Raw genomic sequence first — 288,358 nt, 5'->3', positions numbered from 1 at the left:
GCACCCATTCAACTCAAGCAATGCGTTTGACCACACAGGGTCACAGTTCGTAATAGCGACGCTCAAGCCTCCAAGACTTAGCGTATATCGCAAGAACCTCCTCAGGGCTATAAGTTGAACATCCGCTCGAGTCCTCATGACTTAGAGCAAGCCTTTTCGTGGCTGTGATTTGAATAACCGCTTAAGTCTCCGGGACTTAGCCATGACCTCTTCCGGGTCTGAAAGGGATGTCTAGCTCAAATCTTCATACTTGGCACATCCATATCCCACGCATCTAAGGACAGCTCCTCGAGCTTCGCTTAGTCGTGCGGATACAACACAGGACTTTGCCCAGTCGGTCCAGTCGTATACTGAACATGACACCTTCACAAAGGTTATGCAGGACTGACTCAACAACGTCATCCACTCATACATTCAAGCATCGCTGAACCTAAGCTAATGCATTGTTTCGATAATTAACCTCTTCCACCATTGGTACGCGGGCGAAGCATTGTTCAGGCATCAACGCGACATTCTGGGGGTTGATTATTTTATGTATTTTAGATACCCCAGAGGCCTGTTGACCCTATCTATAGTAGGGCAGTGTGTTTCAACTGGGAGAACGCTACTAGGCCCATATTCGGATGCATCCTCTACTTGCAGTAGTTGGGTTCAATCCTTAGATCTTAAGGATAACCACGACCCCAAAACCCATGAGTGACTGAGGCCATCGTGGACTCTATCAGGTCCAAAGTAAAATACGTGTCACTCAAGGTTGTACCATCACTGTCGTTTCACATTGAGCATAATTTGTGAAGGGGTTTGCCAGTCTTACAATTACTTGGACAGATATTTTCATGCCATTTAGGCAGCCGTGCCTCAGCACCACTGGAGTATATACCCGACCCCATTCAATCTGCCCCAACACAGTCATTACTGAGGGGGTACCCCTAACACGATTTTCAACCGCTGGGTATGTGCGACTTTAAGTCTTATTCATATACATGCAGAACACCGCTCTTGGCACTACGTCCACCACGAGCATCACACCTCTTTTGGGTGGAAACAACACACTCTGGCTCTTCGGCCCTTACGAGTCTGGTTGTGTAACCGTTCTCAATGAGCATGCATATGACTCGATCAAAATAGATCGACTACTCGGCGTATTTTTACGCAACGATTCCAAACCTAGTCAAGGCGCAACCTCTACTCCGGCTCAGCGGCCCTGACGAGCAAGGTGCCCTCGCAGGCACAGGGATATGAGTAGTTCTGGCATCATTCCATTAATGGACATCATTATGCCGTTCAACTGGTTCCGGTAGCTTTTCTGCCAACAATTTCGTCAGCACCTCCCCTGCTCTATCGGCAGTGGTGCGACGAACCCTTCTACGTTGTAAAAGGCATTTCATGAACCGGGTAGCACTCTGCTGTATGACAGAGTATCCTGCTACGTACTTTCTGAGCTATTCTTAGCTTCTTCAAAAATTTCTGCAGCACTTCCTCTCTTTTACAGAGAAAGTGTGTGTTTCTTTTATCCATTTCAGCGGCATCTCCCCTCTTTGGCGGGAAATCGCTACGCTTAACTCAGGAAATGGATGCACACCGTTGTGCGTACTTTACATCCATCAAGATTACAGGAACCCTGAGCCATAGCCAGGCCATACGTAATTGACTTAGTCTTTACGTAAAGAGCATTTTGCCAAAAAGTGAAGCCTTTCCAATAGGGGCTTCTTTCGTCAAGCAGAATCTTGAACGAAGAGTGGTCAGGGAATCGTATTGGTGATTTTTAGTTGATCTCCATTTGAACGCTCATTTACGCGTTGTATATTTAGTATAAGCAGGAGCCTTGGTGTCATTCAACACGACGACGTAAGTAAATACATTGCAGAAAGCAGGAGCCTTGGCATCATACGACGCGATGGCGTAAGTAAATGCATAATCGGAAGTGCAGTAATCGTAAATTGCATAAAACATGACCCTTGGCATCATACGATGCGACGACAAAGGTAAATTACATAGCCTGTGCGATATAGGATGTGTCGGCAGAATCAGCAGATATACACCTAGATCTGTATCCAACAATAGTTACGAGGCGAGCGGGTGAACATCGAAGTGTTCTGAAGGGCTCAACCAAGAACTACGGCGAGATACCATTTTTAAAACGCATATACTGTGTATTTAAACATAGACATATCCGACGATAGTTACAAGACGAGCGGGTGAACACCGAAGTGTTCTGAAGAGCTCAATCAAGAACTCAAGTAAGATACTACTTCAGAAAGTATATGCTATATACAAATAATCAAATACTTGAGAGAGATGGATCAACGAAGCGAACTTACTTCAAATTGTGGAAGAAACGGCTCCGGGTTGCTTCTTTGGCTTCGAGCCTTCCTTCGAGAGGTCAGACTAAGTCAGATGAAGCTGACTTAGTTGAGAAAGAGGTAGAGCAGGTCAAGCTACTCAACCTAAGTGGTTTGAACCAAATAGGGTTCGGTCCAAGTCAACTGGGTTCAGCAGGTTCGAACTCAGCTCAAGTAGGCTAAGTTTGGGTTCAGAAATCCAAACCAGAATCTGGACCAAAAAGGACTTTGACTTTGACTTTAAACCCAATTAGGTTCAAGTCAAGTCAACTAGGTTTGAACTAGGTCAAGTGGGTTCAGACCCAGGTCAGGTGAGCTAGGACCAGGTCAGGCAGGCTCAGACCAGGTTAGGTGGGCTCAGACTCACTTGGGCTCACTAGGGGAGGTTTAGGAGAGAGAGAGAAGGCAAGAGAAAGAGGGGGGGTCGAAATTATGAGAAGAGAGAGAGTGGGGAGGGCTATTTATAGCCCAAGCCCACCTCCTTTAAGGATTTTTCCATTCTCGTTTTGCCCCTTAGCTTCTTTTTAATACCAAGAGGTTCCTTTTGAGGTGGGGCCCACTAGATATTTCTATAGGATATTTTGTGGGTCCCACAAGATATTTTCTAAGTAATATTTCTGTGGGTCCCACCAACATTTTCGTAGGTCCCACAAAAATTTCGGGTTTTCGGCGATTTTTTTCTGAAAAAATCTGAGTACGCCATTCTCTTCGTATTGACGTAACTAAGAAAGTTGGCTCGAGGAAATCTTTTGATTTTGTTTAGGTAGAAAGTTATGGCTTCCAGAGTGTTTGAGCATATATTCGCAAAGCGACGAATATCTTAAGTATAACTGGCTCGCAGGAATTGATTCGTTTCGCATTCTGAGAAAAATGTTATTTTTACTGGTAAATGTCTAATGAATTTTATTCAGATATTTTCTGAAAAATTGCGGGTCTTACATCATTACCCCTTTAAAGGAATTTTGTTCGTGAAATTCAGTTAAGAGTACAAAGTGAAGAGTTCAGGATATTTATCCCGCATATCCGATTCGGGCTCCCAAGTGTAATCATCGATTTCATGATGCTGCCACCTTACTTTAACAAGTGGAATGACCTTCGTCCTTAGAACTTGCTCCCGACGGTCCATTATCTCTACTGGCCTTTCTTCCACCATCATATCTTCTCGAATGTCAAAATCTTCATGTTGAATGACGTGAGAAGGATCATGAATGTACTTTCTAAGCATTGACACGTGAAATACATCATGTATTTGTGCGTATTGCGGTGGCAATGCTACACGGTAGGCAGTCTCTCTGATTCGGCTCAAAACTTTGAAGGAACCAACGAATCTGGGCTGAGCTTTCCCTTCTTTCCAAAACGGAACACACTCTTGGTTGGAGAGACCTTGATAAAAACCTTATCTTCAACCGCAAAAGTGAGCTCCCTACGTCGTTGATCTGTGTAGCTCTTCTGTCGGCTCTGAGCAGTCAGTAGCTTCTTTCTGATCATGTATACCTGCTCAATGTAGTGCTGCAACACAATAGGCGAGTCCAAGGTTCGCTCAACCACTTGACCCCAATGGATTGGTGATCGACACGGTCGCCCGTACAAGGCTTCATACGGTTCCATCTCAATGCTAGTGTGGTGGCTATTATTATAAGCAAATTCAGCCAACGCTAGGTGGGAATCCCAATCACCCTTCCATTCCAGCATACATGCTTTTAGCATATCTTCAAGAGTCTATATGGTTCGTTCTGATTGCCCATCTGTTTGGGGATGGAATGTTGTACTGAACTTGAGTTTCGTCCCCAAGGCTTTCTGAAGCTGCTCCCAAAAATGAGAGGTGAACTTCGGGTCACGATCAGATATGATCGATATCGGCACTCCATGGAGTCTGACGATTTCCTGAACGTAGATTTCTGCCAATCGTTCAGTTGAATACCGAGTGTTGATTGGCAGAAAGTGAGCAGACTTGGTGAGTCTGTCCACAATCACCCAAATTGAGTCATGTTGTCTCTTGGATCGAGGCAATCCAATGATAAAATCCATCGTAATACCTTCCCATTTCCATTCCGGAATCTCGATCTGTTGCATTTTTCCACCAGGTCGTTGATGTTCGATCTTAACTTGTTGGCAGATCAAACACTTTGAGACAAACGTAGCCACATCATGTTTCATACCCCTCCACTAGTACTTTCTCTGCAAGTCTCGGAACATTTTCGTACCTCCAGGGTGGATAGTGTATTTGCTACTATGAGCCTCCTGGAGTACTTTCTCTCTTAGCTCAGGATTATTTGGAACCCAAATCCTTTCTTCCATCCATATTCCTCCATCTTCTTTCAAATGAAAGAAAGTATCATCCTTTTCAGCACGAACTTTTAATTCCAAGTACTGGGGATCCTTGAACTGTTCGGCTACGATGTGATCGAGGATCTCAATATGGATCGTCAGGCACGACAATCGAATCTTTCCTAGATCAGCCAGGAATGACTTTCAACTGACGAAATCCTCCATCAGCTTCCATTGTCCGGTGAAGCTGGCCAGAGTGCCATCAGTCTTGCGACTAAGGGCATCTGCTACGACATTCGCCTTTCCAGGGTGATAGGAAAGCGTGAATTCATAGTCTTTGAGGAATTTCAGCCATCGTCGTTGCCGCATATTGAGTTCTTTATGAGAAAAGAGGTATTTTAGGCTTTTATGGTTCGATGTGACCTTAAATTTCTCTCCATATAGGTAGTGTCGCCAGATTTTAAGTGTGAACACTACCACGACAAGCTCAAGATCGTGGGTTGGGTAGTTCTTCTTATGAATTCTCAACTGACGATATGCATAGGCGATTACGTTGCCATATTGCATCAACACACAACCCAAACCTGTTCCCGAGGCATCGGTATACGCTACGAAGCCTCCTTGACCAGAAGGTAAGGTAAGGACAGGGGCAGTGGTAAGCCTCTGTTTGAGAACCTCAAAGCACTCCTTACACTGGTCAGTTCATTTGAACTTGACTCCCTTTTTTAACAGTTTCGTCATGGGTATGGCGATTTGGGAGAAGTCTTGTATGAACTTTCGATAATATCCGGCAAGTCCAAGGAAGCTACGGACATCAGTGATATTTTTTGGCTGCTTCCAGTCCATCACAACTTCCACCTTCGCAGGATCCACTGTGATTCCATCTTTTGAGATCACATTGCCAAGGAACATCACTTTATCTAGCCAGAATTCACATTTTGAAAACTTAGCATAGAGTTGGTTATCCTGAAGGGTTTTCAGGATGATCCTCAAGTGCTCCACGTGTTGTTCCTTGTTCTCTGAATATACGAGAATGTCATCGATGAAGACAATGACAAAGCTATCCAAATATGGTCTAAATATCTGGTTCATTAGATCCATAAAGGTAGTAGGCGCATTAGTGAGTCCGAAGGGCATTACTACGAACTCATAATGGTCGTATCTCGTTCTGAAGGCAGTCTTAGGTATATCCTTTTCCTTTACTCTGAGCTGATGGTACCCAGACCTGAGGTCGATCTTGGAGAACACATTCGTTGTTCTGAGCTGATCGAATAAGTCCTCAATCCGAGGCAATGGGTACTTATTTTTAATTGTTACCTGGTTAAGCATCCGATAATCGATGCATAACCGAATGGGATCCATCCTTCTTCTTTACAAACAGCACCGGGGCTCCCCACGGTGATACACTCGGACGGATGAACCCTTGTTCCATCAGTTCTTCCAACTGACATTTTAACTCACTGAGTTCAGCTGGCGCCATTCAATAAGGGGCTTTGGATATCAGCGTTGTTCTAGGTAAGGATTGAATTCCAAATTCAACCTCACGAAGTGGCGGAAGTCCTGGCGATTCCTTAGAAAATACATCGGGAAACTCCCGCACCACTTCCAAACTCTCAAGGGGATGGTCGTTGGATTTTTCTACCGAGAGACTCAACAAGAAGGCCACACAACCCTTTCTAAGGTATTTTTGTACCTTAAGTGCTAATATGAGCCTTTTTTGGGGAACTGGTTTGGATAACCGGTATTTCATTTTAGGCAATCCAAGTCGAGATAGAATCACTCTGCCCTCGTGGCAGAGAATCTTGGCATTATTCTAAGCCAACCAATTCATTCTCAGAATGACATCGTATTGTACCATATCGATCAGGATGGCGTCAGTAGGCAAGTGTTGCCCTGCTATCTCAATATCCAAGTTTTTCACACACCGAATACATTTGGTGCGTGAACCCAATGGGTTATACACTTCAATCATTTTATCAACCGGTTGCACCGAAGCATGGAGTTGTTCGGTGAAATCGTCGGAGATAAAGGTATGAGTAGCGCCACCATCAAACAAGACGTAAGTTGCATGTCCATTAACAGGTACGGTGCCTTCAATCAGGTCATCATTTTCGACTTGTTCAGTCGTTACAGCATATACACGACCTGCAGCAGGCCTTTGTTCTACTCTAGGTGGAGGTCGTTGAAAGTGCGAACGTTGTGGTGTTGGTTGAGAGGGTCCTGCAGATCCGACCTTATTCCTCTGCTCATCTGCAGCCTTCTTGGCGCAATCCCTTATAAAGTGGCCCATCTTGCCACAATAAAGGCAACCACCAATGTCACAAGGACATGGCTTTCCGGGGTGGTTCACACGACACTTAACGCAGCTGAAACTGAATTGCTGGCCATTTGGAGTCGCGTTCTGTCTTGGCCTCATGACTTGTTGAGTGTTGTTCCCTCCTTGGAACTTCTTCTTTTGAAAGGGTTGTCGTGAACCCTGGCCACTTGAAAACATCCTTTTACGATTCCCACCATTCACTATGGGCTTCTTTGCTACGATCACTTTAGATCGCGCCCAATCCTATTGAATTTTTGAAGCTGCTGCCACTGCAGCCTGAAAAGTTGAAGGCATGCTTGTTATTACTCGAGATCGCAGCCCTTCACGCAGACCATTCACATACTTGTCGGCCCAATCTTGGTCTGTCTTAAACAACCGAGAGCAATAGCGCTCTAGGTTCTGAAATTTAGTGGTATAGTCCATGAGACTCATACCGCTCTACTCTAACTCCAGAAACTCCATCTTTTTCTTGTTTCTTGAATGCAACGGGAAGTAGTTATCCATAAAAGTCCTCCGAAAGTCATTCCAAGGAATGACTTTGACTTGTGAGAACTGGATAAGTCTAGTGGTATCCCACCACTTCCGTGCATTATCTTTCAACCGGTACGTGCCAAAGTTGGTCTTCTTCTCTTCTGGTACTCCATCTTTCAACTCTCTGCTAGTTCTGTATCAGCTATTCCGATGGAAACTGGCGGGTCCAGTTTGAGGAACTTCTCATAGGTTATTCCTCCCAAGTTCTCGTTTTGAGGTGCGACTGCATCTGGCCTCGTCTCACGGATGGCGGTAACCAAGTTGTTGAGTGTTTCCAACAGGAATCCTTGCGTATGGGACTCCTCGCTCAGCATGGTTCTCCTCGTCGTAGGAGTCATTTATCTAATCACACACAAGCACTTGTTTTTAGTTATTCGATGTATATGAGGAAGTAAAAAGCTTTATTTACTTATATACAATCATTTACATAAGCATCGCCTTAAACAAAATGTCATGCCGCACTGGCAGACTTAGGCGTTGAGAAACTATATACATGAGTCTACTGACTCAAAAACATCATCAGTTTCTTTAAGACCTGGATTTCTTTGACGGGGATGAACTCATAAAGGTCCATCTATTGTCACATGTCCTTGGTGCAGGAACAACTAGTTTTGGCTTGGGCGGCACTTCCGCACTCTCAAGCAAATATTGGGGATACATGAGGGAAGTCGGTTCACTCTCCTAGTCGGCAAGATCAAGACTCTGGGAGTCTGAAATAATGATCGGTGAACGAAAGGAATCCCCTCTTTCGTTCCTGCCATTTAACTTCGGCGTATGTGATGCCGGATAGTAGCTTGGCGAGTGATAGACTTCTGCAAGAAAGTTCAAATCAAAGTCCCTCAGCCTTGGTAATCCATCAGAAGATCTTGGGGTATGGTTGCTCCCAACACTAGAGTGATGCGGTCCACTGACACGCGAAGTCTCATACCTGAGACCCCTTGATGCCCACCGACCCATATCGGCGGTATATTTCCTTTGGCATTCGTTGGCGGAATGCCCATCTTCGCCACAGTATTGGCAGTCTTAGACTTCATACGGGCATATCCACTCATCGTGCATAAACTTGCAACGATAGCAGTAACCGCGCGAGTCATGAGTTGCCATCTATACAAAGATGCACCCAGATGAAAACAAAAAAAACATATACTTACAGTGCGATATCGTGACATGACGAATCTTGAACCAAGTTTCTCAGACACATGCTCTGATACCAATTCTGTAACGCCCCGGATTTCCAAAAACAAAGCTAAGTTAAAATTTTCATGAATTTCTTTTTTTTTTCTTTACAGCGGAACATACAAAAGCTTTTAGGAGCAGAATCAGACGATAATGAGTCGTTAGTTTTAGAAAACCTCGAGCACGTTGCAGGTATGTGGCCAAGCCACTCATTGACCGCTGAAGTGTTCCATTTTATCGGAACCCCATGGTTATTACAACATCACAGCTCAAATAAGCAATATGGTTTCAATAAAAGGAAGCAGTACAACTCTGTCTAGAGAAACCCTGGAACTCGATGCCACCTTGCTCTGCATATTGCCACGCAGGTACAACACCTGAAATTCCCATTAAACGGGGTCAGGACCACTGATGGTCTGGTAAGCAAGCAATCATGCGCCCATTCAACTCAAGCAATGCGTTTGACCACACAGGGTCACAGTTCGTAATAGCGACGCTCAAGCCTCCAAGACTTAGCGTATATCGCAAGAGCCTCCTCAGAGCTATGAGTTGAACATCCGCTCGATTCCTCATGACTTAGAGCAAGCCTTTTCGGGGATGTGATTTGGATAACCGCTTAAGTCTACAGGACTTAGCCATGACCTCTTCCGGGTCTGAAAGGGATGTCTAGCTCAAGTTTTCATACTTGGCACATCCGTAACCCACGCATCTAAGGACAACTTCTCGAGCTTTGCTTAGTCGTGCGGATACAACACGGGACTTTGCCCAGTCGGTCTAGTCATATACCGAACATGACACCTTCACAAAGGTTATGCAGGATTGACTCAACAACGTCATCCACTCATATATTCAAGCATCGCTGAACCTAAGCTAATGCATTGTTTCGATAATTAACCTCTTTCACCCTTGGTACGCGGGCGAAGCATTGTCCACGCATCAACGCGACGTTCTGGGGGTTGATTATTCTATGTATTTTAGACACCCCAGAGACCTGTTGACCCTATCCATAGTAGGGCAGTGTGTTTCAACTGAGAGAACCCTACTAGGCCCATATTTGGATGCATCCTCTACTTGCAGTAGTTGGGTCAAATCCTTAGATCTTAAGGATAACCACGACCCCAAAACCCATGAGTGACTGAGGCCATCGTGGACTCTATCAGGTCCAAAGTAAAATACGTGTCACTCAAAGCTGTACCATCACTGTCATTCCATAGTGAGTATAATTCCTGAAGGGGTCTGTCAGTCTTACAATTACTTTGACAGATATTTGCATGCCATTTAGGCAGCTCGTGCCTCAGCACCACCGGAGTATGTACCTGACCCCATTCAGTCCGCCCCAACACAGTCATTACTGAGGGGGTACCCCTAACACGATTTTCAACTGCGGGATATGTGCGACCTTAAGTCTTATTCATATGCATGCAGAACATCGCTCTCGGCACTATGGTCACCACGAGCATCATACCTCTTTGGGTGGAAACAACACACTCTGGCTCTTTAGCCGTTACAAGACCTTAAGTCTTATTCAAATATGGCTCTGGTGAATCCAGAGCAGATGTCATAGACTTGGGATTTTGCAATGAACGCGGAGTTGCAGTATGCAACAGAGACGATGGAAATGATGGAGCGATGAGTCAAGGGTATCGACGATTATAACAAAGGATCCACTTACTATCGACAAGGTGCTACAATAGCACCTATGCAGTGAAGGTGTAAAGTGAAACACCCTAGTGGGCGAGACCTAACCTGTGAAAAACAATGTGGGGTGAGCGACAGATGGCAGATATTGAAGCCGAGTGGCCGACTAATAAAAATGATATCCAAGTGAATTGGCGATGTTACTGTAAGACATCACCGATTTCCTAATGGGCTGGAATCATAACAACTAATTTGTTGCCCTCAATGATTCCAACGTATTCTTGATGGATGGTGTTTGTATAGGGAATTGGTTTTCCAAAAATTGCAAATATATATGACGAGGACAACTACGTGGAGTGATAAAACCACTGAAATAAGCAGGGATAAAGCGAAGGTGATGATGCAATTGTATCCAAACTAAAAGAAGATCAAAAAAAAAAATACACAGATGTTAAATGACATCGGGCTCAGAAGTGACATACTGATGTTGAAGCAAAATCCAGGGACAACAAAATGAAATGCTCGGAGTAAGTAATAATAAAAAAAAAACGAAACCTCACAAGTCACCTCCAAAAGGATGATAAAACACAAATTGCAATGAACATAAGAGACTGAAGAATTGCAGGTGTGAGCTAATTATTAGTCAAGAAATGAAAACTATGCATGAACCAGAAAAACAAATGAAAAAAAAAAACAAGGTAAACTGGCCAACAAAAAAGTTACACCCAAAATATAGAGGGGATGACAAGAATCCAAGGGACCCTCTGGAATGTTGTCGTGCGTCTTACGATTCACTGGCTGGTGGATACTCGGTATCTGATCATGCCTCATCTATATGCCCACAGCATGATACACAGAGGGATTCATAGGACTATCAGAAAGAAGAGATACAAATGCAACCAGAAATGCTCTCTGATATGAGGAAATCAATATATAGAAACCGGATAGAAATAAAGAGCAAGATGAACAGGAAATTGGATTATGAGAATGACAATCAAGAAAAAAAAAATCAGATGTAAATAGATATTCGACCGAAAGCCGGAAGAAAAAAAAGATTCAAAATAAAAATGTCGGAACGACTGTGTAAGACCCATAATTTTTCAGAAAATATCTGAATAAAATTCATGAGGCATTTACCGGTAAAAATAGCATTTTTCTCAGAATGCGAAAAGAATCAATTTCTGCGAGCCAGTTACACTTAAGATATTCGTCGCTTTGCGAATATATTCTCAAACACTCTAGAAGCCATAACTTCCTACCTAAAAATAATCAAAGGATTTCCTCGAGCCAACTTTCTTAGTTATGTCAATACGAAGAGAATGGCGTACTCAGATTTATACAGAAAAAAATCACCGAAAACCCGAAATTTTTGCGGGACCTACAAAAATGTTGGTGGGACCCACAGAAATATTCCTCAGAAAATATCTTGTGGGACCCACAAAATATCCTATGGAAATATCTAGTGGGCCCCACCTCAAAAGGAACCTCTTGGTATTAAAAAGAAGCTAAGGGGCAAAACAGGAATGGAAAAATCCTTAAAGGAGGTGGGCTTGGGCTATAAATAGCCCTCCCCACTCTCTCTCTTCTCATAATTTCGACCCCCCCTCTCTCTCTTGCCTTCTTTCTTTCTCCTAAACCTCCCCTAGTGAGCCCAAGTGAGTCTGAGCCCACCTGACCTGGTCTGACCCTGCCTGACCTGGTCCTAGCTCACCTGACCTGGGTCTGAACCCACTTGACCTAGTCCAAACCTAGTTGACTTGACTTGAACCTAGTTGGGTTTAAAGTCAAAGTCCTTTTTGGTCCAGATTCCGGTTTGGATTTCTGAACCCAGACTTAGCCTACTTGAGTTGAGTTCGAACCTGCTGAACCCAGTTGACTTAGACCGAACCCTGTTTGGTCCAAACCACTTAGGTTGAGTAGCTTGACCTGCTCTACCTCTTTCTCAACTAAGTCAGCTTCATCTAACTTAGTCTGACCTCTCGAAAAAAGGCTCGAAGCCAAAGAAGCAACTCGGAGCCGTTTGTTACACGATTTGAAGTAAGTTCGCTTCGTTGATCCATCTCTCTCAAGTATTTGATTGTTTGTATATAGCATATACTTTCTGAAGTTGTATCTTACTTTAGTTCTTGATTGAGCCCTTCAGAACACTTCGGTGTTCACCCACTCGTCTCGTAACTATCGTCAGATATGTCTATGCTCAAATACGCAGTATATGTGTAAGACCCGCAATTTTTCAGATAACTCTGAATAAATTTCTGAGGCATTTTTCTAGTGAAAAATAGCGTTTTTATCGTAAAGCGAATCAAACTGATTCCTGCGATCCAAATATACTTAGGATATTCGTATCTTCACGAATATATGCTCAAACGCTCTGGAGATCATAACTTCCTCCATGCTCGAAATCAAGAGATTCCTGCGAGCCAACTTTCTTAGTTGCATCAATACAAAGATAATGGCCTACTCAGAATTTTTCGGAAAAAAATGCCGAAAACTCAACTTTTTGCGGGACCCACGAAAATGTTGGTGGGACCCACAGAAATATTCTTTAGAAAATATCCGGTGGGACCCACGAAAAATATCTCATGGAAATATCTCAGATGGATAAGATCAAACAGTCAGATGGATAAGATCAAACAGTCAGATGGATAAGATCAAAGGGAATTTCTGAAAAAGCTATGGACTAAAATGAAAATTCTGAAACTTGGGGCTCAAGTTTCAGAATCTATAAATAGAGGAGCCCCCCTCCTTTGAAAAATCGTCTAGCCCTCTCTCTCTCCTCCTTTTCCAAACCTCCCCTACCTAGCCTAGCTCACCTGAGCCCACCTGACCTGGTCTGAGCCTGCCTGACTTAGCCTGAGCCTGCCTGACTTAGCCTGAGCCTGCCTGACCTGGTCCTAACCCACCTGACCTAGCTCAAACCCAGTTGACTTGACTTGAACCTAGTTGGGTTTGAAGTCAAAGTCCTTTTTGGTCCAGCTTTTGGTTTGGATTTCTAAACCCAGACTTAGCCTACTTGGGTTGAGTTCGAACCTGCTGAACCCAGTTGACTTGGACCGAACCCTGTTTGGTTCAAACCACTTAGGTTGAGTAGCTTGACCTACTCTACCTCTTTCTCAACTAAGTCAGCTTCATTTGACTTAGTCTGACCTCTCGAAGGAAGGCTCAAAGCCAACGAAGCAACCCGGAGCCGTTTCTTCCACGATTTGAAGTAAGTTCGCTTCATTAAACCATCTCTCTCAAGTATTTGATTGTTTGTATATAGCATATACTTTCTGAAGTAGTATCTTGCTTTAGTTCTTGGTTGAGCCCTCTAGGACGCTTCGATGTTCACGCGCTCGCCTCGTAACTATCGTCGAATATATATGTTCGAATACGCAGTATATGCGTTCTTCAAAAATAGTATCTCGTCCTAGTTCTTGGTTGAGCCCTCTAGGACACTTCGGTGTTCACTCGCTCGCCTCGTAACTATCGTTGGATACAGATCTAGGTGTATATCTGTTGATTCTGCCGACGCGTCCTATATCGCACATGCTATGTAATTTACCTTTGCCGTCGCGTCGTATGATGCCAAGGCTCCCTGTTTCTGCACTTCCGATTACTGCACTTCCGATTATGCATTTACTTATGCCGTCGCGTCGAACGATGCCAAGGCTCCTGCTTTCTGCAATGTATTTACTTACGCCGTCGCGTCGAACGATGCCAAGGCTCCTGCTTTCTGTAATGTATTTACTTACGCCGTCGCGTCGAACGATGCCAAGGCTCCTGTTTTGTTATATATGTAGAATATTTCATTCAGTTACACACCCTGAACAATAGTATATGCATTTCTTTATGCCGCTGCTATATAAAGCACAGGCTTCTGCTTATACTACATATATGGCGCATAAATGAGCGTTCAAATGGAGATCAACTCCAAATCGCCAATGCGATTCCCTGACCGCTCCTCGTTCAAGATTCTGCTTGACGAATGAAGCCCCTATTGGAAAGGCTTCGCCTTTTGGCAAAATGCTCTTTACGTAAAGACTAAATCAATTACGTATGGCCTGGCTATGGCCCAAGGTTCCTGCAACCTAGATGGATGCAAAGTACCCACAACGGTGCGCATCCATTTCCCGAGTTAAGCGTAGCGATTTCCCACCAAAGAGGGGAGATGTCGCTGAAATGGATAAAAGAAAACGCACGCTTTCTCCGTTAAAGAGAGGAAGTGCTGCTGAAATTCCTGAAGGAGCTAAAGAATGGCTCAGAAAGAACGTAGCAGAAGTGCTACCTAGTTATGGAACGCCTTCTACGATGTAGAAAGCTTCGTCGCACCACTGCCGGTAGAGCAGAGAAGGTGTTGGCAGAAGAGCTGCCAGAACCAGTTAAGTGGCACAATGATGTCCTTTGTTGGAACGATGTCAGAATGACTCGTCTCCCTGGCACCTGCAAGGGCACCATACTTGTAAGAGCCGTTGCGCCAAAGTAGTGGTAGCGCCTTGACAAGGTCCTGAATTCGTTGCGTAAAAATACGCCGAGTAGCCGATCCGTAGAGATCGAGTCATGTGCAGGCTCATTGAGAATTATCAGACAACCAGACTCGTAAGGGCCGCTGAGCCGGAGTGTGTTGTTTTCACCGAAAGAGGTGAAGTGCTCGTCAAGGCCGAAGTGCCGAGAGCAGAGTTAAGCATGCATATGAATAAAACCTTTGTTCCACGGTGAAAACCGTGTGGTTGATTGGGGTCGGGTACATACTTCTCAAAGGTTGCCCTATAGGCATGCAATGTTCGTCAAGTAATTGTAAGACCGGCAGGCCCCTTTCAGAATTTCTCACTGAGGAAGACGGTGATGGCGCAGCCATGAGTGACATATATTTCACCCGAACCTGATAGAGTTCATTGATGGCCTTCGTCACTCAGAGGTATGGAGGTCGTGGTTATCCTTAAATATCTAAGGATTGAACCCAACTACTGCAGTAGCAGAATGCATTCGGACACCTAGTAAGGATCTCTTCCGGTATGTTGTACCGTCCTACTAGGGGGATGGGGTCAACAGGCCTCTGGGTATCTAAAATACATAGAATAATCAACCCCCAGATCGTCGCGTTGTTGCCCAGATATGAGTCCCCTAAGCCCAGGGGGAGGTGCAATTATCGAAACAAAGCATTAGCTTAGGTACGGCTACTTTGAATGTATGAGTGGATGACGTTGTTGAGTCAGTCCTGCATAACCTTTGTGAAGGTGTCATGGTCGGTATACTATTGTAGCGATTGGGAAAGAACCCCATTGATATCCGTACGACTAAGTGAAGCTCGGAGAGCTGTCCTTAGATTCGTAGGATACGGATGTGCCATGCATAAAGGCTTGAGCTAGACATCCATTCGTGACTCTGAGGAAGTCAAGGCTAAGTCATAGAGACTTAAGCGGTTATTCTAACTCACAGCCCTGAAGAGGCTTATGCGAAGTCTTGAAGACTTGCGTGGATGTTCAACTCATAGCCCTGATGAGGCTTTTGCGATATACCCTAAGTCATGGAGGCTTGAGCGTCGTATTACGAACTGCGACCCTGAGTGGTCTATGCATTTACTTGAGTTGAATAGATAGGTGTTTGCCTACTTACCAGACCATCAGTGGTTCTGACCCCGTTTAATGGGGATTTCAGGTGTTGAACCTGCGTGGCGATATGCGGAGGAAGGCGGCATCGAGTTCCAGGGTTTCTCTAGACAGAGTTGTACTGCTTCCTTTTTATTGAGCCTTCCCTGCTTTTCTAAGCAGTAGTGTTGTAATAAACATGTGCTTTCGATAAAATGGAACACTTTGGTGGTCAATGAGTTGCTTAGACACATACCTGCAACGTGCTCGGAGTTTTCTAAAACCGACGACTCATTATCGTCTTATTCCGCTGCTAAAAGTTTTTCTAAGTTCCGCTGCAAAGAAAAAAAAAAAGAAATTCATGAAAATTTTAACTTAGCTTTGTTTTGGAAATCTGGGGCGTTACAGAATTGGTATCAGAGCATGAGTCTGAGAAACCTGGTTCAAGATCCGTCGTGTTTGCGGTATCGCATTGTAAGTATAAATCTTATACTTTCTCTATATTGGGTGTATTTGCATGAATAGATAAATGGCTCCTAAGGCGAGGAGAACCATGTTGAGCGAGGAGTCTCATACACAGGGCTTCCTGTTGGAGACGCTCAACAGGCTTGTGTCTGCCATTCGTGAATCAAGGCAAGCACCAACCCCGCCTCGCAATGAGCACTTTGGAGGAATAACTTATGAAAAGTTCCTCAAACTAGACCCACCAGTCTTCGTTGGCAGTGCCGATCCAGAGCTTGCAGAAAGCTGGATTGAGGAAACGGAGCGTGCCTTCCTAATATTAGGAGTACCAGAAGAAAAGAAGACCAACTTTGGCACGTACAAGCTGAAAGGCAACGCACGAAAGTGGTGGGATACCACTAAGATAATCCAGTTCTCTCAGCTTGAAGTCATCCCTTGGGATGATTTTCGGAGAACTTTCTTGGATAATTACTTTCCGATACACTCCAGAAATAAGAAAAAGATGGAGTTTCTGGAACTAGAGCAAGGTGGTATGAGTCTTATCGACTATACTACTAAGTTTCAGAACCTTGAGCGGTACTGCTCTCAGTTATTCGATACCGACCAAGAAAGGGCCGATAAATATATAAATGGATTGCAAGGAGGGTTGCGATCTCGTGTGATAACAAGCATGCCCTCGACTTTTCAAGCTGCTGTGGCAGCATCTTCAAAGATTAGCGAGGATTGGGCGCGATCTAAGGTGATTATAGCAAAGAGGCCCATAGTTGATGGTCGGAACAATAAGAGTACGTTTCCCGGTGGCCAGGAATCACGACCAGCTTTTTATAAGAGGGATTTTTGGGAGAACAACTTTACTCCACCGACCGAGCAGCCATTACAGATGGTAGAAGCTAATCAGCCCTACCAACAGCCTAATTTTTGATGCCCGAGGTGTAGCTCAGATCATCTCGGAGGGGTTTGTCCTCGCGATACGGGAGGTTGCCTGTATTGCGGCAAACGAGGGCATCGTGTGAGAGAATGTCGCAAGAAGGCCTCAGATCTTCAACAGAGAAATATGGGATCTGGAGGACCCTTTCAACAAATACAACAACAACGACTGTCACTACCCAGGATAGAGCAGAAACCTGTGGCAGGTCGTGTTTATGCGGTGACAGCCGAACAACTCACGGATAATGATCGTATCAAGGAATCTGAATACCTTGATAGATAGAGTTGTAATGGGTAAAAAGCGATTGAAAGACAAGATCCAATGAATGCTTGAGACAAGTGGCTTATGACCTTGTGTACGGTCATCTGGATCGATATGTATCCTTGCTCTCTAAAGTAATGTTGGATTTGTTAAATTAAATCTTAAGTGCTTATGCCCAAAATTTATGGCTATAGACCCCATGATTGAGAACTTAAGTTTGCGTAATTAGAACGTTAAAAGTTACTTAATAAAATAAACCATCGAGGAATTGTTCCCAAGAAGAGAGTTCTGTGAGGTTTTACATATTCAAGATCAGATCGTCTAGCTAGAGTGAGTCTGTGAGGGTATACAGCTCCGTGCGAGTGTATATGTTCCAAAATCAGTAGCTTAGCTAGTATGATTCTGTGAGGGTGTACTGATTCAATATCAGGTAAGTCTGACGAGGGCGAACCTGTGAGGAGGTACGTTTCCAATACCAGGTAGTCTGACAGGGGACTTATTCCAATATGGTTAATCTCTAGAAGAATGATCTGTGTGTATGAAATAGTTACACAAGATGACTATGTTGATAGCCGGTTGGAAGAACATTGATTCAATAAAACTACCGTGGTTGTAGCGTAATTTAAACTCAGATATGAGAAGCATACCTCATCGATCATGAATTATGATATGAGGTTATGATTGGAATAAATACCATGTTGAACTAAGTGAATAAAATTATGAATCTAACATATGGGAGAAATATCCCGAGTTACGCACTTAGTACTCTTAACTGAATTTCGCGGACGAAATTCCTTTAAGGGGGTAATGATGTAAGACCCGCAATTTTTCAGATAACTCTGAATAAATTCCTGAGGCATTTTTCTAGTGAAAAATAGCATTTTTATCGTAAAGCGAATCAAACTGATTCCTGCGATCCAAATATACTTAGGATATTCGTATCTTCACGAATATATGCTCAAACGCTCTGGAGATCATAACTTCCTCCCTGCTCGAAACCAAGAGATTCCTGCGAGCCAACTTTCTTAGTTACATCAATACGAAGATAATGGCCTACTCAGAATTTTTCGGAAAAAAAATGCCGAAAACTCAACTTTTTGCGGGACCCACGAAAATGTTGGTGGGACCCACAAAAATATTCTTCAGAAAATATCCGGTGGGACCCACAAAAAATATCTCATGGAAATATCTCAGATGGATAAGATCAAACAGTCAGATGGATAAGATCAAACAGTCAGATGGATAAGATCAAAGGGAATTTCTGAAAAAGCTATGAACTAAAATGGAAATTCTGAAACTTGGGGCTCAAGTTTCAGAATCTATAAATAGAGGAGCCCCCCTCCTTTGAAAAATCGTCTAGCCCTCTCTCTCTCCTCCTTTTCCAAACCTCCCCTACCTAGCCTAGCTCACTTGAGCCCACCTGACCTGGTCTGAGCCTGCCTGACTTAGCCTGAGCCTGCCTGACCTAGCCTGAGCCTGCCTGACCTGGTCCTAACCCACCTGACCTAGGTCTGAACCCACCTGACCTAGCTCAAACCCCGTTGACTTGACTTGAACCTAGTTGGGTTTGAAGTCAAAGTCAAAGTCCTTTTTGGTCCAGCTTTTGGTCTAGATTTCTGAACCCAGACTTAGCCTACTTGGGTTGAGTTCGAACCTGCTGAACCCAGTTGACTTGGACCGAACCCTGTTTGGTTCAAACCACTTAGGTTGAGTAGCTTGACCTACTCTACCTCTTTCTCAACTAAGTCAGCTTCATCTGACTTAGTCTGACCTCTCGAAGGAAGGCACAAAGCCAACGAAGCAACCCGGAGCCGTTTCTTCCACGATTTAAAGTAAGTTCGCTTCATTAAACCATCTCTTCCAAGTATTTGATTGTTTGTATATAGCATATACTTTCTGAAGTAGTATCTTGCTTTAGTTCTTGGTTGAGCCCTCTAGGACGCTTCAGTGTTCACGCGCTCGCCTCGTAACTATCATCGGATATATATGTTCGAATACACAGTATATGCGTTCTTCAAAAATAGTATCTCGTCCTAGTTCTTGGTTGAGCCCTCTAGGACACTTCGGTGTTCACTCGCTCGCCTCGTAACTATCGTTGGATACAGATCTAGGTGTATATCTGTTGATTCTGCCGACGCGTCCTATATCGCACATGCTATGTAATTTACCTTTGCCGTCGCGTCGTATGATGCCAAGGCTCCTTGTTTCTGCACTTCCGATTACTGCAATTCCGATTATGCATTTACTTACGCCGTCGCGTCGAACGATGCCAAGGCTCCTGCTTTCTGCAATGTATTTAATTACGCCGTTGCGTCGAATGATGCCAAGGCTCCTGTTTTGTTATATATGTAGAATATTTCATTCAGTTACACACCCAGAACAATAGTATATGCATTTCTTTATGCCGCTGCTGTATAAAGCACAGGCTTCTGCTTATACTACATATATGGCGCATAAATGAGCGTTCAAATGGAGATCAACTCTAAATCGCCAATGTGAGTCCCTGACCGCTCCTCGTTCAAGATTTTGCTTGACGAATGAAGCCCCTATTGGAAAGGCTTCACCTTTTGGCAAAATGCTCTTTACGTAAAGACTAAATCAATTACGTATGGCCTGGCTATGGCCCAAGGTTCCTGCAACCTTGATGGATGCAAAGTACGCACAACGGTGCACATCCATTTCCCGAGTTAAGCGTAGCGATTTCCCACCAAAGAGGGGAGATGCCGCTGAAATGGATAAAAGAAAACGCACGCTTTCTCCGTTAAAGAGAGAAAGTGCTGCTGAAATTCCTGAAGGAGCTAAAGAATGGCTCAGAAAGAACGTAGCAGAAGTGCTACCTAGTTATGGAACGCCTTCTACGATGTAGAAAGGTTCGTCGCACCACTGCCGGTAGAGCAGAGAAGGTGTTGGCAGAATGGTTGGCAGAAGAGCTGCCAGAACCAGTTAAGTGGCATAATGATGTCCTTTGTTGGAACGATGTCAGAATGACTCGTCTCCCTGGCACCTGCAAGGGCACCATACTTGTAAGAGCCGTTGCGCCAAAGTAGTGGTAGCGTCTTGACAAGGTCCTGAACTCGTTGCGTAAAAATACGCCGAGTAGCCGATCCGTAGAGATCGAGTCATGTGCATGCTCATTGAGAATTATCAGACAACCAGACTCGTAAGGGCCGCTGAGCCGGAGTGTGTTGTTTCCACCGAAAGAGGTGAAGTGCTCGTCAAGGCCGAAGTGCCGAGAGCAGAGTTAAGCATGCATATGAATAAAACCTTTGTTCCACGGTGAAAACCGTGTGGTTGATTGGGGTCGGGTACATACTTCTCAAAGGCTGCCCTATAGGCATGCAATGTTCGTCAAGTAATTGTAAGACCGGTAGACCCCTTTCAGAATTTCTCACCGAGGAAGACGGTGATGGCGCAGCCTTGAGTGACATATATTTCACTCGAACCTGATAGAGTTCATTGATGGCCTTCGTCACTCAGAGGTATGGAGGTCGTGGTTATCCTTAAATATCTAAGGATTGAACCCAACTACTGCAGTAGCAGAATGCATTCGGATACCTAGTAAGGATCTCTTCCGGTATGTTGTACCGTCCTACTAGGGGGATGGGGTCAACAGGCCTCTGGGTATCTAAAATACATAGAATAATCAACCCCCAGATCGTCGCGTTGTTGCCCAGATATGAGTCCCCTAAGCCCAGGGGGAGGTGCAATTATCGAAACAAAGCATTAGCTTAGGTACGGCTACTTTGAATGTATGAGTGGATGACGTTGTTGAGTCAGTCCTGCATAACCTTTGTGAAGGTGTCATGGTCGGTATACTATTGTACCGATTGGGAAAGAACCCCATTGATATCCGTACGACTAAGTGAAGCTCGGAGAGCTGTCCTTAGATTCGTAGGATACGGATGTGCCAAGCATAAAGGCTTGAGCTAGACATCCATTCGTGACTCTGAGGAAGTCAAGGCTAAGTCGTAGAGACTTAAGCGGTTATTCTAACTCACAGCCCTGAAGAGGCTTATGCGAAGTCATAAAGACTTGCGTGGATGTTCAACTCATAGCCCTGATGAGGCTTTTGCGATATACGCTAAGTCATGGAGGCTTGAGCGTCGTATTACGAACTGCGACCCTGAGTGGTCTATGCATTTACTTGAGTTGAATAGATAGGTGTTTGCCTACTTACCAGACCATCAGTGGTTCTGACCCCGTTTAATGGGGATTTCAGGTGTTGAACCTGCGTGGCGATATGCGGAGCAAGGCGGCATCGAGTTCCAGGGTTTCTCTAGACAGAGTTGTACTGCTTCATTTTTATTGAGCCTTCACTGCTTTTCTAAGCAGTAGTGTTGTAATAAACATGTGCTTTCGATAAAATGGAACACTTTGGTGGTCAATGAGTTGCTTGGCCACATACCTGCAACGTGCTCGGAGTTTTCTAAAACCGACGACTCATTATCGTCTTATTCCGCTACTAAAAGTTTTTCTAAGTTCCGCTGCAAAGAAAAAAAAAAGAAATTCATGAAAATTTTAGCTTAGCTTTGTTTTGGAAATCCGGGGCGTTACAATATGCGTTTTAAAAATGGGATCTCGCCCTAGTTCTTGGTTGAGCCCTTCAAGACACTTTGGTGTTCACCCGCTCGCCTCGTAACTATCGTTGGATACGGATCTAGGTGTATATCTGCTGATTCTACCGACGTGTCCTATATCGCACAGGCTATGTGTAAACACCCCAAGTTTTTACTCACTTCCCTGACATCGCCCTCAATCAGTACATGTCAGCTCTCCGGAGCAATGAAGGGTAAAATGGTCATTTTATGAGATTGAACCTTGCAGAAAGACCTCAATTTCATTCTTGAGCCTAAAAATTTCTATGTTTAGGTTCAGAGACATCTTCAAACTGCAAATCTTCAAAATTCTATTCTGGACAAAAAAACTAGAATTTCCAAGTCCTGGCTCAGAGTAGCATTTCTTGAAACGTGTCTTTGCATAGCATTGCATGAACACTTTGCATCATTTCACTGCATAACATGTCATTTTGAGATCCAAAACTCCTGATTTTCAAAATTGTCAATCCAGATTTGATTTTTAAACTTTTCAAAATTGATTTTCAAAACCCTGAGTATTAAAAATTACCAATTTTTCCCATTTTACCCCAGGACTTTTGAATTACAAAAGTTTTTCTCAAGAAAACAATCTGGATATTTGGATATTGATTTTAAAGATTTTATCTCAAAACTTTTTGCAAAAAGATTTTAAATCTCTTTACAAATTTTTTTACATTTACTCTATCCATATTTTTGCCCTGAAAAACCAATTTTTCCAAATTCTTGAAAATAAAGAAAGTTTTATCTCGTATTATAAAAATTACAAAAAAAGAAGAAGTTTTTTTTGTCTTTATTTTCAAATAAATGGAGCGGGACCCACCTTTGAACTAGCATCATACTCAGATTCCCAGGTAAGTTTCTTATTTTCAAGCGGAACCCACTTGGAGATCGCACCAGTTTGCAAATTTTTCTTTGTAATTTCTCAATATTATTTATTTATTTTTATTTAGTGCCCACACACATGTGGCACCCCACTTGAAAATAAAAGATTTGCAAAAACAAAAGAAAGCTTTATTTTTCAAAAGGATTTTAAAAGTGAATTGAGGTGGCATTTCCATAAAAGCCTCTCATTTATTTCACCCTTCATTTTTATTTCTTTTTATTGATTTGTTTGCTTAAGATTTTTATTTTAAAGGAAGCATCCTTAAATGGCACAGTCGAACTTCTCAAAAAAATAAAATAAATTTCATTTTACCTAAAACTTAGGTAAATGAAACAAAATTTTGAAAAACAAGATGCGCCCCTTTTGATTTTCAAATATCGGTTTCAAAAGAATTTCAAAAACCATAACGGTGCTCTTAAAAGCAAATACGTTTTTGTAAAAAGGGGCTAAAGGTCATTAAAAAGACCCAACCATTGATCGAAAAGGGGGGGGGGGGGAATTTGATTTGCTGGTCTTTTGATTTTTGCAGGGGAGGCCATTCAGCGTGAAGACTATCCACCTCCAACGGTTCCTGCATCTCCTTCAGCCCATCAGCATAGGCAGCCAACGGCTGCTGTCATCCTTCTTCAACCTACCAGCAGGCTGCTCTCCCTCCCACTTCAGCCCAGAAGTTGCTTCTTACCTTTCTTCAACCCACGAGAGGCTGCCGCACATCCACCATTAGCAAAGGTCCAGCAGCTGCCCATCCTTCTTCAACCCACCAGAGGCTGCCGTACATCCACCATCAGCAGAGGTCCAATAGCTGCCCATCATCCTTCAGCGTTCCAGCAGGAGATAAAGCAGTAAGTCCCACGGTTGATGCCCCCTTCTTCAGCCCACCAGCAGTTGCTTCTCACTTTCTTTCACCCCAGCTGCAGGGGATCCAGCAGGGATCTTCCTCTCAAGCGTGAGGCTCCCTTCCATTCCGAACATAGGAGACCCAGCCAGCGTTTTCCCTTTTAATCCAGCGGTAAGGAACAACTCCCATTTGTTGTTTACACGAGCCATCAGCTGCAGGGAATGCATCAGCTGCAGAGTATCCATCACCATCCACCTCTGTTGCAGTGGATGATCTGCGATTCCCTTGTATTGGATGGAGTTGAAGTCACAGGGCCGGTTCAGAAGGTTATAGCCTTTGCAAGGAGAGCTCACAGTGGCCAATTTAGGAAAACGGGAGAACCTTATCTAAGTCATTGTGTACATACGGAAAAAAATTTGCGACGATAACAGGTTTGGCGACCGTGATGGGACCTGTCCTTGTCTGGTCAAAATTGTGCTTGACTTAGTTCGATTATCAAAACTGTGTTCTAAAAATGCCAGCTCTTTACTTTCGGATATCATGTGAACCTAGGAGCCTAGATTTTGACCTAGCTGACATTGACTGCATATAGCTTAGGCATGGTTTGGTAGGACCAGATTGAGGAGATATTTTCATGCTCACATAGACTTAGGTGTAAACATAAATCTCCTCAATTTAGGATCTGTATGCAAACAATGTATGCTTCTTCAAGGTTTTCAAAAATCTATCTCTCTAGGACTTAGAGCCTTCTACTTCTTGCATGTGATCATTTTTTTCAAACCTCAATTACCTACTATTACCCGTTCTTCACGTTGCTGTGCTCTCTTCCAGAACCCTAGTTCGGGACAGAGCCTCACAACTGGGCCAATTATTTGGGTTAACACCCCCCTACCACGTACCGCGGACTACAATCCGAAGTATATCTGTAGGCGCTCAAGGATGTTGGAAAACCTTACCTTAGAACCGGATTTGAAATTATATGCCACATACCTCGGATTTCGGTTCGGGTATATCAGCATAACTGGATTGGATAAAGATGATCTGAACTTAGAGTTAGGATTAGGGTCCTACAACTGTTTTCAAAATGATGCATCTAGAGTCAGCCTTTTAGGAAGTGTTGAATGTGCATAAATGTGCATAAATGTGCATAAATGTTTGTGCAGGATGCGATTGTTTGTATGTTACCTTTATTTCTTTCATATTTTCCCCAAAAATATTTTCAAATACCCATATTCTCATATTTTCCTTTTATTTTCTCAAACCCTGGATGATTTTTAAAAAATATCTAATTTCTTTCAAAACTCCAGGTGGTTTCCATTCTCCCGTTCTACTGGATCTCAAATTTCCAACCTTACTCCGATCCTGCCTGCGAATTTTTGAAATTTCAAATTTTGCTCTTATCTTCAAAAACTTCTTTTCCGATATATCTTCTAAATTTTATCCAGAATTGTTGTTTGTCATTTCCTCCTAAGATTGCCAACCTGATCCCATCATTTGTTTTTTTTCTCAAGATTGTCGCTTTCAAAATTCTTTTTCCCATCGTGCTAAACATCCCATGTTGTTCTGCAGAGGGCATTGGCATAGTTGTGTGATCCTGACAAGATCAAAGACCGCACTACTTCAGCACATTAGTTACAGACCGTGAGTAAGAAATGGATTCCACAAAGTCTGGCAAAGAGGGAGCCCAGACCAGTAAGGATGAGATCGATCCCGCTATATATCGGTTGTTCAAAAGAATGATGATCGAGATATTATCCGAGCAAGTTGAAGCCAATTTCAGAAAAGTTCCTGTTAAAGAAGAGGCATCTATCACTATCCCTATGAGCATCATTGGCAACCACAACAGCGCAACCAATTCTAAACCCAGCAACAACAAAAACAGAGGCAGTCAAAGCAGCAATTTAGAAGAGTCTAAAGATAAAAAAGGAAAGTATTCTAGAATCCAAGATAGACGTTTTCAATCCAGCCCGCAACAAAAGAAAAAAAATCAAGGAAAACCAAAGCGCGGAAACTGGAGCGGTGATTGAGATTTCACTCCTATAGATGAGCCACTTGACAAAGTCCTCGAATATATGCTGATCAAGGGATTAGTCAGGCTCCCAAAAGTCATGGATCCTCCCACCATCATGGGAAGATTCTTGAACGAGTTCTGCAAATTCCATCGGGCAGTAGGGCATGATACTGATCATTTTTTTTGTCTTCAAAAACATTGTGCAAGACTGCATTGATAAGAACCTCTTTGTTGAAGACAGAGAAGAAGAACATCCAGTAGCCCTAACCAAGCAAGTTCAGTCCAGTTCCCAGAAAGAAGTCAAAAAAGTCATCACTCAACAGAAATCAAGCAAACCGAAGAAGATAAAGCATGATAGTTGGGGTTATGATCGCGAGTTTACTCCTTTAGGTCAGCCAATCAAAGAAATTCTTGGATATCTGCTCATGAAGAATATGATCAAACTCCCCAGGATTGTTGATCCTCCCGTCACCATGGGGAAATGGAAAGATTGTCTCTGCAAGTTCCATCGGGCAATGGGGCATGATACTGAACGTTGTTTCGTTCTAAAAAATATTGTACAAGACTACATTGATAAAGAGCTTTTGTTGCCGGAAGAAAGAGAGGGACGAGTTGCGGTTCTGACCAAGCCTTTCCCAGATCACTCAGAAGAATGATAATGTCAATGCCAATGCCTTCTCATTTTTGTCATATTTATTTTGTCAGAACGATATAGTCCTAGATGTTTCCCTTTTTTTAAGTTGTCATCCCTTTTAAGGCATCAATAAAATCATCAACTTTTCTCATTTAACTATGATGTTCTTCTTTTATCGTTATGTTTCGTCTCAAGAGCCCTCTTTTTACACTGGGGCATTTTTTTTTTTAAATTTGTTTTCAAACATTCTGTATGCATGCAGGGTCAAATAAAATCTCTCACCATTCATTTGCACTTTATTTGCATTTCATGTGCATGTGCATTGCATTTGCATTTGCATTAACTATGCACCCAATTCCATTTTCCATTCAGGATAAGGGATAAATCCTGAGACTATGAATGATTTCTCATCTTAATCATCAATCTCTGACTCTAGTTTACAATCTCTGTTGATTTTTTCTCAAAATTCTTTAGATAGAATCCTCTTTTCAAAAATTCAGTTCCCGCACTGACAATTTGCAAAATTTTGATCCCCTAACTGGGTTCTCCTCTGAAGATCTGAATTCCGATTCAGCTTTCTTTCAAAATCCAACTTTCAAGTTGGTTCATATTTTTCCTTTGAAAAACCGAGTTCCGACTCGGGTTTTCCTTTAAATTACTTTTCCTTTGGAAAACCGAGTTCCGACTCGGGTTTTCTTTCAAATTAATTTTTTTGAAAAACCGAGTTCCGACTCGGATTTTCCTTCAAATTATATTTTCTTTGAAAAACCGAGTTCTGACTCGGGTTTTCCTTCAATTTTTTTTTCCTCTAAAGATCTGAGTTCCAACTCAGATTTTCCTTCGAATAATTTTTCCTCTTAAAATCTGAGTTATGACTCAGGTTTTCTTTTAAATCATTTTTTTCATTGAAGATCTGAGTTCCGACTCAGGTTTTCCTGTAAATTATTTTCTTTTGATGATCTGAGTTCCGACTCGGGTTTTTCTTTAAATTATTTTCCTTGTTGTAACCGAGTTTCGACTCCGATTTTCTTTCAAATTATTTTCTTTGAAAAACCAAGTTCCGACTCGGGTTTTCCTTTAGATTATTTCTCCTTTGTTGATCCAGGTTCCGACTCGTGATCTCTTTACTTTACTCGAGCCATGACTCGAGCTCTTCATTTTTTTTTGTTGATCCGAGTTCCGACTCGTGATCTCTTTACTTTACTCGAGCCCTGACTCGAGCTCTTCATTTTCTTTTGTTCATCCGAGTTCTGACTCGAGATCTATTTATTTACTCGAGCCCTGACTCGAGCTCTTCATTTTCTTTTGTTGATTCGAGTTCCAACTTGAGATCTCTTTATTTACTCAAGCTCTTCATTTTCTTTTGTTGATCTGAATTTCGACTCGAGATCTCTTTATTTACTCGAGCTCTTCATTTTCTTTTGTTGATCCGGGTTCCGACTCGAGATCTCTTTATTTACTCGAGCCCTAACTCGAGCTCTTCATTTTCTTTTGTTGATCCGAGTTCCGACTCGAGATCTCTTTATTTACTCGAGTCCTAACTCGATCTCTTCATTTTCTTTTGTTGATCTGGGTTCCGACTCATGATCTCTGTATTTTATTTGAGCTCTGACTCAAACTCATCATTTTCCTTTGTTGATCCAAGTCATTTCGATCCTCAGGATCAGTCAATTTCTCAAATTTGACCTTTTTCTAATTTAAATCTTCGGATCATTCAATTCTTCAATTTTGACCCTCGGGTCAGCCAATTCTTTAATTTTGACCTCCAGGTCACTCCATGCTATCCAATTCGTTCACTTAGCCCCTTTTCAGGGAGAGTTTGAAGGGACTCGCGTCTTTGTGAACCGTTTGCAAAACAATTTCCAATTTCACACAAGGAACCCTTTTAAAGGGAGAGGCTCGACGAAGACTCGCTTTTCTTGTGACCCACCCCAATTTCTCTACTAGGCCATTTTCGTCATGAAGGACCCTCTTTTCAAGGAGAGTTTGATGGACTCGTTCCTTTCATGACCCAATTTGCTGACCTCACTATTATCGACCCCTTTCCATAAGAGAAGCCTAATATTAGAGAGCTTTGACGAAAGCTCAATTTCTCTTCGAAAGTTCGTTTTGCAAACACCTCCTCTTCAGGGAAGAGAGGAGTATTTCCCATTTTCCATTCAGGTAAGGGCTAAGCCTGAGTCTCTCTTTTTGGGGAAAAAGAGAGGAGAATTTTCATCATGGATGTGTTGAACCGGACTGCAAATGCTCTCTTTTCACCAAAGATTTCAAGAAAATTTTGTCAATTTGTCAATCAAATTATTTGTTGATTTCAGAATTTTTATTGCATAAATCTTTACCTCAGTTCAGCTTCAGTATTACTTCCAAGAGAGTGAAGTATTTGCGAAAAGCGATTCAAACTTCAAATTTTTTCTATTGGCCAACCAAAAGGATGAAGGATAAAGGATAAATCCTCGATATGTTTAGAAAAGAAGATTCAATGTTTTGCAAAGCTATAGATGATTGATATTGATCGCAGTCAATGGCACATTTTTAAAGACCATTCTTATGAGAATGAGGCAGTGTAAATATCCTGAGCGTTAGAAAAGGAGAGCATTCATTCAAACTATGTCTCCTCAAAATCACCTAAGCTGCAATTAAATATCCGCAAAAGGGATCTCTCAATTATCGTCAAGATGAAGGCGAATTAAGCGAGTAGACCCCCGGGGCCAAAGAAGATTTGAAACATCTCCAAGATGACGAAGTTTGTGACGAATCCATCCAGGGAAAGTCCAAAGCACTGTCGAGATGAAGGCAGATGCGATGAACCTCGCGACAATCCCTAAAAGATATTTAATTTCAGCTATCTCCAACCCATGAGCTAATATCATCAACATGATCCCTTGAGCAAAGAAGGATCGAAACATCTCCAAGTTGAAGGAGTATGTGACGTACCCTTCCCAAAAGAGAACAAGAGAGAAAAAGAAAGAGAAAAAGTCAGAACATCTCCAAAATGAAAGAGAATGTAACCGAAGCCCAAGAAAGCCAAAAGAGTGCAGAAAGATTATCATGAGAGAAGCTCCCAGGATATCAAACTGCCAAATCTATCAAGAATCCCTTTTAAACTTGTGAAATTCTATTATCAATAATCTTTCATCAATTGCTTTCATAATATCAAATTTTCTTTCCTGTTCATATCAAGGAAATTGATAACCTCCTTGAAGAAGGTCAATCACAAACAATTTGGATGCTAAATGTTTATTCTACGAAGTGAATCTCGTTTGGAGGTAATGCTTCAGGTAGAAAAGAAGGAATATCTTTGCAACAATGTGCATCATTTTCAAATACTTTGAATCAACAACAAAATTCTTAACATTTTGACAATATTTTCTAGCTATCCTGTCGTGAAGTGAGAGCTTGATGTCCGTTTTTGATACATCCTGACACCAATTTTAAATCCCTTTTAAGGACTTGATTCCTTCCCTTCTTTGAGAGCGAGCTCTCATATTTGCACACTTTCCTGTGTCCCCATTGTCCTACCATAGACAGTCCCATTTCGGTTTGAGGTCGAACCACCGATCATTTTCTCGCAAAAGGCAATTTTAAAAGCTTTTTATTCTCAGAAATGAGACGCCCAAGATCAACCCCTTTTCAAGCTTTAGGGACCCCATTTTTCTTCCTTTTGCAAAACCCCTATCGGATTCATTATGCAAAATCCGAAGGTTCCATCATGGTCTCTTCTTTCGAGGGATCCACCCATTTTCGCCTGATCAGGATAAGGGTTAAAACCCGAGCCTCATTCAATGAGGTATTCTATTTTCCGCTCAATCAGGATAAGGGTACAAACCTGAGCCTCCTTTGATGAGGTATTCCACTTTCCGCCCGATCAGGATAAGGGTTAAAATCTAAGCCTCATTCAATGAGGTATTCTTTTTTCCGCCCAATCAGGATAAGGGTTAAAACCTGAGCCTCATTTAATGAGGTATTTTACTTTCCACACGATCAGGATAAGGGTTAAAATCTGAGCCTCATTCAATGAGATATTCTATTTTTCGCCCAATCAGGATAAGGGTACAAACCAGAGCCTCCTTGATGAGGTATTTCATCTTCTGCCCAATCAGGATAAGGGTACAAACCTGAGCCTCCTTTGATGAGGTATTTCATTTTTGCCCAATCAGGTTAAGGGTACAAACCTGAGTCTCATTTCGATGAGATATTCCATTCCCCAATCAGGTTAAGGGTCAAACCTGAGCTCCGTCTCATGCGGAGCATTTTCTGTCCCATCCAGAATAAGGGCAAAAAACCCTGAATTTCACTCTCACAGAGCAAATCTTTCCTCTTTATTCTCCATTTCATATCTAGCATCTTCATCAAGGCTAATTTCCTCATACCCAGTCAGATCCTTCTAACTGGGGCATTTTTATATAGCCCAAATTTGGTGTGTTTTCTTTGCCAATAAGCTCGGTCATAAGTCGACTTAGTAGCAAAGAGGGGCATCTGTAAACACCCCAAATTTTCACTAACTTCCCTGACATCGCCCTTAATCAGTACATGTCAGCTCTCCGGAGCAATGAAGGGCAAAATGGTCATTTTCTAAGACTGAACATTGCAGAAAGTCCTCAATTTCATTCTTGAGCCTCAAAATTTCTATGTTTAGGTTCAAAGACATCTTCAAACTCCAAATCTTCAAAATTCTATTCTGGACAAAAATACTAGAATTTCCAAGTCCTGGTTCAAAGTAGAATTTCTTGAAACGTGTCTTTGCATAGCATTGCATGAACACTTTGCATCATTTCACTGCACAACATGTCATTTTGAGATCCAGAACTCCTGATTTTCAAAATTGTGAATCCATATTTGATTTTTAAACTTTTCAAAATTGATTTTCAAAACCATGAGTATTCAAAATTACCAATTTTTCCCATTTTACCCCTAGGACTTTTGAATTACAAAAGTTTTTCTCAAGAAAACAATCTGGATATTTGGATATTGATTTTAAAGATTTTATCTCAAAACTTTTTGCAAAAATATTTTAAATCTCTTTACAAAATTTTTTACATTTACTATATCCATATTTTTGCCCTGAAAAACCAATTTTTCCAAATTCTTGAAAATAAACAAAGTTTTATCTCGTATTATAAAAATTCCAAAAAAGAAGAAGTTTATTTTGTCTTTATTTTCAAATAAATGTAGCGGGACCCGCCTTTGAACTAGCATCATACTCAGATTCCCAGGTAAGTTTCTTATTTTCAAGCGAGACCCACCCAGAGATCGCACCAATTTGCAAATTTTTCTTTGTAATTTCTCAATATTGTTTATTTATTTTTATTTAGTGCCCACACACATGTGGCACCCCACTTGAAAATAAAAGATTTGCAAAAACAAAAGAAAGCTTTATTTTTCAAAAGGATTTTAAAAGTGAATTGAGGTGGCATTTCCATAAAAGCCTCTCATTTATTTCACCCTTCATTTTTATTTCTTTTTATTGATTTGTTTGCTTAAGATTTTTATTTTAAAGGAAGCAGCCTTAAATGGCACAGTCGAACTTCTCAAAAAAACAAAATAAATTTCATTTTACCTAAAACTTAGGTAAATGAAACAAAATTTTGAAAAACAAGATGCGCCCCTTTTGATTTTCAAATATCGGTTTCAAAAGAATTTCAAAAACCATAACGGTGCTCTTAAAAGAAAATACGTTTTTGTAAAAAGGGGCTAAAGGTCTTTAAAAAGACCCAACCATTGACCGAAAAGGGGGGGGGGGGATTTGATTTGCTCGTCTTTTGATTTTCGCAGGGGAGGCCATTCAGCGTGAAGACTATCCACCTCCAACGGTTCCTGCATCTCCTTCAGCCCATCAGCATAGGCAGCCAACGGCTGCTGCCATCCTTCTTCAACCTACCAGCAGGCTGCTCTCTATCCCACTTCAGCCCAGAAGTTGCTTCTTACCTTTCTTCAACCCACCAGAGGCTGCCGCACATCCACCATTAGCAAAGGTCCAGCAGCTGCCCATCCTTCTTCAACCCACCAGAGGCTGCCGTACATCCACCATCAGCAGAGGTCCAACAGCTGCCCATCATCCTTCAGCGTTCCAGCAGGAGATAAAGCAGTAAGCCCCACGGTTGCTTCTTCAGCCCACCAGCAGTTGCTTCTCACTTTTTTTCACCCCAGCTGCAGGGGATCCAGCAGAGATCTTCCTCTCAAGCGTGAGGCTCCCTTCCATTCCGAGCATAGGAGACCCAGCCAGCGTTTTCCCCTTTAATCCAGCAGTAAGGAACAACTCCCATTTGCTGTTTACATGAGCCATCAGCTGTAGGGAATGCATCAGCTGCAGAGTATCCATCACCATCCACCTCTGTTGCAGTGGATGATCTGCGATTCCCTTGTATTGGATGGAGTTGAAGTCACAGGGCAGGTTCAGAAGGTTATAGCCTTTGCAAGGAGAGCTCACAGTGGCCAATTTAGGAAAACGGGAGAACCTTATCTAAGTCATTGTGTACATACGGGAAAAATTTTGCGACGATAACACTATGTAATTTACCTTTGCCGTCGCGTCGTATGATGCCAAGGCTCATGCTTTCTGCAATTTACGATTACTGCACATCCGATTATGCATTTACTTACGTCGTCGCGTCGTATAATGCCAAGGCTTCTGCTTTATGCAATGTATTTACTTACGCTATGGTGTTGAATGACACCAATGCTCCTGCTTATACTAAATATATGACGCGTAAATGAGCGTTCAAATGGAGATCAACTCCAAATCGCCAATGCGATTCCCTGACCACTCCTCGTTCAAGATTCTGCTTGACGAAAGAAGCTCTTATTGAAAAGGCTTTCCTTTTTGGCAAAATGCTCTTTACGTAAAGACTAAGTCAATTACGTATTGCCTGGCTATGGCCCAGGGTTCCTGCAAACTTTATGGATGCAAAGTACGTGAAAGTGCACTAGGATCGAGGCAACGAGCACTGGAGGGGGGTGAATAGTGCTTTTAAAAAAATTTCTGCGGAATATAGAATGATTTTGCAAATCGAAAAGCAAACACACAAAGAACACAAGATTTTATCCTGGTTCGGTCTAACCCGACCTACATCCAGTCTCCAAGCAAAACTCGCTTGAGATTTTCCACTATCAACCTTGTAAACTACAAGATCACACAGACCATAACCGGTCCCACTTTCAGTAACAATCCTACTGAAAGCAAACAACTCCTTTACACCAAGGAGTCCTTCTTTTTACAGAAAAGAAATAACAACTTACAATACAACCTATGAGCCTTCCTTTTGAATGCAAATGAGATGCAATTGGGTTTTGAGGTTGTTGAAACACTCTACTCACGAATTCACTATCTCTCAAAGTGCTTTGAGTGAAAAACTGAAGTGAAAATATCACGTGAGTGAGAAAACAAATACTTGAATGGATAGGAGTGAAAAACAATAAGTAAATGATTCAAATCGATTGAATTCTTGTTGTTTTGAGTGTAAAATGCACTCATATTTATAGTTAAAGTTTTTCATACGTTGAGGGTATGAAAGGGTGTCAAAACAGTCCATTTTGAACGATCAAAACGTTTGAAAAATGAAAAGACACGCCTTTGTGAAGTTTCAGAAAAACGGCAAAATTAGTCGACTGAAACATCAATTAGTCGACTAATAGTTAGTTATTAGTAGACTGACAGTTATCGTCGGTTGACTGATCTGTTAATCGAGCCGTTTAAAAATCTGAACTTTTGAAACTTAGTCGACTTGAGAAAAGTTAGTCGACTGATAATATCATAAGTAGACTGAAAAACCTTTTAGTCGACTGCTGCTAAAATCTTCTGAAAAACAAACATTCTGTTCGGTCAACTGATAAAAAACATTAGTCGACTGCTGCTAAATTTTCAGAAAACACATGTTTTGTTCAGTTGACTGATAAAACCATTAGTCGACTGCTGCTAATTTTCCAGAAAACAGACATTCTGTCCAGTCGACTGATAAAATCTTCGGTCGACTAATTTGACAAGAATGACTTTTTAGAAATTATGGTGCGAAAGGATTAGTCGACTGATAAGTCTATTAGTCGACTAATAAACATGAAAATTTAATAAAAGAGTTTTCTAAAAAGATTTTCAAAAGTGTTTCTTTTAGAAAAGTTTTTCTAAAGACTTTTAAGGTGAAATGCAACCTAAATATGCACTCTAAGTAAGGCTCTTACAAGAATCTAAGACTTTTAATGAATTAAACATTTGCACACTAGTCTTTAAAGATTCTTCATCGAATTCTTCAATTTCTTTATAGCCTTAGCTGAAATGCAGTTGATTCCACTTGCTCATCATCAAAACCTTGTACTTGAAGTATCATGTTTGGCTTCATTGTCGTAACAATCTCCCCCTTTTTGATGATGACAAACTTAATCAAAGATGAAGCATTTAGATGCATAGATGGAGATTTTACTCCCCCTATCAATATGCTGCAAAACATTAAAAGTTAGCACATTTAAAGCACATATATCACATATTGATTGGTTTGCATTTCCATTCATCATTTCTTCATGCATTTAGAAATACATTCATTCAAAGCTTTCTTTTTCTCTTAATTTTGCATTTCTCATGCAAGATCTCCTGTAATGTAATTGCTATCATCTTTTTCATCTTTTTCTCCCCCTTTGTCAGAATAAAAAAAGAGTAAGGGCAGAAATAGCATAAGCAAAATAGAGATACAAGTTTAAAATATTACAACCCATAAAGTATGAAAGGTTAGACAACAAAGATTAGAAAAGTGAGTTGAGCAAATCCTTGATTGAAGTAATCTTAGTGAAAAAACCATGTCTTGAAGAAGGTGTAGGAGGAGGAGAACCTAAACCTTTTGCAGATGCAGACTTCGTACGAGGCAAGGTTAAAAAAATTACCAAAAAAAATGTCGGCTTCCAAATGACGTCCGGCAAAGGGAAAAAGCTTTCCGGCGATCAAAAACGAAGATCGATGCGGTGGCTGACGGCGAGGAGAGGTCAGCCACAAGGGGATTCCGGCTATACACTGTCACGGCAAGAGAGTTCCAGCATGTTTTGAAGATGCGCCAGTCACTGCTAGAGGATTCCAGCGTTTCAAGATCACGGAAAGAAGATTCCGGCGTCTCCCTGTTATGGTAAGAAAATCCCGGCGAAGATGGAGTCGAATGGCACTCCGAGGGTTTTTCGGAAGAGAGAGAGGCAAGAGAGAAAGAGGGGTTTCCGTTTTTAAGAAAAACGAAATGGTACGAAGTGAAACGATGCCTTTTAAAAAAAAAAAAACGGGTTTTAAAACAAATCCAAGAGGTGTCGGGTCCCTTCATTTAAATTTTTTTTAAAAAATTTAGTCGACTAAAACTTTATCGGTCGACTTAAAAAGTGCGACTTATTCTAAAAATATCATCAGTCGACTAGAAATATATCGGTCGACTAACATGGTGCGATACATTCCAAAATATAAAATACCAGTCGACTAAAATTTTATCGGTCGACTAATATAGTGCGATTTTGAGATTTTGTTTAAAAATCAGCATTTTTATAAATCCAAAAATGAGCAAATACCTAGTTCTCTCCTAATTCTCATAAAATCCTCATTTTTAAGAGGTTTAGTGAAGATATTGGCATGTTGTTCTTTAGTGGAAATAAAATTTAACGAAATATCTCCTTTTAACACATGATCTCTTAAAAAAATGATGTCTAACTTCAATATTCTTAGTTCTTGAGTGCTGAATAGGATTTTTCGAAAGATTTATAGCACTAGTGTTATCACAATAAATAGTTGTTGTGGAGTAATTCAACCCAAAATCTTTTAAGGTCTGTTTCATCCAAAGTACTTGTGAACATGCTAAACTAGCCGTTGTATATTCTGCTTCAGTTGTTGAGAGTGATACTGAATTTTGCTTTTTACTAAACCAAGAGACTAAGGAATTTCCTAAGAAATGACAAGTTCCACTAGTACTCATGCGATCAGATTTACTTCCTGCAAAATCTACATCACTATATGAAACTAAATCAAAGGAAAATGATTTTGGGTAAAACAAACCGAAATCTGAAGTATCTTTCAAATAACGAAGAATTTATTTTACTGCAGTTAAATGAGATTCCTTTGGATTAGCTTGAAATCTTGCACACATACAAACACTAAACATAATATCAGGTCGACTAGCAGTTAAGTATAATAGAGATCCGATCATACCTCTGTAGAGCTTAGTATCTACACTTTTACCATTTTCATCTTTATCAAGAGAAGTAGTTATACTCATATGATTCCTTCTTGATTTCGATGACTCCATCCCAAATCTCTTGAGAAGTTCTTTTGTATACTTAGCCTGATTGATGAAGATTCCTTCTTCAGTTTGCTTTATTTGAAGTCCAAGGAAGTAGTTTAATTCGCCCATCAAGCTCATTTCAAACTCTTCCTGCATAGCTTTAGCAAATTCTTTACAAAGAGAATCATTAGTAGAACCAAATATTATGTCATCAACATAAATTTGCACAATAAGAATATCTGAATTAAGATTTTTAATAAATAAAGTGGAGAATGAAAAAACCAGATTGTTCTAGAAAGTTTCGTAGTCTTTCATACCACGCTCTTGGTGCTTGTTTGAGTCCATACAAAGCTCTTTTCAATTTGTAGACTTTTTCTGAATATTTCTCATTTTCAAAGCTTGGAGGTTGCTCTACATAAACTTCTTCATTGATGTATCCATTTAAGAATGCACTCTTAACATCAATTTGATATAACTTGAAGTTCATGTAACTAGCAAAAGCAAGCATCATTCGAATTGACTCTAATCGAGCCACTGGTGCATAGGTTTCATCAAAATCTATGCCTTCTTCTTGATTATAGTCTTGTGCTACTAGCCTTGTTTTGTTACGAATGACTTCACCATTTTCATCCAGCTTATTTCGAAAGACCCATCTTGTTCCAATTACCGGATGATCCTTTGGTCTATCAACTAGATCCCAAACATCATTCCTAGTAAATTGGTTAAGTTCTTCAGACATGGCTAAAAGCCAAAATTCATCATCACATGCCTCATTGATATTCTTTGGTTCTAATTTAGATATGAAAGCAACATTTGCAATATATTTTTCCAACTGCCTTCTAGTTTGGACACCACTCTTTATTTCACCAATAACTTGTTCGTGTGGATGATTAGGAACTTCTTTCCAAACCGGTTGAAGAGGAATATTTTCTTGAGAAGTACTCTCTATCAAGGGTTCTTCTTGAAGTATTATTTCTGCTCCTTCGCTTAGAGGTATAACATGCTCACAATTCTCATCAAATGAAACATGTAAAGATTCTTCAATACAAGATGTTCTTTTATTGAAAATACGATATGCTTTACTTCTAGAAGAATATCCAAGAAATATTGATTCATCTGATTTTGAATCAAACTTATCAAGATTATCTTTGATATTTAACAAGAAACATTTACTACCAAAAATTTTGAAATATGAGATCTTTGGTATACGATCATAATATAATTCAAAATATGTTTTATGTAAAATTGGTCGAATAAGAACACGATTTAAGACATAACATGCTGTATTAATTGCTTCAGCCCAAAAGTATTTTGGTAAATTTTTATCTTGAAGCATGGTTCTAGCACATTCTTGCAAAGTTCTATTCTTTCTTTCAACAACTCTATTTTGTGGAGCCGCTCTAGGAAAAGCAAAGTTGTAAGATATACCATGTAAATCACAAAACTTTAGAAAAGATTCATTTTCAAATTCACCACCATGATCACTACGAATTTTAATAATAGATGTAGATTTTTCATTTGTAATTCTTCTACAAAGTTTAGAAAATTCTGAAAAAGCATCATTTTTGCTTTTTAGAAAAATCACCCATGTAAATCGAGAATAATCATCTACTATAACAAAAGCATACTTGCTACCATTCAAACTTTGAATTCTAGATGGTCCAAATAGATCTAAATGTAAAAGTTCAAGAGAACGTTTTGTTGAAACTATATCTTTAGCTTTAAAAGAACTCTTGATTTGTTTACCCCTTTGACAAGCATCACATAAGTGATCCTTTTTATATGGTATTCTAGATAGGCCTCTTACAAGATCATTCTTGGATAATTTTGAAATAATTTTAAAGTTAACATGTCCAAGTCTCTTGTGCCATAACCATTGAATTTCATTTGAAACAATAAGACATTTTTCATTAAAAGAGGGTAATTCATCTAGATATAGTTCATACACATTGTTTCTTCTTTTACCTTTAAAAATGATCTTTTTAGATTGAAAATCAGAAATTACGCACAAATCATTTTCAAAAGAAACATGAAAACCTTTATCACATAATTGACTAATAGATATTAAATTATGAATTAAACCATCTACTAAAAGAACATTTTCTATCAAGGAAAATTTTGGATTACCAATATTACCAATACCTATCACTTTTCCCTTGTTATTGTCACCAAAGGTGACGGTTCCTCCATCCTTATTTTGGAGGGTGGAAAATAACTCCGGCCTTCCAGTCATATGTTTGGAACAGCCGCTGTCCAATATCCATTTGCTCCTTATGTTGTGTACCTACAACAAAATCAGAAAACAGAGCATTTGACCCCTTTCTATTTTTGGGTCCATGAGAGTTAGTCTTAGGAACCCATATCCATTTGGATTTTGGTTTCCTTTGATAATAAATATTCTTTCTATAAACATTTCTAGAATAATCATTTCTAGATGCATTTCTATTAGAACTAGAAAGTTTAGTTTTATGAACAAAAGGTTGAGAATAATGTCTTTGATTTTTCACCACAAGGTTTGGTCTATTTTGAGTATCAAAGAAGCTATATCCCAATCCAGTTTTATTAACCGAGCATCTTTGAGAACTAAGAAGTTTTTCTAGATTCTCTTGACCATTTGTGAATTTGGTCACTATAGAAAGAAGATCTTTTGACTTTTCTTTAAGACTAAATATTTCATTTTGTAAGAGATTGGTTCTAACTCCAATTTCTTTTATCTCAAGTGCTTGACAAAAATTTTCCTTCTTGAGATCTTCTATTTCTTGAAGTAACACTTTATTTTGAGAGTCATGAGTTAAATTTTCAGTTTTTATCTCTTTATTTTTAAAACTAAGACTCTTAAATTTAGCATATAAATCATTAAATGCTTCAAATAACTCATCATAGTCAAATTGACTTACCGAATCTTCTTGTGCTACAAAACACATGTTGGTGACTTCTTCATTTGATTCTTCATCGGAAGAGGAGTCACTATCATCCCAACATGCTTGAAATGTCTTTTTCTTCTTGAATTGGTCCTTGGGCTAGAATTTGAGAAGAGGACAATCTTTCTTGATATGTCCTGCCTTTTTGCAGTTAAAGCATTTTACTTCATTGGGAATGGAAGAATCTGCTTTCTTTACCTTTCTTTGAAAATTTCCTTTTTTGATGAATCTTCTGAATTGCCTTGTGATGAGGGCAATCTCTTCATCTTCATCTTCTTCAGAATTTTCTGAGTCAGAAGTAGCCTTAAAAGCAAGAGATTTCTTCTTAGGCTCTTCTTCTTGTTTGTCTTGAAGTTGGACCTCATATGCCATTAGGTTACCAACTAAGTCTTCAAGAGTGAGAGTATTGAGATCATTTGCTTCTTCAATAGCAGTGGGTTTTCTCTCTCATTCAGGAGTTAAACACTCTAGAATCTTTCTGACTAAATCCACTTATGAATATTCTTTTCCAAGGGATTTCAAAGTGTTAGTTATATCGGTCATTCTAGTTACCATGTCCGATATAGATTCATTTTGCTTCATTTTGAACAATTCAAATTTATGAACTAAAGAAGCAATTTTAGATTCTTTTACCTTTGACGTACCTTCGTGTGTCACGAGAAGAGTATGCCAGATTTCATTTGCTGTAGAGCATTGAGAGATGCGATTGAATTCTACCTTGTCAATGCCACAATATAATGCATTCATGGCTTTGGCATTCAGTGAAGCAGTCTTCTTTTCATCATCGGTCCATCGGCTGAAATCAGTTGATGGAGTTTGGTACTTTTCTGAAACAACTCTCCAGATATCGAGATCCATGGATTGCAAGAATATTGTCATTCTTACTTTCCAGTATCCATAGTTTGTTCTGTCGAAGAGAGGAGGACGAACAAAGGAGCTTCCTTCTTTGTGCTGAGATGTTGTAGTTGCCATGCTAGTTGATGGTCAAATCAAAGTAATAGCAAACCTGTGCTCCGATACCAAATGAAAGTGCACTAGGATCGAGGCAACGAGCACTAGAGGGGGGGTGAATAGTGCTTTTAAAAAAAATTCTGCAGAATATAGAATGATTTTGCAAATCGAAAAGCAAACACACAAAGAACACAAGATTTTATACTGGTTCGGTCTAACCCGACCTACATCCAGTCCCCAAGCAAAACCCGCTTGAGATTTTCCACTATCAACCTTGTAAACTACAAAATCATACAGACCATAACCGGTCCCACTTTCAGTAACAATCCTACTGAAAGCAAACAACTCCTTTACACCAAGGAGTCCTTCTTTTTACAGAAAAGAAATAACAACTTATAATACAACCTATGAGCCTTCCTTTTGAATGCAAATGAGATGCAATTGGCTTTTGAGGTTGTTGAAACACTCTACTCACGAATTCACTATATCTCAAAGTGATTTGAGTGAAAAACTGAAGTGAAAATATCACGTGAGTGAGAAAACAAATACTTGAATGGATAGGAGTGAAAAACAATAAGTAAATGATTCAAATCGATTGAATTCTTGTTGTTTTGAGTGTAAAATGCACTCATATTTATAGTTAAAGTTTTTCATACGTTGAGGGTATGAAAGGGTGTCAAAACAGTCCATTTTGAACGATCAAAACGTTTGAAAAATGAAAAGACACGCCTTTGTGAAGTTTCAGGAAAACGGCAAAATTAGTCGACTGAAACATTAGTTAGTCGACTAATAGTTAGTTATTACTCGACTGACAGTTATCGTCGGTCGACTGATCTGTTAATCGAGCCGTTTGAAAATCTGAACTTTTGAAACTTAGTCGACTTGAGAAAAGTTAGTCGACTGCTGCTAAAATCTTCTGAAAAACAAACATTCTGTTCGGTCGACTGATAACAAACATTAGTCGACTGTTGCTAAATTTTCAGAAAACACATGTTCTGTTCAGTCGACTGATAAAACCATTAGTCGACTGCTGCTAATTTTCCAGAAAACAGACATTCTGTCCAGTCGACTGATAAAATCTTTGGTCGACTAATTTGACAAGAATGACTTTTTAGAAATTATGGCGCGAAAGGATTAGTCGTCTGATAAGTCTATTGCTCGACTAATAAACATGAAAATTTAAGAAAAGAGTTTTCTAAAAAGATTTTCAAAAGTGTTTCTTTTGGAAAAGTTTTTCTAAAGACTTTTAAGGTGAAATGCAACCTAAATATGCACTCTAAGTAAGGCTCTTACAAGAATCTAAGACTTTTAATGAATTAAACATTTGCACACTAGTCTTCAAAGATTCTTCATCGAATTCTTCAATTTCTTCATAGCCTTAGCTGAAATGCAGTTGATTCTACTTGCTCATCATCAAAACCTTGTACTTGAAGTATCATGTTTGGCTTCATTGTCGTAACAGTACGTACAACGGTGCGCATCCATTTCTCGAGTTAAGCGTAGCGATTTCCCGAATGTATGAGTGGATGGCCGTTGTTGAGTCAGTCCTGTGACGCCCCGAACCCCGACCTTGTAAAAACCCTTGGTTTTTGAGCAAATTTTTTTTTTGAGGATATAGAGAGTGAAAAACAACTAGCGGAAGTAAAGGAGGGAAACAGGGGTGTAGCAAAGGCCGCAAGTCTGAGCGAGCCACAGTGAGAAAACCAAACCACAATAGACAAGTAAAGTATTTTTTTCATTTCCACAATAGTTATAATGATACAAAAACGAGACTGGGTACAAAAAGGAACAGTCTCAGAAAAAGGAGAGGTACAACCCCTCAAAACCCCAAAACCAGAAGAAGCCCAAAATCTACTGCAAAGTGTGGGTCTCAAGGCTCCTGCTCAAGGCTTCTGCTGTGTTCCGTCGCATCGCGCTACGTCTAGTTGTCACCTGTATCCCCATAAAACAGGGTCAGAACTCTTGCGAGTTGGTGAGACAAACCATCCATACATTATCATTTTTAAGGAAAAACAGAAGGTAAGCAACATGCTACAAGTGTGCTAAGTACCAGACTCTAACTAGCATGATGGAACAATTAGAAATATTTAAATGAAAGTACAAGAGCGTGTCAGGTGGGTGCACGTGCCACAAGACTGTAAAACTACAAGTAAGTAACAGTGCAGTAACTCAAGTAACAAAACAGAAACTGAACAACAGAAAGTAGCAGCTGTAAACACCCCAAATTTTTCAAAAGTTTGTAAATATTCCATTTTTGCCCTTTATCTTCATTTTTTGGGTAATTGAGTCACTTTTAAATCTAAATCCTATTTTATTTCTCAAGTTTTCTGAAATTAAATTCATTTCATAGATCTGACTCAATTTCGGATCTGTATCCAGATAAAAGATCCAAATTTGAGCTTCGTTGTCCAATGTTTAAAATCAAATTCTCGAAATTTCCAAAATAACTTTTTGAAAAGCTCAGACAGTTCGTTCGAAATCCGTTTGGATCCATCGTGCTATATTCCTTGATTCGAGGTTTAAAACTCGAATAATTTCACAAAATTTGGGTCCAAAACCCATTTTTTAAAGAAATTTTCTCAAAATAGCCTTGAAAACCTTCTTTTTGTAAATATTTCTCAAAAATACAAAAAAAAAATAGTTTAAATCCTTGTTTTGCCATAAATTTTAGGATTTTTATTCTAAAAATACAAAAAAACCGAAGAACAAAAAAAAAATCAAATCAAAATAATGAAGAAAATTAACAAAAAATGGTTTTTCTAAAATCCCGTTTTTAGAAAAAAAAATCTTCTTTAAGAGACCCCTTTTTGAAAATTTTACCCTGAATAGTTTTAAAGAAGGCGAGTTAGGGTTTTAGGGTCACTTTTCACCCCTCTCATTCTCCTTCTCCGTCTCTCTCGAAGCTTCCATCGTTCTCCACATCCTCATGCTTTGATTTCCAACAGCCTTTCTTCTCCACCCTCAACCCTCCATCGCCAACAAACCCCATTCTCGACCCTTCCTCTCGTCCCTACATAATCAACTGCAGACCATCGATTCAGGAATCGCTTCCTCACCCCCGCCCCTTCTGCAACTTCTCTGATCCATCATCTACCCTCTTGAAGCATCCCTTACGCTTACCTTCACCCCCTTTACCTCTTCTTCTTTTCCACTTCCTTTTCCCCATCTCCTCTCTATCTTCTCTCTTTCACTCTCTTGGCGAAATACGATCGAGCCTGCGGTAGTGTATAAAGGAACACCTCTCCTCCTTCAACCAAAAGCAAAGAATCCACATCGTCTTCAACCCCTCCTGAAGCTGCTAAGGAAAGCCCTCTTCTCCATCCTTCAGGATTTCTACGAAACTGCGGTAAATACCTCTCTCTCTGCTTGATTTTCTCTGAATTTTTCTTTTTAAAATCCCTGTTTCAATCCCCTTCAAGCACCTTTGGTAGAATTTGATTTTCTTATGGCAAATCAATCTACCGGTGTGCAATATGAAAAGGAGCATTCACGCTCTACATCTTCCTTCATTTCCTGCAATTAATTTGTTCTTTTCATTATTTTGTTCGTATCATTGGATTCAATAATCCTCTATAGCTCATTTGAATCCCAATCCGATCTTCTTGATAATTCCCAGTTTCACTTTTATGTTGATTTCCTTAGCTTCTATTTTGACGTTGGAGTCTTTATTTTTATTGATTATTCTTGTGATTCCTATTAGCATTGTGATTGCTGGTAGTTAGATTATTCGCTTTTATTTGGATCAATATTACCGTTAAATGGTAGATCTGCAAGCTTCGTAGCTTCAGATCTGCGTTGACGTCATAACCCTGGAACATCGTATTGGTTTTGCATCGATTCCTCTACGAATCGATCCGAAACCATTGCTTTATTCTCAGATTTTGGATCCCAACTTACAGCCAATTCGCACATTTTTTTTTTCTTTTTTTCTTTTTATTATTTCTCATGTTTGCTGTAATTTCCAGTTTATCAAGAGTTCCCTGTTTTTCTTTTATTTCAGCATCACTTCATGTTTGCTGTAATTTCCAGTTTATCAAGAGTTCCCTATTTTTCTTTTATTTCAGCATCACTTCATGTTTGCTGTAATTTCCAGTTTATCAAGAGTTCCCTGTTTTTCTTTTATTTCAGCATCACTTCATGTTTGCTGTAATTTCTAGTTTACCAAGAGTTCCCTGTTTTTTTTTTTTTTAGCATCACTTACACGACATTAGCAGTTTTTTTTTTTAGCATCATGTTAGTATCTACTAAAGCCCTCCTTGAGAAACATTTCATCTGTGTGTCTTCAGGGACATCTGATTTTCAAAATTATATGCAACCCGATATTTCATTCATATTAGAATGCAATCCAGAATCGGGATCTTTCTTTTTTTTAGATTTCATCTTCAGAAACATTTCCATTAGAATCTCAGTAACAATGCCATTTGTATATAGTAAGAGCATTTTTTTTTACTTAATATCTACATTGATGTGATCTACTTTCTTTCTTTCTTTTCTATCTGCATTATTTTGTCTTGCTAACTTGACTGGCGCCATTTTGCTCAGTATGTTTACTATATCGTGATTGTGGAAATGGGTTAAGCTCCCTTTATTTTGTCGTCAACATTTGATGGGAAGCAGCAATCCTGTGTTTCGATGCTCTGTTGGAGCGTGGGATATATGGTTGACTTGTCTATCATACTCCTGTCAGACACATTTTGCAGGAAAGGTTTCTCCACCTTCAGCTATTCTGCTGCAAATAGGAATAAAAAAAAAGGGGCTCTTGGTAAGTGCAATTTCAATACCCTGAAGGAGTTGTCTTCTGATAAAAAAAAAATGCTAGCATTTCTGCATCGTAGGAATTTTCTAAAAGTTTTGATACTGAATCATGGTATTAACTCATTCAACAATTAGTCTAAAAATTGCATTATTGCCCAAGGATGATCTTAAGTTGGCAATTCCTCTTTTGTTCACAACCCAACACCAGTCCATGGTTGTCATTAATGCAGATGTACAATACACATGGTTAGCAATCAGTTCACTGAGTAATGGTGCTGGCCTCCTGAGATGATGTGTTGAAATTATTGAAACTGAATCTTAAAACTGATCATTTTTGAAGGATCTGTATCGGGCCTGAACACCATACCAGAATTTGGACACTCAAATCATAGCTTGAATCGCCAAAAGGGAGATAAACTGACAGAGAAGTTTAGGCCATTCATCTGCCTGGTATGTAATCTTATCCTTGCCTTATTTTGAACTTTTAATGCAAAAGGTGAGATAATGAGAGTAATAACGGCTATTCCATCTCGGGCATTCACCATAACTCTTGCATTGTACCGTAATTCCTATGAATTTGATTATATGGTGGCAATTACAAGGTTTCGTAAGAAGTAACTGATGGTGCACATATTCTTAGGCTGAGCAGAGCATGAACCAATAGCAATGGCAGACCAGATTAATGGAATGTTATGAAGCCTGTGTAAAATTCTGTGAAAGGGGCTGGAAGCATTAGAGCTGCCACGTTTGGTTCTTGTCATCCCATTTTTCTTTCCTTTCTTTCTTTTTTTGTTTTCTTTGCATATATGCTATGGCATGAATAGTTTTATCTGGTTGTAGAATACCTGCATATTCATTTTAGCACCATTCATCACCTAGTAGTTATCTTTCATCAATGGATTTTCCTGTACATCATGTATGCCCTGTATATCATGCTAACCAAGAGTTAAGAAAGAATATGACAAATATTAAATCAGGTGGACAACCCTTTTAGCCCTGTTATGTTTGAATCTGTCTAAATAAAGGGGTTCACTCCAGATTTGCCTGCAAGCATATCTTGTGGGCCCAGGGCAAGAAAATGTTCAGAAGTTCTAAAGCTTTGTGATGGGCCAGATACATGGTGAGTTACTAAAATTGGAAGGTCACTTGTCATTCTCGAAAAGGGGACGATTGTCATTGGTCTCTACTGCTTAAACATTTAGAGAGCTTATTGCAAGGATCTTTTGGTATGGATTATCAGTGTTATGTCATAATTTCTCTTAACAATATAGATTTTGCACAAGGTGATTCAATTTGTTTCCATGGTTTGATGAAGTCCCTTTTCCAGCTGACATTTTGCTTTTTCTATGGGATAATTTTCCCACATTCACCACACTCACAGTATATTCCCTGAACACCCCAACTTTCCTGTATGCATGCACGGTACCACTTTTCCAGTCCATATCCACTTTCCCCACATCCTGTGCACAACTGGTATACGTCACCTACAACACTTCATCTTGTAGCAACTACTGCTTCCTGTACTACTGAGGACTGCCTCAAGGACTGTTGTAACCCCCTACCTCCTGTTCTAAACCTCAAGATGAGTGATAGCATCATATGGCCTTCATAACCCCCACAACCATGGCAGTTATGGCTACCACTACAACATCTCCATAGGCTGTATTTTTAAATGCATCAGCCACCTGCCCATTCCAGAGCATATCCCCGTTAAGCTTCTTTTGTCTATATTTTCTATGTAATATACATGTAATTAGGGATTTATGATATTCATAATTCATTATTGCATCTTGTAGATAATAACCTTCGTTAGTCAATACCTAAGTAAATAGTGGTGTGGGTTAATAACATCCACAGAGGGTTATGTTCTAGCAATGTTTCATTTCTCTCTTCTTCATATATATCCACTATCACTCTCACAGGAGCATTCATTTAGTTCATCAACCCACATCTTCATCATAGTAAACTCTATGCAATTAGCTTAGGTATAATATCTCTAAGTTCTCCATTTCTTTTTTTTTCTTTTTTTTTGCTAACTCTGTCTTTTGCAGGAAATCCATGTAAAATATTAAAATTCCTTCTTAGATTAGAATTGTGATTTCAATTTCAAAACTTGTAATAGCTAGATATAATGAAAATCTCTATATTTCCAGCTATTAGATTAGAATGAATGAGCATTGTAGATGTCATAAATCGTTTGTTTTTCTTGCTTTTTACCTTTATTTTTCCAAAATCTCACAATGGTGAAATACGAATGGCATGTGCACCACTTTATAAAGGGTAATTAATCTTAAGTTGATGATTTACGTAAATGGCCATAGTCAGGATGTAAACAAAACTTAGGATTTTCATCTTTTATGAAATAACATTGGATCCACACTGGATCCTCTTCAAAAATCATCATATTTTCAAATATTTCCTTCTTTTATTAGAGTTTAACTTAAAATTGGCTCAAAATATATACCAATGGCATAGTCAGGGTATATTGAGAGTTAATTTCATTTTAAACTCTATAAAAGCACAAAATATGTTTCATTCTTCACCTGAATTTAAATATAGATTATTATATAATACATTCAATGACCATAGTCAAGGATGTATTATATCTTCAATCTTGTTTTTAATTCATTTAAAGAATGGAATAGCTTTTCAAAAATCCAATTTCAAAATTCTTCAAATTCATTCATCATTTAGGATAGAACTGCATCATATTTTCAAAATTTCTTTTTTTCAAAAACTCCAAGTGATGTTAATATCTTCTTCAATCAATCTTCAAATTCTTGTAAAAACCAATTCATCTTTTCATTTTCAGTTCTATTTCATTTTTCAAATCTCAAAGTCCGATTTAACTTTGAGATTTCAAATTCATTTTATATTTAAAAATTCCAATTCAAATCAGATTTCAAAGTTCAATTTGACTTTGAAATTCCAAATTCAATTTATATTCAAAACTCCAATCAAATTTAAAGTTTAATTTAACTTTGAGATTCTTTTCATTTTCTAAATTCAAAGTTCTAAATTCAGGTCCAAATTGACTTTGAAATTTATTCAAGATTCAAATTCTAAATTTCATCTTTCAAGTTCAAATCAAACTTGGAAGTTCTTGATTCATCTTCTGAATTTAACAACTCCAAATCCATTTTAGGATCCAGGATTCAACACTCATATCGGATCTCAGAATCCAATTTCACTTTAGATCTCAGACTTCAGATCCAATTCTACTTTGGATCTCAGATTTGAGATCCAAAATCCATTTGAGATCTGGAATTCAATTATATCTTGGATCTAAGACTTCAGATCCAAAATCCATTTCAAATTTCAGGATCCAATTCAGACTTCAGATCCAAAATCCATTTCAAATTTCAGGATCCAATTCAGACTTCAGATCCAAAATCCATTTTAGGGTCCAGAATTCAATTTCACTTTGGATCTCAGACTTCAGATCCAAATCCATTTTAGGGTCCAGAATCCAATTCTATATCGGATCTCAGATTTCAGTTCTTAAATCCATTTTAAGATCCCATTCTATTCCCAATTCTAGATTTCAAATCCAATTCCATTTTCAGATTTCATCTGAACTTCCTAAATCCATTTCTATTTTTAAATACCATTTGATTTTCTCAGATCCATTCTAAGGTTTCAAATTCAATATCACTTCAAAATTTCATCTTCTTCTCCTAAATCCATGATTAAAATTCAAAATCCATTCCCGACTTTGAAACTTCATTTCCTTTCATTTTAAAGCTTCAAGCATTCTTTTTCAAAATCAAGATTTATTCTTCCAACTCTGATTTACTTCAAAGACATAGAACTTCTCTGATCTATCTCAAGTTCTAAAGTTAGATTCAATCATTTTCTTCACTCACTTACCAAGTTCATCTCAGAATACTTGAAAATTTTCAAAACATCTTTCAAAAGAGCATACATCCTTGCATTTGCACAAACAGGATTCTTTGTGCATTTAGATTTAGAATAAATTCTTAGATAATATTTAGGCAAAGCAAAAGGCATAGATTCGATCCTTGGTTCAATTACCCTTGGTAAAGGCGCTAGGAACGGTCGAACCTCGTACCGACGAGCGAATCCCGTCTCTCCATTTTCCCGCAAATAAATTTCAAAATGGAGGCGAGTAATTTTCTAAATATTTTCAAATTAAGGTCAAGTGAGACCGCACAAAAGAATTCCTCTTCTCACTTCTTTTCTTTTCTCTTCTCTTTCTTCTTTTCTGTCTTTTACTTTTCTCCCTTCAAAAAAAGGAGGAAAATAGAGGTCAGAAAGGAAAAAGAGAAGGAAGAGAGAGAAACTGCAAAAGAGGAAAATTTTTGCGATGATCACAGTTTTGGCAACCGAGATGGGACTTGTCCCCGTCTGGTCAAATTATGCCTTTGCTTTGCTTTAATATTTTCTAAGTCTTTATTCTTTTATGTCAGCTTCATTTTTCATGCAAACCTTAGGAGCCTAGACTCTGTCCTAAAGCTGACATCATTGCATATAGGATCTAAGTATGGTTTGGTAGGACCATATTGAGGAGATTATTCCATGTTCACATTAGACTTAGGTCTTAAATACAACTCTCCTCAATTATAGGGATTGAATGCAAACAATGTATGCAAGTGTATGCTTCTTTCCATTTAATTCTATCTCTTTAGGACTTGCGTTAGAGCCTTCTTGTTTTATTTTGCATGTTGATCATGTTTTTGAAAACATCTCTACCTATATTATCCCGGTCTTCACGTTGCTGGGTTGTCTCACTGAACCATAGTTCGGGAGAGAGCCTCACAACTGGACCACTTATTTGGGTTCGCGCTCCCTACCACGTACCTAAGGGCCATAGTCCAAGGTATATCGGTAGGTGCTCAAGGATGTTGGGAAGCCTTTACCTTAGAACCGGAGAATTATTTTTATGCCACGTACTTCGAGCCTCGACTTGAGTATATCGGCATACCTTGATTGTGAAAGTGCACTAGGATCGAGGCAACGAGCACTAGAGGGGGGGGGGGGTGAATAGTGCTTTTAAAAATTTCTGCAGAATATTGAATGATTTTGCAAATCTCAAAGCAAACACACAAAGAACACAAGATTTTATCCTGGTTCGGTCAAACCCGACCTACATCCAGTCCCCAAGCAAAACCCGCTTGAGATTTTCCACTATCAACCTTGTAAACTACAAGATCACACAGACCATAACCGGTCCCACTTTCAGTAACAATCCTACTGAAAGCAAACAACTCCTTTACACCAAGGAGTCCTATTTACACAAAAGAAATAACAACTTACAATACAACCTATGAGCCTTCTTTTTTAATGCAAATGAGATGCAATTTGCTTTTGAGGTTGTTGAAACACTCTACTCACGAATTCACTATCTCTCATAGTGATTTGAGTGAAAAACTGAAGTGAAAATATCACGTGAGTGAGAAAACAAATACTTGAATGAATAGGAGTGAAAAGCAAGAAGTAAATGATTCAAATCGATTGAATTCTTGTTGTTTTTTAGTGTAAAATGCACTCATATTTATAGTTAAAAGATTCCATACGTTGAGAGTATGAAAGCATGTCAAAACTGTCTATTTTGAACGATCAAAACGTTTGAAAAATGAAAAGACACGCCTTTTTGAAGTTTAAGGAAAACGGCAAAATTAGTCGACTGAAACATCAGTTAGTCGACTAATAGTTAGTTATTAGTAGACTGACAGTTATCGTCGGTCGACTGATCTGTTAATCGAGCCGTTTGAAAATCTGAATTTTTGAAACTTAGTCGACTGGAGAAAAGTTAGTCGACTGATAATATCATCAGTAGACTGAAAAACCTTTTAGTCGACTGCTGCTAAAATCTTCTGAAAAGCAAACATTTTGTTCGGTCGACTAATAAAAAGCATTAGTCGACTGCTGCTAAATTTTCAGAAAACAGATGTTCTGTTCAGTCAACTGATAAAACCATTAGTCGACTGCTGCTAATTTTCCAGAAAACAGACATTCTGTCCAGTCGACTGATAAAATCTTTGGTCGACTAATTTGACAAGAATGACTTTTTAGAAATTATGGCGCGAAAGGATTAGTCGACTGATAAGTCTATTGCTCGACTAATAAACATGAAAATTTAAGAAAAGAGTTTTCTAAAAAGATTTTCAAAAGTGTTTCTTTTGGAAAAGTTTTTCTAAAGACTTTTAAGGTGAAATGCAACCTAAATATGCACTCTAAGTAAGGCTCTTACAAGAATCTAAGACTTTTAATGAATTAAACATTTGCACACTAGTCTTCAAGGATTCTTCACCGAATTCTTCAATTTCTTCATAGCCTTAGCTGAAATGCAGTTGATTCTACTTGCTCATCATCAAAACCTTGTACTTGAAGTATCATGTATGGCTTCATTGTCGTAACAATCTCCCCCTTTTTTATGATGACAAACTTAATCAAAGATGAAGCATTTAGATGCATAGAAGGAGATTTTACTCCCCCTATCAATATGCTGCAAAACATTAAAAGTTAGCACATTTAAAGCACATATATCACATATTGATTGGTTTGCATTTCCATTCATCATTTCTTCATGTATTTAGAAATACATTCATTCAAAGCTTTCTTTTTCTCTTAATTTTGCATTTCTCATGCAAGATCTCCTGTAATGTAATTGCTATCATCTTTTTCTCAAGATCTCCTGCAATTTCAATGTAATGCTATCTTTATCTTTTTCTCCCCCTTTGTCAGAATCAAAAAGAGTAAGGGCAAAAATAGCATAAGCAAAATAGATATACAAGTTTAAAAATATTACAACCCATAAAGTAAGTTTTTCAAAGATCAAAGATCAGAAAAGAGAGTTTAGCAAATCCTTAATGGCAGTTACATACTTCTGAATTGAAGCAAGTTGTTGAGTCACATCTTCACGAAAGGTGTGTTGATGCAGCTCCAAAGCTTCCAGTCTCTGCATAACTTCATCATGGTCTTGATTTGTCGAAAATTTCTTTCTTTTTGCATGAGATGAAGGTGTCGCAGAAGGTGAAGGTTCAGAAATAGATGGTTCATTAGGATCAGATGGTTCAGTTTGATCAACATTTAAGGGAGGCAGATATTTAATTTTCATTCTTTTAAAAATTGTTTGATCAAAGAACTCTTTTTGCTTAATGTATTTTTCATTTGTTAAAGAAACCTTGAAATGTCTAAAAATATGGGTTAAAAGACAACCATAAGGAAGAAATGGTTTTTGTTTCCACAAGTTTGTAAAATACACATTGGCCCAGTTGACAGAAATATTTCCAAATAAAACATAAAGAGCCGTAGATAGATCTGTAGAATAATAATCAAAAGAGCCAGTTTTGGGTAGAACATTGTGGGCAAGGATTCGTCCAGCAATGCATGCACGAGTTTGAAGATAAGTATTTTTGAAAGGAGGGCAGTGAGGTGCTTCTGGAAGAAGAATTTGTTCAAAAACTCTTTCATCATTCAATTCAATAGTGTTGAAAAGAGTGTCTGAAGGTGGAATTTCAAGAATTTCTCCAAGTAATTTCGAATCAAACTCGATTTCAACATCACGAACAAGAGAAGACAAAACTCCAGTTTCATGATTCATTTGTAAATTCGTGTAAAACAAGTGAATAAGAAAAGGATAGTGAAGGGTGTCTGCACAAGCATCAAAAAGATGTGAAATACCAGGAAATAATTCTCTTATTTTGTAACAAGAAAACAAGTGAAATAGAACATTTCGCCCTGGTAAAATAGGTAGTGCAAAAATTGATCCAAAAGTGTCATAGAGAAGAGGATTGCGAAGTAATCTTAGTGAAAAAACATGTCTTGAAGTAGGTGTAGGAGGAGGAGAACCTAAACCTTTTGTAGATGTAGACTTCGTGCGAGGCATGGTTACCAAAATGTCGGCTTCCAAATGACGTTCGGCAAGAGGAAAAAGCTTTCCGGCGATAAAAAACGAAGGACAATGTGGTGGCTAACGATGAGGAGAAGTCGGACAAAAGGGGATTCCGGCAAAGCACTGTCACGGCAAGAGAGTTCCGGCGTTTCAAGATCACGGCCAGAAGATTCCGGCGTCTCCTTGTTACGGTAAGAAAATCCCGGTGATGATGGAGTCGAACGGCACTCCGAGGGTTTTTCGGAAGAGAGAGAGGCAAGAGAGAAAGAGGGGTTTAAGGGTTTCGTTTTTAAGAAAAACGAAAAGGTACGAAGTGAAACGATGCCTCTTTTGTTTTTTTTTTTAAAAACGGGTTTTAAAACAAATCCAAGGGGTGTCGGGTCCCTTCACTTAAAATTTTTTCTTTAAAAAAAATTTAGTCGACTAAAACTTTATCGGTCCACTAAAAAGTGCGACTTATTCTAAAAATATCATCAGTCGACTAGAAATATATCGGTCGACTAATATGGTGCGATACATTCCAAAATATAAAACACCAGTCGACTAGAATTTTATCGGTCGACTAATATAGTGCGATTTTGAGATTTTGTTCAAAAATCAGCATTTTTATAAATCCAAAAATGAGCAAATACCTAGTTCTCTCCTAATTCTCATAAAATCTTTATTTTTAAGAGGTTTAGTGAAGATATCAGCATGTTGTTCTTTAGTGGAAATAAAATTTAACGAAATATATCCTTTTAACACATGATCTCTTAAAAAATGATGTCTGACTTCAATATGCTTAGTTCTTGAGTGCTGAATAGGATTTTTCGAAAGATTTATAGCACTAGTGTTATCACAATAAATAGTTGTTGTGGAGTAATTCAAACCAAAATCTTTTAAGGTCTGTTTCATCCAAAGTACTTGTGAACATGCTAAACTAGCCGCTATATATTCAGCTTCAGTTGTTGAGAGTGATACTGAATTTTGCTTTTTACTAAACCAAGAGACTAAGGAATTTCCCAAGAAATGACAAGTTCCACTAGTACTCTTGCGATCAGATTTACTTCCTGCAAAATCTGCATCACTATATGAAACTAAATCAAAGGAAGATGATTTTGGGTAAAACAAACCGAAATCTGAAGTATCTTTCAAATAACGAAGAATTTGTTTTACTGCAGTTAAATGAGATTCCTTTGGATAAGCTTGAAATCTTGCACACATACAAACACTAAACATAATATCAGGTCGACTAGCAGTTAAGTATAATAGAGATCCGATCATACCTCTGTAGAGCTTAGTATCTACACTTTTACCATTTTCATCTTTATCAAGAGAAGTAGTTGTACTCATAGGATTCCTTCTTGATTTCGATGAGTCCATCCCAAATCTCTTGAGAAGTTCTTTTGTATACTTAGCCTGATTGATGAAGATTCCTTCTTCAGTTTGCTTTATTTGAAGTCCAAGGAAGTAGTTTAATTCGCCCATTAAGCTCATTTCAAACTCTTCCTGCATAGCTTTAGCAAATTCTTTACAGAGAGAATCATTAGTAGAACCAAATATTATGTCATCAACATAAATTTGTACAATAAGAATATCTGAATTAAGATTTTTAATAAATAAAGTGGAGTCTACCCGACCATTGGAAAAACCAGATTGTTCTAGAAAATTTCGTAGTCTTTCATACCACGCTCTTGGTGCTTGTTTGAGTCCATGCAAAGCTCTTTTCAATTTGTAGACCTTTTCTGGATATTTCTCATTTTCAAAGCCTGGAGGTTGCTCTACATAAACTTATTCATTGATGTGTTCATTTAAGAATGCACTCTTAACATCAATTTGATATAACTTGAAGTTCATGTAACTAGCAAAAGCAAGCATCATACGAATTGACTCTAATCGAGCCACTGGTGCATAGGTTTCATCAAAATCTATGCCTTCTTCTTGATTATAGCCTTGTGCCACTAGCCTTGTTTTGTTACGAATGACTTCACCATTTTCATCCAGCTTATTTCGGAAGACCCATCTTGTTCCAATTTCTGGATGATCCTTTGGTCTATCAACTAGATCCCAAACATCATTCCTAGTAAATTGGTTAAGTTCTTCAGACATGGCCAAAAGCCAAAATTCATCAAGACAAGCCTCATTGATATTCTTTGGTTCTAATTTAGATATGAAAGCAACATTTGCAATATATTTTTCTAACTGCCTTCTAGTTTGGACACCACTCTTTATTTCACCAATAACTTGTTCATGTGGATGATTAGGAACTTCTTTCCAAACCGGTTGAAGAGGAATATTTTCTTGAGAAGTACTCTCTATCAAGGGTTCTTCTTGAAGTATTGCTTCTTCTTCTTCGCTTAGAGGAATAACCTGCTCACAATTCTCATCAAATGCAACATGTAAAGATTCTTCAATACAAGATGTTCTTTTATTGAAAATACGATATGCTTTACTTCTAGAAGAATATCCAAGAAATATTGATTCATCTGATTTTGAATCAAACTTATCAAGATTATCTTTGGTATTTAACAAGAAACATTTACTACCAAAAATTTTGAAATATGAGATCTTTGGTATACGATAATAAAACAATTCAAAACATGTTTTATGTAAACTTGGTCGAATAAGAACATGATTTAAGACATAACATGCTGTATTAATTGCTTCAGCTCAAAAATAATTTGGTAATTTTTTATCTTGAAGCATGGTTCTAGCACATTCTTGCAAGGTTTTATTCTTTCTTTCAACAACTCCATTTTGTAGAGCCGCTCTAGGAAAAGCAAAGTTGTGAGATATACCATGTAAATCACAAAACTTTAGAAAAGATTCATTTTCAAATTCACCACCATGATCACTACGAATTTTAATAATAGATGTAGATTTTTCATTTGTAATTCTTCTACAAAGTTTAGAAAATTCTGAAAAAGCATCATTTTTGCTTTTTAGAAAAATCACCCATGTAAACCGAGAATAATCATCTACCATTCAAACTTTGAATTCTAGATGGTCCAAATAGATCTAAATGTAAAAGTTCAAGAGAACGTTTTGTTGAAACTATATCTTTAGCTTTAAAAGAACTCTTGATTTGTTTACCCCTTTGACAAGCATCACATAAGTGATCCTTTTTATATGGTATTCTAGATAGGCCTCTTACAAGATCATTCTTGGATAATTTTGAAATAATTTTAAAGTTAACATGTCCAAGTCTCTTGTGCCATAACCATTGAATTTCATTTGAAACAATAAGACATTTTTCATTAAAAGAGGGTAATTCATCTAGATATAGTTCATACACATTGTTTCTTCTTTTACCTTTAAAAATGATCTTTTTAGATTGAAAATCAGAAATTACGCATAAATCATTTTCAAAAGAAACATGAAAACCTTTATCACATAATTGACTAATAGATATTAAATTATGCATTAAACCATCTACTAAAAGAACATTTTCTATCAAGGAAAATTTTGGATTACCAATATTACCAGTACCTATCACTTTTCCCTTGTTATTGTCACCAAAGGTGACGGTTCCTCCATCCTTATTTTGGAGGGTGGAAAATAACTCCAGCCTTCCAGTCATATGTTTGGAACAGCCGCTGTCCAATATCCATTTGCTCCTTATGTTGTGTACCTACAACAAAATCAGAAAACAGAGCATTTGACCCCTTTCTATTTTTGGGTCCATGAGAGTTAGTCTTAGGAACCCATATCCATTTGGATTTTGGTTTCCTTTGATAATAAATATTCTTTCTATAAACATTTCTAGAATAATCATTTCTAGATGCATTTCTATTAGAACTAGAAAGTTTAGTTTTATGAACAAACGGTTGAGAATAATGTCTTTGATTTTTCACCACAAGGTTTGGTCTATTTTGAGTATCAAAGAAGCTATATCCCAATCCGGTTTTATTAACCGAGCATCTTTGAGAACCAAGAAGTTTTTCTAGATTCTCTTGACCATTTGTGAATTTGGTCACTATAGAAAGAAGATCTTTTGACTTTTCTTTAAGACTAAATATTTCATTTTGTAAGAGATTGGTTCTAACTCCAATTTCTTTTATCTCAAGTGCTTGGCAAAAATTTTCCTTCTTGAGATCTTCTATTTCTTGAAGTAACACTTTATTTTGAGAGTCAAGAGTTAAATTTTCAGTTTTTATCTCTTTATTTTTAGAACTAAGACTCTTAAATTTAGCATATAAATCATTAAATGCTTCAAATAACTCATCATAGTCAAATTGACTTACCAAATCTTCTTGTGCTACAAAACACATGTTGGCGACTTCTTCATTTGATTCTTCATCGGAAGAGGAGTCACTATCATCCCAACATGCTTGAAATGCCTTTTTCTTCTTAAATTGGTCCTTGGGCTTGAATTTGAGAAGAGGACAATCTTTCTTGATATGTCCTGCCTTTTTGCAGTTAAAGCACTTTACTTCATTGGGAATGGAAGAATCTGCTTTCTTTACCTTTCTTTGAAATCTTCCTTTTTTGATGAATCTTCTGAATTGCCTTGTGATGAGGGCAATCTCTTCATCTTCATCTTCTTCAGAATTTTCTAAGTCAGAAGTAGCCTTAAAAGCAAGAGATTTCTTCTTAGGCTCTTCTTCTTGTCTGTCTTGAAGTTGGACCTCATATGCATTAGGTTACCAACTAAGTCTTCAAGAGTGAGAGTATTGAGATCATTTGCTTCTTCAATAGCAGTGGTTTTTCTCTCCCATTCAGGAGTTAAACACCTTAGAATCTTTCTGACTAAATCCACTTGTGAATATTCTTTTCCAAGGGATTTCAAAGTGTTAGTTATATCGGTCATTCTAGTTACCATGTCCAATATAGATTCATTTTGCTTCATTTTGAACAATTCAAATTTATGAACTAAAGAAGCAATTTTAGATCCCTTTACCTTTGATGTACCTTCGTGTGTTACGAGAAGAGTATGCCAGATTTCATTAGCTGTAGAGCATTCAGAGATGCGATTGAACTCTACCTTGTCAACGCCACAATATAAGGCATTCATTGCCTTGGCATTAAGTGAAACAGTCTTCTTTTCATCATCGGTCAATCAACTGAAATCAGTTGATGGAGTTTGAAACTTTTCTGAAACAACTCTCCAGATATCGAGATCCATGAATTGCAGGAATATTGTCATTCTTACTTTCCAGTATTCATAGTTTGTTCCGTTGAAGAGAGGAGGACGAACAAAGGAACTTCCTTCTTTGTGCTGAGATGTTGTAGTTGTCATGCTAGATGATGGTCAAATCAAAGTAATAGCAAACCTGTGCTCTGATACCAAATGAAAGTGCACTAGGATCGAGGCAACGAGCACTAGAGGGGGGGGTGAATAGTGCTTTTAAAAATTTCTGCGGAATATTGAATGATTTTGCAAATCTCAAAGCAAACACACAAAGAACACAAGATTTTATCCTGGTTCGGTCAAACCCGACCTACATCCAGTCCCCAAGCAAAACCCGCTTGAGATTTTCCACTATCAACCTTGTAAACTACAAGATCACATAGACCATAACCGGTCCCACTTTCAGAAACAATCCTACTGAAAGAAAACAACTCCTTTACACCAAGGAATCCTTCTTTTTACACAAAAGAAATAACAACTTACAATACAACCTATGAGCCTTCCTTTTGAATGCAAATGAGTTGCAATTGGCTTTTGAGGTCGTTGAAACACTCTACTCACGAATTCATTATCTCTCAAAGTGATTTGAGTGAAAAACTGAAGTGAAAATATCACGTGAGTGAGAAAACAAATACTTGAATGAATAGGAGTGAAAAGCAAGAAGTAAATGATTCAAATCGATTGAATTCTTGTTGTTTTTGAGTGTAAAATGCACTCATATTTATAGTTAAAAGATTCCATACGTTGAGAGTATGAAAGGGTGTCAAAACTGTCCATTTTGAACGATCAAAACATTTGAAAAATGAAAAGACACGCCTTTTTGAAGTTTCAGGAAAACAGCAAAATTAGTCGACTGAAACATCAGTTAGTCGACTAATAGTTAGTTATTAGTAGACTGACAGTTATCGTCGGTCGACTGATCTGTTAATCGAGCCGTTTGAAAATCTGAACTTTTGAAACTTAGTCGACTGGAGAAAAGTTAGTCGACTGATAATATCATCAGTAGACTGAAAAACCTTTTAGTCGACTGCTGCTAAAATCTTCTGAAAAACAAACATTCTGTTCGGTCGACTGATAAAAAGCATTAGTCAACTGCTGCTAAATTTTCAGAAAACACATGTTCTGTTCAGTCGACTGATAAAACCATTAGTCGACTGCTGCTAATTTTCCAGAAAACAGACATTCTGTCCAGTCGACTGATAAAACCTTCGGTCGACTAATTTGACAAAAATGACTTTTTAGAAAATATGGCGCGAAAGGATTAGTCGACTGATAAGTCTATTGGTCGACTAATAAACATGAAAATTTAAGAAAAGAGTTTTCTAAAAAGATTTTCAAAAGAGTTTCTTTTAGAAAAGTTTTTCTAAAGACTTTTAAGGTGAAATGCAACCTAAATATGCACTCTAAGTAAGGCTCTTACAAGAATCTAAGACTTTTAATGAATTAAACATTTGCACACTAGTCTTCAAGGATTCTTCACCGAATTCTTCAATTTCTTCATAGCCTTAGCTGAAATGCAGTTGATTCTACTTGCTCATCATCAAAACCTTGTACTTGAAGTATCATGTATGGCTTCATTGTCGTAACAGATTGGAATCAGATGATCTGAACCATAGAGTTAGGATTAAGGTCCTACAAGTCATTTCAAATATTGCATTTAGAGTCAGCCTTTAGGGAATGCTGTATGCATATCCTTGTTTGTGTGGTTTTGGTTATGCGATGTCTCTCGTGTTTTCATATATGTATATATATATATCAAACATTTCCAAAACCCTAGGTATATTATTTAAAATTTTCCTTATCTTTAGAAACCCCATGTGTATTTTCTTTTCTTTTTCTGATTTCTTTAAATTCTTTTCTGATCCTGCCTGCAATTTTTCCAATTTTTCAAAATTTTACCATCTATTATTCTAAAATTTTCTTCTCCGTATCTTCTAAATCTATTTTGTAACAAAAATCTCTTTCATCAAGAGAGCCTTTTAATCATATTCTAAATTGTTTGTTTCTTCTCACGGGGAAAATACGATTGTCGTGCCTCTCGTGCGGACTCAATCCCTAGTAGTGGGTTATCTCTTTGTCATTTTGATTTCTTCTTTTATCAAAGTTTCCTCCGAAATCTTTCTAAAAGGGTCCCATTCTGCCCTACAGAGAGAGCCTTTGGTATTAACGGGTGGTTCAGACTAAGATCAAAGACCGCACCAGTTAGAAGCAAGAATTGAGAAATGGACTCTCAAAGGTTTGCCAGAGATGGAGTTCAGGACAACCAAAATGAGATTGATCCTGCTATATATCGGTTGTTCAAAAAGATGATGGTTGAGATATTATCCGAGCAGGCTGAAGCCAGTTTTGGAAAAGCTCCCACCAAGGAAGAGGCACCTGTCACCTTCCCAATGAGCAAGCACAACGATGGCAGTGCAGGAAGTTCTAAAACCAACAGGGGCAGCAACAATGGCAACCTGAGCAATCAAAACAGCAATTTGGAGTCATCTAGAAACCAGAACGGAAAGTTCAACAGAAACCAAGATGAACCACTTCAATCTAGTCCTCCGTAGAAGGAGAAGAATCAGGAAAAGCTAAAGCGTAAAGATTGGAGTAGTAACCGAGATTTCACTCCCTTGGATGAGCCGCTGGATAAAGTTCTCGAATACATGTTGACCAAGAGATTGGTCAGGCTCCCAAAAGCCACGAGTCCTTCCACTATCTTTGGAAAATACAAGAACCAATTCTGCAAATTCCATCGGACGACAGGACATGACACCGATCATTGCTTTGTCTTCAAAAATATTATTCAAGACTGCATTGATAAGAATCTTTTCGTTGAAGACGAAGAAGAAAAATGCCCGATCCCCCTAACCAAGCATGCTTAGTCTAGCTCTCAGGAAAGGGATAGCTCTCGACAAAAATCAGGCAAGCCAAAGGAGACAAAGCATGATGGTTGGAGTTACGATCGCGAATTTTCCCCTTTAGGTCAGCCAGTCGAGGAGGTTCTCGAATATCTGCTCACGGAGGATATGATCAAACTTCCCAGGGGAGTTGATCCTTCGGTTACCATGGGAAAATGGAAAGAGTGTTTCTGCAAATTTCATCAAGTAAGGGGCACGATGCAGAGCATTGCTTTGTCCTCAAAAACATCATACAGGATTTCATCGACAAAGAAAATTTGGTACCAGAGGAAGGAGGGGAGCAACCTGCAGTTCCAACCTGGACTCTTCCGGATCACCCGAAGAATTGATAAAGCTAAAGTTTCCTGCTTTCGTCTCTTTTTGTTAGTCATCTTGTAGGGGTAAGTCAGCCCAGCCTTCTATGGATCTTTTCCTTTTAAAGTTCTTGTAAGTATTCAGTTTTTGTCATCAAACCTTTGCTTATCAATGAAATGTCAAGTTTTCTTTATATCTTTGATATTCAAATACTTCCTTCTTTTGTCATACTGGGGCATTTAAATTCCTGTTCTTTTCAAAATACGGGACAATCCTGACATCATTCATGAAAGAAATGATATTGCCTATGAGGGGTTTTCGAAAAACATGAAATTTTGAAAGTCTTCATAACCAAAGAGTTCAGATATTCTTTGGTCCAACCTTCTTCAAAAATCAAACCTTGTGTTGATTAAATAGGTTTTAAACCATTATCAACCCTCGGGTTGATTAGATTTTCCAAAAATAGGGTTCCTTTTTGAACCATCATCAACCCTCGTGTTGGTCTTATTTTCAAAGATTGGTTTTTAAACATTATATTCAAAAATCAACCCTTGTGTTGATTAGATTTTCCAAAAATGGGTTTCTAACCAAAATCAACCCTTGTGTTGATTAAATTTTCAAAAAATAGGTTTTAAACCGTTATTAACCCTCGTGTTGATCATGTTTTCCAAAAATGGGTTTTGAACCATTATCAACCCTCGGGTTGATCAGATTTTCCAAAAATAGGGTTCCTTTTTTAACCATCATCAACCCTCGTGTTGGTCTTATTTTCCAAAGATTGGTTTTTAAACATTATATTCAAAGATCAAACCTTGTGTTGGTCCTATCTTCTAAAAATTGATTTTAAAACATTATATTTAAAGATCAACTGTTATGTTGGTCTTACCCTCCAAAAATTGGTCTTCAAATCATTATATTCAAAGATCAAATCTTGTGTTGGTCTTCCAAGATTGGTTTCAAATCATTATATTAAAAAAAACACCAACCCTTATGTTGATCTTATTATCAGTTTCAAACTGTTATTTTTAGAAATCAAATCTGTTGTTGATCTTCTTTTTCAAAAATTAGATTTTCAAACCATTGCCTTCAAAAATTGACCCTCATGATGATCTCTCATGTTTGATTTGAAGGATCTGTTCTCGCATTGATCATTCTTCTTACAGTAGATTTTTTTCCCAAAAATGATTTTTCACTTATCTTTAAATGAACATTTTCCTTCCAAGATCTCGTATGCAGGCAGGATCAGACAAACTCTTTTTAAAAAATCTTCTCAATTTTTCAGTTAATCTTGTTATCTTTATTAGTTGCATTCATTTCATTTTCCAATTTAATCAAATTTTCATTAAATTATTATTTTCATTAATTTTTTTCAAGTTTTATCAATTTTTTTTTTTATTATCAATTTTATTAAATCTTATCAAATTTTATTCTTTCATATAACCCTTTCAGGTTAAGGGATAAACCTGATGCCTCTTTCCCATGAGGTATTCTTTTATTTTTTTCCCCCTCAGGTTAAGGGATAAACCTGACCCTCGTTGTCCGAGGTGTTCCCATTCAGGATAAGGGAAAATCCTGAAACCTCTCGTAGGAGCAATAACGCTACCTATGAGAATTCTTTTGTAAATACAAGTTTTATCAATCTTTATTGATTTTCTAGATTTATATCAATTTCTCTTTATTTATTTTTCTTAAATTCTATTCTTTTCCCCATTCAAGATGAGGGATAATTTTGAAGCCACTCATAGGAGCAATAACGCTACCTATGAGGATCCTTTTGTAAATAGAAGTTTCATCAACCTTTATTGATTTTTCTAAATTTATATTAATTTCTCTTCATTTATTTTCCTTAAATTCTATTCCTGTTCCCATTCAGGATAAGGGATAATCCTGAAACCCCTCGTAAGAGCAATACCTATAAGGATTCTTTTGTAAATACAAGTTTTGTCAATCTTTGTTGATTTTCTAGATTTATATCAATTTCCCTTCATTAAATATCTTTAAATTCTATTCTTTTTCCCATTCAGGATAAGGGATAATCCTGATACCCCTCATAGGAGCACCGGTGCTACCCATGTGAATTCTTTTCAAAGTAAATTTTTAAATAAATTTCTTTAAATTCTTCCCCATGTTTATAAATTTTATTCTTTTCCCTCTCAAGTTAAGGGATAAACCTGAATTATTTCTCATAAATGCCTTAATTCACATCAAATTTTATTCTATACTCCTTCAGGGTAAGGGAAAATCCTGAAGCTTTCATAAATAGATTCGGATCTTAGGCCATCTTGGGTCAAGGGTCTCGAATGAATCTCCCATCCTCTTCATTGTCGGAATCTATTCATACATTTTGTCAATCCTTCTAAAATCCGACTCTTGGGTAGAAATTATTTCCTTCCCATCTGAGTTCCGACTCAGGTTTTTGTTTTTTATTCTTATTTTTTTATTTATTTTTATTTATTTTTATTTTATTTTAAAGATCCGGGTTCCGACTCGGGTTTCTCCTTTTTATATATCGTTTGAAGTTTCGAGTTCAGACTCGGACTTCCTATCGGATTCAACGCTCGTGTTGGAACCGATCGTGCCCTTGAAGATTCGAGTTTTTCAAAACTCGTGTTCTTCCATTTTTATCATTATTTTAAAGATCAGGGTTCCGACTCGGGTTTTTCCTTTTTATATATCGTTTGAAGTTTCGAGTTCCGACTCAAACTTTCTATCGGATTCAACGCTCGTCTTGGAACTGATCGTACCCTTGAAGATTCGAGTTTTTTAAAACTCGGGTTCTTCCATTTTATCATTATTTTAAAGATCCGGGTTCCGACTCAGGTTTTTCCTTTTTATATGTCGTTTGAAGTTTCGAGTTCCGACTCGGACTTCCTATCGGATTCAACGCTCATGTTGGAATCGATCGTGCCCTTGAAGATTCGAGTTTTTTAAAACTCGGGTTCTTCCATTTTTATCATTATTTTAAAGATCCGGGTTCCGACTCAGGTTTTTCCTTTTTATATATCATTTGAAGTTTCGAGTTTCGACTCGGACTTCCTATCGGATTCAACGCTCGTGTTGGAACCGATCGTGCCCTTGAAGATTCGAGTTTTTCAAAACTCAGGTTCTTCCATTTTTATCATTATTTTAAAGATCCGGGTTCCGACTCGGGTTTTTCCTTTTTATATATCATTTGAAGTTTCGAGTTCCGACTCGGACTTCCTATCGGATTCAACGCTCGTGTTGGAACCGATCGTGCCCTTGAAGATTCGAGTTTTTCAAAACTCAGGTTCTTCCATTTTATCATTATCTTAAAGATCCGGGTTCCGACTCAGGTTTTTCCTTTTTATATGTCATTTGAAGTTTCGAGTTCCGACTCGGACTTCCTATCGGATTCAACGCTCATGTTGGAATCGATCGTGCCCTTGAAGATTCGAGTTTTTCAAAACTCGGGTTTTTCCATTTTCATTACTATTTTTTTCAAGATCCGGGTTCCGACTAGGATTTTCACCCCTTTCAGGTTAAGGGATAAAACCTGAATCATTTTTTTTCCAATTTCTCATCAAATGTCTATTCTATTTCCCCTTCAGGATAAAGAGTAATCCTGAAACACTGACAATCATTCTTATTCAATTCTCAAATATCTTAGAATGTCGGTCTCCTGTTCAAATCTCCGTTGAAAAATCCAGTGCTCATGCTGGTATGCATTTTCGAAAACCCAGTGCTCGTACTGGGGTGCATTTTTCGAAAACCCAGTGCTCGTGCTGGGGTGCATTTTTCGAAAAACCCAGTGCTCGTGCTGGTGTGTATTTTTCGAAAACCTGTGCTCGTACTGGTATGTTTTTCAAATCCAGCGCTCGTGCTGGTACATCTAGCGCTCGTGCTAGTGTCTGGCTGACTGATCAGTTAGCCCTCTCGGTTCAGTCCTCATACTAACCAATCATCATCATTCAAGTTCTAAATTCTCAATTTCAACCTTCGGGTCATCATTTTATCAAGAAAATCAATCTTTTTCTCTTGTGACGGACCCTCTTTAGGGAGAGTTTGAGGGAGCTCATTCCTTTCGCATACAACAATCTTTTGTTCGCAAGAACCCTTTTCCAGAGAGAGTTTGAAGGGACTCGTTTTCTTCGCGAACAGTTTTCAAAATAACAACCAACTTTACACAAAAGAACCCTTTTTTCAGGGAGAGCTTCGACGAAAGCTCGTTTCTTTTTGTAGCCCCCATTTTTCTCATCTTTGGCCAACCCCTTCACAGAGGACCCTCTTCTAGTGAGAGTGTGATGGACTCGTTCCCTCTGTGATACTTTCTCAACTTTGTTTTTCGGCCGCCTTTCCATAAGAGAAGCCTAGAGATAGGGAGTTTTGACGAAAACTTAATTTCTCTTCGAAAGTTCTGTTTTGCAAACACCTCCTCTTTCAAGGAAGAGAGGAGTATTTCTAACTTCCCATTCAGGTAAGGGCTTAAGTTTGAGTCGCTCTTTTTGGGGAAAAAAGAGAGAAGAATTTTGTCATGGAAGCGTCAATATGATATCAAGTAATTTCTTTCATTAAGGATTTCTAGAATACTTTTCCAATTTGCTATCAAAAGTCATTGTTGATCTTAAAGTTTTCATCATATAAAGAATTACCTCAAAACTACCTTTAGTATTATTTCCAAAAGAGCAAGGCTTTTGCGAAATAAGAACTGAATTCAAGTTTTTCTGTTGGTCAACCAAGATGATGAAGAAAAATCTTCGATATGACTAGGCAAAGGAAAATTTCAATGACGTTGAAAAGCCATAAGTGAATCGATAATTGATCATAGCTATGGCACATTCGTAAAGATCGTTCTTTTGGCAGTAAGACAGTGGAAATATCCTGGGCACTAAAAAAGGACCTACCCAATCCATATCTCCTTAGTCATTTGAGCTGCAATCAAATATCCGCAAAAGGGATCTAACAATTGTCGTCGAGATGAAGACGAATTATGCGAGCTAGATCTCCGGGGCCAAAGAAGATTTGGATCATCTTCGAGATGAAGGAGTTTGTGAAGGATCCTTCCAGGGAAAGTTCAGATCACCGTCGAGATGAAGACGAGTGTGATGGACCTACCGACAAACCCTAAAAGATATTTGGTTTCTGCTGTCATCCAAAGACCTGTTGGAACCGATGTCATCAACCTAATTCCTGAGAAAGAAAAAGAAGGATCGGAGCATCTCCAAGATGAAGGAGTTTGTGACGTTACCTTCCCTAAAAAAGAGAGAAAAAGTCAGAACATCTCCAAAATAAAGGATGATGTAAAAGAACCCAAGAGAGCTCCATGGTTCAAAAAGAGTGCAAACAGATCATCATGAGAAGAACTTCAGGACATCCAACTGCCTGAAACTGCCAGGAATCATCTCTATCTATGTGAAATTCTTTCATCAATATCTTTTCATTCAATTGCTTTTATGAAGCTAAGAATATTTTCTTTTCCTTCATATCAAGGAAATTGATATCTTCCTTGAAGAAACTCAACAGTAATAAATTTGAATTTGATTCTTGATTCTACAGAGTTAGCTCAATTGGAGTTAATACTCTAGGTAGAAAGAGGTGATATTTTCACATATATGCAAAATTCAATCATTTTAGATCAACTACAACTTTTTGGCATCTTATTGGCAATACTTTCTCAATATCCCAAAATGAAGTGTGAACTTGATGTTCGTTTTGATGTATCCTGACATCATCCCTCCTTAGGACTGAAAAGTCCTTTCCTTCCGTCTGATCTGAGCGCTCTCAGATTTGCACACTTCCCTGTGTTCCCCCACTGTCCCGCCATAGACAGTTTCTCGCTCAGGATAAGGGTTAAACCTGAACTTTTTGCAAAAGGTCTGTTATTGTCAAAAGCTATTTTCAGTCTCAGCAATGAGGCGCCCAAGATCAACCCCTTTTCAAGCTTTAGGGACCCTCATTCTCATCCTTTTGCAAACCTCTCTTGGACTTGTTGTGCAAAGTCTAGAGGTCCCATCACAGTTTCCCCGCTCTTCGAGGATCCTGTATTCATTCAGGCTAAGGATTATACCTGTTACCTCGCTCCTCGAGGTATAACCCAAAACCTTCTGCGAGAGGTCGTCTATTTTTATAAAGCTGATTTTTAGTCTCAGCAATGAGACGCCCAAGATCATCCCATTTCCAAGCTTTAGGGAATCCTTTGTTTTTCTCTTCTCGCAAAAACCCCATTCAGATTTGTTCGTCCAAATTCCAAAGGTCCCATTATGGTCTCTTCATCCAAGGATTCCATATGATCGTCCCTTTCAGGATAAGGTTTAAGCCTGAGCCTCATTCTACGAGGTACCTTTCGTTCAGGTTTGGGTTAAACCTAAACCTCGTTTCGACGAGGTAATCCTCTCGTCCCATCATGGTTTTTCCCCACAAGGAAATCCATACTCCTTATACATCCATCCAGGAAAGGATCATGCTTGAGTTTCATCTCACGAGGCATTTCTCTCAGAAATGTCCCAACGAGGTCCACTTATATTCCTTTCCCCATCCAAATTATCTTGATATATCTTCATCCCATCCAGGTTAGGAGCTAAATCTGACTCATTCTATAAGATTGATCTTGTCTTACCCATGAGACTTGATCAAAATGCTTATCTTTCATCATTTCTGGGATCTTTACCCAAAGTCCCGTCACGATTTCCTCATTTTTTACTCAATCATATCAATTTCGAGGATTTCGTCTTCCCAAAGTCATTCAGGATAAGGTTTTAAGCTTGAAAATGATGTCTTTTAAATCAATTCTTCCACACCCAGTTCAGATCTGCTGACTGGGGCATTTTCAAAATTTTGAGTGTTATCTTTGCCACTAAGCTCGGCTTTCAACCGGCTTAGTAGCAAAGAGGGGCATCTGTGAACACCCCAAATTTTTCAAAAGTTTGTAAATATTCCCTTTTTGCCCTTTGTCTTCATTTTCTGGGTAATTGAGTCACTTTTAAATTTAAATTGCATTTTATTTCTCAAGTTTTCTGAAATTAAATTCATTTGATAGATCTGACTCAATTTCGAATCCGTATCCAGATAAAAGATCCAAATCTGAGCTTTGCTGTCCAATGTTTAAAATCAAATTCTCGAAATTTCCAAAATAACTTTTTGAAAAGCTCAGACAGTTCGTCTGGAATCCATTTGGATCCATTGTGCTATATTCCTCGATTCGAGGTTTAAAACTCAAATAATTTCACAAAATTTGGGTCCAAAACCCATTTTCTGAAGAAATTTTCTCAAAATAGCCTTGAAAACCTTTTTTTTGTAAATATTTCTCAAAATACAAAAAAAATTAGTTTAAATCCTTGTTTTGCCGTAAATTTTAGGCTTTTTATTCTAAAAATACAAAAAAATGAAGAAATACCGAAGAACAAAAAAAAAATCAAATCAAAATAATGAAGAAAATTACAAAAAAATGGTTTTTCTAAAATCCCGTTTTTAGAAAAAAAAAAATCTTCTTTAAGAGACCCCTTTTTGAAAATTTTACCCTGAATAGTTTTAAAGAAGGCGAGTTAGGGTTTTAGGGTCGGTTTTCACCCCTCTCATTCTCCTTCTCCGTCTCTCTCGAAGCTTCCATCGTTCTCCCCATCCACAACCTTTGATTTCCAACAGCCCCTCTTCTCCACCCTCAACCCTCCATCGCCAACAAACCCCGTTCTTGACCCTTCCTCTCGTCCCTACATAATCAACTGCAGACCATCGATTCAGGGATCGCTTCCTCACCCCCACCCCTTCTGCAACTTATCTGATCCATCATCTACCCTCTCGAAGCATCCCTTACGTTTACCTTCACCCCCTTTACCTCTTCTTCTTTTCCACTTCATTTTCCCCATCTCCTCTCTATCTTCTCTCTTTCACTCTCTTGGCGAAATACGATTGAGCCTGCGATAGTGTACAAAGGAAGACCTCTCCTCCTTCAACCAAAAGCAAAGAATCTGCATCGTCTTCAACCCCTCCTGAAGCTGCTAAGGAAAGCTCTCTTCTCCATCCTTCAGGATTTCTACGAAACTGCGGTAAATACCTCTCTCTTTGCTTGATTTTCTCTGAATTTTTTTTTTTAAAATCTCTGTTTCAATCCCCTTCAAGCACCTTTGGTAGCATTTGATTTGCTTATGGCAAATTAATCTACCGGTGTGCAATATGAAAAGGATCATTCACGCTCCAACATCTTCCTTCATTTCCTGCAATTAATTTGTTCTTTTCATTATTTTGTTCGTATCATTGGATTCAATAATCCTCTATAGCTCATTTGAATCCCAATCCGATCTTCTTGATAATTCTCAGTTTCACTTTTATGTTGATTTCCTTAGCTTCTATTTTTGACGTTGGAGTCTTTATTTTTATTGATTATTCTTGTGATTCCTATTAGCATTGTGATTGCTGGTAGTTAGATTATTCGCTTTTATTTGGATTGATATTACCGTTAAATGGTAGATCTGCAAGCTTCGTAGCTTCAAATCTGCATTGACGTCATAACCCCTGGAACATCGTATTGGTTTTGCATAGATTCCTCTACGAATCAATTCAAAACCATTGCTTTATTCTCAGATTTTGGATCCCAACTTACATCTAATTCGCACATTTTTTTTTTCTTTTTATTATTTCTCATGTTTGCTGTAATTTCCAATTTATCAAGAGTTCCCTATTTTTCTTTTATTTCAGCATCACTTCATGTTTGCTGTAATTTTCAATTTATCAAGAGTTCCCTATTTTTCTTTTATTTCAGCATCACTTCATGTTTGCTGTAATTTCCAGTTTATCAAGAGTTCCCTATTTTTCTTTTATTTCAGCATCACTTCATGTTTGCTGTAATTTCCAGTTTACCAAGAGTTCCCTGGTTTTTTTTTTTTTAAGCATCACTTACACGATATTAGCAATTTTTTTTTTTAGCATCATGTTAGTGTCTACTAAAGCCCTCCTTGAGAAACATTTCATCTGTGTGTCTTCAGGGACATCTGATTTTCAAAATTATATACAACCCGATATTTCATTCATATTAGAATGCAATCCAGAATCGGGATCTTTCTTTTTTTTTTTTATTTCATCTTCAGAAACATTTCCATTAAAATCTCAGTAACAATGCCATTTGTATATGGTAAGAGCATTTTTTTTTACTTAATATCTACATTGATGTGATCTACTTTCTTTCTTTTCTTTTTTTTTTCTCTCTGCATTATTTTGTCTTGCTAACTTGACTGTCGCCATTTTGCTCAGTATGTTTACTATATTGTGATTGTGGAAATGGGTTAAGCTCCCTTTATTTTGTCGTCAACATTTGATGGGAAGATGCAATCCTGTGTTTCGATGCTCTGTTGGAGCGTGGGATATATGGTTGACTTGTCCATCATACTCCTGTCAGACACATTTTGCAGGAAAGTTTTCTCCACCTTCAGCTATTCTGCTGCAAATAGGAATAAAAAAAAAGGGGCTCTTGGTAAGTGCAATTTCAATACACTGAAGGAGTTGTCTTTTGATAAAAAAAAAATGCTAGCATTTCTGCATCGTAGGAGTTTTCTAAAAGTCCTGATACTGAATCATGGTATTAACTCATTCAACAATTAGTCTAAAATTTGCATTATTGCCCAACGATGATCTTAAGTTGGCAATTCCTCTTTTGTTCACAACCCAACACCAGTCCATGGTTGTCATTAATGCAGATATACAATACACATGGTTAGCAATCAGTTCACTGAGTAATGGTGCTGGCCTCCTGAGATGATGTGTTGAAATTATTGAAACTGAATCTTAGAACTGATCATTTTTGAAGGATCTGTACCAGGCCTGAACACCATACCAGAATTTGGCCACTCAAATCATAGCTTGAATCGCCAAAAGCGAGATAAACTCACAAAGAAGTTTAGGCCATTCATTTGCCTGGTATGTGATCATGCATATATTTTAGGGATATTTCATATAAAAATATGCATGATTTCATGAGAAAATGATTTAAAAACCCAATTTTATGTTAGTTTTGAGTAAATGTGCTAAAATGATTTAAAAATAGAAAATGCATGAAAAATAGTTTTATTTTACAATTTATTGCCTATTTTAGTTTTTGTCATAGTTGTAGTTGTTTAGTTTTTGAAAATCATAAAAAAAATTAGATTTAAAATAGACTTAGTTTTATAATTTCTAGAACATAGTCATTTTGAGTTGTTTTGCAAATATTTTTTAAGAGAGGTTTTGAAATGGAATTCTTTAAAATAAGATGGACTTATGGAAAAACTTTCAAAATTATAAATACCATACGTAGGGGGAAGAGAGGCTTGTCTTCTCTCTTATGCCTTTGCTCTCTTTCCTAACCCTTCCCCTTCACCTTGTTTCTTTCCTCCTTCTTCTCCCTTGATCTCTCTTCTTCCTCAATCCGGTGGAGGCATCCAGCTACAATAATGGCATATAGGAGGATTCCACTTCTCTTCTAACCCTTCCAGTGCGGTGAGTGTTCTTCATCTTCTTCTTGTTCTTCTTCTTCTTCTTCTTCTTTTTCCTGTTTTGATAATTTGAATTGTTGAAATTAGTAGATAATATGTGTGATTCCAGCTTTATGTACATTTTTAATTCATTGTAGGTAGCATTAGTATTTCAAAATATTTTCGTTGTTTGTTTGTTTTCAAATTTTTGTCTCTACAGCATAGCAGTGTGAGTACAATGAAATATCAGAAATTCGATAGCTGTGAAATCACCATTTCCTGGCTGCGTGGATCTAAAATTCGGAGAAAACAACATACTCAAATCATCAGATCTGTTGTGGATTCATCGGATTTGAACATTTTCTTAAAAAAATTGATCGATCGATCACTGTGTTTTCAGAATATTATTTTCAAAATTAATTGAATTTGATTTCCAGCATTGATCAGAGAACTGGATCAAATCCAACCGATCATAATCTCTTTGTTCTTTGATTGATCGTTGGAATCCTCTGATTTAGCCGGATTCACATCACATTTATAGTGAAAATGTGAAAGAGGCATTTTCATTTGAGTTACCGTGAAATTCATTTCACGGCTGTTGAGATTTCCGATGAAGGCTATTGAGATTTCCGGTGGAAGCTATTGAGATTTCCGGTGGAGGATCTTGAGATTTCATTTGAGTTACCGTGAAAAAAAAAATCGATCGGATGTTGTGATTTGAAGTAAAAGTATATATCCTGCATCATCATTGTTGAACATCCGTGAAATTTAGCAGAAACAAGAGGATTCGCCGAAAGTTCTGGTGGTTCAGCTCCCTGAACCACGGTGGGAACCGAACTCACCTGTGTGAGGTCATGGATTTTGATTCAATCATGAAAATCCACTTCTACGATAATGTGTTTTAAAAAAAAAAAAAAATTCAGAGTTTGTTTTTAAAACACAATTTTCCTAATTGCTTGTTTTTTCTCTTATTCTCACGGCAAAGAATTGTTTTGAAATAAGTGTTTTCCGGCAAGTGTAGTTGTTTCCTAATCTCTAGTGCCTATTGTCTGAAGGTTGTTTGATTGATCTTTGGCATTAATTAAATGTTTGTTTTGGATCAAACTAGTGATTTCTGAATGTATAAGGTCTGAAGATGTTAGCTTGAGTGTATTAAAGAGCATTTGATTGAATGAATAAATTGCTACATTTTTGAGCTTTGTAGAGCTACTGGTTTCTTGATTAATCTGATTATCGGTTGACTATCCAAGTTCTAAGCAATATCTGGCCTACATATTTGATGCATGACCAGTAGTGTTGATTTTTGAACATATGCTACTAGTTGATTAGTTAATACATTTACTTAGTTGTTTTGAAATTAGGCTTAATTAGTTGATTTGAAATAATTAGCAATGATAAGTACTTTGTAATTAGAATATCAAGCCAATTAGTAATTAGTTTACTTAGTAAAAAATTTGATGTTAGTTTGTAATACTACTTTTAGTCTTAGAATTAATTAGTTAATTGTCATTAGTTTAATATAGTCTTAATTGTCATTAGTTTCCTTTCATGATATCTTTCATAAATTTTTTTAGTGTACTTCGTTTCATATAATTTCTATTTCTATCTCTGGTACTGCTCGTGTTCAGTTGATTTGTGCAGGATAACGCAGCAGTGGAGTTGAAGCGATTACGTGACACGAGAAAGCGAAAAGTAGAGCTTCTTTTTACTTTTTACTTTAGAATTAGGATTCTAATTGAGTTTGTAAATATTGCACTTTACGCCCTCTGCGAAGGGTATTCATTTGTTGTAATAGTTAGTTGTTTTACTTTTCCATAACATTTTACATTTCAATAATTCGGCAATAAAGATTAGTTTAGATTTGTGTACTTGAATACGAAATATTCCCGTTCCCTGAGTTCGACCCGGTCTCATCCACTAGTGAGAACCGGTTTTTATTATTTGATGTCTAGTTTTCACATGTTTTTCATTTAAAAATCTTTTCAAAATTACAACGATTAAAAAGAAGATATCAAATTTTTGGCGCCGTTGCCGGGGAACGGCGTAATATTAGTATTCGCCTTATTGCCAAGTGTTTGTTGCATTTAGGTTTAGAACCACGTATGTGCATAGCATAGAGAGTAGCTTAATTTTCTGCACAGCCTACCTACTAGGATCCCCTTAGAGGTGACTGTGTACGATTGGTACCGTACACATAGATTTTATATTTCTTTTGCATAATCTCTTTTATGTGTACTTGCGTGGTGATTGTTTAGTTTTTGTTGTTTTTAGTTTACTCGCTTTGTGGTTTGCGTGGTTTGACCGCTTAGTGCGTTAGTTAGGTAGAAAACCCAAAGTTAGGACGTGAGCTACACCGGTCTACTACGAGGTGTATGCAAGGGCGACGCTCACTTGACCCTGAGCTGGTAGAGCCGATTGAGGACCCCGAGTCCCATATTAGGAGAGCCCAGAGATCTGCAACCATGGTTGAGAATCAGCAGATTACTCATCCTCTGAGGGAGTATTTCATGCCCAACACTTACACTCACGTGTCCTACATCACAAGACCTGATGTAGGAGCAAACCATTTTGAGATAAAGGCCAGTGTGATCCAGATGCTACCTTCATTTTATGGCCTTAGCAATGAAGACCCATATCGTCATCTTGATGAATTTTTAGAGATTTGCTCGATAGTGCGAATCAACAACTTTGGAAATGACGCGATGAGGTTGACCCTGTTCCCCTTCTCTCTGAAGGACAAAGCGAAGAGTTGGTTAAAATCATTAAATACTGTTCGAATTACCACTTGGGAATATATGCAAAGAGAAATTTTAAAGAAATATTTCCCAATTGGTAAAACAAACCAGTTTCGTAAAGTGATAACCAGTTTTTCCCAAATTGAGGGAGAACAGTTTCATGAGTCATAGGAGAGATTGAAAGATCTTCTCCGCAAGTGTCCCCACCACCAGGTGCCTCGCTGGCAACTGGTGCAATATTTCTATGACGGTCTTACTGAAAAGAATCGTCAAACGGTGGATGCCGCGTGTGGGGGCACATTTATTCTCAAAAGTGAGGATGAAGCATGGTGGCTTTTTGAGACATTGAGCGAGAATTTGATGCACCATGCGACAGCCTCACGGTTCGATAGGGCTGCACCTGCACAGGATAGCATTAAGAAGGCAGGCATTTTCGAGTTAGGGATGAACCTTGAGTTGAGCAACAAGGTAGACCATCTGTCCCAGAAATTAGATCAGTTCTTGTTGGGTCCCTCCCCTGCCATGCAGGTGTGCGCGTTGTGTGCGAGTCTTGCACACCATGTCTTCGAGTGCCCAGTTGCGCCACAATATCCTGAGTTTGTCCAAGAGCAAGCTCAGATGGCTCAAAACTTCGCTAGGCCCTTACCTAATTCATTTCCAACACTTATAACCCGGGCTGGCTAAACCATCCCAATTTCTCATGGCACAACTCACAGATCCACCCCCCCAACCCTTCCCAGAGTCAACCAAGTCAAGACGGTCATGCACCTGGATTTCAAAGATCCACTTATCCCCCAGTCCAACCTGTTTATACTCATTCCCAGCCTCATGAGCCTTTGCATAATCAGTCTTTTGAGGATAAGATTTTGCAAGCTTTGAGCTCACATACCCAGTCTATTGCAAAATTAGAGACTCAAATGGGGCATCTCACCGAGGCACTTAGCAGGCGAAGTGAGGGAACATTGCCTAGCCAACATATTGTCAGCCCTAAGGGAAAGGAAACCATGCGTAGCTTGCATCTGACCGATGCACATAAAGAGCAAGCTCAAGTAGTAACCCTTAGGAGTGGGAAGCAGTACCAAGCGAGGGAGGCTGCAGAAGAAAGAGAGAAGATAAGCGAGAAGCAGTCTGTCCCTAATGTTTTACCTCAGGAAAACGAGAAGGTTCTTCCATTTGAGCCTTCACCATCCTACATTCCCAAAGCCCCCTTTCCTGAGGCATTAGAGAGGCCGAGAGCACTAGGTAAGTCCGGAGTGAACATGCAAGAGATGCTTGAGATATTCAAGCACGTTGAGATAAACCTCCCCTTACTAGATGCTATTCAACAGGTCCCTGCATATGCAAAGTTCCTCAAAGAACTTTGTACGCAGAAAAGAATGTCGATGTCCCATGTGCAAAAAAAGATTTATTTAACCGAGCAGTTGAGCGCAGTATTGCAACATCAAACCCCACCTAAGCTCAAGGACCCAGGGACTCCTATCATCTCATGTGTCATAGGAAACATCACTGTTGGGCGTGCATTGCTCGACCTTCAGGCAAGTGTTAACATCTTGCCGGGTTTCTTTTATGACCAATTTGGATTGAAAGAGATGAAACCTACACCTATGACTCTTCATGTAAGACCCGCAATTTTTCAGAAAATATCTAAATAAAATTCATGAGGCATTTACCGGTAAAAATAGCATTTCTTCTCAGAATGCGAAACGAATCAATTCCTGCGAGCCAGTTATACTTAGGATATTCGTCGAATTGCGAATATATGCTCAAATACTCGGGAAGCCATAACTTCCTAACTAAACGAAATCAATAGATTCGTACGAGCCAACTTTCTTAGTTACGTCAATACGAAGAAAATGGCGTACTCAGAATTTTTCGGAAAAAATCGCCGGAAACCCGAAATTCTTGCGGGACCCACGGAAATATTGGTGGGACCCACAGAAATATTCCTCAGAAAATATCTGGTGGGACCCACAAAAATATCCCATGGAATATCCAAGTGGGCCCCACACCAAGGAACCTCTTGGAATTAAAAAGAAGCCAAGGGGGTAGTATGGGCATGGAAAAACCCAAGAGGAGGTGGGCTTGGGCTATAAATAGCCCTCCCCACTCTCTCTCTTCTCAGAAAAATCGACCCCCCCTCTCTCTCTTGCCTTCTCTCTCTCTCCTAAACCTCCCCTACCTAGCCTAGCCCACCTGAGCCCACCTGACCTGGTCTGAGCCTGCCTGACTTAGCCTGAGCCTGCCTGACCTGGTCCTAACCCACCTGACCTGGGTCTGAACCCACTTGACCTGGTCCAAACCCAGTTGACTTGACTTGAACCTAGTTGGGTTTAAAGTCAAAGTCAAAGTCCTTTTTGGTCCAGATTCCGGTTTGAATTTCTGAACCTAGACTTAGCCTACTTGAGCTGAGTTCGAACCTGCTGAACCCAGTTGACTTGGATCGAACCCTGTTTGGTTCAAACCACTTAGGTTGAGTAGCTTGACCTGCTCTACCTCTTTCTCAACTAAGTCAGCTTCATCTGACTTAGTCTGACCTCTCGAAGGAAGGCTCGAAGCCAAAGAAGCAACCCGGAGCCGTTTCTTCCACGATTTGAAGTAAGTTCGCTTCGTTGATCCATCTCTCTCAAGTATTTGATTGTTTGTATATAGAATATACTTTCTGAAGTAGTATCTTGCTTTAGTTCTTGGTTGAGCCCTCTAGGATGCTTCGGTGTTCACGCGCTCGCCTTGTAACTATCGTCGGATATATATGTTCGAATACGCAGTATATGCGTTCTTCAAAATGGTATCTCGCTTTAGTTCTTGGTTGAGCCCTTTAGGACACTTCGGTGTTCACCCGCTCGTCTCGTAACTATCGTTGGATGCGGATCTAGGTGTATATCTGCTGATTCTGCCGACGCGTCTTATATCGCACAGGCTATGTAATTTACCTTTGCCGTCGCGTCGTATGATGCCAAGGCTCCCTGTTTTCTGCACTTCCGATTATGCAATGTCTTTACTTACGCCGTCGCGTCGAACGATGCCAAGGCTTCTGCTTTGTTATATATGTAGAATATTTCGTTCAGTTACACACCCTGAACAATAGTATATGCATTTCTTTACGCCGCCGCTGTATAAAGCACAGGCTTCTGCTTATACTACATATATAGCGCATAAATGAGCGTTCAAATGGAGATCAAACTCCAAATCGCCCATGCGATTCCTTGACCGCTCCTCGTTCAAGATTCTGCTTGACGAATGAAGCCCCTATTGGAAAGGCTTCGGTTTTTAGCAAAATGCTCTTTACGTAATGACTAAGTCAATTTCGTATGGCCTGGCTATGGCCAAGTGTTCCTGCAACCTTGATGGATGCAAAGTACGCACAACGGTGCGCATCCATTTCCCGAATTAAGCGTGGCGATTTCCTACCAAAGAGGGGAGATGCCGCTGAAATGGATAAAAGAAACGCACGCTTTCTCCGTAAAAGAGAGGAAGTGCTGCTGAAATTTCTGAAGAAGCTATGAATAGCTCAGAAAGAACGTAGCAGGATACTCTGACATATAGCAGAGTGCTACCCAGTTCATGGTTTGCCCTCTACAACGTAGAAGGGTTCGTCGCACCACTGCCGGTAGAGCAGGGGAGGTGCTGACGAAATGGTTGGCAGAAGAGCTGCCGGAACCAATGGAACGGCATAATGATGTCCGTTGATGGAACGATGCCAGATCGGCTCATATCCTTGTGCCTGCAAGGGCACCTTGCTCGTAAGGGCCGCTGAGCCGGAGTAGAGGTTGCGCCTTGGCTAGGTTTGGACTCGTTGCGTAAAAATACGCCGAGTAGCCGATCTATCTAGATCGAGTCATATGCATGCTCATTGAGAACGGTTACACAACCAGACTCGTAAGGGCCGAAGAGCCAGAGTGTGTTGTTTCCACCCAAAGAGGTGTGATGCTCGTGGTGGCCGATGTGCCAAAGAGCGGTGTTCTGCATGCATATGAATAAGACTTAAGGTCGCACATACCCTGCGGTTGAAGATCGTGTTAGGGGTACCCCCTCAGTAATGACTGTGTTGGGGAAGACTGAATGGGGTCGGGTACATACTCCCGTAGTGCTGAAAGCACGGGCTGCCTAAATGGCATGCAGATTCTGTCCAAGTAATTGTAAGACTGGCAGACCCCTTCAGGAATTATGCTCACTGTGGAATGACAGTGATGGTACAGCCTTGAGTGACATGTATTTTACTTTGGACCTGATAGAGTCCACGATGGCCTCAGTCACTCATGGGTTTTGGGGTCGTGGTTATCCTTAAGATCTAAGGATTGAACCCAACTACTGCAAGTAGAGGATGCATCCGAATATGGGCCTAGTAGGGTTCTCCCAGTTGAAACACACTGCCCTACTATGGATAGGGTCAACAGGCCTCTGGGGTATCTAAAATACATAGAATAATCAACCCCCAGAACGTCGCGTTGATGCCCGGACAATAGCTCTACCTGCGTACCAAAGGCGGGAGCGGTTAATTATCAAACAATGCATTAGTTCTAGGTACAACGATGCTTTGAATGTATGAGAGGATGACGTGTTGAGTCAGTCCTGCATAACCTTTGTGAAGGTGTCATGTTCGGTATACTACTGGACCGACTGGGCAAAGACCCGTGTTGTATCCGCACGACTAAGCGAAGCTCGAGGAGTTGTCCTTAGATGCGTGGGATACGGATGTGCCAAGTATGAAGACTTGAGCTAGACATCACTTTGAGACCCGGAAGAGGTCATGGCTAAGTCGTGGAGACTTAAGCGGCTATTCAAATCACAGCCCTGAAAAGGCTTGCTCTAAGTCATGAAGACTCGAGCGGATGTTCAACTCATAGCCCTGAGGAGGCTCCTGCGATATACGCTAAGTCTTGGAGGCTTGAGCGTCGTTATTGCGCATTGCGACCCTGAGTGGTCATTATCGTGCTTGAGTTGAATGGTTACATGATTGCATGCTTACCAGACCATCAGTGGTTCTGACCCCGTTTTATGGGGATTTCAGGTGTTGGACCTGCGTGGCGATATGCGGAGCAAGGCGGCATCGAGTTCCAGGGTTTCTCTAGACAGAGTTGTACTGCTTCCTTTTATTGAACCTATACTGCTTTTCCAAGCAGTGATGTTGTAATAAACAAGTGGTTTTCGATAAAATGGAACACTTTGGTGGTCAATGAGTTGCTTGGCCACATACCTGCAACGTGCTCGGGGTTTTCTAAAACTGACGACTCATTATCGTCTTATTCCGCTGCTAAAAGCTTTTCTAAGTTCCGCTGCAAAGAAAAAAAAAAAAAAAGAAATTCATGAAAATTTTAACTTAGCTTTGTTTTGGAAATCCGGGGCGTTACAGAATTGGTATCAGAGCATGAGTCTGAGAAACCTGGTTCAAGATCCGTCATGGTACCGATATCGCACTGTAAGTATATGTTTTTATACTTTTGTTCTGATCTGGGTGCATCTTTGTATAGATGGCAACTCATGACTCGCGTGGATATTGCTATCGTTGCAAGGTCATGCACGATGAGTGGATATGCCCGTATGAAGTCCAAGACTGCCAATATTGTGGCGAAGATGGGCATTACGCCAACGAATGCCAAAGGAAATATACCGCCGATATGGGTCGGCGGGCTTCAAAGGGTCTCAGGGATGAGACTTCGCGTGTCAGTGGACCGCATCACTCTAGTGTTGGGAGCAACCATACCCCAACATCTTTTGATGAATTACCAAGGCTGAGGGATTTTGATTTGAACTTCCCTGCGGAGGTCTATCACTCGCCAAGCTACCATCCGGCATCATATACGCCGAGCTTAAATGGCAGGAACAAAAGAGGGGATTCTTTCTGTTCGCCAATCATTATTCCAGACTCCCAGAGTCTTGATCTTGCTGACTGGGAAAGTGGACTTGAGTCTCTCATATATCCCCAGTATTCGCTTGCTAGTGCGGAAGTGCCGCCCAAGCCAAAGCTAGTAGTGCCTGCACCAAGGCCATGTGGCAATAGATGGACCTTTTGGAGTTCGTCTTTATCAAAGAAATCCAAGTCTTAAAGAGACTGGTGATGTTTTGGAGTCAATAGACTCATGTATATAGTTTCTCAACGCCTAAAGTCTGCCAGTGCGGCATGACGTTTTGTTTAAGGCAATGCTTGTGTAAATGTGATGTATATTAAGTAAATAAAGCTTTTACTTCCTCATATACATCGAGAAACTAAAAACAAGTGCTTGTGTGTGCATAGATAAATGGCTCCTACGACGAGGAGAACCATACCAAGCGAGGAGTCTCATACGCAAGGATTCCTGTTGGAGACACTCAACAACCTGGTTACCGCCATCCGTGAAACGAGGCCAGAACCAGTCGCACCACGAAACGAGCACCTGGGAGGAGTGACTTATGAGAAGTTCCTCAAGCTTGACCTGCCAGTTTTCATTGGCAGAGCCGATCCTGAGCTCGCGGAGAGTTGGATCGAAGAGACAGAACGTGCCTTCTCAGTACTGGGAGTACCAGAAGAGAAGAAGACCAACTTTGACACGTATCGATTAAAAGATAATGCATGGAAGTGGTGGGATACCACTAAACTTATCCAGTTCTCACAAGTCGAAGTCATTCCTTGGACTGACTTTCGGAGGACTTTTATGGATAACTACTTCCCGTTGCATTCCAGAAGCAAGAAAAAGATGGAGTTTCTGGAGTTGGAACAGGGCGGTATGAGTCTAATGGACTATACCACCAAATTTCAGAATCTAGAGCGCTACTGCTCTCGATTGTTCGAAACAGACCAAGAAAGGGCCGACAAATATGTGAATGGTCTGCGCGAAGGGCTGCGATCTCGAGTGATAACAAGCATGCCTTCGACTTTTCAGGCTGCGGTAGCAGCAACTTCAAAAATCCAAGAGGACTGGGCACGATCTAAAGTGATCGTAGCAAAGAAGCCCATAGTGAATGGTGGGAATCGTAAAAGGACGTTCCCAAGTGGCCAGGGTTCACGACAACCCTTTCAAAAGAAGAAGTTCCAAGGAGGGAACAACACTCAGCAAGTCGTGAGGCCAAGACAGAACCCAACTCCGAATGGTCAGCAGTCCAACTTCAGCTGCCCAAGGTGTCGTATGAACCACCCCGGAAAGCCATGTCCTCGTGACATTGGTGGGTGCTTGTATTGTGACAAGATGGGCCACTTTATAAGGGATTGCGCCAAGAAGGCTGCAGATGAACAGAGGGGTAATGCCGGATCTGCCGGATCCTCTCGACCAGCACCACAACGTTCTCAGTTTCCACGACCTCCACCTAGAATAGAACAAAGGCCTGCTGCAGGTCGTGTATATGCTGTAACGACTGAACAAGTCGAAAATGGTGACCTGATTGAAGGCACCGTACCTGTTAATGGACATGCAGCTTACGTCTTGTTTGATTGTGGTGCTACTCATACGTTTATCTCTGACGATTTCACCGAACAACTCCACGCTTCGGTGCAACCGATTGATAAAATGATCGAAGTATATAACCCGTTGGGTTCACGCACCAAATGTATCCGGTGTGTGAAAAATTTGGATATTGAGATAGCAGGTCAACACTTGCCTACCGACGCCATCCTGATCGATATGATACAGTACGATGTCATTCTGGGAATGAATTGGTTGGCTCAGAATAATGCCAAGATTCTGTGCCGCGAGGGCAGAGTGATTCTATCTCGACCCGGATTGCCTAAGATGGAGTACCGGTTATCCAAACCAGTTCCACAGAAACGGCTCATATCAGCACTTAAGGTACAAAAATACCTTAGGAAGGGTTGTGTGGCCTTCCTGTTGAGTCTCTCGGTGGAAAAATCCAATGACCAACCCCTTGAGAGTTTGGAAGTAGTGCGGGAGTTTCCCGATGTGTTTCCTGAGGAATTGCCAGGACTTCCGCCACTTCGTGAGGTTGAATTTGGAATTCAATCCTTACCTGGAACAGCGCCGATATCCAAAGCCCCGTATCGAATGGCGCCAGCTGAACTCAGTGAGTTGAAGTGTCAGTTGGAAGAACTGATGGAACAAGGGTTCATCCGTCCTAGTGTGTCACCGTGGGGAGCCCCGGTACTGTTTGTAAAGAAGAAGGATGGATCCCTTCGGTTATGCATCGATTATCGGATGCTTAACCAGGCAACTGTTAAAAATAAGTACCCGTTGCCTCGGATTGAGGACTTATTCGATCAACTCAGAACAGCGAGGGTGTTCTCCAAGATCGACCTCAGGTCTGGGTACCATCAGCTCAGAGTAAAGGAAGAGGATATACCCAAGACTGCCTTCAGAACGAGATATGGCCATTATGAGTTCGTAGTAATGCCCTTCGGACTCACTAATGCGCCTGCTGCCTTTATGGATCTAATGAACCGGATATTCAGACCATATTTGGATAGCTTTGTCATCGTCTTTATTGATGACATTCTCGTATATTCTGAGAACAAGGAACAACACGTGGAGCACTTGAAAATCGTCTTGAAAACCCTTCAAGATAACCAACTCTATGCTAAGTTTTCAAAATGTGAATTCTGGCTAGATAAAGTGATGTTTCTTGGTCATGTGATCTCGAAAGATGGAATCGCAGTAGATCCTGCGAAGGTGGAAGCTGTGATGGACTGGAAGCAGCCAGAAAATATCACTGAGGTTCGTAGCTTCCTTGGACTTGCCGGATATTATCGGAAGTTCATACGAGACTTCTCCCGAATCGCCGTACCGATGACGAAATTACTTAAAAAGGGAGTCAAGTTTGAATGGACTGACCAGTGTAAGGAGTGCTTTGAGGTTCTCAAACAGAGGCTTACCACTGCCCCTGTCCTTACCTTACCTTCTGGTCAGGGAGGCTTCGTGGCATATACCGATGCCTCAGGAACAGGTCTGGGTTGTGTGTTGATGCAGCATGGCAAAGTAATCGCCTATGCATCACGACAGTTGAGGGTCCATGAGAAAAACTATCCAACCCACGACTTGGAGCTTGCCGCGGTAGTGTTCGCGCTTAAAATCTGGCGACACTACCTGTATGGAGAGAAATTTGAGGTCATGTCGGACCATAAAAGCCTAAAATACCTCTTTTCTCAAAAAGAACTCAATATGCGGCAACGGCGATGGCTGGAATTCCTCAAAGACTATGAATTCACGCTTTCCTATCACCCTGGAAAGGCGAATGTTGTAGCAGATGCCCTTAGTCGCAAGACTGTTGGCACTCTGGCCAGCCTAACCGGACAATGGAAGTTGATGGAGGATTTCGTCAAGTGGAAGCCATTTTTGGCTGATTCAGGTAGAATCCAAATGTCATGTTTGACGATCCACATTGAGTTCCTCGATCGCATCGTAGCCGAACAGTTCAAGGATCCCCAGTACTTGGAATTAAAAGCTCGTGCTGAAAAAGATGATACTTTCTTCCATTTGAAAGAAGATGGAGGAATATGGATGGAAGAAAGGATTTGGGTTCCAAATAACCCTGAGCTAAGACAGGAAGTACTCCAGGAGGCCCATAGTAGCAAATATACTATCCACCCTGGGGGTACGAAGATGTTCCGAGATTTGCAGAGAAAGTACTGGTGGAAGGGTATGAAGCGTGATGTGGCTACGTTTGTCTCGAAGTGTTTGATCTGCCAGCAAGTTAAGATCGAACATCAGCGCCCTGGTGGAAAGATGCAACGGATCGAGATTCCAGAATGGAAATGGGAAGGCATTACGATGGATTTCATCGTTGGATTGCCTCGATCCAAGAGACAACATGACTCAATATGGGTGATCGTGGACAGACTCACCAAGTCTGCTCATTTTCTGCCAATCAACACTCGATACTCAACTGAACCATTGGCGGAGATCTACATTCGGGAAATCGTTAGACTCCATGGAGTGCCGATTTCGATCATATCTGATCGTGACCCGAAGTTCACCTCTCACTTTTGGGAGCAGCTTCAGAGAGCCCTGGGGACGAAACTCAAGTTCAGTACAGCATTCCATCCCCAAACAGATGGCCAATCAGAACGAACCATACAGACTCTTGAAGATATGCTCAGAGCCTGTATGCTGGAATGGAAAGGTGATTGGGATTCCCACCTAGCGTTGGCTGAATTTGCTTATAATAATAGCCACCACGCTAGCATTGGGATGGCGCCGTATGAAGCCTTGTATGGACGACCCTGTAGATCACCGATCCATTGGGGTGAAGTGGGTGAGCGAACCTTGGACTCGCCCATTGTGTTGCAGCATTATACTGAGCAAGTCCACATGATCAGAAAGAAGCTACTGACTGCTCAGAGTCGACAGAAGAGCTACGCCGATCAGCGGCGTAGGGAACTCACTTTTGCGGTTGGAGATAAGGTTTTTATCAAGGTCTCTCCAACCAAGAGTGTGTTTCGTTTTGGAAAGAAGGGGAAGCTCAGCCCCAGATTCGTTGGTCCCTTCGAAGTTTTGAGCCGGATTGGAGAGACTGCCTACCGAGTAGCATTGCCACCACAATACGCGCAAATACATGATGTATTTCACGTATCAATGCTTAGAAAGTACGTTCATGATCCTTCTCACGTTATTCAACATGAAGACATTGACATCCGAGAAGATATGACGGTAGAAGAAAGGCCAGTGGAGATCATGGACCGACGGGAGCAAGTGCTAAGAACGAAGGTCATTCCACTTGTTAAAGTGAGGTGGCAGCATCATGGAATCGATGATTGCACTTGGGAGCCCGAATCGGATATGCGGGATAAATATCCTGAACTCTTCACCTTGTACTCTTAGCTGAATTTCGCGGACGAAATTCCTTTAAGGGGGTAATGATGTAAGACCCGCAATTTTTCAGAAAATATCTGAATAAAATTCATGAGGCATTTACCGGTAAAAATAGCATTTCTTCTCAGAATGCGAAACGAATCAATTCCTGCGAGCCAGTTATACTTAGGATATTCGTCGAATTGCGAATATATGCTCAAATACTCGGGAAGCCATAACTTCCTAACTAAACGAAATCAATAGATTCGTACGAGCCAACTTTCTTAGTTACGTCAATACGAAGAAAATGGCGTACTCAGAATTTTTCGGAAAAAATCGCCGGAAACCCGAAATTCTTGCGGGACCCACGGAAATATTGGTGGGACCCACAGAAATATTCCTTAGAAAATATCTGGTGGGACCCACAAAAATATCCCATGGAATATCCAAGTGGGCCCCACACCAAGGAACCTCTTGGAATTAAAAAGAAGCCAAGGGGGTAGTATGGGCATGGAAAAACCCAAGAGGAGGTGGGCTTGGGCTATAAATAGCCCTCCCCACTCTCTCTCTTCTCAGAAAAATCGACCCCCCCTCTCTCTCTTGCCTTCTCTCTCTCTCCTAAACCTCCCCTACCTAGCCTAGCCCACCTGAGCCCACCTGACCTGGTCTGAGCCTGCCTGACTTAGCCTGAGCCTGCCTGACCTGGTCCTAACCCACCTGACCTGGGTCTGAACCCACTTGACCTGGTCCAAACCCAGTTGACTTGACTTGAACCTAGTTGGGTTTAAAGTCAAAGTCAAAGTCCTTTTTGGTCCAGATTCCGGTTTGGATTTCGGAACCTAGACTTAGCCTACTTGAGCTGAGTTCGAACCTGCTGAACCTAGTTGACTTGGATCGAACCCTGTTTGGTTCAAACCACTTAGGTTGAGTAGCTTGACCTGCTCTACCTCTTTCTCAACTAAGTCAGCTTCATCTGACTTAGTCTGACCTCTCGAAGGAAGGCTCGAAGCCAAAGAAGCAACCCGGAGCCGTTTCTTCCACGATTTGAAGTAAGTTCGCTTCGTTGATCCATCTCTCTCAAGTATTTGATTGTTTGTATATAGAATATACTTTCTGAAGTAGTATCTTGCTTTAGTTCTTGGTTGAGCCCTCTAGGACGCTTCGGTGTTCACGCGCTCGCCTCGTAACTATCGTCGGATATATATGTTCGAATACGCAGTATATGCGTTCTTCAAAATGGTATCTCGCTTTAGTTCTTGGTTGAGCCCTTTAGGACACTTCGGTGTTCACCCGCTCGCCTCGTAACTATCGTTGGATGCGGATCTAGGTGTATATCTGCTGATTCTGCCGACGCGTCTTATATCGCACAGGCTATGTAATTTACCTTTGCCGTCGCGTCGTATGATGCCAAGGCTCCCTGTTTTCTGCACTTCCGATTATGCAATGTCTTTACTTACGCCGTCGCGTCGAACGATGCCAAGGCTTCTGCTTTGTTATATATGTAGAATATTTCGTTCAGTTACACACCCTGAACAATAGTATATGCATTTCTTTACGCCGCCGCTGTATAAAGCACAGGCTTCTGCTTATACTACATATATAGCGCATAAATGAGCGTTCAAATGGAGATCAAACTCCAAATCGCCCATGCGATTCCTTGACCGCTCCTCGTTCAAGATTCTGCTTGACGAATGAAGCCCCTATTGGAAAGGCTTCGGTTTTTAGCAAAATGCTCTTTACGTAATGACTAAGTCAATTTCGTATGGCCTGGCTATGGCCAAGTGTTCCTGCAACCTTGATGGATGCAAAGTACGCACAACGGTGCGCATCCATTTCCCGAATTAAGCGTGGCGATTTCCTACCAAAGAGAGGAGATGCCGCTGAAATGGATAAAAGAAACGCACGCTTTCTCCGTAAAAGAGAGGAAGTGCTGCTGAAATTTCTGAAGAAGCTATGAATAGCTCAGAAAGAACGTAGCAGGATACTCTGACATATAGCAGAGTGCTACCCAGTTCATGGTTTGCCCTCTACAACGTAGAAGGGTTCGTCGCACCACTGCCGGTAGAGCAGGGGAGGTGCTGACGAAATGGTTGGCAGAAGAGCTGCCGGAACCAATGGAACGGCATAATGATGTCCGTTGATGGAACGATGCCAGATCGGCTCGTATCCTTGTGCCTGCAAGGGCACCTTGCTCGTAAGGGCCGCTGAGCCGGAGTAGAGGTTGCGCCTTGGCTAGGTTTGGACTCGTTGCGTAAAAATACGCCGAGTAGCCGATCTATCTAGATCGAGTCATATGCATGCTCATTGAGAACGGTTACACAACCAGACTCGTAAGGGCCGAAGAGCCAGAGTGTGTTGTTTCCACCCAAAGAGGTGTGATGCTCGTGGTGGCCGATGTGCCAAAGAGCGGTGTTCTGCATGCATATGAATAAGACTTAAGGTCGCACATACCCCGCGGTTGAAGATCGTGTTAGGGGTACCCCCTCAGTAATGACTGTGTTGGGGAAGACTGAATGGGGTCGGGTACATACTCCCGTAGTGCTGAAAGCACGGGCTGCCTAAATGGCATGCAGATTCTGTCCAAGTAATTGTAAGACTGGCAGACCCCTTCAGGAATTATGCTCACTGTGGAATGACAGTGATGGTACAGCCTTGAGTGACATGTATTTTACTTTGGACCTGATAGAGTCCACGATGGCCTCAGTCACTCATGGGTTTTGGGGTCGTGGTTATCCTTAAGATCTAAGGATTGAACCCAACTACTGCAAGTAGAGGATGCATCCGAATATGGGCCTAGTAGGGTTCTCCCAGTTGAAACACACTGCCCTACTATGGATAGGGTCAACAGGCCTCTGGGGTATCTAAAATACATAGAATAATCAACCCCCAGAACGTCGCGTTGATGCCCGGACAATAGCTCTACCTGCGTACCAAAGGCGGGAGCGGTTAATTATCAAACAATGCATTAGTTCTAGGTACAGCGATGCTTTGAATGTATGAGTGGATGACGTGTTGAGTCAGTCCTGCATAACCTTTGTAAAGGTGTCATGTTCGGTATACTACTGGACCGACTGGGCAAAGACCCGTGTTGTATCCGCACGACTAAGCGAAGCTCGAGGAGTTGTCCTTAGATGCGTGGGATACGGATGTGCCAAGTATGAAGACTTGAGCTAGACATCACTTTGAGACCCGGAAGAGGTCATGGCTAAGTCGTGGAGACTTAAGCGGCTATTCAAATCACAGCCCTGAAAAGGCTTGCTCTAAGTCATGAAGACTCGAGCGGATGTTCAACTCATAGCCCTGAGGAGGCTCCTGCGATATACGCTAAGTCTTGGAGGCTTGAGCGTCGTTATTGCGCATTGCGACCCTGAGTGGTCATTATCGTGCTTGAGTTGAATGGTTACATGATTGCATGCTTACCAGACCATCAGTGGTTCTGACCCCGTTTTATGGGGATTTCAGGTGTTGGACCTGCGTGGCGATATGCGGAGCAAGGCGGCATCGAGTTCCAGGGTTTCTCTAGACAGAGTTGTACTGCTTCCTTTTATTGAACCTATACTGCTTTTCCAAGCAGTGATGTTGTAATAAACAAGTGGTTTTCGATAAAATGGAACACTTTGGTGGTCAATGAGTTGCTTGGCCACATACCTGCAACGTGCTCGGGGTTTTCTAAAACTGACGACTCATTATCGTCTTATTCTGCTGCTAAAAGCTTTTCTAAGTTCCGCTGCAAAGAAAAAAAAAAAAAAAGAAATTCATGAAAATTTTAACTTAGCTTTGTTTTGGAAATCCGGGGCGTTACACTTCATCTTGCAGATATATCTATCAAGGTCCCAAGAGGGATACTTGAAGATGTTTTAGTCAAGGTGGAGGATTGTTATTTCCCTGTCGACTTCGTGATATTAGATATGGAGGGAGTTGATAGCCCACATCAGACTCCTATTATTCTCGGTCGCCCCTTCCTAGCTACCGCCAACGCGTGCATTAATTGCCGCATTGGTGCGATGGATGTGTCATTCAGAAATAGGAAGATGGGGCTAAACATTTTTCGTGCTGCTATGGGGCCTGCTGTTGAGGAGGCTTCTTTCGAGGTTGATGTCATTCAAGATCTCGTAAAAGCAGAATATGCTTGGTTATTGAGTGATCCACCTCATGAGGAGGATAAGGAATCACTAGAAGAGGATCACCTAGAATTACTTGAAAATCAGATAGGTGAGTTGAGTTGGATCGGGCACTTCGAGCCATTTAGAGGTAGACAGGATGGGAACATAGTGCGTAGTGTCACAGATGACACTACTTTTCATAGAGAGCCCGATTGAGTCTGACTTCATGTCCATTGATCTCATGGACGATGAAGGATTTTTCCAGGGATCCGTCTGGCTGGGGACGTGAAACTTAGCGCTTTATGGGAGGCAACTCATATTCTGTACAGTATTACATTTGTTGTTAGGATTTGTAGATTTTATTTGGTTTTATTTTCTGTTTTCTATCCATTCATAGTTTTCATGTTTTGTCATGTATACATTGCATTTATTACATTCATAGAACGTGCATTTTTAATTCATGTCAGGTTATTCTACTCTTTTCCCTCATTTATTTCCTCTCATATGCATTCACTTAGTTTCATATAAGCATGGGGGAGTGTCACTGGGACAGTGTCATTCAAGCGTGGGGGAGGGTGTAGTTTGCACACCTGGATATTTCTGTTACGTTCTTGCACATGTTTACACATCTCTCATGAAAAGTAGATTTTTAAAGAAAGAGTTTGAACTTATATGAATGTTATTTCAAATCTGATGTTTTAGAGGATTTTTAAGCCCCACGAAAAAATTTTCTGACATAGATCTAAAAATTATGGTTGTTTATGCGGATTTCAAAGAAATGATGATAGATACATGTTAGAATTTATTTTGAATCATAAATATGAATATGCACAGTTCTATTTTTGAAAAACTAAGCAAATGAACAAAAGCGTAAAAATGAGCTCAAAAAGTGAGAAAAAGCATGTGTTAGGTTGTTTGGATAATTCCACAATCCTTAGTAGATGGAACTTAGATGTAAGTTGAAACTTTTAATTCCATTTCGAAAAGGAGAGTGGAAAACTTCGTGATCCTAAGTAACTGAGAACATATACAAGTTGAAATGTTTGTCTCTCATGTTATAAAGGTGAATGAAGGAAGTCACTTTTATGTCTTAGTTGATATCTTTTGGTATGTATTGAAAAAGTATAGAAGATATTGACATTGCACAAGGCATAAAAGCAGACCACACGCAAGCTATAAGAGAAAAATAAGTGCGCAAAAAGAAAAAGCGTGAAAAGAAAAAAAAGAGAGAAAAGAGCTTAAAAAGAAAGAAAAGTTCAATGCTTAGAAGTGTGATTGAGAAAACCTGTGTAGAAAACATATGAGTGAGGATAAGTAAATAATAACTTGTTTTTATTGGATTTTCTAAGAATAAAACATAAATAATTGTGATATTTAGAAAAGTGAAAGAAATTCTTTTTCTGTGGTGGTACATAAAAGTTTCTAATTATATTTTGATTTTGAAATAACAGGAAATATTTGTGAAAATAAAGTCTTTAATTACCTACTGCTTATGAGGATGTGTAATATTATGCATACATGACAGAGATGTTTGTGGTTAGCATCACTGCAAACCCTCACGAGACCTTACTCGTCCACTGGGGTAACCCAGGGGTTGAAAGGGCTTGTTGCATGAGCTAAATGCAACCGTGATTCCTACGAAAGTGAGTTAGTTGATAGTTTTCATTTCGTGCATTTTTCTGGTTTGCTCGAGGACTAACAAAACATAAACATGGGGGTATTTGATCATGCATATGATTTAGGGATATTTCATATAAAAATATGCATGATTTCATGAGAAAATGATTTTAAAACCCAATTTTATGTTAGTTTCGAGTAAATGTGCTAAAATGATTTAAAAATAGCAAATGCATGAAAAATAGTTTTATTTTACATTTTAATGCCTATTTTAGTTTTTGTCATAGTTGTAGTTGTTTAGTTTTTGAAAATCATAAAAAAAATTAGATTTAAAATAGACTTAGTTTTATAATTTCTAGGACATAGTCATTTTGAGTTGTTTTGCAAATATTTTTTAAGAGAGGTTTTGAAATGGAATTCTTTGAAATAAGATGGACTTATGGAAAAACTTTCAAAATTATAAATACCATACGTAGGGGGAAAAGAGGCTTGTCTTCTCTCTTATGCCTTTGCTCTCTTTCCTAACCCTTCCCCTTCACCTTGTTTCTTTCCTCCTTCTTCTTCTCCCTTGATCTCTCTTCTTCCTCAATCCGGTGGAGGCATCCAGCTACGGTAATGGCATATAGGATGATTCCACTTCTCTTCTAACCCTTCCAGTGCGGTTAGTGTTCTTCATCTTCTTCTTGTTCTTCTTGTTCTTCTTCTTCTTCTTCTTCTTTTTCCTGTTTTGATTATTTGAATTGTTGAAATTAGTAGATAATATGTGTGATTCCAGCTTTATGTACATTTTTAATTCATTGTAGGTAGCATTAGTATTAGCATCTGAACTTTCAAAATATTTTCGTTGTTTGTTTGTTTTCAAATTTTTTTCTCTACAGCATAGCAGTGTGAGTACAATGAAATATCAGAAATTCGATAGCTGTGAAATCACCATTTCCTGGTTGCGTGGATCTAAAATTCGGAGAAAACAACATACTCAAATCATCAGATCTGTTGTGGATTCATCGGATTTGAACATTTTCTTAAAAAAATTGATCGATCAATCACTGTGTTTTCAGAATATTATTTTCAAAATGAATTGAATTTGATTTCCAGCATTGATCAGAGAACTGGATCAAATCCAACCGATCATAATCTCTTTGTTCTTTGATTGATCGTTGGAATCCTCTGATTTAGCCGGATTCACATCACATTTATAGTGAAAATGTGAAAGAGGCATTTTCATTTGAGTTACCGTGAAATTCATTTCACGGCTGTTGAGATTTCCGATGAAGGCTATTGAGATTTTCGGTGGAAGCTATTGAGATTTCCGGTGGAGGATATTGAGATTTCATTTGAGTTACCGTGAAAAAAAAAATCGATTGGATGTTGTGATCTGAAGTAAAAGTATATATCCTGCATCATCATTATTGAACATCCGTGAAATTTAGCAGAAACAGGAGGATTCGCCGGAAGTTCTGGTGGTTCAGCTCCCTGAACCACGGTGGGAACCGAACTCACCTGTGTGAGGTCGTGGATTTTGATTCAATCATGAAAATCCACTTCTACGATAATGTGTTTTAAAAAAAAAAAAATTCAGAGTTTGTTTTTAAAACACAATTTTCCTAATTGCTTGTTTTTTCCCTTATTCTCACGGCAAAGAATTGTTTTGAAATAAGTGTTTCCGGCAAGTGTAGTTGTTTCCTAATCTCTGGTGCCTATTGTCTGAAGGTTGTTTGATTGATCTTTGGCATTAATTAAATGTCTGTTTTGGATCAAACTAGTGATTTCTGAATGTATAAGGTCTGAAGATGTTAGCTTGAGTGTATTAAAGAGCATTTGATTGAATGAATAAATTGCTACATTTTTGAGCTTTGTAGAGCTACTGGTTTCTTGATTAATCTGATTATCGGTTGACTATCCAAGTTCTAAGCAATATCTGGCCTACATATTTGATGCATGACCAGTAGTGTTGATTTTTGAACATATGATACTAGTTGATTAGTTAATACATTTACTTAGTTGTTTTGAAATTAGGCTTAATTAGTTGATTTGAAATAATTAGCAATGATAAGTACTTTGTAATTAGAATATCTAGCCAATTAGTAATTAGTTTACTTAGTAAAAAATTTGATGTTAGTTAGTTTGTAATACTACTTTTAGTCTTAGAATTAATTAGTTAATTGTCATTAGTTTAATATAGTCTTAATTGTCATTAGTTTCCTTTCATGATATCTTTCATAAAAAATTTTAGTGTACTTTGTTTCATATAATTTCTATTTCTATCTCTGGTACTGCTCTTGTTTATTTGATTTGTGCAAGATAATGCAGGAGTGGAGTTGAAGCGATTACGTGACACAAGAAAGCGAAAAGTAGCGCTTCTTTTTACTTTTTACTATAGAATTAGGATTTTAATTGGGTTTGTAAATATTGCACTTTACGCCCTCTGTGAAGGGTATTCATTTGTTGTAATAGTTAGTTGTTTTACTTTTCTTGAATATTTTACATTTCAATAATTCGGCAATAAAGATTAGTTTAGATTTGTGTACTTGAATACGAAATATTCTCATTCCCTGAGTTCGACCCGGTCTCATCCACTAGTGAGAACCGGTTTTTATTATTTGATGTATGGTTTTCACATGTTTTTTATTTAAAAATCTTTTCAAAATTACAATGATTAAAAAGAAGACATCAAATTTTTGGCGCCATTGCTGGGGAATGACGTAATATTAGTATTCGCCTTATTGCCAAGTGTTTGTTGCATTTAGGTTTAGAACCACGTATGTGCATAGCGTAGAGACTAGCTTACTTTTCTGCACAGCCTACCTATTAGGATCCCCTTAGAGGTGACTGTGTACGATTGGTACCGTACACATAGATTTTATACTTCTTTTGCATAATCTCTGTTATGTGTACTTGCGTGGTGATTGTTTAGTTTTTGTTGTTTTTAGTTTACTCGCTTTGTGGTTTGCGTGGTTTGACCGCTTAGTGCGTTAGTTAGGTAGAAAACCCAAAGTTAGGACGTGAGCTACATCGGTCTACTACGAGGTGTATGCAAGGGCGACGCTCACTTGACCCTGAGTTGGTAGAGCCGATTGAGGACCCCGAGTCCCTTATTAGGAGAGCCCAGAGATTTGCAACCATGGCTGAGAATCAGCAGATTACTCGTCCTCTGAGGGAGTATTTCATGCCCAACACTTACACTCCCGTCTCTGCATCACAAGACCTGATGTAGGAGCAAACCATTTTGAGATAAAGGCCAGTGTGATCCAGATGCTACCTTCATTTTATGGCCTTAGCAATGAAGACTCATATCGTCATCTTGATGAATTTTTAGAGATTTGCTCGACAGTGCGAATCAACAACTTTGGAGATGACGCGATGAGGTTGACCCTGTTCCCCTTCTCTCTGAAGGACAAAGCAAAGAGTTGGTTAAAATCATTAGATACTGTTCGAATTACCACTTGGGAACATATGCAAAGAGAATTTTTAAAGAAATATTTCCCAATTGGTAATACGAACCAGTTTCGTAAAGCGATAACCAGTTTTTCCCAAATTGAGGGAGAACAGTTTCATGAGTCATGGGAGAGATTGAAAGATCTTCTCCGCAAGTGTCCCCACCACCAGGTGCCTCGCTGGCAACTGGTGCAATATTTCTATGACGGTCTTACTGAAAAGAACCGTCAAATGGTGGATGCCGCGTGTGGGGGCACATTTATGCTCAAAAGTGAGGATGAAGCATGGTCGCTTTTTGAGACATTGAGCGAGAATTCAATGCACCATGCGACAGCCTCACGGTTCGATAGGGCTGCACCTCCACAGAATAGCATTAAGAAGGCAGGTATTTTCGAGTTAGGGATGAACCTTGAGTTGAGCAACAAGGTAGACCAACTGTCCCAAAAATTAGATCAGTTCTTGTTGGGTCCCTCCCCTGCCATGCAGGTGTGCGCGTTGTGTGCGAGTCCTGCACACCATGTCTTCGAGTGCCCAGTTGCGTCACAATATCCTGAGTTTGTCCAAGAGCAAGCTCAGATGGCTCAAAACTTCGCTAGGCCCGTACCTAATCCATTTTCCAACACTTATAACCCGGGCTGGCGAAACCATCCCAATTTCTCATGGCGCAACTCACAGATCCACCCCCCCAACCCTTCCCAGAGTCAACCAAGTCAAGGCGGTTATGCGCCTGGACTTCAAAGATTCAGTTATCCCCAAGTCCAACCTGTTTATACTCATCCCCAATCTCCTGAGCCTTTGCATAATCAGTCTTTTGAGGATAAGATTTTGCAAGCTTTGAGCTCACATACCCAGTCTATTTCAAAATTAGAGACTCAAATGGGGCAGCTCGCCGAGGCACTTAGCAGGCGAAGTGAGGGGACATTGCCTAGCCAGCCTATTGTCAACCCTAAGGGAAAGGAACCCACGCGTAGCTTGCATATGACCGATGCACATAAAGAGCAAGCTCAAGTAGTAACCCTTAGGAGTGGGAAGCAGTACCAAGCGAGGGAGGCTGCAGAAGAAAGGGAAAAGATAAGCGAGAAGCAGTCTGTCCCCAATGTTTTACCTCAGGAAAGCAAGAAGGTTCTTCCATTTGAGCCTTCACCATCCTACATTCCCAAAGCCCCCTTTCCTGAGGCGTTAGAGAGGCCGAGAGCACTAGGTAAGTCCGGAGTGAACATGCAAGAGATGCTTGAGATATTCAAGCATGTTCAGATAAACCTCCACTTACTAGATGCTATTCAACAGGTCCCTGCATATGCAAAGTTCCTCAAAGAACTTTGTACGCAGAAAAGAAAGTCGATGTCCCATGTACAGAAAAAGATTTATTTAACCAGGCAGTTGAGCGCAGTATTGCAACATCAAACCCCACCTAAGCTCAAGGACCCAGGGACTCCTATCATCTCATGTGTCATAGGAAACATCACTGTTGGGCGTGCATTGCTCGACCTTTGGGCAAGTGTTAACATCTTGCCAGGTTTCTTTTATGACCAATTTGGATTGAAAGAGATGAAACCTACACCTATGACTCTTCATCTTGCAGATAGATCTATCAAGGTCCCAAGAGGGATACTTGAAGATGTTTTAGTCAAGGTGGAGGATTGTTATTTCCCTGTCGACTTCGTGATATTAGATATGGAGGGAGTTGATAGCCCACATCAGACTCCTATTATTCTCGGTCGCCCCTTCCTAGCTACCGCCAACGCGTGCATTAATTGCCGCACTGGTGCGATGGATGTGTCATTCAGAAATAGGAAGATGCGGCTAAACATTTTTCGTGCTGCTATGGGGCTTGCTGTTGAGGAGGCTTCTTTCGAGGTTGATGTCATTCAAGACCTCGTAGAAGCAGAATATGCTTGGTTATTGAGTGATCCACCTCATGAGGAGGATAAGGAATCACTAGAAGAGGATCACCTAGAATTACTTGAAAATCAGATAGGTGAGTTGAGTTGGATCGGGCACTTCGAGCCATTTAGAGGTAGACAGGATGGGAACATAGTGCGTAGTGTCACAGATGACACTATTTTTCATAAAGAGCCCGATTGAGTCTGACTTCATGTCCATTGATCTCATGGATGATGAAGGATTTTTCCAGGGATCCGTCTGGCTGGGGATGTGAAACTTAGCGCTTTATGGGAGGCAACCCATATTCTGTACAATATTACATTTGTTGTTAGGATTTGTAGATTTTATTTGGTTTTATTTTTTGTTTTCTATCCATTCATAGTTTTCATGTTTTGTCATGTATACATTGCATTTATTACATTCATAGAACGTGCATTTTGAATTCATGTCAGGTTATTCTACTCTTTTCCCTCATTTATTTCCTCTCATGTGCATTCACTTAGTTTCATATAAGCATGGGGGTGTGTCACTGGGACAGTGTCATTCAAGCATGGGGGAGGGTGTAGTTTGCACACCTGGATATTTCTGTTACGTTCTTGCACATGTTTACACATCTCTCATGAAAAGTAGATTTTTAAAGAAAGAGTTTGAACTTATATGAATGTTATTTCAAATCTGATGTTTTTAGAGGATTTTTAAGCCCCACGAAAAAATTTTCTGACATAGATCTAAAAATTATGGTTGTTTATGCGGATTTTAAAGAAATGATGATAGTTACATGTTAGAATTTATTTTGAATCATAAATATGAATATGCACAGTTCTATTTTTGAAAAACTAAGCAAATGAACAAAAGCATAAAAATGAGCTCAAAAAGTGAGAAAAAGCATGTGTTAGGTTGTTTGGATAATTCCACAATCCTTAGTAGATGGAACTTAGATGTAAGTTGAAACTTTTAATTCCATTTTGAAAAGGAGAGTGGAAAACTTCGTGATCCTAAGTAACTGAGAACAGATACAAGTTGAAATGTTTGTCTCTCATGTTATAAAGGTGAATGAAGGAAGTCACTTTTATGTCTTAGTTGATATCTTTTGGTATGTATTGAAAAAGTATAGAAGATATTGACATTGCACAAGGCATAAAAGCAGACCACACGCAAGCTATAAGAGAAAAATAAGTGCGCAAAAAGAAAAAGCGTGAAAAGAAAAAAAAGAGAGAAAAGAGCTTAAAAAGAAAGAAAAGTTCAATGCTTAGAAGTGTGATTGAGAAAACCTGTGTAGAAAACATATGAGTGAGGATAAGTAAATAATAACTTGTTTTTATTGGATTTTCTAAGAATAAAACATAAATAATTGTGATATTTAGAAAAGTGAAAGAAATTCTTTTTCTGTGGTGGTACATAAAAGTTTCTAATTATATTTTGATTTTGAAATAACAGGAAATATTTGTGAAAATAAAGTCTTTAATTACCTACTGCTTATGAGGATGTGTAATATTATGCATACATGACAGAGATGTTTGTGGGTAGCATCACTGCAAACCCTCACGAGACCTTACTCGTCCACTGGGGTAACCCAGGGGTTGAAAGGGCTTGTTGCATGAGCTAAATGCAACCGTGATTCCTACGAAAGTGAGTTAGTTGATAGTTTTCATTTCGTGCATTTTTCTGGTTTGCTCGAGGACTAGCAAAACATAAGCATATGGGTATTTGATCATGCATATATTTTAGGGATATTTCATATAAAAATATGCATTATTTCATGAGAAAATGATTTAAAAACCCAATTTTATGTTAGTTTCGAGTAAATGTGCTAAAATGATTTAAAAATAGAAAATGCATGAAAAATAGTTTTGATTTACATTTTAATGCCTATTTTAGTTTTTGTCATAGTTGTAGTTGTTTAGTTTTTGAAAATCATAAAAAAATTAGATTTAAAATAGACTCAGTTTTATAATTTCTAGAACATAGTTATTTTGAGTTGTTTTGCAAATATTTTTTAAGAGAGGTTTTGAAATGGAATTCTTTGAAATAAGATGGACTGATTGAAAAACTTTCAAAATTATAAATACCAAACGTAGGGGGAAGAGAGGCTTGTCTTCTCTCTTATGACTTTGCTCTCTTTCCTAACCCTTCCCCTTCACCTTGTTTCTTTCCTCCTTCTTCTTCTTCTCCCTTCATCTCTCTTCTTCCTCAATCCGTGGAGGCATCCAGCTACGGTAATGGCATATAGGATGATTCCACTTCTCTTCTAACCCTTCCAGTGCGGTGAGTGTTCTTCATCTTCTTCTTGTTCTTCTTCTTCTTCTTCTTCTTTTTCCTATTTTGATAATTTGAATTGTTGAAATTAGTAGATAATATGTGTGATTCCAGCTTTTTGTACATTTTTAATTCATTGTAGGTAGCATTAGTATTAGCATCTGAACCTTCAAAATATTTTTGTTGTTTGTTTGTTTTCAAATTTTTTTCTCTACAGCATAGCAGTGTGAGTACAGTGAAATATCAGAAATTCGATAGCTGTGAAATTACCATTTCCTGGTTGCGTGGATCTAAAATTCGGAGAAAACAACATACTCAAATCATCAGATCTGTTGTGGATTCATCGGATTTGAACATTTTCTTTAAAAAAATTGATCGATCGATCACTGTGTTTTCAGAATATTATTTTCAAAATTAATGGAATTTGATTTCCAGCATTGATCAGAGAACTGGATCAAATCCAGCCGATCATAATCTCTTTGTTCTTTGATTGATCGTTGGAATCCTCTGATTTAGCCGGATTCACATCAATTTTATAGTGAAAATGTGAAAGAGGCATTTTCATTTGAGTTACCGTGAAATTCATTTCACGGCTTGTAAACACCCCAAATTTTCACCCTCATCCAGTGTTTGTCCATTTCATAGGTCATCACAGATTATTGCATATCATTGCATGTATTCTGCATTTCATTTCATCACATCTCATTGCATTGCATAGCATTGCATGTCATTACATCTCATTTTCGAGATCCAGCACTCCTATTTCAAAACATTCAATCCAGATTTGAATTTTAAAGCTTTATTTCAAAATCAATTTCAAAACCTGGGTTTTTATTCAATACTCTATCATTTTCCAACCCCAGGACTTTATATTTCGAAATATTTTCTCAAGGAAACAATCTGGATTCATTTCAAATTCAAATTTTAATCGATTTCAATTCACAGATGAGACCCATTGAGGAGGTGCGCTTCTGAATTCCTCTATTCATCAAATTTTTCAAATTTTTGAAAGTTTCAGTCTGATCAGGACTCTGTCTCAGAGTCCTAATCCAGTCAGGAGTCTGTTTTTAAGTCTGTTTTACTTCCATTTTCAGTCTTTTTCGATTATTTTCAAAATTTAGGTCATTTTACAGAGTCCAGTTAGTTCAGGACTCTATTTTAGAGTTCGGTCGAGTTAGGAGTCTAACCCTGACTGTGTTTTCTGACTTATTTCATCATTTCTTGATAAAATCTTTTGAAAATTCTTTCATTTGGCTTTTAAAATCTAAAATCTCAGAGTCCTAAGAGTTCAGGACTCTAACCCGGAGTTCCAGTTCGCTTGAGACCCTATTTTCAAAGATCTTGAATTTCAAATGTCGATTTTAACCCTTTTTCAAAGCCATTTTCAGTGTTTATTTCAAAATTTTCAAAATTAGATGTGTGCCCACTCAGTTGACGCCACATCCAGAGGAGTTCAAACCCAGTTGGAACTCTATGCCATTTCAAAACTTTTAAATTCAAGTTTGCTTTTGAAAATCTTTTGAAAACTCTCTTAATTTTAAGTTTTAAAATCATTTTTTTTGACAAAATCAAGTAGGGCCGACTCGGGGTGGCGCCACATTTGAGAAAGCCAGGGTTAGCTTAGGCTTGGTCAGTGTCTTGGTTAGTTTTAGAAGTTTAGAAGAGTCAAAATCTATTTTGAAAACTCATTTTTAAAGTTTGGTTTTTAAATTGTTGTTTTTAAAAGTTTTAGTTAAAACTTTAAAAACCCAATGTGAGAAAATGCCAAGTGGCACCATATTTGGGGATTTTCTAAGTTTAGCTAGGGGCTAATTAGGACTTAATTAGGATAATCTAGGCTAGGGTTAGTTAGGTAAACTCACACCAAAATCGCCCCCCTTAGAGAGTCCAAGATTTTCAAAAGTGTTAAAATTTAAACCTAATTTTTTTATTATAAATAGATGCATAAGGGGGGTCGATTTTTCCATCTCTCTCCTATTGGATTCTTGGAGCTTCTCTCTCTTCTTCAGCCCTTCCTCCATTGCAGCAACCTCAAGGTAATTATTTTCTTTAATTTTTAGTTTTTATTTAATATTTTTCATTATTTTAAACATGATTTAGCCATTGGCACCATCACCTTCATGGATTAAACCATGGATTCAACCTCAAGAACCATCAAGAATCAGCAAGAACGATCCAATAAGGTGATCTAACCCTGTTTTGGATGATTTACAGAGATTTTAATCCATTAGAATTGATTTTAATATGATTCTTTACATTATTAACCAATAAAATATATGATTTACCCCTTTTAATGGGTTAAATCTATGTTTTAAAGGTGATATCAAATTCCATCCATTGATTCCCTGTTTTTATTTTATTTTCATGGTTTATTCATGTTTGTTTTACGTTCTATAGCATAGAAATAATTTTTATTTACTGTTTTATGGTTTATTTTATTGATTTACATTAGTTAATGCATGGTTTGTCAAGTTTCTTAAATTTCTGTGTGTTTTAGGTTTAGAACAGTAAAGATAATGTTATTTCGGATTGAAGTTCTCATTGTTTATTTCTGATTTTTTTATATGTGATGCATGCATGAGCTATTGAGTTACTGTAGAAAAATCAGAGGTTTTGGATCTCGGGAACCCTGTCAAAAAAATCAGACATCAAATCGGGTTTTTAAAGCTTTAAAATCGTGGTTAAAATCAAGAAGGTAACTTGCTGTTATGATATTTCTCTTATCTTATATCCGATTTTAGATATGTAAAGTGCTATGGATTCACATTGAGTAGATCTGTCTTTTGTGAAATTTTCAGATTTTTTGATTACTGTTTATTATTTTTCCCTTTTCAGAGAATCTGTTTTTAAATTTAAAACTCGTTAGGGTTTACCAAAACCCTAATCAGACTTGTGTTAGTCATAAATCCCAAACCACAGATCTGATTTTAGATCTGTAAAAAGTGAGTATTGTTATTTTTCTGTCTAATATTCACCACTAAAATTTCAGAGATTTTTGTTTAGTTTTTCTATTTATATTTGTATTTTCAATCTGAAGTAGCCGTTTTAATCCCTTTTAAAAGTGATATATTTTAGCTCAGATTTCCGGAAGGGTTTCTCCCTAACCGAAGATGAATTTTCCGATCTGTAAATTGGGAAATCTTTGTTTTTCTTCTTAGTTAGTCTCTGTAAAATTTCATAAATTTTCATGGAGATTTGACCCCTGGTTCAGGTCTTGGACTGAGACTGGTTGGTGAATTAGGTCAAAAATAGCATATTTTAGGGTTTAATGCAATTTTTGGATTAATTTAATGTCAAAAAATTATTTTTATAATTCCAATTCGACATTGGGGTTATAACAAGTTCAGGTACCAATTTTTATGGATTTTGGAATCCATTTGATGGCTGAATTAAGCAAATTGCAAAACCGGGTTCCTGAAAGATCCAAAAACACTGCAAAAATCACAAAATTTGTGATATTATTGGATTTTCGTGCATAAGCATATGGTTTTAGGGTTTTATTATGTTCATAAGAATCTTAGGATACTTTAGGTTTAATTTTGTAGTTATTTGATTTCATTTAGGTCATAAAACCCAAATTTTTACCAAAAATCTATTTCTAAAAACCCTGATTTCAAGGCCATAGTCTTGCTATCGGGGGCAATTTGGTCATTTGACCTAAATTTCGAAATCCCTAACCCTAATTTCATATTTTTAATCATGTCATAGTATATTTGGTTTGAGTTTATTCCATTCAAATTTCAAAACTTGCATTTTATCAAAATATCTTTCTAAAAACCCTAATTTCAAGGCCATAGTCTTGTTATTAGGAGTATTTTGGTCATTTGGACCCTAATTTCGAAATTTCATATCTTATCTTCCTTATTTATTCCATTTTATTTCATACTTTATCACTTTTGATTTAAGGGAATCAAGGAAAAAGCTTATATCTAGCAAAATCCAGTAATTTCTAGATATTACTGGATAAATCTAGAAAAGCCAACATATTTTCATTAACCAAGTTTTCTAGTTTTGCAGGTACATTGAAGACTTTATTTTTCATGTATTTAAATTTCAATAGTGATGTAATTTGTAATTAAACTTTGGAATAAGAATTTATATTTCCTGCTTAGCTTAGGTTGCATTGCATATAGTTTATTTTTATAATTTTAATGTGTGATGGATGATGATTCATGCATATTTTTACAAATTCACCATGGTCTACACGAATGGCACATGCACTAGCTTCTATGAAGTTTATAAACTTGGTGAAATTTGTATTTATGACCATAGTCAGAATACGAATGATACTTAGATTTATGATCTTCACATTAGCCACATTCAGCCTACACTCTTAGGCTAACTTCAAAAATGCACTGCATTTCTCAAAAATACAAAAAGTATTTCTCAAATCCATATTCATTCATTTCATGCATTTGCCAATTCCAATCTCAATTCAAAGAAGTTCATTTTCTCAAAATCTCCTAAGTCTTATAGCAAAATCAATTTTCCCAAAAGCATTGAATTTCAAAGAATATTTCAAGTGTTTTTCTCAAGTTCATAAACTCAATTTTCCAAAGTTATGCAGTCAATTTCAAAGTTTGAAGTTAGAATTTTTCTAAGTCTTATTCAAAAGAATATGGATTTGCCAATGATATTTCAAATATTTCCCAAGTTCCAAATTCAAATTTTCTAAGTTAGAATTTCAATTTCAAAGTTTGAATTCAGAGAAACCAAGTCTCTCAGAATCAATCTTCACCAAATGTCAAGGATTCCTCAAAATCGATTTTATTTCTCTCAGAAGTATATTTCAAATCCCAATTCACGATTTTCCAAGATTTACATTTTCTAAATATTTCAATCATTCAAAGCAAACATCATGTTTTCAAAATGTGCATTTTCTGAAAATTCATACCACATGCCTGATTCTATGTGCATTTAGAAATTAGAATATGATTTAGACAAGTTGAATAGAGTAGAGCATAGGATTGATCCTTGGTTCAATTACCCCTGTTAAAGGTGGCAGGAACGGTTGAACCTCGTACCGACAGGCGAGTCTCATTCTACGGAATTTTCCCACATTTTAAAAACGGAGGCGAGTTATTTTTAAAAATCTTTTTCAAAGGTCAGTTTGATTCACAAAAAGTTAAAAATTTTGCAATGATAACAGGTTTGGCGACCGTGATGGGACCTGTCTTCGCCTGATCAATCTAATGCTCTACTTAGTTCAAATTGTCAAAATCGATTTCCATGGAATGTCAGCTTTTAATTTATGCTATCATGTGAACCTAGGAGCCTAGGCTTGAACCCAGCTGACATGGAATGCATGTAGACTAGGTATGGTTTGGTAGGACCATATTGAGGAGGAAATTTTCATGCTCACATAGACTTAGGTCTAATACAACCCTCCTCAATCTAGGTTTGATTGAAAACAATGTTTGTTTCTTCAAATATTTTGAAATTTCTATCTCTTTAGGACTTAGAGCCTTCTGATTTGATTGCATGTGCTCATATTTTTCAAAAACCACCCTACCTATATTGTCCCGGTCTTCACGTTGCTGGGCTCTCTTCCAGAACCATAGTTCGGGACAGAGCCTCACAACTGGGCCACTTATTTGGGTGAAAACCCCCCTGCCACGTACCAAGGGCCATAGTCCAACGTATATCGGCAGGTGCTCAAGGATGTTGGAAAACTTGAACCTAGAACCGGAGGAATTGATTTTATGCCACGTACATTGAGCCTTGGCTCGAGTATATAGGCATAACTGGATTGGATACAGTTGATTTGAGCCTTAGAGTTAGGATTAAGGTCCTACAGCCATTTTAAAATTTGTGTATCTAGAGTCAGCTTTTAGGGAATGCTGTTTGTGTATACTTGTTTATGCAGAATTTGATTGAATGTGTTATTTCCTTTTTATTTTCCATATTTTCCCCAATTTTCTAAAATACTAGACGATTTTCTCAAAATTCCCCAATCTATGTCCATGTACTGTCCATGTTTTAAACCTTGGACGATTTTCCAAATACTTCATTTTCCATTTATTTCTTCATATTTCATCAAACCCTGGATGATTTTCCAAATTTCCCTTAATTTCCTTCAAAACTCCAGGTGATTTCCCATCTTTCCTGTCTTCTGGATCTCGAATTTCCTACTTTGTTTTTATCCTGCCTGCATTTCCCTCAAATTTCCTGTATTTTCCCAAGTCTTATTCCAATTTTCCATGTTTTCCAGTCTGATGGCATCCAGTCAGCTTGATTTAGTCTTTCATGAGGGTCACATCTCCTACGAGGTGCGACAAGGTCTTCCAGAACATCGAGTCCTCAGCACCGGATCCTTCTTTCCCTGGTGGTACTATTTATGGTTCAAGAATCTCTCTCGTATGTTTCCGGACCACTTGGACGATTGTGGGTTAGAACTGGCGTCCGCAGTGGGAAAGCAGACAATCAACGACAACTTGATCCATGCACTAGCAGAATGGTGGAATCCGAGCACTTCTACCTTCTGGTTCCCGTGGGGCGAGATGACAGTACTGATGGATGAATTTTCAGAGATTATGGGATTGCCCGAGCCAGCCGGTCAGCCTGGAGATCCATTGGAGAAACAGTTTCTGATTAATGTTAAGGGTCTGGACCCTAAGGATGCCTTAGCTCGCATGACAGGACGTAAGTTGTGGCCCTTGATCGAGGAGGATGGAAATGAATATGTGGACTTGCTCAAAATCTACAGACAGTATGGAACATTTATAGAAGTCAGCTCGTTGTCCAGGACAGCTTGAGAGAGAATTCAACACGCAATGGTTCTGTCCACGGTGGGATTAGCTTTCTTTCCCGATGGACGGAATTACATGGATATCAGAATAGTTCAGCTTCTAAGGAGATGGGGAAGTCGACAGACCAGTCGCCTCTCAATAGCCATGGCCGCACTCGCTTTTCTATACCGAGGGTTGACTCGTTTCGCACTCGGAGAGTCAATCCTAGTCGAAGGGTGCACCTATGCCTTGCAGTCTTGGTTCCTCCGACATGTGCCAGTCCGAGCCAGTTCCTTCAGATACAATGGTGAAAAGCTTCTTCCAGTTGCGCGATACCGGTTCCTGATCGACAACCTTCAGGAGAAAGAAGTCGTATGGGACTACTTTGATCGTCAGGAATCACCTCCCAGATACACTTATGCTTACGGCAAGCGGTTCAGACTACTTGGCCCATTTTTCTGCGCATACTATCATCCAGAGCGGTGTGTCAGGCAATTCTCTCAGAGGCAGAAGCGCGTAGAGATTCGTCCACTAGCCGGGGTTCTGCCAGAATTCGATCTCGCATCAAATCAGTGGTCCGGAGCATACCATTCTGCCAGACATGGCTGGGATTCCTTTGTCAATCTTACTATTTTTCCTGGTCCTCGAGTGTCCTCTGATTATCCAGAGTGGTGGAAAATTGTTTGTCCCCCTCCCCTCTGTCAAGAGTATTATTGATAAAATCATGTTTTTCCCCTCAATAAAATTCCTTTATTTTACATCTCATCTTGGTTTGACGACCTCGCCTAGGTAACAAGGCATATTTCCATTTGTTTATTTTGCAAAGAATAGCAGCGCAATTGTCGTAATTCCAGCGACGACTCAATCCCTAGTAATGGGATACTCTTTCAATTATCTACCAAAATTCTCAACAAATATTTTCCTCCAACCAAATTTCCTTCAGAAGCCTAACCATCAGTTCTGCCTTGCAGAGAGAGCATTAATAACATTCAAAAGAGCATTCGTGATACTCAGTGGTTCAGACAAGGTCCGGAAAGAAAACTGCATCTGTAGAAGGTGTGGCATACTCGATCGCTTCAGAAGAGGAAATGGACTCACTCCGATCAGTCAGAAGTCAAAGTCAGCAAGCGGATGATGGCATCGATCCCCGAATGTATGTTATGTTCAAAGAAATGATGACCAAGATGCTGGCAGAACAAACTGAAACTAGTATAGAAGAGACTCGGGTTAAGCAGAAGGCAAAAGACCAGGCAGTCAAGAAAGTTCTGAAGCTATCCAAGAAACATATCCAACAGGAAGATACATCGGATGAATCAGGATCGGTAGGTAACACCAATGAAGAGTATGAAGTTCAGCAAGCATTTCAAAGATCCTCTCACAGACAAGGGACAACCTATAAAAATCAAGCAATGGATGATCCAATCCAAATACAACTGAAGGAAATGGCAAAGAAGATTAAAGATTTGGAAGCCCGCGACAAGGGCAAGAAGGTCTTCACGAGCAAAGATTTCTACAAGAGCATCACTCCCGTCAGAAATAATCAAGATTCAAAAAAGACAAATTTTGTCAAGGCCCACCGCGAGGGGTGCAAGGATAGCAAAGAAAATCATACAAGTCAGAAAGAGAAATCTTTAAAGCAGAGTGGAAAATTGAATCAACAGAAAGAAAAGATAAAGCGGGACGGCTGGGATTGCAATCACCAGTTTACTCCTCTCAAGCAGCCTCTCGACGAAATCCTTGAATATATGTTGGCCAAGGAATTGGTAAAACTCCCAAGAGTCGCAAATCCTCCCACAGTCATGGGAAAATTCAGGGATCAATTCTGTAAATTTCATAGGGCAGTAGGACATGATACCGACCATTGTTTCGTCTTCAAGAACATTGTCCAAGATCATATCGACAAGAATTTCTTCATTGAGAATAAGAAAGAATACCAATCGACAAGAATTCCTCCCACAGTCTTATCCAAGTCTCAGCAGAAATCAAACACTCGACAAGAGGTGCAGTGTGATGATCCGAACAAGGATCGCAAGATAGACCCATTGGATCAAATATTTGATACTTTTCTGAAATACATGCTTACAAAAGATACAGTCGGATCTCTGAAGTCTCATTTCACTCTCTCTGCCAATGATAGCAAAAGCAACAAGAAAGATTATGATCATCCTTCAGAGGGATCCAAGGGCCAAAAAGGAAAGTTCTCCAACAATGATAAGCCTCTCCAATCTAGTCCTCAGCATAAAGGGAAAGATCAAGAAAAGCCAAAGCACAAGGATTGGAATACAGATCGAAAGTTCACCCCTCTAGATCAGACACTAGAGAATGTTCTGAAATACATGCTCGCAAAAGATATGATCCGTTTACCTAAAGTAGCTGATCCTACAACAGCCATGGGAAGGTTTAAAGATCAGTTCTGCGAATTTCATCGGGCAATGGGTCACGATACCGAGCATTGTTTTGTCCTTAAAAATATTGTTCAAGACGGCATTGATAAGAATCTCCTCGTTGGAGATGAAAAGAAGGACCATTCATCTTGATCATGTTTCTCCCCAATCATTCAAAAGTTGATAACACTAGTGCTTTCCCAATTTCTCATCTTGCTTTTATTATTTCAAAGGGATGATGTAATCCCGTCTTTCTTTCCCTTATTTGTTACCTTTCCTTCAATACATCAATAAAGTTTCAATTTTTCTCGCAAGCTCGGTGCCATTTTTTTTATTCTCCTCGGCAAAATGTTCTTTTATGAGGAATAACCTCTTCCGAGTCTCTTCTGAATCAATTAAAAGCCAGTTGCCGTGTCACCTTCGGAGAGCGCTCTTCGAACATCAATCATTTATCCTTTTGTTCAAATTCTTCTTTCCCAGTTACACTGGGGCATTTATAAATTTTCATTTTATCTTCAAAACTTTCTGTATGTAGGCAAGATCAAACAAATCTCTCATTTTGCACGCATGTGCACCCATTTACATTCATTTGCATTTGCATGCATTCATTCGCATTCATCTGCATCAATTTGCGTTTGCATCGATTACCCATTCAGGATAAGGGATAAATCCTGAGACCCCGACAGTTGTCCAAGTCGTCGTGAGGGTGAAGACTGAAAATTTTCCATCAAAATCAATTAGTAATTCTTCAGAATCCAGTGTTGTGCTGGTAATTTTTCAAAAATCCAGTGTTCGTGCTTGTAAATTTCCAAAACCCAGTGCTCGTACTGGTAACCATTTAAAATCCAGCGCTCGTACTGGTAACCTTTTAAAATCCAGTGCTCGTACTGGTAACCTTTCAAAATCCAGCGCTCGTACTGGTAATCTTCCAAAACCCGGTATTCGTACTGGTAATTTTTCAAAACATAATGCTTGTATTGGCACATTTTCAAAATCCGATGTTTGCACTGGTACACTTTAAAATTCAGTGTCCACTAATTTAGTTTTCCATTGGGATTTGAGTTCCAACTCGAATTTCCTTTCCTTATAATTGATCTAGTTTTCCGTCAGGAATTCGAGTTGCGACTCGAATTTCTTTTCCATTCTAACCGGTTTAGTTTTCCTTTGAGATTCGAGTTTCGACTCGAATTTCCTTTCCTTCCACACCGGTTTAAGTTTGCCTTTGGGATTCGAGTTCCGACTCGAATATTCTTTCCTTCTGGTTAACCTAGTTTTCATTCAGAATTCGAGTTCCGACTCAAATTTCCTTTCCTTCCACACCGGTTTAAGTTTTCCTGCGGGATTCGAGTTCCGACTCGAATCCTCTTTCCTTTTGGTTAACCTAGTTTTCCTCTGGAATTCGAGTTCCGACTCGAATTTCCTTTCTTTCCAACCGGTCTAGTTTTCCTTCGGGATTCGAGTTCCGACTCGAATCTTCTTTCCTTCTAGTTAATCTAGTTTTCCTCTGGAATTCGAGTTCCGACTCGAATTTCCTTTCCTTCCACACCGGTTTAAGTTTGCCTTTGGGATTCGAGTTCCGACTCGAATCTTCTTTCCTTCTGGTTAACCTAGTTTTCCTTCAGAATTCGAGTTCCGACTCAAATTTCCTTTCCTTCCACACCGGTTTAAGTTTTCCTGCGGGATTCGAGTTCCGACTCGAATCCTCTTTCCTTTTGGTTAACCTAGTTTTCCTCTGGAATTCGAGTTCCGACTCGAATTTCCTTTCTTTCCAACCGGTCTAGTTTTCCTTCGGGATTCGAGTTCCGACTCGAATCTTCTTTCCTTCTAGTTAATCTAGTTTTCCTCTGGAATTCGAGTTCCGACTCGAATTTCCTTTCCTTCTAACCGGTTTAGTTTTCCTTCGAGATTCGAGTTCCGACTCGAATCTTCTTTCCTTCTAGTTGATCCAGTTTGCCTTTGGGATTCGGGTTCCGACTCGAATTTCTTCTCCTTTCAAATTGATCTACCTTTCCTTTAGGATTCGGGTTCCGACTCGAATTTCTTTTCCTTCCAAATTGATCTACCTTTGCTTCAGGATTCGGGTTCCGACTCGAATTTCTTCTCCTTCCAAATTGATCTACCTTTCCTTCAGGATTCGAGTTCTGACTCGAATTTCTTCTCCTTCCACGATGGATCTAGTTTTCCTTCAAAGATTCAGGTTTCGATCCGAGTTTTCCTTTCCTTCAGAGTTGGTCTAAAAGATCCAAGTCCTGACTTGAATCTTCTTCTAAATCCAATTTAGAATTGGTCTAGAAGATCCGAGTTCCGACTCGAATTGTCTTTCAAAATCCAATTCATCTAGTTTTCCTTGAAGAATTGAATTCCGATTCGAATCTTCCCTCAAAAACCCAGTTTAGCACCGGGTCCATTCAAAGCTCACAAGTTGGAATCATTCCTTCTTAAGCTATGATCCTTAGGTTAAATCCCTATGAAATTGATAGTTCGTAGGTTTAACCCCTACGGGACCAATGTCGTTCTCAATTGAACCAATGTCGTTCTTAGGCTAAATCCCTATAGAACCCATGTCATTCTCAGTAAACCAATTCACAATTTCGACCTTCGGGTCAATCAATTTCCAAATTTCAATTATCAATTTCCAAATTTCCAATTTCCAATTATCAATTTCCAATTTCCAATTTCCAATTTCCAATTTCAAATATCAAATTTCAAATATCAAATTTCAAAATTCCAATTTCCAAATTTCGACCTTTTGGTCACCTAATACCCAATTCCAAAAAAAATTTCTCTTGCGAGAGACCCTTTGTATAGGGAGAGTTCGAAGGAGCTCGCTCTTTTCGCATGCTATCCAATTCGTTCACTTAGCCCCTTTTCAGGGAGAGTTTGAAGGGACTCGTGTCTTTGTGAACCGTTTGCAAAACAAAATTCCAAATTTCACACAAGGAACCCTTTTTATAGGGAGAGACTCGACGGAGACTTGTTTTCCTTGTGGCCCCATAATTTCAGACTAGGCCATTTCATCATGAAGGACCCTCTTTTCAGGGAGAGTGTGATAAACTCGTTCTTTCATGACCAATCTACCAACCTCACCAATTTCGGCCCCCTTTCCATAAGAGAAGCCTAATGTTAGGAAGTTTTGACGAAAGCTTAATTTCTCTTCGAAAGTTCGTTTTGCAAACACCTCCTCTTCAGGGAAGAGAGGAGTAATTCTCAATTCCAATTTCTGAATCTTCTCCTTTGGGGAAAGGAGAAGAGAATTTTTGTCAGGGATGTGTTGCGTTGTGCTTCAAAGGCTCGATTTCACAAAAGGATTTCAAGAAAATTTTGCCAATTTGTCATTAAATATTTGTTGATTTCAAAAATCTTTATTGCACAAAATTATTACTTCAGAATACCTCCACTATTACTTCCGAAAGGGCAATGCTTTCACGAAAAAGGATTCAAAGTTCAAAATCTTTTTATTGGCCAACCAAAAGGATGAAGAATAAATTCGCGATATGGCCAACAAAGAGAATTCAATGTTGTTGCAAAGCCATGAGTGATTGATATTGATCGCAGTCAATGACACATTTTTAAAGACTATTCTTGAAAAATAAAGCAGTCGAAATATCCTGGGTGATACAGAAAAATCCACTCAATTTTCATATCTCCTCAATCACCTAAGCTGCAATTAAATATTTGCAAAAGGGATCTCTCAATTGTCGTCAAGATGAAGGCGAATTAAGCGAGTCGACCCCCAGGGCCAAAGAAGATTTGGATCATCTCCAAGATGACGAAGTTTGTGACGGATCCTTCCAGGGAAAGTTCAGATCACCGTCGAGATGAAGGCGAATGTGATGAGCCTACCGACAAACCCTAAAAGATATTTGATTCCAGCTATCATCAAGAGATTCTCAACCAATAAGCCAATAACTATCAAGATAATCCCTGAGAGAAAAGAAGGATCGGAACATCTCTGAGATGAAGGAGTTTGTGATGTACCCTTCCCAAGAAAAAAAGAGAGAAAAGTCAGGACATCTCCAAAATGAAGGATGATGTAATTCCCGAAAAATCCAAGAGAGCTCCAATCTGCTAAAAAGAGAGTGCAGAAAGATCATCATGAGAAAAGAATCCCAGGATATCAGACTTCCAAATCTATCAAGAATCTTCTTTAATTTTGTGAAATTCTTTTATCAATATTCTTTCACCAATAGCTCTCGCAATATCAAGAATACTTTCTTTCCCGTCCATATCAAGGAAATTGATAGCTTCCTTGAAAGAAAGCCAATCGCAAGCAACTTGAATTTGAATCTTGATTCTACGGAGTTAAGCTCAGTCGGAGGTAATACTTCAGGTAGAAAAGAGGGAATACTTTCAAAACAATGTGCATCACTTTCAATTATCAACAATAATTTTCAACATTTTGACAATATTTTCTAGCTATCTTGGCGTGAAGCGAGAGCTTGAGGTTCATCTTTGGCGCATCCTGACATCAGTTGTTATCCCTTTAAAGACTTGATAACGGGAGTTTTCAAGATTCCTTCCCTTCTTTGGTATAATCTGAGCACACGGGCTCTCAGATTCGCACACTTCCCTGTGTCCCCACTGTCCCACCATAGACAGTCCAATTTCGGCTTGAGGTTAAGCCACCAATTTCAGCAAAAGGCAATTTCAAAAGTTAATTAGTCTCAGCAATGAGGCACCCAAAATCAATCCCTTTTCAAACTTTAGGGACCCCAATTTCCTTCCTTTTGCAAAACCCCTATCGAATTCATTGTGCGGAAATCCGAAGGTTCCATCACGGTCTCTTCTTTCGAGGATTCCGTCCATTTTGCGCCCAATCAGGTTAAGGGTATAAACCTGAGTCTCCTTTGATGAGGAATTTCATTTTTTTGCCCAATCAGGTTAAGAGTATAAACCTGGGCCTCCTTTGAGGAGGTATTCCATTCTCTGTCCGAATAGGATAAGGGTATAAACCTGAGCCTCATTTGATGAGGTATTCCATTTTCTGCCCAATCAGGTTAAGGGTATAAACCTGAGCCTCATTTGATGAGGTATTCCATTTTCTGCCCAATCAGGTTAAGGGTATAAACCTGAGCCTCCTTTGATGAAGTATTTCATTTGCTGCCCAACCAGGTCAAGGGTACAAACCTGAGCCTCACGTGGTGAGGTATTTCATTTCCCAATCAGGATAAGGGTACAAACCTGAGCCTCCTTTGATGAGGTATTCCATTCTCTGCCCAATCAGGTTAAGGGTACAAACCTGAGCCTCACGTGGTGAGGTATTTCATTTCCCAATCAGGTTAAAGGTTAAGCTTGAGCTTCGTTCCATACGAGGTATTTCCCGTCCCATCCAGGTTAAGGGCAAAACCTGAATCTCATTTCTTTTTGAAATAAAATTTTTTCCTTATTCCCTATTTCATATCTACCATCATCATTTGAATAAATTCTTTCATACCGAGTCAGACCCATCTAACTGAGGCATTTTTATGGTTCAAATTTGCTATGTTTTCTTTGCCACTAAGCTCGGCTCACAACCGGCTTAGTAGCAAAAAGGGGCATCTGTAAACACCCCAAATTTTCACCCTTATCCAGTGTTTGTCCATTTCATAGGTCATCACAGATTATTGCATATCATTGCATGTATTCTGCATTTCATTTCATCACATGTCATTGCATTGCATAGCATTGCAAGTCATTACATCTCATTTTCGAGATCCAGCACTCCTATTTCAAAACATTCAATCCAGATTTGAATTTTAAAGCTTTATTTCAAAATCAATTTCAAAACCTGGGTTTTTATTCAATACTCTGTCATTTTCCAACCCCAGGACATTATATTTCGAAATATTTTCTCAAGGAAACAATCTGGATTCATTTCAAATTCAAATTTTAATCGATTTCAATTCACAGATGAGACCCATTAAGGTGGTGTCGCTTCTGAATTCCTCTATTCATCAAATTTTTCAAATTTTTGAAAGTTTCAGTCCGATCAGGACTCTGTCTCAGAGTCCTAATCCAGTCAGGAGTCTGTTTTTAAGTCTGTTTTACTTCCATTTTCAGTCTTTTTCGATTAATTTCAAAATTTAGGTCATTTTACAGAGTCCAGTTAGTTCAGGACTCTATTTTAGAGTTCGGTCGAGTTAGGAGTCTAACCCTGACTGTGTTTTCTGACTTATTTCATCATTTCTTGATAAAATCTTTTGAAAATTCCTTCATTTGGCTTTTAAAATCTAAAATCTCAGAGTCCTAAGAGTTCAGGACTCTAACCCGGAGTTCCAGTTCGCTTGAGACCCTATTTTCAAAGATCTTGAATTTCAATTGTCGATTTTAACCCTTTTTCAAAGCCATTTTCAGTGTTTATTTCAAAATTTTCAAAATTAGATGTGGGCCCACTCAGTTGGCGCCACATCCAGAGGAGTTCTAACCCAGTTGGAACTCTATGCCATTTCAAAACTTTTAATTTCAAGTTTGCTTTTGAAAATCTTTTGAAAACTCTCTTAATTTTAAGTTTTAAAATCATTTTTTTTGACAAAATCAAGGAGGGCCCACTCGGGGTGGCGCCACATTTGAGAAAGCCAGGGTTAGCTTAGGCTTGGTCAGTGTCTTGGTTAGTTTTAGAAGTTTAGAAGAGTCAAAATCTATTTTGAAAACTCATTTTTAAAGTTTGGTTTTTAAATTGTTGTTTTTAAAAGTTTTAGTTAAAACTTTAAAAACCCAATGTGAGAAAATGCCAAGTGGCACCACATTTGGGGATTTTCTAAGTTTAGCTAGGGGCTAATTAGGACTTAATTAGGATAATCTAGTCTAGGGTTAGTTAGGTAAACTCACACCAAAATCGCCCCCCTTAGAGAGTCCAAGATTTTCAAAAGTGCTAAAATTTAAACCAAATTTTTTTATTATAAATAGATGCATAAGGGGGTTCGATTTTTCCATCTCTCTCCTATTGGATTCTTGGAGCTTCTCTCTCCTCTTCAGCCCTTCCTTCATTGTAGCAACCGCAAGGTAATTATTTTCTTTAATTTTTAGTTTTTATTTAATATTTTTCATTGTTTTAAGCATGATTTAGCCATTGGCACCATCACCTTCATGGATTAAACCATGGATTCAACCTCAAGAACCATCAAGAATCAGCAAGAACGATCCAATAAGGTGATCTAACCCTGTTTTGGATGATTTACAGAGATTTTAATCCATTAGAATTGATTTTAATATGATTCTTTACATTATTAACCAATAAAATATATGATTTACCCCTTTTAATGGGTTAAATCTATGTTTTAAAGGTGATATCAAATTCCAGCCATTGATTCCCTGTTTTTATTTTATTTTCATGGTTTATTCATATTTGTTTCACGTTCTATAACATAGAAATAATTTTTATTTACTGTTTTATGGTTTATTTTATTGATTTACATTAGTTAATGCATGGTTTGTCAAGTTTCTTAAATTTCTGTGTGTTTTAGGTTTAGAACAGTAAAGATAATGTTATTTCGGATTGAAGTTCTCATTGTTTATTTCTCATTTTTTTATATGTGATGCTTGCATGAGTTATTGAGTTACTGTAGAAAAATTAGAGGTTTTGGATCTCGGGAACTTTGTCAAACAAATCAGACATCAAATCGGGGTTTTAAAGCTTTAAAATCGTGGTTAAAATCAAGAAGGTAACTTGCTGTTATGATATTTCTATCATCTTATATCCGATTTTAGATCTGCAAAGTGCTATGGATTCACATTGACTAGATCTGTCTTCTGTGAAATTTTCGGATTTTTTTATTACTGTTTATTATTTTTCCCTTTTCAGAGAATCTGTTTTTAAATTTAAAACTCGTTAGGGTTTACCAAAACCCTAATCAGACTTGTGTTAGTCATAAATCCCAAACCACAGATCTGATTTTAGATCTGTAAAAAGTGAGTATTGTTATTTTTCTGTCTACTATTCACCACTAAAATTTCAGAGATTTTTGTTTAGTTTTTCTATTTATATTTGTATTTTCAATCTGAAGTAGCCGTTTTAATCCCTTTTAAAAGTGATATATTTTAGCTCAGATTTCTGGAAGGGTTTCTCCCTAACCGAAGATAAATTTTCCGATCTGTAAATTGGGAAATCTCTGTTTTTCTTCTTAGTTAGTCTCTGTAAAATTTCATAAATTTTCATGGAGATTTGACCCCTGGTTCAGGTCTTGGACTGAGACTGGTTGGTGAATTAGGTCAAAAATAGCATATTTTAGGGTTTAATGCAATTTTTGGATTAATTTAATGTAAAAAAATTATTTTTATAATTCCAATTCGACATTGGGGTTATAACAAGTTCAGGTACCAATTTTTATGGATTTTGGAATTCATTTGATGGCTGAATTAAGCAAATTGCAAAACCGGGTTCCTGAAAGATCCAAAAACACTGCAAAAATCACAAAATTTGTGATATTATTGGATTTTCGTGCATAAGCATATGGTTTTAGGGTTTTATTATGTTCATAAGAATCTTAGGATACTTTAGGTTTAATTTTGTAGTTATTTGATTTCATTTAGGTCATAAAACCCAAATTTTTACCAAAAATCTATTTCTAAAAACCCTGATTTCAAGCCATAGTCTTGCTATCGGAGGCAATTTGGTCATTTGACCTAAATTTCGAAATCCCTAACCCTAATTTCATATTTTTAATCATGTCATAGTATATTTGGTTTGAGTTTATTCCATTCAAATTTCAAAACTTGCATTTTATCAAAATATCTTTCTAAAAACCCTAATTTCAAGGCCATAGTCTTGTTATTAGGAGTATTTTGGTCATTTGGACCCTAATTTCGAAATTTCATATCTTATCTTCCTTATTTATTCCATTTTATTTCATACTTTATCACTTTTGATTTAAGGGAATCAAGGAAAAGGCTTATATCTAGCAAAATCCAGTAATTTCTAGATATTACTGGATAAATCTAGAAAAGCCAACATATTTTCATTAACCAAGTTTTCTAGTTTTGCAGGTACATTGAAGACTTTATTTTTCATGTATTTAAATTTCAATAGTGATGTAATTTGTAATTAAACTTTGGAATAAGAATTTATATTTCCTGCTTAGCTTAGGTTGCATTGCATATAGTTTATTTTTATAATTTTAATGTGTGATGGATGATGATTCATGCATATTTTTACAAATTCACCATGGTCTACACGAATGGCACATGCACTAGCTTCTATGAAGTTTATAAACTTGGTGAAATTTGTATTTATGACCATAGTCAGAATACGAATGATACTTAGATTTATGATCTTCACATTAGCCACATTCAGCCTACACTCTTAGGCTAACTTCAAAAATGCACTGCATTTCTCAAAAATACAAAAAGTATTTCTCAAATCCATATTCATTCATTTCATGCATTTGCCAATTCCAATCTCAATTCAAAGAAGTTCATTTTCTCAAAATCTCCTAAGTCTTATAGCAAAATCAATTTTCCCAAAAGCATTGAATTTCAAAGAATATTTCAAGTGTTTTTCTCAAGTTCATAAACTCAATTTTCCAAAGTTATGCAGTCAATTTCAAAGTTTGAAGTTAGAATTTTTCTAAGTCTTATTCAAAAGAATATGGATTTGCCAATGATATTTCAAATATTTCCCAAGTTCCAAATTCAAATTTTCTAAGTTAGAATTTCAATTTCAAAGTTTGAATTCAGAGAAACCAAGTCTCTCAGAATCAATCTTCAACAAATGTCAAGGATTCCTCAAAATCGATTTTATTTCTCTCAGAAGTATATTTCAAATCCCTATTCACGATTTTCCAAGATTTACATTTTCTAAATATTTCAATCATTCAAAGCAAACATCATGTTTTCAAAATGTGCATTTTCTGAAAATTCATAGCACATGCCTGATTCTATGTGCATTTAGAAATTAGAATATGATTTAGACAAGTTGAATAGAGTAGAGCATAAGATTGATCCTTGGTTCAATTACCTCTGTTAAAGGTGGCAGGAACGGTTGAACCTCGTATCGACAGGCGAGTCCCATTCTACGGAATTTTCCCGCATTTTAAAAACGGAGGCAAGTTATTTTTAAAAATCTTTTTCAAAGGTCAGTTTGATTCACAAAAAGTTAAAAATTTTGCGATGATAACACGGCTGTTGAGATTTCTGATGAAGGCTATTGAGATTTCCGGTGGAAGCTATTGAGATTTCCGGTGGAAGCTATTGAGATTTCCGGTGGAGGATATTGAGATTTCATTTGAGTTACCATGAAAAAAAAAATCGATTGGATGTTGTGATCTGAAGTAAAAGTATATATCCTGCATCATCATTATTGAACATCCGTGAAATTTAGCAGAAACAGGAGGATTCGCCGGAAGTTTTGGTGGTTCATCTCCCTGAACCACGGTGGGAACCGAACTCACCTGTGTGAGGTCGTGGATTTTGATTCAATCATGAAAATCCACTTCTACGATAATGTGTTTTAAAAAAAAAAAAATTTTTCAGAGTTTGTTTTTAAAACAAAATTTTCCTAATTGCTTGTTTTTTCCCTTATTCTCACGACAAAGAATTGTTTTGAAATAAGTGTTTTCCGGCAAGTGTAGTTGTTTCCTAATCTCTGGTGCCTATTGTCTGAAGGTTGTTTGATTGATCTTTGGCATTAATTAAATGTTTGTTTTGGATCAACCTAGTGATTTTTGAATGTATAAGGTCTGAAGATGTTAGCTTGAGTGTATTAAAGAGCATTTGATTGAATGAATAAATTGCTATATTTTTGAGCTTTGTAGAGCTACTGGTTTCTTGATTAATCTGATTATCGGTTGACTATCCAAGTTCTAAGCAATATCTGGCCTACATATTTGATGCATGACCAGTAGTGTTGATTTTTGAACATATGCTACTAGCTGATTAGTTAATACATTTACTTAGTTGTTTTGAAATTAGGCTTAATTAGTTGATTTGAAATAATTAGCAATGATAAGTACTTTGTAATTAGAATATCTAGCCAATTAGTAACTAGTTTACTTAGTAAAAAATTTGATGTTAGTTAGTTTGTAATACTACTTTTAGTCTTAGAATTAATTAGTTAATTGTCATTAGTTTAATATAGTCTTAATTGTCATTAGTTTCCTTTCATGATATCTTTCATAAATTTTTTTAGTGTACTTTCTTTCATATAATTTCTATTTCTATCTCTGGTACTGCTCGTGTTCATTTGATTTGTGCAGGATATCACAGGAGTGGAGTTGAAGCAATTACGTGACACGAGAAAGCGAAAAGTAGAGCTTCTTTTTACTTTTTACTTTAGAATTAGGATTTTAATTGGGTTTGTAAATATTGCACTTTACGCCCTCTGCGAAGGGTATTCATTTGTTGTAATAGTTAGTTGTTTTACTTTTCTTGAACATTTTACATTTCAATAATTCAGCAATAAAGATTAGTTTAGATTTGTGTACTTGAATACGAAATATTCCCGTTCCCTGAGTTCGACCCGGTCTCATCCACTAGTGAGAACCGGTTTTTATTATTTGATGTCTGGTTTTCACATGTTTTCATTTAAAAATCTTTTCAAAATTACAACGATTAAAAAGAAGACATCAGTATGTAATCTTATCCTTGCCTTATTTTGAACTTTTAATGCAAAAGGTGAGATAATGAGAGTAATAACGGCTATTCCATCTCGGGCATTCACCATAACTCATGCATTGTACCCTAATTCCTATGAATTTGATTATAAGGTGGCAATTACAAGGTTTCGTAAGAAGTAACTGATGGTGCACATATTCTTAGGCTGAGCAGAGCATGAACCAATAGCAATGGCAGACCAGATTAATGGAATGTTATAAAGCCTGTGTAAAATTCTGTGAAAGGGGCGAGAAGCATTAGAGCTGCCACGTTTGGTTCTTGTCAGCCCATTTTTCTTTCCTTTCTTTTTTTGTTTTCTTTGGATATATGCTATGGCATGAATAGTTTTATCTGGTTATAGAATACCTGCATATTCATTTTAGCACCATTCATCACCTAGTAGTTATCTTTCATCAATGGATTTTCTTGTACGTCATGTATGCCCTGTATATCATGCTATCCAAGAGTTAAGAAAGAATATGACAAATATTAAATGAGGTGGACAACCCTTTTAGCCCTGTTATGTTTGAATCTGTCTAAATAAAGGGGTTCACTCAAGATTTGCCTGCAAGCATATCTTGTGGGCCCAGGGCAAGAAAATGTTCAGAAGTTCTGAAGCTTTGTGATGGGCCAAATACATGGTGAGTTACTAAAATTGGAAGGTCACTTGTCATTCTCGAAAAGGGGACGATTGTCATTGGTCTCTACTGCTTAAACGTTTAGAGAGCTTATTGCAAGGATTTTTTGGTATGGATTATCAGTGACATGTCATAATTTCTCTTAACAATATAGATTTTGCACAAGGTGATTCAATTTGTTTCCATGGTTTGATGAAGTCCCTTTTCCAGCTGACATTTTGCTTTTTCTATGGGATAATTTTCCCACATTCACCACACTCACAGTATATTCCCTGAACACCCCAACTTTCCTGTATGCATGCACGGTACCACTTTTCCAGTCCATATCCACTTTCCCCACATCCTGTGCACAACTGGTATACGTCACCTACAACACTTCATCTTGTAGCAACTACGGCTTCCTGTACTTCTGAGGACTGCCTCAAGGACTGTTGTAACCCCCTACCTCCTGTCCCAAACCTCAAGATGAGTGTTAGCATCATATGGACTTCATAACCCCCACAACCATGGTAGTTATGGCTACCACTACAACATCTCCATAGGCTGTATTTTTAAATGCATCAGCCACCTGCCCATTCCAGGGCATATCCCCGTTAAGCTTCTTTTGTCTATATTTTCTATGTAATATACATGTAATTAGGGATTTATGATATTCATAATTCATTATTGCATCTTGTAGATAATAACCTTCGTTAGTCAATAACTAAGTAAATAGTGGTGTGGGTTAATAATATCCACACAGGGTTATGTTCTAGCAATGTTTCATTTCTCTCTTCTTCATATATATCCACTATCACTCTCACAGGAGCATTCAGTTAGTTCATCAACCCACATCTTCATCATAGTAAACTCTATGCAATTAGCTTAGGTATAATATCTCTAGGTTTTCCATTTCTTTTTTTTTCTTTTTTTTGCTAACTCTGTCTTTTGCAAGAAATCCATGTAAAATGTTAAAATTCCTTCTTAGATTAGAATTGTAATTTCAATTTCAAGACTTGTAATAGCTAGATATAATGAAAATCTCTATATTTCCAGCTATTAGATTAGAATGAATGAGCATTGTAGATGTCATAAATCGTTTGTTTTTCTTGCTTTTTACCTTTATTTTTCCAAAATCTCACAATGGTGAAACACGAATGGCACGTGCACCATTTTATAAAGAGTAATTAATCTTAAGTTGATGATTTACATCAATGGCCATAGTCAGGATGTAAACAAAACTTAGGATTTTCATCTTTTATGAAATAACATTGAATCCACACTGGATCCTCTTCAAAAATCATCATATTTTCAAATATTTCCTTCTTTTATTAGAGTTTAACTTAAAATTGACTCAAAATATATACCAATGGCCATAGTCAGGGTATATTGAGAGTTAATTTCATTTTAAACTCTATAAAAGCACAAAATATGTTTCATTCTTCACCTGAATTTAAATATAGATTATTATATAATACATTCAATGACCATAGTCAAGGATGTATTATATCTTCAATCTTGTTTTTAATTCATTTAAAGAATGGAATAGCTTTTCAAAAATCCAATTTCAAAATTCTTCAAATTCATTCATCATTTAGGATAGAACTGCATCATATTTTCAAAATTTCTTTTTTTCAAAAACTCCAAGTGATGTTAATATCTTCTTCAATCAATCTTCAAATTCTTGTAAAAAACAATTCATCTTTTCATTTCCAGTTCTATTTCATTTTTCAAATCTCAAAGTCTGATTTAACTTTGAGATTTCAAATTCATTTTATATTTTAAAATTCCAATTCAAATCAGATTTCAAAGTTCAATTTGACTTTGAAATTCCAAATTCAATTTATATTCAAAACTCCAATCAAATTCAAAGTTTAATTTAACTTTGAAATTCTTTTCATTTTCTAAGTTCAAAGTTCTAAATTCAGGTCCAAATTGACTTTGAAATTTATTCAAGATTCAAATTCTAAATTTCATCTTTAAAGTTCAAATCAAACTTGGAAGTTCTTGATTCATCTTCTGAATTTAACAACTCCAAATCCATTTTAGGATCCAGGATTCAACATTCATATCGGATCTCAGAATCCAATTTCACTTTAGATCTCAGGCTTCAGATCCAAATCCCTTTTAGGATCCAGAATCCAATTCCACTTTGGATCTCAGATTCGAGATCCAAAATCCATTTGAGATCCGGAATTCAATTACATCTTGGATCTCAGACTTCAGATCCAAAACCCATTTCAAATTTCAGGATCCAATTCAGACTTCAGATCCAAAATCCATTTCAAATTTCAGGATCCAATTTAGACTTCAGATCTAAAATTCATTTTAGGGTCCAGAATCCAATTCCACTTTGGATCTCAGACTTCAGATCCAAATCAATTTTATGGTCCAGAATCCAATTCTATATCGGATCTCAGATTTCAGATCTTAAATCCATTTTAAGATCCCATTCCATTCCCAATTCTAGATTTCAAATCAAATTCCATTTTCAGATTTCATCTGAACTTCCTAAATCCATTTCTATTTTTAAATACCATTTGATTTTCTTAGATCCATTCTAAGGTTTCAAATTCAATATCACTTCAAAATTTCATCTTCTTCTCCTAAATCCATGATTAAAATTCAAAATCCATTCCCGACTTTGAAACTTCATTTCCTTTCATTTTAAAGCTTCAAGTCATTCTTTCTCAAAATCAAGATTTATTCTTCCAACTCTGATTTACTTCAAAGACTTAGAACTTCTCTGATCTATCTCAAGTTCTAAAGTTAAATTCAATCATTTTCTTCACTCACTTACCAAGTTCATCTCAAAATACTTGGAAATTTTCAAAACATCTTTCAAAAGAGCATACATCCTTGCATTTGCACAAGCATGATTCTTTGTGCATTTAGATTTAGAATAAATTCTTAGATAATGTTTAGGCAAAGCAAAAGGCATAGATTCAATCCTTGGTTTGATTACCCCTGGTAAAGGCGCCAGGAACGGTCGAACCTCGTACCGACGAGCGAATCCCGTCTTTCCATTTTCTCGCAAATAAATTTCAAAACGGAGGCGAGTAATTTTCTAAATATTTTCAAATTAAGGTCAAGTGAGACCGCGCAAAAGAATTCCTCTTCTCTCTTCTTTTCTTTTCTCTTCTCTCTCTTCTTTTCTGTCTTTTACTTTTCTCCCTTCAAAAAAAGGAGGAAAATAGAGGTCAGAAAGGAAAAAGAGAAGGAAGAGAGAGAAACCGCAAGAGAGAAAAAATTTTGCGATGATCATAGCAGCTAAAGTAACAGAGTAGGGACCAACCAACAGAGTGTAGGAACTGAAAAAAAGTGTATACTGCTCTAGAGTAACAACTACAGTAACTCAGTCTGTTTGGTTAGTCCTTATGTTCATCTTTTTACCTCCTTTGGGTATGCGAAGGAAAACCCTCGAGTTCTGTGAGTCATGCACCCGGCGTCTGTTATTCAATTTTTAATGTGGTAACCGGGGATGCTACAGAACGAGAAAACCACCTGTGGGCGACACGCGGCCAGGAGAAACCTTTCGCAGGGGTGAAGGATTGCAATCCGTGCTACTGCAGTAGCAAAGGTCCCTGTAGAGGGCAACCTTGACCTCCCTACTCCGAGTGACTGGAGGTCAGAGGGCACATCGGCTCCTCAAAGAACAAGTCGTAGTAACGACACGTCACTCAGGGCTGTACCATTCACCCTCTCCTTGGGTGACCAAATTGTGAATGGGGCGCGACCGGTTTATCTTATTTAGGCTCAAACTTTCACTCGTACCTCCTCTTGAGGTAGTCGTGGCTCGTGGTCCCCATGGGGTACGCAAACGAGGACTTGGCCTGCCCATTCACGTGCTCAGCCTCACACGGCCACCACGAGCACTTCACCTGCGAAGACAATAATATACAATTTTATTTTATGCCTAGGGCGACACGAACATGTGAGCACATTCTCACGAACCCGGACCATTGCTCGTAGACTCCAACCAAGTCTCAAAACCTCAACAGGTCAAAGGTGTCAAACCCTACAGTGTATTATGTTCTTTCCAAGTGTATATCATGTCGAGTGCAAAGCATGCCTCTGGTGCAGCGTATATCTATCGATATACGAATGAGAGCCAAACAAGAAGACACTCGACAACTGAGCTACTGACATACGTGTCAGGACGTGCTAACTTGCATGTGCGAAACAAGAAAAACCCTCAAAGGTATAATTCCGCCCAAGTACCGTGCTGTGAGCAACGATACGTCAACAAGCAGGTAAAGTACCAAATTCTGAGTGGCACAAGGCTCAAAATGCATATACGATGCTCACAGTTATAAGCGAGGAGCGACCAGGGCTTGAATTACGTATTTTCCCAAAATGTGTATTTCAATCCTCACACTGCAGCAAAAACTCGCATGGCGAGGCCATCGACGTAGGATTACCACAGAATTGACACCCAAGTGTGTCGAGAGTGAGGTCAACAATATTCCCATCCGAATGGAAAACACATCATCGCCATCAGAGTATAGTCGCGCTCTGCCCGCGCCACCAGGGCACAAATCGCCAATCGTCGCAAGCGTCTAACGAGAACAAGTGAAGAACACCCAAACGTGTACTGTGACATAAGTGACGATGCAAGCACCTCGATGCCAAGGTGGTCAGTGGGGTGTGAGCATGCGAAGCATGCGACCGCCACAACAATGAACATTGTCCCCTAAACAAACTAGTTTTCTCTTGGCGGCGACGAAAGAAACGGGTGCCGCCACCGGACCTTTGCGGGAACTACATGGGTGACACGGGCACCCGTACGGAGTCTGCTAGCAACTTCGACCAGGAGCCTGGGTCCAGCTCAAGGCTGCCCAAAGGTAGCGAAGCTACCGGATGCCTTAGCGCTCGGCGTCGGTCTTGGCGGCAAGGGCAAAAGAGGTAGGGCCTGCCACCGACGGGCTATGAAGCCCACGACCCCCTTGGTCTGCACCCTACGTGCAGACCAAGTGCTGCTAGGCTGCGGCACTGGTCACGCTGGTACCAAGCTCACCCGAGTGCTCCAGCACCCGGCAAAACAACAAGGGAGCCCCACAGTGGGCTCCGACGATTTTAGGCCCAAAAGGACTGGGCCTAGTCCACCCTGTAGGTCTGGTCCAACAAGGACCAGACCCAGCTAAGCTAACAGAAGGGCTCCTGGTCTGAACTTAGGGGGTTCGGACCAGTGTGTTGGGCTAAGCCCACACCCGCGTGGGGTGTGGCTAGCCCAGAACACCCGACTAGGCGGGACAACAAGGGAGCGGGGTCTGGAACCTATGGGACTAGTCCATACCGAACCCAAACAGGGGCAGGGAAGCACACTGGGTGTGTGCTAAGCCCAAGCCCTCGGTTGGTCTCCTAGAGGAGTCCAGACCAGGCTGCACCCGCACCCAAAGGTGCACCAATGGTGCTGTCACCCTGCAGGTCGGTGCCGACCAGCCTGCATGGTCTGGACCATGCAGGTCCAGACCGTGCAAGGCCACAGACTGATGGCCAGCCACAGACCTAAGGTCTGTGGCTCCTGATCTGAACCTACCGTGGGTCCAGACCAGGCCACACGTTGGCCGGCGCCCCCACCAAGTGGGTGCGCCAAGGGAAAAACTCGGGTGCCAAGGGCACCCAGTCCCGTGCTGCCTTTTGGCAGACCAAGGAAGGGGGAAAGAAGGGGCTACGCAGCCCCCCTGGTTCGAGTCTTGTAGAGATTTAGACCAGGGCTGCAGCCCTTCCCATGCAACCCGAACACCCAATATATATATATACATATATATATAACTATATATATTCCAAAACGTGCATCCGAAGGCTGCCGGTTTCCGGCAGTCTACAGGCTGCTCTGGCCAAGATGCCAAACACGAAACTCGTAGAGAGTTTTGTCAGCTTTTAACAGCAACCAAGAGATCCCCATTTTGATCTACGGTCCAGGAGATATTGCCGCAAAACCAGGCGTCCCTCGGGACGTTCCTGGGTTGCTGACGAAGAAACTTGTCAGCCAAAGACAAGGTTTTTCTTCAGCCCTTAATGCCGAATCATCCAAAGTGGTCAACTACAAAGTGGTGCAGCTCTGTTCGAGCTTTCCGAAATGCCCAAGAAATCTCCGATTCAACGCATATCCAAGGAGATATGCTCGTTTTACCGGAGGGTTCTCTGACAACCCGAAAATTGAGAAATGTAACGTTTTTTTTTTTTTGCAAACCAACTGTAATTTATGCCAAATAGAAACGTGTATAACATAAACAGAAAACATGAGAACTCATGTTTTTTCATTGAGCATACAATGGCTCGAAGCCATGACGAGCCGGTATGCACCTTGCAAGTGCATCCCGGTTCGTCCAAGGGCATGTAACCCATGCTCAAACAAAGAAAAACTAAATGTAAAGAGCAAGGTTTTTACTCACCTTGCTGGAGCTGGAGTAGGTGAAGGGGCTGCTCAGCTGCTACGTAAGTGAGGACGGGAGGGAAAGAAGGGGGAAGAAAGAGAGAGATGAGAAAGGGCCAGCCCTTTCTCTCTCCTCTCTTTCTCAAGTCTATATAGAGGGAAAATGGGTTAGGTGGAGATGGAGGATGGGGAAGGAAAGGAGGAGGATGAGGGGTTCCCCCCAATCCTCTCCTTGATCCTAGGAAAGTGCCAAAAAGGTCAAGGGGCTGACCCCTTACCTAACCCCAACCACTCCCCTTGATTCAAGGGGAGTGGTTGGCTTTGACTTTTCAAAGCCAACCCACACCAAGAGAAATCTGATTTTTTTCAAATTTGTTTTATATATATATATATTTTTTTTGAAAATTATTAAATGGGAGGGGTTAGGGGCTACCTCCAGCCCAAAAATTCGTGGGCCTATGCCCACCTATTTTTTTGAAATCCCAAAATAAGACCTCAAGTCTTACTTTTTACCAACTTTTCAAATGCTTTACAAAAATGCATTTTTTTTGAAAATTTTATTTCCATCAACCCATAAAATGGCATTGGCTGATGTGGAGCCCATGCCAACCACTTTTCTAAATCCCCTAGACAACCCTCCATACCAAATATTTTGAGAAACTCCCTTTTTGTTTTACAATCACCTTTTTGGTTTTTACGAAAATTGCTAATTGCTTTATGAAAAATCCAATTTACTTCGTTATTTAATAAATAGATTTAAATTAATACAAAAGTTAACATTTTAAATTATAGTTCATGAATTAAGGTCTAAATTAAAATATTATATCCTTAATTTCATAATTTCGACGAATTTAAGCCTCACTACGACTCATAATTACCGATATACGCTTTTTCGGCAATTTCTATGAAATAACGAGAAATTTTTCTCGTTTAGGCTCAAAATTTGGAGCAAACCCAATAGAATATTGTATAAATCTAATCTACAAGTATTGAGGTTCGATTCACCGCAGTTTGCCTTGAATCACCTCGTAGAGCGAATCTACGCGATTCAAAACCTCAGAAAGCGATAATTGCCAAATTTATGAGCAATGCTCGTGCCGAAACAAGAATTTTCGCAACAATGGAAATATATATCAATTAAAATCCTTCAAAAAAATAGTGGGGCTTACATTCTTCCCTCCTAAAAAGGGATTTCGTCCGCGAAATCACGAACGCTAGGCTACAAAAAGATCAGGGTATTTCTCCCTCATACTGGCCTCTGGCTCCAATGTGCATTCTTCAATGCCATGGTGTTGCCACCGTACCTTAACCAACAGAATGGTCTTGGTACGCAAAACTTGATATTGACGATCAACGATCTCAACAGGTCTCTCGGCCACCGTTAAGTCCTCTTGTACTTCGACATCTTCGTATCGTATGACGTGCGATGGGTCCGAAATGTACTTCCTCAACATCGACACGTGAAAAACATTATGAATTTGAGCATACTGCTGCGGTAGTGTGAACAACCCAAATTTTTTAAATTCTTTTAAATATTCCCTTCTTGCCCCTAAATCCATCTTTGAGCAAAATGAGTCATTTTTAAATCTAAGTTCCAGTTCATTTCTCAAATTTTACTAAATCTAAATTAATTTCATATGTTTAAATTGATTTTGGATCTGGATCCATTGTCCAGATCCAAATATAAGTCTCATTGTCCAAATCCTAAATTAAAATTATAGAAAATACCAAAAATAGTTCGGACAATCCATCCGACATCCGTTTGGATCCATCACGTGTATTTCTCGATTCGAGCTTCAAAAACTCGAGCATTTTCTAAAAACTCGGGTCCAAACCCAGTCTTCTGAAGAAATTTCCTGAAATGGTATGAAATTCTCAGAAAAATACTTTTGTAAATATTTCTCAGAAAAACACCAAAAAATTAGTTTTTAACCTTTGATTTCTCGTAAAACCATAGGATTTTATTCTAAAAATACAAAAAATTTTGAAAAATAACACAAAACCCAAAAATTTGGAAAACTTACGAGAAAAACAAATAATATATAGCCTTTTGAAGTTAACCTTTACTAAAAACCTCATCTTAAACTATTTTTTTAGAAAATTTCTCAAAAGAAACCTTTTTTTTTAAAACCAAAAGCCACTTTTTAGAAAAATCCTGAAAGGGGATCCTCTATTGGGAATTTGAGGAAATTCGCAATGGCTTCCCTCCGCCTCCCACCATTGATTTTCAACAAAACCATCGCCTGGGTTCTCCTCCCTCCATCTCTAACCAACTACTTCTCGAATCCTCCTTCTCCCAGTTTAAAAGGAACACACAGCGGTCGATGGAAGGCCCGTCCTCTACCCCTCCACCTTCTTCTCCTTCACGGATCCGTCTTCACCACACCACCGGTCTCCTTCTCTTCTCTCTACTTCAGAAACCGCATCTTCACCCCCGCACCTTCTCCTTCCTCCTTCAGCGATCCGTTTTCATCCAACCATGACCCCGTTCTCCTTCATGCATCGACCGCGTTTCACCTCCCCATTTGCATCTTTTTCCTCTTTCCATCCGTTCTTCATCATCGTGGGAAAATGCCCAGGATATCAAACTACCCAAACTGCAAAGAATCTTCTTCATCTATGTGAAATTCTTCTATCAATATCTTCTCATTTAATTACTTTTATGAAGCTAAGAATATTTCCTCTCCTTTCATATCAAGGAAATTGATAGCATCCTTGAAGAAGACCAACAACTAAATTTGACTTTGATCCTGGATTCTATAGAGTTAACCTAGTTGGGGGTAATACTCTAGGTGGAAAAGGGAACATCTTCCAAAAAGTGCTTACCTTAAAATTACCTTGAAGCAACTGAAAATTTTATCATTTTGGCAAAATTTTCCAGCTTTCCTGATAAAGAAATAAGAACTTGACATCTGTTTTGATACATCTTGGTGTTGCCTTCCCCGTCTTTTGCTTTGTCGAGAGACTCACCTTCTCCTTTTCTAAAAAGCATTGCCTTCTCCGTCTTTCGCTTTGTCGAGAGACTTGCCTTCTCCTTGATGAAAGGATCGCCTTCCCCGTCTTTCGCTTTGTCGAGAGACTTGCCTTCTCCTTGATAAAAGGATTGCCTTCCCCGTCTTTCGCTTTGTCGAGAGACTTGCCTTTTCCTCGATGAAAGGATCGCCTTCCCCGTCTTTCGCTTTGTCGAGAGACTTGCCTTCTCCTTGATAAAAGGATTGGCTTCCCCGTCATTCGCTTTGTCGAGAGACTCGCCTTCTCCTTTTCTAAAAAGGATTGCCTTCTCCGTCTTTCGCTTTGTCGAAAGACTCACCTTCTCCTTATTAAAAGGATTGCCTTCTCCGTCTTTCGCTTTGTCGAGAGACTTGCCTTCTCCTTGATAAAAGGATTGTCTTCTCCGTCTTTCGCTTTGTCGAGAGACTTGCCTTCTCCTTGATGAAAGGATCGCCTTCCCCGTCTTTCGCTTTGTCGAGAGACTTGCCTTCTCCTTGATAAAAGGATTGCCTTCCCCATCTTTCGCTTTGTCAAGAGACTTGCCTTCTCCTTGATGAAAGGATCGCCTTCCCCGTCTTTCGCTTTGTCGAGAGACTTGCCTTCTCCTTGATAAAAGGATTGCCTTCCCCGTCTTTCGCTTTGTCGAGAGACTCGCCTTCTCCTTTTCTAAAAAGGATTGCCTTCTCCGTCTTTCACTTTGTCGAAAGACTCTCCTTCTCCTTATTAAAAGGATTGCCTTCTCCGTCTTTCGCTTTGTCGAGAGACTTGCCTTCTCCTTGATAAAAGGATTGCCTTCTCCGTCTTTCGCTCTGTCGAGAGACTCGCCTTCTCCTTGATTAAATGATCACCTTCCTCATCTTTCGCTTTGTCGAGAGACTTGCCTTCTCCTTGTTAAAAGGATTGCCTTCTTCATATTTTACATCTTGCCTTCTCCTTGTTAAAAGGATAGCCTTCTTCAAATTTTACATCTTGCCTTCTCCTTGTTAAAAGGATTGCCTTCTTCATATTTCACATCTTACATTCTCCTTGTTAAAAGGATTGCCTTCTTCATATTTCATATCTTACATTCTCCTTGTTAAAAGCATTACCTTCTTCATATTTCACATTTCGCCTTTTTTTTAATTTGCCATCTTCATATCTTCATATTTTACCTTCTCCTTGCTAAAAGGATTGTCATCTCTATTGCCATCTTCATATTTTCGCTCTCACCTTCTCCTGTCTAAAGGGTTTGTCTTGTTCCATCTTTCGCCTTGTCAAGAGATTCATCTTTTTTGATAAAAGGTTCGCCTTATTCATCTTTCACTCCATCGAAAGATTCGCCTCCTGTTACCTTATTCATCGTTCATTTTGTCTCACATCTCCTCATTTTCCATCTCTCACATTCTCAGAAGAGTTGCCTCACTCAGCTGAAGCATCTCTCCTGCCCCATCACGGTTTCAAGAAATTTGTATGGTTGTTCCCACTCAAGTTAAGGGTCAAAACCTGTACTCCCTGCGAGAGGTCATTAAATTCAAAAGTTGGTTTCAGTCTCAGCAATGAGACGCCCAAGTTCATCCCTATTTCAAGCTTTAGAGAACCCCATTTCCTTCCTCCTTTCGCAAACCCCTTTCGGATTTGTTCGTCCAAATTCCGAAGGTCCCATCATGGTCTCTTCACTCGAGATTCCATATGGTCGTCCCCTTTAGGCTAAGGGTTAAGCCTGAACCTTGTGCATCGAGGTATCTTCCTTTTGCAGGTCTGGGTTAAACCTAAGTCTCGTTCCAACGAGTCTTCCTCGTTTCGATGAGGTATTTTCCTCCAGTCCCATCATGGTTCTTCCCATCGAGAAATCCATGCTTTGTATATCCATCCGGAATAAAGCCCTATTTAAACTTCATCTCATGAGGCGTTTTCTAAAAAATGTCCCATCAAAGTCATCATATGTTCCTTCCTCCATTCAGCTTATCATGATATATCTTTGTCCCATCCAGGTTAAGGGCTAAACCTGAGTCATTCAAAAATCTGATTTTGTCTCACCCATGAGACTTGATCAAAATTCTTATCTTTCATCATTTCGGGATCTTCACCCAAAGCCCCATCACGATTTCCTCATTTTCTCCTCAATCATATCATTTTCAAGGATTTCGTCTTCCCCAAACCATTCAAGGATAAAGTTTTAAATTTGAAAAACATGTCTTTTAAATCAAATTCTTCCACACCCAGTTCAGATCTGCTGACTGGGGCATTTTTTAAAATTTGGAGTGTTTTCTTTGCCACTAAGCTCGGCTTTCAACCGGCTTAGTAGCAAAGAGGGGCATCTGTGAACACCCCAAATTTTTCAAATTCTTTTAAATATTCCCTTCTTGCCCCTAAATCCATCTTTGAGCAAAATGAGTCATTTTTAAATCTAAATCCCAGTTCATTTCTGAAATTTTACTAAATCTAAATTCATTTCATATGTTTAAATTGATTTTGGATCTGGATCCATTGTCCAGATCCAAATATAAGTCTCATTGTCCAAATCCTAAATTAAAATTATAGAAAATACCAAAAATAGTTCGGACAATCCATCCGACATCCGTTTGGATCCATCACGTGTATTTCTCGATTCAAGCTTCAAAAACTCGAGCATTTTCTAAAAACTCGGGTCCAAACCCAGTCTTCTGAAGAAATTTCCCGAAATGGTATGAAATTCTCAGAAAAATACTTTTGTAAATATTTCTCAGAAAACACCAAAAAATTAGTTTTTAACCTTTGATTTCTCGTAAAACCTTAGGATTTTATTCTAAAAATACAAAAAAAATTGAAAAATAACACAAAACCCAAAATTTTTGAAAAGTTACGAGAAAAACAAATAATTTCTAGCCTTTTGAAGTTAACCTTTACTAAAAACCTCATCTTAAACTATTTTTTTAGAAAATTTCTCAAAAGAAACCTTTTTTTTTAAAACCAAAAGCCACTTTTTAGAAAAATCCTGAAAGGGGATCCTCTATTGGGAATTTGAGGAAATTCGCAACGGCTTCCCTCCGCCTCCCACCATTGATTTTCAACAAAACCATCGCCTGGGTTCTCCTCCCTCCATCTCTAACCAACTACTTCTCGAATCCTCCTTCTCCCAGTTTAAATGGAACACACAGCGGTCGATGGAAGGCCCGTCCTCTACCCCTCCACCTTCTTCTCCTTCACGGATCCGTCTTCACCACACCACCGGTCTCCTTCTCTTCTCTCTACTTCAGAAATCGCTTCTTCACCCCCGCACCTTCTCCTTCCTTCTTCAGCGGTCCATTTTCATCCCACCATGACCCCGTTCTCCTTCATGCATCGACCGCGTTTCACCTCCCCATTTGCATCTTCTTCCTCTTTCCATCCGTTCTTCACCTCTTCACTGCGTCTCTCCTCACCCATTAGCCCCTCCCGCTGGTGCTTCCCCTCTCGACCGAAGCAAGTTCTCTCAATCCTCTGGCAAAAGCTCTGCAAAAACAAAGGAATGATCTTTCAAAGCATCAGCAAACCTACAAGTATTCCTTTCTTTCTCTGTTTGTGAATTTCCTTGAATTTTCTGTTCACCGCCCCTTTTCTCTCTTCTGTAAGAAAAATTTGTTAACTACACCTTTGTCACAATTTGATACCCGTTATATTTCTGTTTCTTCCATGTTTTTCTTTTCTTTATTCATACAAAAGCAATATTTGTAGTGTCGATTTGCCTCTAGCAATATCGACCTACACCTTGCGACATTGACGGAACCTGCAGATTCCTATATTTGATTTTCCTTTCCTCCGATTTTTCCCCCTTCTTCATCTGGTATTTCTCCTGTTTTGGTATATTTTGATATTAAGTTTCTGTTGGGGTTATTGGTTTCCTATTTTATCTGTTCCTTATAAATTATTTATGATTTTCTTAAATATCTGTTTATGTATTAGATCCGGTGATTTTCCCTTTTTTTTTTTTTCTTCACATCTCATTTATGTATGCGTTTGATAGCATTACATCCCATCCAGCGCTTTTGACATGATCCAGCTTTTCCCTTTTTAATTTTGTCAATATGGAGTTGCTTCATTGATAGATTTTGTTGATTTGCCTCGTTCATCATAAATAGGATTCGATCATTTCATTTCATTCTGTTGATTTCCTCATCTAGCTTATCGATTATCACAAGAACACTCAGAATCAATATGATTCTGCATATGTTTCACCATGCGTTGGTTATTTTTTTTTATTTTATTTTATGAGCATTCCTCCCTAACCTCTGTTTATCCTATGTGTATGTTCATTTTGTAGCTTTATTCAGTCATTCCTGTGCGTTTGATTTGTTTGAATTTCCATGATTTCGGCATTCATGTTCTCTAAAGGCCCTTTTCGTATCCACCCAAAAGGATACATTAAAACCTGGTTACTTTGTTCAAATTTCGGTATATAATTGATATTGATTTGCAGTAAAAGACAGGTATTATTCATTGAATAAGGCTGAAAGAGAAGAAACCACCACCCAGTTTTTCCTTTTTTTTGGGAAGCACTTACAGTCGAGCATCCATTAAGGAAACCTACAAGGACGCCCATTGGTCTGGGTCGAGGTCATCCAATTCCAAAGTTGTTATCCATGCTAGTCTTGTCATTTAGATGGTTGGGGGCCAACCATTTCTTGAATCTGCTAATGAATCATTGGAAGGAGGTGTTGTGAAAAGCACGTCCTCATGCTTAAAAAGAAAATACTCTATATGCAAATTGTGTCCTGCTAAAGAAAAGGAATGCAGTGCTAGGTAACAAGCAGGATATGGATAAACGTTGGCTTTGTTTTTGCAGTTTGATCTTTTAGTATACAGTTACAACAGTTGTTTGGGGATGTCGGCCTGTTGAAAATCGATGTGAACTGCAACCAGTCTGGAGTTATGGTAGCTCTCCTCATTTGCGAGTTTGATGCCTTTGGCTGTGTTACGGGAGTTGCTATACTTACAAGAATCTGACAATGGGAAAATCTATCAACTAATTCAGACAATTGATGCAGCTTGAGTGGGATACCATCTTCTTCTATTTTAGTTTGTCTCTCTTGGACTTATTATTGATGGCAAACATGATAGATCAATCCCCTCTGCTACTTAGCTTCCAACAAGGATGGCATTACAAGAGTTCTTTACACAATTCCTGTGGTGAAGCCTGCGTTTCATGCAGAGAGGGTCAAGTTTCCACAGTTTGAGCAGACATCTAAAAGGGGGACGTGAAGTTACAATGTTTCGATCTGCTGTGAAGCTTTGATCTGTTGTATGATCACTTTTGAGAAACAGATTCACCTATTGCTTCTGTCACCTCTTGCATCAACTTACATCCCAATCCCAAGAAGTTGTCCGAAGAATACAGACATGCAGGACACCATTTCCAAAGCTGATACAATGATTTGGTATGCCAAAGAATATAGTTATTTAATAACAAAACCCGCAACAAGGTAATTGAAAATTCTTTTATTATTCTGATCAATTTGAAATCCATTATTGATGCTTGATCCTCTTTATCTTGATCAATTATCTAAATTAATGGATGGTATATAACTTGCTTGAGAGGTTGGTTTGCTAAGAATCGAAATTCATTATACTGCTTAATGTTTAATTCGCTAGATGGGAATGGTTTGGTTAAGATGTGATGAAAGTAGTTTAAACTTGCAAGGAAATTATTATCTAGAGATCACATTAGATTTCCTGGTCAATAAGCTTAACCCCATGGGTGGATTTTGCCAAAACTCACCCACTAAATATCATCAGAGTCCATTTGCAGATATCATGGTTAGCCAATTTTTATGGCAGCTAAACGCAAATTACAGCACCATTGGATGCAGCATATCAGGCCCCCTTGCAATCTCCAGCAACTGGCGGATTGATGTCTAAAATGATTGGCGTGATTTCACCATCTCCACCATCTGTATCAAGAACTACCAGACAATCAGCAGCAAATAGCCGACCACCAAAGGACTTGCAGAGCATATTTGTGGCATTTTTTCATTGCATCTTAGTGTCAACAACACCTATACCCCCCCCCCCCCGTGATACTCCAGGTAAGTGCGTTATCACAGGTAAGGATCTCAATAAATAGTTTCTATATATAAATTTATTGTTGCTACCATAACTGTTAAAATTACTCCATTCATTTGCCACAGTACCAACAGTAGTTCATCTCTTCATTTCCTGTTTTCATTCTAGTATAAATATGATCTCACTTGTAATTTATTGTTTTTATTATTCACTAACAATCTCTGTTCTGAATTGAATCACAGTGAGATTCACGACCTGTGTATTGAAAACATTGTGAGAATGGTTCATTTGTGAATGTATTAAGAATTGCCTCAGCACCACCAACAACTTAGAAGAGATGTGGGTGCTAAACTTACTAGCATTGTTGAAACTCACCAATCTTCACAGCCAAGAAGGGAGGCCAGTGCACTCCAGAGTCTAGCAACACCTCACTGCGCCAGCCCCTATGCCATCTGCATTCATGTTATACTCCTAATATCATCATTTCACCCATCATATTCCCTGTGCATATATCACACTACCTGCTGTATGAATATTTCTTGACATACCTTATGCTCAGCAACACCTTGCTGCGATCTCCTGTCCTTAAATTATGCTTGATCGGCATACCTCACCGGTGATCATGATGGTTGCACAAGAGTTCATAGGCCAGCTGCAAATTCCTTTTACAGCAACTCAATGAGTTGCTCTAATCCCTTCATTTGCATAATTCCTTCATTAGCTTTCCTTCTCATCCAAATCTACACTAAGTGTATGTTATATATGATATATATATATACATACATATATGAGTATATACAGACATATGTACACATAAGTGCTCATATACATACGTGTATATATACATATATGGGTATGTAAGTCATCATCCATTTTTTTTACATGTATATATATATCTTGACATATGAGCCTTTCATCCTTGATCTCCATGTAATATGTGCATTTCTTTTCTATTCTTTCATATTAATCAAGTGTTTTGCAGGGGATGCGTGGAAGATATAATTACTTGGAATTGTAAATTTAATTTTATTGTAATAGTTAGATCTTAATGAGAGTTTACATTTCCTGTTTTAGATTAGGATGCATGAGCATCGTAAATATCATGAATTGCTTGTTCTTCATGCATTTTTTTTCCTTTATATCTCAAATCCTCACAATGGTGAAACACGAATGGCACGTGCACCACTTTGTAAGAGGTAACTCAATCCTAAGTTGATGATTTACACCAACAGCCATAGTCGGGATGTAAACAAGGCTTAGGATTTTTATCTTTTACGAAATAACACTGGATCCACACCGGATCCATTTTTCAAAATTCATCATATTTCCTTAAATATTTTCTCCTTTTATTAGAATTTAACTTAAAATTGACTCAAAATATATACCAATGGCCATAGTCAGGGTATGTTGAGAGTTAATTTCATTTTAAATTCTATAAAAGCACCAAATGTGTTTTATTCTTCACCTGAATTTAAATATAGATTATTATATAATACATTCAATGACCATAGTCAGGGACGTATTATATCTTCAATCTTATTTTAATTCATTTCAAGAATAAGATAGCTTTTTCAAAAATCCAATTTCAAAATCTTCAAATTCATTCATCATTTAGGATAGATTTGCATCATATTTTCAAAATGTCTTTTTCAAAAACTCCAAGTAATGTAAATACCTTCCTCAATCTATCTTCAATCCTTCTCAAATCCAATTCATTCTTTCAATTTCCAAAATTCTATTTCATTTTCAAATATCAAAGTTCAATCTAACTTTGAGATTTCAAACTCATTTTATATTCAAATCAGATTTCAAAGTTCAATTTAACTTTGAAATTCCAAATTCATTTATATTCAAAAATTCCAAATCAAATCCAAAGTTCAAATTAACTTTGAGATTCCTTCCATCTTCATTTCAAATTCCAAATTCAAAAAATTCAAGGTCTAAATTGACTTTGAAATTCGTTTGTATATTCAAATTCTAAATTTCAAGTTCAATTTTAAAAGTTCTTGATTCATCTTCTGAATTTAAATCCAAATCCATTTTAGGATCCAGGATTCAATACTCATATTGGATCTCAGACTTCAGATCCAATTCCTCTTTAGGATCCAGACTCCAATTTCACTTTGGATCTAAGACTTCAGATCCAAAACCATCTTAGGATCCAGAATCCAATCTCACCTTGGATCTCAGACTTCAGATCCAAATCCATCTTAGGATCCAGAGTCCAACTCTACATTGGATCTCAGACTTCAGATCCAAATCCATCTTAGCATTCAGAACCCAATTTTACATCGGATCTTAGATCCCAGATCTTAAGTCCATTTTAAGATTCAATTCAATTTCAAAATCTAGATTTCAAATCCAAGTCAATTTCCAGATCTCATCCAAAACTCCCTAAATCCATTCTTAAATACCATTTGATTATCTCAGATCCATTCCAAACTTAAAAATCCAAATTCAATTCCATCTCAAATATTCATTTCCTTTCCTAAATTCAAAGTCCATTTTTTTGACTTTGAAACTTCATTTCCTTTCATTTCAAAAGCTTCAAGTCATTCTTTCTCATTTATTCTTCCAATCCTGATTTACTTCAAAAACTTAGAACTCCTCTAATCTATCTCAAGTTCTAAGTTAGATTTTACCATTCAAAAACCATTTTTTTCACTCCATTTATCAAGTTTATCTCAAAAAACCTGGAAATTTTTTAAAACATCTTTTCAAAAGGAGCATACATCCTTGCATTGCACAAGCATGATTCTTCGTGCATCTAGACTTAGGATAAATTCTTAGATAATATTTAGGCAAAGCAAAAGGCACAGATTCGATCCTTGGTTCGATTACCCCTGGTAAAGGCGCCAGGAACGGTCGAACCTCGTACCGACGAGCGAATCCCATCTCTCCATTTTCCCGCAATATTTTCAAAACGGAGGCGAGTAATTTTCTAAATATTTTCAAATTAAGGTCAAGTGAGACCGCACAAAAGAATTCCTCTTCTCTCTTTCTTTCTTTTCTCTTCTCTCTTTCTCTTTTTTTCTTTTATTCTTCTCCCTTCAAAAAGGAGGAAAATAAAGGTTAGAAAAGGAAAAGAGAAGGAAGAGAGAGAAAGATACAAGAGAGGAAAAATTTTGCGATGATCACAGTTAGCTCAATTCGATAGGCTGCTCCATCGATCCTCTCAAGGATCCTGAATGGCCCAATGTATCTAGGACTCAACTTTCCTTTCTTTCTTAAATGAAAGACGCTCTTCGTCGGGGATACTTTCACGAAAACTATGTCGTCCACATCAAACTGAAGCTCTCACCGCCTCTTATCGGCGTAACTCTTCTGTCTATCCTGAGCTGCCTTCAGACGCTCTCGGATCTTCTACACTTGCTAAGTGTAGTGCTAAAGAATAATCGGCGATTCATTGGATCGATCGCTGATATCGTCCCAATATGACGGCGATTGGCTAGGTCTCCCATACAAAGCATCGTACGGAGCCATCCCGATACTAGCGTGATAACTGTTGTTGTAGGCAAACTCGACCAAACACAAGTGTGAATCCCAATCACCTTTCCAGTCAAGCATACAAGCCCGCAACATATCTTCTAGCGGCTGAATCGTCCTCTCTGACTGGCAATCAGTCTGAGGGTATAAGGCTGTACTAAACTTCAGCTTCGTTCCCAAAGCTGACTGCAACTGTCCCCACAGTCGCGACGTGAATCTGGGATCACGATCTGAAATGATAGACGTAGGTACACCATGTAACCGTACAATCTCTTGGATATACAAGTTTGCTAAGCTCTCTAGTGAGTCTGTCCACAATCACCCATATTGCATTGTGCTTTCGCCTGCTTCGCGGTAAACCTAACACGAAATCCATCATGATATTCTCCCATTTCCACTGAGGAATCTCAATCCTCTGCATGGAACCACTGGGACGTTAGTGCTCGATCTTGATTTGCTGACAAGTCAAACACCTCGAAACATATGCTGCGACTTCACGCTTCATCCTGTTCCACCAATACCTTTGTTGAATATCCTTAAACATCTTAGTACCACCAGGATGGATGGTGTACTTCGACAGATGTGCTTCGTCAAGAATCTCCTTCCTCAACTCAAAGTCATTTGGCACCCAAAGTCGATCCTTCATGCGGATACAACCGCCGTCATCAATGCGAAAGACTGAGCCCTCTTCACGAGCTCGGTCGACAAACTTCTGATATTGAGCATTCCGCTTCTGCACCTCGATAACCTTAGGCAGGAATTCTGATAGAATGGACAACCCAGACAATCTGATGGTTCCGCCTCCGATCGCAAATGGCTTCCAAGCCACGAAATCTTCAATTAATTTCTGGCTCCACACAAGACTAGCCAGAACACTGCTCGATTTGCGACTAAGCGCATCTGCAATGACGTTCGCCTTACAAGGGTGGTAAGACAACGTAAACTCATAATCTTTGATAAACTTGAGCCAACGACGCTGTCTCATATTCAATTTCTTCTAGGAAAATAAATACTTGAGACTCTTATGGTCAGAAAAGACCTCGAATGTATCTCCGTACAGATAATCTCGTCAGGACTTCAAGGTGAACACCACAGCTTCTAACTCCAAGTCATGAGTCGGGTAATTCCTCTCGTGAATCTTCAGCTATCGCGAAGCATACGCAATAACACGACTGTGCTGCATAAGCACGCATCCCAATCCTGTACCCAAGGCATATGTGTACACCACAAAATTGCCTCTACCAGAAGGTAAAGCTAATACCGAAGAGGTAGTCAGCTTCGTCTTCAGGATCTGGAAACTCTCTTTACAAGAGTCAGTCCACTCGAACTTGACTCCCTTACGCAGAAGCTTCGTTAAAGGAAGCGCAATCCTGGAGAAGTCCTGAATGAAACGCCGGTAATAACCAGCAAACCCGAGAAAACTGCGGATATCTATAACAGAGTGAGGCTGCTTCTAGTCCAACACTGCTTCGACATTCGCCGGATCAACTGATACACCATCATTGGATATCACATGACCCAAAAACATGACTCGTCGAATCCAAAACTCGCACTCGGAGAACTTGGTGAACAATCTGTGCTCCCGAAGTACTCCCAACACAATACATAGATGCTCTCAGTGCTGCTCAGGGGTCTCCGAGTAGATCAAGATGTCGTCGATGAATACGATCACAAACGTATCCATGAACAGACGGAAGATAGGATTCATCAAATCCATGAATGTTGTTGTTGCGTTTGTGAGCCCAAAAGGCATCACAACAAACTCGTACAACCCATACCTAGTTCGAAAAGCCATCTTCAAAACATCTTCCTTTCTGATCCAGAGTTGATGATAACCAGATCTGAGGTCGATCTTCGAGAATATCTTTGCTCTCTGCAACTGATCAAAGAGATCTTTTATCCTCGACAACAGATACTTATTCTTAATCGTCGCTTGGTTGAGCATTCTGTAGTCAATGCACAACCTCAAGGATCCGTCTTTCTTCTTCACGAACAGAACAGGTGCACCCCACGGTGATGCACTGTTTCTGATAAACCCTTGCTCCATCAACTCTTCCAATTGACGCTTCAGTTCTTCGAGTTCTGCCGGAGTCATACGATACAATGCCTTTGAGATCAGAGTCGTTCCAGGTAACAACTCAATACAAAACTCGATCTCACGCTTCAGAGGTAATCCAGGCAATTCCTCAGGAAACACATCAGGGAACTCCCGAACTACTTCAAGATCCTCGATAGGGGTTAACACCGAGTCAACTAGGGCGATACTGACCAAGAAAGCAGTACCCCCATTCCGCAGATATTTCTGAACCTTAAACGATGAAATCATACAACTATCTCGAATAGGTCGAGCAAGGCTGATCTCCAAAATCGGACGATCAGAAGGGTACAAAACCACCTTGCCTTCTCTACACAGAACTTGAGCATGATACTCAAACAACCAATCCATGCCTAGAATGACATCAAACTCTGTCATGTCTAGCAGGATCAAGTCAGCTGGCAAGTTTTGACTTGCCACTGACACTTCTATACTCGGGATGTACAAAGTACAGATAGACTAATCACCAGTCAGCGTATGAACCTCCAACGGATAATTTAATAACACAACAGACATAGGCAAAGAACTAGCAAATCTTGAAGCTATGAAAGAATGTGAAGCACCACAGTCAAACAAGGTAAAAGTTGCATGACCAATGACTGGAATAGTACCTTGGACCAACTCTCCCTTGGTCACTTGCTTGATAGTGGCTACGTAGGCACGCCCTGCCACCATCCTCTAGTTACCCATCTTTTGCTAAGAAGATTGCTACGACAGGTACGACTGTTGCTGCTGGTGCTGCTGAGGTGCTGGCTGCGACGTTCCTGCCGTGTTCCTCCTTAGATCATCGGACTGCTTCTTTCGACAATCCTTGATGTAGTGGCTCATCTTGCCACAATAGATACATCCTCCAAGGTCCCGTGGACACGGTCGGCCAGGATGATCTATCCGACATTTTGGACAACCCGATGCTGCCACCACATGTCTCTGCTGCTGCTGAGGCTGACGATTCTGTCGCTGCCAGTTGTTGTTGTAGTTCTTCTTTGCTGGCGGGGCAGACTTCTTTCCACCCGAATTCTGCTGAAATGAACGTTTCTTAGGCCAACTCTATCGGCCTTGCTGCTGCTGGTTACCTTTGGACTACGGAGTCTTCTGGGATTCTGTCCACTCCTACTCCAGAAGTGTAGCTGCCTTCAAGGCTTCCTCAAGATTCGAGAGAGCACGCGTAAACACTCACAGACGTAAGGATAACTTCAAACCAATAGCGAACTTCATCGCTCTTTCCTTCTCGGTCACGTACACATGAGGGCAGAAGCGCTCCACGCTTTTGAACTTCGTGATGTAGTCCGCCAAAGAAGAGTTCCCCTGTTAAAGGTCAAGGAACTCCTGCATCTTTCGGCTGCGCTCGTGGGTCAGGAAGTAGGCCGCGTAGAAAACCTCTACGAACTGCTCCTACGTGACTGCACCGCCTACGAACTTGATATCCAAGGTGGTCGCCCACCACCTCTCGGCATCCTTCCAGAGACGATACGTGCTAAAGTCTATCTTTCTGTCGTCACTGACCTGCAGCACCCGAAAGATCCGCTCAATCTCTTCTATTCATTCCTCGACTGCCTCGGGTGAAGACTTTTTGTCGAAGGAGGGAGGGTTCATAGCCATGAACTGCTTGTAGGGCACGACTGTCGCTGGAACTAGAGAGGGAGTAGGAACCAGAGCCTCTCACTCCTAAGAGGTCCGCATGTTCTCTCCCATAGCACGCATGACCTCTGCTTGCATACCCACAACCTCGGCCAGGTTGCTCACGGTGTCAATGATACGATCGCAAGGCTCGCGCCAAGCCATCTTAACAAAAGAAGACACGTATAAGCAATGAAACGAGTCAAAGCATAATTCCATTACTTGAAATAAGGAAGGCATACATATATCCAGTATAGGCCAAAATTACCCTTCTACAACAGGGTTACAATGCATAAACCTCCACAACAACGCAAAAACAAAGCAAGTCTACAAAATGAACACTGACTCAGTGCTCCAACCACACATGTTCACATCTGAACAAACACAATCATCGCTGCCTACGATTGTAGTAGTTGCGGTAAGTGTTTCGATTCCCGTATCATCTCCGCATCGAACGAGGAGCAGAAGAAGGTGTGTACTCAGAAGGACTCACTGCCTGAGACCGCAGAGGTGAAGCTGGTGTGTACTCGGGAGAAACAGAGCGTGAGTAGGAAGCTGGCATGTACTCAGGAAAAACTGGTGCAACCCGTGCATCTCCCACTGGGTCAACTGCTGACTGTGCCTAACCGCCCGCAGAAGCCTCGTTCTCCTCGGTCTCAGCGTTACCCATCGCGAGTTCATCGCCCAACTTACGCTGACACTCAACCTCAATATGCCCCCTAAGGCCACAGTAGGGGCATACGCTCAAAGCACAAGGAAAAATCTATCCCGTGTGATACTGGTCACATCTCCCACAAGGAGGTGCCAAATGTGCAAGTATCCAGGCACTCCGTACAATCTGCTGAATCGTTTGATCGAGGGCCTTTGTGCCTCGAATCAAGTCGATAAGAGCTCTGAGCATTCGCTCATTCCTCGAATCAGTAGGCATCTAATAAGTTATGTAACTAATCAAGCATGCAAAACTAAATACAACAAAAATCATTAAGAAACAAATGAAAGCAATAATTCAGAACATACTTACAGTGTGATGGACGATGCACGCAGAAGTCTTGGACCACACTTATAAACTGCAACTCTGATACCAATCTTTGTGACGCCCCAAACCCAGACCTTGTAAAAACCCTTGGTTTTTTAGCAATTTTTTTTTGAGGATATACAGAGTGAAAAACAACTAGCGGAAGTAAAGGAGGGAAACATGGGTGAAGCAAAGGCCGCAAGTTTGATCGAGCCACAGTGAGAAAACCAAACCATAGTAGACAAGTAAAGTATTTTTTTCATTTCCACAATAGTTATAATGATACAAAAATGAGATTGGGTACAAAAAGGAACAGTCTCACAAAAAGGAGAGGTACAACCCCCCAAAACCCAAAACCAGAAGAAGCCCAAAATCTACTGCAAAGTGTGGGTCTCAAGGCTCCTGCTGTGTGTCGTCGCATCGCGCTGCGTCTAGTCGTCACCTGTATCCCCATAAAACGGGGTCAGTACTCTTGCGAGTTGGTGAGACAAACCATCCATACATTATCATTTTTAAGGAAAAACAGAAGGTAAGCAACATGCTACAAGTGTGCGAAGTACCAGACTCTAACTAGCATGATGGAACAGTTAGAAATATTTAAATGAAAGTACAAGAGCATGTCAGGTGGGTGCACGTGCCACAAGACTATAAAACTACAAGTAACAGTGCAGTAACTCAAGTAACAAAACAGAAACTGAACAACAGAAAGTAGCAGCTAAAGTAACAGAGTAGGAACCAACCAACAGAGTGTAGCAACTGAACAAAAGTGTATACTGCTCTAGAGTAACAACTACAGTAAGTCAGTCTGTTTGGTTAGTCCTTATGTTCATCTTTTTACCTCCTTCGCATACGCGAAGGAAAACCCTCGAGTTCTGTGAGTCATGCACTCGACGTCTGTTATTCAATTTCTAATATGGTAACCGGGGATGCTACAGAACGAGAAAACCACCTGCGGGCGACAAACAGCCAGGAGAAACCTTTCACAAGGGTAAAGGATTGCAATCTGTGCTACTGCAGTAGCAAAGGTCCCTGTAGAGGGCAACCTTGACCTCCATAACTCCGAGTGACTGGAGGTTAGAGGGCACATCGGCTCGTCAAAGAACAAGTTGTAGTAACGACACATCACTTGGTGTTGTACCATTCACCCTCTCCCTGGGTGACCAAATTGTGAATGGGGCGCGGCAAGTTTATCTTATTTAGGGTCAAACTTCCAGTCGTACCTCCTCTCGAGGTAGTCGTGCAAACGAGGACTTGGCCTGCCCATTCACGTGCTCAGCCTCACACGGCCACCACGAGAACTTCGCCTGCGAAGACGATAATATACCTGTAAGCCCCACTGTTTTTCTGAAGAAATTTAAATGAGATATACTTCATTGTTGGAAAATTTCTTGTTTCGGCACGAGCAATACTCGTAATTTTGGCAATTATCGCTTTCTGAGGTTCTGAATCGCGTAGGTTTGCTCTACGGGGCAATTCGGGGCAAACCGCGATAAACCAAACCTCAATATTTGTAGATTGAATTTATATCACATTCACTTGGGTTCGCTCCGGATTTGGAGTTTAAACGAGAGCAATATCTCGTTATTTCATGGATTTTGGCGAAATAGGGATATATCAGTAATTATGAGTCATACCGAGGCCCAATTTTGTCGTAATTGGGAAATTAAATATACTTTATGAAAGCTTAAAGCTTAATTCTCATAAACTAATTTAAAATTTTGATTTTTAAATTAGTTTAGATTAGTCCTTTTTAATTACTCATTCATTAAGTTTTAAACAAAAAAAAAAGAAGTAAATCGCAAATTAGTAAAAACCTAGATAAGGGTTTTTGAAAACATTTTTACAAGTGGTAGGTTTTGTTGAGAAACTCTATTTTGATGTCACATAATATGATACACTGTCTTATTTCATTTCATATGATATGATAATATGTCTTCTTGAAAAAATGTTATATTATGACTGGATATGTTTTGCCAGATATCTAACGAGTATTTGATGCAAGGATATCTCACTCAAAAAGATGGAGACCTCCTGTTCAAGTACAACTATGGTGCAATCATACTCCTTGAAGAAAAAATTTCTTGAGCCATGCATTTCTAAAGACCATCTAAAGAGATCAGCTACCTCAAGTTGAAGATTTTCTTCTTCTTTAGAGTCATATGTAACAGAACCTTCAGAAGCATGCATATTGCATATTACATACTCATTCATAAAAGCTATTTTATAAAAGTATACGATAGTTTCAAAAAGGCTCCTTTCTTTTGAAAACCAATAATTGTACCTTCTTACAAACCTTTATGGAAAAGGTATTTTGACATGATATAATTCATGATTTCAAAAAGTAATAATTGTACCTTCTATCATATACAAGACAATTTGAAAAGTAATGATTTCAAAAGTAGAAAAAAGACAAAACATGGAAATCGGCTACACAAAGAAAAAAAAATATAATACTTGTTGAAAACACTTCAGTTACCTTTTTAAAAAAATGATTTCAAATGTGTAGGAAAAAAACAAAACATGGAAATCGGCTACACAAAGAAAAACAAATATAATACTTGTTGAAAAGACTCTAGTTACCTTTTTACAAACCCATAGAATGTCGACTTACTTGAAGTCATCATTCTCTTTGTATAGCATTAAATACCTCCTGTAAGAAATCCCTGTTAATATCCTTCTCAAGAATGTCGACTTGTTTAAAGTCTTCATTCTCTCTGAGGACATTGAAAAACACATCATAAAGAAAACTCTTGATATGACTATGTACAAATAAATATCTCTAAGCATTTATTGTACTTACACTCATTTAAAGTAAAGAAGTACTTATGTACCACAAATCATTAATTAGGATAAAGACAAAACTACATGACAGCCTACAATCCAACGTTCAATGTACTATTGTAAGAAATAGACTTTTTACATAAAATATATATATATATTACCTAGAACATTACAACGACTAGTGTACCCTATATTTTACTTTTACGGAAAGAAGACTTTCTCGAATTTCTCTAAAGATGTTTTTTGAAATGACATGACATTTCACATCTCAAAAAGACTACGATTTCAAAAAGGTAACGACTACTTTTTTAAGCTATATAAACACACTTAAATAAACTATTCAGACAAGGGAATGGACATGTGAGCTTACAACGAGAAAAATTCCTATTCGATATCTGAAAGAGAGCCTAGAAAAAGAAAAGAGAAAAGAAAGAGAAAAAGTCAAGAATAGCTCTTTGACAAAGAGTATCTTCTGAGTGAAAAGAATAGAACATTCTGAGAATCCTTCATTCGTGCATTCATATCATTCTGAAGGTTCTATAGGAAGTATTGTAACTTTCTGTTATATACTGTTTTCCTTCTTTGTTGAAAGAAGTAGACCTCTGAGAAAGAGGGTGTTGCCCTTCTCTGTTGAGAGAAGAAGACCTCTGTGAAAGAGGGTGTTGTCCTTCTCTATTGAGAGAAGAAGACCTCTGTGGAAGAGGGTGTGCCCCTTCTCTGTTGAGAGAAGAAGACCTCTGAGGAAGAGGGTGTTGTACTATTTATCCGGTGACTCGGATGTTATAGTGAAAAGCTTAAGTGGTTTGCTTGGGGACTGGATGTAGGTCAGGGTTTTGACCGAACTAGTATAAATTCTGTGTTTATGTGTTGTGCCTTTATTGCTTTATATTTTTAATTCATCGATCTAGATAATATTTCACTATTCACCCCCCCTCTAGTGGAATTTCATTTGGTATCAGAGCAGGTTTGCTGGTTTCGACATAACAAGTCTTCCAACACAAATGACATCTACCTCTTATGCTCGTGATATTGAAGGTCAACACGCATCTCGTCGTCCTTTCTTCAACGGCTCCAACTATGGATACTGGAAGTGCAGAATGGCTATATTTCTCAAATCCATAGATTTTGCTGTATGGAAAATTGTTGAGCATCCATACACATCTCCATCCGCAGACTATAACTTATGGTCTAACGAAAAAAAGAAAATGGCAAACCTAAATGCAAAGGCTATGAATGGCTTATATTGTGCCATTGATCAGAATGAATTCAATAGAATATCTATATGTGAATCTGCATATGATATTTGGCATTCTTTGAAGGTTATTCATGAAGGAACCAACAAAGTGAAAGAAGCCAAAATCTCATCTCTTGTCAGAAAATATGAGTTGTTCAAAATGAACAAAGATGAACCCATCACAGAGATGTTCACCAGATTCACCAACATCACCAACGATCTGAAATCTCTAGGTGTAACCCACTCTTAGACATAAAAGGTGAAGAAAATCTTGAGATCTCTCACAACTGATTTGGAGAAAAAGACTACTGCTATTGAAGAAGCTCAAGATTTGTCCAAGCTTACCCTGGACGATTTAATAGGCAATCTTATGGCCTATGAAGTCCACATGAAGGAAAGAAGGGAAGAGGAACAACCTTTAAAGAAAACTCATGCTTCCGAGCCCTATCTGAGGATGAGGACTCAGAAAAAGAAACTGAGATTGTGCTACTCACCAGAAAATTCCAGCGCTTTATGAGAAGGAACCGGCTTCCAAATAAGCACAAAGAAAGAAAAGACCAAAAGGAAGATTCTATGTGCTACCAGTGTAATAAGCCAGGTCACTTGAGACGTGACTGTCCTCTTCTCAAAAGAAAATCCAAGACTGAGGAACCAAAAAAAAGGTTCTTCAAGAAAAAAGCTCTGCATGCTCAATGGGATGATTCAGAACCATCCAAAAGTGAAGAGTCAAATGATGATGAAGCAGAAACCGCCAACATGTGCTTCATGGCAGAAAGCTCTGTAAGTGAATCCCTTGATTTCTCCTTTGAAGAACTTCAAAATGCTTTTCAGGAACTTTTTGAAGAATCAAGGAAAACGATTCTCAAAAATAGACATTTGAAATCTGAGAATCTAGAGCTCACTCTGAAAAATGAAAAACTCAGTATTGAAAATTCTGAGTTACAAAAGAAAAATCTTCTTATTACTTCTGAAATCTCTTCTACTAGCTCCAAGACTAAAAATCTGCAAGTAGAAATTTCAGAATTAAAAAGTAAAACTGAGAACCTTATGAAAACGGTTTTCAAGTTTACTAAAGGAAAAGAGAACTTGTATAAACTCCTATCCTCTCAAAAAATCTCTTTCTACAAGAATGGTATTGGCTACTCTCATTTCAACAAGCCTTCTTGTATGAATCAAAAGACCACTTTTGTGAAAGGTTCTTCTGAACCTAAAAAGGAGTATTATAATTTTAACTTCTTGAACTCCTCTAAAGCTGTAGACAAACCCAAATCTAAATGGATATGGGTTCCAAAGTCTAACAAAAAGGGACCCGACTGGGTACCAAAAAGAAGTTTTACTTAATGTTTTGCAGGCTCCAAACAAGAAGAACAGATGGATACTAGACAGTGGATGTTCAAAACACATGACTGGAAATTCAGACCTTTTTGCTGTTCTTCATCATAAAGAAGGAGGAACCATCATCTTTGGAGATAACAATAAAGGTTTGATAATTGGTATTGGTAATATTGGCAATATAGATAAACCTCTTATCAAAGACGTTCTCCTGGTTAAAGGCTTAAAAAATAACCTTCTAAGTATTAGTCAAATGTGTGACACAGGTTATAATATTAGCTTTAATCATGATGCTTGTCTTATAGCAGACACCAACGAGAATATCATCTTAAAAGGTATAAGAAGAAATAATATATATGAACTATACCTAGAAAACATCACTGAACATTGCCTTATAGCTAATAATGACACTCAACATTTATGGCACATGAGAATGAGTCATGTCAACTCAAAATACATGTCTAAATTAGCTAAAGATAAGTTAGTACGTGGGTTACCCAAAATATCTTTTAAAAAGGATTATTTTTGTGATGCATGTCAATTAGGAAAACTGTCTAAATCATCTTTCAAATCAAAAAATATCATTTCAAGTAAAAGACCTTTAGAGCTTCTCCACCTGGATCTTTTTGGTCCTTCTAGAGTAGCTAGTCTGAATCATAATAAATATGCTTTTGTCATTGTAGATGATTACTCACGATTTACTTGGGTAATATTTTTGAAAAACAAAAGTGATACATTTTGTCAATTTGAAATTTTATGTAGAAAATTACAAAATGAAAAATCTTGTTCTATTGTTAAAATCCGTAGTGACCATGGAGGAGAATTTGAAAATAAACTTTTCGTAAATTTTTGTAACTTGCATGGTATATCTCATAACTTTGCCTTTCTTAGAGCTGCACCTCAAAATGGTGTAGTAGAAAGAAAGAATAGAACCCTTCAGGAATCTGCTAGAACTATGCTCCAACACAATAATCTTGCTAAATCTTTTTGGGCAGAAACTGTTAATACTGCATGCTATATAACAAATAGAGTTCTCATTAGACCCTTATTAAATAAAACTCCCTATGAATTGTTCTATGACAGGACTCCAAGAATAGACTATTTTAAAGTCTTTGGATGTAAATGCTTTATCCTAAACACAAAAGATAGCCTAGATAAATTTGATGCTAAATCTATTGAAGGCATATTTTTAGGATATTCAAGTCATAGTAAAGCATACAGAGTTTTCAATAAGAGTTCTAATACTATTGAAGAATCCATGCATGTTAGTTTCTGTGAATCTATTGATCAATCTGTTCATAAGCAAACTGACGATGATGATGTTGAAAGTACAGATTTATTTTTAGATAACACAGCTAAGTCTAATGAAGATGATCATCAAAGAATATTTGCCGAAATCAGAGATCATCCTCAAAAGCAGATTTTGGGAGACCTGACAAAGGGGGTTCAAACTAGAGCTCAGCTAGAACGGATTGCAAACATGACATTCATTTCTCAACTTGAACCGAAGAAGATTGATGAAGCCATCATCGATGAGTTCTAGATGCTAGCCATGACTGAAGAACTGAATCAATTCCAAAGAAATGATGTTTGAGATCTTGTACCAAGACCAAAGGATCATCAGATCATTGGGACAAGATGGATCTTCAGAAACAAGCTAGATGAAATAGGTAATGTTATAAGAAACAAGGCAAGACTAGTAGCTCAAGGATACAACCAGAAGGAAGGTATTGATTTTGATGAAACATTTTCTCCTGTTGCTAGACTTGAATCTATTAGGATGTTTTTAGCATATGCAAGCTATATGGATTTTAAACTATATCAAATGGATGTTAAAAGTGCTTTTCTAAATGGTTTTATAAATGAAGAAGTTTATGTAAAACAACCTCCAGGATTTGAAAATGAACAATATCCAGATCATGTCTTCAAACTAAAACGTGCTTTATATGGTTTAAAACAAGCACCTCGTGCTTGGTATGACAGACTCAAAACCTTTTTAGTAAAAACTGGTTTTTCTGTAGGCAAAGCAGACTCTACTTTTATTGTCAAAATAGTGAATAATCATACCTTAATTGTTCAAATATATGTGAACGATATCATCTTTGGATCTACTAACAGCACTCTCTGTGAAAAATTTTCTAAGTCCATGAAGAAAGAATTTGAAATGAGTATGATGGGAGAACTCACCTACTTTCTTGGACTGCATATTATGCAAACCAAGGATGGAGTTTTCATCAATCAATCTAAATATGCTCGTGAACTTCTGAAGAGGTTCAACATGAACTCAACTGCTTCAAAAACCACTCCTATGAGCACAACCACAGTTTTGGGACAAAGATGAAGATGGTAAGTCTGTTGATACAAACGTATACCGAGGTATGAAAGGATCACTTCTGTATTTAACTGCTAGCCGTTCAGATATTATGTTCAGTGTTTGCTTGTATGCTAGATTTCAGTCAAATCCAAAAGAATCACATCTTAAAGTTGTAAAAAGAATAATGAGATATTTAAAAGACACAGTTGATTTTGGATTATTCTATTCAAAATCCTCTACATTTGATCTAATCTCATACAGCGATACTGACTTTGGTGGAAGTTAATCTGACAGAAAAAGCACAAGTGGAACATGTCATATGCTAGGGCACTCACTAGTTTCATGGTTCAGTAAGAAACAAAACTGTGTATCCTTATCAACTACTGAAGCTGAATACATTGCTGCTAGCCTAGCTTGTACACAAGTTATCTGGATGAAACAAACTTTGAAAGATTTTGGTTTAAATTTTGAAAATACAACTATTTTTTGTGATAATACTAGTGCTATAAACCTATCTAAAAATCTTATTTTACACTCACGAACTAAGCATATTCAAATAAGACACCACTTCTTAAGAGAACAAGTCTTAAACAACATAATTAAACTCGAATTCATACCCACTAATCAACAATTAGCAGACATCTTTACTAAACCATTAAAACATGAAGACTTTACACGAATTCGAAGAGATTTAGGAATATGCAAACTAAGTGACTTATAATTAATCTCACCTACTAAGACTAAAACATCTTATGAGTTCTATTAAAATTTTATTTTATTCGGTTTCATTCTTATCGATTTCTCATATTTATGTTTTTTAAAAAAGGTCAAACTATGTCTCTATATTCACGTATACTCTAAACACTTATAAAAACACATTCATCATGACACATTCTTTATGTCTTTTAACTTGTCATCTTTCAAGTACACTTCTTTAATGACTCCTTGTCCTATTTCCTTTCACTCATATCCATAAGAACTAATTATATTAAGTAAAAGCTATCATGACATTGTTCACATCACTCATCTCATAACACCTTTTATTACTTTTTGTCTTCTAGTGAAAACCTCTCTTACGAAAAGCTAGCCTATCTTCAAACATGATATTGTATTCCTCACTTATTCTATTTTTTGTATTCATGCAATATACTCTCTTTCATGAACTTTCCTCAAAAAAATACATTTCACTAAAATCTTCATACCTTTTATATCAAATTCGAGTGATTATCCTTCCTATTTGTTTTACCACCTTTTAAGTTGTTATATTTCACGTAAATTTTTTACTATATCATCTATTATATCATTGCTTAAGAACAATCAACTATCGTCCTTTCACTTTTCACACCCTTTATGAAAAAATATTATAAAATCTCCTTTTTGACAACTTACACTTTTCTTCTCTCTCTCTCTATATCTCATACGAAGTTACTCTCCATCCGTGACCATGACCTCCTCATATATTTTATATCTCTCTCTCCAATCGAGATTCTTTAAAACCATGTCCTTTAGAAAAACTTCATTTCACGTCTAACTCCACTTTATGTCATACATCTCATATCTAACATCAAGTGATTATTGTCCTTTATAACTATTCGCACTCCTTCCACGCATACAAAAAATATAGTCTTCTTACATAAGAAATTATTGCATCTCCTCATATATTCCTGTTTGTCCTATTCCAAACTCTTTCTTCACGAATTTGGAATGTTTTCACATAAAATAAATTTTTGAAAAGTTGTTTGTTTTATTAGGCCATTATTCACTCTATAACTTTTTCTTACATGATCTTCACGAAATCTTTAAAATCCTTGAAACATTCACTCTCTTGAGTTTATTAAGACACTCCATACTCAATACATGATATATCTCAAACTTCGACAAACTCTCCCATAGTAAACCTTTCTCTATATAGAAAAATTTTAAAACTATGTCCTTCTTAACATACAATACACTATCTTCCAACAACTGATTTGATTTGTCATTCACAAGCCTCTTTATTTCCAACTCACGCATTTTCTCTTTCAGCTAAAATCTAAAAATCCTTCACTTCCAATGTCATTCATTTCTTATCACCATTACTTTTCTCCTTCTATTTAATAGATTGATTCATCTCTCATTCCCCACGAATATCTCTATTCTCTTACAAACTCCTACTCCTTCCAAGCTCTTCTCTCTTGCTCGTTTTTTCTAAACTCTTGCCATGGCCTCCTCCTCAACCAATTTGATCACTGCCGCTGATCTCAAGTTTCCTGATCTATTTCACTTTTATAACTCTCTTTCCTCACGTCCAATTCATGAAGGTGAATTGGTTCACTACAAAGACTTCGCCTCTTTTGACCTTGAACAATCTCTTCCCGAACATAAACACTTACTAGACACTTCATCCCAAGCTTCCTACTATCCCGAACTTGTTCGTCTCTTCTACACAAATCTTTCCACTGATCATAACCGCACTACCATCACCACCAAGGTCCGAGGATGCCTGATGTTCTTTGATGCTTCCTCACTAGGCAATATTCTCAACCTTCCTTCCACCGACACCGATCTAACAAACATAGTACCACTCGACCACTCGATATTTTGAAAAATTCTTCTCTGTACTCACTTCACACACCTTCCCTGGCACATGAGAAATCTCCAACCCCAAGCTCAATTGCTTGCTCATATTCTTCTTCACAATCTCTATCCCAAGCCTCCTCGCAAGGGATTAGTACCCAGAAAAATTTCTCTCCTCCTCTACGCAATCTTCTGCTCTACTCCGATCAACTGGTCCACCGTCATCTTCGCTCACTTCATTCGCTATCAAAAATTTCAACCTCTTCTTTTTGGGTGTTTTATAACTCCCATTTTAAAATACTTCAAGGTACCTCTTCAAAATGAAGTTATCCTCTATCCTTCACAGATCCTCAATGCTTCTTCTTTCAATCCAAGGTCCCTGCACACTAATAATACCGGCTCTGATGATGCGGATCCCTCATCCGAATATGATTACCTTTCTGCAATCATGGATGTCCAGACCACTCAGGATCTTCTCCTTCAGAATCAAGCCTCGATGCAACAGACCCTTCAAACTCTCCAACACGATCAAGCCGCTCGTACACATCAATCCTCTCCACCTTCGGAGTAAACTTTTTTTTTTGGACTGTAATAACTTTATTTTTTTTGGTCTGTAATAACTCTGCTTACTCTGATCCCTTCCTTTTTGTCCATGACAAAGGGGGAGAAAAACCTGTCTCCATTATTGGAGAAAAATACTCTCTTTAACATTTTTTTAATAGTTTTATGATATTATTATTTCTATGCATAATGTCTTTTTTACAAAGGGAGCATATTTTGTCATCATCAAAAATGGGGAGAACGTTGAGAAACTCTGTTTTGATTTCACCTAATATGATACACTGTCTTATTTGATTTCATATGATATGATAATATGTCTTCTTGAAAAAATGTTATATTATGACTGGATATGTTTTGCCAGATATCTAACGAGTATTTGATGCAAGGATATCTCACTCAAAAAAATGGAGACCTCCTGTTCAAGCACAACTATGGTGCAATCATACTCCTTGAAGAAAAAGCTTGTTGAGCCATGAATTTCTAAAGACCATCTAAAGAGATCAGCTACCTCAAGTTGAAGATTTTTTTCTTCTTTAGAGTCATATGTAACAGAACCTTCAGAAGCATGCATATTGCATATTACATACTCATTCATAAAAGCTATTTTATAGAAGTATACGATAGTTTCAAAAAGGCTCATTTCTTTTGAAAACCAATAATTGTACCTTCTTACAAACCTTTATGGAAAAGGTATTTTGACATGATATAATTCATGATTTCAAAAAGTAATAATTGTACCTTTTATCATATACAAGACAACTTGAAAAGTAATGATTTCAAAAGTAGAAAAAAGACAAAACATGGAAATCGGCTACACAAAGAAAAACAAATATAATACTTGTTGAAAAGACTTTAGTTACCTTTTTAAAGAAATGATTTCAAATATGTAGGAAAAAGACAAAACATGGAAATCGGCTACACAAAGAAAAACAAATATAATACTTGTTGAAAAGACTCTAGTTACCTTTTTACAAACCCATAGAATGTCGACTTACTTGAAGTCATCATTCTCTTTGTATAACATTAAATACCTCCTGTAAGAAATCCTTGTTAATATCCTTCTCAAGAATGTCGACTTGTTTAAAGTCTTCATTCTCTCTGAGGACATTGAAAAACACATCATAAAGAAAACTCTTGATATGACTATGTACAAATAAATATCTCTAAGCATTTATTGTACTTACACTCATTTAAAGTAAAGAAGTACTTATGTACCACAAATCATTAATTAGGATAAAGACAAAACTACATGACAGCCTACAATCCAACGTTCAATGTGCTATTGTAAGAAATAGACTTTTTACATAAAATATATATATTACCTAGAACATTATAATGACTAGTGTACCCTATATTTTACTTTTACGGAAAGAAGACTTTCTCGAATTTCTCTAAAGATGTTTTTTGAAATGACATGACATTTCACATCTCAAAAAGACTACGATTTCAAAAAGGTAACGACTACTTTTTTAAGCTATATAAACACACTCAAATAAACTATTCAGACAAGGGAATGGACATGTGAGCTTACAAAGAGAAAAATTCATATTCGATATCTGAAAGAGAGCCTAGAAAAAGAAAAGAGAAAAGAAAGAGAAAAGGTCAAGAATAGCTCTTTGACAAAGAGTATCTTCTGAGAGAAAAGAACAGAACATTCTGAGAATCCTTCATTCGTGCATTCATATCATTCTGAAGGTTCTATAGGAAGTATTGTAACATTCTGTTATTCACTGTTATCCTTCTTTGTTGAAAGAAGTAGACCTCTGATAAAGAGGGTGTTGCCCTTCTCTGTTGAGAGAAGAAGACCTATGTGAAAGAGGGTGTTGTCCTTCTCTGTTTAGAGAAGAAGACCTCTGTGGAAGAGGGTGTGCCCCTTCTTTGTTGAGAGAAGAAGACCTCTGAGGAAGAGGGTGTTGTACTATTTATCCGGTGACTCGGATGTTATAGTGGAAAGCTCAAGTGGTTTGCTTGGGGACTGGATGTAGGTCAGGGTTTTGACCGAACCAGTATAAATTTTGAGTTTATGTGTTGTGCTTTTCTTGCTTTATATTTTTAATTCATTGATCTATATACTATTTCACTATTCACCCCCCCTCTAGTGGAATTTCAGGTTTTGGGTATCTAGAAAGGTTTGGCATGGGCCCTACCTCAGCCCATGTCCTTTTTAAGGTTTATGAAAAACAATTTACAAAAAACCTGTTTTCAAAAGTAGATTTTGTAAATTTGGCAAAATGCAAATTTAAAGGCATTTTTGTAAATGTGGGTGGTCTCAGCCCACGTTTTTGGGGAGTAGTCTGGGCGCCTTTTAGGGGGTAGCCCCTACACTTTTAAAAAAAAATAAATAAAACAAAAAAGAAAAGAAAAGGATGGGCGATTTTGGTGGTTTGACCTTGACCTTGAGCGGTCAAGGCCAACCACTCCCCTTAGATTAAGGGGAGTGGTTGGGAGGTACCATGTACCTTAGACACCCCCCCATAGGGCCTTTTTGAGTAGGGTGGGGTATGGGAGGGGGAGAACGCACATCTCCCCTCCTTCGCTCCCCACAACCCATTTCTTTCCCCCCTGCCCTTTTTAAGCAAGGGAAGGGAAGAGAGAGAGGGTCGACACCCTCTCTCTCCTTCCACTCTTCTCCAACTTCTCCTTCCTCTTCTACTCTCCCTCCTTCCCCCTTGGTGCTGCTGCTCAACTGGGCCAACCTAGCACGAGGTGAGCTTCTCCTTCCTCTTTCATTTTAAGCTTTTGTTTCAAAAAAAAAAAATTGGTATGTGCATGCTCGTTTTTTTTTTGTAGTGATAGAACGCCCCCCCCCCCCTTTGGGGCTGGTGCTGGGCAAGGTGCTGGGCTGAGCCTTTGCACGGCCAACCCAGGTCGTTTTGATGACCTTGCCGAGCCCACAGCTGATGGGCTGGACCGTTGCATGGGATGAGCCCCGGACTGACCCAAAGTTGGTCAGTCCGGCTATTCCTTTTTGGATGGGCTGGGTCATCCTGGACCCAAACCTACCCGAGGTGGACCCACCCATGGTTGAGCCCACCACGAGTGAGCCCACCATGGGTGAACACCCCCCCCCCCCTTTTCCTTGGTTAGCCCAAACGCACCACCCGGGTGCCTTAGCACCCGGTGGTTTTGGTTTAGGGTTTGACCTGCAGGGTCAAGGGCTACAGCCCTGGTTCAAGCCACCACTTGGCTCGAACCAGGGGCCTGTATGGGCCCCTTTCTCTGTGTTTTGCCCTGGCCGATGACTAATGGCAAGCAGGAGGCCTGGTGCGCGTGGCACCCGGGCCACCCCCTTGGCGCACCCACTTAGTAGGCGCGCCAGGTAGGTGCGGCCTGGCTCATCCCCTGGCTGGGTTGAGCCAGATGCTACAGACCTAAGGTCTGTAGCAGGTGGCTGAACACCCCCCCCCCCTCTTTTTGACTGGGTTGGCCGCGGTGCAGCCTGAGGCCGAGTGCTTAGAGCACCCGGGGCTTGGTGCTCGGCGCACCACTTAGTGGTGCGCTGACCCCTTGTGGGTCTGGTGTGGACCCACGGCTGGGTCAGACCAGGCGTAGCCTGCCCCCAGCAATTTCAGTTGCTTGGGTAGTAGGGCTGGGTCTGGACCCCCAGTGGTCCAGACCACCACCTTGGTGTGGCGCCACCTAACTCGGCTGGGCGCCCCACCATTCCACCTTGGCGCCCCTTGTGGGCTGGCGTGCACCCGCTGGGTGCTGTGGTCATGAACCACCCTTGGGTCAGACCAGAGGTGCCTGTGGGGCACCTCAACTAGTGCCCCTACCCCTTTTTGTCGGCTGGGCTTGGACCAATAGGGTCCAGGCCAGAGACTTAGGCTTGCCCCACCCAGCCAGGTGGTTGGGTTAGCCGCACCCCTCTGGGTGTGGGCTAAGGCCCAACACCCTGGTCCGAACCCATGGCTGGGTTCAGGCCAGGGGTTTTCAGGACTCAGCTGGGTCTGGTCAGGTGCAGGCTAGACCTCGCTTGGGGTCGTTTTTGGTCCGATGGGCCCTGGGCTAAGCCTAGCACCCATGAGGGCGCTCTAGGCTTACCCGAGTGCTGGCACACCCGGGTTGGCACGTGCGGGCTGATACCAGTATGGCTGTCAGCCCCACTTGGCCAGTTGCTAGGCGGGGACCAAGGGTGGCAGGGCCCCCGTGGCCTAGCCACTTGGTCAGCCCCTTCGGGTTTTAGGTTCCCTCTTGGCGCCACAACGGCACCGGGTGCTAAGGCACCCGGTAACCTCGTCACCCTTTTGGGCAGCCCCTTGGAGTGCTCCGACCCGGGGTTTGAACCCCTTACGGGTAGCAACAAGGTTGACGCGACCCTATGGAGTTCCACGGGAACTCATCCGTGGCGACGGTTGCCCTTCCGTGCTGTTAGGAAATGTCGAGCCTTATTGGCGAAATGCGTCACTTGCAAGCAACATATGTCGCTGTTGCAGGCTTCAGTTGCTCGTACCCCGCAACCCCGTAAGGCTGGGTTGCAAACGGTGTTGCGACACCCGCTCGCAAAGGGTTGTCCGGTTCTACGGTCCTTTCAGGTTTCGGTGACGTTCGTGCCCCAGTCGTGCAGACCGCGCATCTGAATATGCCAATGTTATTCCCATTAGCATGGGATTAGGTTGAATTCTATCCCTTGACACTCGTGAGTGTCAGACTCGCGAGGATCATTGGCGGATGGCTTCGCTACGCGAGATTTTGCCGCGTTATGATAATTGTACGCATTTTTGGACGAATTTACACTTGTGTGGGTTGTCCTGTTTCGTGAGTGAAACTTGGCACGTCCGGACACGTATGTCACTAGCTCACTTGTCGAGCGTCTTCCTGTTTGGATCCCTCTCGTATATCGACAGATATACACTGCACCATAGGTGTGCTTTACACTCGACATGGCATACACTTGGAAAGGAATTGGAATTATCATAGGGTTTGACACTTTTGACCTATTGAGGTCTTGAGACTCGGTTGGAGTCTACGGGCAATGGCTCGGGTTGGTGAGAATGTGCTCACATGTTCGTGTCGCCCTAGGCATAAGATAAAATGGTAATTTATCGTCTTCACAGGCGATGTGCTCGTGGTGGCCGTGTGAGGCTGAGCACGTGAATGGGCAGGCCGAGTCCTCGTTTGCGTACCCCGCGGGGACCATGAGGCGCGACTACCTCGAGAGGAGGTATGATCGGAAGTTTGAGCCTAAATAAGATAAACCTCTGCCGCGCCCCATTCACAATTTGGTCACCCAGGGAGAGGCTGAATGGTACAGCCCCGAGTGACGTGTCGTTACTACGACTTGTTCTTTAGAGGAGTCGATGTGCCCTCTGACCTCTAGTCACTCGGAGTTAGGGAGGTCAAGGTGCCCTCTGCAGGAACCTTTACTACTGCAGTAGTACGGATTGCAATCCTTTACCCCTACGAAAGGTTTCTCCTGGCTGCGTGTCGCCCACAGGTGGTTTTCTCGTTCTATAGCATCCCCGGTTACCATATTAGAAATTGAATAACAGACGTCGGGTGCATGTCTCAAAGAACTCGAGGGTTTTCCTTTGCATACCCGAAGGAGGTAAAAAGATGATCATAAGGACTAACCAATCAGACTGAGTTGTTACTCCAGAACCGTATGTACTTGTGTTCAGTTGCTACTTTCTGTTGGTTGGTTCCTACTCTGTTACTTTAGCTGCTACTTTTTGTTGTTCAGTTTTTGCTTTGTTACTCTAGTTGTTGCACTGTTACTTACTTGTAGTTCTACAGTCTTGTGGCATGTGCACCTACCTGACACGCACTTGTACTTCTGTTCAAATGCTTCTAACTGTTCCATTATGTTAGTTATAGTCTGGTACTTAGCATACTTGTATCATGATGCTTACTTTTTTTTTTTCAAAAAAAAAAAAATGATAATGTATGGATGGTTTGTCTCACCAACTCGCAAGAGTACTGACCCCATTTTATGGGGATACAGGTGACGAGTAGATGCAGCGCGATGCGACGACGCACAGCAGGAGCCTTGAGACCCACACTTTGCAGCAGATTTTGGGCTTCTTCTGGTTTTGGGGTTTGAGGGGTTGTACCTCTCATTTTTGTGAGACTGTCCCTTTTTGTACCCAGTCTCATTATTGTATCACTGTATCAATTGTGGAAATGAAGAATATTTTACTTGTCTACTGTAGTTTGGTTTTCTCACTGTGGCTCGCTCAGACTTGCGGCCTTTGCCTTACCCCTGTTTCCCTCCTTTACTTCCACTAGTTGTTTTTCACTGTGTATATCCTTTAAAAAAAAAAATTTGCTAAAAAACCAAGGGTTTTTACAAGGTCGGGGTTTGGGGTGCCACAGAGATTGGTATCAGAGCTGCAGTTTATAAGTGTGGTCCAAGACTTCTGCGTGCATCGTCCATCGCACTGTAAGTATGTTCTGAATGATTGCTTTAATTGTTTCTTAGCGATTTCCACTGTATTTAGCCTTGCATGCTTGATTGGTTGCATAACTTGTTAGATGCATGCTGATTCGAGAAATGAGCGAATGCTCGGAGCTCTTATTGACTTGATTCGAGGCACAGAGGCCCTCGATCAAGCGGTTCAGCAGATTGTGCGAGTGCCCGGATACTTGCACATCCGGCACCTCCTTGTGGGAGATGTGATCAGTATCACGCAGGACAGATTTGTCCTCGTGCCTTAAGCATATACCCCTACTGTGGCTTTAGGGGGCATATTGAGAACGAGTGTCAGCGTAAGTTGGGCGACAAACTCATAATGGGTAACGCTGAGACCGAAGAGAATGAGGCTTCTGAGGGCGGTCAGGCACAGTCAGCAGTTGACCCAGCAGGAGATGCACATGTCGCACCAGGTTCTCCTGAGTACACGCCAGTTTCCTACTCTCGATCAGTTTCTCCGGAGTACACACCTTCTTCTCCTCCTCATCCGATGCAGAGACGATACGGGAATTGGAACACCTACCGCAACTACTACACTCATAGGCAGCGGTGATTGTGTTTGTTCATATGTGAACATGTGTGGTTGAAACACTGAGTTAGTGTTCATTTTGTAGCCTTGCTTTGTTTTGACTTTTGTTGCAAAGGTTTATGTATGGTAACCCTGTTGTAGAGGGTAATATTTGGCTTGTACTGAAGATCTGTATGCATCTGCTTTTTAAGTAATGAAGTTATGCTTTGACTTGTCTCATCGCTTACACGTATCTTCTTTTTGCACAAGATGGCTTGGCGTGAGCATTGCGATCATATCATGGACACTGTGAGCAACCTGGCCGAGGTTGTGGGCAGGCAGGCCGAGGCCATGCGTGCTATGGGAGAGAACATACGGACCTCTCAGGAGCGAGAGACTCCGGTTCCTACTCCCTCTCCAGTTCCAGCGACAGTCGTGCCCTATAAGCAGTTCATGGCTATGAACCCTCCCTCCTTCGATGGGAAGTCTACGCCCGAGGTGGCCGAGGACTGGATACGAGAGATCGAGCAGATCTTTCGTGTGTTGCAGGTCAGTGACGACAGAAAGGTGGATTTCGGCTCGTATCGGCTCCGGAAGGATGCCGAGAGGTGGTGGGCAACCACCTTTGATATCAAGTTCGCAGGCAGAGCAGTTACATGGGAACAATTCGTAGAAGTCTTCTACGCGGCCTATTTTCCGACGCAGAAGCGCAGCCGAAAGATGCAGAAGTTCCTCGACCTTCAACAGGGGAACTCTACCTTGGCGGACTACATCACGAAGTTCAGAAGCCTATAGTGCTTCTGCCCTCATGTCTATGTGACCGAGAAGGAACGAGCGATGAAGTTCGCTCGTGGATTGAAGTTAGCCTTGTGCCTGAGAGTGTTCACGCGTGCTCCCTCGACTCTAGAGGAAACCTTGGAGACGGCTACACTTCTGGAGCAGGAATGGACCGAGTCCCAGAAGACCCTGCAGTCCAAGGGTAACCAGCAGCAGCAAGACCAAAAGAGTTGTCCTAAGAAGCGTTCATTTCCGCAGAATTCGGGTGCAAAGAGGAATCACAACAACAACAACCGGCAGAGACAGAATCGCCAGCCCCAGCAGCAGCAGCAAAGGCAGATGGTGGCAGCATCGGGTTGCCCAAAATGTCGGATGGATCATCCTTGCCGACCATGTCCACGGGACCTCGGAGGGTGCATCTACTATGGCAAGATGGGCCACTACATCAAGGATTGTCGGAAGAAGCAGTCCGACGATCTAAGGAGGAACACGCCAGGAACATCGCAGCCCGCGCCTCAGCGACTTCCTTAGCAGCAGCAGCAGCCGCAGCAGCAGCAGACATACCTGCCGCAACAATCTTTCAAGCAGAAGACGGGTAACCAGAGGACAGTGGCACGGCGTGCCTACGAAGCCACTATCAAGCAAGTGACCAAGGGAGAGTTGGTCCAAGGTACTATTCCAGTCGCTAGTCATGCAGCTTTTACCTTGTTTGACTGTGGTGCTTCTCATTCCTTCATAGCTTCGAGATTTGCTAGTTCTTTGCCTATATCTGTTGTATTGTTGAATTATCCTTTGGAAGTTCGTACACTGACTGGTGATCAGTCTTTATGTACTTTGTACATTCCAAGCGTAGAGGTGTGTGATCATCGCAAAATTTTTCCTATCCTTGTGGTTTCTCTCTCTTCCTTCTCTTTTCCTTTCCAACCTCTATTTCCTCCTTTTTGAATGGAGGAAATAAAAGACAGAAAGAAAGAGAGAAGAGAAAAGAAAAGAAAAAGGAGACAAGAGGAACTCTTTTGCGCGGTCTTACTTGACCTAAATTTGAAAATATTTAGAAATTTAACTCGCCTCCGTTTTTGAAATGTTTGCAGGAAAATGGAGAGACGCGATTTGCTCGTCGGTACGAGGTTCGACCATTCCTGGCGCCTTTACCAAAGGTAATCGAACCAAGGATCGAATATATGCCTTTTGCTTTGCCTAAATATTATCTAAGAATTTATTCTAACTCTAAATGCACAAAGAATCATGCTTGTGCAGTGCAAGAATGTATGCTCCTTTCAAAAGATGTTTTGAAAAATTTCCAAGTGTTCTGAGATGAACTTGGTAAGGTAGTGAAGAGATGTTTGAATCTAAATTTAGAACTTGAGATAGATCAGGGAAGTTCTAAGTTTTTGAAGTAAATTAGAGTTGGAAGAATAAATGAGAAAGAATGACTTGAAGCTTTGAAAATTGAAGGAAATGAAGTTTCAAAGTCAGAAATAGACTTTGAATTTTGAAAAGGAAATGAATACTTGAAATAGAATTGAATTTGGATTTTGAAGTTTGAAATTTGGAATGGATCTGAGAAATCCGGATGGTATTTAAGAATAGAAATGGATTTAAGAGATTCAGATTAGATCCGGAAATGGAATTGAAATCTAGAATTTGGAATTGGATTCTGGATCCTAAACAGAATGGGATCCGAGATTTGGAATCCAAGATGGACTTTGGGTTCCGGATCCTGAAATAGAATGGATCTGAAGTCTGAGATCCAAATGTAGAGTTGGACTCTGGAGCCTAAGATGGATTTGGATCTGAAGTCTGAGATCCAAGGTGAAATTGGATTCTGGATCTTATAAGGAAATTGGATCTGAAGTCTAAGATCCAAAGTGAAATTGGAGTCTGGATCCTAAAGAGGAATTGGATCTGAAGTCTAAGATCCAAAGTGAGTGTTGAATCCTGGATCCTAAAATGGATTTGGAGTTAAATTCAAAAGATGAATCAAGAACTTTTAAATTGAACTTGAAAAAATGAAATTTTGAATTTTGAATATACAAACAAATTTCAAAGTCAAATTAGACCTTGAATTTTTGAATTTGGAATTTAGAAGATGAATCAAGAGTCTCAAAGTTAAAATTGAACTTTGAGTTTGATTAGAGTTTTGAATATAAAATAAATTTGGAATTTCAAAGTCAAATTGAACTTTGAAATCTGATTTGAATTTGAATATAAAAATGACTTTGGAATCACAAAGTTAAATTGAACTTTGAGAATCAAATTGAATTTGAAAATGAAAGGATGAATTGGATTTTATAAGAATTGAAGATAGTTTGAGGAAGATATTTACATCACTTGGAGTTTTTGAAAAATATGATGCAATTCTATCCTAAATGATGAATGAATTTAAAGAATTTTGAAATTGGATTTTGAAAAGCTATTCCATTCTTTAGATGAATTAAAACGAGATTGAAGATATAATACATTCTTGACTACGGTCATTAAATGTATTATATAATAATCTATATTTAAGTTCAGGTGAAGAATGAAACATATTTGGTGCTTTTATAGAATTTAAAATGAAATTAACTCTCAATATACCCTGACTATGGCCATTGGTATATATTTTGAGTTAATTTTAAGTTAAATTCTGATAAAAGGAAAAAAAAATATTTAAGGAAAATATGATGAATTTTGAAAACGAATCTAGTGTGGATCCAGTGTTATTTCGTAAAAGATAAAAATCCTAAGTTTTGTCCATACCCTGACTATGGCCATTGATGTGGATCATCAACTTAGGATCAATTACATCTTACGAAAATGGTGCACGTGCCATTCGTGTTTCACCATTCGTGAGATTTTAGAAAAACAAAGGAGAAAATATGAGAACAAGTGATTCATGATATTTATAATGCTCATTCATTCTATCTAAAACAGGAAATGTAAATTCTCATTTAAGATCTAACTATTACAATATGTAAAATTGAATTTACAACTCCGAATAATGAAATTTTCCACATATACCCTGCAAAATATTTGGTTAGTATAACAAGAATGGAGGAGAAATGGCATATATCACATGGATTTCAGAGATGAACGCGGTGAGACACTCATATACCTACCTTGTGCTTAACTCCTAATGAAACAACTTGAATGATCTAAGGTATGGAAGGATAGCCAAATGTGTTTTATATGTATATATATATATATATGACATGGATATAAAGTAAGTGGGAGGCAGATGTATACATAGTGATAACATAGGTGATGGAATAGGGATGGTATCGGTGTAGCATTTTTATGCTAAGAGATGGAAGTGCAAGGAATGATCAGCATGAGACTGCAAAATGTGCAGGAAGCAGTGAATGCATATAATCAATGATAACAATGAGGTGTTTGTGGATATTATGCTATATCTCTAAGTTAAATCATCATTTATCCAGATACAAACCAATGCCTACAGGAAAATAAGTGTGATATAACAAAGAAATATAGGCATAGAGAAGTTATGCAATGTTTTTCGCATAAGATGCTCACCTGCACAGGTAAAGGAAGGAGAATGTTGACAGCATAGATTTAAGGTTGGATATATACTTGTGGGTGAGCACTAAATGGTGGGAAGCTCTTTCCCATATGTTGGGCTGAAACCCTTAATGTTTCATGAATGGGAAAGCATGTATTGAAATGACAGGACAAATACCTATAATACCTAAATATAAGTGCAAGGATGATGTACATATGATATGCAGGAGATGGGGCTGTAGGCACAGCAACCTGAGTTGCTTATGAATGGAGGGCAGCCACTGTTGTAGCTATATTGAGCGAGTGGTGCAGAGGATGTTCATTGGGTGTAACTGTGAAGAAGGCATAAGGTGAAGAATATGCAGATGGGAGAAGCCTGGTGCCTAGATACTATGGATACTGATAAGTGTTTGCACATGCAGACCACCGAACACATGAATCTGGTGAATCTTTGAGAACCTTGAGAGGGGACTCTGCCCAGTAGGACACATCGAGATAATGGGAATCTCGAACTCTGTTGCAAGCCACCATGCCAACATCCTGACAGGATGATAGAATGCATGGGCCTTTGGACTCATTCCCAAAGAGTTTCTTCGTTCTAGACCCCAATATGCCTCTGTTACTGAAGGATTGACAACCGTTATCATATCCTGGCCCTGTATTTGACCTGGCGATTTCTATTTGTGGATTCACATGTTGGCATATCAATGAATATAATGTCAAGATGCCACCTCCATTTTAGTCATCAACACACAGTATGATGAATGCCCACTTAACCAAAGCAATGAGAATTAAGCCTCAAAGGCTGAGACTCAGGACTTGCAACATATCCTTCTTTTCAAGACTTGAGGGAATGACGGGAGATTCAATAAAATAAAATAACAAGCTGCAAATACTATGGTGATGCATAGCAAAAATAATAAAAAAAAAATCATAACCATGGGATGCAGAGAGAATCCAAACACCTGGCTCTTAAATACATGTGACTGGCATGCTTGATTGATGATTTAAATAACACCCTTCTTGACGTAATACAGAGAAATCAATATAAGTGGATCCATTTTCACAAGTTGATTCTAATAATCAATTCCAGCAACCTGAATATGCATGGATTAGCTTATTATCTTAAACAGTAATTAATGGTCATGGACCGATGTAGGAGGTAAATACTTCTCAAATTGCACAATCGGACAGGTAAATGGTATTCTAAGAAAAGATGATATAACCAGAAAACTCCACTGAAATTATGAAATTAACTGGTAAAATTCATATCTAAATACCTCTTAACCACTCGATAACACAGGCTATTCATAAGCAGAAGTAAATTCGTGTTCAAAGGAATTGACCCTTCACCGCTGCCATTGAGGGGGTCATATTGAAGACACTCTTCAAAGTCCTTTTAAGCATTGCCTGCACCACAGAAGGTCGGCCCTAGTCTTCTACAGTAGTCATGGCCCAAACTGACCCCCTTGATCCATATGCAGGAAACTCTTTTTCTTTTCGTTCTTTCTTTCTTTCTTTTTTTTTATCATGGGTGCTTGACACAAAAGGTGAGGGTAAGTGGGTGACGCAGGAGAACTGGACATAACACGGAATACACATAGAGGGGTGTTAATGAGGCTCAATAGACTAAGCATGTAATCATTAAATCAAACAAAACGATTTAGCAAACAAATTTATTAGATTAACAGCAGTTAGTGATCCAAATGCCTGAATCTAACAAGTAAACTGATGGTCTTAAACAACTGTTAATGAACAACGTACCTAGTCCCCACAAGTAGATCAAGGGATTTCAGTGACAACTCCTGTATCAATGTAAGAACCACGATATTTCTGAGATATTTTGTATTGGCATGTGCTTCATTATTTGTTACTTCTTGCTTTATCGCAAGAATTTCTCGTAACTGTGCTAATATAGCAATACGAAGTCTTAATCGCGTAAGATTCGATTTACGAAGCAATTATGGACGACCTTGGCGAACTAAGGTCCGATATCCCTAGACTAGATTTATAACACATCTAAGTAGGTTCATCCCAAATTTGAAATCCTAAACTAGGAAAATATTCTTGTAGTATGGCGAAACGGGTATGTCGGTAAATACGAGTCACAACGAGAGTGAATTTTTGTCAGAATAGAAAACCAAAATAAATAAATTTAAAACTTAGGTTTTAGTTTACAAAGGATAAGGTTTGAAATGAATTTGCTTAAATGATTGAAACCTAGCTTTTAAATGAAAAATTTACTAAGGTTTTATGAGATATTAAAATTTGATTTTTGTAAAGTCAAAAGAGACTTTTTCAAAAAGATCTCCAAGACCTAATTTGGAATTTGGAAAAGGTAGTTAGCATGGGGCCCACGTGAGCATGAGCTCAGCCCATGCTACTTTAAAAAAAAAAAATATATATATATATATATATATATATATATATATATATATATATATATATATATATATATATATATATATATAATAAAACAATAATACAAAAAAAAATGGTATTTAAATAGCATTTTTGAAAAGCATGAATTTTCAAAAGTTGGGGTTGGGTTTTGGCATTACCACAAGAGGTTGCCCAAAACCCAACGGCTATTGGGCTGGAGGGGGCGCCCCTTAGGGGGTAGCTCCAGCCCATCATGTCAAAAAAAAAAAGAAAGGAAACAAATAAAAAAAAAATAGTTGATTTGATTTTAAAAAAGGGGTTTGACCTTAGGGTCAAAAGGTGGTCTATGGGGAGACCTACTCTCCCTAATAATTTAGGGAGAGTAGTTGTGGGCTAGGCTCAAGGGTTGTACACCCTTGAGCTAGGCCCATCATGAAGGGGGTCAAATCCCCTTGGACTAGCCTATAGGGCTATGGAGGGAGGGAAGGGCGTGTGGGAGGAGAGCCCTCCATCTCCTCCCCTCTCATCCCAGCCCTCCATCTCATGGAGTGGTTATTTAAGGGAGGGAGGAGAGAGAAATTCATTTCTCTCTTCCTCCTCCTCAACCGTCTCCCTCCATTCTTCCCTTTTTCTCTCCTCTCTCAAGTGTGAGAGTAAAGAGAGTGTAGAGAGTGAGGTAAGTGTGGCTGAGAGAGTGCAGTGAGGGCACCAGCACCACCACACCGGAACCATCTCCGTCCCTACGCCGGAAAACCCCGAAGGTGAAGAGCTTCCACTTTGCAATCTATTTTCTTTTGAAAAATGCATGAAAAAAATTGTTATGGTTGATCTGGGTTTTTCCTTTTCTTTTAATTCATGAAACTTGTATGGGTGTGGGTGCATTTTAGAGGGATCGACACATCGCTGTGGTAAACGCACACACACCGGACGTTCTACGCAATGGAACAGTCCTTAGGCGATTTTGGAGTTCTGGAGCTCCGGAGTCTCCTCTGCTCAAAAGACCATATCTCACTCGATACTGGCCCAAATGAGGTGATCTTGGACTTTTCGGAAAGGGGAGACAACGTTCTCCAACCTTCATGTTTACAGTTTTCGCTGGTTCGGTCTGAAACCCTCTCTAAAAAGCCTAGTTTTTAGCAGACATTCAGAACTTCTGTCAGTGTACAGGAAGTCCTGAACAATGTCCGGTAATCCGTAGGTATTTCTTAAACTGTTTGTCAGAATTTTTTACGCTATAACTTTTTGGAAAGGTAAAACAATTATCTACGACTTAGGTGTTGGCGATTTTCCCTGATTTGCTTTATAAACCCTTAAAAAAGTCAGGGTTTAGCAGACTAACAGGTTTTTGACAGTGGTCCAGAAAGTTCCAGACACTGTCTGGTAACACAGCACCATTTCCCAGACCGATGGTTGGATCAGACTGATCTTGGTGTCTGTGCGAAGATGAGACGCGGATCTACGAGTTCCGTGTTGGAAATTTTCGCTGTTTTGGTGCATACGGACCCCAAATCGGGTCATCTTTCAGGCTGTTTTTGGGTTATGTAAATAAACTATATAACTATATAAAAAAAAAAAGAGAGAAGTTGGTTGGGACTCGCCGCGTCCCGCTGCAACCTCTGCAGCGTTGGGTATGGCAGGGTGGTCTGACCCACCTCGGGGTTTGGACCCACCCGTGGGATCTTCCTCAATCATGTGGGGGAAGGGGTGCCACACGGGACGCCCACGGTTTTGGGTAACCGGGTGTGCTTTAAACCCAGAGCACCCTTTTCGTTGGGACATGCCCCAGCAGCCAGCAGGCTGCAGCTTTGCTGCTGGCTGTCCCTTGGCCAAGGAGGTTCCCTCCTAGACCCGGTAGGGTCTGGTCCCCCGTGGACCAGACCAGCTGGTCGCTGGCCAGTTTGCCTTCCAACGACACCTTAGCCGCACCCCATGGTGCAGGCTGCTCGCGGCCCATTGCGGGCTGCTGCCTTAGCAGCCTAGGGTCTGACACATAGGTCAGACCAAGGTGGGTCCAGGTCTGGTCTAGCAGACCAGGCTGCCCAAATGACCCCGGTTGGAGCCTTATGGTGGCGGCGGGTGCTAGGTGCACCCGCAAGGCTTAGCCAACCACTAGGTGGTTGCGTGTCCTGCTGCACCCACCCGGTAGCCTCGTTGTAGAGCTTAGTAAATCTCGTTTTAGTTGTCATGGTAGACATGAGAGTCTGGTACTGGAAACCCAAATAACCTACTTATGCGATATCCACATCGTCGCCATTTCAAAGCACGAAAATGCGTGCATGAAGGCAAAACCGATGGAGAGTCACTAATGGACTCCTTGTGGCACGTGTATGATGTCCAAACAGCCCGTTTAGTACACTTGGCACCAACGGTGCATGGTTCGGAACTGCCTATAGGGCCTGGTGGACTACGGTTACCCTTTTTGGCATTTTGGCACACGTTGTGCCATTTTACCCTTGCACGTCCTGTCACTGGTCCAGAATGACCACCTTAGCCTTCGCTGCCACATCATGGTGAGTACTTGAAGGGGGTATAGTGAGGCGAGCAGTACGCTGCCCACGTACCTTATTACGACTCCTAAGTACAGGGTTTTCGACGTTTCTAGCAGAAAACCGTCGTTTTGGCCTCTCTGAGTTTTTCTAGTGCAGTGGCCCATCTTGGATGTATTGACGTAAGCCCCATACACATGGGGTTACTTTAAGAATCTTTCTCGACACTCATAAGTGTTGACACTGCAATTTTCCCTGAGCGAATGATCTCGCTAAGTGTTGGAGCCGACGTAGTGCGCCGGAAATATGTATATTTGGGAAATTCATGCTTAAAGCTTTGGACACATGTTGTCGTACGAACATGATGATATATATATATATATATATTTTTTGAGCCTGTTATCACTCAGAATTGTGCCTTTATGAATATATGTTCCCAATCGTGATAATGTGTGGTTTATGCACGTGGCACATCATGACACGTATGTCACCCATTCGGATTCGTGGAGTACTTCTTGTTTTGGGCTCACATTCGTATATCAATGGATATACGACACACCAGAGGCGTGTTTTGTACTCGATGTGACATACACCTGGAAAGAACTGAAAGCACTGTAGGGTATGACACTTTCGACCTGTTGAGGTTTGGGACTCGGTTGGAGTCTTTGGGCAGTGGCCCGGGTTTGTGAGAGTGTACTCACACCTTGTGTCACCCTAGGCATAAAATGAAAATGTTATAATATCGTCTTCACAGGCGATGTGCTCTGGCGGCCGTGAGAGGCTGAGCACATGGATGGGCAAGCCAAGTCCTCGTTTGTGTACCCCGCGGGGACCACGAGGCACATCTACCTCGAAGAGAGGTATGACTTGAAGAATGAGCCTAAATAGGATAATCCTGCCGCACCCCATTCACAAATTTGGTCACCCAGGAAGAGGGTGAATGGTACATCCCCGAGTGACGTGTTGTTACTACGACCTGTTCTTTTGAGGAGTCGATGTGCCCTCTGACGTCCAGTCACTCGGAGTTAGGGAGGTCAAGGTTGCCCTCCACAGGGACCTTTGCTACTGCAGTAGTACGGATTGCAATTCTTTGCCCCTGCAAAAGGTTTCTCCTGGCTGCGTGTCGCCCGCAGGTGGTTTTTCTCGTTCTGTAGCATCCCCGGTTACCACACTAGAAATTTAATAACAGACGCCGGGTGCATGTCTCACAGAACTCGAGGGTCTTTCCTTCGCGTACCCGAAGGAGGTTAAAAAGAAGAACATAAAGACTAACCAAACAGACTGACGTACAGTAGTTGGTTACTTGTTTACTTTAGCACTGTTTGTACTTCTATTTGACTGTTGTACCTTATTGGTTAGTTGCTGCTCTGTTCAGTTGTTGCACTGATACTTACTCGTAGTTTTACAGTCTTCTAGCATGAGCACTTACCTGACACTTACACATATCTATCACTTTACCTGTTGCATGATATGTGCCTTTTCTTGATAAAATGGATATACAATGTTGTTGTTCTTCACCAACTCGCAAGAGTTCTGACCCCGTTTTATGGGGATACAGGTGATGAGTAGGCACAGTGGCGATACGACGGTGTACGGTTGGAGACTTGAGACCCACACTTAGCTGCAGATCTTGGTCCTTGTTTTGTTTTGGGGTTTGAGGGGAGTTTTCCTCTCATTTTGGGAGAGACTCGTTGTATGGGTGTTTTCAGTCTCATTTTGTAAAACTCTGATATTATATGTATTTGGAATGGACATGTGGTTTGTATCTTTTACTGTGGCCCGCTCAGACTTGCGGCCTTTGCTTACCCCTTTGCACTTCCGCTATCCATTTTAATTTCAAAAAAAAAAAAAATTGCATAAAAACCAAAGGTTTTTACAAGGTCGGGGTTTTGGGGCGTCACAGAGATTGGTATCAGAGCAGCTTTAAGTGTGGTCCAAGACTTCTGTGTGCATCGTTCATCGCACTGTAAGTATGTTTGGCTCAGTTAATTCTGTTGATTATTGTTGTTTCATGTGCTACTTAGTTTACATATGCATGCTTCGAATGTGGTTTGATAGATGTCGTCAGACCCAAGGTATAAAATGATCCTAGAAGCACTACGCGACCTAGGTCAAGGCGTAAGATCCCTAGATCATGTTGTGAAGCATTTCGCACGAGGTGTTCAGATGATGGCACCTCCGGCACCTCCGTGTGAGAGATGTAAAGTTTGTCATGAGGGACAGATTTGTCCACGTGAATGGTGTCACTGCCCTTGTTATGGCCTTAAAGGGCATATTGAGGCTGAGTGCCAGCGTAGATTGGAAGATCCGGCAGCTGACCCAGTGGGAGGGGTGCATACTTCATCCGGTTTACCCAAGTGCACACCTTCTTCTACTCCTCGTCCGAAGCGAAGTGCGGAAACCGGAACAGCTACCGCGACCTCTACACTAGTAGGAAGTGAGAGCAGTCGCACGGATATAAATGTTTTGTTAGGACACTGAGTCAGTGTCTGTGGTTGTTACAAAGGAGTATATCCTGTAACCCTATTATAGAGGGTAATTTTGGCTTGTACTAAATATATGTATGCATCTTTGATCGTATAATGAAATCATGTTTTGGTATCTACTCTTTGCTTATACGAGTCTCCTTGTTGTTAAGATGGCTTGGCGTGAACGCTGCAACAACATCATGGACACCTTGAACAACCTGGCAGAGGTTGTAGGCAGGCAGGCTGAGGCCATGCGTGCCATGGGGAGAACATGCAAGCCTCTCAGGGATGAGAGACTCTTGTTCCTACTCCTTCACCGGTGTTAGTAGCGACAGCCGTACCCTACAAGCAGTTCATGGCTATGAACCCTCCGTCATTCGACGGGAAGTCTTCTCCTGAGGCAGCCGAGGACTGGATACGAGAGATCGAGCGGATCTTTCGTGTGCTGCAGGTCAGTGATGACCGAAAGGTAGATTTTTGCACGTATCGACTCCGAAAGGATGCCGAAAGGTGGTGGGCGACCACCTGGGATGTCAGGTTTGCAGGCGGAGCCGTTTCCTGGGAACAATTCATGGAGGTTTTCTACGCGGCCTACTTCCCGACCCACGAGCGCAGTCGAAAGATGCAGGAGTTCCTCGACCTTCAGCAGGGGAACTCTACTTTGGCGGACTACATTACGAAGTTCAGAAGCTTAGAGTGCTTCTGTTCGCATGTATACGTGACCGAGAAGGAACGAGCGATGAAGTTCGCTCGCGGTTTGAAGTTAGCACTGCGTCTGAGAGTGATCACGCGTGCTCCCTCGAGTCTTGAGGAAGCCCTGGAGACGGCTACACTCCTGGAGCAGGAATGGATAGAATCCCAGAAGACTCCATAGTCTAGAGTGAAACCGCAGCAGATAGGCCAAAAGAGTTGGCCTAAGAAGAGATCCTATCAACAGAGCTCGGGTGGAAAGAAGTCCGCCTCACCAGCGAAGAGGAACCATCAGAACAACAACCGACAGCGACATAATCGCCAGCCTCAGCAGCAGCAGCAGAATCAGGTAGTGGCGACAACGGGATGCCCGAAGTGTCGTATGGATCATCCGGGCCGACCTTGTCCTCGTGACGTCAGAGGATGTATCTATTGTGGCAAGATGGGCCACTACATCAGGGATTGTCAGAAGAAACAGTCCGATGATCTAAGGAGGAACACACCAGGAACGTCGCAGCCAGCACCTCAGCGACCTCCTCAGCAGCAGCATCAATCGTACCCGCCGCAGCAATCTTCTCAGCAGAAGACAAGTAACCAGACGACAGTGGCAGGACCTGCCTACGCAGCCATGTGATCATCGCAAAATTTTTCCTCTCTTGTGTGGTTTCTCTCTCTTCCTTCTCTTTTCTTTTTCTAACCTCTTATTTTCCTCCTTTTTGAAGGGAGAAGAACAAAAAGGCAGAAAAGAAAGAGAGAAGAGAAAAGAAAGAAAGAGAGAGAGAGAAGAGGAACTATTTTGCACGGTCTCACTTGACCTTGATTTGAAAATATTTAGAAAATTACTCGCCTCCGTTTTTGAAAATTTGTGAGAAAGATGGAGAGATGGGATTCGCTCGTCGGTACGAGGTTCGACCGTTCCTGGCGCCTTTACCAGGGGTAATCAAACCAAGGATCGAATCTATGCCTTTTGCTTTGCCTAAATATAATCTAAGAATTTAATCTAACTCTAAATGCACAAAGAATCATGCTTGTGCAATGCAGAAGATGTATGCTTCTTTCGAAAAATGATTTGGAAATCTCCAAGTTTTCTGAGAAGAACTTGATAATGGAGTGAAGAAATGATTGAATCTAACTTAGAATTTGAGATAGATCAGAGAATTCTAAGTCTTTTGAAATAATCAGAGTTTGGAAAATAAATCTTTAAATTTGAAAAGAATGATTTGGAAGATGAGATGAAAAGGGAAAAGGGAAAAGGAAGGAAATTTCAAAGTCAGAAGATGAACTTTGAATTTAGATTTAGGAGAAGAGATAAAATTTTGAAGTGGAATTGAATTTAGAATTTGAAATCAGGATGGATTTGAGAAATCCAAATGGTATTTAAAATAGAAATGGATTTAGGAAGTTCAGATGAGATCTGAAAGTGGATTTTGGATTTGAAATCTGAATTGGATCTGGAAATAAAAAATGGATTTTGGACCTTGAAGTCTGAGATCCCATATAGAATTGGGTTCTGGATCCTAGAATGGAGTGAATCTGAAGTCTAAGATCCAAATATAGAATTGGGTTCTGGATCCTAGAATGGAGTGGATCTGAAGTCTAAGATCCAAAGTAGAATTGGGTTCTGGATCCTAGAATGGATTTTTGGATCTGAAATCTGAGATCCAAATGTGGAATTGGACTCTGGATCCTAAAGAGGAATTGGATCCGAAGTATGAGATCCGATATGAGTGTTGAATCCTCGATCCTAAAGAGGAATTGGATCTGAAGCCTGAGATCCAATATGAGTGTTGAATCCTGGATCCTAAAATGGATTTGGAGTTAAATTCAGAAGATGAATCAAGAACTCCCAAGTTTAATTTGAACTTGGAAAATGAATGTTAGAAATTGAATCTTTGAATATGCAAATGAATTTCAAAGTCAAATTAGACCTTGAATTTGAAATTTAGAAGATGAATCAAGAATCTCAAAGTTAAATTGAACTTGGAGATTGGATTGGAGTTTTGAATGAATTTTGGAATGTCAAAGTCAAATTTGATTTTTGAAATCTGATTTGAATCTGAATATAAAATGAATTTGAAATCTCAAAGTTAATCTGAACTTTGAGATTGAACATAGAATTTTTTTTAAAAATGAAAGGATGAACCTGATTTGATAAGGATTGAAGATAGATTGAGGAAGATATTTACATTACTTGGAGTTTTGAAAAAGGAATTTTGAAAATATGATGCAGTTCTATCCTAAATGATGAATGAATTTAAAGAATTTGAAATTGGATTTGAAAAGCTATTTCATTCTTTAAATGAATTAAAATAAGATTGAAGATATAATACATCCTTGACTATGGTCATTGAATGTATTATATAATAATCTATATTTAAATTCAGGTGAAGAATAAAACATATTTTTGTGCTTTTATAGAGTTTAAAATGAAATTAACTCTCAATATACCCTGACTATGGCCATTGGTATATATTTTGAGCCAATTTTGAGTTAAACTTTAATAAAAGAAGGAAATATTTGAAAATATGATGATTCTTGAAAAGGATCCAGTGTGGATCAAGTGTTATTTTATAAAAGATAAAAATACTAAGTTTTGTTTACATCCTGACTATGGCCATTGATGTAAATCATCAACTTAGGATTTATTACCTCTTACGAAATGGTGCACGTGCCATTCGTGTTTCACCATTGTGAGATTTTGGAAAATGAAGGTAAAAAGCATGAAAAGAGGCAATTTATGATATTTACAATGCTCATTCATTCTATCTAGAGCTTGAAATGTAATTTCTCATTAAGATCTAGCTTATTACATTTGTATCTTGTAAACACCCCAAATTTTCACTCACCTTCTTGACATTTCCACCAATCATCACATTTCGGTTCTCCGGAACCAATGAAGGGCAAAATGGTCATTTTCCAAGATAGAACCTTGCAAAGAGTCCTAAATTCCATTCTCGAGTCTCAAGACTTCTCCATTTAGACTCAGAGACACCCTCAAATTGCAAATTCTTAAAATCTCATGCTTAATCAAAAGTGAGAATTTTCAAATTCAAGTTCAGAATGGCAACTTTGTAGGACATGTCTTTTGCATAGCATTGCACGAGCATTTCATATCATTTCACTGCACAACATGTCATTTTGAGATCCAGAACTCCTGATTTTTCGAAATTGTCAATCCAGATTTGATTTTAAAACTTTTCAAAATCGATTTCAAAACCCTGGTTTTTTAAAAATTATCAATTCTTCCCATTTTACCCCCAGGACCCCGAATTACGAAAATTTTTCTCAAGAAAACAATCTGGATGGTTTTGACATTTCAAAATCTCGCCAGTTGGAAAGAGGGGGACACAATTTCAAAATTCATAAGATCTTGTTTCAAACTTTTACAAAAAGACTCCGAATTTCCCTACTTCTTTCAAAATTTCGCCCTGAAGAACCATTTTCTTCCAAGTTTTGAAATCAAGCCAAATTTTGCTTTATATTTTTCCAAAACTAGCCTACTATTATGAAATTTCCAAAAATTCCACTTGGCTCTTATTTCAAATAAGTGACGTGGGACCCGCCTCAATGTGGTGTCATACTAGAATTTTCAAATATTTCTTTTATTTTCAAAACAGTGCCCATCTAGAAGTGGAATTCTTTTATTTGATTTAATAAAATACTTAGTGGGCCCACGTAGGTGGCACCCCACTAAGGCTTCTTGCCAAGAAAAGCAAAATTTTTGTTTTCTCAAAAAGTTTTCAAATTCAGCTGAGGTGGCACCACCAAAACAAAATTTATTTTTTTTACTTTATTTTTATTACTTTTCAGCCCCAAAAAGGAGCCACCGTGAAACCCTACCAAGATTTTCATTTTTACCTAAGTTTAGGAGCCGCCCCCTCTCAAAACGGCGAGTCCCTTGTTTTCAAAAAGATTTCAAAAAAATTCAAAAGTTGGTTTTAAGAGTTATCAAGGTCGGCTAAAGGGGAGAAAAAGGGGGGATTTGAAGAGTCGGCTATTAAAGAGAGGATGGGGGTCCAGCACAGGGACCAGCGATTTCCCTTAATCCCAGTTCTCCCCTGTTCACGAGCTCCGACTCTCATCTCTTTCGGTCCACCAACAGGAGACCAGCCGTGTCTTCAGCTCAGCAGCAAAGGCATCGGCGATTCCAGCTCTCCCCTTTTCACAAGAGGACTCCTGTGGAACTACAAGGCACACATTACAGTCGATCTTGAGTGTTGCGCCTCCTCCATTTAGTGAATCAGTCCCCAAAACACGACGTCTGGAAGTAAAATAGCTCAAGACCCTCTGCACCCCTGCCGAATCAAGGTAAAACCCCTCTACCTTCGTATTTACATGAAGTAAGCATCACATTCATACCAGGTTTCTTGCAAATTCGTTTCAACAACTAACGTATCTTGCATTTTGGTTTGTCCAATATGTCAAGGATCGATGATATCGTTCAATGATATTCTCGATTCATTCTGAAGGTCCTAATTTCCCCAAATGACATTTTCTTGTAGCTTTTATGTGGTCCGATTCAGCATCATGAACATTTCAAACTAGTTTCTTCCCTTTTGTTCATAATTTTCCCATATATATATGACTCATACTGTCATACGTCTATGCTTTTATCATTAAGAGGGATCATTTTATCAAAAATTTCCACCCTTCAGTCTGTTGCAAATGCAATACTTGAGGTTTCAGGTGTTATTTATGGCAATTCCTCATGGTTTTTCTGTTTAAAATGTGGTTGCAAAAACCCCTTTTACATGTCAGATGATTTCTTCTTTTGCTGAAGGTGTCTGTAGATCGAGGGATACAGTGATAGCCGGCAAGGCTCATCCTACAAAAAGTGTGCTCTTAACCAAAGCACTACACTTAAATTTAATGTATTGTTCCTTACACTTCCCTGCGTCAACCATGTTCAAATCTATGTAGTCTTCTGTTTCACGGTACAAACAAATTTGTTATAATCAGGTAGATTATGATGGTTTTCTAAATTTTTGCTTATCCTTTGAACATACTTCTCTGCTCCATGTACCTTTTGCATGTTTATGCTGTAAATTAAGTGTGGGATTTGAGCCCAGTGATGCGTTAGTTCATTTCTTTCACTCCTGATATTGATTAAATGGAAGATTATTTCTCCCTACACAGTCTGCTATCTTTCCACTGTTGGTTACAACATCTGCATTTTCCAAAAATAGTGAAAGTCTACATTTTAAGTAGATTCATTTTGTCATGATTTTCAACAAAAAAAAGAAAAGAAAAGAAAATATTACTGATATAATTCACATGGGGCCGTTGGGAACAAATTATGCTCAGTGCCTTACAGGTAGCTACATTAATCCTTTAACTCCTCATGATCGTATATACTTTCCTTAAACAAAATACCACTATGCACACCTCCATTCATACTGTTTTATGTGCTGGCATTGGTTTTGAATGTGAAAGGCCTTTCATTCACTTCTGTTAATAGCCTCCATAATGGTCTCTTCACTTTCCTGTTCTGTATGACCTTAAAGACACTGCAAAGCATGATATTCATTTGCTATTCAGTTCAGAAATAAAATCAGGAGGATCGATTTTAGAATCTTTCCTTGACTGCCATGCCTTGTTCGTTTCTGCAGTTTTGTTATGTATAGTTACAGGTTACAACCTTTATCACAATTTTCATTAGCCTGGTTGAGATTATTATTAAATTTTTTTAGATATGGTATGGACGATGCATTCATGACCTTTTCGGCTATGTCACTCACTGTGAGAATACGTATATGATAGACTTGTTCAACAATTGATTGACCCAATAGTAGAACTGGTCCGGCCCATTTACTGTCTCAAACTACCTTGTTGATGAACTGTCTTCACTCCAGCCATTACTTTAGCAATGTATATAGTGTTATGATTTCTCCTATGTCCGGTATGTATTATAGCCCTAGCGATTTCTTGTTACCTAATGCCAATTAGTTTACATGTTGGTTAGCCTCTTGACATAATAGAGCCCTCCCCTTTATCTACTGCATAACCATGTTTGGACAAGACCATATTTATCCAGCGAATATGTGCCATCAGCCTAGGCATGATTTCTGTACATTAGGCAATTCAATTTTCTCTCCTTTAGAATATGCTTTGTGCTTATTGGGTTGTTACCATTTCATTCTCTCTTATATCTCATTCTATTAGGTGACCTATAAGGTATTACTCATTTAGATTCGTCCCGCTAGTATCATTGTATATTTTCGCTCTCCAAAGGTCGTCACCCCTTTTGTATTTAGGCCTATGTACCTACATTTCCTCATCTTATATTAGATATGGCATCTCAGCATTCTCATGGTCATCCCTTCATATTCCATACAGGTTACCTTATGGCATCTATCTTCACCTCATATCATAAGCATTTAGCCACTTATATGCATATGTCCCTTATTTAGCCCATATATGGCCTTCAAAGGTTGTTTTTTTTTTATCCTGTTAACCACATCTTCATCAAGTAGTGCATTTCCATTAAAATCTCTCATATATTGTAATCAACATGAGATTTCCAATCTCTCGGTGATATGGCATATGCCGTGTGCCAACTCTCACTTGCAGGAAGGAGCGGAAGATGTGGCTTCTATTAGCTTTATATATTTTTTTTATTTTTTTTATTTTTTTTTGCTTTATGTCGGAAATGTAATAATCCCATTTGGAATAATATTTACTTTTACTGCTTAGATTAGGCTGCATCTCATATAGTTTGATTTCAGCAATATCTTGATTATATGATACATACATCTCAATTTTCCAAATTCACCGTGGATGAACACGAATGGCACGTGCACCAACTCTTAGAAAGTTGATGAACTCGGTGGAATCCATATTTACGGCCCTAGTCGGAATATGGACGAGACCCAGATCCATCATCTTTCTACTAGTCACATTGAGCCTACACTCTTAGACTATCTTAAAAATGCACATCATATTTCTAATATTTTCAAAACATTGTGCATTAAATCAATTAAACTCTGAACATATTCATGGCCACAGTCAGGATATGTGAAGGATTTATTTTGACTCAATGCACATTTTTCAACAAATTTCTTAGAAAACCTTTCAAAGTGCATTCTTTCATTCATATCATTTGCATCATGAAATCATTGGTTTTCTTATGATTTTCTTAAATTTCATTCTCAAGAAATCGATTTCTCAAGAAACTCTAAGAATCTTTCAAAATCGGTTTTCTCAAGTCAAGTTTTTCCACAGTTTTCCATGGGAAAAGGTCATTTTCCCAAGATTTTCAAGAGAAGTCTCTCACCTTTCTCAAAGTCAAAATCTATTTCCAAGTATTTCAAGGTTAAGATTCTCAGGTTTTCAACTTCCCAAGATTCAATTTTCCTTTTCCACAAGGGCTTTCCAATGAATTTTCATCATTTTCCTAAGAAAACTCTCAAAGTCTAAGTTTTCCTAAGAAGTGTTTCCCTTTTCAAAGGTTCACCCTTTTCTCAAGAATCACCTCCATTTTCCCAGGATTTTCAACTATTCATGATTTTCCTACATCTTTATGAACTTTCCCGTGATTTCAAAACCCTTTTCTTCTGAGTTTCCTGAGAAATTGACTTTCATCTTTTTTCCTGAGAAATTCTTTTCAACTCCAAATATTTTCCAAGCATACATCATGTTTTCCCAACTTATATTTTACAAAGTCTCATAGCACATGTCTGAATTCTCTGTGCATATAGGATAGAACACGATTTTGATGATTTAACTAAGTCAAGCACAATTTTGGTCCTTGGTTCGATTACCCCTGTTAAAGGTGGCAGGAACGGTCGAACCTCGTACCGACAGGTCGAGCCCCATCCCATGGATTTTCCCGCAATTTTCAAAACGGAGGCGAGTATTTCAAAACAATTTCCAAAATCCGGTCAAGTTTGAATCGCGAAAGCGTTTCCCTCTCTCTCTTCCGCAAGGAAGGGAAGACGGGGAAAAATTTCGCGACGAAAACAGGTTTGGCGACCGTGATGGGATCTATCCTTATATGATCAGAATTACCCGGTCTTCACGTTGCTGGGCTCTCTTCCAGAACCCTAGTTCGGGACAGAGCCTCACAACTGAGCCAACTATTTGTGTTAACATCCCCTACCACGTACCGCGGGCCACAGTCCAAAGTATATCGGTAGGCGCTCAAGGATGTTGGAAAACCTTACCTTAGAACCGGAGTTTAAATTATATGCCACGTACCTCGAATTTCGGTTCGGGTATATCAGCATAACTGAATTGGACAAAGATGATCTTAACCTAGAGTTAGGATTAGGGTCCTACAGCTGTTTTCAAATGGATGCATTTAGAGTCAGCCTTTTAGGGAATGCTGAATGTGCATAAATGTTTGTGCAGGATGTGATTATATGTGTGATTTTCTCAACTCTTTATATTTCCCAATGTTTTCCAACCCATTAAGCCTTTTTCAAAATATCCCTATTTTACAAAGACCCTGGATGTTTTTCCCAAATATCCAATTTCTATCAAAACTCCAGGCGATTTTCTCATTCTACCTTTCTACTGGATCTCAATTTTCCAGCTGCATTTTATATCCTGTCTGCAAAATTTTTCAAAAATTTCCCACATTTTCCTAAGTCTCATTCTGAGTCTTTTTCTGTTTTCAGTTCGATGGCATCCAATCAAGTCGATTCTATCTTTCCTGAAGGTCACATCTCCTACGAGGTGTGACAAGGTCATCCTGAACATCGAGCCCTCAGCACCGGAACTTTCATTCCCCGGTGGTACTATTCCTGGCTAAAAAGCTTTTCCCGAATGTTCTCGGACCATTTGAGCGAGTGCAGATTAGAACTGGCATCAGCAGTCGGAAAGCAGACCATCAATGGCAACCTGATCCATGCAATGGCAGAGCGATGGAATCCTCGGACGTGTACCTTCTGGTTCCCATGGGGAGAGATGACCATTTTAATGGATGAATTTTCAGAGATCATGGGATTGCCAGAACCAGCCGGTCAGCCAGGAGACCCACTAGAGCATCAGTTCCTTATCAATGTCAAGGGTTTGGACCCCCGAGACTCCTTAGCTCGTATGACAGGACGCCGATCTTGGCCCCTGATCCAGTTGGAAGGAAATGAATATGTTGACCTGCTCGAGTTGTACCGCTAGTACGGGACCTTCCTTGAAGTCAGTTCGCTATCCAGGACAACTAAAGAAAGGATTCAGAATGCAATGGTTCTGTGCACTGTAGGATTATCCCTCTTCCCAGATGGACATCAGAATAATGCAGCTTATGAGAAGATGGGGAAGTCGGCAAACCAACCGTCTTTCCATAGCCATGGCAGCGCTCGCCTTCCTATATCGTGGTCTGACTCGATTTTCACTTGGGGAATCCATCTTAGTTGAAGGTTTCATCTACGCACTTCAGTCCTGGTTCTTCCAGCATGTTCTAGCCCCAGCAAACTCTTTTAGATACAATGGACAAGAACTCCTTCCAGTGGCGCAGTACCGATCCATGATCCACAACATTCAGGAAGATGACTTTGTTTGGGACTATTTTCATCGGCAAATATCTCCTCCTAGATATACCTACGCTTATGGCAAGCGGTTCAAGTTGTTGGGACCTTTCTTTTGCACTTATTACCAACCAGAGAGATGTGTTTGGCAGTTCTCTCAAAGGCAGCAGTACGTTGAAGCCCGACTGTTATCAGAAGCTTTGGCAGAGTTCGATCTCACCTCCGCGCAATGGTCCGGGCATATCATTCGGCCCGCTACAGCTGGGATTCCTTTGTCTCTCTTAAAATCTTTCCTGGTCCTAGAGTGTCTGCTGATTATCGTGAATGGTGGCAAATTGTTTGTCCTCCACCTCTTTGTCAAGATCAATAAAAGTTTAATTTTCTCATTTCAATAAAGTTTTCTTTCTCTCTATGATGGTTTGACGACCTCACCTAGGTAACAAGGCGCATTTTCGTTGTTTATTTCTCTTTCTAAGAATGACAACACAATTGTCGTGATTCACGCGACGACTCAGTCCCTAGTAATGGGATAATTTTTTTTTCAAATTGTCTGCCATATTTCCAGCAAATATTCCTTTCAAAAGCCAATTCCTTCATAATCTAATCAGGTCTTTGCCCTACAGAGAGCATCCTCAACATTTGATGGTTCGGACAAGATCAGGCAAAAGAACCACGGCATCCCAGTACTCGTCAGCCTCGGAAGAAGAAATGGGCTCCCCCCGCTCCGAGAAGAGTCAAGAGCAACAACAAGAAGATGATGGCATAGACCCTCAAATGTATGCCATGTTCAGAAAAATGATGAATAAGATGATGAATGAACAGCCCGGAACCAGCTCAGAAAGGAATCCCTTCAGAGAGAAATTCCATAGTCACAGGGATAAGAAGACTTCTAAAAAGCAAGTTCAGCCTGAAGAGATCTTAGATGGAACAGACTCAATTGAAGATACTGTTATCGTCGCGAAATTTTTCCCCGTCTTCCCTTCCTTGCGGAAGAGAGAAAGAGGAAACGCTTTCGCGATTCAAACTTGACCGGATTTTGGAAATTGCTTTTGAAATACTCGCCTCCGTTTTTGAAAATTGCGGGAAAATCCATGGGATGGGGCTCGACTTGTCGGTACGAGGTTCGACCGTTCCTGCCGCCTTTAACAGGGGTAATCGAACCAAGGACCAAAATTGTGCTTGACTTAGAGAAATTATCAAAGTTATGTTCTATCCTAAATGCACAGAGAATTCAGGCATGTGCTATGAGATTTTGGAAAATGCAGCTTGGGAAAACATGATGTATGCTTGGAAAATATTTGGAGTTGAAAAGATTCTCTTAGGAAAAAGATAAAAGTCAATTTCTCAGGAAAACTCATATGAAAAAAAGGGTTTTTGAAGTCACGGGAAAGTTCATGAAGTTGTGGGAAAATCATGAATGGTTGAAAATCCTGGGAAAATGGAAGTGATTCTTGAGAAAAGATGAACCTTTTGAAAAGGAAAATATTTCTTAGGAAAACTTGGACTTTGAGAGTTTTCTTAGGAAAATGATGGAAGATTTATAGGAAAACTCATTGGAGAAGGAAATTCAAAACTTGGGGAATCGAAATCCTGGGAATTTTACCTTGAAACACTTGGAAATTGAGTTTGATCTTTGAGGAAAATTGGAAACTTCTTTTGGAAATCTTAAGGAAATAACATTTTCCAGTGAAAATCGAGGGAAAGCTTTGATTTTGGAAATCCAACTTAGAAGTTTCTTGAGAGACTTGTTTTCATGGAAAACTGTGAAAACTTGACTTTGGGAAAACCGATTTTGGAAAATACTCAGAGTTTCTTGAGAAATCGATTTTCTTGAGAATGAAACTTTCTTGGGAAAATCACGAGAAAACCAATGATTTCATGATGCAAATGATATGAGTGAATGAATGCACTTTGAAAGCTTTTCTAAGAAATTTGTTTGAAAAATGTGTATTAAGTCAAAATAAATCCTTCGCATATCCTGACTATGGCCATGAATATGTTCGGAGTTTAATTGATTTAATGCACAATGCTTTGAAAACATTGAAAATATGATGTGCATTTTAAGATAGCCTAAGAGTGTAGGCTCAATGTGACTAGTAGAAAGATGATGGATTTGGGTCTCGTCCATATTCCGACTAGGGCCGTAAATATGGATCCCACCGAGTCCATCAACTCCCTAAGAGTTGGTGCACGTGCCATTCGTGAACATCCATAGTGCTTTTGAAATAAGATGTATGCATCACATAAGCAGGATATTTGCATAAATTCAAACTATATGATATGCATCCTAGTCTAAGCAGGAAATTAACTCTCTTATTCCCAAATTTACATTATTACATCACTAAATAAAGGAAGTAAAAGAAATTTGCAGACTTCAGCTCCTTCTTTTGAATGTCCTTGCCAAACTTGAAATAAGGTTAGCTCAAATATGTGGGTTTTTCCAAAATTTTCCAATAATATTATGAAATTATTGGATTTAATTGGATATAAACCCTAATATCATGCTTCCTTGATATTTGAAATGGTGTAAATGCAGGAAATTTGGTGGAAAATAGTTTGAAATTCGGAATTGGGGTCAAAATGACCAAAATACCTCTAATATTAAAGTTATACCTTTAAAATCAGGGTTTTTTGAAGGAAAACTTGGTAAAATTGAGATTTTGAAATTCAAATTGAATCAAATGATGATGAAATGCAGTATGACATGCTTCTAAACACATTAGGACTGTAAAATCAGAATTTGACATTTTGCAATTTATCCAAAATAACGAATTTCGCTTGTTTTTCACTTGGATCCGGGTCCTGCGGGACCCTGTTTTGGTATTACGGCTAATCCGAACCTCAAATGGATTCCAAATTGCACCAAATTCGGTATGAAGCATTTACTTACTCTGATAAACAATCTAGAATGCTAAAAATTATGAAATAATATGATTTAAATGCTAAAATTCAAAGAAAGTCCTAAAATGGTGGATTTTGCCTATGGATCCGAACCAAATGCAATGCCTAATATGACAATGCAAGATTTACACCATGGAAACTTCTGATATTTTGCAGACTGCTAAAGGACCCGAAATGGAATATTTTTGGTTTTTACAGCCTCAGGATTTGAGCCATGGTGAGTTCGGCAACAGGGATTTAGTTCTGACAGAGGTAAAAATCACCCTAATCTGATGTAAAATGCCAAAAAAATATAAGACAGCATGAAAATGTTTTGAAATTAATCAGAGCTATGCACGACACCTACATGAACAACTTTGATGTTTATGACTTCGGCATTTGATCAACTAAAACACAGATAAAAATATAACTATTCCTGCCTAAACTAACAGAGCAGACAAATGTAGAAAAACAGGGGACTGACAAAAAAAATCCGAAGCAGGTATCAACACTATTCTAAAAATCACAGTCTTTTAGATGCAAACAGAGGACATCTCGGACACAATTTGCACTTTTTATAGTTTTGGATTTGGAGCAACACACAAAGAGAAACCATAGCCCTAAGTCGATCCAAGATCTCAGAGGCCCAAATTAGGCTCTGACACGTGTCCCAAACTCTCGGATTTTTGTCAGACATTAAAAGACATCATAAAAATCTGAAAAAATCATATTAAAAACTAGACATTCTCCCGAATTCATAACATTTTTCGGATCGAAAATCGGATCTCCCATGAGGTATATATTGATTTTAAAAGTCGGAAAATGATTTTCAAAATGCATCCCGAGTGACAAAACCCGACTTGCCATTTTGAATGTTTACCACAGTAAACAAATTCAAATGCTTCCGAATTTTTGGCAAAATTTTAGGGACACCTAAGGGCGAATTTCGTGATTTGTTTGGGATTTTTAATAAAAAATAAATGCATGAAATGACATGTGGACTGACTGACAAAAACATAGACCTACTGAAAATAAGCAGAATTGAAATAAATGCTAAATTAATCCTAATTAATTCATGAAATGTACTAAATGAATGAAATAAAATGCAAATTAAATCTATCTAACTACATGCATGTTAAAAATCATCAAGGAAGTATAATTATGTATTTTTATATATGTCATTTTATGAGAATAGTTCAATCCATCCATCGGATGAGCTCTTTCTTCAAACGACAACACGAATCAAACCAAAAGAATTATCATAGTGAAATCAATAGGAATGGAGGCTTACCTTGTGTTCTCCAGCGGTTTTGGAACTCCCAAAATGAGTGGCTACCTTGATAATGGGCTCCAGAGGGGCGTGACTCCAGAGGAAACCAAGAAAGAATGAAAATGGAATTCTGAAGTTCAATTCTCAAACAGGGCTCTCAGAGTGAAAATGCTAAATCCAAAAGAAGCTCCCCTAGGCTGGGCATGGGGCCTTGTATTTATAGAGATTTTTGGAAAATTTTGAAATTCAAAGAAGCTTAATCTGAGCCCTTCATGTGGCGCCATCTCAGAGGGTGTTGTCTTGGAGTTTGAAATTCAAATTCTGCTTTATTCTGGAAGGAGGAGAGACTTCCATGTGGCGCCATCTCAGAGCATCCACATTGCCATGTGTCAGAAGGTAGGAGCAGAGGAAGCAGAAGACGCCACCTCAGAGGGGTTTGAATTCTACTTTTTCTGATGAAAGGAGAGACTGACATGTGGCGCCATCTCAGAGCATCTTCATTGACATGTGTCAGAAGGAAAGGCAGAGGATTCAGATGGTGCCACCTCAGAGAGAGTTTGAAATTTAAATTTCTGCTTTTTCTAGAGGAAAGGAGAGACTACCATGTGGCACCACCTCAGGATGGCTCCTACAATGACATGTGGCAAGAGGGAGGAAAAGGGACACGTGGCACCATCTCACACAAAATAGAAAAGGTGAAGTTCAGGATTTGCGCCACCTCAGACTGGAGTTTGAACATTTGAATTCTAGCTTTCTCTGAAGGAGGCAGAAAGTGACATGTGTCACTTGCTTTTTCTGAAGAAAGCAGAGAGAGACACGTGTCCCTTGCTTTTTCTGAGAAGAGCAGAGGGTGACATGTGTCACTTGCTTTTTCTGAGAAAAGCAGGGAGTGACATGTGTCTTCTACTTTTTCTAAAGGAAGCTGGAGATGACATGTGTCATCTACTTTTCTGAGAAAAATAGGAGGGAGATATGTGTCCTCTGCTTTTTCTGAAAGGAGCAGAGATTGACACGTGTCGCTTGCTTTTCCTGAGGAAAGGAGAGAGTGACATGTGTCACTTGTAGGAGACATAATTCAAATGGTACCACCTCAGGGGAGACAAGTTCTACTTTTTCTGAACAGGACAACACATGACACGTGGCATCTCATGGTGACCTTGGAATGACACCTGACACAGGGTGAAGATGGTAGACATTGACACGTGGCATAAAATGAAGAGGATGACTAATGACATATGGCGGCATCTTAAGGTGGCCCCTCACTGACACGTGTCAAAGGGTGGCAGAAGAGAGAAGGTGACATGTGGCGCCAACTCTAGGTGAACCCTATTCTGACACATGGCAGGTAAATGGGAGGAGAGAGAAAGGACAAGTGGCACCAATCCAGGGGACAAGGCTCCTATATTTTTGGGTTTTTCAAAATTCAAATTTTTTAAAAGAAAAGCTTGTGTGACACCACCTCAATGTGGGTCCCACATTGCTTCTTTAGTGAAATAAGGATAAAACAACAAAACCTCTTTTTTGGAATTTTTATAAAATCTGGACTAATTGGTAAAACAGGAAATTTTGGAAAGAGTTGGCCCTTGTAGGGCGATTTTGTAATAGGAAGATAGTTGAAATAGCTGACAAAAGGCAAAATCTGAGTTGAAATTTATTGAAAATTATCCAGATTGTTTTCCTGAGGAAATATTTTGAAATTCAGAGTCCTGGGGGTAAAATGGGAAGAATTGATAATTTTGAAGACCCAGGGTTTTGAAATCAATTTTGAAAAGAATTGAAATTCTAATCTGGATTGAAAATTTTGAAATCAAGAGTTCTGGACCTCGAAATGACATGCTGTGCAGTGCAGTGATTCGAAATGCTCATGCAATGATATGTAATGTCATTTCTTATGCAATAGAATCTTGAACCAAGACTTGAGGATTCCTGTCTTCTGTCAGGAGTAAAATTTTGACTATTTGAGACAAAATAGAGAAATTTTGAGAGTTGCAGATGAAATTTGGACTTTTGCAAGGTTCGAGCTCAGCAAATGACCATTTTGCCCTCCAGCGATTTCAGAGGCTGGATGTTGATGCTTGGGGAAAATGTCAGGGAGGTGAGTGAAAATTTGGGGTGTTTACAGATACCGACGAAGAATATGAAGTGCCTCCGGTATTTCAGAAGCGAGGCCGAGAACAGAAAAAGAGCCACAAATCAAAGAGCCGGGATAAAGAAGAACCTTTGCAAACACAATTCAGGGAAATAGCTCGAGTTGTTAAGGATCTCCAAGCCCGCAACAAGGGCTGGAAAGTCTTCACCAGCGAAGACTTCTACGACGGCTTAGAAGGGGATGATGATCTGGAAAATCTTCCCCGTAAATTTATCAAGTTCGACGGTTCTGGCGACCCAAAAGCGAATCTCGCCACTTTCTTTGCTGAATGCTCGAGGTTCAAAAGGGATAACCGAGCATTGTTTCTATGCTTCCCCCGCAGCTTGGAAGGAGTTGCAGCTAAGTGGTATGCTGAGCATATCAACCCCATCGAGCTCAAGGAGTTCGACAAAGTTGTGAATCTATTCATTGAACGCTTCTTGTTCAACACAGAGGCGCTTCCTACATTAAGTCATCTCTGCAGTCTGAGGCAGAATGAGAATGAAAAAGCACGGGACTTCATTCATAGATGGAGATCAGCCTGTAATAAGATGAGAGATCCTATCTCGGAAAGGCATGCATTGTCCCTAATCCTCAACAATTTTTCGCAGCCGTTAAGAGGATTGATCTCTACAGCGCCATCCAGGACCTTCATTGAGTTGACTGAACGAGCCGAATGGCTCGAACTAAGTGTGGAAAATGGAGTCTATGAAAGCTTCACTTTTTCCAAAAACAACTCCCAAGGTGAGCAGAAGAAGAAAGCTCACTTCACCTATTCTGCCAACAACAACAACAACAGCAGTCGAAATCAGTACAAAGGGCAAAAGAAAGATTACTGCTACAGCTCAGGCAGTTCAAACAACAAAGACCAGAGAGGAAAGCCTGCTCCTCAGTACAGCAAGCCTCCTCAGCAGGATCAAGGGCCAAAACAGCGCGAGAAAGCTAAGCATGAAGGATGGAGTTATGACCGAAAATTTACTCCTCTCGACCAAACACTCGAGGATGTGCTCGAGTATATGCTATCTAAAGAAATGGTTAAGTTGCCCAGATTGGCTGATCCCCCTGTGCCCATGGGGAAATGGAAAGATCAGTTCTGCAAATTCCATAGGACAGTGGGGCACAACACTGAGAACTGCTTTGTTCTCAAAAACATCGTACAAGATCTTATTGAAAAAAATCTTCTAGTGGAAGGAGAAGAAGAAGAGAAAATGGATATTCTCAATCAACCCTTTCCTCCACACACCACAGCAGTAGTGTCGGCACAGCCATTCTTACCGCATGAGCACATCAAACCGTGTTCTGCACAAGATCTCCAGGTTCAGCATCAGGTGTCAGTACTACGACAGGCCGCTCCAGCTTCTAAAAAGATGGACCTAATTTCAGCATTCGGCAAAATGAAAGTTTCAGAAGCACCTATAAAGTCAGCCCCCAAGTCAAAGGGAACTCCTGACTTCCTCAAGCAAATCATCAAACCTAGGCCAGAAAGTTCAAGTCAGAAGCCTCTGACCGCTCTATCCAATGTCTCCATCTTTGATTTGGCCAAAAATTCTAGCAAGCACCACCGAGTACTGGAAGATTTACTCAAGAAAATCAAAGTTAAGCCCAGTACCACTCCGGAAGACATGGCCCAGATAGTAAATTCGACCATGACCAACGCACCAATTACCTTCTCGGATGAGGACCTCCCAAAGCCTCATTCCTTTCATAATAATGCTTTGTACATTGTCGTTCGAGTCAGGGGAATGACGGTACCGCATGTACTGGTCGATGGAGGCAGTAGCCTCAACATATGTCCCGAGATGACCGCAAAGGCATTAGGGATCAATGATGAAGAATATATTCCAGATCCCATCACTATCTATGGATTTGACAACCATGGTCAAACAGCCAAAGGCAAGATATTTCTGGAAGTATTGATCAACTATTCGGTGCACTCCGTCCTTTTCCATGTGGTCAATGTGCCACCCACCTACAACTTGCTGCTCGGAAGGACGTGGATTCATAATGCAAATGCAGTGCCTTCCACCCTCCAACAATGTGTGAAGTGGTCAAAAGGTGGAATGATTACCACAATACTGGGAGAAGACCCAGAAGAAAGGCTCCCACAACCCATGATTCTCCGGCCATCATTCAATGCAGATATTCCCAACATTAGGGAAAGTGAAGAAATCAGTCACGGAGAGAATCGAGAAATACTCCAGGCATCATCAGAACCATCTATGCACATGGTAGCCATGACCCAATGGAGAGGTCCTCAATTCTTCAAGGTTGGAGGCCGGATCAACTACAACACCATTAAGGATCATCCCTTGTTCACTCAATTCATGAAGTCAAGAAAGGGATTCAATTTGCTCCTTAAACATGGTTATCAACCCTTCAAGGGACTCGGCAAAAACGAGGATGGCCGCATCGAGCCAGTAATCCAGAAGCATCGTACCCATAGAGCAGGACTGGGATTCTCCGGAGGAAGCTCGTCAAAGAAGATTGTTTTTGTCAAAGGGGCACATTGAAGACCATTTGTTATTCCATTCTTTTCAAAATAAATGTCTCATTTTATCAAATGTCATTGATCAATTCAATCAATAAAATTTCAAGTTTCTTTGTCTATCTGGATGCCATCTACTCCCTTTCTGTCTATCTCTTCATTTTATAATTCAATGCCATTTTATGCATGGTTCTCTTCAAATGATTGCTTGTCTTACTATAGGCCGATTTATCTGAACCAGATTTCTTCTCCAAAATTTCAGAATGACTTCTCGGACAATCAAGAAGCTCGTTCTCAATCCCAAGGCTTTTCAGAAATCGGCAGTAATTCACAGAATCAAAGCAAGCACCAGAAATGATAAGAGTGCAAAGCAGTCACATGATTGTGCAGAATATGATCAGTCTCTTCAGGAATTACCAGAGTTCGCCGCTGTTCAGAAGCAAGATGAATCATCTCCTCTAGTACAAGATCCGACTGAAGAGGTCAATATCGGTTCAGAAAAAGATCCCAAAATTCTCCAGATCGGAACCAGTCTGAGTCCGAAATAAAAGAAAAGGCTTACAGATTTTCTCAAGCGGCATGAAGAAGTGTTCGCATGGACATATGAAGACATGCCGAGCTTAGACCCCAAATTGGTCGAACACCGTCTTGTCTTGAAACCAGATGCTAAGCCAGTTAAGCAAAAGCTGAGAAAAATGGATCCCAGAATAGAACAACAAGTCAAAGAAGAACTTGAAGATTTGCTCAAAGCAGGATTTATCCGAGCTATTGACTACCTGGATTGGTTAGCCAATATCGTCGTTGTCCCAAAAAAAAGTGGCAAAGTAAGGATCTGCATAGACTTTCGAGACCTCAATAAGGCAACCCCGAAGGATGACTATCCACTTCCTAGCATCGATCTTCTAGTCGACAGCACGGCAGGACATGCTATGTTCTCTTTCATGGATGGATATTCCGGCTACAATCAGATTAAGTTGGCTGCCCGCGACCAATCCAAAACTTCTTTCACCACGCCTTGGGGTACTTTCTGCTATACAGTCATGCCTTTTGGGCTCAAAAATGCCGGAGCAACGTATCAACGGGCAATGGCTGTCATCTTTCATAATCAGATGCGCAAAATCATGGATGCGTATGTTGATGATATCCTCGTAAAATCTAAAGAGGAAGAAGATCACCTTGAAGCTCTTGTTCAAGTCTTTAAGCGACTCATCCTTTATAAGTTAAGGCTTAACCCGTAAAAGTGTGTCTTTGGAGTCGAATCGGGCAAACTATTGGGGTTTCTAGTTAGCAAAAAGGGGATTGAAGTCGACCCAGCCAAAGCAAAGGCTATCATTGATATGCCACCCCAAAAAAATCTCAAAGAACTACGTAGCCTTCAAGGACATATGCAGTCAATCCGGCGATTTATTTGAGCGCTTTTTATTCAACGCTGAGGCACTCCCGACCCTCAGCCACCTCTGTGGCCTGAAACAGAGAGAAAATGAAAAGGCCCGAGATTTTATCCACCGCTGGAGGTCAACTTGTAATAAAATGAGAGATCCCATATCAGAGGGGCATGCTTTGTCCTTAATTCTAAGCAATTTCTCGCAGTCTCTGAAAGGCCTCATCTCCACCGCACCGTCCCGAACCTTTATAGAGTTAACAGAGCGAGCCGAATGGCTCGAATTAAGTATGGAGAATGGCTTCTATGAAGGTTTCACTTTCACCAAGAACAGCGGCTAGAACGAGTCAAAGAAGAAGACTCACTTTACTAATTCTGTCAATAATAATAAATGGAATCATCGCAAGGGGCAGAATAGAGACTTCTGTTATGGGGCAGGATGTTCAAACTGGAATGATCAGAAAGGGAAGCCGATCCCGCAATTCAGCAAGCCGCTTCAACTAGAACAGGGACCAAAACCCCGAGAGAAAGTGAAGCAAGAAGGATGGAGCTATGAGAGGAAGTTCACTCCATTAGATCAATCACTCGAGACTGTGCTCGAGTACTTGTTGACCAAGGAGATGGTCAAATTGCCCAGGCTGGCCGATCCTCCCGTTCCTATGGGAAAATTCAAAGACCAACTCTGCAAGTTCCACAGAACAGTGGGGCACAATACTGAGAACTGCTTCGTTCTGAAGAATATTGTTCAGGACCTTATCGATAAAAATCTTCTGGTAGAGGGAGCGGAAGATGAAAACATAGATATTCTAAAAGAACCATTTTCTCGTCATTCTACAGTGGTTATCACCGAACAGTCGTTTCAACCACAGGAGCATATATCAGGCCGTGCTCTGAAAATGACATGCACGCTCAGCATCAAGTCCTGGTATTGCAGCCGGCTCGGTCCAAGGCCCATAAGATGGACCTTATTTCAGCCTTCGGCAAATTGAAAGTATCTGACAAGCCCGCTGGGATATCTCCCGAGGTAGCCAGGAGTATGCCATGGCTCCCTAAGCATCTCATTAAGTCCACCCCAAAGAAAAGCGAGACATCAACTCTAAAGCCTATTACAGCATTATCCAATGTCTCAATTTTGGACCTAACTCAAGCCTCCACCAAGCATCAGCAGGTGTTGAATGATCTGCTACAGAAAATCAAGGTGAAACCAAGCATAAATCCCAAAGACATGGCCCATATAGTCAATCAAGCCATGACTAATGCTCCAGTTACTTTCTCCGATGAGGATCTCCCTAAACCTCATGTATTTCACAACAATGCCTTGTATGTTGTGGTTCGAACCAGAGGGATGACAGTTCCTCATGTGCTGATCGATGGAGGCAGCAACCTCAATATATGTCTGGAAATGACCGCCAAAGCTTTGGGCATAAAAGAAGAAGAATACATTCCAGATCCAAACACCATTTATGGGTTCGACAATCACGGCCAAACAGCGAAAGGAAAAATATTCCTGGAGATTTTCATTGACTACTCGGTCCATTCAATTCTCTTTCACTTGATCAATGTGCCGCCCACTTATAATCTACTTCTCGGGAGACCATGGATCCACAACACAAACGCAGTACCGTCTACTCTGCATCAGTGCATCAAGTGGTCAAAAGGTGGTATGATCACGACAGTCTTGGGCGAGGATCCTGAGCAGAGGCTGGCACAGCCCATGGTTCTCAAGCCCTCTTTCACTACTGATATCCCTAGCATTAGGGGTATTGAAGAGGTCAGCTTTGAAGAGGATTCAGGAATCATGCAGACGGCAGAGCAACCCGAGCATACAGTGGCTGTGACCCGATGGGGAGGTCCACAGTTCTTCAAGATTGGAGGACGAATTGATTACAGCACACTTAAGGGTCATCCTCTATTCTCCCAATTTATGAAGGCTAAAAAGGGATTTGATTTACAAGTAAAGCATGGCTACCAGCCTTTTCGAGGCCTAGGCAAAAATGAAGATGGTCGTCTTGAACCAGTGATTCTTCAGCACTGCCCTAAAAGAGCCGGATTGGGCTTTAATGGCCAAAGATCTCAGAAAGGGACTGTTTTCGTTAAGGGAGCACATTAGAAGAATTCCTTTTTCTTTCCTTTTCTATTCTTTTGTCGGGATGATATCCCATTTCATTTTCATCATTGTCATTTTGATTAATTCTATCTTTCAATAAAGTTGTCAGTTTCCTTTGTCTATCTTGGTGCCATTTGTCTTTTTACTCAATATTAAATCTTCACAAAATTGAAATCATTTTGCTCTTTTATCTTTCCAATTATTTTCAATAAAAGCAATTTATTTCATGATGAGCAATTTCCCTAAATCAATTTATCCTCCAATTTTCAGAATGTCTTCCCGATCTATCAAGAAGCTCGTCTTTAATCGAAAAGCTTGCTCGAAATCAACAATAATGCATTAGGTCGGAATAAGAACAGAATATAGTCAAACTGCAAAGCAGTTAGAAGAATCCGCAGAGTTCAATTCAGCTCTTCAAGAACTGCCAGAATTTGCATCGATTCAGAGGCAAGATGAGCCATCACCCTTAGTTCAAGATCCGACTGAGGATATCAATATCGGATCAGAAGATGATCCTAGAATTCTCAAAATTGGCAGTGGTTTGAGCCCAGGAGAGAAAGAAAGGCTCACTAATTTCCTCAAGCAGCATGAAGAAGTATTCGCATGAACTTATGAGGATATGCCAGGTTTAGATCCGAAATTGGTGGAACATCGCCTCGTTTTGAAGCCTGAGGCGAAACCAGTTAAACAGAAGCTAAGGAAAATGGATCCTCGAATCGAGCAACAGGTCAAGGAAGGACTTGAGGATCTGCTTAAAGCAGGATTCATTCGAGCAATTGATTACCCGGATTGGTTGGCGAATATCATAGCAGTTCCTAAGAAGAATGGGAAAGTGCGAATTTGTATCGACTTCCGTGATCTCAATAAAGCCACTCCAAAGGATGACTATCCGCTCCCAAACATTGATCTCCTAGTCGATAGCACAGCCGGGCATGCTATGTTTTCCTTTATGGACGGATACTCCGGATATAATCAAATCAAATTGGCCGCTCGTGACCAATCCAAAACATCCTTCACTACGCCATGGGGCACTTTCTGTTATACAGTCATGCCTTTTGGGCTCAAGAATGCTGGAGCCACTTATCAGCGCGCTATGGCCGTTATTTTCCATGATCAGATGCACAAGACTATGGATGCATATGTCGATGATATTCTGGTGAAATCCAAAGAAGAGGAAGATCACATCGAAGCTCTCAATCAAGTTTTCAAGCGACTCATTCTTTACAAGCTAAGACTTAATCCACAAAAATGTGTTTTTGGAGTCGAATCAGGCAAGTTGCTAGGCTTCTTGGTCAGCAAGAAGGGGATAGAAATGGATCCCGCTAAGGCCAAAGCTATCATTGACATGCCGCCCCCGACTAATCTCAAAGAATTGCGTAGCCTTCAAGGACGCATGCAATCAATTCGGCGATTCATTTCTAATTTGGCCATGAGATGTGAGCCTTTCAATCATTTGCTCAGAAAAGGAGTGAGGTTCGAATGGGGACCAGAGTGTCAGCAGTCGTTCGAACGCATCAAAAAATATCTTCTCAATCCTCCTGTTTTAAAGCCGCCAGAATTAAGGAAACCCCTATTGCTATACATTTCAGTTAATCAAGTTGCTTGGGGGGGATTTCTGGCGCAGTACGAAGAAGGCAGCTTGATAGAACATGCCATTTACTATGTGAGCAAGACCTTTATTGATTATGAGAAGAAATACTCTCAGATAGAGAAGACATGCCTAGCTCTGATATGGATGTGTCAGAAATTGAGGCATTATCTATTGGCGTCTGAAGTCAAGATTCTATCTAAATTAAATCCTCTCAAGTACGTTCTTGAACAACCATTTCTCAGGGAACGGATCGCCAAATGGCAAGTCCTATTAATGCAATACGACTTGGAATATGTCTCTCAGCAATTTATCAAAGGCCAAGCAATTGCAGACCAATTAGCAGATTTTCCTCTAGCAGAGGATGTTAAAGCTGAGGATGATTTCCCCGATGAGCGGATCTGCAATATTCAACAACCCCCAATTTGGAATTTATTCTTCGACGATTCCAAGAATATGGCAGGCATAGGAATCGAAATTCTACTAATTACACCAGAGAAGGAGATGATTCTCTTTTCTCTTAAACTGGATTTTCAGTGCACTCATAATATGGCCGAGTATGAAGCTTTGATACAAGGTCTGAAAATTCTACATGACTTCAATGTCAAAAGAGTGCATGCTTATGGCGATTCTTTGTTAATCGTCAATCAAGTTCTGGCCGAATGGCAAGTGAAAGATCAGAAATTACTTCCTTACCAGAAGATTGTCTCAGCTCTTGCCAACAAATTCGAAGAATTCCAACTTTTTCATATCAAGAGAGATTTCAATCAAGTTGCAGACAGTTTAGCTAATCTGGGATCCATCATGTCTTTCAGGAGTGGAGAATCTTGTCGTGCATTTGAAATTGGCAGACTTGATCAACCCGCTTTCGTTCCAGTAGAGCAGATAAACCAGGCTGAGCAGAAGAAGAAGCCTTGGTATCATGATATCAAAAATTTCATTAAAACTGGCGAATTTCCTCCAGAATTATCAAAGAGAGAGCAACGAGCAATTCAACGCATGTCTACTCGATATTTTATTCTTGCCGACGTCCTTTATCATCGTGGATTCAGTTCTGAGTATTGCAGATGTTTGGACGAAGAAGAAGCCAAAGAAGTTGTGCAAGAAGCACATGAAGGCATTTGCGGTGGCCATGTTGGCTATCAGACTCTCGTCAAACAAATCATCCGAGCAGGATATTATTGGAGAACTATGCAACAAGATTGATATTGTTTTGTAAAGAAGTGTGTTCAATGTCAGATGCATTTCCATTCATGCGCCAGCGACATACTTGCAATCTGTCGTCTCGCCATGGTCATTTTCCATGTGGGCTTTCGATGTTGTAGGCCCCATCACTCCTTCAGCCTCCAATGGTCATAAATATTTTCTTGCCGCAACAGAATATTTTACTAAATGGGTAGAAGCAGTCACTCTACGCACAGTAGAAGGTCAACACGTGGTTTCTTTCATCCATAAGAATATCCTTTGCCGTTTCGGTATACCGCATGATATTGTGTCGGATAATGGCAGTCATTTCAAGAATGAGAGAATGAGGACATTCTGCTCAAAGTTCAGAATTCATCATCATTTTTCCGCTCCTTATTATCCTCAAGGGAATGGTCAGGCAGAGGCCACCAACAAGATTCTGATTCGAATCCTGGAACGAACTTTAAAAACGGGCCGTGACTGGCATGAAAAGATTCATGATGCATTATGGGCATACAGAACCACCATTCGAACTCCAACGAATGCTACTCCGTCAGAACTTGTCTACGGAACTGAAGTAGTGCTGCCTCTACATGTTCAGAAACCTGCTCTGAAATTTGCATCACTTCTAGAATTACCTCTTGATCAGTATCAGCAACAGCGACTGGTACAACTTGATTTGCTTGATGAAAGAAGGCTTAGAGCAGCAGAGCATGCTCAATCCTATCGCCAGAGGATAGCCCGACAATATGCAAAATCTGTCATTGAGAGAAAATTTCAGGTCAATGATCTAGTGCTCAGATCAACAACTTATCTCAGGCATCGCCCGGGTGGCAAATGGTCGCCAAATTGGGAAGGTCCTTATGTTGTCAAAGAGGCACTACCTCGCAATTCATATCAGCTCATCAATGCTGATGGAATAGAATTACCAGATCCCATCAATGCTCGACATTTGAAAAAATTCTATACTTGAACAATTCTCTATTCTTTGTAATTCTTCCAAATTTTCTTCAATAATGATCAAAATTCTTTTTCTTAGTTATACTGGGGCATTTTAAAATTTTGTTTTTATCTACAAATATTCCGTATGCAGGCAGGATAAACAAATCTCTCATTTCACGCACTTGTGCATGCATGTGCACCCATTTACATTCATTTGCATTTCCATGCATTCATTCGCATTCATATGCATCAATTTGCATTAGCATCGATTACCTATTCAGGATAAGGGATAAATCCTGAGATCTCGACAGTTGTCCAAGTTGTCGTAAGGGTGAAAACTGAAAATCTTCCATCAAAATCAATTAGTAATTCTTCAGAATCCAGCGTTCGTGCTGATAATTTTTCAAAAATCCAGTGTTCGTGCTGGTAAATTTCCAAAACCCAGTGCTCGTACTGGTAACCATTTAAAATCCAGCGCTCATACTGGTAACCTTTTAAAATCCAGCGCTCGTACTGGTAATCTTCCAAAATCCAGTATCCAAACTGGTACATTTTTAAACCGGTATGCATACCGGTATCTTTTCAAAATCGAGCACTCGTGTCATGTCAGTCGACCTCTTGAGTTAAGTCCTCGTGCTGATCACTCATCAAATTCCCAATTTCCAAATTTCTAATTTCCAATTTTCAAATATCAATTTCCAAATTCAAAAATTCCAAATTTCTAATTTCCAATTTCCAAATATCAATTTCCAAATTCCAAAATTCCAAATTTCTAATTTCCAATTTCCAATTTCCAATTTCAAATATCAAATTTCAAAATTCCAATTTCCAAATTTCGACCTTTTGGTCACCTAATACCCAATTCCAAAAAAAATTTCTCTTGCGAGAGACCCTTTGTATAGGGAGAGTTCGAGGGAGCTCGCTCTTTTCGCATGCTATCCAATTCGTTCACTTAGCCCCTTTTCAGGGAGAGTTTGAATGGACTCGTGTCTTTGTGAACCGTTTGCAAAATAAAATTCCAAATTTCACACAAGGAACCCTTTTATAGGGAGAGACTCGACGGAGACTTGCTTTCCTTGTGGGCCCATAATTTCAGACTAGGCCATTTCATCATGAAGGACCCTCTTTTCAGGGAGAGTGTGATGAACTCGTTCCTTCATGATCAATTTACCAACCTCACCAATTCTGGCCCCCTTTCCATAAGAGAAGCCTAATGTTAGGAAGTTTTGACGAAAGCTTAATTTCTCTTCGAAAGTTCATTTTGCAAACACCTCCTCTTCAGGGAAGAGAGGAGTAATTCCCAATTCCAATTTCTGAATCTTCTCCTTTGGGGAAAGGAGAAGAGAATTTTTGTCATGGATGTGTTGCGTTGTGCTTCAAATGCTCGCTTTCACAAAAGGATTTCAAGAAAATTTTGCCAATTTGTCATTAAATATTTATTGATTTCAAAAATCTTTAATGCACAAAATTATTACTTCAGAATACCTCCACTATTACTTCCGAAAGGGCAATGCTTTCACGAAAAAGGATTCAAAGTTCAAAATCTTTCTATTGGCTAACCAAAAGGATGAAGAATAAATCCGCGATATGGCCAGCAAAGAGAATTCAATGTTGTTGCAAAGCCATGAGTGATTGATATTGATCGCAGTCAATGGCACATTTTTAAAGACCATTCTTGAAAAATAAAGCAGTCGAAATATCCTGGGTGATACAGAAAAATCCACTCAATTTCCATATCTCCTTAAACACCCAAGCTACAATTAAATATCTGCAAAAGGGATCTCTCAATTGTCGTCAAGATGAAGGCGAATTAAGCGAGTCGACCCCCAGGGCCAAAGAAGATTTGGATCATCTCCAAGATGACGGAGTTTGTGACGGATCCTTCCAGGGAAAGTTCAGATCACCGTCGAGATGAAGGCGAGTGTGATGAGTATACCGACAAACCCTAAAAGGTATTTAATTCCAGCTATCATCAAGAGATTTCCTACCAAAGAGCCAATAATCATCATGATAACCCCTGAGAGAAAAGAAGGATCAGAACATCTCTGAGATGAAGGAGTTTGTGACGTACCCTTCCAAAAAAAAAAGAGAGATAAGTCAGGACATCTCCAAAATGAAGGATGATGTAATTCCCGAAAAATCTAAGAGAGCTCCAATCTGCTAAAAAGAGAGTGCAAAGAGATCATTATGAGAAAAGAATACCAGGATATCAGACTTCCTAATCTATCAAGAATCTTCTTTAATTTTGTGAAATTCTTTTATCAATATTCTTTCACTAATAGCTCTCGCAATATCAAGAATACTTTCTTTCCCGTCCATATCAAGGAAATTGATAGCTTCCTTGAAAGAAAGTCAATCGCAAGCAATTTGAATTCGAATCTTGATTCTACGGAGTTAAGCTCAGTCGGAGGTAATACTTCAGGTAGAAAAGAGGGAATACTTTCAAAACAATTTTCAATCATTTTGAATCAACAACAATTTTCAACATTTTGATAATATTTTCTAGCTATCCTGGCATGAAGCGAGAGCTTGAGGTTCATCTTTGGCGCATCCTGACATCAGTTGTTATCCCTTTTAGGACTTGATTACGGGAGTTTTCAAGATTCCTTCCCTTCTTTGGTATAATCTGAGCGCACGGGCTCTCAGATTCGCACACTTCCCTGTGTCCCCACTGTCCCACCATAGACAGTCCCATTTCGGCTTGAGGTTAAGCCACCAATTTCAGCAAAAGGCAATTTCAAAAGCTATTTAGTCTCAGCAATGAGACGCCCAAAATCAAACCCTTTTCAAGCTTTAGGGACCCCAATTTCCTTCCGTTTGCAAAACCCCTATCGGATTCATTGTGCGGAAATCCGAAGGTTCCATCACGGTCTCTTCTTTCGAGGATTCCGTTCATTTTTCGCCCAATCAGGTCAAGGGTACAAACCTGAGCCTCCTTTGATGAGGTATTTCATTTTCTGCCCAATCAGGTTAAGGGTACAAACCTGAGCCTCCTTTGATGAGGTATTTCATTTTCTGCCCGATCAGGATAAGGGTATAAACCTGGGCCTCCTTTGATGAGGTATTCCATTTTCTGCCCGATCAGGTTAAGGGTACAAACCTGAGCCTCCTTTGATGAGGTATTTCGTTTTCCGCCCAATCAGGTTAAGGGTATAAACCTAGGCCTCCTTTGATGAGGTATTCCATTTTCTGCCCAATCAGGTTAAGGGTATAAACCTGGGCCTCCTTTGATGAGGTATTTCATTTTCTGCCCGATCATGTTAAGGGTACAAACCTGAGCCTCCTTTGATGAGGTATTTTGTTTTCCGCCCAATCAGGTTAAGGGTATAAACCTGGGCCTCCTTTGATGAGGTATTCCATTTTCCGCCCAATCAGGTTAAGGGTATAAACCTGGGCCTCCTTTGATGAGGTATTCCATTTTCCACCCAATCAGATTAAGGGTATAAACCTGGGCCTCCTTTGATGAGGTATTCTATTTTCTGCCCAATCAGGATAAGGGTACAAACCTGGGCCTCCTTTGATGAGGTATTCCATTTTCTGCCCAATCAGGATAAGGGTACAAACCTGGGCCTCCTTTGATGAGGTATTCCATTTTCTGCCCAATCAGGTTAAGGGTATAAACCTGGGCCTCCTTTGATGAGGTATTCCATTTTCCGCCCAATCAGGTTAACGGTACAAACCTGAGCCTCCTTTGATGAGGTATTCCATTTTCTGCCCAATCAGGTTAAGGGTACAAACCTGGGCCTCCTTTGATGAGGTATTTCATTTTCTGCCCAATCAGGATAAGGGTACAAACCTGGGCCTCCTTTGATGAGGTATTCCATTTTCTGCCCGATCAGGATAAGGGTATAAACCTGAGCCTCCTTTGATGAGGTATTTCATTTTCAACCCGATCAGGTTAAGGGTTAAACCTGAGCTTCACTTTGATAAGGTATTTCATTTCCCGGTCAGGTTAAGGGTCAAACCTGAGCTTCGTTTCTACACGAGGTATTTTTTGTCCCATCCAGGTTAAGGGCAAAACCTGAATCTCACTTCTTTTCGAAATAAAATTTTCTCCTTATTCTCCATTTCATATCTACCATCATCATTTGAATAAATTCTTTCATACCGAGTCAGACCCATCTAACTGGGGCATTTTTATAATCCAAATTTGGTGTGTTTTCTTTGCCACTAAGCTCGGCTTTCAACCGGCTTAGCAGCAAAGAGGGGCATCTGTAAACACCCCAAATTTTTACCCTCATCCAGTGTTTGTCCATTTCATGTGTCATTGCATATCATTGCATGTATTCTGCATATCATTCCATCGCATTGCATAGCATTGCATGTCATTGCATTTCATTTTCGAGATCCAACACTCCTGTTTTCAAAACATTCAATCCAGATTTGAATTTTAAAGCTTTATTTCAAAATCAATTTCAAAACCTCGGTTTTTATTCAATACTCTGTCATTTTCCAACCCCAGGACTTTATATTTCGAAATATTTTCTCAAGGAAACAATCTGGATTCATTTCAAATTCAAATTTTAATCGATTTCAATTCACAGATGAGACCCCTTGAGGTGGTGTCGCTTCTGAATTCCTTTATTCATCAAATTTCTCAAATTTTTGAAAGTTTCAGTCCGATCAGGACTCTGTCTCAGAGTCCTCATCCAGTCAGGAGTCTGTTTTTAAGTCTGTTTTACTTCCATTTTTAGTCTTTTTCGATTATTTTCAAAATTTAGGTCATTTTACAGAGTCCAGTTAGTTCAGGACTCTATTTTAGAGTTCGGTCGAGTTAGGAGTCTAACCCTGACTGTGTTTTCTGACTTATTTCATCATTTCTTGATAAAATCTTTTGAAAATTCTTTCATTTGGCTTTTAAAATCTAAAATCTCAGAGTCCTAAGAGTTCAGGACTCTAACTCGGAGTTCCAGTTCGCTTGAAACCCTATTTTCAAAGATCTTGAATTTCAAATGTCGATTTTAACCCTTTTTCAAAGCCATTTTCAGTGTTTATTTCAAAATTTCTAAAACTCGATGTGGGCCCACTCAGTTGGCACCATATCCAGAGGAATTCTAACTCAGTTAGGATCCTATACCATTTCAAAAATTTCAATTTCAAAGTTTGCTTTTGAAAAGCTTTTGAAAACTCCTTCAATTTCAAGTTTTAAAATCATCTTTTTGTAAAAACTCAAGTAGGGCCCACTCGGGGTGGCGCCATATTCGAGTCAGTCAGGGCTAGACTAGGGTTAGTGGATGTATTGGTTAGTGTTAGAGGTTTAGAAGAGTCAAAACCATTTTGAAAAACTTATTTTTGAAAGTTAGTTTTTAAAACTAGTGTTTTTAAAGGTTTTTAAAGGAGTTTTAAAAACCCAATGTGAGAAAATGCCAAGTTGCACCACATTTGGGGGTTTTCTAGGATAGGCTAGGGGTTAATTAGGAATTATTTAGGATAATTTAGACTAGGGGTAGATAGGTAACTCCACTCCAAAATCGCCGCCCTTAGAAGAGTCCAAATTTTCCAAAATTCCAAAATTTTTAACCTAAAAAAATTTCTATAAAAAGCCCCCATAGGGGGGGACGATTTTTCCATCTCTCCTCTTGGAACTTCTTGGAGCTTCTCTCTCCTCTCCAGCCCTTCCTCCATTGCAGCAACCTCAAGGTAACTATTTTCTCTAATTTTTAGTTTTTATTTAATGTTTTTCATTGTTTTAAACATGATTTAGCTATTGGTACCATCATCTTCATGGATTAAACCATGGATTCAACCTCAAGAACCATCAAGAATCAGCAAGAACAATCCAAGAAGGTGATCTAACCCTGTTTTGGATGATTTACAGAGATTTTAATCCATTAGAAGTGATTTTAATATGATTCTTTGCATTATTAACCAATAAAATATATGATTTACCCTTTTTAATGGGTTAAATCTATGTTTTAAAGGTAATATCAAATTCCAGCCATTGATTCCCTGTTTTTATTTTATTTTCATGGTTTATTCATGTTTGTTTTACGTTCTATAGCATAGAAATAAGTTTTATTTACTGTTTTATGGTTTATTTTATTTATTTACATTAGTTAATGCATGGTTTTTCATGTTTCTTAAATTTCTGTATGTTTTAGGTTTAGAACAGTAAAGATAATGTTATTTCGGATTGAAGTTCTCATTTTTTATTTCTGATTTTTTTATATGTGATGAATTCATGAGTTATTGAGTTACTGTAAAAAAATCAGAGGTTTTGGACCTCGGGAACCCTGTCAAAAAAATCAGACATCAAATCGGGTTTTTAAAGCTTTAAAATCGTGGTTAAAATCAAGAAGGTAATTTGTTGTGATGATATTTCTCTCATCTTATATTCGATTTTAGATCTGTAAAGTGCTATGGATTCACATTGAATAGATATGTCTTCTGTGCATTTTTCGGATTTTTTGGCCACTGTTTAGTATTTTTTCCTTTTCAGAGAATCTGTTGTTAAATTTAAAACTCGTTAGGGTTTACCAAAACCCTAATCAGACTTGTGTTAGTCATAAATCCCAAACCACAGATCCGATTTTAGATCTGTAAAAAGTGAGTATTATTATTTTTCTGTCTACTATTCACCACTAAAATTTCAGAGATTTTTGTTTAGTATTGATATTTATGTCTGTATTTTCAATCTGAAATAACCGTTTTAATCCCTGTTAAAAGTGATATATTTTAGCTCAGATTGCCGGACAGGTTTCTCCCTAACCGGAGATGATTTTTCCGATCTGTAAATTTGAAAATCTCTATTTTTCTTCTTAGTTAGTCTTTGTAAAATTTCATAAATTTCCATAGAGATTTGACCCCTGGTTCAGGTCTTGGACTGAGACTGGTTGGTGAATTAGGTCAAAAATAGCCTATTTTTAGGGTTTAATGCAATTTTCGGATTAATTTAATGTCAAAAAAATTATTTTTATAATTCCAATTCGATATTAGGGTCATAACAAGTGCAGGTACCAATTTTTATGGATTTTGGAATCCATTTGATGGCTGAATCAAGCAAATTACAAAACCGGGTTCCTGTAAGATCCAAAAAAAGGCTAAAATCACAGTTTTTGTGATATTCTTGGATTTTCGTGTATAAGCATATATTTTTAGGGTTTAATCATGTTCATAATCATATTAGGATGCTTTAGGTTTAATTTTGTAGTTATTTGATTTCATTTAGGTCATAAAACCCAAATTTTTACCAAAATCTCTTTCTAAAAACCCTGATTTCAAGGTCATAGTCTTGCTATCGGGGGCAATTTGGTCATTTGACCTAAATTTCGAAATCCCTAACCCTAATTTCATATTTTTAATCATGTCATAGCATATTTGGTTTGAGTTTATTCCATTCAAATTCCAAAACTTGCATTTTATCAAAATATCTTTCTAAAAACCCTAATTTCAAGGCCATGGTCTTGTTATTAGGGGTATATTGGTCATTTGGACCCCAATTTCGAAATTTCATATCTTATCTTCCTTATTTATTCAATTTTATTTTATACTTTATCATTTTTATTTAAGGGAATCAAGAAAAAGGCTTATATCTAGCAAAATCCAGTAATTTTTAGATATTACTGGATAAATCTAGAAAAGCCAACATATATTCATTAACCAAGTTTTCTAGTTTTGCAGGTACATTGAAGACTTTATTTTTCATGTATTTAAATTTCAATAGTGATGTAATTTGTAATTAAACTTTGGAATAAGAATTTATATTTCCTGCTTAGCTTAGGTTGCATTGCATATAGTTTATTTTTATAATGTTAATGTATGATGGATGATGATTCATGCATATTTTTATAAATTCACTATGGTCTACACGAATGGCACATGCACTAGCTTCTATGAAGTTTATAAACTTGGTGGAATTTGTATTTATGGCCATAGTCAGAATACGAATGATACTTAGATTTATGATCTTCACATTAGCCACATTCAACCTACACTCTTAGGCTAACTTCAAAAATGCACTGCATTTCTCAAAAATACAAAAAGTATTTCCCAATTCCTCAAATCCATATTCATTCATTTCATGCATTTATCAATTCCAATTCAAATTTCAATTCAGAGAAATCAGTTTTCTCAAATTTTTCTAAGTCTTATTCAAAAATTGATTTTCTCAAAATATGGATTTGCCAATGATATTTCAAGTGTTTCTCAAGTTCAAAATTCGAAATTTCAAGTTATATTTTCAAGTTCAAAGTTGGAATTAAGAGAAACCAAGTTTTCTCAGAATTGGTTTTCATAAAATCTCAAGATTTCCCCAGAAATCAATTTTTGCTTTCCTCAGAAATATTTTTCAAGTCCTAATTCACGATTTTCCATGTGATATCATTTTTTGAGTATTTCTAAGTATTTCAAAGCAAACATCATGTTTTCAAAATGTGCATTTTCTGAAAATTCATAGCACATGCCTGATTCTATGTGCATTTAGAAATTAGAATATGATTTAGACAAGTTGAATAGAGTAGAGCATAAGATTGATCCTTGGTTCAATTACCCCTGTTAAAGGTGGCAGGAACGGTTGAACCTCGTACCGACAGGCGAGTCCCATTCTACGGAATTTTCCCGCATTTTAAAACGGAGGCGAGTTATTTTCAAAATCTTTTTCAAAGGTCAGTTTGACTCGCAAAAAGTTAAAAATTTTGCGATGAAAACAAGTACAAAGTAGGCAGCTTAATAGAGCATGCCATCTATTATGTGAGTAAGACTTTCATAGATTATGAAAAGAGATACTCCCAAATAGAGAAGACCTGCCTAGCTCTGGTGTGGATGTGTCAGAAGCTAAGACACTACCTGCTAGCATCGGAAGTCAAAATCTTGTCCAAACTGAATCCCCTCAAATACATCTTGGAGTAACCTTTCTTAAGCGGACGAGTCGCCAAATGGCAAGTCTTACTGATGCAGTATGACTTAGAATATGTTTCGCAACAATCAATCAAAGGTCAAGCAATTGCAGATCAATTGGCGGATTTTCCTCTGGCAGAAGAAGTGAAAGCCGAAGATGATTTTCCAAATGAGCAAATATGCAACATCCAGCGATACCCGATCTGGAATTTGTTTTTCAACGGTTCCAAGAATATGGCTGGAATAGGCATCGAAATCCTATTAATCACTCCAGAAAAAGAAATGATTTCGTTTTCTCTCAAGTTAGATTTTCAATGTACCCACAATATGGCTGAATATGAAGCCCTGATTCAAGGTCTAAAGATTCTACTAGATTTCAATGTTAAGAGAGTGCATACCTATGGCGACTCATTACTCGTTGTCAATCAAGTCTGAGCCGAATGGCAAGTGAAAGATCAGAAGTTATTCCCCTATCAGAAAATTGTTTCAGCTCTTGTCAGCAATTTTGAAGAATTTCAGCTCTTCCATATCAAGAGAGATTTCAATCAAGTGGCTGATAGCCTAGCCAGTTTAGGCTCTATTATGGCATTCAGAAATGGAGAATCTTGTCGCTCTTTTGAAATTGGCAAACTTGACCAACCTGCTTTCCTTCCAGCGGAACAAGTAAACCAGGCTGAGCAAAGGAAGAAGCCTTGGTATTACAACATCAAAACTTTCATAGAAACTGATGAATTTCCTCCAGAACTCTCAAAGAAAGAGCAATGAGCAATCCAGCGTATGTCCACTCGATATTTCATTTTGGCCAATGTCCTCTATCGTCGTGGATTCAGCTCAGAGTATTCCAGATGTTTAGATGAAGAAGCCAAATAAGTCATGCTAGAAGCACATGAAGGCATTTGTGATGGCCACGTCGGCTACCAAACCCTTGTCAAACAAATCATCAGGGTAGGTTATTACTGGAAGACCATGCAACAAGACTGTTATCATTATGTGAAGAAGTGTATGCAATGCCAAATACACGACCATCTATTCATGCTCCGGCAACTTATTTACAGTCTGTTGTTTCTCCATGGCCATTTTCTATGTGGGCCTTCGATGTCGTAGGTCCCGTCACTCCCTCAGCTTCAAATCGCCACAAATACTTCCTTGCCGCAACAGAATACTTTACCAAGTGGGTAGAAGCTATCACTCTTCGCACAGTAGAAGGACGACATGTGGTCTCTTTCATTCACAAGAACATCCTTTGCCGTTTCGGCATCCCACATGACATTGTGTCAGACAATGGCAGTCATTTCAAGAATGAAAAGATGAAGACATTCTTCTCAAAGTTCAAAATCTATCATCATTTTTCCGCTCCCTACTATCCTCAAGGGAATGGTCAGGCAGAGGCCACCAACAAGATTTTAATTCGTATCTTGGAGCGAACTGTGGAAACAGGACGTGACTGGCATGAGAAGATCCACGATGCACTATGGGCCTATCGGACCACCATTCGCACTCCAATGAACGCTACTCCATCAGAATTGGTCTATGGAACAAAAGTAGTATTGCCGCTACATGTTCAGAAGCCCGCTTTGAAATTCGCATCACTGCTGGAATTACCTCTTGATCAATATCAGCAGCAGCGACTAGTGCAGCTAGACTTACTCGACGAGAGAAGGCTAAAAGCAGCAGAACACGCTCAATCCTATCGCCAGAGAGTAGCCAGGCAATACGCAAAGTCAGTCATCGAAAGAAGATTCAAAGTCAATGATTTAGTACTTAGATCCACAGCCTATCTCAAGCATCATACCGGCGGGAAATGGTCGCCAAATTGGAAAGACCCATATGTCATCAAAGAAGCATTACCCCGCAACTCATATCGGCTCATCAATGCCGATGGGGTAGAATTACCAGATCCTATTAATGCTCGACACTTGAAAAAGTTCTACACTTGAAAATTTTATTCTCCTCTTGTAACTCTCCCATTTACTTCAAATAATGATCAGACTTTCTTTCCCAGTTACACTGGGGCATTTTTAAATTTTGTTCTGTATGCAGGCAGGATAAACAAATTCTTCATTTCACGCACTTATGCATTCATGTGCATCAATTCGTATTCATTTGCATTCAACCGCATTAACAACAATCCGGTCAGTGTTGGGATTTCAACAAACAGTCCCATCACAATTCTTAAATGATTCAAAATTGAAGTGTTATCACCAATACTGAACCGAAACCCAGTGCTCGAACTGGTATTATTTCAAAACCCAGTACTCAAACTGGTACATTTTCAAAATCCTAATTTTTCGGAAAACCGAGTACCGACTCGGGTTTTTATTCAAATCATTTTCTTCTATTGATTCGGGTTCCGACTCGTGATCTCTCTACATCACTCGAGCTCTGATTCGAGCTCTTCACTTGTCTTTTGTTGATCCGGGTTCAGGCTCGAGATCTCTTTATTCATTTGAGCTCAGATTCGAGCTCTTCATTTCCTTTTGTTGATCCGAGTTCCGACTCGAGATCTCTTCATTTATTCGAGCTTAGATTCGAGCTCCCCATTTTCTCTGTTGGTCCGGGTTCCGACTCGAGATCTCTTTGTCTTATCCAAGTTCTAATTCAAGCATTTCATTTTCTTTTGTTGACCCGAGTTCCGACTCGTGATCTCATTATCTTATTTGGGCTCTTATTCGAGCCTTTCATGTCCCTTTGTTGATCCGGGTTCCGACTCATGATCTCATTACCTTACTCGAGCCTTGACTCGAGCTCTTCATTTTCTTTTTGGTGATCTGGGTTCCGACTTATGATCTCTGTATTTTATTCGAGCTCTGATTCAAACTCATTATTCTCCTTTGTTAATTCAAGCCATTCCAATCAGCAGGGTCTGTCAATTGCTCAAATTTGATATTTTGCCCTCCAAATCCCAATTTAAATCTTCAAGTCAGGCAATTCTCCAATTCCGACCTCTGGGGTCACCCAATTTCCAATTCTTAATTTCAATTACCAATTTCCAATTTTGACCTTCGGGTCAATCAATTTCCAATTTTGACCTTCGGGTCAATCAATTTCTAATTTTCGACCTTCGGGTCACCCAATTTCCAAATTTCGACCTTCGGGTCACTCAATCTCTAAATTTCGACCTTCGAGTCACACAATTTTGACCTTTCGGTCAACCAATTCTCAATTTCGACCGTCAGGTCATCCAATTTCGACCTTCGGGTCATTCAATTTCCAACAACCAATTTTCGAATTTCCAATTTCAACCTTTGGGTCAATCAATCTCAATATCCAATTTCAATCATTTTCTCTTGCGAGAGAGCCTTTTTAGGGAGAGTTTGAGGGAGCTCGTTCTTTTTGCATGCTATCCAATTCGTTCACTTAGCCCCTTTTCAGGGAGAGTTTGAAGGGACTCGCGTCTCTGTGAACCGTTTGCAAAACAATTTCCAATTTCACACAAGGAACCCTTTCATAGGGAAAGGCTCGACAGAGACGCGCTTTTCTTGTAACCCCCCAATTTCATACTAGGCCATTTTGTCATGAAGGACCCTCTTTTCAGGGAGAGTGTGATGAACTCGTTCCTTTCATGATCCAATTTTCAGACCTCACTATTATCGGCCCCTTTCCATAAGAGAAGCCAAATATTAGGGAGCTTTGACGAAAGCTTAATTTCTCTTTGAAAGTTCGTTTTGCAAACACCTCCTCTTCAGGGAAGAGAGGAGTATTTTCCATTTCCCATTCAGGTAAGGGCTAAACCTAAGTCTCTCTTTTTGGGGAAAAAGAGAGGAGAATTTTTGTCACGGATGTGTTGAGCCGGATTTCAAATACTCACTTTCACCAAGGATTTCAAGAAAATTTTATCAATTTGTCAATCAATTATTTGTTGATTTCAAAAACGTTATTATACAAATCTTTACCTCAGTCTACCTTTAAGCATTACTTCCAAAAGAGCGGAGCTTTTGCAAAAAGAGATTCAAAATTCAAATTCTTCCTATTGGCCAACCAAAAGGATGAAGGATAAATCCGCGATATGGCCAACAAAGAAGATTCAGTGTTATTGAAAGGCCATGGATGATTGATATTGATCGCAGTCAATGGCACATCTTTAAAGATCATTCTTGTAAAATGAGGCAGTGGAAATATCCTGAGTGTTAGAGAAGAGAGCATTTATCCAAGCCCTGTCTCCTCCAAATCGCCTAAGCTGCAATTAAATATCCGTAAAAGGCATCTCTCACCTGTCGTCAAGATGAAGGCGAATTAGGCGAGTAGACCCCCGGGGCCAAAGAAGATTCGAAACATCTCCAAGATGACGAAGTTTGTGACGGATCCTTCCAGGGAAAGTCCAAAGCACTGTCGAGATGAAGGCAGACGCGATGAACCTCTCGACAATCCCTAAAAGATATTTAATTTCAGCTATCATCCAAAGATCTCCAAACCCATCGCCCAAGAAGGATCAAAACATCTCCAAGATGAAGGAGCTTGTGACGTACCTTCCCAAAAGAGAGAAATAGAGGAAAAAGAAAGAGAGAGAAAGTAAGAACATCTCCAAAATGAAGGAGAATATAGCCAAAACACCATAGAGCCAAAAAAGTGCAGAAAAATTATCATGAGAGAAGCTCCCAGGATATCAAACTGCCAAATCTATCAAGAATTCTCTTTAATTTTGTGAAATTCTATTATCAATATCCTTTCCTCAATTGCTTTCATAATATCAAATTCTCTTTTCTGTTCATATCAAGGAAATTGATAGCTTCCTGAAAGAAGGTCAATCGCAAATAATTTGGATTTCCAATCTCGATTCTACGAAGTGAACCTTGTTTGGAGGTAATGCTTCAGGTAGAAAAGAAAGAATATCTTTGCAACAATGTGCAACATTTTCAAAAAACTTTGAATCAACAACAGAATTCTTAATATTTTGACAATATTTTCTAGCTATCCTGACGTGAAGTGAGAACTTGATATCCGTTCTTTGATACATTCTGACACCAATTTTAAATCCCTCTTAAGGACTTGATTCCTTCCCTTCTTTGAGAGCGTGAGCTCTCAGATTCGCACACTTCTCTGTGTCCCCACTGTCCCACAATAGACAGTCCCATTTCGGTTCGAAGTCGAACCACCAATCATTTTCCCGCAAAAGGCAATTTCAAAAGCTATTTTAGTCTCAGCAAAGAGACGCCCAAAATCAACCCCCTTTTCAAGCTTTAGGGACCCCATTTTTCTTCCTTTTGCAAAACCCCTGTCGGATTTATTGTGCAAAATCCGAAGGTTTCATCATACTATCCCATCCTTCGCCCGATCAGGTTAAGGGTACAAACCTGAGTCTCATTTCGATGAGATATTCCATTCCCCAATCAGGTTAAGGGTCAAACGTGAGCCTCGTTCCATGCGAGGTATTTCCGTCCCATCCAGGTTAAGGGCAAAAACCTGAACTTCGCTCTCATAGAGCAAATTTTTCCTCTTCATTCTTCGCTTCATATCTACCATCTTCCTCGGGCTAATTTCTTCATACTCAGTTAGATCCTTCTAACTGGGGCATTTTTTTATATATATAGCCCAAATTTGGCATGTTTTTCTTTGCCACTAAGCTCGGCCACAAGCCGGCTTAGTAGCAAAGAGGGGCATCTGTAAACACCCCAAATTTTCACTCACCTTCTTGACATTTCCACCAATCATCACATTTCGGTTCTCCGGAACCAATGAAGGGCAAAATGGTCATTTTCCAAGATGGAACCTTGCAGAGAGTCCTAAATTCCATTCTCGAGTCTCAAGACTTCTACATTTAGACTCAGAGACACCCTCAAATTGCAAATTCTCAAAATCTCATGCTTAACCAAAAGTCAGAATTTTCAAATTCAAGTTCAGAATGGCAACTTTGTAGGACATGTCTTTTGCATAGCATTGCACGAGCATTTCATATCATTTCACTGCACAACATGTCATTTTGAGATCTAGAACTCCTGATTTTTCGAAATTGTCAATCCAGATTTGATTTTAAAACTTTTCAAAATCGATTTCAAAACCCTGGGTTTTTAAAAATTATCAATTCTTCCCATTTTACCCCCAGGACCCCGAATTATGAAAAGTTTTCTCAAGAAAACAATCTGGATGGTTTTGACATTTCAAAATCTCGCCAGTTGGAAAGAGGGGGACACAATTTCAAAATTCATAAGATCTTATTTCAAACTTTTACAAAAAGACTCCGAATTTCCCTACTTCTTTCAAAATTTCGCCCTGAAGAACCATTTTCTTCCAAGTTTTGAAATCAAGCCAAATTTTGCTTTATGTTTTTCCAAAACTAGCCTACTATTATGAAATTTCCAAAAATTTCACTTGGCTCTTATTTCAAATAAGTGATGTGGGACCCGCCTCAATGTGGTGTCACACTAGAATTTTCAAATATTTCTTTTATTTTCAAAACAGTGCCCATCTGGAAGTGGACTTCTTTTATTTGATTTAAAAAAATACTTAGTGGGCCCACGTAGGTGGCACCCCACTAAGGCTTCTTGCCAAGAAAAGCAAAATTTTTGTTTTCTCAAAAAGTTTTCAAATTCAGCTGAGGTGGCACCACCAAAACAAAATTCATTTTTTTTTACTTTATTTTTATTACTTTTCAGCCCCAAAAAGGAGCCACCGTGAAACCCTACCAAGATTTTCATTTTTACCTAAGTTTAGGAGCCGCCCCCTCTCAAAACGGCGAGTCCCTTGTTTTCAAAAAGATTTCAAAAAAATTCAAAAGTTGGTTTTAAGAGTTATCAAGGTCAGCTAAAGGGGAGAAAAAGGGGGGATTTGAAGAGCCGGCTATTAAAGAGAGGATGGGGGTCCAGCACAGGGACCAGCGATTTCCCTTAATCCCAGTTCTCCCCTGTTCACGAGCTCCGGCTCTCATCTCTTTTGGTCCACCAACAGGAGACCAGCCGTGTCTTCAGCTCAGCAGCAAAGGCGTCGGCGATTCCAGCTCTCCCCTTTTCACAAGAGGACTCCTGTGGAACTGCAAGGCACACATTGCAGTCGATCTTGAGTGTTGCGCCTCCTCCATTTAGTGAATCAGTCCCCAAAACACAACGTCTGGAAGTAAAATAGCTCAAGACCCTCTGCACCCCTGCCGAATCAAGGTAAAACCCCTCTACCTTCGTATTTACATGAAGTAAGCATCACATTCATACCAGGTTTCTTGCAAATTCGTTTCAACAACTAACGTATCTTGCATTTTGGTTTGTCCAATATGTCAAGGATCGATGATATCGTTCAATGATATTCTCGATTCATTCTGAAGGTCCTAATTTCTCCAAATGACATTTTCTTGTAGCTTTTAGGTGGTCCGATTCAGCATCATGAACATTTCAAACTAGTTTCTTCCCTTTTGTTCATAATTTTCCCATATATATATGACTCATACTGTCATACGTCTATGCTTTTATCATTAAGAGGGATCATTTTATCAAAAATTTCCACCCTTCAGTCTGTTGCAAATGCAATACTTGAGGTTTCAGGTGTTATTTATGGCAATTCCTCATGGTTTTCCTGTTTAAAATGTGGTTGCAAAAACCCCTTTTACATGTCAGATGATTTCTTCTTTTGCTGAAGGTGTCTGTAGATCGAGGGATACAGTGATAGCCGGCAAGGCTCGTCCTACAAAAAGTGTGCTCTTAACCAAAGCACTACACTTAAATTTAATGTATTGTTCCTTACACTTCCCTGCGTCAACCATGTTCAAATCTATGTAGTCTTCTATTTCACGGTACAAACAAATTTGTTATAATCAGGTAGATTATGATGGTTTTCTAATTTTCTGCTTATCCTTTGAACATACTTCTCTGCTCCATGTACCTTTTGCATGTTTATGCTGTAAATTAAGTGTGGGATTTGAGCCCAGTGATGCGTTAGTTCATTTCTTTCACTCTTGATATTGATTAAATGGAAGATTATTTCTCCCTACACAGTCTGCTATCTTTCCACTGTTGGTTACAACATCTGCATTTTCCAAAAATAGTGAAAGTCTACATTTTAAGTAGATTCATTTTGTCATGATTTTCAACAAAAAAAAGAAAAGAAAAGAAAGCATTACTGATATAATTCACATGGGGCCGTTGGGAACAAATTATGCTCAGTGCCTTACAGGTAGCTACATTAATCCTTTAACTCCTCATGATCGTATATACTTTCCTTAAACAAAATACCACTATGCACACCTCCATTCATACTGTTTTATGTGCTGGCATTGGTTTTGAATGTGAAAGACCTTTCATTCACTTCTGTTAATAGCCTCCATAATGGTCTCTTCACTTTCCTGTTCTGTATGACCTTAAAGACACTGCAAAGCATGATATTCATTTGCTATTCAGTTCAAAAATAAAATCAGGAGGATCGATTTTAGAATCTTTCCTTGACTGCCATGCCTTGTTCGTTTCTGCAGTTTTGTTATGTATAGTTACAGGTTACAACCATTATCACAATTTTCATTAGCCTGGTTGAGATTATTATTAAATTTTTTTAGATATGGTATGGACGATGCATTCATGACCTTTTCGGCTATGTCACTCACTGTGAGAATACGTATATGATAGACTTGTTCAACAATTGATTGACCCAATAGTAGAACTGGTCCGGCCCATTTACTGTCTCAAACTACCTTGTTGATGAACTGTCTTCACTCCAGCCATTACTTTAGCAATGTATATAGTGTTATGATTTCTCCTATGTTTGGTATGTATTATAGCCCTAGCGATTTCTTGTTACCTAATGCCAATTAGTTTACATGTTGGTTAGCCTCTTGACATAATAGAGCCCTCCCCTTTATCTACTGCATAACCATGTTTGGACAGGACCGTATTTATCCAGCGAATATGTGCCATCAGCCTAGGCATGATTTTTGTACATTAGGCAATTCAATTTTCTCTCCTTTAGAATATGCTTTGTGCTTATTGGGTTGATACCATTTCATTCTCTCTTATATCTCATTCTATTAGGTGGCCTATAGGGTATTACTCATTTAGATTTGTCCCGCTAGTATCATTGTATATTTTCGCTCTCCAAAGGTCGTCACCCCTTTTGTATTTAGGCCTATGTACCTACATTTCCTCATCTTATATTAGATATGGCATCTCAGCATTCTCATGGTCATCCCTTCATATTCCATACAGGTTACCTTATGGCATCTATCTTCACCTCATATCATAAGCATTTAGCCACTTATATGCATATGTCCCTTATTTAGCCCATATATGGCCTTCAAAGGTTGTTTTTTTTTTATCCTGTTAATCACGTCTTCATCAAGTAGTGCATTTCCATTAAAATCTCTCATATATTATAATCAACATGAGATTTCCAATCTCTCGGTGATATGGCATATGCCGTGTGCCAACTCTCACTTGCAGGAAGGAGCGGAAGATGTGGCTTCTATTAGCTTTATATATATTTTTTTTTTTTTTATTTTTTTTTGCTTTATGTCGGAAATGTAATAATCCCATTTGGAATAATATTTACTTTTACTGCTTAGATTAGGCTGCATCTCATATAGTTTGATTTCAGCAATATCTTGATTATATGATACATACATCTCAATTTTCCAAATTCACCGTGGATGAACACGAATGGCACGTGCACCAACTCTTAGAAAGTTGATGAACTCGGTGGAATCCATATTTACGGCCCTAGTCGGAATATGGACGAGACCCAGATCCATCATCTTTCTACTAGTCACATTGAGCCTACACTCTTAGGCTATCTTAAAAATGCACATCATATTTCTAATATTTTCAAAACATTGTGCATTAAATCAATTAAACTCTGAACATATTCATGGCCACAGTCAGGATATGTGAAGGATTTATTTTGACTCAATGCACATTTTCCAACAAATTTCTTAGAAATCCTTTCAAAGTGCATTCTTTCATTCATATCATTTGCATCATGAAATCATTGGTTTTCTTATGATTTTCTTAAATTTCATTCTCAAGAAATCGATTTCTCAAGAAACTCTAAGAATCTTTCAAAATCGGTTTTCTCAAGTCAAGTTTTTCCACAGTTTTCCATGGGAAAGAGTCATTTTCCCAAGATTTTCAAGAGAAGTCTCTCACCTTTCTCAAAGTCAAAATCTATTTCCAAGTATTTCAAGGTTAAGATTCTCAGGTTTTCAACTTCCCAAGTTTCAATTTTCCTTTTCCACAAGGGCTTTCCAATGAATTTTCATCATTTTCCTAAGAAAACTCTCAAAGTCTAAGTTTTCCTAAGAAGTGTTTCCCTTTTCAAAGGTTCACCCTTTTCTCAAGAATCACCTCCATTTTCCCAGGATTTTCAACTATTCATGATTTTCCTACATCTTTATGAACTTTCCCGCGATTTCAAAACCCTTTTCTTCTGAGTTTCCTGAGAAATTGACTTTCATCTTTTTTCCTGAGAAATTCTTTTCAACTCCAAATATTTTCCAAGCATACATCATGTTTTCCCAACTTATATTTTACAAAGTCTCATAGCACATGTCTGAATTCTCTGTGCATATAGGATAGAACACGATTTTGATGATTTAACTAAGTCAAGCACAATTTTGGTCCTTGGTTCGATTACCCCTGTTAAAGGCGGCAGGAACGGTCGAACCTCGTACCGACAGGTCGAGCCCCATCCCATGGATTTTCCCTCAATTTTCAAAACGGAGGCGAGTATTTCAAAACAATTTCCAAAATCCGGTCAAGTTTGAATCGCGAAAGCATTTTCCTCTCTCTCTTCCGCAAGGAAGGGAAGACGGGGAAAATTTTCGCGACGAAAACATATCTACAACTTAAGCAATAACATGTTCCCTGCAAAAGCACTTGGTTAGCATGAAAGGTGGAAAAAAATTATACATGTCACATGGATAAAAATGCTCACATGCTAAGGTACTCAAAATCTAAAATGTGGGAAAATGATATATCTATATACATATATACACGCATATGTGTATACGTGCATATCTATATGCAATACATACATACATATATGAATATATATACATATATATATATATAGGTGGAATGGTGAAATGTTTAGAAATGTGAGGGTATACAGTGAGATTAGTGATGCAAAGTAGAATGCATGGGTGGTAAAGTGCAGGTAAGTAGGTAATGCATGTAAAAAAAGATGATGCACATATGATGTACAAGTGCAAGTGAAGACGTGCATGAGATGAAAGTGGGGATGCAAGCAGTAATGAATGACAGCTGTCAGCAAATGGACTTATAGTGCATAGGATATAAGCATGATGAATGAGATGTTAATCAAATACAGGGAATATGAGACAACGTGCGGGATGAAGCTGGACTGAACTAATGCAGGATGAACATGGCTTTATGGAACAAATGTGAAGATGATAATAATGTATCATGATCAAATTAAACAAGAGGTATGATAATCTAATGTACTCATGCGATGTATCATGCTATCAAAATGAGACAAGAAATCAGGTATAAACAGGAAATTGGATATAAATCAAAAGCCAGAATGAAAACATCATATGGATCAAAATGACAATACCTGGCAGAACAAGTAAATATGTAGAATGAAATGCAGAGATTCAGCTGCAACTGTAGCGAGCAGCAATGCAGGAGAGTGCTGGATATTGGTGGTGCAGAGGGACTGTATGTAAGTGCTAGAGGCCCGACAGAAATAAATTTAGCCCAACAGCCAAAGAAAATGGTTGTCTTTGGCACTCAACAACTGTAACCCTTGTGGGAGGTCTGATTATGATTCAGCCAGCAGCTACATCATCGTATCATGAATACAAGCAGACGTGATCTGATCCGGATTGAAAGGTGAGAGAGGAATTTTTCCTGAAGACTGCTATCTTTGTATTCCTGAAGCAGTGAATGCATATAATCAATGATAACAATGAGGTGTTTGTGGATATTATGCTATATCTCTAAGTTAAATCATCATTTATCCAGATACAAACCAATGCCTACAGGAAAATAAGTGTGATATAACAAAGAAATATAGGCATAGAGAAGTTATGCAATGTTTTTCGCAGAAGATGCTCACCTGCACAGGTAAAGTAAGGAGAATGTTGACAGCATAGATTTAAGGTTGGATATATACTTGTGGGTGAGCACTAAATGGTGGGAAGCTCTTTCCCATATGTTGGGCTGAAACCCTTAATGTTTCATGAATGGGAAAGCATGTATTGAAATGACAGGACAAATACCTATAATACCTAAATATAAGTGCAAGGATGATGTACATATGATATGCAGGAGATGGGGCTGTAGGCACAGCAACCTGAGTTGCTTATGAATGGAGGGCAGCCACTGTTGTAGCTATATTGAGCGAGTGGTGCAGAGGATGTTCGTTGGGTGTAACTGTGAAGAAGGCATAAGGTGAAGAATATGCAGATGGGAGAAGCCTGGTGCCTAGATACTATGGATACTGATAAGTGTTTGCACATGCAGACCACCGAACACATGAATCTGGTGAATCTTTGAGAACCTTGAGAGGGGACTCTACCCAGTAGGACACATCGAGATAATGGGAACCTCGAACTCGGTTGCAAGCAACCATGCCAACATCCTGACAGGATGATAGAATGCATGGGCCTTTGGACTATTTCCCAAGGAGTTTCTTCGTTCTAGACCCCAATATGCCTCTGTTACTGAAGGATTGACAACCGTTATCATATCCTGGCCCTGTATTTGACCTGGCGATTTCTATTTGTGGATTCACATGTTGGCATATCAATGAATATAATGTCAAGATGCCACCTCCATTTTAGTCATCAACACACAGTATGATGAATGCCCACTTAACCAAAGCAATGAGAATTAAGCCTCAAAGGCTGAGACTCAGGACTTGCAACATATCCTTCTTTTCAAGACTTGAGGGAATGACGGGAGATTCAATAAAATAAAATAACAAGCTGCAAATACTATGGTGATGCATAGCAAAAAAAAAAATCATAACCATGGGATGCAGAGAGAATCCAAACACCTGGCTCTTAAATACATGTGACTGGCATGCTTGATTGATGATTTAAATAACACCCTTCTTGACCTAATACAGAGAAATCAATATAAGTGGATCCATTTTCACAAGTTGATTCTAATAATCAATTCCAGCAACCTGAATATGCATGGATTAGCTTATTATCTTAAACAGTAATTAATGGTCATGGACCGATGTAGGAGGTAAATACTTCTCAAATTGCACAATCGGACAGGTAAATGGTATTCTAAGAAAAGATGATATAACCAGAAAACTGCACTGAAATTATGAAATTAACTAGTATAATTCATATCTAAATACCTCTTAACCACTCGATAACATAGGCTATTCATAAGCAGAAGTAAATTCGTGTTCAAAGGAATTGACCCTTCACCGCTGCCATTGAGGGGGTCATATTGAAGACACTCTTCAAAGTCCTTTTAAGCATTGCCTGCACCACGGAAGGTCGGCCCTAGTCTTCTACAGTAGTCATGGCCCAAACTGACCCCCTTGATCCATATGCAGGAAACTCTTTTTCTTTTCGTTCTTTCTTTCTTTCTTTTTTTTTTTATCATGAGTGCTTGACACAAAAGGTGACGGTAAGTGGGTGACGCAGAAGAACTGGACATAACACGGAATACACATAGAGGGGTGTTAATGAGCCTCAATAGACTAAGCATGTAATCATTAAATCAAACAAAATGATTTAGCAAAAAAATTTATTAGATTAACAACAGTTAGTGATCCAAATGCCTGAATCTAACAAGTAAACTGATGGTCTTAAACAACTGTTAATGAACAACGTACCTAGTCCCCACAAGTAGATTAAGGGATTTCAATGACAACTCCTGTATCAATGTAAGAACCACGATATTTCTGAGATATTTTGTATTGGCATGTGCTTCATTATTTGTTACTTCTTGCTTTATCACAAGAATTTCTCGTAACTGTGCTAATATAGCAATACGAAGTCTTAATCGCGTAAGATTCGATTTACGAAGCAATTATGGACGACCTTGGCGAACTAAGGTCTGATATCCCTAGACTAGATTTATAACACATCTAAGTAGGTTCATCCCGAATTTGAAATCCTAAACTAGGAAAATATTCTTGTAGTATGGCGAAACGGATATATCGGTAAATACGAGTCACAACGAGAGCGAATTTTTGTCAGAATAGAAAACCTAAATAAATAAATTTAAAACTTAGGTTTTAGTTTACAAAGGATAAGGTTTGAAATGAATTTGCTTAAATGATTGAAACCTAGCTTTTAAATGAAAAATTTACTAAGGTTTTATGAGATATTAAAATTTGATTTTTGTAAAGTCAAAAGAGACTTTTTCAAAAAGATCTCCAAGACCTAATTTGGAATTTGGAAAAGGTAGTTAGCATGGGGCCCACGTGAGCATGAGCTCAGCCCATGCTACTTTAAAAAAAGTATATATATATATATATATAATAAAACAATAATACAAAAAAAAAAGGTATTTAAATAGCATTTTTGAAAAGCATGAATTTTCAAAAGTTGGGGTTGGGTTTTGGCATTACCACAAGAGGTTGCCCAAAACCCAACGGTTATTGGGCTGGAGGGGGCGCCCCTTAGGGGGTAGCTCCAGCCCATCATGTCAAAAAAAAAAGAAAGGAAACAAATAAAAAAAAAATAGTTGATTTGATTTTAAAAAAGGGGTTTGACCTTAGGGTCAAAAGGTGGTCTATGGGGAGACCTACTCTCTCTAATTTAGGGAGAGTAGTTGTGGGCTAGGCTTAAGGGTTGTACACCCTTGAGCTAGTCCCATCATGAAGGGGGTCAAATCCCCTTGGACTAGCCTATAGGGCTATGGAGGGAGGGAGGGGCGTGTGGGAGGAGAGCCCTCCATCTCCTCCCCTCTCATCCCAGCCCTCCATCTCATGGAGTGGTTATTTAAGGGAGGGAGGAGAGAGAAATTCATTTCTCTCTTCCTCCTCCTCAACCGTCTCCCTCCATTCTTCCCTTTTTCTCTCCTCTCTCAAGTGTGAGAGTAAAGAGAGTGTAGAGAGTGAGGTGAGTGTGGCTGAGAGAGTGCAGTGAGGGAACCAGCACCACCACACCGGAACCATCTCTGTCCCTACGCCGGAAAACCCCAAAGGTGAAGAGCTTCCACTTTGCAATCCATTTTCTTTTGAAAAATGCATAAAAAAAATTGTTAAGGTTGATCTGGGTTTTTCCTTTTCTTTTAAGTCATGAAACTTGTATGGGTGTGGGTGCGTTTTAGAGGGATCGACACATCGCTGTGGTAAACGCACACACACATCGCTGTGATTACCGGACGTTCTACGCAATGGAACTGTCCTTAGGCGATTTCAGAGTTCTGGAGCTCCGGAATCTCCTCTGCTCAAAAGACCATATCTCACTCGATACTGGTCCAAAAGAGGTGATCTTGGACTTTTCGGAAAGGGGAGACAACGTTCTCCAACCTTCATGTTTACAGTTTTTGCTGATTCTGTCTGCAACCCTCGCTAAAAAGCCTAGTTTTTAGCAGACGTTCAGAACTTCTATCAGTGTATAGGAAGTCCTGAACAATGTCCGGTAATCCGTAGGTATTTCTGAAACTGTTTGTCGGAATTTTTCACGCTATAACTTTTCGGAAAGGTAGAACAATTATCTATGACTTAGGTGTTGGAGATTTTCCCTGATTCGCTTTGCAAACCCTTAAAAAAGTCAGGTTTTAGCAGACTGACAGGTTTTTGACAGTGGTCCAGAAAGTTCCAGACACTGTCTGGTAACACAGCGCCATTTCCCAGACCGATGGTTGGATCAGAGTGATCTTGGTGTCTGTACGAAGCTGAGACGCGGATCTACGAGTTCCGTGCTGGAAATTTTTGTTGTTTCGGTGCAGACAAACCCAAAATTGGGTCATCTTTCAGGCTATTTTTGGGTTATGTAAATAAACTATATAACTATATAAAAAAAAAGAGAGAGAAGTTGGTTGGGACTCGCCGCGTCGCGCTGCAACCTCTGCAGCGTTGGGTATGGCAGGGTGGTCTGACCCACCTCGGGGTTTGGACCCACCCGTGGGATCTTCCTCAATCATGTGGGGGAAGGGGCGCCACACGGGACGCCCACGGTTTTGGGTAACCGGGTGTGCTTTACACCCGGAGCACCCTTTTCGTTGGGACATGCCCCAGCAGCCAGCAGGCTGCAGCCTTGCTGCTGGCTGTCCCTTGGCCAAGGAGGTTCCCTCCTAGACCCGGTAGGGTCTGGTCGCCCGTGGACCAGACCAGCTGGTCGCTGGCCAGTTTGCCTTCCAACGACACCTTAGCCGCACCCCATGGTGCAGGCTGCTCGCGGCCCATTGCGGGCTGCTGCCTTAGCAGCCTAGGGTCTGACACATAGGTCAGACCAAGGTGGGTCCAGGTCTGGTCTAGCAGACCAGGCTGCCCAAACGACCCCGGTTGGAGCCTTATGGTGGCGGCGGGTGCTAGGTGCACCCGCAAGGCTTAGCCAACCACTAGGTGGTTGCGTGTCCTGCTGCACCCACCCGGTAGCCTCGTTGTAGAGCTTAGTAAAGCTCATTTTAGTTGTCATGGTAGACATGAGAGTCTTGTACGGGAAACCCAAATAACCTACTTATGCGATATCCACGTCGTCGCTATTTCAAAGCACGAAAATGCGTGCATGAAGGCAAAACCGATGGAGAGTCACTAATGGACTCCTTGTGGCACGTGTATGATGTCCAAACAGCCCGTTTAGTACACTTGGCACCAACGGTGCATGGTTCAGAACTGCCTATAGGGCCTGGTGGACTACAGTTAGCCTTTTTGGCATTTTGGCACACGTTGTGCCATTTTACCCTTGCACGTCCCGTCAGTGGTCCAGAATGACCACCTTAGCCTTCGCTGCCACATCATGGTGAGTACTTGAAGGGGGTATAGTGAGGCAAGCAGTACGCTGCCCACGTACCTTATTACGACTCCTAAGTATAGGGTTTTCGATGTTTCTAGCAGAAAACCGTCGTTTTGGCCTCTCTGAGTTTTTTTAGTGCGGTGGCCTATCTTGGATGTATTGACGTAAGCCCCGTACACATGGGGTTACTTTAAGAATCTTTCTCGACACTCATAAGTGTTGACACTGCAATTTTCCCTGAGCAAATGATCTCGCTAAGTGTTGGAGCCGACGTAGGGCGGCGGAAATATGTATATTTGGGAAATTCGTGCTTAAAGCTTTGGACACATGTTGTCGTACGAACATGATGATGATGATATATATATATATATATATATTTTGAGCCTGTTATCACTCAGAATTGTGCCTTTATGAATATATGTTCCCAATCGTGATAATGTGTGGTTTATGCATGTGGCACATCATGACACGTATGTCACCCGTTCAGATTCGTCGAGTACTTCTTGTTTTGGGCTCATATTCGTATATCAATGGATATATGACACACCAGAGGCGTGTTTTGTACTCGATGTGACATATACCTGGAAAGAACTGAAAGCACGGTAGGGTATGACACTTTCGACCTGTTGAGGTTTGGGACTCGGTTGGAGTCTTTGGGCAGTGGCCCGGGTTTGTGAGAGTGTACTCACACCTTGTGTCACCCTAGGCATAAAATGAAAATGTTATAATATCGTCTTCACAGGCGATGTGCTCTGGCGGCCGTGAGAGGCTGAGCACGTGGATGGGCAGGCCAAGTCCTCGTTTGTGTACCCCACAGGGACCACGAGGCACATCTACCTCGAAGGGAGGTATGACCTGAAGAATGAGCCTAAATAGGATAATCCTGCCGCACCCCATTCACAAATTTGGTCACCTAGGGAGAGGGTGAATGGTACAGCCCCGAGTGACGTGTTGTTACTACGACCTGTTCTTTTGAGGAGCCGATGTGCCCTCTGACCTCCAGTCACTCAGAGTTAGGGAGGTCAAGGTTGCCCTCCACAGGGACCTTTGCTACTGCAGTAGTACGGATTGTAATTCTTTGCCCCTGCGAAAGGTTTCTCCTGGCTGTGTGTCGCCCGCAGGTGGTTTTTCTCGTTCTGTAGCATCCCCGGTTACCACACTAGAAATTTAATAACAGACGCCGGGTGCATGTCTCACAGAACTCGAGGGTCTTTCCTTCGCGTACCCGAAGGAGGTTAAAAAGAAGAACATAAAGACTAACCAAACAGACTAACGTACAGTAGTTGGTTACTTGTTTACTTTAGCACTGTTTGTACTTGTATTTGACTGTTGTACCTTATTGGTTAGTTGTTGCTCTGTTCAGTTGTTGCACTGATACTTACTTGTAGTTTTACAGTCTTCTAGCACGAGCACTTACCTGACACTTACACATATCTGTCACTTTACCTGTTGCATGATATGTGCCTTTTCTTGATACAATGGATATACAATGTTGTTGTTCTTCACCAACTCGCAAGAGTTCTGACCCCGTTTTATGGGGATACAGGTGATGAGTAGGCGCAGTGGCGATGCGACGGTGTACGGTTGGAGACTTGAGACCCACACTTAGCTGCAGATCTTGGTCCTTGTTTTGTTTTGGGGTTTGAGGGGAGTTTTCCTCTCATTTTGGGAGAGACTCGTTGTATGGGTGTTTTCAGTCTCATTTTTTAAAACTCTGATATTATATGTATTTGGAATGGCATGTGGTTTGTATCTTTTACTGTGGCCCACTCAGACTTGCGGCCTTTGCTTACCCCTTTGCACTTCCGCTATCCGTTTTAATTTCAAAAAAAAAAAATTTGCTTAAAAACCAAAGGTTTTTATAAGGTCGGGGTTTTGGGGCATCACAGAGATTGGTATCAGAGCAGCTTTAAGTGTGGTCCAAGACTTCTGTGTGCATCGTTCATCGCACTGTAAGTATGTTTGGCTCAGTTAATTCTGTTGATTATTGTTGTTTCATGTGCTACTTAGTTTACATATGCATGCTTCAAATGTGGTTTGATAGATGTCATCAGACCCAAGGTATGAAATGATCCTAGAAGCACTACGCGACCTAGGTCAAGGCATAAGATCCCTAGATCATGCTGTGAAGCATTTTGCATGAGGTGTTCAGATGATGGCACCTCCGGCACCTCCATGTGAGAGATGTAAAGTCTGTCATGAGGGACAGATTTGTCCACGTGAATGGTGTCACTGCCCTTGTTGTGGCCTTAAAGGGCATATTGAGGCTGAGTGCCAGCATAGATTGGAAGATCCGGCAGCTGACCCAGTGGGAGGGGTGCATACTTCATCCGGTTTACCCAAGTGCACACCTTCTTCTACTCCCCGTCCGAAGCGAAGACAGTGCGGAAACCGGAACAGCAACCGCGACCTCTACACTAGTAGGAAGTGAGAGCAGTCGCACGGATATAAATGTTTTGTTAGGACACTGAGTCAGTGTCTGCGGTTGTTACAAAGGAGTATATCTTGTAACCCTGTTATAGAGGGTAATTTTGGCTTGTACTAAATATATGTATGCATCTTTGATCGTATAATGAAATCATGTTTTGGTATCTACTCTTTGCTTATACGAGTCTCCTTGTTGTTAAGATGGCTTGGCGTGAACGCTGCAACAACATCATGGACACCTTGAACAACCTGGCAGAGGTTGTAGGCAGGCAGGCTGAGGCCATGCGTGCCATGGGGGAGAACATGCAAGCCTCTCAGGGACGAGAGACTCTTGTTCCTACTCCTTCACCGGTGTTAGTAGCGACAGTCGTACCCTACAAGCAGTTCATGGCTATGAACCCTCCGTCATTCGATGGGAAGTCTTCTCCTGAGGCAGCCGAGGACTGGATACGAGAGATCAAGCAGATCTTTCGTGTGCTGCAGGTCAGTGATGACCGAAAGGTAGATTTTGGCACGTATCGGCTCCGAAAGGATGCCGAAATGTGGTGGGCGACCACCTGGGATGTCAGGTTTGCAGGCGGAGCCGTTTCGTGGGAACAGTTCATGGAGGTTTTCTACGCGGCCTACTTCCCGACCCATGAGCGCTGTCGAAAGATGCAGGAGTTCCTCGACCTTCAGCAGCGGAACTCTACTTTGGCGGACTACATTACGAAGTTCAGAAGCTTAGAGTGCTTCTGTCCGCATGTATACGTGACCGAGAAGGAACGAGCGATGAAGTTCGCTCGCGGTTTGAAGTTAGCACTGCGTCTGAGAGTGATCACGCGTGCTCCCTCGACACTTGAGGAAGCCCTGGAGATGGCTACACTCCTGGAGCAGGAATGGATAGAATTACAGAAGACTCCACAGTCTAGAGTGAAACCGCAGCAGATAGGCCAAAAGAGTTGGCCTAAGAAGAGATCCTATCAGCAGAGCTCGGGTGGAAAGAAGTTCACCCCACCAGCAAAGAGGAACCATCAGAACAACAACCGTCAGCGACAGAATCATCAGCCTCAGCAGCAGCAGCAGAATCAGGTAGTGGCGACAACGGGATGCCCGAAGTGTCGTATGGATCATCCGGGCCGACCTTGTCCTCGTGACGTCGGAGGATGTATCTATTGTGGCAATATGGGCCACTACATCAGGGATTGTCGGAAGAAACAGTCCGATGATCTAAGGAGGAACACACCAGGAACGTCGCAGCCAGCACCTCAGCGACCTCCTCAGCAGCAGCAGCAATCGTACACGTCGCAACAATCTTCTCAACAGAAGACGGGTAACCAGAAGACAGTGGCAGGACGTGCCTACGCAGCCATGTGATCATCGCAAAATTTTTCCTCTCTTGTGTGGTTTCTCTCTCTTCCTTCTCTTTTCCTTTTCTAACCTCTTATTTTCCTCCATTTTGAAGGGAGAAGAACAAAAAGGCAGAAAAGAAAGAGAGAAGAGAAAAAAAAGAAAGAGAGAGAGAGAAGAGGAACTATTTTGCGCGGTCTCACTTGACCTTGATTTGAAAATATTTAGAAAATTACTCGCCTCCGTTTTTGAAAATTTGCGGGAAAGATGGAGAGACGGGATTCGCTCGTCGGTATGAGGTTCGACCGTTCCTGGCGCCTTTACCAGGGGTAATCGAACCAAGGATCGAATTTATGCCTTTTGCTTTGCCTAAATATAATCTAAGAATTTAATCTAACTCTAAATGCACAAAGAATCATGCTTGTGCAATGCAGAAGATGTATGCTTCTTTCGAAAAATGATTTGGAAATCTCCAAGTTTTTTGAGAAGAACTTGATAATGGAGTGAAGAAATGATTGAATCTAACTTAGAATTTGAGATAGATCAGAGAATTCTAAGTCTTTTGAAATAATCAGAGTTGGGAAAATAAATCTTTAAATTTGAAAAGAATGATTTGGAAGATGAGATGAAAAGGGAAAAGGGAAAAGGAAGGAAATTTCAAAGTCAGAAGATGAACTTTGAATTTAGATTTAGGAGAAGAGATAAAATTTTGAAGTGGAATTGAATTTAGAATTTGAAATCAGGATGGATTTGAGAAATCCAAATGGTATTTAAAATATAAATGGATTTAGGAAGTTTAGATGAGATCTGAAAGTGGATTTTGGATTTGAAATCTGAATTGGATCTGGAAATAAAAAATGGATTTTGGGCCTTGAAGTCTGAGATCCCATATAGAATTGGGTTCTGGATCCTAGAATGGAGTGGATCTGAAGTCTAAGATCCAAATGTAGAATTGGTTTCTGGATCCTAGAATGGAGTGGATCTGAAGTCTAAGATCCAAAGTAGAATTGGGTTCTGGATCCTAGAATGGATTTTTGGATCTGAAATCTGAGATCCAAATGTAGAATTGGACTCTAGATCCTAAAGAGGAATTGGATCCGAAGTCTGAGATCTGATATGAGTGTTGAATCCTTGATCCTAAAGAGGAATTGGATCTGAAGCCTGAGATCCAATATGAGTGTTGAATCCTGGATCCTAAAATGGATTTGGAGTTAAATTCAGAAGATGAATCAAGAACTCCCAAGTTTAATTTGAACTTGGAAAATGAATGTTAGAAATTGAATCTTTGAATATGCAAATGAATTTCAAAGTCAAATTAGACCTTGAATTTGAAATTTAGAAGATGAATCAAGAATCTCAAAGTTAAATTGAACTTGGAGATTGGATTGGAGTTTTGAATGAATTTTGGAATGTCAAAGTCAAATTTGATTTTTGAAATCTCATTTGAATCTGAATATAAAATGAATTTGAAATCTCAAAGTTAATCTGAACTTTGAGATTGAACATAGAATTTTTTTTTAAAAATGAAAGGATGAACCTGATTTGATAAGGATTGAAGATAGATTGAGGAAGATATTTACATTACTTGGAATTTTGAAAAAGGAATTTTGAAAATATGATGCAGTTCTATCCTAAATGATGAATGGATTTAAAGAATTTGAAATTGGATTTGAAAAGCTATTTCATTCTTTAAATGAATTAAAATAAGATTAAAGATATAATACATCCTTGACTATGGTCATTAAATGTATTATATAATAATCTATATTTAAATTCAGGTGAAGAATAAAACATATTTTTGTGCTTTTATAGAGTTAAAAATGAAATTAACTCTCAATATACCCTGACTATGGCCATTGGTATATATTTTGAGCCAATTTTGAGTTAAACTCTAATAAAAGAAGGAAATATTTGAAAATATGATGATTCTTGAAAAGGATCTAGTGTGGATCAAGTGTTATTTTATAAAAGATAAAAATACTAAGTTTTGTTTACATCCTGACTATGGCCATTGATGTAAATCATCAACTTAGGATTTATTACCTCTTACGAAACGGTGCACGTGCCATTCGTGTTTCACCATTGTGAGATTTTGGAAAATGAAGGTAAAAAGCATGAAAAGAGGCAATTTATGATATTTACAATGCTCATTCATTCTATCTAGAGCTTGAAATGTAATTTCTCATTAAGATCTAGCTTATTACATTTGTATCTTGTAAACACCCCAAATTTTCACTCACCTTCTTGACATTTCCACCAATCATCACATTTCGGTTCTCCGGAACCAATGAAGGGCAAAATGGTCATTTTCCAAGATGGAACCTTGCAAAGAGTCCTAAATTTCATTCTCGAGTCTCAAGATTTCTCCATTTAGACTCAGAGACACCCTCAAATTGCAAATTCTCAAAATCTCATGCTTAACCAAAAGTCAGAATTTTCAAATTCAAGTTCAGAATGACAACTTTGTAGGACATGTCTTTTGCATAGCATTGCACAAGCATTTCATATCATTTCACTGCACAACATGTCATTTTGAGATCCAGAACTCCTGATTTTTCGAAATTGTCAATCCAGATTTGATTTTAAAACTTTTCAAAATCGATTTCAAAACCCTGGGTTTTTAAAAATTATCAATTCTTCCCATTTTACCCCCAGGACCCCGAATTACGAAAAGTTTTCTTAAGAAAACAATCTGGATGGTTTTGACATTTCAAAATCTCGCCAGTTGGAAAGAGGGGGACATAATTTCAAAATTCATAAGATCTTATTTCAAACTTTTACAAAAAGACTCCGAATTTCCCTACTTCTTTCAAAATTTCGCTTTGAAGAACCATTTTCTTCCAAGTTTTGAAATCAAGCCAAATTTTGCTTTATGTTTTTCCAAAACTAGACTACTATTATGAAATTTCCAAAAATTCCACTTGGCTCTTATTTCAAATAAGTGATGTGGGACCCGCCTCAATGTGGTGTCACACTAGAATTTTCAAATATTTCTTTTATTTTCAAAGCAGTGCCCATCTGGAAGTGGAATTCTTTTATTTAATTTAATAAAATACTTAGTGGGCCCACGTAGGTGGCACCCCACTAAGGCTTCTTGCCAAGAAAAGCAAAATTTTTGTTTTCTCAAAAAGTTTTCAAATTCAGCTGTGGTGGCACCACCAAAACAAAATTCATTTTTTTTTACTTTATTTTTATTACTTTTCAGCCCCAAAAAGGAGCCACCGTGAAACCCTACCAAGATTTTCATTTTTACCTAAGTTTAGGAGCCGCCCCCTCTCAAAACGGCGAGTCCCTTGTTTTCAAAAAGATTTCAAAAAAATTCAAAAGTTGGTTTTAAGAGTTATCAAGGTCGGCTAAAGGGGAGAAAAAGGGGGGATTTGAAGAGCCGGCTATTAAAGAGAGGATGGGGGTCCAGCACAGGGACCAGCGATTTCCCTTAATCCCAGTACTCCCCTGTTCACGAGCTCCGACTCTCATCTCTTTCGGTCCACCAACAGGAGACCAACCGTGTCTTCAGCTCAGCAGCAAAGGCGTCGGCGATTCCAGCTCTCCCCTTTTCACAAGAGGACTCCTGTGGAACTGCAAGGCACACATTGCAGTCGATCTTGAGTGTTGCGCCTCCTCCATTTAGTGAATCAGTCCCCAAAACACGACGTCTGGAAGTAAAATAGCTCAAGACCCTCTGCACCCCTGCCGAATCAAGGTAAAACCCCTCTACCTTTGTATTTACATGAAGTAAGCATCACATTCATACCAGGTTTCTTGCAAATTTGTTTCAACAACTAACGTATCTTGCATTTTGGTTTGTCCAATATGTCAAGGATCGATGATATCGTTCAATGATATTCTCGATTCATTCTGAAGGTCCTAATTTCCCCAAATGACATTTTCTTGTAGCTTTTATGTGGTCTGATTCAGCATCATGAACATTTCAAACTAGTTTCTTCCCTTTTGTTCATAATTTTCCCATATATATATGACTCATACTGTCATACGTCTATGCTTTTATCATTAAGAGGGATCATTTTATCAAAAATTTCCACCCTTCAATCTGTTGCAAATGCAATACTTGAGGTTTCAGGTGTTATTTATGGCAATTCCTCATGGTTTTCCTGTTTAAAATGTGGTTGCAAAAACCCCTTTTACATGTCAGATGATTTCTTCTTTTGCTGAAGGTGTCTGTAGATCGAGGGATACAGTGATAGCTGGCAAGGCTCGTCCTACAAAAAGTGTGCTCTTAACCAAAGCACTACACTTAAATTTAATGTATTGTTCCTTACACTTCCCTGCGTCAACCATGTTCAAATCTATGTAGTCTTCTGTTTCACGGTACAAACAAATTTGTTATAATCAGGTAGATTATGATGGTTTTCTAATTTTCTGCTTATCCTTTGAACATACTTCTCTGCTCCATGTACCTTTTGCATGTTTATGCTGTAAATTAAGTGTGGGATTTGAGCCCAGTGATGCGTTAGTTCATTTCTTTCACTCCTGATATTGATTAAATGGAAGATTATTTCTCCCTACACAGTCTGCTATCTTTCCACTGTTGGTTACAACATCTGCATTTTCCAAAAATAGTGAAAGTCTACATTTTAAGTAGATTCATTTTGTCATGATTTTCAACAAAAAAAAGAAAAGAAAAGAAAATAATACTGATATAATTCACATGGGGCCGTTGGGAACAAATTATGCTCAGTGCCTTACAGGTAGCTACATTAATCCTTTAACTCCTCATGATCGTATATACTTTCCTTAAATAAAATACCACTATGCACACCTCCATTCATACTGTTTTATGTGCTGGCATTGGTTTTGAATGTGAAAGGCCTTTCATTCACTTCTGTTAATAGCCTCCATAATGGTCTCTTCACTTTCCTGTTCTGTATGACCTTAAAGACACTGCAAAGCATGATATTCATTTGCTATTCAGTTCAGAAATAAAATCAGGAGGATCGATTTTAGAATCTTTCCATGACTGCCATGCCTTGTTTGTTTCTGCAGTTTTGTTATGTATAGTTACAGGTTACAACCTTTATCACAATTTTCATTAGTCTGGTTGAGATTATTATTAAATTTTTTTAGATATGGTATGGACGATGCATTCATGACCTTTTCAGCTATGTCACTCACTGTGAGAATACGTATATGATAGACTTGTTCAACAATTGATTGACCCAATAGTAGAACTGGTCCGGCCCATTTACTGTCTCAAACTACCTTGTTGTTGAACTGTCTTCACTCCAGCCATTACTTTAGCAATGTATATAGTGTTATGATTTCTCCTATGTCCGGTATGTATTATAGCCCTAGCGATTTCTTGTTACCTAATGCCAATTAGTTTACATGTTGGTTAGCCTCTTGACATAATAGAGCCCTCCCCTTTATCTACTGCATAACCATGTTTGGACAGGACCGTATTTATCCAGCGAATATGTGCCATCAGCCTAGGCATGATTTCTGTACATTGGGCAATTCAATTTTCTCTCCTTTAGAATATGCTTTGTGCTTATTGGGTTGTTACCATTTCATTCTCTCTTATATCTCATTCTATTAGGTGACCTATAAGGTATTACTCATTTAGATTCGTCCCGCTAGTATCATTGTATATTTTCGCTCTCCAAAGGTCGTCACCCCTTTTGTATTTAGGCCTATGTACCTACATTTCCTCATCTTATATTAGATATGGCATCTCAGCATTCTCATGGTCATCCCTTCATATTCCATACAGGTTATCTTGTGGCATCTATCTTCACCTCAAATCATAAGCATTTAGCCACTTATATGCATATGTCCCTTATTTAGCCCATATATGGCCTTCAAAGGTTTTTTTTTTTATCCTGTTAATCACATCTTCATCAAGTAGTGCATTTCCATTAAAATCTCTCATATATTGTAATCAACATGAGATTTCCAATCTCTCGGTGATATGGCATATGCCGTGTGCCAACTCTCACTTGCAGGAAGGAGCGGAAGATGTGGCTTCTATTAGCTTTATATATATTTTTTATATTTTTTATATTTTTTATTTATTTTATTTATTTTATTTTTTTTTGCTTTATGTCGGAAATGTAATAATCCCATTTGGAATAATATTTACTTTTACTGCTTAGATTAGGCTACATCTCATATAGTTTGATTTCAGCAATATCTTGATTATATGATACATACATCTCAATTTTCCAAATTCAGCGTGGATGAACACGAATGGCACGTGCACCAACTCTTAGAAAGTTGATGAACTCGGTGGAATCCATATTTATGGCCCTAGTCGGAATATGGACGAGACCCAGATCCATTATCTTTCTACTAGTCACATTGAGCCTACACTCTTAGGCTATCTTAAAAATGCACATCATATTTCTAATATTTTCAAAACATTGTGCATTAAATCAATTAAACTCTGAACATATTCATGGCCACAGTCAGGATATGTGAAGGATTTATTTTGACTCAATGCACATTTTCCAACAAATTTCTTAGAAAACCTTTCAAAGTGCATTCTTTCATTCATATCATTTGCATCATGAAATCATTGGTTTTCTTATGATTTTCTTAAATTTCATTCTCAAGAAATCGATTTCTCAAGAAACTCTAAGAATCTTTCAAAATCGGTTTTCTCAAGTCAAGTTTTTCCACAGTTTTCCATGGGAAAAGGTCATTTTCCCAAGATTTTCAAGAGAAGTCTCTCACCTTTCTCAAAGTCAAAATCTATTTCCAAGTATTTCAAGGTTAAGATTCTCAGGTTTTCAACTTCCCAAGTTTCAATTTTCCTTTTCCACAAGGGCTTTCCAATGAATTTCCATCATTTTCCTAAGAAAACTCTCAAAGTCCAAGTTTTCCTAAGAAGTGTTTCCCTTTTCAAAGGTTCACCCTTTTCTCAAGAATCACCTCCATTTTCCCAAGATTTTCAACTATTCATGATTTTCCTACATCTTTATGAACTTTCCCGTGATTTCAAAACCCTTTTCTTCTGAGTTTCCTGAGAAATTGGCTTTCATCTTTTTTCCTGAGAAATTCTTTTCAACTCCAAATATTTTCCAAGCATACATCATGTTTTCCCAACTTATATTTTACAAAGTCTCATAGCACATGTCTGAATTCTCTGTGCATATTGGATAGAACACGATTTTGATGATTTAACTAAGTCAAGCACAATTTTGGTCCTTGGTTCGATTACCCCTGTTAAAGGCGGCAGGAACGGTCGAACCTCGTACCGACAGGAAATCAGGTATAAACAGGAAATTGGAAATTGGATATAAGAGACAAGAAATCAGGTATAAACAGGAAATTGGATATAAATCAAAAGCCAGAATGAAAACATCATATGGATCAAAATGACAATACCTGGCAGAACAAGTAAATATGTAGAATGAAATGCAGAGATTCAGATGCAACTGTAGCGAGCAGCAATGCAGGAGAGTGCTGGGTATTGGTGGTGCACAGGGACTGTATGTAAGTGCTAGAGGCCCGACAAAAATAAATTTAGCCCAACAACCAAAGAAAATGGTTGTCTTTGGCACTCAACAATTGTAACCCATGTGGGAGGTCTGATTATGATTCAGCCAGCAGCTACATCATCGTATCATGAATACAAGCAGACGTGATCTGATCCAGATTGAAAGGTGAGAGAGGAATTTCTCCTGAAGACTGCTATCTCTGTATTCACCTATCTCCCTTTTGAGTGACGATTGATCTTCTTCTCCTTTTTGTGGGAGGGGTAAGGAAATCAGAAGAAGCCGAAAAAGAAGCAATGAAGAGGGAAAAAGGAAGACCGATGAGGAATCATGGGGAAGATGGATGATACTTTAGCCAGGAGAGGTGAAGGTGGATCGATGAAGGTGAAGGAAGGTGAAGGGGTGAAGAAGCGGTCCCGAAGAAGAAGATGAAGAGGTTCTTTTAAGGAGGAGGAGGAGGATTCGAGAATAAGTTGGTTGAAGATGGGTGGAGGAGAGTGAATTTGTTAGTGATGGAGGGCCGAAGATGGGGAAATTGGAGGGCGATGGAGGAGCTCGCACATTGGGGCGTGCGGCTGTTTGGAGAGGAGAAACCGTAAGAGGGAAAACTCGAGAGGGTCTCCTCCCCCGAAACCCTAACTCGATTTTGTGAGCTTTGCAAGAGGTTTTACTTTTTCCAAAAGAGGCCTCCTTATAAAAAGTCTTTTCCAAAAACGGGTTTCTCCTAAAAAACCATTTCTATTTTTTGCAATTTTCTTTCATTATTTTTGATTTTTTTGTTCTTTTCTGAGTATTTTGATTTTTTTGTATTTTTGGAATGAAAATCTGAGAAAATAAAGACTAAACCCTAATTTTTTTGTATTTTTCTAAAAAGAATATTTACAAAAGTATCTTCTTGAGAATTTCAGATCATTTCGAGAAAATTTCTTCAAAAAGAGGGTTTGGAGCCAGGTTTTGAGAAAATGTTCGAGTTTTGACACTCGAATCGAGAAATACAATATGATAAATCCAAACGGATGTCGGATGGACTGTCCGAGCTATTTTAAAACTATTTTTGGCATTTTCTATAATTTTAATTTTAAAATTTGGACAATGAGACTCAAATTTGGATCTGGATGATGGATCTAGATCCGAAATCAATTTAAACATATAAAATGATTTTAATTTCAGTAAAACTTGAGAAATGAACTGGAATTTAGATTTAAAAATGACTCATTTGCTAAAAAAGCTGAATTTATGGGCAAGAAGAGAATATTTTAAAAGATTTTAAAAAATTTGGGGTGTTCACAGATGCCCCTCTTTGCTACTATGCCGGTTGAAAGCCGAGCTTAGTGGCAAAGAAAACACTCCAAATTTTGAAAAATGCCCCAGTCAGCAGATCTGAACTGGGTGTGGAAGAATTATGGCTTTTCAGGCTTAAAGCCTTGACCTGAATGGCTTTGGGAAGACGAAATCCTCGAAAATGACATGACTGAATAGATATAAATGAGGAAATCTTGATGGGACTTTGGGTGATGATCCCGAAATGATGAAAGATAGGAGTTTTGATCAAGTCTCATGGGTGAGACAAAATCAGCTTTTCAGAATGACTCAGGTTTAGCCCTTAACCTGGATGGGACGGAGATATATCAAGATAATCTGAATGGGGAAAGGAATATGTGATGGCCTTGATGGGACATTTTTTGAGGAAACGCCTTATGAGATGAAGCTCAAGTAGGATTTTATTCTGGATAGATATACCAAGCATGGATTCCTTGATGGGAAGAACCATGATGGGACTGGAGGAAAACACCTTGTCGAAACGAGACTCAGGTTTAACCCAAACCTGAAAAAAAGAAAAATACCTCGAGGGACGAGGTTCAGGCTTAACCCTTAACCTGAAGGGGACGACCATACGGAATCCTCGGGTGAAAAAACCGTGATGGGACCTTCGGAGTTTGGACGAACAAATCCGAAAGGGGTTTTGCGAAAGGAGGACAATGGGATTCCCTAAAGCTTGGAAAAGGGATGATCTTTGGCGTCTCATTGCTGGGACTAAAATAGCTTTTGAAATTAATGACCTCTCGAAGAATGTACAGGTTTGACACTTAACCTGAGTGGGTACAAACATACGGGATCCTCGGGTGAAGAAGTCGTGATGGGACAAGAAGAGATATTCCTCCTGAATGAGGCAACTCTTCTGGAATGTAAGAGATGGAAAATAAGGAGATGTGAGGAAAAAATGAACGATGAGTAAGGTAACAGGAGGCGAATCTTTCGATGGAGTGAAAGATGAATAAGGCGGACCTCTTATCAAGGAGACGAATCTCTTGACAAGGCGAAAGATGGAACAAGGCAAATCCTTTGGACAGGAGAAGGTAAAAGTGAAATATGAAGATGGCAATCCTTTTAGCAAGGAGAAGGTAAAATATGAAGATATGAAGATGGCAATAGTAAGGAGAAGGCGAAATGTGAAATATGAGGAAGGCAATCCTTTTAACAAGGAAAAGGCAAAATGTAAGATATCAAGAAGGCAATCCTCTTGGTAAGGAGAAGGCAAAATATAAAATATGAAGAAGACAATCCTTTTAACAAGGAGAAGGCAAGTCTCTCGACAAAGAGAAAGACGAGGAAGGCGATCATTTAATCCAGGAGAAAGGCAAATCTTTTGACAACGCAAAAAGATGGGGAAGGCGATCCTTTTATCAAGGAGAAAGCGAGTCTTTCGACAAAGCAAAAGACGGAGAAGGCAATCCTTTCATCAAGGAGAAGGCAAGTCTCTCGACAAAGCGAAAGACGGAGAAGGCAATCCTTTTATCAAGGAGAAAGGCAAATCTTTTGACAACGCAAAAGATGGGGAAGACGATCCTTTTATCAAGGAGAAGGCGAGTCTTTCGACAAAGCGAAAGACGGAGAAGGCAATCCTTTCATCAAGGAGAAGGCGAGTCTCTCGACAAAGCGAAAGACGAAGAAGGCAATCCTTTTATCAAGGAGAAGGCGAGTCTTTCGACTAAGCAAAATACGGAGAAGGCAATCCTTTCATCAAGTAGAAGGCGAGTCTCTCGACAAAGGGAAAGACGGAGAAGGCAATCCTTTCATCAAGGAGAAGGCTAGTCTATCGACAAAGCGAAAGACAGAGAAGGCAATCCTTTTATCAAGGAGAAGGCGAGTCTCTCGACAGAGCGAAAGACGAAGAAGGCAATCCTTTTATCAAGGAGAAGGCGAGTCTCTCGACAAAGCGAAAGGCGGAGAAGGCAATCCTTTTATCAAGGAGAAGACGAGTCTCTCGTCAAAGCGAAAGACAGAGAAGGCAATCCTTTTATCAAGGAGAAGGCGAGTCTCTCGACAAAGCGAAAGACGAGGAAGGCAACACTTATGAAAGAGGGGAAGGCAACTCTTTCGACTACGCGAAAGAAAGAAAAAGGCAACACCAAGATATATCAATAACAGATGTCAAGTTCTTATTTCTCATCAGGAAAGCTGGAAAAATATTGCCAAATTGATAAAATTATAGTTGTTTCAAGGTAATTGAAGGTAAGTACTTTCGAAAGATGTTCCCTCTTCCACCTAGAGTGTTACCCCCAACTAGGTTAACTCTATAGAATCCAGGATCAAAGTCAAATTTAGTTGTTGGTCTTCTTGAAGGATGCTATTAATTTCCTTGACATGAAAGGAGAGGAAATATTCTTAGCTTCATAAAAGCAATTAAATGAAAGGATATTGATAGAAGAATTTCATATAGGTAAAGAAGATTCTTTGTAGTTTGGGCAGTTTGATATCCTGGGCATTTTCCCATAATGATCTTTTTGCACTCTTTTGAGTCATGGGGCTTTCTTGGGCTTTTACATCATCCTTCATTTTGGAGATGTCCTGACTTTTCTCTCTTTTCAATAAAGGGTACGTCACAAACTCCTTCATCTTGGAGATGCTCCGATCCTTCATTTTCTCAGGGATCATATATGATGGTATTGGCTCAAAGGTATTTAGATGATAGCTGGAATCAAATATCTTTTAGGGTTTGTCGGTAGGTCCATTACATCCACCTTCATCTTGACGGTGATCCGAACTTTCCCTGGAAGGATCCGTCACAAACTCCGTCATCTTGGAGATGTTTCAAATCTTCTTTGGCCCCGGGGGTCTACTCGCTTAATTCGCCTTTATCTTGACGACAATTGAGAGATCCCTTTTGCGGATATTTGATTGCAACTTTAAAGAACTGAGGATATATATGGATTGGGTAGGTCCTTTTCTGACTGCCCAGGGTATTTCCACTGTCTTACTGCCAAAGAATAATCTTTAAGAATATGCCATAGCTATGATCAATATCAGCTTATTTATGACTCTTCAGCATCATTGAATATTTTCTTTAACGGTCATGTCGAAGATTTTTATTCATCCTCTTGGTTGACCAATAGAAAATTTGGAGTTTGAGCCTTTCTTCATAGAAGCTTCACCCTTTTGGAAGGAATACTTAAGGAGCTTTGAGGAAATTCTTTATGTAATAAAAGTTTGCGATCAACAACTATCTTATGGCAATTTAGCAAGATTTTCCTGAAATCCTTAATGATGAAACATTTGCTTAACATCGAATTTTGACATATCAGTGGGATTCTGGGGAAGAATCCAACATGAGGCTGAATTCTGAAGGTAAACGTGAATTTAAAGTTCTGAAGGTAGATCATCGCAAAATTTTCCTCTCTTGTGGTTTTCTCTCTCTTCCTTCTCTTTTCCTTTTCTAACCTCTATTTCTTTCCTTTTTGAAGGGAGAGAAATAAAAGAAAGAAAAGAAAGAGAGAAGAGAAAAGAAGAGAAAGAAAGAGAAGAGAAACTCTTTTGCGCGGTCTCACTTGACCTTTACTTGAAAATATTTAGCAAATAACTCACCTCCGTTTTTTAAAATGTTGCGAGAAAAATGGAGAGACGGGATTCGCTCGTCGGTACGAGGTTCGACCGTTCCTAGCGCCTTTACCAGGGGTAATCGAACCAAGGATCGAATCTATGCCTTTTGCTTTGCCTAAATATAATCTAAGAATTTATTCTAACTCTAAATGCACAAAGAATCATGCTTGTGCAATGCAAGGATGTATGCTCTTTTGAAAAGAATGTTTTGGAGATTTCCAAGTGTTCTGAGATGAATTTGGTAATGGAATGAAGAAATGTTTGAATCTTAACTTTAGAACTTGAGATAGATCAGAGAAGTTCTAATTTTTTGAAGTAAATCAGAGTTGGAAGAATAAATCTCGATTTTGGAGAAAGAATGATTTAAAGCTTCGAAATGAAAGGAAATGAAGTTTCAAAGTCAGAAATGGACTTTGAATCATGGATTTAGGAGAAGAAGATGAAATTTGGAAGTGATATTGAATTTGAATTTTAGAATGGATCTGAGAAAACCAAATGGTATTTAAAATAGAAATGGGTTTAGGGAGTTCAAATGAGATCTGGAAATAGACTTGAAATCTAGAATTGGGAATGGAATTGGATCTTAAAATGGATTTAAGATCTGAAATCTGAGATCCGATATAAAATTGGGTTCTGGATCCTAAGATGGATTTGGATCTGAAGTCTAAGATCCAAATGTAGAATTGGGTTCTGGATCCTAAAATGGATTTGGATCTGAAGTCTGAGATCCAATGTAGAATTGGATTCTGGATCCTAACATGGATTTGGATCTGAAGTCTGAGATCCAATGTAGAGTTGGATTCTGGATCCTAACATGGATTTGGATTTGTGTTCTGATATCCAAAAGTGAAATTGGAGTCTGGATCCTAAAGGAGAATTGGATCTGAAGCCTGAGATCCAAAAGTGGAATTGGACTCTGGATCCTAAAGAGGAATTGGATCTGAAGTCTGAGATCCAATATGAGTGTTGAATCTTGGATCCTAAAAATGGATTTGGAGTTAAATTCAGAAGATGAATCAAGAACTTCCAAGTTTAATTTGAACTTGGAAAATGAATTTTAGAAATTGAATCTTTGAATATACAAATGAATTTTAAAGTCAAAATTAGACCTTGGATTTGAAACTTAGAAGATGAATCAAGAATCTCAAAGTTAAATTGAACTTGGAGATTGGATTGGACTTTTGAATGAATTTTGGAATGTCAAAGTCAAATTTGATTTTTGAAATCTGATTTGAATCTGAATATGAAATCTCAAAGTTAAATTGAACTTTGAGATTGAAAATAGAACTTTGAAAAAATGAAAGGATGAATCAGATTTGATAAGGATTGAAGATAGATTGAGGAAGATATTTACATTTACTTGGAGTTTTTGAAAAATGAATTTTTGAAAGTATGATGTAATTCTATCCTAAATGATGAATGAATTTGAAGAATTTGAAATTGGATTTTGAAAAGTTATTCCATTCTTGAACTGAATTAAAATAAGATTGAAGATATAATACATCCCTGACTATGGTCATTGAATGTATTATATAATAATCTATATTTAAATTCAGGTGAAGAATGAAATACATTTGGTGCTTTTATAGAATTTAAAATGAAATGAACTCTCAATATACCCTGACTATGTCCATTGGTATATATTTTGAGTCAATTTTAATTTAAATTCTAATAAAAGGAGAAAATATTTAAGAAAACATGATGAATTTTGAAAATGAATCCAGTGTTATTTCGTAAAAGATAAAAATCCTAAGTTTTGTCCACACCCTGACTATGGCCATTGATGTGGATCATCAACTTAGGATCAATTACCTCTTACAAAAATGGTGCACATGCCATTCGTGTTTCACCATTGTGAGAATTTTGAGACATAAAGGCAAAAATGCATGAGAACAAACAATTTATGATATTACTATGCTCATTCATTCTATCTAAAACAACAAATGTAAATTCTCATTAAGATCTAACTATTACAATGCATAAAGATGAATTTACAACTCCAAGTAATGATATTTTTCACATATTCCCTGCAAAAACACTTGGTTAGTATGAAAATTGGAAGAACATTGTACATCTCATACGGAGGCTAATGGAAAAGGCTCACGTGCCCAGACATTTAAAATGTGAGAAGACAAGGGGTGATGTGTAAATATACAGTTACATATATATATAGGCATGCCAATACATATATATATGTGTGTGCATATATATATTTACATATACACCTATATATATATATATATATATATATATATATATATATATATATATATATATATGTTGCAGGTATATAACATGGGCGGATAAGAATGATGATGGTGCGAGCAGAGTGGTACTTGTGGGAGATACATAGTGGAGGTGCAGGGGATTCCTAAATATGATGCAACGGTTATGTCAGTGATTACGCAAAATGAAGCTGAAACAGAGAATCAAGGTGGCTTTACATATGTATGACCATGGGGGGGGGGCTATAGATATGAAGTTCATGCTGCTTATAAGATGTAGCTGAAAAGCATGGAAAGTGTTACAGCAGCTGTAAACTTGAGCAGGAGGCTTTGAAGCTAAATGAACAATTTCTGCTGAAGAGTTGATGATTACCCCACATGAAATGCTCATTAAACTCCTTCCCTTCGATATTCCTTTAAGATTTATCAGCAAGTCTGCAATTCAAAACATATTTTGGGAAGAATACATACAGCCGTGCAAATATTCCAGTCCATGTAATGTTTTGAATTTATTCCAATTATCAATACCACTGTCAAAGTATATATATATATATATTTTTTTTTATCACGTAGGTGAAACTGATGAGACATGGACTGGGCTTGCTCCATATTTCCCGAAATGATGCGGCAAAGAAATATAGGCTGTCATGGTTGTCATCAGGCTCTGCATTAGACACACTCAGATGAGACTGTTCTTGGAGATGCCACAATGCCCAAAAAAAATTAGGGCCACAACTGATTGTGACTAAGCCAAACCTATGTAGGATAATATTTTCTACACCCTGAGCAGATGTCCCATGGGCAAATAGTGATCTATTTAGAGGTCTAAACCGACTCACAGTAAGACCCGATGCCATGATATTTTGGGCATCTTTCTTGACCGTGACCACCCCTCCGACTCCAACATCAACTATCTAGATCATGGACACGTCATCTGCCCCATCGCCCTCAGTCAATGACAAGTGATTGATACTGCTCACAACTATCCCGGCCATTTTACAGAAGAATTCCACAGTAGCGGACAACTTCCTTACAGAAATTTAATAAAATGCTGACATTTCGACCACTAAGGTAGGAACATCCAATGTTTTAGACAATTAGGATCATCACAGCTAAACCCTATTGGTTGTGAATGGAATAACTGAGATATTTACATGTTCTATAGCACAGCCGTCTGAAATGACCTTATCAGACTTGAGTTTCAGGTGATGCTGTCACAAAGATAACAATCTCGCTTCCAGTTAACGCGTATTAGTGACGCTTCAAACCAGCTGTTAATGCTAAAGACTGCTACCTTTAAGTTGTCTGAATTAATTGGCAACCTAAACATGGTTTAAGACAGTTTTGGGTTACTAACCCACTGATCCTGAGTATATACATTGGGTTACTAATCAACTGACGACCTTGCCATATAACTTATATCCCTGTATGGAGCATCAATTTTCAAATATTATTCAGAATATGCTAGGACAATGATCATATCCTAAGTGATGTATATCAAAGGCAAATGTAATTACACGAATGTTGGTAGAGAACCACTTGTGCATGGAAGAAAAGAAAGAAGAAAAAAACAAAAAAAAAAAAGAAATCATCAAAATTCAGCATCTTAAGGTAAAGAGAAGAGCAACATATTTTACCGATGAATGCCCGATATCCAAGAGCAACTTAATATACAGACTCCTGCGGATAAATGAGCAACCAAGTTAGTATTGCTATATTTCCAAATTCTCAAGACTTAACAGTCTCCAAATATGTTGGGTCACAAGTCCACCAAGAAGGCTTGAAGTGAAGGAGAAAGAATTTGCTATTACATACAGTAGATTCAGCAATGGCAATCCAAGGCTAAAGGTGTTAGCAATGTGGATAAGCAAAGCAAACAGAAAACAAAAAAAATGATGATGATGAACCGTGGATGTATGATGCGATGTACAGATATTTCAGCATAGAAAAAGGGGTCTTAAAACTTGATGATATAGTGAAAGAGAGAGTTGTATCTGTCCATTCTAAAAAAAAAAATTCTCCATAGCATCGGCCCTCTTCATATGGCCTATTTCATTAAAGAAAGGAAAAGAAATGCTCCTGGATTTCCTTGGTCTTCATATTTCTCAGTGTTCAAGAGGTTACCTGAAGCTCCTCTGATGGTGAAATCAGATAGGACGCCAGCTGTCGTTCTTGTATGAAGCTGTGAGGAACGGTCCATCTTAACACATGCGTTAAGAGTATAGTTTGACATAGCATTGTTCCTTTCACTTTTATATTTGACAAAACAGCGTTTACTGTTTTAACCACACAGTTATGAGAAAACATGGCCAATAACTTGAGTTCAACCAAGATATTGAAAATCTGTGACTCATGTTATGAATTTATCATCACCATTAAGATCATTAGCACCAACGAATCTGTTTGCAAAATCACTTGTTACCGACTCATCATCCTCTAATTTGAATTTATGAGCTAAAAAAAAAAAATGAAACGCCACCACCCACAAGTTTCATCCACCAAGCTTAACTGTGATGGTTGATTTAATATTTCATCAAGGCTTTCATAACTTATAAGTATGCAGTGAAATTGGAGTATCCATCAAGGCAACTTCATTGAATCTGTAGAATGTGATAGGGGAAGCCAGATGCGTTAAATGCATCCACTAAAAATTCAGATAAGCAACATCAATTCAGAAAAATTACTAAAGTGGAGACTGGAACCTGGGGATGCACAGGTACAAATAATGAACAGATAATGAATCATAAATGGTCATTAGGATAGCATGTTATGAGAGTTATTATAAAATGTAATGCTATGAAATAAAGTTCTGTGGGAAAGGGGAAAGTCGTGAGCATCAGACGTGAATGGCTCCCATAGTAGACACAGATGGGGATAGGGCGACGAAACATAGGCATTGCCTAGAGGCAGTTGATAATCGAGACCATGCCATGCAGTGATCTGAGTTATATAACATTGGGGAAATCTTTGAATGTCTAGATCAAATAAATCTTAAAGAAGACAATTTAAATAAGCAAATAAACTGAACTAAATCATGGATATAAGACAGGGAATCTATTGTAAAAGAACTACAAATTCCTAATGGTATGATCCATCAAAAAACAAAAAAAAAGAAACAAACAAACAAGCTGGGATCGGAGGCCATGGTGGGGTCGATCCATAACAGAGGGTCAATTCGTGGAATGAAGAGCAAGGTTTCAGACGAAAAACTAAAATTCATCAGGAGTTTAAAATGCAGGATATTAAATGTAACTATAAAAAAGGCGAATGGCTGAACCATAAATTTAGAGATGAAAGTTTAAACAAGATGGTATAGGTATGCATTCGAACCAAACCAAGCTAAACATCAGTTGTCATGAAAACGTAACATAGCAAACAAAAAAAATATTCAAAATAAAATGTCGGAACGACTGTTCCATCGTTGTTGCACGGGAGAAGGGTTGAGATTGCTACAAATAATCTAACACCCTCGAGAGTGCCTTAATGGGAGAAAAATGGGAAGGCTTCAGAGAAAATCCAAGGAGGAATCAAAATGGAGTTTGAATGGCTACTCACCGGGATTCTATCAAAGTTCTAAAAGAGGGGTTTCCCTTCCTTCTGCGATGGAGGTCTCCTATTTTGGCAGAAGAGGAGATGGCCGGTGTGGACGAGTTGGATCAAATCATCCAGTGGATCGATGAATCGCCGCTCTCAACCACAGGGAATGGCTCGAAGTTTCGAAGCGTTGCAGGGACTCTGAAGGAGAGAAACTCTCCTTTCTTCTTTTTGTGGAACTCCTTTCTTCGATCAGGAAGCAAGGCGCAATAATGCAAAGGTCGATCCCCCACTCCTGATCCCTACAGTTGTTTATATAGGAAGTCCAGGAAAAATCGAGAAAAGGAGTTGTTAGAAATCGGTGGCTGAGAGAAGATGGTTGGCGATGAAGGGTTGAAGAAGGCCATGGACGATTCCAAGGTGGGTGATTGCTCGAGGATGGGAGAAGGAGAGGATCGGAGGGCGGTAGAGAGGAGATTGCACATGGGAGGTGGAAGCTTCGTGAAGGAGAGGGGCGTGCGAGTTCGTTGGAGATGGACGAAGATGGAGGAAGTGAGATGATCGGAGGGTTCATGGAGGGGAAACGCACATGGGGATGGAAGCTTCGTGAAGGAAAGGGTTTCGGTGAGAGGAAGAAGGAGACTGAGAGAAGGAGAGAGCCTCCCCTCTTTTCTTACGAAGGTTTTCTAAAGAAACCCTAAAAAGAAAATTTACGAAAGGGGCCCCTTTGTTTTTAGGATTTTTACAAAGAGGGGGCTCCCTCAAAAAGAGATTTTCACAAAAGTGTTCTTTTTTTTTTTCAAAAAGAAAATGAGGTTTTTAGTAAAACTCATTTGTTTGCCTTGTGATTTTTCCAATTATTTTTCATTTTTTTTTGTATTTTTGGAAGAGAAATTTAAGACTTTACGAGAAAACAAAGATTGGACACTAATTTTTTGTATTTTTGCAAAGTATTTACAAGAGAGAATTTTTCTGAGAGTTCAAGGCTATTTTGAGAAAATTTCTTCAGAAAATGGGTTTGGACCCCAGGTTTCAAAAAAAATGTATGAGTTTTTGACACTCGAATCGAAAAATACAATGTGATGGATCCAAACGGATGTCGGATGGACTGTCCGAGCTATTTGAAAACTATTTTTGGTATTTTCTTAAAAATTAGACAATGAGACTCAATTTTGGATCTGGACAATGGGTCCGGATCCAAAATCAATTTAAAATGAGTTTAATTCCTGTAAAGCTTGAGAAAAGAACTGGAATTTAGATTTTTTTTTTTGCTCAAAAAAAAAAAAACGAATTTAGAGGCAAGAAGGAAATATTTAAAAGATTTTGAAAAATTTGGGGTGTTCACAGATGCCCCTCTTTGCTACTAAGCCGGTTGAAAGCCGAGCTTAGTGGCAAAGAAACACTCTAAATTTTGAAAAATGCCCCAGTCAGCTGATCCGAGCTGGGTGTGGAAGAATTATGGCTCTTTGGGCTTAAAATCCTCATCCTGAATGGTCCCGAGGGGAACGAAATCCTCGAAGATGATATGACTGAATAAATAGAAATGAGGAAATCGTGATGGGACTTTTGGTCGAGGATCCCGAAGTGATGAAAGATAAGAATTTAGATCAAGTCTCGTGGATGAGACAAGATCAACTTTTGAAATGGCTCAGGTTTAACCCTTAACCTGGATGGGACAAAGATATATCAAGATAATTTGGATGGGGAAAGGAATATAAGCGGACCTTGATGGGACATTTTGAGAGAAATGCCTCGTGAGATGAAACTCAAAGATGATCCTTTCCTGGATGGATATACAAAGAACACGGATTCCTTTGCGGGGAAAACCATGATGGGACGGGAAGGATTACCTCGTCTAAACGAGGCTCAGGTTTAACCCAAACTTGAAAGGAAGGTGCCTCGCGGAGCGAGGTTCAGGCTTCGCCCTTATCCTGAGAGGGACGACCATACAGGATCTTTGAGTGAAGAAACCGTGATGGAACAACAAATGCATCGCCGATGCGAGATTCAGGTTTAACCCTTGACCTGAGTGGGAGATGATGCGGAATCTTCGAATGGAGAAACCGTGATGGGACTAGAAAGGATATCTAGTCGGAATGGGACTTAGGTTTAACCCAAACCTGAATGGAAAGATACCTCGCGGAGCGAAGTTCAGGCTTAACCCTTAACCTGAAAGGGACGACCATACGGGATCCTCGGATGAAGAAACCATGATGAGACCTTCAAAATTTGGATGAACAAATCCAGAAGGGGTTTGCGAGAAGAGAAGAAAACAAGGGATTCCCTAAAGCTTGGAAAGGGGATGATCTTGGGCGCCTCATTGTTGAGACTGAAATCAACTTTCTAAAAATAGACGACCTCTCGCAGAAGGTTCGGGTGGTACCTCGAGGAGCGAGGTAACAGGTTTAATCCTTAGCCTGAATGGATACAGCATCCTCGAGGAGCGAGGAAAACTGTGATGGGCCTCTAGATTTTGCACAATAAGTTCAAGCGGGGTTTTTGCAAAAGAAAAAAAATGGGGGAACCTAAAGCTTGAAAAGGGGTTGTTCTTGGGCGCCTCATTGCTGAGACTGAAAATAGCTTTTGACAGTAACAGACCTTTTGCAAAAAGTTCAGGTTTAACCCTTATCCTGAGCGGGGACTGTTTATGGCGGGATAGTGGGGAACACAGGGACATGTGCAAATCTGAGAGCGCTCAGATCAGGCAGAAGGAAAGGACTTTTCAGTCCTAAGGAGGGATGACGTCAGGATACGTCAAAACGATCCTCAAGTTTTTTCTTCATGTTGGGATAACGAGAAAATATTGCCAATAAGATGCCGAAAATTGTAATTGACTCAGAATGATTAAATTGTGCTTATGTGTGAAAATATCACCTCTTTCTATCTAGAGTATTAGCTCCAACAGGGCTAACTCTGTAGAATCAAGAATCAAACTCAATTTTGTTACTGTTGAGCTTCTTTGAGGAAGATATCAATTTCCTTGATATGAAGAGAGGAAATATTCTTAGCTTCATAAAAGCAATTAAGTGAAATGATATTGATGAAAGAATTTCACATAGATAAAGATGGTTCCTAGCAGTTTCGGGCAGTTTGATATCCTGGGCATTTCCCATGATGATCTGTTTGCACTCTTTTGAACCATGGATCTTTCTTGGGTTTTTTTACATCATCCTTTATTTTGGAGATGTCCTAACTTTTCTCTCTTTTTTTCAGGGAAGGGTACGTCACAAACTCCTTCATCTTGGAGATGTTTCGATCCTTCATTTATCTCAGGGATTATATATGATGGTATTGGCTCAAAGGTCTTTAGATGATAGCAGAAATCAAATATCTTTTAGGGTTTGTCGGTAGGTCCATCACATCCGCCTTCATCTCGATGGTGATCCAAACTTTCCCTGGAAGGATCCGTCACAAACTCTGTCATCTTGGAGATGTTTCAAATCTTCTTTGACCCCGGGAGTCTGCTTGCTTGGTTCGCCTTCATCTTGACGACAATTGAGAGATCCCTTTTGCGGATGTTTGATTGCAGCTTAGCTTGGACAACTGAGGAGATATGAATTGGGTAGGTTCTTTTTATTGCCCAGGATATTTTCACTGTCTTACTGCCAGCAGAATGATCTTTAAGAATGTGTCATAGCTATGATCAATATCAGTTTATTTATGGCTTTTCAACATCATTGAATTTTCCTTTGTCGGTCATATCGAAAATTTTTCTTTATCCTCTTGGTTGACCAACAGAAACAACTTGAATTTAGTTCTTATTTCGCAAAAGTCTTACTCTTTTGGAAATAATACTAAAGGTAGCCTGAGATAATTCTTTTATGTGATGAAAATTTTGAGATCAACAATGACTTTTGATAGCAAATTGGCAATGTATTCTAGAAATCCTTGATGAAAGAAATTGCTCGATATCGAATCGACACATCCGTGACAAAATTCTCCTCTCTTTTTCTCCAAAAAGAGAGACTCAGGCTTAAGCCCTTACCTGAATGGGAAGTTGGAAATACTCCTCTCTTTCCTAAAAGAGGAGGTGTTTGCAAAACGAATCTTTCGAAGAGAAATTAAGTTTTCGTCAAAACTCCCTATCTCTAGGCTTCTCTTATGGAAAGGCGGCCGAAAAACAAAGTTAAGAAAGTATCACAGAGGAACGAGTCCATCACGCTCTCCCTAGAAGAGGGTCCTCTGTGAAGGGGTTGGCCAAAGATAAGAAAAACAAAGGGCCACAAAAGAAACGAGCTTCCGTCGAAGCTCTCCCTAACAAAAAGGGCTCTTTTGTGTAAAGTTGGTTGTTTTTTTGCAAACTGTTCGCGAAGAAAACGAGTCCCTTCAAACTCTCCCTGAAAGAGGGTTCTTGCGAACAAAAGATGGTTGCATGCGAAAAGAACGAGCTCCTTCGAACTCTCCCTAAAGCGGGTCCTTCGCAAGAAAAGATTTTGAATTTTTGACAAAATGATAACCCGAGGGTTGAAATTTGAGAATTTAGAACTTGAATGATGATATTTGGTTAGTACAAAGACTGAACCTGGAGGGCTAACTGATTAGTCATCCAAACACTAGCACGAGCGCTAGATGTACCAGCATTGGATTTCAAAAAAAATGCCCCAGTACGAGCGTTGGGTTTTGAAAAATGCACACCAGTATGAGCACTGGATTTTCGAAATGCACACCAGTACGAGCACTGGGTTCTTGAAATGCACACCAGTACGAGCACCGGGTTTTCGAAATGCACACCAGCATGAGCAATGGATGCTTCAACAGGAGAATTTGAAAAATGAGACCGACATTCGAAGATGCTTGAGAATTAAGCGAGAATGATTGCCGGTGTTTCAGGATTATCCCTTATCCTAAAGGGGAAGTTCAAGGAGAGCTCCGCTCCACAAGTGAGCATTAAATTGGCAAGGAGATTCAAGTCAAAATTTTGAAAAACATGAGGATGTACAAAAGCGAAAACCCAAGTCGGGACTCAGTTTTTCAAATATAAGAAATGGATGAGAACTGAGCTTAGAAAACTCAAATTCTCCACAGGACAATTCATCCAATACGAGCATTGGATTCAAAAGGAAGTTCAAGTCGGAACTTGAGACTTCAAAAATAAGAATATACAAAAGGAAAATCTGAGTCGGAACCCGGTTTTTAAATGAGTGAGAATTGAGTTTGAAAAAAACTCGAATTCTCAAAACAATGATTTGTCCAACACGAGCATTGGATTCAAAAGGAAGTTCAAGTTGGAACTTGAGACTTCAAAAATAAGAATATACAAAAAGGAAAATGTGAGTCGGAACCCGGTTTTTAAATGAGTGAGAATTGAGTTTGGAAAAACTGGAATTCTCAAAACAATGATTTGTCCAACACGAGCATTGGATTCAAAAGGAAGTTCAAGTCGGAACTTGAGACTTCAAAAATAAGAATATACAAAAAGGAAAATCCGAGTCGGAACCCGGTTTTTTAAATACAAGAAAGAAAGTGAGAATCGGGTTTGAAAACTCGAATGCTCAAAACAATGAATTGTCCAACACGAGCATTGGATTCAAAAGGAAGTTCAAGTCGGAACTTGAGACTTCAAACGATATATAAAAGGGAAAAACCTGAGTTGGAACCCAGATTCTTTAAAATAATGATAAAATGGAAGAACCCGAGTTTTTGAAAAACTTGAATCTTCAAGGGTACGATCGGTTCCAACACGAGCGTTGAATCCGATAGGAAGTCCGAGTTGGAATTCAAAACTTCAAACGATATATAAAAAGGAAAAGAACCTGAGTCGGAACTCGGATCTTGAAAACAAAAACAAAACGAAAAACCTGAGTCGGAACTCAGACAGGAAGGAAATAATTACTACCCAAGAGTCGGATCGAAAGGATTGACAAAGGCATGAATAGATTCCGACGAATATAAAGATTTATTCAAGATTCTTGACCCAAGATGGTCTGAACCTTGAATTATTATGATGACTTCAAGATTTCCCTTATCCTGAAGGAGAATGAATAAAGATTGATATGAATGGAAGAATTTATGGGAAATAATTCTGGTCTATCCCTTAACCTGAAAGGGATGTACCTCGAAGAACGAGGTTCAGGTTTATCCCTTAACTTGAAAGGGGAAAGAACAAATGACAAATAGATTTTGAAGAATAAAGGAGAATTTAACAAAGAATCAACAAAATTGATAAAATTAAAAATTGATAGAAAATTGAGAAAGAAATTGATGAGGAAAGACTTCAGGATTATCCTTTATCCTGAAGGAAGAAGGAAAATAAAAGAATGGGGAAGAATTTAAGGAAATTTATTTAAAATTTATTTTGAAAAAGAATTCTCACGGGTAGCATTGATGCTTCTATGAGGGATTTCAGGATTACCCCTTATCCTGAATGGGAAAAGAATAGAATTTAAGGAAAATTTAAATGAAGAGAAATTGATATAAATTTAGAAAATCAAATGAAGGTTGATAAAACTTGTTATTTACAAAAGAATCCTCATAGGTAGCACTATCGCTCCTGCGAGGGGTTTCGGGATTTTCCCTTATCCTGAATGGAAACACCTCGGATAACGAGGGTCAGGTTTTTCCCTTAACCTGAGCGGGAAGATAAGAATAAAGGAAATACCTCATGGGAAAGAGGCATCAGGTTTATCCCTTAACTTGAAAGGGGTTAAAAATAAGAGAATAAAATTTAGTAAAATTGATAAAACTTAATGAAACTAAACCAATTGATAAAATTGGCAATAAATTTGATAAAATTTGATTAGATAAAACAAAACGAATGCAATCTTAATAACGACAACCAAGTTATCAAAGAGTTGGTAAAATTTTTAGAAAAAGATTTGTCTGATCCTGCCTGCATCATGATAAAGGAAGATAAATATAGATCTAAATAAAATGCCCCAGTATCAGGGAGAAGAATGTGAGAAGAATATTGCTTTATTTGAAAAAGATTTTTGAGGAGTACAAAAGGCTATGACGAACAATTTAGGTGTAAAATCTTTTCAAATGTAAAGCGTTAATAGGATCGGGCAGTTCCACTCCATCTGCGTTGATCAGACGATAGGAATTGCGAGGCAGCGCTTCCTTAACCATATAAGGGCCTTCCCAATTGGGTGACCACTTGCCCTTTGGCCGATGCTTGAGATGAGTCGTCGATCTGAGCACAAGATCATTGACTCGAAATCTTCTCTCAATAACTGATTTGGCGTAGTGCCGAGCTATCCTCTGACGATAGGCCTGAGCGTGTTCTGCTGCCTTGAGCCTTTTCTCATCTAAAAGATCCAGTTGTACCAACCTCTGCTGCTGATACTGATCAAGCAGGAGCTCGATGAGCGATGCAAACTTGAGTGCAGGCTTCTGAACGTGGAGAGGTAATACCACCTCCGTCCCATAAACGAGCTCTGAAGGCGTAGCATTGGTTGGGGTTTGAATGGTGGTTCGGTATGCCCAAAGTGCGTCGTGCATCTTCTCGTGCCAATCACGGCCTATTTCCACTGTTCTTTCCAGAATGCGGATCAAAATCTTGTTGGTGGCCTCTGCCTGGCCGTTCCCTTGGGGATAGTAAGGGGCTGAGAAATGGTGATGAATCTTGAACTTCGAGCAGAAAGTCTTCATCCTCTCATTCTTGAAATGGCTGCCATTATCTGACACAATATCGTGTGGGACGCCGAAACAGCAAAGAAGATTCTTATGGATAAACGAAACCACATGTCGGCCTTCTATTGTTCGCAGGGTTACAACCTCGACCCACTTGGTAAAGTATTCTGTAGCTGCGAGGAAGTATTGGTGGCCATTAGAAGCTGAAGGAGTGATCGGACCAACTACGTCGAAGGCCCACATCGAAAAGGGCCAAGGAGAGACTACGGATTGCAAGTATGCTGCTGGCGCATGAATGGAAGGTGCGTGCATTTGACACTTGACACATTTCCTAACAAATTGATGGCAATCCTGCTGCATGGTTTTCCAGTAATATCATGCGCGGATAATCTGCTTGACGAGTGTTTGGTAGCCGATGTGACCACCACAAATTCCCTTGTGTGCCTCTCGGATAACTTCCATGGCTTCGTCCTTATCTAAGCATCTGGCATACTCAGAACTGAAACCACGACGGTAGAGAATATTGGCAAGGATGAAATAGCAGACTGACATGCGTTGAATTGCACGCTGCTCCCTTCTCGGCATGCCTGGTGGGAATTCACCAGTTTCGATAAAGCTTTTGATATCTTGGTACCAAGGCTTTTCTTTCTGGGTGGCTTGGTTCACTTGTTCAGTTGGAATGTAGGCAGGTTGATCAAGTCTGCCGATCTCGAAGGAACGACAGGATTCACTGTCTTTAAAAGACAAAATAGAGCCTAAGCAGGCTAAGCCATCGGCTATGTGATTGAATTCTCTTTTGACATGGTTGAGCTGAAACCCTTCAAAATTGCTTACGAGAGCTAAGGCAATCTTTTGATAAGGGATCAACGTCGAATCCTTGACTTGCCATTCAGCATTAACTTGACTGACAACAAGTAATGAGTCGCCGAAGGCGTGTACTCTCTTGACATCAAAGCTTTGCAAAATCTTGAGGCCTTGTATTAGAGCTTCATACTCGGCCATGTTATGAGTACATTGGAAATTGAGCTTGAGGGAATAAGGGAGCATCTCCTTTTCAGGAGTGATCAACAAGATCCCAATCCCTATACCGGACATATTTCTGGCTCCGTCAAAGAATAGAGTCCAGACTGGAGATTCCTGAATACTGCAGATGCGGTCATCAGGAAAATCATCTTCAGCTTTGATCTCTTCTGTCAACGGGAAATCTGCCAACTGATCTGCGATGGACTGACCCTTGACTGACTTCTGAGAAACATATTCCAAATCGCACTGCATCAGGAGGACTTGCCATTTTGCAATCCGTCCAGTAAGGAAAGGCTGCTCAAGGATATACTTGAGAGGGTTAAGTCTCGACAGAATTTTGATTTCTGATGCCATTAGATAATGTCTCAGCTTCTGACACATCCACACTAAGGCAAGACACACCTTTTCCATCTGAGAGTATCTCTTCTCATAATCGATGAAAGTTTTGCTGATGTAGTAGATGGCATCCTCTATCCGGCTGCCTTCCTCGTACTGTGAAAGAAATCTGCCACAAGCATTATGGTTGACGGAAATATATAAAAGGAGCGACTTTCCAAGTTCTGGTGGCTTCAAAACTGGGGGATTGAGAAGATATTGTTTGATGCGTTCAAATGAGAGCTGACATTCTGATCCCCATTTAAATTTCACTTCTTTTCTCAACAAGTGATTGAAGGGCTCACATCTCATGGCTAAATTGGAGATAAAGCGACGGATGGACTGAATGCGGCCCTAAAGGCTTCGCAGCTCTTTAAGATTAGTGGGAGGCGGCATATCAATGATCGCCTTTGCTTTGGCAGGATCTACCTCTATGGCTTTATTGCTGATCATGTAGCCAAGTAGCTTGCCTGACTCTACCCCGAAGACACATTTCTGCGGATTGAGTCTTAACTTGTAGAGGATAAGTCTTTCAAATACTTGGCCGAGAGCATCAAGATGATCCTCTCCTTCTTTAGATTTGACCAAAATATCATCTACATAGGCATCCATGTTCTTGTGCATCTGGTCATGAAAGATAATGGCCATAGCTCTCTGATAGGTTGCCCCAGCATTCTTGAGTCCAAACGGTATGACTGTATAGCAAAAGGTACCCCAAGGCGTGGTAAAGGAAGTTTTGGATTGGTCACGAGTGGCCAACTTGATCTGATTATAGCCTGAGTATCCGTCCATTAAGGAGAACATGGCATGGCCTGCCGTGCTATCAATCGGAAGATCGATGTTGGGGAGTGGATAATCATCCTTTGGGGTGGCTTTGTTCAGATCTTTGAAATCAATACAAATCCGAACTTTGCCATTCTTTTTGGGAACCGCCACGATGTTCGCCAACCAATCTGGGTACTCAATCGTCCAGATGAATCTTGCTTTTAATAATTCTTCAAGCTTTTCTTTAACTTGCGGTGCCACTCGAGGATCCATTTTTCTGAGTTTCTGCTTGATTGATTTGCAATCTGGCTTCAACACAAGACGATGCTCGACTAACTTGGAGTCTAAGCCTGGCATATCCTCATAAGTCCAAGCGAAGACTTCTCGATGCTGTTTGAGGAAGTAGATGAGCCTTTCCTTCTCATCTGAACTTAAACTGGAACCAATTTTGAGGATTCTTGGATCGTCTTCCGAACCGATGTTGACATCCTCCGTTGGATCTTGAACCAACGGCGACGGTTCATCTTGCTTCTGAATGCTGGCAGATCTTGAATTGTCAAGTCGAATTCTGCCAACTCTTTGATCTGCCCTGTCACTTTGCTAGCTTCTGCCCCTGCCTTTGTCTTGCAGGTTCTGGCCGGTTTATTTTGAAGAAAGTTGGTATTGATAACGAGCTTTTTGAACGATTTAGGAGCCATGATCCTGACAATCCTGTAAGCGAAAAGAAGGCCTTTGAGAAAAAGGTAAAAATGTTCGAAAAATAGCCTTTTGTACAAAAACAGAGAAAGACAACATAGACAAGGATATAAGAAGAGAATTTGTGTACACCAAGATGAATAGAGAAAACAAACTTTTCATTGATTAAGCAAACTTTGATATTTACAAGTGATTGTTTGAAAGAAAGAAAGAAACCGGGGCGGATCTTGCCTTTACAAGATGACAGACAGAGAGGAAAAAGCAGAAAAACACTGGCATTGTTTTTTTTACTGGGCTCCCTTGACAAAGGTGGTCTTTCTGCCGGATGACTGACCTGTAAAACCCAAGCCTGTACCGGTGACATGCTGAGCGGGGACGATCGGCTCCAGAATGCCGTCTTCATTTCTGCCCAAACCCCTGAAGGGTTGATAACCGTGCTTCATTAGAAGATCAAACCCTTTCTTAGCTTTGGAGAATTGAGGAAACAGAGGGTGATCTTTAAATGAAGTGCAATCGAGGCGTCCTCCTAGCTTGAAGAAGTGGGGTCTCTGCCACTAAACTACTGTGGTGACATTTTCTGTTGGCTGGACTTCTTTCAAATTTAGCACATCCAGACTTTCACTTAGATTAATTTCTTCGATTTTCCGGATGCTCGGGATGTTGGCAGTGAAAGTAGGACGGGGAATCATCGGCTGCGGGAGTCGTTCTTCCGGATCCTCTCCTAGGACCGTAGTGATCATGCCTCCCTTCGACCATTTGATGCATTGGTGCAAGGTTGATGGGACAGCATTGGCATTATGAATCCAAGTGCGCCCGAGGAGTAGATTGTACGTAGGTGGCACATTCACCACATGAAACAGGACCGTATGCACCGAATAGTTGATAAAAATTTCGAGAAATATCTTCCCCTTGGCTGTCTGCCCGTGGTTATCAAAATCGTAGATCGTGATCGGATCTGAGGTATATTCATCTTCTTTTAATCCCAAAGCCTTGGCTGTCATCTCTGGACAGATATTTAGGCTGCTGCCCCCGTCGACTAGCACGTGAGGGACTGTCATGCCCCTGGTTCGCACTACTATGTATAGGGCGTTGTTATGAAAAGAATGAGGTTTTGGCAAATCCTCATCAGAAAAGGTGATCGGTGTATTCGTCATGGCCTGATTGACGATTTGAGCCATGTCTTGCAGAGTTGTGCTAGGCTTGACTTTGATCTTTCTGAGCAGATCTTCTAGCACTTGCTGGTGTTCTGGGGAACCGTGGGTCAGGTCCAAGATGGAAATGTTGGACAAAGCAGTGATTGGTTTCTGAATTGTCCCTGAAGCTTCTTCTTTCTTTGAAGCTGCTTTGATAAAGCGCTTCGGGATTTTGGGGACCAGCTTGGCAGTTCCTGCCGCTGCCTTTGTTGGTTTACTGGAAAATGCAGTGACATCCGCTCTCTTGGCGAAAGATTGTGCTTGGCGAAGGACTAGGACCTGATGTTGATCCTGAATGTCCTGTTTAGAACATGGTTGGATACTGCCTTGTAGAGAGAATGCTTGCTCTGTAATGACTGAAGCTGAATGTTTGGGAAATGGTTTGGACAAGATTTCTGGCTGCTGCTCATCCTCGTCCTCAATCAGCATGTTTTTGTCAATACAATCTTGAATGATGTTTTTAAGGACAAAACAGTGTTCGGTGTCGTGTCCGACAGTCCGATGGAAATTGCAGAATTTATCAGTCCATTTACCCATAGTGATGGGAGGATCTGCCACCTTGGGAATTTTGATCATTCCTTTCGACATCATATATTCTAAGATGTCTTCACGGGACTGCTCTAAGGCTGAAAATTCCCGATCATAACTCCAACCTTCGTGCTTCGGCTTTTCTGGCTTCTTTGCTTCTGGCTGGGGCACTGGTGGGACGGGCTGTGGCTTAACAAATTTCCCTTTCTGGGCCGCAGAGTTTGTCTTTTCGACTTTGGGGTGCCCTTGATCATGCATATAATTCAGGGTTTATTAACATTTAAATATGCATGATTTTATGAAATAATGTTTCAAAAACCCAATTTTATGTTAGTTTTTGAGTAAATGTGCTAAAATGATTTAAAAATAGAAAATGCATGAAAAATAGTTTTATTTTTACATTTTTATACATATTTTAGTTTTTGTTATAAGTAGTTTAGTTTTAGTTTGCAATTAAAAATGAAATAAAAAATAATATAGAAAAATATTTTTTCATTTTAAGTGTTTGTTTTGTTTAGAAAAGAAAAATTAGTAGAATAGTTTTTTTTAGTTTCTTTATAAATAAGTTTTGATTTTTGAAAACTTTATAATAAACTAGTTTACATAGTTTTTGTTTTTTTTAATTGAAAAAAATATATAAAATAACCAACCCGTTTACACGATTTCGGTTTCTTGGAAAAAAATGAGAAAATAATAAATAAACCGGCTGAACCGGTTTGAATTTTAAAAAAATAAATACACAAACCGGCTTGAACCGGTTTGCATTTGTTTCAAACCGGTTCCAGCCTGTTTGTTGTTTTTAAAAACCCCAAACACAGGGAAAGAAAGGGCGCCTCCTCTCATTCACGGCTGAAGCCGTCTTTCCCCTTTTCCCCACTATTCCCTCTCTTCTCTCTTCCCTCCACCATTGCCGGTGGCTACCCTTTTTCCCTAATTTCTCCTTCTCCTTCTTCCTCTTCCTCTTCTTCTTTCCAGCCGGCGGCAGTGGTGGAAGCTCCTCATTCCGGCGATGGCAGTGGTGGTGGAGGTCGCCACATTCTCCCCAAACCCCTCAGGTTCACGGTGAGTGCTGAGTGTTCTTCATCCTCTTATTCTTCTTCTTCTTCCTCTTCTTCATCTGATTCATCTACTTCTTCTTCTTCTTCCGATTTTTTTTTTCTTCTTCTTCATCCTCTGCATCGTCTTCTTCTTTTGCAGCTTCTTCGTTTTCTTTCATCTTCAGATTTTCTTCTTCTGATTGATCTTCTTCTTCTTCAATTCTTCTTCAGATCATATTCGGGTTGCTATTTCGGTAAAACAAAGAAAAAAAAAACAGAAAAAAATTTTTATAAAAACAAAGAAAAAAATAAATAAATAGATCATTTGATTTTTGTTTACAGCAAAGAAAAATGAAAAAAATATATGCATCAGATTTGATTTCTTCTTTCTTAGTGTTTTTCTCATCTGTCGGTTTTTTATTTGTCTTGATTCAGCAAATTTTTTTATTATTCTGCAACAAATTCTGTTATATTGTGCATTTTTCTTTTCTGTGCTTTTTTGTATGCAATTTGTGTGAGTTTCAATTTTTTTACAGATTCTTTGTTGTCTTTAGCTTGTTTATGCTGCATTTTTGCTATAAGTATACGTTAGATTGATCTCAATTTCTGTTATGCAATTTTTTCATGTTTTTATTTCAGAAATTCTTTGTTTGATTCCATTGTCTCATGAATTTTTTTTTCTGTTTTTATTCATTCTTTGATTTTTCATCTCTTGATTTTATTTCTTGATTTCCTTGTATATCTTTTAGATTTCATCGTAGTTGTTTAGATAATCTCATTTCCTGTTTTAATTTTTAGTTTAGATCTGCAATTGTATTTTCAGTATAATCTGTAGTATCGTAGTTTTAAATTCTGTTTTACAATTCAGTTTTTGAAACCGATTCCTTGTTCTCCAGTTTTCCATTTCATGTTTTGTTTTTCTTGAATTTTCAGTAATTTTACAATACTTTTCATTGCATTAAATTTCTGTGTTTTTTTTTTATTCAGTCATTTTCCTGTTTTGTTTTTTTTAATTCCTGTCTCTTTCATTTCTAATTCTGTTTGTTTTTCATTTTATTGAATCTCTTGTTATTTCATTACATGCATTGTCTAATTTTTTTTTTTTTAATACATTTCAATTCATTTACATTTTTTTTAGTATATAGTTAAGTTTCTGTATTTTTTATATTGCATTTTCCTATGCTAATTAGGTATTAGTTGTTGATTGAATTGTCTGTGTTGTTAATTTGGTCAGTTAATTGAATTCTCTATTTTGTGAAAATTGCTTATTGTCTTTTATATTACTATTAGTTTTAGAATTACTTAGTTAATTAACATTAGTTTAATATAGTTTTAATGGTCATTAGTTTCTTTTGATGCTATATTTCAATGTTCTTAGCATTTAGCTAGTTTAATATTGTTTTTACTTCTATATCTGGTACTGCTCGTGTCCTTTGAATTGTGCAGAATAGCACAAGACTGGAGCGGAAGCGATTACGTGACACGAAGTACGAAGAGTAGAAGCTTCTTTTTACTTTTCAGTTTAGAATTAGGAATTTGATTCTGGGTTTGTAAATATTGCACTTTATGCCCTCTACGAAGGGTATTCATTTGTTGTAATAGTTAGTTGTTTTTACCTCTTTTGAAACATTTTACATTTCAATAATTCGACAATAAAGAATAGTTTAGACTTGTGTGTTTGAATACAACATATTCCCGTTCCCTGAGTTCGACCCGGTCTCATCCACTAGTGAGAACCGGTTTTTATTATTTGATGTCTGGTTTTCACATGTTTTTCATAAAAAAATCTTTTCAAAATTTACAACGATTGCAAAAAGACATCAATTTTTTGGCGCCGTTGCCGGGGAACGGCATAATATTAGTATTCGCTTTTTTGCCTAGTGTTTGTGTGCATTTAGGTTTAGAACCACGTATGTGCATATCTTAGAGACGAGCGTACTTTTCTGCACAGCCCACCTATTAGGATCCCCTTAGAGGTGACTGTGTACGATTGGTACCGTACACATCGATTTCATATTTCGTATGCATAATCTCTGTTATGTGTAACTGCGTGGTGTTTGTTTAGTTTTTGTTGTTTTTAGTTTACTCGCTTTGTGGTTTGCGTGGTTTGGCCGCTTAGTGCGTTAGTTAGGTAGAAAACCCAAAGTTAGGACGTGTGCTACACCGGTCTACTCTAAGGTGTACGCAATGGCTGACGATCATCAATTGATCTGTCCTTTGAGGGAGTACTTCATGCCAAATACATATACTCCCACCTCCTGCATCACGAGACCTGATGTAGGAGCGAGCCATTTTGAGATTAAGGCCAGTGTGATTCAAATGTTACCTTCGTTTTATGGTCTTAGCAATGAGGACCCATATCGTCATCTCGACGAATTCCTTGAGATTTGCTCGACTGTGCGAATCAATAATTTTGGAGAAGATGCTATGCGGTTAACTTTGTTTCCGTTTTCTCTCAAAGATAAAGCCAAGCACTGGTTAAAATCTCTTGAGACGGTTTGTATTACTACTTGGGAAGGAATGCAAAAAGAATTTTTAAAAAAATATTTCCCAATTAGTAAAACGAATCAGTTTCGTAAAGCTATAACTAGTTTTTCTCAAATTGAGGGAGAACAATTTCACGAGTCTTGGGAGAGATTGAAAGATCTTCTCCGCAAGTGTCCCCATCACCAGGTGCCTCATTGGCAGTTGGTGCAGTATTTTTATGACGGGCTTACTGAAAAGCATCGTCAAATGGTTGATTCGTCTTGTGGGGGCACTTTTATGCTCAAGAGTGAAGATGAGGCATGGTCTCTATTTGAGACCTTGAGTGAAAACACGATGCATCATAATTTGTCTTCACGGCTCGATAGGACTATATCTCTGTCTAGTGGTCCTAGGAAGGTTGGGATTTCCGAAGTTGGGTCCGAATTAGAATTGCGTACCAAGGTTGACCAATTGACTAGGAAGTTAGATCAATTCCTAGCCAATTCTTCGAGAAGTCCAGTAGAAAGAGTGTGCGAGCTATGTGCTAGCCCTGCACACTGTGTTTCAGATTGTCCGGCAGCGCCATTATATCCTGAATTCGTTCAGGAGCAGGTGAATGCTGCCCAAGGTTTCGCTAAACCCATGCCCGATTCATTTACATCCTCATATAACCCAGGTTGGCGAAATCAGTATATTTCCCCATCCCATCAGCCCTCCCAGACACAGTATAGACCCAGTAACCCTTCACAAGGTTACTCGCATCCTATATTTCCACAGGTTCATCCCCAGTATTGTCAACCCCATCCTCAAGAGCCCATTCCAAGTTCATCATTTCAAGAGAAGATGTTAGAAGCCTTTTCTGATATCAAGGCCACTTTTTGTTCCCATACGCAGTCAATAGCCAAGCTAGAGACTCAAATGGGACAGTTAGCTCAGACATTGAGTAGACAAAGTCAGGGGAACCTTCATAGTCATTCTGATGTCACATCCAAGGGAGAGGATTCAATGTCATTTGACTTGCAACCCACTGCTTCACATCATGCGCAAGTCAAATCTGTTACATCTCTTCAGTATGGGAAGGCATGTCACTCCACTCAGGAATCGACTCATGAATCCCATATCATTTCTGCTGACGAGTCGATCTCCATGAGACCTCAACAGAAGGGGCCTTACTCACAGCATACATTTTCATCATATAAAGCCCCATTTTCTCAGCCTATAGGATCACCGATTTTTAAGCAAGAGGTGCAAATGCAGAAGGTGCTTGACCAAGTCAAGCCTGATCATATTCACCACTTGTCTGAAGTTGCATTCATTGATACTCGGTCGGTCCTAGACTCTCATTCCTTGACCAGTCTCTCAGATGAGACTAATCTCTATTCTTCATGTCAAGAGAGTCATGATACTACATTTGGAGGTAGAAGGGATGGAAACACAGTGCGTAGTGTCACAGATGACACTCTTTTCTTCATAGAGCCCGGTTGAGTCTCACTTCATGTCCATTGATCTCATGGACGATGAAGGTTTTTCCAGGGATCCGTCTGGCTGGGGACGTGAAACTTAGCGCTTTATGGGAGGCAACCCATATTCTGTACAGTTTTACATTTGTTGTTAGGATTTGTAGATTTCATTTGGTTTTATTTTTCGTTTTCTATCTTTTCTATGAGTTTCATGTTTTGTCATGTATACATTACATTCATTACATTCATAGAACGTGTTTTTTTTTATGTCAGGTCATTCTACTCTTTTCCCTCATTTATTTCTCTCATGTGCATTCACGTAGTTTCATTCAAGCATGGGGGAGTGCCACTGGGACAGTGTCATTCAAGCATGGGGGAGGGTGTAGTTTGCACACCTGGATATTTATGTTTACGTTCTTGCACATGTTTACACATCTCTCATAAAAAGTAGATTTTTAAAGAAAGAGTTTGAACTTATATGAACGTTATTTCAAATCTGATGTTTTTAGAGGATTTTTAAGCCCCACGAAAAATTTTTCTGACATAAATCTAAAATTTATGGTTGTTTATGCGGATTTCGAAGAAATGATGATAGATACATGTTAGAATTTATTTTGAATCATAAATATGAATATGCACAGTTCTATTTTTGAAAAACTAAGCAAATGAACAAAAGCATAAAAATGAGCTCAAAAAGTGAGAAAAAGCATGCGTTAGGTTGTTTGGATAATTTCACAATCCTTAGTAGATGGAACTTAGATGTAAGTTGAAACTTTTAATTCCATTTTCGAAAAGGAGAGTGGAAAACTTCGTGATCCTAAGTAACTGAGAACAGATACAAGTTGAAATGTTTGATTCTCATGTTATAAGGGTAAATGAAGGAAGTCACTTTTATGTCTTAGTTGATATCTTTTGGGATGTATTGAAAAAGTATAGAAGATATTGACATTGCACAAGGCATAAAAGCAGACCACACGCAAGCTATATGAGAAAAATAAGTGCGCAAAAAGAAAAAACATGAAAAGAAAAAAAAAAGAGAGAGAGAAAAGAGCTTAAAAAGAAAGAAAAGTTCAAATGCTTAGAAGTGTGATTGAGAAAACCTGTGTAGAAAACATATGAGTGAGGATAAGTAAATAATAATATGTTTTTATTGGATTTTTTAAGAATAAAACATAAATAACTGTGATATTTAGAAAAGTGAAAGAAATTCTTTTTCTGTGGTGGTATATAAAAAAACTCTAATTATATTGTGATTTTGAAATAACAGGAAATATTTGTGAAAACAAAGTCTTTGATTACCTACTGATTGTGAGGATGTGTAATATTATGCATACATGACAGAGATGTTTGTGGGTAGCATCACTGCAAACCCTCACGAGACCTTACTCGTCCACTGGGGTAACCCAGGGGTTGAAAGGGCTTGTTGCATGAGCTAAATGCAACCGTGATTCCTACGAAAGTGAGTTAGGTGATAGTTTGATTTCTTGCATCTTTCTAGTTTGCTCGAGGACTAGCAAAACATAAGCATGGGGGTATTTGATCATGCATATAATTCAGGGTTTATTAACATTTAAATATGCATGATTTTATGAAATAATGTTTCAAAAAACCCAATTTTATGTTAGTTTTTGAGTAAATGTGCTAAAATGATTTAAAAATAGAAAATGCATGAAAAATAGTTTTATTTTTACATTTTTATACATATTTTAGTTTTTGTTATAAGTAGTTTAGTTTTAGTTTGCAATTAAAAATGAAATAAAAAATAATATAGAAAAATATTTTTTCATTTTAAGTGTTTGTTTTGTTTAGAAAAGAAAAATTAGTAGAATAGTTTTTTTTAGTTTCTTTATAAATAAGTTTTGATTTTTGAAAACTTTATAATAAACTAGTTTACATAGTTTTTGTTTTTTTTAATTGAAAAAAATATATAAAATAACCAACCCGTTTACACGATTTCGGTTTCTTGGAAAAAAATGAGAAAATAATAAATAAACCGGCTGAACCGGTTTGAATTTTAAAAAAATAAATACACAAACCGGCTTGAACCGGTTTGCATTTGTTTCAAACCGGTTCCAGCCGGTTTGTTGTTTTTAAAAACCCCAAACACAGGGAAAGAAAGGGCGCCTCCTCTCATTCACGGCTGAAGCCGTCTTTCCCCTTTTCCCCACTATTCCCTCTCTTCTCTCTTCCCTCCACCATTGCCGGTGGCTACCCTTTTTCCCTAATTTCTCCTTCTCCTTCTTCCTCTTCCTCTTCTTCTTTCCAGCCGGCGGCAGTGGTGGAAGCTCCTCATTCCGGCGATGGCAGTGGTGGTGGAGGTCGCCACATTCTCCCCAAACCCCTCAGGTTCACGGTGAGTGCTGAGTGTTCTTCATCCTCTTATTCTTCTTCTTCTTCCTCTTCTTCATCCGATTCATCTACTTCTTCTTCTTCTTCCAATTTTTTTTTCTTCTTCTTCATCCTCTGCATCGTCTTCTTCTTCTGCAGCTTCTTCGTTTTCTTTCATCTTCAGATTTTCTTCTTCTGATTGATCTTCTTCTTCTTCAATTCTTCTTCAGATCATATTCGGGTTGCTATTTCGGTAAAACAAAGAAAAAAAAAACAGAAAAAAAATTTATAAAAACGAAGAAAAAAATAAATAAATAGATCATTTGATTTTTGTTTACAGCAAAGAAAAATGAAAAAAATATATGCATCAGATTCGATTTCTTCTTTCTTAGTGTTTTTCTCATCTGTCGGTTTTTGATTTGTCTTGATTCAGCAAATTTTTTTATTATTCTGCAACAAATTCTGTTATATTGTGCATTTTTCTTTTCTGTGCTTTTTTTATGCAATTTGTGTGAGTTTCAATTTTTTTACAGATTCTTTGTTGTCTTTAGCTTGTTTATGCTGCATTTTTGCTATAAGTATACGTTAGATTGATCTCAATTTCTGTTATGCAATTTTTTTTCATGTTTTCATTTCAGAAATTCTTTGTTTGATTCCATTGTCTCATGATTTTTTTTTTCTGGTTTTATTCATTCTTTGATTTTTCATCTCTTGATTTTATTTCTTGATTTTCTTGTATATCTTTTAGATTTCATCGTAGTTGTTTAGATAATCTCATTTCCTGTTTTAATTTTTAGTTTAGATCTGCAATTGTATTTTCAGTATAATCTGTAGTATCGTAGTTTTAAATTCTGTTTTACAATTCAGTTTTTGAAACCGATTCCTTGTTCTCCAGTTTTCCATTTCATGTTTTGTTTTTCTTGAATTTTCAGTAATTTTACAATACTTTTCATTGCATTAAATTTCTGTGTTTTTTTTTTATTCAGTCATTTTCCTGTTTTGTTTTTTTTAATTCCTGTCTCTTTCATTTCTAATTCTGTTTGTTTTTCATTTTATTGAATCTCTTGTTATTTCATTACATGCATTGTCTAATTTTTTTTTTTTAATACATTTCAATTCATTTACATTTTTTTTAGTATATAGTTAAGTTTCTGTATTTTTTATATTGCATTTTCCTATGCTAATTAGGTATTAGTTGTTGATTGAATTGTCTGTGTTGTTAATTTGGTGAGTTAATTGAATTCTCTATTTTGTGAAAATTGCTTAGTTGTCTTTTATATTACTATTAGTTTTAGAATTACTTAGTTAATTAACATTAGTTTAATATAGTTTTAATGGTCATTAGTTTCTTTTGATGCTATATTTCAATGTTCTTAGCATTTAGCTAGTTTAATATTGTTTTTACTTCTATATCTGGTACTGCTGGTGTCCTTTGAATTGTGCAGGATAGCACAAGACTGGGGCGGAAGCGATTACGTGACACGAAGTACGAAGAGTAGAAGCTTCTTTTTACTTTTCAGTTTAGAATTAGGAATTTGATTCTGGGTTTGTAAATATTGCACTTTATGCCCTCTACGAAGGGTATTCATTTGTTGTAATAGTTAGTTGTTTTTACCTCTTTTGAAACATTTTACATTTCAATAATTCGACAATAAAGAATAGTTTAGACTTGTGTGTTTGAATACAACATATTCCCGTTCCCTGAGTTCGACCCGGTCTCATCCACTAGTGAGAACCGGTTTTTATTATTTGATGTCTGGTTTTCACATGTTTTTCATAAAAAAATCTTTTCAAAATTTACAACGATTGCAAAAAGACATCAGCCCTGCATTTTTGTTGCAATTTTTCTTGCTCTTCTTTCTGCGAGAACTACTGCTGTTTTCTGAAAAATCCGTGGAATAAGCAACATGAGCTTTTTTCTTTTGCTCAGGATTCCCTCGGACGAAAGGATAACCTTCGTACAAGCCATTGTCCAAGCCGGTCTCGAGCCACTCGGCTTTCTCAATCAATTTGATGAATGACTTAGCAGGCAATGTAGAAATGAGGTTCCTCAGAGGCTGAGCAAAGTTGTTCAGGATAATCTGCAAGGCATGTTCCTCTGTGATAGGAACCTTCATCTTGTTACAGGTGCTCCTCCACCTGTGGATGAATTCGCTAGCTCTCTCATTCTCGTTCTGTTTAAGATTATACAAATGGTTGAGAGTTGGTGCAGCCTCCAGGTTGAACATGAAGCGTTCAATGAAGAGATTTACGACTTTATCGAACTCTCTTAGCTCGATAGGGTTGATATGGTCTGCATACCACCTAGTCGTTGTTCCTTCTAGGCTGTGAGGAAAGCAGATGAATAATGCCCGGTTGTCTTTCCTGAAGCGGCCGCATTCAGCATAGAACGTGGCCAAATGAGCCTTGGGATTTCCTGTTCCATCAAACTTGAGGAACTTCCGAGGGAGATTCTCTAGATTGTCGTCTCTGTCGAGGCCATTATAAAAATCTTCGCCAGAGTAGGTCTGCTTGCCTTTGCTGTTGGCCTGGATATCCTTGATGGCCCGATTCATTTCTTTCATTTGCTCTTGCATTGGGTCATTAGCCGGAATAGGTTTATTCATAGACTCGGGCTCTGCGGCGGTCTTTGCAAACTGCGGTGGAGGATTCTGATAAACAAGTTGCTCTTCCTCTTCCGATTCTTCCACTGATTCCGTTTCTTCAGAAGTGGTGTCGGGCTGTATTTTCTTTCTAATAATCCTGACTGGTTTCTTCACAGCCTTCATCTTTGGCTTGCTTTTTGGAGCAACTTCTTTCTGACTAGCCTCCGCCTGTTCTGACATCATTTTGGTCATCATTCTTTTGAACATGTTATACATGGCAGGATCTTTATCATCTGCTTGATTCTGTCCCCTGACTGATTTGGGGGAATCCATCCCTTCGGCCTCACTGTCGCCATGTTGAGGAACTGTTTCTTTTCCTGCCCTTGTTACAACCATTTTGCCAATGCGAGTGATTTCCTGTGAAGGTGAAAGGAATGGTTAGGGTTTGAAGGAAAATTTTTTGAAAATGCGATTTTTTTAGGAAAAGACATGAAGGAAGGAATTGATAGACATTTTAGATAAGTTATCCCATCACCAGGGATTGGGTCATCACAAATTTTTGCAATGATTGTGTCACCTTTTTTGTGGCAACAAAATGTGCCTTATGACCTAGGCGAGGTTGTCTATCATGACGAAAGATAATTGAAGAAAGAATATACAAAATGGGTCTCATCACTGGGGATGTAACTACATGAAACAATAAGATTTGGCCATAAAAAGCTTTTTATCAGAACAAAAGTTTGCATTTTCATTAATGACAAAATCTTAAATACAAAGAGAAGGTGGGCAGATAGTTTGCCACCATTCTTGATACTCTGATGATACATTAGGACCGGGAAATATAGACAAAGGAACGAAAGAGTCCCAAGTGTATTTGGCGACGTGGTATGATCCAGACCACTGATCCGACCGTAGATCGAACTCTGGCATGCGGCCTATCGGGAAGCGGTTATTGACACGAATCTGCCGCTGCGAGAACTGTCGAAGACACCTCTCTGGCTGATAGTCGACGCAGAAGAAAGGGCCGAGCAATCGGTAGCGCTTGTCACGAGCATAGGTGTATCAAGGAACGGTCTCTTTTCTGTCGAAGAAGTCCCAAACGATTTCCTCCTGATGTAGTTTCTCGATCAAAGCTCGGCACTGAATGGCTGACTTCGGCTGCTTGCTGCTGAATCTGAAAGAACTGGCTTTTGATGGCACATGTCGCAGGAACCACGACTGTAAGGCATACGTGCATCCTTCTAGCAAAATGGTTTCTCCGAGGGCGAAACGAGCTAAACCTCTGTAGAGAAAGGCTAGAGCTGCCATGGATACTGAAAGCTGACGGGTCTGCTTGCTTCCCCATCTTCGAAAAAGTTGGGCGACTCTGACATCGATGAAATTCTGACCATCCTGAAAGAACGCCAGCCCCACTGTGCATAGGATCATGGCATGCTGAATTCTCTCTTTCGCTGCTCGAGATAAGGTATCGACTTCTTTGTAGGCCCCATACTTGTGATAGAGTTCGAATAGATCGATGAACTGACTTCTGTTGATCTCCGTGAGAGGCCAGGATCTGCTCCCTGTAGCTCTGGCCAATGCTTCTCGAATATCTACCCCTTTGACATTGATCAAGAATTGTTGCTCGACCGGATCATCTGGCTGACCAGCTGGTTCTGGCAATCCCATGATATCACTGAACTCATCCATTAGCAAAGTCATCTCTCCCCACGGAAACCAAAACGTGCAGGTACGCGGATTCTACCGCTCTGCCATAGCTTGAATCAGACTGCCGTTGATGGTTCGCTTGCCAACTGCCGATGCCATCTCCAATCCACAATCATCCAAGTGGTCTGGGAACATACGCGAGAACGCGGTGAACCAAGAATAGTACCACCAAGGGAAGGAGGTACGAGACTGGATGACCCGATGATCTGGGGTTCCATCCCTTATTTGATAGAAGCATTGATCCCAAGGAAAGATAGCATCGGGAGATTCGGATGCCATCGGAGTGATACTGAGGCAAAAAGGGGGAGAGAATCAGATAGAATGCAGGACTTACGGACATATTTTGATGAAAGAAGAGGATAGACACAACTCTTGGAAATTTTTGAAAGACCAAGGGGCTTAGGAAAAGACTTTCCAGGGCTTTTAAGAAAAACTTTTGACACACAAAAAAAGAGAAAAGAATGTAGGTAAAGGAAAAATATACACCTGGTGTTTTTGAAAAATAGAGGAAAATTTTGAATAGTATACACCCAGGGTTTTGAAAAAAAGGTTCGACATATATAGGAGAATACAATAAAAAATTACACAATCATAGCTGCACAAACAAGGATGCGCACACAGCACTCCCTAAAGGCTGACTCTATATGCAATATTTGAAATAGCTTGTAGGACCTTAATCCTAACTCTATGGTTCAGATCATCTGATTCCAATCAAGGTATGCCAATATACTCAAGCCGAAGCTCGAAGTACGTGGCATATAAGATATTTCTCCGGTTCTAAGGTAAGGGCTTCCCAACATCCTTGAGCACCTACCGATATACCTCGGACTATGGCCCTTAGGTACGTGGTAGGGGGGCGCGAACCCAAATAAGTGGTCAAGTTGTGAGGCTCTCTCCCGAACTATGGTTCAGTGAGACAGCCCAGCAACGTGAAGACCGGGATAATATAGGTAGGGATGTTTTTCAAAATATGATCAACATGCAGATAAAACCAGAAGGTTCTAATGCAAGTCCTAAAGAGATAGAATTTAAATGAAAAGGAAGCGCACATTTGCATATATTGTTTGCATTCAATCCCTAAAATTGAGGAGAGTTGTTTTTAAGACCTAAGTCTAATGTGAACATGGATAATCTCCTCAATATGATCCTACCAAACCATACTTAGATCCTATATGAAAATAATGCCAGCTTAGGATAGAGTCTAGGCTCCTAATGTTTGCATGGAAATGAAGCTGACATATGTTAGAATAAAGACTTAGATCATATAAAAGCAAAGCAAAAGGCACAAATTCGACCGGACGAAGACAAGTCCCATCACGGTCGCCAAAACTGTGATCATCGCAAAATTTTCCTCTCTTGTGGTTTTCTCTCTCTTCCTTCTCTTTTCCTTTTCTAACCTCTATTTTCCTCCTTTTTGAAGGGAGAGAAATAAAAGAAAGAAAAGAAAGAGAGAAGAGAAAAGAAGAGAAAGGAAGAGAAGAGGAACTCTTTTGCGCGGTCTCACTTGACCTTTATTTGAAAATATTTAGCAAATAACTTGCCTCCGTTTTTGAAAATGTTGCGGGAAAAATGGAGAGACGGGATTCGCTCGTCGGTACGAGGTTCGATCGTTCCTGGCGCCTTTACCAGGGGTAATCGAACCAAGGATCGAATCTATGCCTTTTGCTTTGCCTTAATATAATCTAAGAATTTATTCTAACCCTAAATGCACAAAGAATCATGCTTGTGCAATGCAAGGATGTATGCTCTTTTCAAAAGAATGTTTTGGAGATTTCCAAGTATTCTAAGATGAATTTGGTAATGAAATGAAGAAATGTTTGAATCTTAACTTTAGAACTTGAGATAGATCAGAGAAGTTCTAATTTTTTGAAGTAAATCAGAGTTGGAAGAATAAATCTCGATTTTGGAGAAAGAATGATTTAAAGCTTCGAAATGAAAGGAAATGAAGTTTCAAAGTCAGAAATGGACTTTGAATCATGGATTTAGGAGAAGAAGATGAAATTTGGAAGTGATATTGAATTTGAATTTTAGAATGGATCTGAGAAAACCAAATGGAATTTAAAATAGAAATGGGTTTAGGGAGTTCAAATGAGATTTGAAAATAGACTTGAAATCTAGAATTGGGAATGGAATTGGATCTTAAAATAGATTTAAGATCTGAAATCTGAGATCCGATATAAAATTGGGTTCTGGATCCTAAGATGGATTTGGATCTGAAGTCTGAGATCCAAATGTAGAATTGGGTTCTGAATCCTAAAATGGATTTGGATCTGAAGTCTGAGATCTAATGTAGAATTGGATTCTGGATCCTAACATGGATTTGGATCTGAAGTCTGAGATCCAATGTAGAGTTGGATTCTGGATCCTAACATGGATTTGGATCTGTGTTCTGAGATCCAAAAGTGAAATTGGAGTCTGGATCCAAAAGGAGAATTGGATCTGAAGCCTGAGATCCAAAAGTGGAATTGGACTCTGGATCCTAAAGAGGAAATGGATCTGAAGTCTGAGATCCAATATGAGTGTTGAATCCTGGATCCTAAAAATGGATTTGGAGTTAAATTCAGAAGATGAATCAAGAACTTCCAAGTTTAACTTGAACTTGGAAAATGAATTTTAGAAATTGAATCTTTGAATATACAAATGAATTTCAAAGTCAAAATTAGACCTTGGATTTGAAACTTAGAAGATGAATCAAGAATCTCAAAGTTAAATTGAACTTGGAGATTGGATTGGACTTTTGAATGAATTTTGGAATGTCAAAGTCAAATTTGATTTTTGAAATCTGATTTGAATCTGAATATGAAATCTCAAAGTTAAATTGAACTTTGAGATTGAAAATAGAACTTTGAAAAAATGAAAGGATGAATCGGATTTGATAAGGATTGAAGATAGATTGAGGAAGATATTTACATTTACTTGGAGTTTTTGAAAAATGAATTTTCGAAAGTATGATGTAATTCTATCCTAAATGATGAATAAATTTGAAGAATTTGAAATTGGATTTTGAAAAGTTATTTCATTCTTGAACTGAATTAAAATAAGATTGAAGATATAATACATCCCTGACTATGGTCATTGAATGTATTATATAATAATCTATATTTAAATTCAGGTGAAGAATGAAATACATTTGGTGCTTTTATAGAATTTAAAATGAAATGAACTCTCAATATACCCTGACTATGGCCATTGGTATATATTTTGAGTCAATTTTAATTTAAATTCTAATAAAAGGAGAAAATATTTAAGGAAAGATGATGAATTTTGAAAATGGATCCAGTGTTATTTCGTAAAAGATAAAAATCCTAAGTTTTGTCCACACCCTGACTATGGCCATTGATGTGGATCATCAACTTAGGATCAATTACCTCTTACAAAAATGGTGCACATGCCATTCGTGTTTCACCATTGTGAGAATTTTGAGAAATAAAGACAAAAATGCATGAGAACAAACAATTTATGATATTACTATGCTCATTCATTCTATCTAAAACAACAAATCTAAATTCTCATTAAGACCTAACTATTACAATGCATAAAGATGAATTTACAACTCCAAGTAATGATATTTTTCACATATTCCCTGCAAAAACACTTGGTTAGTATGAAAATTGGAAGAACATTGTACATCTCATACGGAGGCTAATGGAAAAGGCTCACGTGCCCAGACATTTAAAATGTGAGAAGACAAGGGGTGATGTGTAAATATACACTTACATATATATATAGGCATGCCAATACATATATATATGTGTGTGCATATATATATTTACATATACACCTATATATATATATATAGCAGGTATATAACATGGGCGGATAAGAATGATGATGGTGCGAGCAGAGTGGTACTTGTGGGAGATACATAGTGGAGGTGCAGGGGATTCCTAAATATGATGCAACGGTTATGTCAGTGATTACGCAAAATGAAGCTGAAACAGAGAATCAAGGTGGCTTTACATATGTATGACCATGGGGGGGGCTATAGATATGAAGTTCATGCTGCTTATAAGATGTAGCTGAAAAGCATGGAAAGTGTTACAACAGCTGTAAACTTGAGCAGGAGGCTTTGAAGCTAAATGAACAATTTCTGCTGAAGAGTTGATGATTACCCCACATGAAATGCTCATTAAACTCCTTCCCTTCGATATTCCTTTAAGATTTATCAGCAAGTCTGCAATTCAAAACATATTTTAGGAAGAATACATACAGCCGTGCAAATATTCCAGTCCATGTAATGTTTTGAATTTATTCCAATTATCAATACCACCGTCAAAGTATATATATATATATATATATTTTTATCACCTAGGTGAAACTGATGAGACATGGACTGGGCTTGCTCCATATTTCCCGAAATGATGCGGCAAAGAAATATATGCTGTCATGGTTGTCATCAGGCTCTGCATTAGACACACTCATATGAGACTGTTCTTGGAGATGCCACAATGCCCAAAAAAAATTAGGGCCACAACTGATTGTGACTAAGCCAAACCTATGTAGGATAATATTTTCTACACCCTGAGCAGATGTCCCATGGGCAAATAGTGATCTATTTAGAGGTCTAAACCGACTCACAGTAAGACCCGATGCCATGATATCCTGGGCATCTTTCTTGACCGTGACCACCCCTCCGACTCCAACATCAACTATCTAGATCATGGACACGTCATCTGCCCCATCGCCCTCAGTCAATGACAAGTGATTGATACTGCTCATAACTATCCCGGCAATTTTACAGAAGAATTCCACAGTAGCAGACAACTTCCTTATAGAAATTTAATAACATGCTGACATTTCAACCACTAAGGTAGGAACATCCAATGTTTTAGACAATTAGGATCATCACAGCTAAACCCTATTGGTTGTGAATGGAATAACTGAGATATTTACACGTTCAATCACTGGTTCTTCTATAGCACAGCCGTCTGAAATGACCTTATCAGACTTGAGTTTCAGGTGATGCTGTCACAAAGATAACAATCTCGCTTCCAGTTAACGCGTATTAGTGATGCTTCAAACCAGCTGTTAATGCTAAAGACTGCTACCTTTAAGTTGTCTGAATTAATTGGCAACCTAAACATGGTTTAAGACAGTTTTGGGTTACTAACCCACTGATCCTGAGTATATACATTGGGTTACTAATCAACTGACGACCTTGACATATAACTTATATCCCTGTATGGAGCATCAATTTTCAAATATTATTCAGAATATGCTAGGACAATGATCATATCCTAAGTGATGTATATCAAAGGCAGATGTAATTACACGAATGTAGGTAGAGAACCACTTGTGCATGGAAGAAAAGAAAGAAGAAAAAAAAAAAAGAAATCATCAAAATTCAGCATCTTAAGGTAAAGAGAAGAGCAACATATTTTACCGATGAATGCCCGATATCCAAGAGAAACTTAATATACAGACTCCTGCGGATAAATGAGCAACCAAGTTAGTATTGCTATATTTCCAAATTCTCAAGACTTAACAGTCTCCAAATATGTTGGGTCACAGGTCCACCAAGAAGGCTTGAAGTGAGGGAGAGAGAATTTGCTAGTACAGACAGTAGATTCAGCAATGGCAATCCAAGGCTAAAGGTGTTAGCAATGTGGATAAGCAAAGCAAATAGAAAACAAAAAAAATGATGATGATGAACCGTGGATATATGATGCGATGTACAGATATTTCAGCATAGAAAAAGGGGTCTTAAAACTTGATGATATAGTGAAAGAGAGAGTTGTATCTGTCCATTCTAAAAAAAAAATTCTCCATAGCATCGGCCCTCTTCATATGGCCTATTTCATTAAAGAAAGGAAAAGAAATGCTCCTGGATTTCCTTGGTCTTCATATTTCTCAGTGTTCAAGAGGTTACCTGAAGCTCCTCTGATGGTGAAATCAGATAGGACGCCAGCTGCCGTTCTTGTATGAAGCTGTGAGGAACGGTCCATCTTAACACATGCGTTAAGAGTATAGTTTGACATAGCATTGTTCCTTTCACTTTTATATTTGACAAAACAACGTTTACTGTTTTAACCACACAGTTATGAGAAAACATGGCCAATAACTTGAGTTCAACCAAGATATTGAAAATCTGTGACTCATGTTATGAATTTAGCATCACCATTAAGATCATTAGCACCAACAAATCTGTTTGCAAAATCACTTGTTACCGACTCATCATCCTCTAATTTGAATTTATGAGCTAAAAAAAAAAAATGAAACGCCACCACCCACAAGTTTCATCCACCAAGCTTAACTGTGATGGTTGATTTAATATTTCATCAAGGCTTTCATAACTTATAAGTATGCAGTGAAATTGGAGTATCCATCAAGGCAACTTCATTGAATCTGTAGAATGTGATAGGGGAAGGCAGATGCGTTAAATGCATCCACAAAATTCAGATAAGCAACATCAATTCAGAAAAATTACTAAAGTGGAGACTGGAACCTGGGGATGCACGGGTACAAATAATGAACAGATAATGAATCATAAATGGTCATTAGGATAGCATGTTATGAGAGTTATTATAAAATGTAATGCTGTGAAATAAAGTTCTGTGGGAAAGGGGAAAGCCGTGAGCATCAGACGTGAATGGCTCCCATAGTAGACACAGATGGGGATAGGGCGACAAAACATAGGCATTGCCTAGTGTTACGACAATGAAGCCATACATGATACTTCAAGTACAAGGTTTTGATGATGAGCAAGTAGAATCAACTGCATTTCAGCTAAGGCTATGAAGAAATTGAAGAATTCAGTAAAGAATCCTTGAAGACTAGTGTGAAAATGTTTAATTCATTAAAAGTCTTAGATTCTTGTAAGAGCCTTACTTAGAGTGTATATTTAGGTTGCATTTCACCTTAAAAGTCTTTAGAAAAACTTTTCTAAAAGAAACTCTTTTGAAAATCTTTTTAGAAAACTCTTTTCTTAAATTTTCATGTTTATTAGTCGACCAATAGACTTATCAGTCGACTAATCCTTTCGCGTCATATTTTCTAAAAAATCATTCTTGTCAAATTAGTCGACCGAAGGTTTTATCAGTCGACTGGACAGAATGTATGTTTTCTGGAAAATTAGCAGCAGTCGACTAATGATTTTTCAGTCGACTGAACAGAACATGTGTTTTCTGTAAATTTTAGTAGCAGTCGACTAATGCTTTTTATCAGTTGACCGAACAGAATGTTTGTTTTTCAGAAGTTTTTAGCAGCAGTCGACTAAAAGGTTTTTCAGTCTACTGATGATATTATCAGTCGACTAACTTTTCTCCAGTCGACTAAGTTTCAAAAGTTCAGATTTTCAAACGGCTCGATTAACAGATCAGTCGACCGACGATAACTGTCAGTCTACTAAAAACTAACTATTAGTCGACTAACTGATGTTTCAGTCGACTAATTTTGCAGTTTTCCTGAAACTTCAAAAAGGCGTTTCTTTTCATTTTTCAAACGTTTTGATCGTTCGAAATGGACCGTTTTGACACCCTTTCATACTCTCAACATATGGAATCTTTTAACTATAAATATGAGTGCATTTTACACTCAAGAACAACAATTCAATCGATTTGAATCTTGCTTTTCACTCTTATTCAGTCAAGTATTGATTTTCTCACTCACGTGATATTTTCACTTCAGTTTTTCACTCAAATCACTTTGAGAGATAGTGAATTCGTGAGTATAGTGTTTCAACAACCTCAAAAGCCAATTGCATATCATTCGCATTCAAAAGGAAGGCTCATAGGTTGTATTGTAAGTTGTTATTTCTTTTGTGTAAAAAGGACTCCTTGGTGTAAAGGAGTTGTTTGCTTTCAGTTGGGTTGTTACTGAAAGTGGGACCGGTTATGGTCTGTGTGATCTTGTAGTTTACAAGGTTGATAGTGGAAAATCTCAAGCGGGTTTTGCTTGGGGACTGGATGTAGGTCGGGTTTGACCGAACCAGGATAAAATCTTGTGTTCTTTATGTGTTTGCTTTGAGATTTGCAAAATCATTCAATATTTCACAGAAAAGTTTTAAAAGCACTATTCACCCCCCCTCTAGTGCTCGTTGCCTCGATCCTAGTGCACTTTCACCTAGAGGCAGTTGATAATCTAGACCATGCCACGCAGTGATCTGAGTTATATAACATTGGGGAAATCTTTGAATGTCTAGATCAAATAAATCTTAAAGAAGACAATTTAAATAAGCAAATAAACTGAACTAAATCATGGATATAAGACAGGGAATCTATTGTAAAAGAACTACAAATTCCTAATGGTATGATCCATCAAAAAAAAAAAAAAACAAACAAACAAGCTGGGATCGGAGGCCATGGTGGGGCCGATCCATAACAGAGGGTCAATTTGTGGAATGAAGAGCAAGGTTTCAGACGAAAAACTAAAATTCATCAGGAGTTTAAAATGCAGGATATTAAATGTAACTATAAAAAAGGCGAATGGCTGAATCATTCATTTAGAGATGAAAGTTTAAACAAGATGGTATAGGTATGCATTCGAACCAAACAAAGCTAAACATCAGTTGTCATGAAAACGTAACAGAGCAAACAAAAAAAAAATTCAAAATAAAATGTCGGAACGACTGTTCCATCGTTGTTGCACGAGAGAAGGGTTGAGATTGCTACAAACAATCTTACACCCTCGAGAGTGCCTTAATGGGAGAAAAATGGGAAGGCTTCAGAGAAAATCCAAGGAGGAATCAAAATGGAGTTTGAATGGCTACTCACCGGGATTCTATCAAAGTTCTGAAAGAGGGGTTTCCCTTCCTTCTGCGATGGAGGTCTCCTATTTTGGCAGAAGAGGAGATGGCCGGTGTGGACGAGTTGGATCAAATCATCCGGTGGATCGATGAATCGCCGCTCTTAACCACAGGGAATGGCTCGAAGTTTCGAAGCGTTGCAGGGACTCTGAAGGAGAGAAACTCTCCTTTCTTCTTTTTGTGGAACTCCTTTCTTCGATCAGGAAGCAAGGGGCAATAATGCAAAGGTCGATCCCCCACTCCTGATCCCCACAGTTGTTTATATAGGAAGTCCAGGAAAAATCGAGAAGAGGAGTTGTTAGAAATCGGTGGCTGAGAGAAGATGGTTGGCGATGAAGGGTTGAAGAAGGCCATGGACGATCCCAGGGTGGGTGATTGCTCGAGGATGGGAGAAGGAGAGGATCGGAGGGCGGTAGAGAGGAGATTGCACATGGGAGGTGGAAGCTTCGTGAAGGAGAGGGGCGTGCGAGTTCGTTGGAGATGGACGAAGGCGGAGGAAGTGAGATGATCAGAGCGTTCATGTAGGGGAAACGCACATGGGGATGGAAGCTTCGTGAAGGAAAGGGTTTTGGTGTGAGGAAGAAGGAGACTGAGAGAGGGAGAGAGGTGCCGCCTCCCCTCTTTTCTTACGAAGGTTTTCTAAAGAAACCCTAAAAAGAAAATTTACGAAAGGGGCCCCTTTGTTTTTAGAATTTTTACAAAGAGGGGGCTCCCTCAAAAAGAGATTTTCACAAAAGTGTTCTTTTTTTTTTTTCAAAAAGAAAACGAGGTTTTTAGTAAAACTCATTTGTTTGCCTTGTGATTTTTCCAATTATTTTTCATTTTTTTTTTGTATTTTTGGAAGAGAAATTTAAGACTTTACGAGAAAACAAAGATTGGACACTAATTTTTTGTATTTTTGCAAAGTATTTACAAGAGAGATTTTTTCTGAGAGTTCAAGGCTATTTTGAGAAAATTTCTTCAGAAAATGGGTTTGGACCCCAGGTTTCAAAAAAAATGTCCGAGTTTTTGACACTCGAATCGAAAAATACAATGTGATGGATCCAAATGGATGTCGGATGGACTGTCCGAGCTATTTGAAAACTATTTTTGGTATTTTATTAAAAATTGGACAATGAGACTCAATTTTGGATCTGGACAATGGGTCCGGATCCAAAATCAATTTAAAATGAGTTTAATTTCAGTAAAGCTTGAGAAAAGAACTGGAATTCAGATTTTTTTTTTTTGCTCAAAAAAAAAAAACAAATTTAGGGGCAAGAAGGAAATATTTAAAAGATTTTGAAAAATTTGGGGTGTTCACAAGGTAAGCTTCACATAAAACTGGATTTTGAAGGTAAGCCTTTGAAAGAGTATCCGAATCCGGACTCGGATTCTACAAGGAAAATAGGGAAATTCGAGTAAAAACTCGAATTTTCAAAGGAAAACTGGAAGGTTCGAGTCGGGGCTCGAATCTCAAGGGAAAACTTGAAAATTCATTTATTCAAGGCAAGAAAACTTGAGATAAAACTCAAATTTTTGAAGGACAGCAGGAAAGTTCGAGTCAGGGCTCGAATCTCAAAGGAAAACTTGAAAGTTCATTTATTGAAGGCAAGAAAACTTGAGACAAAACTCAAATTTTCGAAGGAAAGCAGGAAAGTTCGAGTCAGGGCTCGAATCTCGAAGGAAAACTTGAAAGTTTAGATTTTGAAGGAAAGAAGACTCGAGTTAAGACCCAAATCTTCAAAGGAAGTTTTGGAAAATTCGAGTCAAGGCTCGAATCTTAAGGAAAGAGTTGGAAGTTCGAGTCGAAACTCGAATCTCAAAGGAGAATTGATGAGAAGGGTAGAAATTGATGGAAGATTGACAGAATTTTGAGGAAGATTAAGGAAAGATTGTGACCGGAGGGCTAACTGATCGGTCAGGCAGACACTAGCACGAGTGCTAGGTTTACCTGTATGAGTACTGAATTTTTCAAAAAATGCCCCAGTGTAAGTACTGGGTTTTCTGATGGAGATTTGAAGGAAAAGGGGACACCGATATTCTTTAAGATACTTGAGATTTGAGCAAGAATGATTGTCGGTGTTTTCAGGATTTTCCCTTATCCTGAAGGGGAAATGGAATAGATATTTGATGAGAATTTAGAAAGGAATGATTTAGGTTTATCCCTTAACCTGAAAGGGAAGAAGAATAAAATTTATAAAAATGGAGAAGAAGAAAAGAAAGAAATTTTGAAAATTTATTTTGGAAAAGAATTCTCACAGGTGGCATTGTTGCTCCTATGAGGGGTCTCAGGATTATCCCTTATCCTGAATGGGAAAAAGAATAGAATTTAAGAAAATTTAATGAAGGAAAATTGATATAATTATAGAAAATCAATAAAGATTGGCAACACTTGTATTTATAAAAGAATCCTTATAGGTAGCATTGTGGCACCTACGAGGAGTTTCAGGATTATCCCTTATCCTGAATGGGAAAAAGAATAGAATCTGAGAAAATTTAATGAAGGGAAATTGATATAAATCTAGAAAATCAACAAAGATTGACAAAACTTGTATTTACAAAAGAATCCTCATAGGTAGCGTTGTGGCTCCTACGAGGGGTTTCAGGATTATCCCTTATCCTGAATGGGAACACCTCGGACAACGAGGGTCAGGTTTATCCCTTAACCTGAGGGGGAAAAAGAATAAAGGAAATACCTCATGGAAAGAGGCATCAGGTTTATCCCTTAACCTGAAAGGGTAGAAAGATTGATAAATTTTAATGGAATGGAGGAAATATTGATAAACCTGATAAAACTTGATAAAATTTGATATAAACTTGAATAAAATGAATCAAAAAAATATCAAACTTAACTGAAAATTCATAAGATTTAAGAGAAAAAAGAGTTTTTCTGATCCTGCCCGCATATGGGATCTTGAAAGGAAAATGTTCATTTAAGGATAAGTGAAAAAAATTATTTTTGGGCAAAAAATCCACCGTAAGAAGAATGATCAGTGCGAGAACTGATCCTTCAAATCAAACATGAGAGATCATCATGAGGGTCAAATTTTGAAGGCAATGGTTTGAAAATATATTTTTGAAGAAGAAGATCAACAATAAATCTGATTTCAAAAAACAACAGTTCGAGACTGATAATAAGATCAATACAAGGGTTGATCTTTGAAGATAATGTTTAAAAATCAATCTTGAAAGATAAGACCAGCACAAGGGTTGATCTTTGACTATAATGATTTAAAGCCCATTCCCGGAAGATAAGATCAATGCAGGGATTGATCTTTGAATATGATGATTTATAACCCATTTCGGAAGATAAAATCAATGCAAGGATTGATCTTTGAATATGACGATTTGAAAATCCAAACTTGGAAGACAAGACCAACACAGGGGTTGATTTTTGACTATAATGATTTAAAATCAATTTTTGGTAGATGAGACCAATGCCGGGATTGATCTCTGAATATAACGTTTTTGAAAAACCACTTTTGGAAAATACGATCAACACAAGATTTAAGACCTATTTTGGAAGATAAGACCAACACAAGGGTTGATCCTTCAATGCAATGGTTCAAAAAACTTATTTTGGAAAACATGATCAACACAAGGGTTGATTTTTCAATGCAATAGTTCAAAAAACCTATTTTTGAAAACATGATCAACACGAGGGTTGATTTTTGACAAAGCTTGGACCGAAGAATGTTTGAACTCTTTGGTCATAGTGAAGACTTTTTGAAAAGGCCCTCATAGGTAATATCATTTCTCTCATGAGTGATGTCAGGATTGGTCCCGCATTCTGAAAAGAACAGGAATTTAAATGTGATTTTAATAGAAGCCGATGAAGAGATTTTTGAAATATAGATTTTCAAAAGCAAATGCCCTTATGTGGCAGAGGGAGAAAGTTTTGTGATATTAGAGATATAAGGGAAAATTGACATTTCATTTGATGGGAAAAAAAACTGATAACAAAGAACTCAAATATTTACAAACACTTTGACCAAAAGGTCACAAAAGGACTGGGCTGACTGGCCCCCGACAAGGTGACTTGGCAAAAAAAGGGGAGAAAAGTAGGAGAACTCTGACATCTTCAGTCTTCTGAGTAGCCGAGGAGAGACTTGGTCATGACGGCTAGGTCATCTTCCTCTTCGTCTTCAACAAAGAGACTCTTGTCGACGCAATCCTGAACAATATTTTTGAAGACGAAGCAGTGATCGGTGTCATGCCCCACTACTCGATGGAACTTGCAGAACTGATTTGTGAACCTTCCCATGATCGTAGGAGGATCCACGACTTTTGGGAGTTTAACCAATCCCTTGGCCAGCATGAATTCAAGGGCTTCTTCGAGCGTTTGCTTCAGAGGAGTGAACTCACGATCATTACTCCAACCTTCGCGCTTTATCTTTTCTTTTTGCGGGAAGTTAGACTGAGACGACTTGTTACTCTGCTTGGAAGACTTTTCCCTTTGAGTTGCGCCGTGGTTCAGACCATTCTTGCTGTCATTCCTGTTTCTTCTGCTGTTATCAAGATTATTGCTAGAGGTATCAGCTGCATGAGTGAATTGCGCTTTCTTTTTCTGATCTTGGATATTTTTGGCCAGAGGCATGCCCTCGTAAAGCCCGCTTTCTATTCCTGCTTCGAGCCATTCGGCTCGCTCAATCAACTTGATAAAAGATTTTGCCGGAGAAGTGGCAATGAGGCTTCTCAGTGGCTGAGAGAAATTACTAAGGATTATTTGCAATGCATGCTCCTCTGGGATGGGAACTTTCATTTTGTTGCAGGTACTTCTCCAACTGTGGTTTGACTCTCCTGCTCTTTCAGTCTCATTCTGCTTTAGGTTGTAAAGATGATTGAGCTCAGGTGAAACCTCATTATTGAATAGAAAACGCTCTATGAACAGATTGACTACTTTATCGAACTCTCGTAGTTCGATAGGATTGATGTGGTCCGCATACCACCTGGCTGCTATACCCTCCAGACTGCGAGGAAAGCAAATGAACAGAGCCCTGTTATCTTTCGTGAAACGGCTGCACTCTGCATAAAATGTGGCTAAGTGGGCTTTAGGGTTGCCAGTTCCATCAAATTTGAGAAACTTGCGAGAAAGATTCTCCAGGTTATCGTCCCCATCTAGACCATCATAAAAATCCTTGCCGGTGTAGGTCTGCTTACCCTTACCCTTGGCTTGAATATCTTTAATTGCTCGATTCATCTCCTTCATCTGCTTGCTAATCAGGTCCTCTGCTGGAGCCCCAAACTTGGGCTTGTCGACGGATTCAGGCTCTTCTGCAGCTATTTTTACGGACTGCCTTGGAGGATTCTGTTTGTAGACAATCTGCTCTTCTTCTGATTCTTCCTCGACTGATTCTGATTCCTCAGAAGTGGTGTCTGGCCGCACCTTCTTTCTGATGATTCTGACTTGCTTCTTTACAGGCTTCTTCTTCAGCTTGTTTTTAGGAACTGCCTCTTTCAGCTTGGCATCGGCTTGTTCCGACATTATTCTTGCCATCATCTTTTGAAACATATCATACATAGTGGGGTCAATGTCATCTTTCTTGCTCTGACCCTGTCCCCTGACTGATTTGGGAGAGCTCATCCCTTCTGCCTCACTGTCGCTGAGTTGAGGAACTGTTTCTTTTCCAGCTCTGGTCTGAACCATTTTCGGATATCAGTGATCTCTCTGTAGAGGAAAGAGGAGGTTTTTAGACCAGAGAAACTTTTTGGAGAAGTTTTGACAAGAGGAAGGATTTAGATTGAAATCTAAAAATTGTATCCCATTACTAGGGATTGAGTCGTCACAAAATTTGTGACAATTACGTTGTTTACTCTACGAGGTAGAGTAACCAACTAAAAATATGAAAAGGAAAATATTATTTTGAAAAGGATATCTCTTGATGGAAAGAGATTTTTATGAAAATATAAACAAGAATAAAATCAGAAGAAAATAAGAGAAAAAAATGAATTTTGAGAATAAATGGAAAAGATTTTAAAATTTTGAAGAACTTGCAGGCAGGATCAAAGAATTTGAAGAAATCAGAAGAATAAAGGGAAAATACACCTGGGTTAAAAAAGAGAAAATTTTGAATAATATATACCCAGGGTTTTGAAAAATATAGGGAAGATATAAAATATCATACAATCACAGATATACTAACAAGGATGTACAAACAGCATTCCCTAAAGCTGACTCTATATGCAATATTTGAAATGGCTGATAGGACCTTAATCCTAACTCTATGATTTAGATCATCTGATTCCAATCAAGGTACGGCGATATACTCAAGCCGAAGCTCGAAGTACGTGGCATATAAGATATATCTCCGGTTCTAAGGCAAAGGCTTCCCAACATCGTTGAGCACCTACCGATGTACCTCGGACTATGGCCCTTAGGTACGTGGTAGGGGGGCACGAACCCAAATAAGTGGTCCAGTTGTGAGGCTCTCTCCCGAACTATGGTTTAGTGAGACAGCCCAGCAACGTGAAGACCGGGACAAATATAGGTAGGGATGTTTTCAAAAAACATGATCAACATGCAATAAGATCAGAAGGCTCTAATGCAAGTCCTAAAGAGATAGATTTAAATGAGAAGAAGCATACACTTGCATACATTGTTTGCATTCAATCCCTAAAATTGAGGAGAGTTGTATTTAAAACCTAAATCTAATGTGAACATGGAATAATCTCCTCAATATGGTCCTACCAAACCATACTTAGATCCTATATGCAATGATGTCAGCTTTAGGACAGAGTCTAGGCTCCTAAGGTTTGCATGGAAATGAAGCTGACATAGAAGAATAAAGACTTTAGACTATATTAAAGCAAAGCAAAGCAAAGGCATAGATTCAACCGGACGAAGACGAGTCCCATCACGATCACCAAATCTGTGATCATCGCAAAATTTTTCCTCTCTTGTGTGGTTTCTCTCTCTTCCTTCTCTTTTCCTTTTCTAACTTCTTATTTTCCTCTTTCTTGAAGGGAGAAGAACAAAAAGGCAGAAAAGAAAGAGAGAAGAGAAAAGAAAGAAAGAGAGAGAGAAGAGGAACTATTTTGCGCGGTCTCACTTGACCTTGATTTGAAAATATTTAGAAAATTACTCGCCTCCGTTTTTGAAAATTTGCGGAAAAGATGGAGAGACGGGATTCGCTCGTCGGTACGAGGTTCGACCGTTCCTGGCGCCTTTACCAGGGGTAATCGAACCAAGGATCGAATCTATGCCTTTTGCTTTGCCTAAATATAATCTAAGAATTTAATCTAACTCTAAATGCACAAAGAATCGTGCTTGTGCAATGCAGAAGATGTATGCTTCTTTCGAAAAATGATTTGGAAATCTCCAAGTTTTCTGAGAAGAACTTGATAATAGAGTGAAGAAATAATTGAATCTAACTTGGAATTTGATATAGATCAGAGAATTCTAAGTCTTTTGAAATAATCAGAGTTGGGAAAATAAATCTTTGAATTTGAAAAGAATGATTTGGAAGATGAGATGAAAAGGGAAAAGGGAAAAGGAAGGAAATTTCAAAGTCAGAAGATGAACTTTGAATTTAGATTTAGGAGAAGAGATAAAATTTTGAAGTGGAATTGAATTTAGAATTTGAAATCAGGATGGATTTGAGAAATCCAAATGGTATTTAAAATAGAAATGGATTTAGGAAGTTCAGATGAGATCTGAAAGTGGATTTTGGATTTGAAATCTGAATTGGATCTGGAAATAAAAAATGGATTTTGGACCTTGAAGTCTGAGATCCCATATAGAATTGGGTTCTGGATCCTAGAATGGAGTGGATCTGAAGTCTAAGATCCAAATGTAGAATTGGGTTCTGGATCCTAGAATGGAGTGGATCTGAAGTCTAAGATCCAAAGTAGAATTGGGTTCTGGATCCTAGAATGGATTTTTGGATCTGAAATCTGAGATCCAAATGTAGAATTGGACTCTGGATCCTAAAGAGGAATTGGATCCGAAGTCTGAGATCCGATATGAGTGTTGAATCCTGAATCCTAAAGAGGAATTGGATCTGAAGCCTGAGATCCAATATGAGTGTTGAATCCTGGATCCTAAAATGGATTTGGAGTTAAATTCAGAAGATGAATCAAGAACTCCCAAGTTTAATTTGAACTTGGAAAATGAATGTTAGAAATTGAATCTTTGAATATGCAAATGAATTTCAAAGTCAAATTAGACCTTGAATTTGAAATTTAGAAGATGAATCAAGAATCTCAAAGTTAAATTGAACTTGGAGATTGGATTGGAGTTTTGAATGAATTTTGGAATGTCAAAGTCAAATTTGATTTTTGAAATCTGATTTGAATCTGAATATAAAATGAATTTGAAATCTCAAAGTTAAATTGAACTTTGAGATTGAACATAGATTTTTTTTTAAAAATGAAAGGATGAACTGGATTTGATAAGGATTGAAGATAGATTGAGGAAGATATTTACATTACTTGGAGTTTTGAAAAAGGAATTTTGAAAATATGATGCAGTTCTATCCTAAATGATGAATGAATTTAAAGAATTTAAAATTGGATTTGAAAAGCTAATTCATTCTTTAAATGAATTAAAATAAGATTGAAGATATAATACATCCTTGACTATGGTCATTGAATGTATTATATAATAATCTATATTTAAATTCAGGTGAAGAATAAAACATATTTTTGTGCTTTTATAGAGTTTAAAATGAAATTAACTCTCAATATACACTGACTATGGCCATTGGTATATATTTTGAGCCAATTTTGAGTTAAACTCTAATAAAAGAAGGAAATATTTGAAAATATGATGATTCTTGAAAAGGATCCAGTGTGGATCAAGTGTTATTTTATAAAAGATAAAAATACTAAGTTTTGTTTACATCCTGACTATGGCCATTGATGTAAATCATCAACTTAGGATTTATTACGTCTTACGAAATGGTGCACATGCCATTCGTGTTTCACCATTGTGAGATTTTGGAAAATGAAGGTAAAAAGCATGAAAAGAGGCAATTTATGATATTTACAATGCTCATTCATTCTATCTAGAGCTTGAAATGTAATTTCTCATTAAGATCTAGCTTATTACATTTGTATCTACAACTTAAGCAATAACATGTTCCCTGCAAAAGCACTTGGTTAGCATGAAAGGTGGAAAAAAATTATATATGTCACATGGATAAAAATGCTCACATGCTAAGGTACTCAAAATCTAAAATGTGGGAAAATGATATATCTATATACATATATACATGCATATGTGTATACGTGCATATCTATATGCAATACATACATACATATATGAATATATATACATATATATATATATATAGGTGGAATGGTGAAATGTTTAGAAATGTGAGGGTATACAGTGAGATTAGTGATGCAAAGTAGAATGCATGGGTGGTGAAGTGCAGGTAAGTAGGTAATGCATGTAAAAAAAGATGATGCACATATGATGTACAAGTGCAAGTGAAGACGTGCATGAGATGAAAGTGGGGATGCAAGTAGTAATGAATGACAACTGCCAGCAAATGG

Source organism: Nuphar pumila, chromosome 5 (genome assembly GCF_984573655.1).
Source record: "Nuphar pumila chromosome 5, dmNupPumi1.hap1.1, whole genome shotgun sequence".
Lineage (NCBI taxonomy): Eukaryota > Viridiplantae > Streptophyta > Magnoliopsida > Nymphaeales > Nymphaeaceae > Nuphar > Nuphar pumila.
Note: the sequence above shows the minus strand (reverse complement) of the source record.